We start from the raw sequence: 207,542 nt of genomic DNA on the forward strand, positions 1-207,542 counted from the left end.
TTACCTTCCAGATAAGTCAAATAACAAAGTTTCATAAATGTAAGTTCGGAACTAATATGTCATTTTCAGATTTTGTCATCTCGAAGCTTACTTTTGTTTTTTTATCAGTAATAAACAATGAATAAATGTGAATCACTTAAGGATGAATCAACCCATATACAAAGCACACAATCTTTAACCTATTTCTCACGACTCATCTCCACCAACACCTAAGAAATCACTACTTAAAAAACCGACAAGAAATGCCTACATCTAGAAACTTACTTGAACAACATAAATGAGTTTATGGATGCCAAGATCCGTAAGCAAACATAAATGAGTTTCAAATATCAATTTTCAGCACCATTTGGAACTCATAACTCACTTTCGAATATAGTCATCCAAAAGTTTAAATGAAGTACGAAAATAACCTTCTGGGTATGAAATTCATAGTATATAACAATCACTTCTAAATTTCTGCATCCATAAGAAATATAAAGTCAATGACAATGTTGAATTTTAAATTTTATGTGGGGTGTATGTCTTAAATGATATGGTGGACTGCCAAAAATAATGCCACATTTATGAAAGAAGTGTATTAAGAACCAAAATAATGGGACAGTGACAACATTGAAGAACTTGTATTACTTCCAACCTAAAGTCATTCATCAAGGATGACCATGTATGATGACCATGTATATTAAAAGTAGCAATTTTCTATTTTCTTTTAGTACAATTATCGAATTATATTTTCTTTTTTAGTACAATTATTGAAATATATGTTAAGTTTAGAAAATCTAAAGAAAAGATTATGATGTTTTAAACCCACATAATATAAGTTCTTGAACAAATTTCAACCTTATCATTTTTACTACAGTAATATTTTATACAACCAGTTTTCATAAATGTTGCAATTCTAAAAGAATGACATTGCAGCACAACTAAAAGCACTACAATATAGAGACTGTAAACAAGTAGCAAAAATGAACTATGTACCCTAAACCAAGATAATATAATAAAATCCACACTTAATTGAATGTCTAACCTTTTCATTTCAATTATATTAATGTTGTTCCAATTTCATATACTTTTCATTTCTCCATCTTTAACTCTTAAAGTAAAATTTTAATTACTCTTAACTAAATATTAAAATATTTTTTAGTAAATATAGTTTATATATTATTTAAATAAGTTTTTTCCTTATATTATATACTTAAGTAAATATATATATATATATATATATATAAAATTCATATGTTTAATAACTATTCCATAAGAATTTCAATTTTCTTATTTCACAATTTCAAAATTTTATTTTCCCCACATTATTCATTATTAATAATTTTTTTACTTTTATCATCAAATGTATAACATAAAATTATTTTTTTAATAATTATATCAAATTAATTATCACCATTTTATGTTTAATAAATCTTTTTCATCATTTAAAAATTAATTGTATTCATACACATAATTATTAAAATAATTATGATAATAAAAATTTACATTCTACATTTATTTAGAAAACTAAAATTAATATTTATTTAATTTAAGACACTTTATTCTATTATGTATTTTATTATTCACAAATCTACAATTTAAATTATATTTAACACTTCTTATTATTTATTTTTTCTTTCCCCCTCTTTTAAAATAATTATTACATTCATTTATATTTAATTTTTCACTTTTTAAAAAATAAAAATTTCAAACTTTAATTCAATTTCCTAACACCAGATTCCATGAATAATATATGCCATTGGGGAATAAAATCAAGAGTGCTATGTGCTTACAAAAATCTTCCATTGAAGAAAAGTTTGGGACCACAACCAAATTCATTTCTTGTGGCCATAGCCAAACCTTGGAATCTTAACTATGAAAACCAAGTTTGTATCTATGCATGCAAATTGCTTCAAGCAACAAGATATTGCATCCACATGCCAATTTAACATTTTAAATTCTAGGGTTTCATTTGTTTTAGACACACTTTGATCAAATTACACTTATCATTTATTTTATTTTTAAAATAATTTATAAATAATGTATGTACAAGATAAAAATAAATTGAAAAATTGTGTAGATTTAAATAAAAAAAGAGTTGTCAATGTTGTTACTTTTGGATTTTGAATTAATATGTAAATATATTATTTTTGACAATACTATATCCAACACACTTACAAATATATTTTCTAAATAATTATAAAACAACACCGTTAATTTAAAAATAATAAAATTATTTTATTATATTAAAAAAATTCTTTAGAATCTTTGTTTGTAACTATTAAAAGTATATCCTAAAGTTTATGGAAGTAAATAGTTTACATTAAATTGAAAAATAATTCAGATTTATTTAGCGAGAATAATTATAGGTATATTAATTTAATTGAAATATTACTTATAATTAGACTATTGATTAAAAAATTAAATTAAAATAACTAAGTACATAATTTAATTAAATAGTATTTATTACTTAATATGGATGAGATAATTGCATATATTACTCTTTTTAATAATTTACTTTTTAGAATTGTTGTTTTCCAAAATAATCATAATTTACTTTTTAGAATTGTTGTTTTCCAAAATAATCATAATTTACTTTTTAGAATTGTTGTTTTCCAAAATAATCATAATTTACTTTTTAGATTGTTGTTTTTCAAAATAATCATAATTTACTTGCATGTATAATGGCTTAATTAAAGGTAAAGACATCTAAAGAAAAATAAAAAAGGTAAAAGAGATTTTCGTATTATATATTATTATAGATTAGAGATAATAAATTATAATAATTAAAATTTATTTTAACTTAAAAATAATAAATTGTGAATTAGGATAAAATTTGTGTATGATAATTATATTAATTAACTACTTATATTATAAAAAAAATGTTAAGCATGTTTAGTACATCACGTCACCCTATCTTCCAGTCAAACATGCTTAAATTTTAAATCACGTAATTAGGCATAGTAATACATTAATTAAGAGTAATAAGAAAAAGACATGTCTTATTACCAAGAAAAGAAAAAAACAATACATTAAAAAAAGTACCAAAACTCTTAAATTTTAAACTAAAAAAACTCAATTTGTACATACATTTCCCACATCACTTGCAATTAACCAAAAGAAAGAAATCTCTTTGCAATTAACCAAAAGAAAGAAATCTCTTTGTTGGAGATTCCATAATATTATATAAACCGATTTTATAAAGCTGAGTTAAGTTTAAAGTTTACTTCTTATATAACAGTCATATAGAGTTTATCATAGACAAAATTTGAATTTGTTGGATTAATCAAACTACTTGTTATTAAACCGCTGTTAAATTATTCATTATATAGTTTTACACACGAATTAACAACTCGATGTTAAGAGGTATATTAAAAATCGTACATCAATTAAATATAAAAACATTTCATGGTATATGAGTGACTACAAACATCACATTATGAACCGATTTTATAATATTAAATTATACTTAAAGTTCACTTTCTATATTACCTTTTATTGATGAAAAATGATAGTTTGACACTCCATAGAGTTACAATTCTTGATGTGATGAATTTAGAAATAAATATATATAATAAAAGATAAATTTAAAATTAAATTATATAAAAAAAAATATTAAAATAATAATGGATTTCACACTACTTTTTTTTCATCTTTATCCATTTATACTTAATTTTCAAATCCTTTTAACTTACTTTCCACTTTTGAAAATTGAAGTTCAAAGCACGATTGTATTATATAACATTTCATTTAATTTGAGAACGTGATAAACCTAAAAACCATTACGTGTGAATAAGATAAAGGAATCTCATTTTGCTTTGTCTCCCAACCAAATCAGTGATTCCCAAAACTTATAAAAAAGACTTCACAGACGGAATTTGTTCATTATCTCATCCTCAAAACTTCTTTTTCATCTCTTTCTTCTCCCTCATTACCCTTTTGTCAAACAACCATGGTTTCTTTATCTTCTTCCTCAAATCACAGCATCAGCCAAGAGGGTATCCAAAAAATCCATCCTTTTGTTGTTTGGTGTTCTATTTATTATTCTATGCCCTTTTTTCCATTGATGGTGATTTGGTAGATTAGCATGTGTTTTTGTTTGTTGTGGCAACTTTGAAATGATTCATGAGTTTAATGTGCAGTTGCTGATGAGAAACCAATACCACACGACCAAAATGTTCTGCAGAAGCACGTTGAGTTCTTCGACAGGAACCACGATGGAATCATTTATCCATGGGAGACTTTTCAAGGTTTTTTCTCTGCATTTTTGCTATGTACTCACTTCAACTTTGAGATTTCAAATGAATGAAACAAAATGGTGTTTAGATTTGCTTATCTTTGAGATTCAACTTCTTATGAAGTTGACTTTTTAACTTAAAGTGTAATCAATCTTGTGAAAACTAGTTGGTTAAGTTATTCTCTTTTCATATCCACGTGTTATTAGTTTGCACTTGAATTACATTAGTTATTTGAAAATTTATCGATTTAAAATTAATCACCAACTCCTAATATGAAATATTTTATCTAAACTATATAGTAAATGTAGAAGTTATTTAATTTTAAACAACTAACAATCGTATTTGAATGATTTTGAATTAAATTATTGTAATAATATTTTAATATCTTATTTCACACTGAAAATCTTTTTTTATTAAATAGAATCAATTTCATATCAATTTCAATAGTTTTCTAATTACAAGTATTCATAAGATTTAAAAATTGTACTAAAATCAGTATAAAATTATATGAAAAAAAATATATTTAATCAAATATTTTTTTATTTGAAATAAATAAAATTAGAATGGTTAAATAAAGATATATGATTTCATCTAATATGTTCTTAGAATTTTTTATGAATAGATATAGTTGATCTATGCAATTTTTTTTAAACATATGAGTTTTAGTATAGTCCCTCATATTTTTTTTTATATTTTCTTTATTTTTTATTTTTTAATAATATTTTTTTTATGTGATGATAAATGATTGTTGTTATTTGAAGTCTCAGCTTAACCGAGATGTCAAGGCATAGTAATGTCTAAAAAAAAAACTTTTATAAAAAAGATAAAAATAAATAAAAGGTATATCATTTTATAAATTTGTTTTGGTGAATTAAGTAAATAAAATGTTAAATTGCAGGATTTCGCGCAATTGGTTGTGGCTATTTAATCTCATCCGTTGCAGCTCTTTTCATCAACGCTTCTCTCAGTAGAAAAACTCGCCCGGTATTCTTCTTCTCTCTTCCCACATATTCAAAATATTACACTAATTTAAAAACACAATACAAAAAATACTAAATATTAAATAAAAATTTAGAGTTTATATATATATATAAATATAAAAATTATTATTATCTCACTTTTTTTATAAAAAATTTCATATTAGACATCATTATACAATTTGATATCTCAGCTAAACTGATATTTTAAGTAACAACAATCATCTGTCATCATTTGAAAAAAATATTATTATTAAAAAAATAAAATACAAAAATATGGAAAGACTAAACCAAAATTTATATGTTAACAAAAATTATACATATATAAATTATACGTATTCATAAAGAATTATACGAAGAGGTGGAAGCCTATTATCAAACTTTTTCTGACATGAAAATCTCATAATTAAATTTAAATGATGATGGAGAAACCAAATTATATTTAGACTCTATTTTGAAAACAATTATCCTATCACATATACAAGAATAAGGAGTTATATTTTAATAAATTAAGATAATTTTTTTTAAAATAATATTTATGTTTTATTATTTGTGGTGTGAAAGAAAAGTTTTCCAATTTATCAACGTGTGGTACATAATATTTTAAAAATTTGCAAGTATAGAATAAAACTTTATTTCTGTAAAGGAGCAATTAATTATAGTTTATCTTGATGCTGATGGAGTGCGATCCTTTTCCAATTCCATTGAACATGCTTCGTTTGAAAGGTTTCTTAATAAATTAAAAATCCTATTATTAATATGGAAAAAGTAAATGGTTTAAAAATAATTTTTAATTATTTAGCATAATAATTATATTATATTTTTGGAAGATAATTTTTTTTGGATGGTTGCTTAATCTGTTTTGGAAGGGGAAAGAAGTTAACCACTTTATATCAAACACAACAAGTGTTTTGGGGATATTTTTATTTATTTAATAGTATCTCAAATTAAAATTAGAATATTATAAATGGAAAAAAAATTATTGAAAATAAAGATTTAATGGAAAAAAATCAATCAAGTTTCAAACCAAGATTAATTATTGACAAGTGTGTGAATTTTTTTTATTGTGTGACATGTAATAATTAGAAGAAAAAAAAGTTAGCATATACAAAATGTATACACGATTAAAAATAATTATTTACTAATTATTATAAAATATTAGGGGAAAAATAGTAATGTAAAGAGTTGTAAAAATATAGACATTATGTTAACTTCATGATTAAATTTTTAAGTGAAATAGTGATCAAGAAATACCTTTCATTTCTCTTTAGAAAAGAAAACAAATCATATTAAGATAATGTTAAATAATTTAAGATTTATTCATAATAAATCTTTTCATTATCAGTTCTTAGAATTCTTTATGAATAAATATAGTTTATCTATATATCGATTTTGTTAACATATGAGTTTTATAGTCCCTCCATATTTATGTATTTTTTTTCTTTTTTTCTTTTGTTTACAAGTGATGACAAATTATTGTTGTTACTTTAAGTATTTTTTTTCTTTTTTTCTTTTGTTTACAAGTGATGACAAATTATTGTTGTTACTTTAAGTACCAGCATAGCTGAGATGTTAACATGAAAGTTTTTATTTTTTTCATGTAATTATAAATCATTTATTGTATTAATGGTTTTATGTTAGTAATTTCAGTAATTTTGAATATTTCATGAAATTATTTATTTATGCTATTTTTTTTATTGATAATAAAAATAAATAAATAAATAGAAACCACTTCAGGATGATCTATACTTCTGCTACTGTTATATGGTGTAGGGCAAGTTTCCTTCTTTACTGTTTCCAATTGAAGTTAAAAACATTCAGAAAGCAAAACATGGAAGTGATTCTAGTGTCTATGATAGTGAAGGAAGGTACATATTTTTTAACTCTTTCTCATCATTTTCATGTAACTGTTTTAAATTTTCCAGAAAAAAAAAAGTTGGCATTATTTCCATTTTTATGTTTAAATATCTATTTTGAAAACAGTAAAATTTTATTATTTTTACTATCTGTATATAAACCTTTAAAATTAATAAAAAATAAAAAATAAGATATATAAATAATTTAACATGCCTGTCTTTTCTTGGCTAGAGATCAGCTTATTTTAATTGACCTTTCAATTTCAAAACATAATTGAATGTTATTATAAATATATATTTTTAAAATAAATTGAGAAATCCAATTATTGATATCTGTTTTTCATTTTATATAAGTAACAATGCCCAATTAAATGAATGGAAAGAAAGCACAACCAATATGTTAAAGTGAATTTCTACAAATTTTATAAGAACTAAAAGAAACAATTTTATCATATTAAAAGATTAAAATCATATTGAAACACTACAAGAAAATCATTAAATAGAAATCAATTTAGAGACAATATTATATACTAAAAAAATTATTAGTTTCTAAATTAATTTTTATTATTGATAAATTGTTTTTAAATTGATATATAATTAACCATCAAGACTTTAACTACCAATTATTTAGATTCTAAATTTGGTAGCAAAAACCTTGGTAACTAATTAGACACCAATTTAGAAATTATTTATCAATAATAGCACTATAAGAAAATCATCAAATAAAAATCAATTTTTAGAGACCAAATAATTAGTTGCAATAGTAACGAAATTGGTATATAATTAGCAATTAAGGTTTTAATTACCAATTATTTAGATTCCAAATTTGGTAGCAAAAACTTGGTTGCTAATTAGATATCAATTTAGAAACCATTTACCAATAATAGAAACTAATTTAGAAATAAAAAAATTATTTAGTTTCTAAAGTGGTATCTAATTTAGTCACTATAGTAACAAATTATATTTTGTTTCTAAAATTGGTTTTTATTTCATGACTGTCTTGCAGTGTAGAAGCTAATTTAGAAACCAATAATTTTTTTAGTGTCTAAAATAATCTCTAATTTAGTCACTATAACAACTAATTATTTTTTGTCTCTCTAACATTACAATCTGATTACTTACAATTTGGTTGTGTGTTTTAGGTTTGTTCCTTCAAAATTTGAGGAAATTTTCAAGAAGCATGCACGAACACATCCAGATGCTCTAACATCTGATGAATTGATGGAGATGCTGAAGGCAAATAGAGAACCTAAGGATTACGGTGGATGGTATCAAATTTTTCATATTCTTTTTATGCTATCCAAAAAAATTATATTTATAAAAGAGTATTTTAATAATCCACTGTTCAACACATTCTAATTCACAAAAAATTATTGGAGACCATAATACAGGTTGAAACTAAATAATAATTTATTTTCAAAACATGCTTGTACCAGTTTCTCTATAAATGCCTTTAAATGAGATTTTTTTTTAAAAAATAAATGCAAGTTAAAGAGTGGAGACTCTGCTTTTCATATAGAAGTGTATAGGAAGAAGATTATTTAAATAAACCTTAATTAACACAATATTTACTATTAATTAAAATGTATTATTCATGTAAATTCTTGAATGAAAAAACTATTAAAGGATACGGATACCAGAGTAGAAGGATCCTAATATTAATTGGGAGTCTTTTCTAATTATCAGTTGTTTCTTTTTTTATAGAGAAGAATTTATGGGGTTGAGTTAGGCTTAAAGTCCACTTCGTACTATGGTATCAGAGCCATTTCGAGTCTATCCTAGCGAGTGTTTGTTGGGCTTATCGTGTCACCCATTATCGGGCCACTATCGAACCACCCATAATACATAGTCTCACGCACGAGTTGGTAGTCTCGGCGTGAGGGGCGTGTTGGAGATCCCACATCGACTAGAAATTAGAGCCTTTCATTGTATATAAGTGGGTGCAAACCTCAACCTTATGAGTTGGTTTTATGGAATTGAGTTAGGCCTAAAGTTCACTTCGTAATAAAAACATAATAAATATGTGAAACTGAAAACATAGAATGTATATCTTAAACCATAAAATTTGACCATACAATCATACATCAATCACTGTTAAATGTCAGAGTAATGTAATTTTCAGAAGTAATTGTTTAATAAGTTTTAATCTTCATCATCTACACATGATGGTATGATTTAGAAATATAAACATTTCATTGGGTTATTTATATACATAATGTTGAAGATGATATATAAAAAGTGAATATATATGAATGACCCAAGTTGTTACCTTTGATGTAGGTTAGGTAGCTTTTCGGAGTGGAAGTTCTTATACATTCTTTGCAAAGACAGTGATGGTTTACTGCACAGAGACACTATTCGAGGTGTTTACGATGGAAGCTTGTTTGAAAAATTGGAGAAGGAACATTCACAGAAGAAAAATAAATGAATATATACAGATTCATATGAACTATATGCTTCTTTCTGAATGCCTGTTGAGTAACATAAAATAGTATTTACAGTGTATGCACTTCAGGAATAAGTTATCAGAGTGTTTGATGTAAAATATTTTATGTCTTTTTATTACTTGAAATTTGTTAAGTTAATGTTTTTTCGAGTGAACTACTTAAAAAATTAAATAAACTCATCTCATCAATCTCTCCTCTATTGCATGGTAGTAAGCATAGGATGATTTATGATATGAATCGTACGATACGATTTTCAGTGTACACATCAGTGTACACGAAGTAAGAATAATCGTTTTTCTTTTGTATTGCAGCTGTATAGTATGAATTGTGATACGAATAGCATGAATTGCGAAACGATTCCGTATTTAACGAATTTTTAAAAAAGAATATTTTTAATTTAAAATTTTTTTTTTCTGTTGTCTTCATTTATTGAGATGAGTAAATAAAAAAGAGAGTCAGATATTATATGGAAGTATTGTGAAAGTCTTTCAACAAATTGACTACAAGTAAAATGTAAGTTTTGCTCTCATACTTGTTGGGGTGGAATAGCAAGGATGAAATATCATCTTGCTGGAACAAAGAAAGACATTATCCCCTGTTAGTGGAAGATAAAGGAAAAGAGAAAAAGGAGATGAACTTGGATTGTGAAAAAGTTACAAGAGAAGTAAGAAAAATGATCTCTACCAAATGACAATCAATGTTTACAAGAAAAAAAAAAGATGTAAGAAATTTGCAACTGTAAGGAGCTCTCTTTTCATTCAGATGCTAAAGGTAAGGGTATCCTATCTGAAAAAAAAAATAGTGAATTGGGAGAAATGGAGATGTACATTGATATGTGATGGTTAACTGATGGAAAAGGAAGATGACTCACTAATTTCTTATTGTTTAAGAGTTCAAGTGGTATTAAAATCCATTAACACTAGTTATGTGATAAAGGATAGAAAAAAAATGTATGAATTATTGGACAACATAGTGGATGAAATTGGAGAAAAACATGTTATCGAAGATGATTCTAAACTTGTGACAGCTGAAAAAATGTTAATGGAAAAGAGAACCAAATTATTTTGGTCTCCCTAGTGTAGCTCATTGATCTAATTCTTGAGAATATTGGAGTAATATTTTACAATATTAACAATGCAAAGAAAATTACCACATATTCTTAATTTGCATAAAAAACACTAAAATATTTTATATCTTTTTAATACTTGAAAATTTGTTAATTCAAGTGTATTATTTAAAAAATAAATAAACTCATTTCATCAATCTATAATATAAGAGAAATTATCTATAAATTTTAATATTTTTTTAAAACACTCTAAAACATGGTTATCAAACTGTTGACTCGTCCGAATTTATGTGTCCACATACTCTTACCATACCAAGTTAACAAAATAGTAACTCAATTTTTGAGGAAACTCGACAAACTAAATAAACTCGTTCAAACTCTCGGTGATTTAGGAAATTAGAGTTTATTGGGCTGTACTAAAATTTAAAATAGCTAGCAAGAACAGACAAGTTAACCATTATAACTAGGAATTTTTAATATTAAAAAAGTATTACAATGTAAATGAAAAGGGAAACAACAAACTATAAAAACTAAATTGAAAGACCAATTCATCAATTCTAACAAAATGGGGCTGAAAAACAACCTCAACAAAAACAACCTCAACAAGCTTACATAAATTAGTCAAACAGACTAAAACCCATGTCATCATCAGATTCTTCTGCGGGCTCTTCCTTCTTTTCCTCTTCCTTTGCTGCAGCAGCTGGAGCACCAGAAGCAGCAGCAGGAGCAGCAACAGCAGCTACGGCAAATTTACTTGGATCCTGTATTCAAAATAAAAATTCATAAATAAAAGGATGGGGATAGCATAACTTCAGATAATTCAAATGCCAAGATTATTTATTACCTTCAGATACTCCTTGACCTTGTCTGCCTCGGGGAACGAATAATCTGTCGCAATCGCAACAGAAAGAAGATTTTTGTAGGCATTCACAAACATGTGGGGTGCAGCTGCAAGAGTTGGGTATGAGATAGCCAACGAAAGAGAAGTAACCATGGAGACACCAGCAGCAAATTTCTCAAGAAGATCATCCTCAGTAAGATCAAGGACCTCAGGACTAAACACAGAGCCATTATCATAAACAGAAAGGACCACAAGCCCATATGAGAAGGGCCTGATGCCAAGCTTGGCAAGCAATGCAGCTTCAGAAGATCCAACCTTCTCTCCCTTCCTAATGAGTTCAACAGGGGTAATGATTTCCACAGTACCCTTGTTAATCTTGGTCGGAATGTTAAGCACCTAAAAGAAAGAGAATACGCATAAACAAAAATATTTTAAGCACAGTTTATTCCTTGCTAAGTAGTTTGTGAAAACTGTTATAAAAAATAGTATTAGTTGCTCAGTCTTCTAAAATAAAAAATATTTAGGTAGCTTATGTTTTTCTTGCACTTTCATCATATACTATAACATTCTAAAAACAGTTTATAAAACAATACCAACCTGGAAGAAAGAGGTCTGAGATGGATCGAGACCAGTGTTGCCAGGGGGAACAACGACATCAATTGGGGCAACCAAACCAACACGTGCAGGAGCTCCGACCTGTTCAAATCAAATACAGCAAAGTTTCAATGAACATTCAATCGAAGTGCATCATGACACAGTTGCAAAAATAGAAAACTAAAACTAACTATTTGTAATACAAAAGAACCCAAAAAAAATGTAATAAACAATTTCTCCAGACATAACAATTTTTGCCATCATATTTGGATAAAAAAATCACAGCTTACGAAATCAAATAGTACAAAAACTCAACTTACAATTACTCCCTTGCAATAGCATGGTAAACCAGAGCATGATAATATAACATCACTCACTTCAATCACTTTCCGTTCTAAATCATTTATTTTTCAGCATAAACAGACTTAACCAAACACATTCAAGAACTGTAATATGATTATTTAATTTTAAAAAAAATCACATTCATAAAAAAAAAAACAGAAACAAACACACCCATTGTCATATATCAAATTTAATACAATAAAGTAGTGATAAAATGCAAAAAAATAGCAAAAACATGAGTTTACCTTGTACTTAGCAACCTCCTCGCTGACCTCCTTCAAGTCACCCTTGGTGAAAATCAATCCCACATTGCCCTAATCCAACGCAAAACACGTTCATCAGCCAAAACATTAAAAACCAAAACTAAACAGCATATACAAAACACAAAGGCGAAAGCTTAAACAGATTGAGGAGAAAGGGGAACTGACGATAAGGAGAGGAATGAGGTTGAGATAGACGTTGTTGCCGGTCTTCTCAGAGTGCATCCTGACGGAGCGCTTCATCATGGTGTTCTTCCCCATGAGGACGACGGAGTCACCGCGGAGACCCTTGCGAATGTTCTGGAGCTGTGTGGATCCCACGTTGTCGGCGTTCACCACGAGGATCTGGCCGTACTCCTCCAGAAGCTGGCACAGCTTCCCATCGTAAGCGATCTTCTTCTCTGCCTTGGTTGCTTTCGGTGCCATTGCTGATGATTACGACGATGATGACGACGGTGTCTGTGACCGGAAGTTTAGCGCGCAAAATCGAGGGCCTAGACGAAGCTCTGGCTCAGTCAAGGCGGACAGCGAAACGGTGCCGTCTCTTTAACCTCTGTATTGGTTGAGGTGAGTTGCAGAAGAGTGTGAGATGAAGAACGGAAGCGAAACAAAGACAACAGTGAAATGAAGTGGATTTATGAGATTAGGGTTTTTCAGAAACCTAAATCCCACGGTTGCGATCATTTCAGGCAACGAATCTGACGGCTCGTATTATTTACATAGGCCCAATGGGCTTCCAATATTGGACTTTTATTTTAGATAGTTTGCTCCTTCATAATTACTCTCTGCACCCTACAAATTTATAAAATAATTATTTACAAATGATTAAGTAATATTATTTAGAAAGTACGTAAATAAGAAAAATTTGCTAACAAAAATAACATTTATAAAATTTGAAATAATTTATTTTTGAAATTTTGGCTTGAAAATTTCATTAAAACAAATAAAGAATTAAAAACAGGGTAATTTTTTTATATAATTTAAATTATTTATTTTTAAATAATAAATATAATAATTGAAATATTTGTAATTGTAATAATTATTTTTGTGAATAATTATTCAAAGAAAATTAATGATTTATAAAAAAAAAATTATAAACGACACTATTTATTATTTTTATCCATGTTGTTATTATTATAATTGTTTTATTAATTATGTGTATGATTAAAAACAAATTTTAAAATTGTATAAATAAATAAAAATTGAAAATTTACTTGGATTATTTTTCAATATAGGATTTTTTAACATTTTTTATATTTAGATTTACTTAATCTGTATTTTATTTATAAATAAATAGCTATTAATATTATTATTTTTATTTATAGAACCTATATTCTTAGTATACATGGTTTAGTTCATTCGAATTTAAAAACACTGAATTTACTAAAATAACCTACAAAAGTAACAGAATTTTTCTCTAATTTGGATCTTATTTTTGAAAAAAAAAAGATATTAATATTAGTTGTTGTTTATTTGATTTTAAGAAGTTATTTTAATTATATTGTTCTTATCTAAATATTTTAATAATTAATCACACGTAGTTTATATTTTATCATTAAAAACTAAACTTTTTATGAGTAAATTATATGTTTATTCTTACACTTTTTATACTACAAGATAATTAACACATACATTTTTGTCTCTTATTTTTCAAATAAGATAACAACACAACAAAATTTATCAAAAAGAAGTGCAAATAAATGTGAACTACATTCATTGTGTAAAGTTTTAGTTCAACAATGGCTTCACCAATAATCATTACGTGCACACCAAATTAGACTTATTGAGATAGATTAACGTAAAAGAAAAAGCAAGCAAAATAACTATAATAATATAATATCTAATATTAATAATAATTTATATTTATCGAAGAAATTTTTTTCTTTGTAAAATTTTAGTGATTTTGTGGTTTATTTGAATTGGTTAGTTTATCACTTCACTCTTTTTTTGTTCCTACTTGAAGAATGAGTGTTTTAAGATTCAAGCATTGTTTGTTTCTCTTCTAAAATTAATGAAAAAAATGGTTTTTTCTATGAGTTGTGTGTAAGATTGGTCATCATTTTCTACACGTTAAGCCTTCCACACTCCATTTTTAACATATATATAAACTTAACTATCTTCACTACTTAACCATCTTCTTCTATTCCAACTCACAAATTACACTATTCTCTTTTCTTCTCTTCTTCCAATTTTTCTCATCCATGGCTTCTTCTCCTTCCTCACAAACCACAAAACAAAAGGGTATGTTTTTCTTTTCATGGATGTGTTTTGAGTTTTCTCCATTTTAATGGTGCTACTCTTTATATTTTGCAATAAACTATTTTGTTTCTTATATATGTGCTTATCTTTCATTTTTGAAAAATTTAGGTTTAATAAAAAAAATCATATTCATGAAGATTTCTTCAATTTCATCCCACTATTTTTAACACTTTTAATTTGGTCTCAATTAAAAAAAATAGTTAAAATAGTTTTTTTTTCAAGAGAGTAATAACATTTAGGATAGTTATTAGATAGCTAATTAGATACTAATTTAAAAATTATTTATTAATAATTGAAATTATATAAAATATTATTAATTATTTTTATATAATTTAGTTAATATAATTGACTAATTATTTATCTTTGAAATTAGCCTTTATTTAATAATTTTATTATAATTGAACATTCTAACAAAAAATGAAACCTAATATATTTTTAGTCAAACTTAATTTATTGATACATGACACATTCACATATACAACATATGGAAATAATAATAATAATAATAATAATAATAATAATACCGTCATTATGAATTTAAAAAAAATATATATTAACTTGTTTCTTTTAAATATCAAAATGAAAACATTCAAAAGGAAACAAAATTTTAAAAAAAATATTATAATAAAGAATTTCTTTTCTTAAACCTAAAATTTATAATCACCATTTTTAGTCTTTATAAAATAAGACAATTTTGATTTTAGTCACCATAAAATATTTTCTTTGATTTGCATACCTTTAAAATTTAAAATGATTGCATTTTATCTAATTATTAAATACTTGTTAACACATAATCTAATTCACAAAATTATTTCTCTCCAACTTTTCATATTCTCATCTACAATTAATAGAGATATTAAGCACTTTATAAGAAATAATTACTCATATATGACAGTCCAAAATTATATATATGTCATTAAAATAATATTTTGTGTTTATTATAATGTTATGTTATGTTGTTAAAATAGGTGGCGAGAAACCAATCCCAGTTCATGAAAACGTTATGCAGAAGCATGCTGCTTTCTTTGACAAGAATCAAGATGGTGTCATTTATCCATGGGAAACTTTTCAAGGTTACTTTTTCTTTCCCTTTAACCTCATTTTTAGGCTTTTAGTTGCACTTTTGTAATTGCAATTCTAATAGAAGAAAAATTAAGATGTTTTTTCATTCCTCACTTCTTAATATTACTAAAAGAATAATTAAATAAAATTTTAAAAACTAAAAATAATTAATTATTATATTGACTAGATTGGATATTATTCTATAGACTAAAAAAATTATTGGTATACGAAGTAATTCAATTATTAATAAATAATTTCTAAATTGTTATGTAGAGTAGTTGATAGCTAAAATTTTGGTAGCTAAATAAATATCAATTTAGAAACTATTTAGTAGTAATAGAAACTATTTCGGATACCAATACATTTTTTAATTCCTAAAATAATATTCAATTTAACTAATATAACTAATTATTATTTATCTCTAATTAGTTTATATTTAATAATCTTCTCACTAAAAAAACTCAATTGACTTACATTCTTAATTTTTTAATACACTACAATCTCATTCTTAATACACTACAATAAAATCATTAAATAAAAAATAATTTTAGAGACCAAAATAATTAGTTACTATTTGATTAAATTAAAAACTATTTTATAAACTAAAAAAAGCTATTAATATCTAAAATAGTTTATATTATTAAAAAAAAATTATAAAATAGTTTATAAATTAGTATGTAAGCATTAGCTACCAAAGTTTTAACTATTTATTACTTTATATTTTAAATTAGTCTTTTAAAGACTAATTTAGAATTAAAATATTAGTTACTAGGTAACTAATTAAATACAAATTTAGAAACCATTTTATAAATTTTTATTAATAATAGAAACTACTTTAAATTAATATCTAATTTAGTTAATATAATAACTAATTATATTATATCTCTAAATTTGCTTATTATTTAATGATTTTTTATATATTTAAAAAATATGAAGTTATTTAGTAACTTATTTTAATAAAAAAATGGAATTTTAGTACATATAAAAAACTTTAAATAACTTTTATTTAAGAAAAAAAAGAAGAGATTTCACTCTCTGGGTTAACATTTCTTTTATGTTTTTACAAAATAATTCGTGTGAATCATCGATTCTTTTTTTACAGAAAATATTATAATTTTTATTTATGATTAAATGCAGGGTTACGTGAAATTGGAAACGGGATCGTTTCGTCTATTGGGCTTTCTATGTTCATCAATTTGGGTCTTAGTCAAACCACTCGTCCAGTACTTCTCTTTATTCCTTTTAAATCTTTTATTTTCTCAATTTTTTTATGTTTATTTTACTATTTGATAGGAAAAAAACTATATTATTTTAACCTCAGTATTTTAAAAAAGAAATCTCGAGGATCTAATTTTGTTCATTACCTCCATTATTGTTTATGTTTAAATTTTATAACCATTATTATTTTTAAGATTAAGTTTTTGGCCATTGATTATAGAGTAAGTGTAAAAAAGTAGAAGAAATAATTTCAATAATAAAAATTTATTGTCCTTAATGTGGTATATGATGACATATGTGTTCAAACCAAGAATTATAATATTTTAAAAATATATATTTGTAATTAAATAATTTTTTATGGTTCAAAATCTAATGTCACGTGATACTCATCAATAAATAATTTATTAGAAGTTATTATATAAGCTTTTAATATGTCTAGTTAAATAGATGTAAAAGTGGGTGTGAGTAAATAATATATATATATATATATATATATATATATATATATATATACCTAAGTAATGAAAACTTGTTGGACCAAAAAATATAAAAAAATGTTAAATTATATCATAAAATCAGGTGAAAAAAAGTAGTAAAAAAATGACAAAATTGGTAAAAATTAGATTAAAAAAACTTATTAACATATTATTTTATTTTAGAAAATAACCTAATATATTTTATATTTTCTTTTCTATTCTATCCATAAAATTGTTATTATTAATAAACATAGATGTATAATGTTGAAATATCAACTTGAGTACAATAACATATTTTATTTTAAATTTTCATTCATTTTAAATCTAAAAAAACATATAAATTTATATTTATTTTAGTTTTTAATATCATAAAATTATGATATTATATTTTTAATATTATGTTACGCGTTTTTTAATTATTATAATAAATTATTATTATGATTCAACATTGATTCGATCATTAAACTTGTAATTAATATCTTGGCTGATTGAATAATCACTCTAATTTTAAGAACAAACATATAATTTCCTTAAAACATTTTCTTAATCTATTAATACCCACTTATCTTGGTTCTTTTGTTTTAGGGAAAGTTTCCATCTTTACTTTTCCCAATTGAAATCAAGAACATTCAATTTGGCAAACATGGCAGTGATACTGGAGTCTATGATAATGAAGGAAGGTAGTAAAAAATTTTCACTAATTTCATATTGTTGTTTTAATTTTCTGATAATATTAGTTAATTTATGACCATTTTTCTAGGTTTGTTCCTTCAAAATTTGAAGGGATTTTCAGCAAACATGCACATACTCATCCAAATGCCCTAACATATGATGAACTAATGGAGATGATGCAAGCAAATAGAGACCCCAAAGATTTCAAAGGAAGGTATAAATTTTTGCCTTTTAATTTCTATCATTATTACATTATAAGAAAATCATTAAATAATTATTACAAGAAAATTATTAAATAATAATTAAATTTAGAGACAAAAAATAATTAGTCACTATATTATTTAAATTAAATACTAATTTAGAGATTACAAAATTATTAATATCTAATGTGGTTTCTAATATTAATAAAATATTATAAATTAGTCTCTAAAATACTAATAAAGACTAAATTAGAACATAAGTTCACTAAAAGAAAATCATGAAATAGAAACCAATTTTAAAAACTAAAAATAATTAATTGATATAAAGACTAAATTAGAGACTATTTTATGGACTATTTGGTTTCTAAATTAGTTTATATTATTGTTAAATGGTTTCTAAATTGATATCTAATTAGCAACCAAAGTTTTTGCTACCAAATTTATAAATCAAATAATTGGTAGTTAAAACCTTGGTAGCTAATTAGATACCAATTTAGAAATTATTTAACAATAATAGAAAATAATTTAAAAACTATTTTTTTTTTAAGTTTCTAAAATGGTATATAATTTAGTTACTATTCAAACTAATTATTTTAGTCTCTAAAAATTGGTTTATATTTGATGATTTTTTTGTAGTGGTAGTTAGTAGTTAGTATCTAAAACATAGTAGTTAATCGTTAGATACCAATTTAGAAACTATTTATAAATTTTTATTAATAATAAGAACTATTTTAGATACTAATAATTTTTTAATTTATAAAATGGTCTATAATTAGTCAATACTGACTAATTATTTTGATATTTAAAATTAGTTTTTATTTAATAATTTTGTTGTAGTGATGGAATAAACATTTTCACTATTAATTATCATTATTTTCTAATAAAAAATATTAACATGTATTGAAAGGATTGGTGGGTTGGTTGAATGGAAAATCCTTTACAAAGTTGCCAAAGACAAGAATGACTTACTACAGAAGGAAACAATAAGAGGAGTTTATGATGGAAGCTTGTTTGAAATGTTGAAAAAGGAGCATTCAACACAACAAAAGAAGTGATTCATTTTTTAAGTTAATGATAATTTTTCTTTTTCTTTCATATATAGACACAATAATGTGTAAAAACAAGAATTTGTTCAAGATGGTGAAGTTGATTTTTAAGAATAGAGAGTGATAGTTTATTTAATTTGCTTTGGGTTTATTTGTTCAAGTTAAATGTATATATGTCATCTATCATATACATATATATTTGGAATTTGTTAAGTTTAAATTCATTGTTGTGGTGTGTATATAATGAAATAAGAAAGAAATTTAATTATCTACAATTTATTTGTATTATTGAACTTCTAATTGAAGTAACTAACATCTATAATTGAACTTCTAATTGAAGTAATGTCCTCATAGCATTTGTTTTTAATTTTAAACAACCATTTTCCTATAAATAGATTTTTTTTTTTATAAAATGTAAGTATAATAAAATTCTTCCAATAAAATAAAAGTTGGACAAATATCTTAAAAAAGTAATATGATAAAACGAAACCTATCAAAAAAAAATCATGAAATAGAAACCAATATTTAGAAACAAAAAATAATTAATTGTTATAATGACTAAATTATAGACCATTTTAGAATAAAAAAATAATTAATTGTTATAATGACTAAATTATAGACCATTTTAGAATAAAAAAAATTTGATTTTTAAATTAATTTTTATTATTTTTGAATGGTTTCTAAATTAGTGTCTAATTAACAACCAATTATTTAGATTTTAAATTTGGCAGCAAAAACTTTGGTTACTAATTAGACACAAATTTAGAAACCATTTAACAACAATATAAACTAATTTAGAAACCAAAATTGTTTTTAGTCTTTAAAATGTCTTTAATTTAGTCAATATAACAACTAATTATCTCTAAAAATTAGTTTCTATTTCGTGATTTTCTTGTATAAAAAATAAATTAATATTTTATATAATTTTTTCTTAAAAATTATCATCATTATTGAAATTGACATCTTAATTAAATTGAGAAAAAAATATTAAATTTATAATTATTTTTACAAATTATTACAATAATAAATAATATATATTTCTGTAATTAAAAATGTAATTAATTTGTTACTATTAAGAACATGTTTAAACAAATTATAAGGAATTTGAAAAATAGAAATATAAAGTCAAAATTAATTTATACATAAATTTAAAATTAGAAAATTGACATAACAACTTATAAAAAGTTATTAATTTTTATTGTTTAATAGAAAAATTTAAAAGGAAAAATTGTTACATAAATGCCAGCTAAAAAGTTATTAGGTGTATCTGCTCAACAGCCTAACACAAATGGATCTTCTTTGTTTGGCACGTCGGCATCACATGTTCTATCAATTTCATTTCTTTAGATCAACCAAACGGGAAAATATTCAATAATCACGTTACATTTAACACGACCAAACTTGCCATACATGTCACTTTTTCAGGAATTTTGGATTCTATTTATAAAAAATCATTAAATAAAAATTAATTTTAGAGATAAAAACTAATTAGTTGGTAGTAACTAAATTAAAAATTAAAAAAAAAATTATTAATTTCTAAATTAGTTTCTATTATTGATAAATAGTTTCTAAATTGCTATCTAATTAGTTATCAATTATTTACATTCTAAATTTGGTAACAAAAATTTTGGTAACTAATTAGATACTAATTTAAAAATTATTTATCAATAATAAAAATTAATTTTAAAATTAAAAAAAATAATCTTTAAAATAGTCTCTAATTTAATCAATATAACAACTAATTATTATTATTTTTTAAATTGATTTTTATTCAATAATTTTTTTTATAGAAGTTTTTTATCTAATTTTATTCAACTTACAGAAAATATTAATATTCTAAAATATATATTTTTTTTATATTAAAACTAATATAATTTAAATATAAAATAGATGAATAACACCAAAAGTCAATTACATAATTTAGATTCTTTTTACTGTTGTTTGCAGCATCAACTTTTGACTTGCAAAACCATTTAACTTTTCTATAAAGCAAGTAGTACTCATTCCATACAATTGCTTTTCTTGGAGTGTATGGAATAAACTTCTTTATTCTTTTCATGAAAATTTTTAGAAAATAAATAGTAGGAAATGATATTGATGTATACTTAGAACTATTCATCAATAGAATCCAAAGGAGTTATGGTTGGATAGTGCGCTAGTATTTGACTATTAAAAAAAATAAATGTTTTCATTACGAGCAACTTTGTTGTAGATAATTAGTGACTTTTTTAGGATAGGTATATGGATGAAACATGTACACTAGTCTTAATTGCACTACTTGTAACTTTGACATAAACTCTTGTTGGCTATATAGGGAAAAAAATAGTTTAATGGGATGTTGTCGATTTTTACATAGAGAGTACAAATTCATATTGATTTTCTATCTCTTTTTAATGGAAGAAATAAATTAAAGGATGCACCAATACCTTTATTATGGGAAGACATATTTAAACAACTTGAGGGTCTCAATGTTACATTTGGAAAACCATTAGAGCCTACAAATACAAGTAAGAGGGTTTGAGGAAAGAATGTTGCCAAAGTTGTTGGAGAAGAACAATGGAGAAAGAAAATTTTGACCTTCTTTATTGGGAAACCAACATAAACCAACTTGTTATGTCAGTGTATAGATGCTACGCATATTCAAAAAAACATTTATGACAATGTTTTGTATACTTTATTTAATGACCCTAAGAAATTAAAAGATAATCTTGAAGTCCAAAAGGTTCTTAAAGACATGTGTATAAAGAAATAACTTTGGCCACATGATAAAGGAAGATTTCTGACAAGTTTGTTTTCATTGTCAAAAGTAAAGAAGAAAACTTTTTTGCAAACATTGAAAAATGTCATTTTATACAATGTACTAAATGATAGGTGTTGTGACCATTGGAATAAGACCATCATCTTATATTTTGCAGTGTCCATAAAAAACACAATTTTTTTAATGTAACAATTATATTTCCAATTTAATTAGACGGTAGTTATGATATTAACCATCATTGATTTCAACTTTTGATGAAATGTTTAGGTAATTATTTTTAATAAAGTTATATTTAATTACAAAATCTTGGTCTTACTTTTATTTGATGGTATTTTTGTTCATATGTTTTCTTTAGATGATGTCCATGAATAGGAGAATTTGTTACAAAAAAATATCATTACCTACTGAAAATTATGGTTTTTTATAGAAGAATTCTCATCTCAAATCCCAAATTAGTTGCTAAAAAACGAGTTACTTATAAATTTGTTTATCAAGATTTAGTCTTGCAAAATTATTTTGAATCTTTTTCAAGTCATGAACAGGAGGCTCAAAAGTCATGTTAGGTCATCTTGATAGCGAATATATTATAAGAAGCCAATTTGATATCTAAGTTATGGGCTGAAAAATATTGACAAAGATAATCATTAAGTGAATATAATGAACTGGTTCTAACCTTCAAGAGATCAAAATGCCCTTCTAAAACTGAAGTGAATATGACCTCCAAACTAAGTCAACCCAAGAAAAAAATAATGATAATGACGTGCATCAATATCATATAATTTTATCACATTTGTTGAATACAAACAAATATTAATGTGATTTGATTTTTGAGATTCAATCGTCCCTATTTGTTGTTTTTATATGAACTAAACATTAGAGAATTAGAGAATCTTCTTTTGTTTGCCTTATTTTCTTTGTTTAATTTTTATTTTTTAATTTAAACTCTGAATGTAGTTGCTAAGGCTATTCTTATGGATTTTTTATTTTATTTTTTCTGTAAAAGTTTGATTTAGTTTCCTTTTTTTATTTTATGCTATTTTTCATTTGATAACCCTTTAACATTAGTTCTTAACAAAATTTGTAAAAATACTTTTCTATATTAAAGGATGAATTATTTTTTATTAAAAATAAAAGATAAAATGTTGTGGCGTGTGAAACTTAATTATGGTGGCAGATATGATCCTTCAATAATTTCTGGCAACTTCAAACCATATTGTGGGGACACTTTGCTTTCAATTTAAGACAGTCCATAAATGGTAAGAAATTAAATGCTCTTTAGTCATACATGGTTTTGTCACTTCAAAATTAAAAACAATATATATAATTGCTTATTCTTCAAAAGTTCTTTCCAGAAGTTATTACAAAATAAGTGATTGTGCTTTTTTAAAACAGTCTGATCTTTTAAATTACGTCACACATTGAATTTGAATCTTCTGAATATAAAAATTGAGAGTTTTTTTTTTCTTTTTCAGCATAAAAATGGAGAGTTAAGAGAGCTTTATGATCCTTTTCAAATGAGTTTAGTTTACTTAAACTATTTATGGTCTAATTTTGGTATATAGGGCTTAAAGCAATATTCAAATATCTTTGATTTTTTAAATAAAATTATCATTACAAGAAAATTATCAAATAAAAATTAATTTTTAGATACCAAAATAATTAATAGTAACTAAATTAGAGATATTTTAAAAAATAAAATTTTTATTATTGTTAAATAGTTTTTAAATTAGTATCTAATTAGCAACTAAGATTTTTGTTATCAAATTTAAAATCTAAATAATTAGAAAGTAAAACCTTGGTAGCTAATTAAATACCAATTTAAAAATCATTTAACAATAATAATAGAAACTAATTTAGAAACTAAAAATTTATTTAGTTCTTAAAATGTCTTTAATTTAGTCATTATAATAACTAATCATTTTTTATCAATAAAAATTAGTTTTTATTTCATAATTTTATTGTATCTTAGATTTTTTAAATAAAATTATATATGTTATTTGATTTGTTTCATTTGTTTGTTTTTATTTATTATTTTCTTATTTGTTCGATACAATTTCCAGAAATGATATTTTATCCAATGTTGATCATGATGGTTTCTTTTTTCTTTTCCTTTTATTTTTTCAATTAAAGCAAACAAATATTGTCATCATAAATAATAGAAAGAACAAAAAAAAAATATTGTAATCATAAAAGTCTATATAAAGGTGAACATGTGGGACACCAAGAATTATGAAGACAGGAAGAAAATTACTGTCACACATATGGAGGGTAACTCTTTTTGTTTTCTTTATTATAAATATATTTTTTCATTTCTAAATAATTAATAATATTATGTTACAAAGTCAACTTTAAGTCTAACTCAACCCATAAAATCGGCTTATAGAATTGAGGTTTGTAAACTCTAATTTCTAGTCGATGTGAGATCTCCAACGTGTTTACACATTTATATACAATGAAAAACTTTAATCTCTAGTCGATATGAGATCTCGAACGTATTATAAAGTAAAGTTTTCATAGAATAATAGTCTTTTTCCCAACTGGGAAAATTCTAGAACAAAATGATTTGAATGTTGATCTTCCAAAAGCAATTAAATGCCATTCCCACATGAACATGCAGAAAGAGATATCACAGCTGTTGCGTTATGTGGAAGAAGAAGCAAAAGATAGGAATCAGATTATGAAAGATCTTACACGTGTCCAATTCTCAGGGCCATGATTGCTTCATCATATGCACCCCACACCTATATATATATATACACATATAGATACACATCTCAGCTCATATATATCTTTTCATAGCTTATTATTACCAAAAAACTGTATTTTGCTTCTGAATTTGGTTCACCACATGGCTTCTTCACCACCCTCACTCAACCAGAAACAAGAGGGTATGCATGAAATAGCTCTGTGTTTCATTTTTTTGGGTTATGTTTTCATAGAAATTTCTATTAAAAGTGTGTTTTTTCTGTGAAGGTAATTTGAAAAACTTTCTGTAATTGTTTTTGCTTGATCCAATGAACATGTTTGCAGGAGTAGCAGCAGGACCAATTGGAGAAAAATCCATTTCAGTTGAAGAGAACGTTCTGCAGAAGCATGCTGCATTCTTTGACAGAAACAAAGATGGTCTCATTTATCCATGGGAAACTTTTCAAGGTTTTCACTGCTTTTCCTTTCCCTTTCAACTATCAGTTTTTTTTTTCCTTCTTGCAATCTGGTCCTTTTGGAGAAAACAAGATTAGGGCTTTTAGGGAAGAATCTGTCCAAAAGATCATGCCAATGATGTACAGAAAAGCATAAAAACCAGAACTAATCAGTAATACTCAAAGGAAGTGAGATTTTCTGTAATCGAATGAAATACTTGTTTACTGTAAGAAAAAATCAAATTTTAGATGATTATTGTTATTTGAAGATTAAGTTTTGATGTCAAGTTGATGATTGTCTCTAGAGATCTAACAGAAGATCGATGATTCTTCCTTTACTTAAGAGAAGAAGATGATTCTTCTTCTTAAGTTAGAAGATGATTCTTCTTACTTAAGAAGAAGATGATTCTTCTTACTTAAGAAGAAGATGATTCTTCTTACTTAAGAAGAAGATGATTCTTCTTACTTAAGAAGAACAACGAGACAGAGGGATGTCAAGTTGTATAATAATACTTAATATCAAAATTTTTATTAACTGAGATCTTATAAATTTTTATTTTGATTAAATGCAGGTATGCGTGAAATTGGGAGTGGGATTTTATTGGCGACTGGAGGTGCTATATTCATCAATGTGTTTCTGAGTGGGAGTACTCGTCCTGTAACTCTCTCTATCTCTTTTTCCAAATCTCTAATATCTTTTTTCTTTAACCAAAATGGAAATACTTGGTCGTTTACATTTTCCTTTTCTAGTAATCAACTCATGTTTATGTTTCTTTTGGTTAGGAATGACAAATTGGATCACAACTATTCCCTCCTTTTTGTTTTTTATTTTTATTGATTTTTTTTTAAATTAAAGTTTATTTTTTTTCTAATGACTTTTTGGATGATTTAAAATGAAATTTATTAAAAGGGGTTATTTTGAATAAAAATTATTCATTGAGAGTAAATAAAAAGGGTGATGGTGAATAATAGAAGGAAAGAAAGAGATAAGAGTGGTGGAATAAGAATAATGATTTGATCTCAGTTTATCCCTTACCCATAATGCATCTTATCCCTTCCCCATACTTTAACAAAATTCTTATCTTCAAAATAATTTGTGCCCATTAAATAATGATTGATTCTTAGCTCATATTCAACACATTTTTCCACATACAGTACTTGCAATTATTTCAATAATCCTTTTAAACAACTCTCACTATAGTAATCAATTTTAATAGTTACAATTTTTTCAAAGTGAATACTTGATAATTACAATAAATTAGAGTAATTACATATTATCTTTCTGTAGTCATCAATTTTAATGACTGTTTTTAGTGTAGTATTTTTTTAACAATTTTATCTTTATTATAAATAAAATTCTGATAATTAATTAACCATGGCATATAATGTTCATTTTCAATTAAATGTAACTAAAAATTAACAATAATATTTTATTCTAAGCAGTCTGTGTGAATCGAAATTATATATTAACTTACCCAGTTAATAATAATTTCGTTATCTATAATACATTTAGTAAAAAAGATACACATTTAGTTGATTCAATAACTTGTTTGATATTTTAAATACTACTGATTAATTAAAATAAAATGCTAAAAAATGTCTGTTTTCTATCACTTATTAACTTCTAATGGTGCAGGGAAAGTTTCCATCTTTACTTTTCCCAATTGAAATTAAAAATATCCAACGAGGCAAACATGGAAGTGACACTGGAGCCTATGATACTGAAGGAAGGTATAGTTTATTAAAAAAAAATATTTTTTTTAATCATTTTAGTTACTTAATTATAAAAAAATTAAGTTATATCATTAAAAAAATTAAACTTTAAACATAACTCAATCTTATAAAATTAACTTATAAGATAACAGATCCGATAGTGTATAGGGAACTGTTGTGGCAGGAAATATCTCTAGTTGTGATGTTTTTAAACATAACTCAATCTTATAAAATTAACTTATAAGATAAAATATCTCTAGTTGTGATGTTTGCTGCTCTGGTTCCCTTTTTCAACCGTCATACAGAAACTACTTCGCACCTATTATGAAATGTTCTAATCTTTAGTCGATATGAGATCTTATATATATATTTTGACTTGCATATTGATAAATCTGTGTTTTTGTTACACTTATGGTGTATTTTTTAGGTTTGTTCCTTCAAAATTTGAAGCAATTTTCAGCAAGCATGCACATACAAATCCAAATTATTTGACATATGATGAGTTGAAGGAGATGATTAAGGCAAACAGAGAGCCTAAGGATTTAGCAGGAAGGTGAGTTTGTGATATATATTATAGAATTGAATAGGTTCTTAATATTATATTATTGAGAGTAATTGTTGAGATGTTGCAATGAAACAGAATTGGTAGTTTCGTGGAATGGAGCGTACTTTACAAAGTTGCTAAAGACAAAAATGGTTTGCTGCAAAAAGATGCAATCAGAGCTGTTTATGATGGAACCTTGTTTGAACAGCTCAAGAAACAACGTTCTTCAACCAAAAACAACTGAAAATCGCACATTCAAAGTCTATGTTTTTTTTTTGTGTTCATCATTCTTGTATTTCCCAACTCAAAGGTATTTTCTGTCTAAAAACTTTGTGCACACTGATGTAAGAAAGACAATATTTTATAACAAACATTTGTATGATGAATAAGTTGGTCCAAACTTATATACTTCTTTCTTTATTTTTTATTTATTTACACTAAAAGTAAAATTGGTCCAAACTTATACATTGTTTTGTTTATTTTATTTATTTATTTACATTATAGGAAAATTGTTAAATAAAAGTTAATTTTAAAAAATAATTAATTATTATTAACTAAATTAGATATTTTTTTAATAATTAAAATATATATATTAATATATAAATTGATATTTAATTAGTTGTAAAATTCAATATCATATTATTTTTGTTTTTAAAATTAATTAATTTTAATTGAATTCGTAATGTATCGCTGTCATTCTCATCAGAATATTTTTTAATGGAGTATATTACTTTTATGAAATCTAATCATACATTTCAATGTCAATACTTTTTTTTTAATTCAACTTTTTTCTATGACTTTTTAAATAAATAAAAATTTCTCAGATAATTCAAAACAATATTTATATATACCAATATGTTATTGTATAATTCTAGTAATAATTAATTGTCTTTAAATTTGGATTCTTAATGGAGATCTAAGGCGATGAAATATAAGAATTTGTTACTTGTACTTCTATCCAAATATATTGTGGTAGGATAATGTCTTGGCAAAATGAAAATATCAACAAAGAGTATGATTGGGGTCAAAAAGGCCCACATGACCAAAAAAATCCACACAAAAGAGAATCTATAGGATCAAATCTCACCAAAAGTCTTATGGACAATGATCAATCCATGGGATATTTAAAATTGAGAATGAAAAACTTAAAAAAAAGTTTGTATATACATTGTCAACATGGATCCTAGTCATATTGAGTTTAAGTTAAGCTGAGACGCATCAAACTTAACGAATTAAAATCACGATTAAGTTAGACTTGATCTAAGTTGGGACAAGTTAGGTCGAGCAAGGGTCGATCAAGCCCAAACAAATCGGAACCATCATGGATTGAGTTATGTTTGACTTATCTAAACTCAAATCAAGTTGGACTCACCTTGGGCATAGTATAGTTGGATCCATACTGGACAAAGTTAAGTCAGACCAATATTTGACTAAGTTGAGTCGCGAGTTGTGTTAGGTACACATCAAGTCGAGTCAGTTATTTTTGGGTCGAATCGAGTTAGGCCCACTTTGGTTGCAACCATGTTGGGCCTACAATAGTTCAAGTAGACTCAAGCCCATGTCAGGATGAGTAATGTTGTGTAAACGATAGATAGGTGACAACTTTTTCTTGCACCTATACAAAATTCTTCCTGGACCCCATCATTTTCAGAGAAAACTATTTTGCCTCCTTTAAAAAATGGCTTCCGGATTATTTTTTTCAAAATATTTCTAGAACATCATATTTTATGAATTCCGGATTTATCAATCTGAAAATTAAAAAAAAAATGTGTTCTGAAAAAGGTGTTCCAGTATTCCAGATTTTCTATTCCAGAAATACCCTTTACTTATGGAATCACTATTCCAAAAACACCTAAAATTGTAAAGGATAATTTCGATATATTTGAAGAATGTAGGGTTGCAAGAAGAAAAATGTAGAGGTAAATTGCCTAGATAGGTTAAGTAGAGTGAGACCCATTTGAAACTAAACATGAAAAAGTAGATAAACATTTGTGATAATGTTTTTCAAAAATATTTTGTCTTTTGAAATTTAAACAATATAAAAAAGTTAACGCTTTAAACAATTTTATTTTAACTTTTAATTTTAAAAAAATGACTAGTGGACCAACTCGTTGTGACAGATCTTTGACTTCTAGTTTAATAAGTTAGGTCAAATGGACTAAAAAAAACATAAATTGTAAATCTAAACCTATATCCTAAATCTACATTACTTATTTATATTTATATTGTTTGAAAATAAAAAAATGTGAAATGACAAAAGAAACGTCAATATTATAGTTCTTGTTGATCGAATTCTTTGATTCCATGTACAAATTCTTGAATTTTCCTTGATAATCTTCTTTTTACTTTTACATTTCATAAAGTTTTAAGTAGTTTTTTTTTTCTATCACATTTCATAGTTCTTGTCTTACTTAAATCTTTCTCTCTAAATTCACTCAAATTGTTTTTAAATTTTAATTCCAGCACCCTTTTTCTCATTATTTTCGTACCACATTTATTTCACCACCTTCATCTTCAAGAATCTATTTGGTAATCAATGAGTTTTACATTTACGTTTACTTAAAAAATCAAACATCTTCCATAAATATAAGTATAAGAATATTTTTACAGAGTTGAGTTGCTTTTTTCAGATTTCCACTTTTTAATATATTTCTAATAAGTTTAACAAAATATTTTATATACTCTTTAAATAACTCAAATTGAAACTTTCTCGTGATTATTACTCTACACACACAAAAATCCACATGACCTATTTAATTTTGTATTAAAGTAATCCCAAATTCCATTGAAAACAATTAATTTTATCTCATTTTTCAAATTCACATTCTAATTGAAAAAAAAGTGCTTTCAACAATTTAAGACATGCTTGATAAAAAGAAGATGCACATTAAGTATATCTAGCATTGCTCTTTACTTTTCATCAAACTAAGTATACCACACATCATGAAAATTAAGAAAATTTAATGCAATTTACAATAATCACTTCCAAAGGGTACAAAACAACAAATATGAATTTCATAATTCTCTTCCTTCACAAAAAAATAAAAATAAATTCTCTCTTACTGAATTCAATAAACAAGAAAATGGAGACTGAAAATGAATAAAAATTGCAGGCATAAATTGACATTCACCACCAACAAGTCATTATAGAAATGAGAAGATGGAAGAGGTAGTTTTCTTGATCTAACAACTCATGGCGAACCATTCTCAAAAGAATGACATTGTGAGGAAGAAGACCACTGTAGTATAACAGGGTTGAGATTGAACTTGCTGGTTCACCAACAAAAGATGTCACAAGCCTCACCATTGACCTAAACAATAAAGTTGTAAGAGACTGCACAAAACAAAAATTTGTTACCTAAATAAATACAGATTAAGAACATGCTTAGAGAAAATTGATTGACTAACAAATTTTGTATAAGCTAATAATACCAATTGTCTTTTTATACATTTTTTTATCAGCAAAGAATAAAATGAAGTTAGAGATCCTACCTTCATTAGAGATTAAAACATTTCATAGTATATAAAGTGGTGCAAACCTCACCTTATAAGTCGATTTTATAAAGTTAAATTAGGTTTAAAGTTCACTTCTTAATATGATATCAAAGCTATTTCAAGTCTATTCTAATGAGAGTTTGTTGGGCCTATCGTGCCACCCGCTATCGGACCACTATCAGGCCATTATCGGACCACCCATAAATATATTGTCCCACGCACGAGCTGTCACTTAATATGCGAGGGGTGTTAGAGATCTCACATTGATTAGAGATTATAACATCTCATAATATATAAGATGTTGAGTTATACTTAAAGTCCAGGTAAGAAATATTCCAATTCCTTTACAGGAAACTTCCTCACATAACCTCCTACGATTATATGATGTCTTCAAAACAGAATTCATAACGTCTCGACTTTTTTTTTTTTGTGATCAGCAAAAGAAAAACTAGAACTTATACTAGTTTAGAATTGTTTTCAAAAGATTGACATAAGTAATTGACCAACATAATTAACTCCTTATACATAACTAAAAGAAAACTGAATTTGTTCTCTTATTCTTTTTATGGAGAACCCTTTTGAAACAAACCCTAATTTTTTGCTCTGAAAATGAAATGAGAGGAAAAATAGACAGAAGAAAGATGGTACTTACCATGATCATTATATTCTGAATGGAGTGAATGAAGCAGCAATGAATTAGTGTAGTTGTAGAAGGGGTTTTGAAATGGAGTTTGGTTGATTTATATGAAGATGGTGGTGAAATGGTGGATCAATAATTGAAAACCCTTATGTTGCTTATCTTTCAAATTCGATGCAGCAGAAATTCAAACCAAACCGTCAGCGTAAGTTCAAATTTATAAATCTCATGCAAATAAATAAAAAAGAGATAATAAACCAATTGTAGAAAAGATAAAAAAAATTGTTTAATTATTTCAAATTTATATAAACTTAAATAGAACAAAGAACAACAGTATTAAATTTGAATTCAATTAAACATGTCATTTGATAATATATTAGTTTACTTTAACATGTTAAATAATTTTTATATGATACTAATTATATAGATGACGTGTTCTTCTTTAGACGTCACAGTCAAATTATATATAATATTTATGGAAAGTTAATTAATTATATATTAATAAAATAAAATAAATAATAGGTAAATCGTTCACTATATCTCAATAAAATGCATATTTAGTAATATTTAAACTAAATAATAAATTATAAGAATCTGTTTTTTTAATAAAATAATTGCATTTCCAACACATTGAAATTTTTTATAATACTATAGAAGATTTAAAGAATTTATATTTAATATTCGTGAGGTTATATCACTACAGAAAAAATTAAGGGTCTTTATGTTGTTATCAATAAAAATAAATAAAAATGATCAATTTTATCATTATATAATCACCATCTTATCTTTATATTTATCGCTATTTTTTTTATTGTGATAAGTTCAAATATCCGAAACCTATTTTTCTTTTCAATGTGTACGGTTATAAGTTATAAAAGGTTACAATGAGTGTATTGAAATTTTGGGAGTGCAGTGAGTAATTTGTGAGGGGTGCAGAAGCAAGGCCTTGTCCTCCTTCCCAACCTTATTTACAATTTGGCTCTTTCTCCCTGCACCCCCAATAAATGATTTCCTGCACCCCATCGTTCTCCAAAAAGACCATTTTACCTCTTTTAAAAATGACTTAAAAATTACTCATTCCAAAATATTTTCGGAATATAATTTCTGAAACACATTTTATGAATTCTGGATTTACCATTTTGGAAACTAAAAAAATATGTTCCAGAAAGGATGTTTTGCAATGACTTTTTGTCTTCTAGATTTACTATTAAAAAAACACATGTTACTTATGGAACCCCTATTCTGAAAATACCTTTTGCTTATGAACTCTTATTCCAAAATTATTTAAAATTATCAAGGATATTTTTGGTATTCATAGAATGTAGGAGTGCAGAAAGAAAAATGTAGGGGTGCATGAAGAAATACCCTTATAATTTTCTTTCATACAAAATTGAGCCCTATGAAGAAAACTTCATGGCTGATTCTGCCTCCACCATATCAATTCAGACCTGTACCCAACACACTGACGTAAAATATTTGTTTTGTCCTTAATGATTTAAAAATTTTGCCTTCTGGATATTCATATCCGTAAGTCAAATTACAAAATTCTGGATATACAAATCAAAAACTAATATGTCACTTCCGAATTTCACCATTCAGAAGCTTACTTGGACAACATAAATGAACTTTCGGATGTCAAGATTCGTAAGCAAACATAAATGAGTTATGCAACTCAATCCTCAACACCATTTACAACATACCATTCCGAATATGAAAATTCAAAACTCATAACTCACTTTCGGATATGACCATCTAGAAACTTAAATGAAATACAAAAATAACTTCCAAATTTGAAATCCAAAAACTATAAAACTCACTTCCAAAATCAAAATCAAAATAATTCTTTTAAATATATCTTATCAAAATCAAACTCAAACTCAATCTATCATTCTTTTAAATACACTAAAAGAATAATAGTTAGAATGATTTTATAAATTATGTTGTTCATAATAATACTTGCAATTTTTAAACTATTTATAGTTTTGTGTAGAATTTCATCATTTGACACATTGGAATATTTTTATTATTGTTATGTGGGTTTAGGTGGTAAGGGAAAAAGATATTAAAATGAATATTATATGATTAATAATAGAAAAGGGTAGCACATGTAGCCACGTGTTACACACACGTGCATATTTTAACAAGGGTTGCGGTACAAGAGATCGCTGTCGGACACCGACAAGAAGTATGGTAAGGTGTGACAGACGCGCACGTGGTCCTATACCGGACTATCAGGTTCTTCTACCGGTAACTCACCAACCTTTCATAATTCCTCATTATTTTCTTTTATTTTTCTTAAGAAAAACAAAACTTGGTGGCCAATATCTCAATATTTGATTCAAACAAATTAATTACTCCATTGCATTTTCAACCCCTTCCTCTCTCAAGCTTTTATAAAATCGGTTTATAAAAATTATTTATATCCATTTATATATTATGAAATGCTCTTATCTTTAATCGATATGAAATCTATAATATATTTTTCTCACATTAAGAGTGAGAGCTCGTGCATCAGACAATAACAATATATTATGGTAGGTCTGATAATGGGTGATCTGATAAGACCAACAAACAATCATTATGATAAACTTAAAATGACTCTTATACCATATTAAAAAATGAACTTTAAGTCCAACTCAACTTTATAAAATCGACCTCTAAAATAGGTTTGTATCAACTTATATATTATGAAATGTTATAATATTTAGTTGATGTAAAATCTCCAACTCTTATTTTATATATTATAAATTTTTTTAATCTCTAACTCTTATTTTTTTTATTTTGTTTTTCTACAGTTATTACGACATGTTTTGTTATTATTATTATTATAATAATAATAATTAATAGCTTTATTTTCTATGGCGTGCTTCTCTTGTTGGTTAATGTGAAGAAGGAAGAAGGGTTGCTTGAGTTTAGTTTTTGGGTTGTAAAGAAAGAAACTTTTGAAGTGGGTTTCTGAATTTCTTTAGTCTTTTGCTCTGAAAATGGAGAGGGATTTTCTGGGTCTGAACTCGAAAGAACCACTGGTTGTAGTCAAGGAAAAGATGAATAATGATAGCGGGTGCAAAGACACAGGCATGTTTCTATTATCTTCTTCTTTTTCTCACCTCCACTTCAATGTTTCTTTTCATTTTTTGGTTGCTTTTCAGTGTTTTTTTTGGGAAATTGAACATCTGAACCAGTTACTAAATTTTCTTGGTTGATAAGGTTGGAGATATTTTAGTTTCTATTTGCTCCTTCTTTAAACAATGAAAGCTGTTCCTGCAACTTTACTTCTGCTGCAGCTGCAGAGATGCAGGCATAGGTAGAGGCTCATGTGTGATAGATTTCACTAGTCTAGCTCCACTTTAGAATGATTTTGAGTGAATGTTCAAACACTTCAAAATGGTTCTTATTTATTTAATTTTTATAGCTGATAAAAAAACCAGTGGAGCTAGACATGTTGTGACTCTTGTTTCTATGTTTGAACTTTTGCATGTGACTGTGTATGAAATTTGTAAATTGGAAAAAGAAATGATTCTTCAGTTCTTTTCTACATGATGCTTCTGCACAGTGATGCTTAGATTGATGCCAAGCAGTAAAATTTGACAATCTCCTCTCTTTTCCTCTTCATCTCTTGTGCATCCTTTGCAGTCTATTTAGCTTGTGTTTGGTTTTCTAGATTCTTCAGAGTCACATTGAAATAGCAAATAGCATGATTTTAGTTAAATTTTTAGGTGTTTGGTTTGGTTTCACATGAAGGAATTAATTCTGGGTGCTAAAATGATTTTGGGTTGAAGCAATACAGGTACTGAGTTTTACTACTAATTTGCTTTTATAATAAAAACATCACTTCACTTTTTAAAAAAAAATCAATTTTGCCAACACTCCTACAAAATTCCTGAATAAGATTGAAATTTATGGTGGTGGTTCCTTTGCTGGTGTGTAGGTTTCACAAAGGGAGGAATGGTAAAATGGCCCTTCATGAACAAAGTATCTGTTCATCCTCATTTGATGTTTTTGAATACTCCTCAGGTTTGAATAATACACCTTCTCTCAGTTTTTGTGTATTTGTTCAAAACTGCAAATTAGCACAAAAGTTGGTTGATTAGGCTTTATATTCACTAAAGTGAAGTGAGTCAAACATATTCACTCTCAGCATATCAGATTACTCCAGAAAAATCAGATTTGTACTCTTTATTTTCTGTCCAATATATGGTTTCAGAGGAAAACCTTTTTGTTAATGAAGTTGGTATAGATCTGCTTATGATTTCTACTTATTTAGATCGGAACCTAATCTTTCTGAATTATGAACTTGAACTTTAAATCTCAACCTAACTTGAAGACTTTTTTTATGAGTAAGAAATAATAAATAAATATGAATCACTTTAGAGATGATCTAATCCTTATAAAAAAAATAAAATAAAATAAAATGATAGACCCTAATATCCCAACCTAAATCAATCTCTGTCAACTAACACAAAAGCTCAGAATATCAACTACACATGAATCTACTCTTGGTAACAGCGAGTATACTAACACATCAAATTCCAAAAGAACATAAAAAAAAAACCTGTCAAACACAAATTTCCAACAAATAGAGCAACTTAAAAGACCCCTCTTTAGATAGGAACCTAGCTTTAAGACTTATTGCACTATTTCATGTATGTTGGTTCAAAACATCTTTCTGATAGATTTGTTTCTTCTGCTTGATCTCACATTAACAAAGCATAAGCTGATGCTAATCCCTTTGCTTTCACTGAATGTAATTTTCTCAGAAATCTCTCAATCATGATGGACAAGGAGGCATTCATTTTTCCCTGGCACCATATCCTGCACTACATGATGTAGTTTATATGAATCGCCCTCATGATGTGAAGATGCTTTCAGTTCCCAAGCAAACAATTCCAGTTTCCATGGGACATCCATCCCTAAAGAATCATTTTACAACTGTTGGTCAGAATATGAATGCTTCTGGTATGAAACAGCCACTACTCAGGGCAATACCTGTTACAGCACCTCATTCAGTTCTTCCTATAGTTGGTGCTGATGCTGATGCTGCTCCTGGAATGACCAAAACATGGTAATTACACTCTTAGTGCTTGAACAGTTATCTAGAGAGATTATTTGAGTGCTGTACTGCAATGAACAAACTTGTTATTCTCTAACTTGTATCATTTTGAAGTAACCGTGTGAAACCATCTGCATCTGTTCCTAAACTCACTATCTTCTATGCCGGCACTGTGAATGTCTTTGATGATATCTCTCCTCAAAAGGTATTTTCTCTCATTTACTACTAGAAAATCACTAATTAAGAACCAATTTTAGAGACAAAAAATTATTAGTTTCTATATTGATTAAATTAGATACTATTTTAGAGACTAAAAAATTATTGGTTTCTAAATTAGTTTCTATTATTGATAAATAGTTTCTAAATTGGTATCTAATTAACTACCAGTTATTTATATTTTAAAGTTGGTATCTAAACCCTTCATATCTAATTAGATACCAATTTAGAAATTATTTATAATAAAAACAAATTTAGATACCAATAATTTTTTTAGTCTTTAAAATAATATCTAATCTTGTTAATATAACAATTAATTATTTTTTATCTTTAAGATTGTTTTCTATTTAATGATTTTCTTGTAGTGCATTTTTTATTCATATGAATAAAAGAACTCAGTTTTGAAGAGGAGAATGCATCTAATGGTTGATGCTTGACCATTTTTCTTCAGGCACAAGCTATCATGTTGATGGCAAGGAATGACTTATCAGCTGCTTCTAATGTGGTAGTGCCTAATGTTGAGGCACCCAGATTGACACTGGCAGGAGGTGATGGTGTGCATGTTAGTAAAACCATGCCACTTTCAAGTCCTCTATCTCTTTCTTCACATACTGGTGCACAGTCACTTAGTGGTTCAAGTAGCAGTGATGAATTTTTGGCAGCTAAAACATCTGGTGGTACCCCTTTGTCTGTTAACACAGTGGAGACTCCTAAAGTAGTCAACACAACCACCATGCTGCCATCAGGTTCGGTACTTAATGTTTCTTTAGTTCTTCTATTAAAAAATGAATTTTAAGTCTAATTCAATCTCATAAAATCAGCTTTATGAGGTTAAGTTAGGTTTAAATTCCACTTTTTAATATGGTATGTCAGTTCGAACCTATCCTAGCAAGAGTTTGTTGGACTTATTAGACCACTCGCTATAGGATCGTTATTGGACCACTCATAATATGTTGTCACACGCACGAGCTGTCACTCTTAACGTGAGGGGGTTGGAGATTCCACATCGATCAGAGATTAAAGCATTTCATAGTATATAAGTGGGTGCAAACCTTACCTCATAAACTAGTTCTATGAAGTTGAGTTAGGCTTAAAGTTCACTTCATAATATCTCCATATATTTCTGCTTTGGGATAAGATAAATTAAATTTATAGTAAACAAGGGATGTATCTCTCTGCTGTTATTTGTGTTTGATCATTGCGAAGTGTTTGTATTTAGTAGAATGAGAAGGTTTGCTGAATGAAGTTGACATCTTTTACCCTTTTATGCAGCTGTGCCACAGGCTCGCAAGGCATCATTGGCTCGATTTTTGGAGAAGCGCAAAGAAAGGTTAGTCTATACATAGTTTTTATCACTTCACAAAAAGAAAAAAAATGATTACATGGTAAACAAATTATTGGAGTCTTGAGGTGTTTCTCTATGTAGGGTATTGAGTGCAGCACCATATAACCTCAACAAACAAGAAGTATGAGAATATGGCAGAGCATAGTGCAACTCTTTCAAACACCAGTGCAAGTGAGGGTGCTGATGCACTATTATCAACTGAACAAGGATAGTAGTACTACAAGAAAATCATTAAATAGTAATCAAATTTAAAGATAAAAAAGTAATTAGTTACTATATTAATTAAATTAAATATTAATTTAGAGACTAAAAAATTATTGATATCTAATGTGATTTCTATTATTAATAAAATATTATAAAATATTTTTTAAATTGGTATTTAAATTAGTTACCAAAGTTTTATCTACTAATATTTTAGATTTTAAATTAGTCTCTATAAGACTAATAGAGACTAATTCAGAACATAAGTGGTTAGTAGTTAAAACAATGGTAACTAACAGATATATACCAATTTAGAAACTATTTTATAATATTTTATTAATATAAAAATCACATTAAATATCAATAATTTTTTAGTCTCTAAATTAGTATATAATTTAGTTAATATAATAATTAATTATTTTTTATTTTTAAATTTAATTACTATAAAATGATTTTCTTGTAGTGTAATAACTTATTCTTCTTTGTAAAGGAGACTACTTGAGTAGATAAAAGTTGTTGTAAGTTGTAATATAGTAATGTTGCATGATCTTATTTTTATCAGAACTTATGGTGAGATTATTGTATCAAAAGTGTGTTGAGTGCTTAGGTAGAGCCTTAGTTTCATTATTTTTGGTGTAGGGCTTTACCTTATTACTTGAAAATTGTTGGATTTTACCTTCCTACAGTATAGCATTAGACAATTTGTTACAGTGTTGGAAATAAAAGCAAGTTTAGATATTTATGTTTATTCTCTATACATTCATTAAATCACTCAATTTTCAATTCTACTAATTGTGCTTTTACCTTCTTCTCCTATATTTTTTATCTTTAATTTGCCAAACAAAGACAAAATGTTGAAAGGAAATGAATTTTGATATAGAATTAGTAAAAGATACTGAAAAAAATCATACATTTAAAATTAAGAACAGCAGAAATTTAAAACATATCAGAGAATAATATTTAAAAAATAGATGAGTTACTGTTGAAATATTAAAATACTACAGTGGATACATTTTTTGTTATTTTAAAATATAAATTAATTAATATGAAATTGTTTTAGTTTAAGTAATCTCATATCTGAATTCTTGAATTCTAATATGTAATATGTTAAATATATAAATGAATCACTCCAAAAAAATCATTAAATAAAAATTAATTTTAGAGATAAAAAATAATTAATTATTATAGTGATTAAATTAGAGATTATTTTAAACACTAAAAAAAGTTATTGATTTCTAAATTAATTTTTATAATTGATAAATAGTTTCTAAATTAGTATCTAATTAGTTACCAAGGTTTTAACTACCAATTATTTATATTCTAAATTTGGTAGCAAAAACATTGATAACTAATTACATACTAATTTAGAAACTATTTATCAATAATAAAAATTAATTTAAAAACTAATAAATTTTTTTAATCGTAAACACTACTGAATTAGAAGATATATTTCAAAAAAATGACAGATCTATTCACTCTATCAATAATCAAGCCAGATCAAAGGAATTTGATTTTTCTATTGATTCCTTCGTACATGAATGAGTTATTCAACTCCAAGATGAATAGAAAAAGCACTCTCTACCTCCTCTTCAATGGCTATCTATCAGTAGCTTAATCTTATCTATCTATTAATAGTTGAAAAATTAAGAAAAATATTGTAAATATATGGTTAACATTAAAGGAATAGATTCTCAAGGACAAATTTGAGTAGTGCAAAATACAAATAGAATTTCAGTCAAATCATATTTATTCTTTCAATTACACTACAATAGATTTTTAAAGCTAAGCACAATTTGAGAACCTAAAAAGTTTTACACTTTGATTAGAGGAAAAGGTGAGAGAGAGATAAAAGAATAAGATTATTTAGATTAAATAAAAAAAGAAAAAAAAAATATTTTTTAATTATTTAGTATTGTAATAATAGTAAATATAAATGTGAGTTATATGTGAAAGATATAATTGATTATATAGTATAAATATTAATAAAATATTTTATACATTTTCTTTCAGATTTGCACCTAATTTTCACACTTTTTTTTTTCTTTACTGTTTACATAGAGTTAAACATGTGTTTATGGTACTTTTCATTATCTGTTCTACCAAGGCAAAGAAAGAATTCATTTTTATAAACATCTGATATTTTATTTTATAAATATTATCAAAGAAGTATTTTTGGTTTTTAATGTTAGTTTTGAGATAAATAAATATTATTTTGAAAGTTGAATGGACTATTAAAGATATTTCATGATCATATTTAAAAAAGTGTTTATTAAGTCAGACAAAGCGATAATCTAATTTAATCCAAATTAATTTAAATAAATTGAGTTGATTTGTTTTAATATTAAATTAAATCTAATTTAAATTCAAATCTATCAAATCTAAGTGGTAATACATATATCACTGAATCACTAAAAATAAAAATAGATAGTTTTTTCTTTCTCTTCGTCTTAGTCGATGATACTTAACTCAATTATTTAAAAGTTATTTATTAATAATAAAAATTAATTTAAATACATACTAATAATTTTTTAATTTTTAAAATAATTAATTTTGTCTTTAAATTGAATTTCTTTTTAACAATTTTATTGTAACTAATATTATTACAAAAACAAATTATTATTTGACAATTCATTTATGATGTTATTTCTAAGTTATTTTAGTTTTTATGTTTAATGGATAACTATCACAAAAAATTATTAAATTAAAACTAACTTAGTCAATATAATCTTTTTTTAAATTAGTTTTTATTTATTATTTTCTTAATGTATATTTATTTTATTAATCTTTTAAGTTTATGCAAATCAAACCTTATCCCATCTTTGTTCATCCTATATTGAAGCTGATAACATAAAAATAATAGAAAGTGTGAAAGAATGAGAGAGACATCATAGGAAGTCACAGGTACATGCAGAAGATTCACGTGGGTGATGAAGAAGTGGATGATGATGCTTCAAGAATTTTGAGTGGTTCTAATTGTGTTATCACTTTCTTTCTTTGGTCACAATCTCTCTCACTTTCACTTTCTCCATTTTTTAATAAAATCTCATTCATGGGAAGATGATAACTTTGGTGGGTAACACAATCAAAACAATTATTTTATTATTGAAAAGATTTGTGTAAATGATGAGAAGAAGAAAAAAATTGTAGAAAAGCATATATGGTGTGGTGCAACATCAATCACATTTTCAATCAAAGAGGAATAATGAACTATACATGACGTGCATTTGTTTCAAAAGCTTCAAGCAAAACCACACAAATAATTTAGTTTTTGATGTGATATTTGGCTTGTAAAGCTTCAACACCTTTAAGGTTCTTTTCAACCAAGTAATTAATATCTTCATTTATTTAATTTCTCTTTTCAAGATAAATGTATTATTTGGTTTCATCACATTTATGTGTTGGCCCAACTGATAGTGATGTAGATTCTTTAAAACATGGTTTGGAAGAAATGAAAGTGAAAGGTGAAGAAAATTAATGGAGTTTGTTTAGAATGGAAGCAAAGAAAGAGAGAAAGAAAAATATTATGTTGAGGTCTTTCAAAGTATTTTTACTTAAAAGTTTGTCAGAACATAACGAATAATCTTTATAATGGGATTTATTTATTAGTTTGGTGCATTTAATCTTTTTCTATTTTATTTTCAATATTTTCAAATCACAATAAAAAATATTGATGTAAAAAAATAAAAAAACAGTGGAAAAAAATTAAAACAAAAAGAAACTAGTAAGATAGTGAGAACTTCATTATATTAAAAAACATGATTGTTTACATTCTACTAAAAAATAAGTTTTAGATGTTTCTTTGATTAGTATATAATGTCTCTAGTTAATTAGTAGATGATATAGTAAAATATACACATACATACTAATATAATTAATTATGTATACTGTATCTTATTACTCTTCCAGGAACTAAAATCATAAAAGTTAACAAAGATATAAGGTTGAGTTATTTAATCTTAGAGATCTCATACATTATACAATAATAATAATAATAATATATATATATATAAATCATACACATATTCAATATATAACTCACCAATTACACTATTTTATAATTAATAAATGAATATATTTCATAACAATATTTTAACACGTAGTTTGAGTTAAAACATCGCTAACAAACTGTCAGAATCTTTAATCATATTTTAATATATAGTGTAACCGTCACAAGACATATTGGTATTAAGTATACTCCACTATAAATTAACACATGTCCTAAGTCATAAGGTAGTTCATAACCTACTTATCCAAGTCTGATGTATAAATCTCAATTAGCTTCTTATCATCTAATATCTTAATCTACATGGTCAGATTGTAAAATATTTCTTTACTAAGTGAGCTAACATGCTTAATATGTTATATAAGTCATTTACCTCAAGTATCAACGATGCATATCATAAAGATGTTATTACCTAATATATATACATATGCATCATGCTCATCTTACATTAATCATACACAATTAATCCATTCATGCACACATGATAATTCATCGATCATTCTCATGGTGACACATGTATAACAATTCATTTTTATATACACATCAACACGTCACTTGAATGAGCTCGTTTCATTTGAGCGACTTCTCTTTTTTGCTTGAGAGATCACTCTCGCTTTAATGAGGTTTGTTGACAGTGTATAAATTAATTTTATAATCTCCTCACTCCAATGTCTAAAAAAACTTTCCCTTATTCCTTATTTCATCGAAAAAGTATATTTTTCTTTAAAATGCTACGGTGCTAAAACAATTTATATATAAATGCTAGCTAACCTATGAAAAAATCTTGCCTCACTTATATTTGTTAGTCAATCTTTTTATAACCTTGCTTTTTTTTCTTTCTTGATTTACTTGTAGTATCTTGGAACTCACAACAAACTTTAGAAAGTTAACATTGCTCATGCTAAACAATCTTTATTAACATATAAAGTTTGTTGCAAATGGCATTGATTGTTCCATGAAAACTTAAATGGATTAAGTCAAAATAAATGGTGGTGCTTGGTCTACTATATTTTTAAGTAAAAAGCGTTGTGCTATGAATAAAAGCTAAAATGTTTAGCTTATTAGCAAGTTTCAGATCTAAGAATTGATACTAGAACCAAATCACGAATTCAATTCTTAGTGAGAAAACCATTAAAGGGGAGATTATTGCAAGTGAGATTATTATAATTTCTTTCACAACCTTCTTCTTTACCCTTTCTCTCTCCCGACCCCTCTAACATTGAATAAAATAACTCTTATTCTTTTTCCTTCCTATTATTATTGTTAACTTTTAAGTACTATTCTATATCTTTTTTTTTTTTTTTTTTTCCATTTGAACCAATTTTTCAATATCAAGAACCAGTTTTCAATTTCAAATTTTGACAACTGCTTCCTGTCCCTAATATCTCATGTGAATTGATAAAAATGTTTTTTTTAGTTATTAAATAAGAGGATGAAGACCAAAATACACTCCAAATTTGGTATTTTAGAATACATTTCTCTGAATTAGATTTCTGAAACACTTTTTTTTATTCTAAAATCCTTTTCCCTTTTCCAAAGTATGTTTTCGGAATCTCTTTTTCAAAACATATTTCTAGATGTTGTTTTCTAGAATGTATTATTTTTATTCCAAAATTGTTTTTCCAGTATAGGATTTTGATTTTTCAATTTTATACCAGAATTTCATTTCCATAACACAAAAATCTATTCCAAATAATATCTTTTTAACTCTGGATTTTCATATTTTAGAATCAAAGACAATTTTAGAAATCATTGGGTGGAGGAAGCAATTGCCTCATATTTTCCTCACCACCACTCAGTTCCAAAAATTTCTTTGCCTCTATTGAGCCAAAATATTATATTATAGTTATTAATATGATCGTCGAATAGAATATTACTCAACGAATGTATAGCAACTCTACTATTTCTTTCTAACCATTTTGCTACCCAAAGGATTGGAATTACCTAGATTGGAATCAAGCACAACACCATTGTATATGTAAAAAAGAATTTAATAAATTATTTAATTGTTTTCACATATAAAATAATAATCATAAGAAATGAACTTTATGCCAAACATAATCTCATAAAACTGACTTATAAAGTGAGGTTTACACTCACATACTATGAAATATCATATTCTGTAGTCAATGTGAGATCTCCAACAATATTATCTAACGAAATTACACACCTAAAAATATTTTAATAATTTGAATTTAAAATAACAGTAGTAGATTAACTATAATTAATAGTAAACACTAAGAAATGGCTTCTTAATTCATACAATTTCTATATACATCGATTTATATACAACTCTCAATTCATACAATTTCTAAATCGATTATACAGAAAATATAATCTGAAGAATCCACATAAGAAATGCTTCTCTTACCATATTTTAGCCGAAGATGGAGCTGGTATCTTCAGAGTATTGCACCTAAGTTGGATTCTGAACTAACTTGGGATGAGATGCTGCATACACAGAGGAATTCACATCAGGATTTAGGTGTGAAAGCAAATGTTGAATGTCAGGACGTAAATTCTCTGATGCCCTTCCAATGAGAGCCAGAACATCTGCTCGTGGTTTGCTGATAGCCTGCACAGGCCCTCCCTGTCCCTCATAATGGACGATATGATGCCTGAAAACCAAGAGGTAAGGTACAAAATCAGGATTTTAAACCTTCTAATAAGCTCATTTTTTAACAATTTGGTAACACTTACAGGAAGTCAATGATATCTGCTATGTCTGACGCATCAACAGCAATCGTTGTCTGGGAATTTTTTCCAAATACATCCACTAATATACTTAGTAATGATGAGAGGGTCTGTGTCATTTCAAGTGAGAGGAAAAGCATTAATACCCCAATTTTAGTTACCACTATCAAAGTTCCAATAAAGCATAAAAAGTATGGACAAAAGACCATGAGCTATGACGATGACGTATATGATAAAATCCTAATAGTATATCTACAACGATGCTGTTATGGTTTAAATAATTTTGGTCAAGAAAGTGTGCTCTCAGAAGAAATCAGCTAGGGCTAAGCTGTGACAGTGGTTGAGCTTCAGCACCACTAGTCATTGATACGTGAGTAGACAAATTCTAACAATCTCAATGGCTCAAACAGAAAAAAATTATTACTTATATTATATAAGCTGTATGCTCAGTGTTCATCAATTCTCAAGGAACTAGAAAATTGCCGAAAAATTGGGACAATATTTATCCACCTTGAAATAAAAATTGGAAAGATCTTAATTCTGTAAGACTAATGTCAAGAAACTACAAGACAGAAGTCAACTCACACGGACGACATTTATTTATCATGAGATCAGAAACCTTGTAACTATCAGTGAAATCCTTTCGTATATAATTTTATAAATTTCTAAGTTTCTGATCTCTAAGTGATAAATAATATCAGCAGATACCAGAAGAGATGTGGAGCATAGGCTAGCAATTATCCATGGCGGGTGTTTGATTTGTTAATAGTATTTGTGACTTGGAAAATAAAGAAACCCCCTGAGCATGGAATTAGGATTCTTCACAGGTTTTTTCTCGAAGTCAAAGTATTGAACACAGAAAACATAGGGAAAACGACATGTATGCATATAAAAGTGTTAGGGAAACTCTCGTAAGAAGGTTAACAGCGGGGAACTAAGGGAAGAATACAATATTGGTATTCGAAAGAGAGGATAGCAGCAATAACCATTCAATATACAATTTTTTGTTAACAGTCGTACTGAGTGACTTTGTGGGTATGCTTTAGAGAAAGGATTTCATTAGTGAGGGACCCCAGGTCTCTAGAATACTAGGGTGAGAGTTCTAAGGATTTCATTAATATCTCTTGAATAAAATTCCACTTTTCTTCATAACTTATTATCCAGTTCTATCAGAATATTTCCTTAAGATTGTGGAATTGATGAATCTCCTTACCTTGTTGAAAAGTGCATGAGCATTGGCAAGTTTTGGAAGGAGTGGCCCCATTATACGGAATGCTATTCTCAACAGGGCGACTGATGTTACTGGCCGAAGCTGCTTGATAATTACATTGGTCCCTTCGAGCCATTCTTGAGGGAGGTTACTGAAGAAAGAATGAAGCAAGGCCACCACATTCCCTGTGATTACACACAAAGTCAGAGTTCTTATAAGGTACAAATAGTAACAAGAAATAGATTGAAATTCACCTAATTAAAATGAAAACAGTAAACTATATACCACCAAGCATTAAATTTAGTAAGTGTTACGGGGAGTAGGTCTAGTTTGTAAATTTAGTTTGTCCCTCTATGATCTAAAGCAATTACCTCAAGCTTGGTTTGACAAATTTAGTCATACTACACATTTTTTTATTATCATACTTCCTTAGGAATTGTGTTTATCTAATGATCTATGTTGATGATATAGTTATCATATAAAATTATGTCACTAGGATTTCTCAATGAAAAAAACACATACTCAGCCATTTTTAGGTGTGTATCGGAAATACATTATTCGTATAGAAGTGCCTCAATCAGAGTAAGGTGTTACTTTACAAAGAAACTGCTCTTTTTATATTCTAGAGGAAACAAGGTTGGAAAATTATGAGTCCATTGATAGTACGATGGACCCAAATTGAAAACTAATGGCATTCCAAGATGAAATTCTTTTAGATCCAGAGAGACCTAGTACACTGGTGGGAAAACTCATTTACCTCATTGTTACAAGATCTGATATTTCTTATGTAGTTGGAGTTGTTAGTCAATTCATGTAGAATACTCACATTGATAATCATAAATTGTGATTTGCATTCTCAAATTTGTCAAAAAGGATCTAGAACAGGAATTGTTGTGTGAGAACAAAGAAAATACTCAAATCTTAGGTTGGTTGTCCCATTGACATAACATCCACCACAAGATATTGTGTATTTGCCGGAGGGAATATCATTTCTTGGAAGAGAAAGAAACAAAGTGTTGTTGCCTGGTTCAATGCAAAAGCTACATATAGATCTATGGCTTTGGCCACTTGCAAACTTGTGGGGATTAAACAAATCCTTCAAGAGTTGAAATTTTGTAAAGTTAAGCAGATGAAATTGTCCTATGATAATCTGGCAGCACTTCATATTGTCTCTAATCCAATATTTCATAGAGAACTAAACACCTATAGACCAATTATCGTTTTGTTAGGGAGAAATTGCTGTCCCGGGAACATAGTACTGAATTTATCAACTCTAATGACCAGCTTGCAAATATTCTAACTAAGTCTTTAATTTAAGAAGGCCTAGAATTCCGTTTATATATTCCAAGCTTGGTACATACAATTTATATGTTCCATCTTGAAGAGTGTAAAATAGTTTTTCTTATTTTTTGTACAACTTTTATAAAGCTGCCTTTCTGGAGGTATCTAACTTAAGGGCTAAGAGTCACAGGCTATAATATATATATATATATATATATATATATATATATATATATATATAATACATCAGCTGAGAAAATACTCACTGATTAAAGCAAATTCACAAATGAAATGTTTAGAAACAATAAAAGAAAATTTTAAAAGCTATGTAGTCCATATTCAAGAACAAAAGATTAAAGTATTCTCAAGTCAATGAAATAAATTTCTGAGAAATATCTTCTAGGACTTCTACCCAATTGGTTGACTTCATACATAAATTATTCTACCCTGATTTGTGTAAAGTAATATCTTTAGAGGCACATGAACTTCGACATGCAAAACTACAGCTTACCCTTGTTCCATAAAGCACATCCATTTTGTTGAGATACAAAACATCAATATTTAAGATAAGAAAATATCTCAAACACAAGTCACATTTTTTAATATCAGAGACAGATTAATAATATAGAACTATAAACATAATGCAAAATTGAAGCAAGCAGCTTAGTAGTATAAAACCCCTCTGCCAAACCATACCAATCGCTGTGGAGGTATTGTCCTGTGCAGCCCATGTTGGATCTAACAACGCATAGCCAACTGCAGAGTCTATTTCCCCAAGCGACCTTGTCCCATCCTTGAGCCACCAGTTCTCTTTTATAATACGTGTTGTCTCCAGGTAAAGTTGTGAATGAAAATCAGAAGGAAGCTGAGCCAGTAGGAGGCCACAAGCTTGAATCAACAAGCAAGACAGTTGTTGACATGTATAACCACTACGAGAAGCAAAGTTAGACGTATTTATTCCAGAAACTGAAGGAGTTGATCTGCTTGCACCTAAGGAATCCGTGCTTCCACCTGAAGGTGATGTTGGCAACACTGAACCTTGCCCTACACTATTTGAACCACCATGTAGAGCATTACTGGACTGGATCAAGGTAGGTTGTATATTAACAACAATTTGAACAAGTGATTGTACTATCTGAGCGGCAGATACAGGAAGGGAAAGTATTTCGATAACTGCAGTCTCAAGAACCAACTGAGTGTATGTTCCAGGATCTTGAATTTGGTAAAATGCCTTTTGGCCCTCTGAAGCATTCGCTGGCCCAGACTGAGATACTACTGCAGGCTTGCTTTGTGTAGTACGCTGTGCATTGTTTGATGCCTCTCCCATAGATCCAGATTTTGAATTGTTATGTAATGGAGGAATGACATTATTCACTATTCCCAGTAACAGAGTTGTAAAATAATCCAGAGGAGGGCACATGACTGGATTTGTCAAACTTATTTGTAGTGGGAACGACTCTAAAAAGGGAATCTGAAAGAAATACAGCCTCAATAATTGTTGCAGAAAAAGACCATTTTCAAGTAAAACAAAGAAGGCAAGCAAGAGAAAATAAAGTTTGTTACCTTACTGACATCAAGTACATTGAGGATTCGAACAATAAGCTTTCCAGGAAGATGACCATAGAAATATGCAAGTATATCCCGAACAAATGTAAATCTTAAAGGGTAATAAGCAAGCAACGGGGTATACATGGCCAATACTCTTTCAGCTGTATCCATTGCATCATTTTCGATAAGCCTATAAATAATTAAGGGGATGACTGGAAGTAAACGTGCTGCAATATCATCAAAGAACACTGGATACCTGGAAAGTTTGTTGCAGACAGCATCAGTCCATACAATTTCCACGGAGAAGGTACAGAAAGATGCATTATATCCCAACAGTACATACCAATAAGAAATAAAAAAAAACTTGAAATTTGTTAAAGCTGTTTCATTTATCTCATTCCAAACTAAAATGTTAGAGGCACAAACAAGAATGGAATTCGTTATTAAGCTTGTACAATTATTTCTTATCCACAAGAATTTTGGGAGTGTTTTTGTAAGTTACTATTCAAATTTTGACACAGTTTGTTTTCACGACACTCTTAGGAGTATTAAGCTAGGTTACTAATTGAGAATCCCATTAAATTCTGTGTATTTTTATTCTCCATATTTTCAGTTTGCATATCTGTTGTGTGTGTTGTACATTCAATAGTTATGCGTAAGAGTAAACTCAATGTCAGCTAGAGTAAGGGTTTGGGTGTAGTGGAATTTGGGTAATAGAATGTTCGTGGCTACTCCCATTAGCTTTATTGATTAATGTGAAATTTATGCTTCAGTGGAGGGTACGAGACTTCTTTACTCTGTCAGTTGAACTGTATTAATTGTTCCATTAAATAATTTGAACATTGGGTTCTATAATTATTTATGGGGATGGAAAATAGGTTTGAGTGAGTGTGAATTGTGGATTTAATAAGACTATATGGTTGATCATCAATCTTTATCCATTGATCATGTTGTTTGTAGTAACAGATTCAGCAATTATAGTGAGTTGGGATTTGTAACCAAACCAGCTTAACCATAACCTGATTTTAGAAGCACAAGTGGAATAGTTAAACCCATTCATCGTCCTAATACTAACAATATGGTTATTAAGGATGGGAGAAATTATTCTGGAAGTTAATGTAACACCGGAGACATTTTTTCTTGAAATTTTGAAAAATAATATTAAAATAACCTAGGGAGACCCGGAGAAAAGTCATGTGTGAGGACATGTGGATGGGCTGTTTGCATCAATGTTTGAACGGTTGGATAGATTGACGCCTGTGCGCCCAAGAGAGAATGGTGGTCACTGTAAACTTCGTTGGGAAACTTGCAGGAGGCAATGCTGGAACAATGAAAGCGAACCTAGAAGAAAGGTTCACCAAAAATAATCTTCCAGAGACAGCTGGTCTATGATAGAAACCAACTGGTTTAGAAATATGGACTGAACTTTATTCAATTAACTGATGTGGAAACACCAAATTACATAAGACACTGAAAACAGTTCAACACAATAAACACCACACCATTCACAAAGAGCTTGGTCTCTCCCTTCCCAACTCCCTGCTATATCCTTCTGTCCCCCCTTCTTTTCCCTGTCTCCTATTTTATTCCTGCACTAATAACTGAGTAGAGGCAGTTGTGCTTGCCCCTGACAAGAACTGCTAAAAACTGCTAACCACAGAATAAAAACTGCTAACAACTTAATAACGGCGAGAAAATATTCAGTCCTATTACAGAACCTATTTTCTGTTCTCCTCTTACAGTATTTACTCATAAGAGGCACAATAGTGTACTAGGCCAACACGGTTTTGTAAAGGATTCTAGATACCATGTTAAACTAAAGGAAAGAGATTAAGCTGAAACTGTGTTTATGAGACAACACGGATACTTCATTAATATTGAGAAAAAAACAATCAAAAGAATAAATAGAGGATATTTGATATCTTCACATAATAAAGGCAAGATATGGGAATAAATAAAAACGTTAGTAATAATACATATATAATAGATATTCTTGATTATATAGGATTTGTTCCTTATTTCTATAATTATATCACCTTTTATTTTATTTTCTCTTGTTACTTTAGGAATTAGAGGTTGTATTGTACTATGACCTTGAACTTTTGTGCTCTTATTTACAAATAAGCTTTTTATTTGTTTATACAAATTCTGGAGTACAAGATACAATCTCAAAGAACTGAATAAAAGAAAAAACTTACACAGCTTCTCTACTAGAGATTTATATTCATCCATTATTATCATCATCAATCTCTTACTTTTTTTTCATTCTTTTTTAATGTTTCAGCTAAGAAGAGCATTTATAGGTCTCCAATAATTTTATTTCAAGTAACGAGTCTTTAACTCTTAGAAATATATGAATAATATAAGCTGCTTGTCCGTACCATAAATAACTCAAATTTATTGGTTTGAAAGATCCATTTTCAACAATGTTCTTCTCAACCACAATGAATAAAATAAAAGAGTATGCTGAATCTAAGCAAAAAATTCATGGCTTCTCATTGTTATAATAGAATGTACCGATCCTTCCATGCAAGGTGATTTCCAAGAGCCTTTTGTAGCTCAACACGCTTGAATATTCCCGAGTAAAGCCAATGTTCAGGGTGCCCACGAGTCATACAAAAGAGCTTTACTCTTTGCTGAAGCTCTTGCCTATCAAGTAGACTAATCTGCAATCATTGCCATAACAAGATTAATCTTAATATGAAAACAACACTGAAGCTCAATTGCCCCTACTTTATAATTCTAATAGATGATTTGCCATGATGTCCTTTAAATATTGATGATTTGTTTAATGCTCGGGTTCCTTTCTATAATGTGCTGTTGAGATGCTGTGTCTTGCAACATAAGTTTTCATCCATTTCAAGAGAAATTGAAACACAACTCAATGATTTGTGAATAGAATATGATATTGCTGAAACGTTAAAGCAGAACAGGAGGAAATCTAAATTGCATATTATAGAGTGTGACCTATGCATGAGAAACCCAACTATGAAATCTGACAGTTAATCTCATTTCTCCAGTAGAAGGGAAAGAATTTTGAGAACTGATTTTCACATAATTCTTTTAGATTACTTAAATTAGACGTGATAAAAATTCAATGAGTAGTGTTCTCAGATCATTTATTTCATATATATACAAAATAGAAATGTACAATACAAGGAATAGCTATAACCTATAACACTCAGTCCTTAGGGATAGATACATACACCCAAAAAGCAGCTTCACGATAGTTATACATAAAATAATAATCACAATTTCAACAAGATTTATGCTTAGTATAATATTTGTCTTATTGTCTGTACAAAAGTAGTTTTTCAGCTTCTATACTGATTGTAGCCAGCTGCCACAGGTGGGAGTCTTTTTTAGTTTTTCTTAATTTATTTTAGTTTGACCTTTTGTTTCATACAAATACAGCTGAGTGTTTTTTTTAATACACTCAAGCCTTTTATCAATATATTCAAATACCATACTAGAGCCCGACAAGTTTATGGGTCGTCTTAAGAAAATAGGCTTTAAACCTAACTCAACCTTACAAAACCGGTTTGTAATATGAGGTTTGCACCCATTTATATACTATAAATTAGTCTTATCTCTAGTTGATGTGGGATCCCCAATAAGCCGAACAAGCCATTGGTCCATGAGGGGCATGAGATGCCTAAGGCATGGAGAGTGTATGTAAGTAAAAGGAAGAAAGAGAAATCCAAAAGTTGAGGTGGCATGAGTAGTGGAGAGACGATTATAAGGCTAAGGTAGCATGAGTAGTGGAGAGACGATCATAAGGCTAAGGTGGCATGAGTAGTGGAGAGGATGTTAAACATGAGAGAATATTTTTATTATTTAGACTCATGCGGAAGAGAGGGATGGGAATTCCATTATTTTTCAAATATTTTGTTAGGGCAGCTATGCTCTGGGAAATTGGAGGTTTCCTCCTCTTGTAGGTTCCTTTTTAATTGCCAATAATACATAATTATCAAGTTCCTTATTTTTCTACTTCTACATCTACCATTGTAATATTGGTCTGTAACATATCTCAAGTTATATAGAGATGTAAATGCATTGAGAATTCATCGAATTGGTAGTTTTTCTGTTATACAATGTTTTTCTACAGGTCTATGATGGATAAAGTATAAAAGGTCTCAGGATCTTCACCAAGGTACTTGTTATAGTAAAAAAGACTACCTATTGCACCTAAATAGTTATACTCCGAACATAAGTCAAAGATGTGTAGACTGATACCTCTGAAGCAAACATGTTCTTTGATACAATAGCAAAAGTTCTAATTTAAGCAAGATATGTCAAATACTTTATTTTATAAAAGTATCAAGTTGATCAAAGACATTCATTGATGTGTATTACATGGAAATATTAGACAAAAGACAATAAAATATGCAAAGTCTCAGAACATACTGATGACAAATCTTCAACAACTAGTTTTTGAATACACCTATGTTAGATTAAATTAAACTAAATAGTCTTAAAATAAATTTTATTTTCAGATTTTGTTCTCTTCCCTTTCATACATTGTATCTGGTCTACCCAAAGTATACGTAGTATATGGACTATTTAAAGTAGTTATAAATACGAGATGCTAAGAGGGAAAAGACACAATCTCTAAATTACAAATTCCTTTGTATTATTCTTATGTTGGTATTAGAGCGGATCGATCTCAATCTACCTATCTTTGTCCGTCGTTGCCTGCCACTATCAGAGTTTTGTCTTTTGACAGTTGTGTCTGGTGCGTCTCGAGGAGCACCACCCAATCCTAGCGGTCGCTCGTCCAAATTCCAGCAAACACGCCGCAATGCTCCGTCCAATTGTTGTCGCTGCCCTAGCATGTGTGCCTCACGTGCCACCTTCAGTGGTTGGAATCTTCTCGAAACACAACAATGTGAGTCACCATAGCATTCTCAACCCATTTATGCCCTCAGTTCTTCGTTTCGAGACCATTTTGTCCGACCAACATACTGCAATGTGCCATCTAACTGTTATCATAGTCTTAAACCATTTCCACCCCCAGATCTTCGTTCTAACACCATTTGGTGAGTCTTCTAGTATTGAACACAGTTTCTCTCATTTGAAACCCTAAGTTGGTTGTTGTTCTTCTCTGCTGCATTATTGGACTATGTTCTTGCCTTTACCTTGTATTTCTTTCATAATTGGGGTTCTTGGTTAATTCATGCAGGCTCCTCATATTTATCACTAGAATGTTGTGATTCACATTCAAGTATAAAAGAGCTCCTTGACCAAGCTCTACTATATGATTATTGTGATGTTGATTGGGCAAGATGCACTATAAACAGGCAATCTACTACCAGATATTGTATATCCATTGATATTATATGTTTTATTGAAAGCACAAAATCTATTTTCAGCTTCTATACTGATTGTAGCCTGCTCCCATAGGTGGCACACCCTGCTGTTTTGGATTTTTCTCAGTGTACATTAGTTTTCCATTAATTACACACACAAATACAACTTAATGTTTGGTTTAATACATTCAAGCTTTTTACCCATATATTCAAACATTTCAAGTGAATCAAAATTTAATTATAAACACTTGACTTTAAACAATGTTACAGTGTCATATTTTGTATGAATAAAAAAGGGAAAACAATGAAACAAAGAGAAGGAACTAGATCTAGAGGAGAAATGAATACACTATTTAGCAACAGAATAAAAATGCACTATATAACTATCAGCAAGTTTAATTTGTTCTCATACTCATATTTTCTTAATCATTATTTTATTTATTAATTTTGGAAAGGAAGGCCAACGGGGATTTAAAATGTTAATGAGAAAGATAAAAATATACAATCAAAGATAAGAGTTTGACTGTATGTGCATACCACAATACGCAAAGCATGTGTATCATCATCACGGTCAATAAGTGCTAGAAGCAAGATATCCAAAGGAAGTAACTCATTTGTCCAAACAAAAAAGGCAAGGCTTGCACTAGCTTTTAACATAAGGTCCTGTAAAGGGAAAGCATATAAAAAAAGGGCTATACAGCCACCAATCAATACAAGTAAAAGATTAAGCCGCATTACAGCAATTACTAACCTGTAAGGAGTGTCCTTGTTGAAGCTCTATCTGCATATGATGAAGAAGAACATCCACCATTGTGTAAATGTTAGACGTCACCTCTTCAGGAGAGAACTCCCGCAGGACACGTCCCTATATAAATATAGAAAACATTAAATCAACTTGCAAGAACATTAGAAATTGAAACGAAAGAGCTATACAAGAAAGAATATAAGTTTGAATTGAAATACACAGAAAAATTTCTATATAACAAAGATGAATTTGTTTCATCGTAAATTTAAAAGGGTAATGGTAAAAAGGGAAGCATGCAATTAAAAGATTAATACCAGGTTTCCACTGTTAATATTTTCTGCATGGCCATGCATTAATATCAATGCACCAGCACATAGATATTGTCGATGCTGAGGGAAACTATGACCGAGATAGGTCATAACATAACTAGGATCAGCTGATGGTGAAAGAAGCTGGTTGCACTGGTGTATTACAGTGGTTTCAGCCTGCACAAGTCCTAAATATTAATTTTACACATCAAAGAATAAAATCAGCATATAAATCCAAGGAATTTCTAACAAAATACATTACAAGATTTTTTACATCAACCAAGAGTTAATTCAACATCATTTTTACAGTTTCACTTAAAAAGTATCAGAGTATAGAAACAGTTGGAACAAGATATAGCTGTAAAAAAGAACTGCCAGCTTTAGTATTCTTAATTTCATATTTTGAACATAATAATGTTGGCAAACAATGGTATATGACAAGGATAAACTCTGCTAGAAGCTAAGTTTATGAAAAGCTTTTATCTACCGTCTTATGAAATCCTTTTAGGCTTCAATTGTGACAGCACATGGCCTTCTTACCTCATTCTGAAATTCAATTTAATTAAAAGGAGAGTCCAAAAAAGGAGGACTTCCTTATAATCACAGGATTACACCATTGGCTGACTTGTAGCACTCATCCATTCACCTTAGTTTTAGATGTATAAACTATAGACTAGTTATTTTAAAACCAGATTGGTCATGGAACTAGAAAAAGCACTAGTCTACAATTCAATGGTTTAACCATGGTCAATATATAGGAGATGGGAAACTGCCTTAGTTGTGGCCAATTTGTTTTCCTCCATCACAGCCTCTAGCACCTTAATTGTGTTCAGTGTGAAGGGTCGTGTTTAGCTCTACATTACATAGAGATTTGTCCTAAACGGTACTTGTTGTAGATCTTGCTCCTAAAGGTATCAAACCAGGCAGTGCAGCCCGAGTTGACAGGCCAAGTAGTAAAGAAGTGACAAGTCAGGTCAACCCATATCCCAAATGGACTACAATTATAGTCCTAGCCTAGTCATATGCCAAGCCAACCACTAAATATATGGTCAAATTAAAGTACATAAATGGGAGACAACCCTCGCCTTACAAACTAATTGTAAAATTGTTTAGCTCTAACACAAATCTACAATAGTATTAGAGTCTATCTTAAGAATTACTATCGACTAGTGATATGACCAAACTAAAGTACATAATTGAAGACAATCCTCATCTTACAATTCAATTTTGAAAGATTGAGTTAAGTCATAACCCAAATTCTAAGACTTCTCCCTCCAAAATACCATTGTGTACTAATAATTCTTAGAAAGTAAATTTTAGGTCTAACTCAACCTTACAAAACTAGCCTTCAAGATGAGATTTGCACTTACTTATATACTATAATTTTGTTATATCACTACTTGATGTGGGGTCTCCAACACACCCTCTCGTGTCAAAGATTAGACATTTCAAGTGTGGGAACATATATCTATGGGTTGTTTGATAGGGAACCAATAGTGAATGGTACAATAGGCCCAACAAATTTTGCTAGGATAGGCTTTGATACCATCTTAGAAAGTGAATTTTTAAGACTAACTCAACCTCACAAAATAGCTTTCAAGGTGAGATTTACACCCACTTACATACTATATTTTGGTCACATCTCTAGTTGATGTGGAATGTCTAACACAACCCGTCATGCTGAGGACTAAATATTTTGAGGGTGAGAATAGATATTTATTGGTGGTCCAATAGCAATTGGATAGTGGGTGGCACAATAGGCATAATAAAACTTAATAGGATAGACTTTGATACCATCTTCGAAAGTGAACTTTAAGTTTAACTCAACCACAAAAAACTGAGTTGTAAGGTGAGGTTTGCACTCACGTATGTCTTATAATTTGTTCATATATTTCTACTTGATGGGAGGTATCCAACAATAACAATTGGTAAAAAATGTCATTACTACTTTATTATGCTATATTATTTATGTATATACTAAAAGGAGCACAAATGCAAAATTGTTACAAGCTCCTAAGGATGGAGAAATATAGGTCCACCATAGGTTTCCCTTTTCAATTTTTCATTTCATCAAATACTCGGATGCATTAGTGTTATTGATGGAGGATCATGGAAGAAATCTAAGAATCCATCATATAAATATGGTGGATGTCGTTGTGGCTCATGGTGGAAGCATCGTTGTGTTGTATGTGTAATTGCAATGCAATGGTGGAGTCTTTAGTCATAGAGAATGTTGTCATGCAATCAAATCCCACAGTCCAATAAACTTTGGGATTAAACAAGATAACAATTGCATTGAGTGGTTGATGGTGGAGGTAACTTATTTATGTCCATTAAGTTTTATTTATCCCCAGCCCCCTACACTTTTTTGAAGCAAACAATTCTGCAGGATGAAACCAAAATTTGGCTCCATCATGTGCTCTATTCTTTCTTGATCTACAAAACATGTAATAGATATGGTAATATAATTAGAATAACAAACCTGCTGCCATGTTTGTATATCAAGGCTTCTTTTATCAATTCGACCACTCAATGCTTCACGCAGAACAGAAGGGAAGTGATGTAGTGTTTTTTCTGACCATGTATGATGGCTAGTTGCCATTATTTGTTCCAACATATTTTGTAGATAAAGGAGGTGTTCAGCATCCGCAATCCCACGAGTTTTAATAAGGATAGCAAGAGTTATAACAGTCACTCGATTCAAAGTTTCAGTAAAGTCAGTTGGGCCCTGCAAATAGTCCAGGAAATAAAAACAAGTTCTGCTTAGCTTAGAGTGATTACTAGTGCTTAAACGAAAAATAAAACATAAAGTTTCCAGCTTTGAGACCAAAAAGCAAGTACCTTTCCTTCCCTTTTAACCAAGAAGAAATCTCTCAGTGAGAAAATAAGATTCAGGCACAGATTTTCAGCTAATCTGAATACTCGATGATCTCCTCGTTTTCCTTTAATAGCCGAAATTATCTTTGTAACATCATACATTAGGGCTTTGCTTTTTCCCTGGTACCTACAAATGGAAATTTTATATTTATTTTAGAATATAGCTACATGCAAAAGCTTACCTGGCAGCAGTTACTACAGATGGCTGTTATTTATTATGTTATCAGTTGTAATATGTTGAAAATCTGATTAGATATTTACAATTATTATACAGTTTATTTTGTAGCCATGTCTTAAATCATGTTTAAAAGAACAAAATTTCTACAAATGCTTGTATTTATTGCAATGAACCTATATAAATCAGAGACCGTGATGTAGTTGGAACACATGGTTTTCAGCATATCTCTTTCCTCTCTTTTGACAGTAGTTATACCAGCTATGATTGTGCTATCCGCTCTGGTCTGTGATGCACCTTGCTAACCTCTGTATAAATGCATCTTTACCCCAGACTACACTCAGAATACCGACTATACACTTTTTTTTTCAATCCTGTCTTCTCTCGAATTCTCCCAACCATGGTTTTCTCACAATATGAAACATAATTTTAATGTCTGGTTCTGTTCAAAGTAAAAGATATCTGATCATCTATGTCCATTTCGGGAAACTATAGATACATTTTGGGGCAAAAGCCTGGATGGGATAATAAAGCATAACATAATTCTAAAACTAGTTATAAACACAAACACACAGGAAACAAAATAAATCTATACAGTTAAAAAACTATATATATATTTCTTACAGAAGAAAATATACACTATGGCTTAAATGAGAAAATAGCCTACGCATTGTCAGTTTAAAGCAATTTTGCACTTACCTAATCACAGACAACCATAACCATGTACGGTAAGTGTGTCAACTTTCATAATCATTACCTTAAAAATCATACCAACAGTGATTTCTGTTTCGGATTGGTTTACGCTGACAGTAAATGATATTAAACTCTACAGATATAATCACCTGTAAAGTGGAAGTAGTCTGTAGTTCAATATCTCAAGCACTAAAAGTGTTACCCCAGGTTTGCTCAACAAGGAAGGATTTCTTTGTACCAAATGCTGTAATAAATCACATTTTTAAGAGACAATTATAGTATCAGTTAGTGAGGAAAAACAAGGTTAAATAAATGAAGACAAATAAGCAGCAAAAATGACTAAAATACATCATGAAGCCTGGAAAAGCATAAGAATTAGGCAACGCTAGATTCTATAAGATGAACAAGGAAAGGTGACAAACACAACTCCATATTGCAAATTTTTTAGACTTTTAGTAGTCCATCTTGTCTTTCACCAAACTAATATAACATTACAAATTGACTGTAACAAGCTAGATCAACTACTTTATTTGTCCATAAGACTTCTTCTCAAGATATATGATAATCAAAAGCAGCCCAATGACTTCCAGAAACTATAAGTTCTGCCACAGGACTTGACACATTTAACATTCAATTTCACATTTCAACAAATGATAAAGTAGAATTAGTTCTATATAACGTATAATTAATTAAAAAATATAACCCATTTTTACGGACAAATCACCATGCAACAAAACAAAAACAAAAACAAATGCTATTACTGAAGGGGATAGAAAATTACATTGAAATGCGAACGGAAGAGTGAATGAGGTGCTAAGAGCAACAATCTAGTGTAAGTTTCAACCATTGCAATGCTGGGTATAACCTGCACATAAGTACGAGGTAAAATATCAGACTACAGTCATCCTCTGACCTATAAGAAGATGCATTATTATTATTATTCATATCCACTTCTTTGAAGAGGAAATCCTTACTGAAAAACATAATAATCAGGCCTTTCTCAATACAGACCGTACTATTAAAACCTCTTTCTCCTTTGCCTTTTTGTTTTGCAGAAGATGGTTTGTTGCTAGTGGGTATATCTATCCATAGTCTATGTTGATGACATTGTTCTTACATGCAGTGATCATCATGGCATCTCGCAGGTAAAACGACACTTTTGTCACCACTTTCAGAATATTGGCAAACTCAAATATTTCTTAGGGATTGAGGTAGCACAATCCAATACTAGTATTGTTATCTCAAAGGAAATAAGCATTGGATGTTTTGGAGGAATCTGTAATGATGAATTTGAAATCTTGACACTCCCACGGATCCCAATGTCAAACTTCTTCTACCCAATCAGGGAGAGTCTCTCTCAAATCCTAAGAAGTATAGAAGATTAGTTGGAAAAATAAACTATCTTATTGTTACTTGTTCTGATATTTCTTTTGTAGTTAATGTAGTAAGTCAATTTCTTAAATTTTTTCTCCATGTGAAGATCATTGGAATGCAATCATTCGTATATTGAAGTACATTAAAGGCTCTCCTAGAAAAGGTTTGCTATATGGTCACAATAATTATACTAAAGTTGTTTGTTATTCAGATGCTGATTGGGCAAGATATCCGTCTGATAAAAGATCCACTTCTAGATATTGTGTCTCCATTGGTGATAACTTGATCTCTTGGAAGAGCAAGAAACAAAGTGTTGTGGCAAGATCTAGTGCAGAAGCAGAATATAGAGTTATGGCTTGAGCTACTTATGAGCTTATTTGGCTTAAATAGATACTTAAAGAATTACAATTTGGAAAGGTCAATCAAATGACACTTATATGTGATAATCAAGTTCTTCTTCATATTACTCCAAATCCTATTTTTCACGAATAGACCAAACATATTGAGATTAATTGTCTTTTTATTCAAGAAAATATTATATCAAGAGATATCTAAGACATAGTTTGTTAAAAATGATCATTAGCATATATTTTTACTAAAAATCCTTGCCAAAGCCTAGAATTGATTATATTTGTAACATGCTAGGTACATACGATTTATATGCACCAGCTTGAGAAGGGGTGTTAGATATTTCTAGATATTGTCAGATATTTATGTTAGATATTTTTAGATATTGTTAGATATTTCTATTTATGTAATGAGCTTAACCCATATTTTCTGCATGTTTCTTCTCCATATAAACATAACCCTATGTATCCTATTTTCTCTTTTTCTTTATTTTAATACAAATTATGCAAGCTCTCTTACCGATAGAAGATCAACAACTAGATATTGTACTTTTCTAGAGAGGAACTTACTGACATGGAGAAACAATAAAAAAACAGACTGTGGTGACAAGAACATTCGTTGAATCAGAATTCAGGTCCATGGCACAAAGGCTATGTGAATTATTTTGGCTAAAAATTATCTTAGATGACTTGAAGATTAAAGAAAAGCAAGTCCATAATTATCACTTACTGCCTACACATTTTTTCTCACTATATAATCAAGCATATTTAGATTATATATGTATAGGGATGGCAACAGGGTCAGGTACAGGTTTAACTATCTTACCCTCATCTTTGATGTAAAAATTCATCCCGTCTTCATCCCCATACCCAATGAGTATGAATTTTTTTCCCATGTCCAATCCTATTGAGGAACGGGTATACCCACACCGTGCCCATCCCCAAATTGTTCCAAATATTAATTAAATAATTTTTTATAAAAAGTAAAAATCAAAGCAATGGAAACATAATATTATTAAATATTCAATGTCAAAAAGATACACATTTTCTTTTTTCTAATTTCAAATATAAAAAAAATAAATTATAATTGTATAAATATAAAATGAGAGTATCAAATAACAATTGGATAAATGTCAAATAATTATACAAAAAAGTAAAAATAATCAAAATGTACAATCTAGAAATAAGTTACAAAATTAAGGATAATAAACAGCTACTATAAGTTTTTCAAGTTACCGAATAAATTAAAGATGTTTTAGTAATTTAAAATAGGGACGAATATAAGGACAAGGATGGGTATTGGGACGGGTATAGGGACGAGGCGAATATGTACACACCCATCCCCACCCCCAATACTCAATTTAAAAAATTGGGTATTACCCATACCCAGTCAATGTGCGGATTACCTTTTAAAAATCAGGATGGGTTCATACAATACCTGTGGAGACAAGTTCATTTTCCATCCTTATATTAGTATTAGGAATGTTTTTTAATTATTGTCGTACTATATCTTCATATATCACAATTCTTTGAATATGTTAATTTGTCTTTAAATGAATATAAGTTAGACTCTCTTTTTCAATGATGATAATCAAGGAGGTAAAATTTCTTAAATGAATTAGATCATCTTTTCACTTTTTTGACTTTAGATAGATGGATTAGATTCATTTTTGTATTAGGTAATAATTTGTTCAAATTGTTATATTTTTCCTTTCGTTCATCAATATATTGCTCTTTTCTACTACAAAGCAGGTTTGTCATTCAATTTTGTTAAATGAAGAGTTTTAAAGACATGATTGATGATATCGAAGCTTTGACCCACATTTACGAACTCCTACGTATCATGAAATTAGAGTTCCATTTCTGAACAAGGAGATGGACTACACTGAAGGGTGGTTGAAAGATGATAAAGTGCAATGGACCAAACATGGTTGTTCTATCATGAAAACATGTACTAATAAGAAGCAAAGATGTTTTATTATTTTTTTAGTGACCTCTCCTGCAGGACAATGTTTGTGAAGTCCATTGATGGCTCAAAATTTGTGAAGACAGGAGAGAAATTGTTTGATATGCTTGATACCCTTGTAGAGGACATTGGAGAAGAGAATGTCGTTCATGTCATCGTAGAAAATGGAAGCAATTATGTATTAGTTAGTAAGTTATTGGACGAGAAAAGACCCAGTCTATATTGGACTCCCTGTGTTGCCCATTGCATAGACTTAATGCTTGAAGACATTGGAAAACTTCCTTTAATAAGGAAGACAATCCAAAGGGGAGTTAGTCTTCTTGGTTTTATATGTAGTCATTCTAGAACCTTGAGTTTGTTGAGACAATTCACAAAGAGGGAATTGGTAAGACATGTTACAAGATTTGCAACATCTTACATATCATTAGAAAGACTTCATCAAGAGAAAGGAAATTTAAGAAAGATGTTCACTTTTGATGAATGGACTAAAAACAAGTTGTCTAAGGAAGCTCAGGGGAGGGAAGCTTCAAAAGTTGTTATGATGCCTTCATTTTGGAACCATGTGGTTTTTACTTTGAAAGTCATGGCAACTCTTGTTCGTGTACTTTGTCTTGCACATGCGGAAAGAAAAGCAACAATGGGATATATCTATGAAGCAATGGAGAAGGCCAAAGAAACCATAATGAAGTCTTTCAATAACAATGAAAGTAAATACAAGGATGTGTTCACAATCATTGATAATAGATGTACTTGCCAACTTCATCATCCATTGCATACAATTGATCACTTTTTGAATCCAGAATTATATTACTCTATCCTGACATGGAATATGATTTAGAGGTAACTAATGGTTTGTATGCTAGCATCAAGAGGTTGGAGTCAAGTAATGATGTACAACAAAAAAATTTAACTTGGTTGCCTCTTTATAAAAGTGGAAGTAGACTATCTCTAGATGACTTTGCCAAAGAATCAAGAAAGACCACAACTCCCAGTGAGATACTTAAACAATTCCAACTATTCTAAAATAATTTAAGTTATAATTCATAAGTTTAATTTTTCTGTTGATGGTTTGGTTTGGCCCACCATAATGTACTTTGCATTTGTTAGTAATAATATTTGAATATGCTACAAATGATTGATGTTATCTGGGGTGTTAACTTAGTTGGGATTGCAAATAGCATGGTGTTGCTAGTGCATACCTGTTTAATAAAAAAAAGTATGGAGCAAAACAATCATACTGGTAAATGAATCTTAACATGAGAGAGAGAGAGAAGGGGAAATAACCTGCCCAGAAAATAGAGAATCTTCCATTTGATAAGACAACTTCACGCACAAGTTTATTGAAAATCCAGATAACAGTGACATGGGCAGTGGGCTCACTTCTCGTGTCGCCATTAATCTCTCAGCTGGCTGCAAATTTGTTCCTGGCAGTAAGTCAGCAACTCCGGCAGAATTTAACCAATTCATTACCGTTTCACAAGCAGGTTGTGCCATTGTGTAGGTCACAACCCAAAACATCCCTATTGAGCGCTCATCCATATTCATATAATCCACCATTCTGTCCCCTAAAATTCAAGTGTATGTTATAATAATGCAATCAAACAAACACTAAAATAATCATTTAACTACAACAGAACAATATTTCAGAAAACTGCCAATGCCAAATATTATAGATTATATAGAACTATTGGAAATAGGAGCATTTAATTATTGTTTAGGGTTAAATTCAAAAATATAAAATATTGGTTTCTCTCTCATTATATTAGAACACTTGATCCAAGGGAGATTAAGGCTTTGACTAAGCCCCTGGAGCTGTCAAACATCCAAAAATATAGCTAGAATGTTCAAGTGACTGTAAATATTTTCAGCAAATAAATTAAAAATTTCAGAAGTATTATAAATGATCTGAAGATGGCACTGAGTATGTTAATCAACTATTTTCCAAACTCCTGAAAGAGAATGGCATTATTAATGAGATAAGCTGTTGACACCCCCAACTAAATGGGCCTCAGACAAAGAACTGTCATCTAATTTGAGCTTCTACAGCTATGCTCTACCGAATGTAAGTTCCTACAGCTTGTTTAGAAGAAGCTGTCTTGACTGCCACATATCTTATAAACAGTTTACTTAGATGTGTCTTAAATGGTATTATTCTTGTACAACATGACATCCTTTCCTTCTTCTCCTATCGCATCAAGTCTTCAAACTCTTGTTTTTTGGGTATTGTGCATCTGTCCACCCTCAATCAAAACTGTGGCAAGTTAGACCCAAAGACTATCAAATGTACTTTTATTGCTTATCCCCCAAATAAAAAGGAGTATGATATGCACCCAATCATTTGGAAGACCCACTCTTAAAATCTGGTAGTGAAGGAAGAGAATCAAACACTTAAATACTCAACCAAGTATCTCATACTACTTGACGTGCAACTTATTCATCCCATAATACTCAATCCCTATCATAGCACTGTCCTTGAGAGTCAATGTCTCAACAGCTTTCATGCTATTATCAACAAATATAAAGTCAGATTAGTGACCAAAGGTTTCAATCAACTTCTTATATTTGGCTTTGTTGAAACCTCCACTCCAGTTATTAAACCTGTTACTATAAAATTCACGCTCACCCTTGCTCTAACTAATCATTGGGCTTTGCTTCAATTTGACATTAAGAATGCCTTTTGGAAAGGACCATCTATTTGCAGCAACATCCAGCATTTTGAGGCTCTCTATGGACTAAAACAAGGTCCAAGGTAGCAGTTTGACAAGTTACAGACCACACTTCTGAATTTTGGCTTCACAACTAGCAAGTGCACTTGTTTGTATATCATATTATTAACCCTGATTTTGTTTACCTTTTTTAATCAAAAGGAAACAATGCTATTGCATTACTATAAAGGTTGCAATCCTAACCAGGTTAGCACTACAACCTGTATCAATCATATGCAGCATTCTTAATACAAGTAATAGAAAAAAGAAATACAAAAGTGAGCGACCAAACAAAAACCCACAAACAGAATCTAAAATGCAGGAGACCACATCTATCTCTACAAAATTCAAAGACAATACCCATCTCATATTATGTAGATGATATTATAATTACAGCCACTCGCCTCATCTTTCTCAAACAGTTAAGGCCACTTGATTATTTTCTAGGTATTGAAGTCAGACTATTAGGTATAACAGTATTAACTGCATATAACAGTCTTAACTGTTTACATGTATCATACACTGCACTGGGTACTATTAATACCCAGCCTTCCCTGTACATTGAATGTGATTCAGATAATACAGTTTTACTCATTCTCTATCTTTCTTCTCTCTAAATCTCTCCTCCTCTCTATACTCTTTTATGGTATCCAGCGCCAAAAATGGCCTCATCATCTACCACTAAACCCAATTCTGAAAATTTTTCTTCCAAGCCCGAAGTTCTTCTCCCTCATATCTTTCATACCCCAATCTCACAAAAGTAAATTTCATTAGAAACCATGTATATTTACCACTTTCATTTTTTTACCCTACCACCATCATTGTTCCTGTCAGATACAATGTTCTCCATCATTGTCACAGTTCACTGCCTCCCTTACTGTTCATCACTGATAACTTTTCGGCAAGCCTTGTCCAGTTGGCATTTATGTTCACCCACGACAACTTTCTGGCAAGTTTTTTCTAGACAGCGGTACTGTTTACCACTGCTGTTTGTTTCCATTTTCCCTTAAGAGGTCTAGTTGTATACCCAATAAAAGGGTGACTAGAGCTTATACTATAAATATACAAATCCTTTTACTTTCTAACTGTCCGATCGCACAACTAGTTCAATTTTATATGCATGATTAGCCCATGCATGCAGTTATTGAAACACTAATTACAAGCCCCATTTCTATACACTATATATTACAATATTTAGTAGCTAGTAGCTAAGAGAAAAAATAAAGATATTCAAGGTAGATGAGAAAGATAAGAAGCATACATAATCTTTTTCACATGTTTGTGAGCCATGTGTTGTGAGCATAGAAATTTTATAAGATACCACAGCAGATCATTCCTAACACAAATTAATTGTAGTCTTTCCATGTCCACAAGAGGGCATATCAACTTTTATGAAAAAAGAAGAAAACTGCACCTTTTTTCAAAACCATACACTAGAGCGAGTTAAAATAAACCTCACAAATAAACAGCAAAAAATATTTAGTGCATTAACAATGTAATAAGATAAACTTTGGTGAAATAATTGTGTTTTGGTGTACCTTTGCTCGCTTGTCTCCACCATTCATCTATTTGTTTTCCTTTTTGAAGCTGTTCATTGTTCAGATAATCCCTGGTTGATGAGTTCAGTGACCAAATACGTAAATTTTGACAGCTACTCACAAAATCAAGCAAGATACTTTGAGAATTATTAGGATCCGCACTTCTGTCTTCTCTATGGAATGATAAAATCTTTCTTGTTGTCTCCACCTATCATGCAGTGCCATATTACACATCAATTACAGTGTTCCTAGCACAATATAATATAAAACTTCTATAATACACCAACCCCAGTATTATTGTTGCTAAACTATAACGATAAGGACAAGCATCGAGCTTGAACAGTGTGCTTCTGTGACAGCACAAACAGTTTATTTATATTCAGAAAAAGAAATCAATACAATTATAAAGAAATAGCATGCGCCTATCAGATATGATCCTAGAATAATACAGATATGATCCTAGAATAATACAGATATGATCTTGATATTTCTTATCACCAATATATCATCACAATATATGTAATTATAAACATATGATTCTTATGTATGTAATAATAACACTCCTCCTCATATTGGAGCATACAAGTCATATGTGCTCAACTTGCTTAAAATTATTTTACCAAAAGTAAAAGTACCGCTCTTCTTCTTCTCCACTCTTCTTCTGTTCTTCTCCACGTTCTCTCCGTTCTTCTTCCTCTCCAACTTGCTCCCCGGTAAGTTTCTATTCACTACTCTCTTCTCTTCGTGCTACTCCTCTTCTCTTCATGCTACTCCTCTTCGTTCTTCCCTTTTACGTTCTCCACCTCCGTGTTCTTATAATCTTTAGTAAAATGTGATTGTTCTGTGACAGTCTGGTTTTTTTCTTCTGTTTTTTGGGATTTTCTACAAATTAAATCAATTGTGGGTAATGAAACTGGATCGTGAATCACACGATTCAAGGCATAAAATGATACACCTTCTGATATGTATCGACAAAGTTAGGTTTTGAAATGAATAGCGATTCAAATCGTCCGATTCATGCGATTCTAACTACCATGGTAATTAATCTTTGGTCCTCTTAGAGATTTCATAAATATGTATGTCAGTTATTCACTAGAATTAACAAATCTAGTAGTAATATCTCCAAACTATAATTTTCCAAATGTTGAGAATTTTTTACGCCTGAGGGAGTGTGGATGGCTACTAAGGGTTTGCTTTGTACAGTTGGGAAGATCAAGACGGCACAACCCCATCAAAAATAGTGAGCGAACAGAATGGTTTGCCAAAAAAATCTCCTTTACGGACAACGGGTCTACCAAGCAAACACAATTTCAAAAAAGCCTCTAGATACCATTGATAGGTATTGGAAGTTGCATGGGAAACCTCCTCATTTGACCAATATTGCTCAGAAATCTATTACTGAGTCATATGTTACTCATACATTGCCTAGTTCGATCCCAGCCACATATAAGTCCTTTCCCAGTGGTATGAGAATTGTCAAACTGCTAGTAACATTCATTCAGTGGCACACACTCATAAATCATTTGCTTGTCTCTCTTAATCTCCTTCCCCGAGTCCTTGGTTCATTGACTCTAGTGCTACCAATTATATATTTGCCAGTCTCCTTTCTTTTCCCTTACTACTATTGACAAATAGCCCTCTATCATCATTGTCAATAGTTCACAAGAGCAAGTCTGTGGCATTGGCACTACCCACCCGCTTCCAACCCTTGTTATTTTGTTCTTTATGGATCTAATTGTCTATTTAATTTACTCTTTATTACCCAATTGACCAACACACACCCCTCACGTCGAGAGTGATAGCTTGTGCGTGAGATAACATATTATGGGTGATCCAATAACGGTCCGATAGCGGGTGGCTTGATAAGCCCAACAAATATTCACTGGGATAGGCTCGAAAATGGCTATGATATCATATTAAGAGTGGACTTTAAGTCTAACTCATCCTCGTAAAACTGGCTTATAAGGTGAGGTTTGCACCCACTTATATACTATGAAATGCTCTAATTTCTAGTTGATGTGGGATCTCCAACACTCTTTATTACCCAATTGACCAAATCCCATGACATTATCCTCAAATTCACTAAAAATACTAATACCTTGTAGCTTTGAATATCAAGACGAACAATTAGCATCAGATGTGAGTCACATGGCCTCTACTATCTCTTTCCATAAACATTATTATTTGAGTCTACCATTTCTCTGACAACCATCAGGATGTTTCTCCAATACCTCTTCAAGTATATCAACGTGGTTCATGGCTTAGTGACATTCAACTGCCAACTTCGTCTTCAACATAAAATGTGTATAGTGGAGGCCATGTCTAACCTTCACCACTAGCACCATACTAAATTCAACCTCAACTTTTAAAATTGACTGGCTTATTGTTATTAGAAAGGTATACATTCTACCCATAATTCCCCCCATTATATTAACCCAATTTATCATTGTTTTTCCTCTTTAGCTTTTGTGACAATTCCTATGTCCCCAAATGAAGCTTTATCTCAACCAGAGTAGTGACAATCTATGATTGATGAGATTTGTGTCGTCCAAAGTAGTGGTACTTGGGAGTTGGTTTCTCTTCTAGCTCGCAAAACAATTGTTGGGTCTCAATGGCTATACACATTAAATTGGTGGTGATGGGAACATTAATCATTATAAAGCTCGCTTAGTTACCAAAGGATATACACAAATCTACAAACAACATTACACTAACACATTCTCTCTTGTTCCCAAAATGACATTTATCTGCATTCTCTTTTCCATGGCAGCTTATCGTTGCTGGACTTTGTTTCAACTTGATATAAAGAATGCATTTCTCCATGGAGATCTTGATGAGGAGGTCTATCTAGAGCAACCTTATGGATTTGTTGCTCAAGGGAATAAGGTGTGTCTCTTTGCTGGTCCCTTTATGGCCTCACAAAATCACCTCGTGCATGGTTTGGACATTTTTAGATTGTCATTCAGCAATTTGGAATGATAAGGAGTGAAGCTGATCATTCATTATTTTACCCTTTTCCCCAAGGATGTATCTACCTTATTGCATATGTAGATGACATTGTTATCACACATAGTGATAAGGAGGGTATTGTCTATCAAAAACAATATCTTGCTCGATAGTTCCAAACAAAAACCTTAGTCAACCGAGATATTTCCTTAGTACCAAAGTTTCTTAGTCCAAGGGCATTTTGGTCACATCACAGAGGAAATATGCTTTCGATATTTTAGAAGAAACAGTGATGTTGGATAAATCCTAAGATATATTAACCCCATCATAAGAGGTATATTATTGTGTTTTGATGTTGACTAGGCAGGCTCACTTAGTGATAGACACTTTGAAACCATGATAAACTATAAAGATGAAAAGAAGCTTTGAACTTAAACCGTGTTTCTATGATAGTATACATGGTTTATTTATATTGAGAAAAGGAAACCAATACAACAAATAGAGGAGATTTGATATCATCTAAAGGTAAAGATATGATTCAGATCTATGTAGTTATAAAGATGACACTTATTTTTATAATTATAACAATTGTCAATACCAATTATTCCCCTAAATCGATACAAAATTAGAAAATATGAATACGAAGAAAAATATTCATTTATTTATAAGAATTTGGAGGCAAGAAAAAATGTGTATTTTATAAAACATTAGAAAACGTTTTGGACAAAAAAAGGGATTTATGTTTGGGTCACAATAAAAATAGAGCTACAATTTACTGTTTGACCATAATGGAAGCAAGATAAAATAACAAGGTTTTAAATTTAATTAACTACCTTTCTAGGATCAGAATTCAAAGCATTCATGACTTGCTCAATTCGAATTATCTGTGCAAGCAACCAGGTCACATGATTTGTCTTAAGTATATGATGATCACCCTCTGAAAGTCGTGAAACCAGCTTGTCCACAAAATCAACAAAATCAATGCACCCACTTTTTATAAGAAAATAGAAAATATCAGAGAAGACCAACCAATCCTGCCAGCAATTTATCTCTGCAAGATATGTGCAGAATCAGCTTTGGAATATGATACCAGAAGTTTCCCTAAAATCAATCATTTTCATTTATCATTTTGGGATAAATGAAGAATATATTCTTAAAATTTAGAAGAGGAGAGCAGATACATCATAGAGTGGAGAAGATCACGACACAAAAATACTCCTAATTAGAAAAAGGCTAAAAGAAAATAGGCACACAAACTAGCACAGAGCTGTCCAATCTCTTGCAGCAAGATCTAAGAACAGAAGGTATGGAAATAAGGAATTCCTATCCCAAACAAATGCTCCAACTAATCTGTACACCCATTTCCATGTAATCATTTTTTTTATGGAAGAACATATTTCATTAAAGGGAAAGGGGGGGGAAATGATGGGACAGGAAATCCTTCAAAAACTCCCGAAAAAATAAATCAAATAGGGGTCAAGGGGAAACCTAAGGGGATGCAGTGGATCAATATTTCAAAGCATTTTAAAAGAGACTCTCCCTTTTATAACGAAGGTTCTATGAGCTAATCAATACTTTCAAGTGATATGAATAAGTCTAATAGTATTCAATTAAGATAATTAGGATTTTTTAAGGATGGCACCGCAATTCAGTGGTATTGAATTTTAAGATTTTTTACAACTAATAAAAGTTTGTTGGTATTCATTTACCAACTTGATGGAGAATGTTGCAAGTATCATAGATATTTAGGAGGTCAAAAATATGTTGTTTCCTTATTCCCTATTATTTTTATTGCCCGTTTTAAGCATAGTCATAGTCATTTACCCATAAAATGATTAGTGAATGTACAAAATACAATTATTAATGTACAGACCTTTTCTAAACTTGTTTTAAGGCTAACTCATAACAAAGTGCAATTTAAATCTACTTATCTATCCACCAATACCTAATAAGCACTCTATGATACAACACAGCTAATACACACGTATAAAGAGCAAGATAAAAGATTATTGCCTGAATTTGTCATTTTCAATAGTTCAACAATTCTATTAATAGTTGCTTCACAGATCATCTCCGAAGAAAATACAGCACCAGCAGTAGGCATTTGAGATGAAGGCCTATAGCAAGGCGCCAGCACCAGCACACGTCTCCACCAATCAGGTGATGGTGTAGTACGAAGAGCATGCCTTATACAGCGTACAGCTCTTTCCCAGTCCAAACTTCCCTTCTGAATAGAGGATGCAATATCCTATAGACAGAATTAAGTGACAAAATTACCAATCCAGGACAACTTCTCGTCAAGTGTAAAATAGCTTAGATAGATGTTAGTATGTTACAGACAATATTTGCATACCTGTCAACTACATTCAAGTAATTAAAAGAAATAAATGTAAAATATGAAAATACATTCCAATAAAACATAGTATATGACAGGAAACAAGAAGAATTAAATATGAGAAATGTCATTGGACTTTCCGTGAGAATTAATCATATAGACAAGAATAATGAAATAGTGAAGAGAAGGCAGGTAAACAAGTGCCATCAATCACAAATACAAAATGGATTGTAGAAATAAATTATTAGCATATGTCTATACACAATAGATGAATCAAACCCAATATAGCCATTCCATATTAAGGAGGTGAAGTCATGCATAAAAATAAAAATATAAGCATTTACATATTTAATGAAAGTGTGATTGCCAGAGGAGGATAGATCTCACAATAGATGAAGCCATATAGCAAAGCATCACTATTACACATCAATTAAGTCTACACCTCCAATTGATATTTCATAATGTAAGAACTTGTGTGAAACCATCTAACTCTTTCATGAACGAGGATGTTCAGCACACAATAGCCATCAAATTATCAGTTTTGAGATTCACAGCTCTGTACATCTTCTAAAAAACTAAAATACAGAACCATACTTCATACTGAAGTTATCAACAATGCTACACTTTATGCTAGTTGATGGATGTCACAATCAGCCTGTTAGGTTCCCAAAAGAAAAACTAACACTCCCTCACGAACACAGCAAAAAGAAAGAAAACTCTGTTTTATTCCAGTACTGTTTAGAATTCACAAAAGAATTACAAAGGAGTATAGCTCCTTTCACACAGGCTTGATCCTGTCAACTTTACACAACAAATCCGCTACCCCTCCTCACAGCAGGTTGGTCTTTATTTATAGATCCCCTGTAACAACTAACTAACCCCCTTATCCCTTATTTTTAAATTTCCTTCTATGATACACCCTCCAAGTACTGTCCTTATTTTCCTGCCTAACACAGCCACATATCAAAAGCATTTTCAAATAAAATATATGATCTCAATGAATAAATCGAGCTTAAGAATAGACAATTCTCATAATTTTTTACTTAAATCTGCTAGCACTAATCAAATAGTAGTCACAATATCGGTAAGAAAAATCCAAAAGTAGATTTAAACTGGGGGATATCCTAAATCAACAACTTCACTTTAAATGGGAATTGTTAAAATAAAGGAAAGAGAGAGACATTGAGCTGAAACAGAGTATTTCTGAGACAGCACGGATACTTTATTATATTGAGAAAATGGAATCAATGCAATAAATAGAGGAAATTTGATATACTTAATAAAGATATGATACAAGAATAAATAAAAACATTACTAATAATACATATATAATTTAGATATTCTTTAATCAATGCAAGTTCCTTGGCCCTTATTTGAAACAGTTTTTCGCTAAATTTTTTTTGGTATGTAAGTCTTGGTCGACTAAGTGGTTACTTCCTAAATACCGATGCCTCAAAATATTATAGTTCAAATTTCAGTACAAGTAATAGAGCAGAAAACAATCATTATATTTATCTTTTCAACTAGAGATAGAAAGTGTTGTTATAAGTATCTATATTGTCCAAATTACAAGATATCATGAGTAAAGCAAGTTATCAAAGACATCTGTCACGTACTTAATAGCATACACTTCTATGCTTAACTAGTTCTCTGATAATTTTCCCGATGATGATTATAATAGTACTTAGTATTTAAAAACATGTTTATACATCACTAATGAACATCTTGAAATGGAAATTAGATTCATCACCTCTCCATGCAATGGTTCTCCAAGTACACTTGAATATGTAATTGGTGATAGTCGCATGTGGGTTTCACCTGAAACATGTGTCGTTTGACTCAGGATCCGATGAGTCCCAAATGTAGGGCAATGTAGATGTTGATCTAACATTTGCATGTGCATAGCCATCATATCTCGTCTCCTATGGATCTCCAAGATAAGAGTGAACAGTGCTTCATCGTCAGGAATATTCTCTATGAATTGCAAATCACTACGTAACAATTCATAGAAGGGTACCCGACATTTTCCCTCATCAACTAAAAGCCAAATCACATCCAAACAACTGTGTAGCCATGCAATTACGGCTTTGTCAGGTCTCCAAGATTTTATTACATCAGATTCATCCATTCCCTGTTGCCTCTGGTCCCAATTCACCAACCAATTCAGCATATGGTTGAAGATTTCCGCATATGTCACTGGTTTTAAACTGAACTCGAGACCAATTAAAATAATCTTGCAACATAGCTGACGAAGGCTACTATTACTGATATCATTATTTCTAATGGCTGAACTACCTCTCAGTTTAGATTGTTGTCCAGCAGAGGAAATATCAGATGATTTGACAGGAGACATAGCTGCACATGATAATGATTCAATTGTTGACTGTGCAGGGGAGCCAATAGTATGAACAGCTGTCAAAGGAGATGCAGGATTCGAAGACTGAAAATTAGAAGAATTAGCAATCGTGCTTGGAGGTGGCAGCATTCCTGTCTGTGATAAGCTCGATGAGGAAACAGTTGGCACTGCTTGATTTAGTTGACCAACAGGCAATTCTGCAGAAGAAACCGAAGAAAGAAGGGACTGCAGAAGGGAGTCCCAATTAATGCATCCAATACCACATAAACTCCGTAAAACAAAAAGAAGAAAGTCTGCCCTTGGTCCATGGCCACTGCACTGCACTACTAGGGATATAAGAATTGCTTCTGTAACAGAACGTAATTGATCTTGGTCCTGAAAGGAAAACACATAATCAACAAATAAACAACATCAACCAAGTTTTTACCACATGGCGAAGTCCACTGCACAAATCAATCAATACCACAAATTTTGTAGTAAATCACGCTTATGGACAAACTATTAGTGACTCAATCCTTCTGAAATAAAATAAAATGTCATGTTCCCCATTAAATTAAGACAAATCAAAGTCAACACAACAAAAATTGCACCGTATAATTTCAAACTCACAGGAAACTGGCTCTGGAGTTGCTCAAAATCTAGAATGAATTGCTCATTTGGTGGAGGAAGCTCCCGATTAAGTGCATGTACACGTTTTTGAGTCTTGTTCCTGAAATTAATCATTCCAACTCTGAAAATGTAAGAAGCTGAAAAAACACAAAACCAAAACATATCACGCAACCCTACACATCATTATGCATATTCTTGAAGGACAAAATAAGAAGAAAAAAAACGATTAAATAAGTTTCTTACACAAGAAAATTGAAGTTAAAAATCACCTTCTAAAAAAAGTTGATGTGATAAAATTTCTATAAATTAGCTTGTTAATAAGTTAACTTCAACTCATGGACAAGTTTAATTCAACTTCTCTTCTTTGAAGAAGTTCATCTACTCATACCCTAAATATTGCAAAATATATGTGTTTTTAAACAGGTTTATCTAATCGACCCTAAATATTGTAAAAATCACGCGAAAATTTTCACACAATTCTTATTCGCCGACCTTGGAAAATTTTTTTTAAAAAAAAAGAGCTGAATTGGAAAATAATCATTCCGAACTAAGCACAATAAGTAATTCAGAAAACAAAGCGCTGTAAAAACCATAATAATTATGACAACTATTATTGTGCAGATGTAGAATTAAAAAGCATTCGAACATTGCAATATCGAAAAACCTATAACAACATAAAGCATTAAGTGAAAACAGTTCTTCACGTCAGAAATCACACGCGCAAATACAAACACTAAAAGTTCCAGCAGCAAATTTTAAAAAAAACCGTGAAAATTGCAGTGAGAGAACTTACGGCGGGTCGCGCAGTGAGTCTTCGGGTTTGTTGCGGCTATTTCGCTGTGAGAATGAAAAGAAGTGAGAGTGAAAAAGAAAAACAAGGAGAAAGAGAAGAAGAAGAAGAAGAAGAAGAGAGGAAGAGAAAATACGCCGAGTCCTAAGTAGAGGTTGAAGAGATCGAGAATGGGGCCACGAGCAGGGTGGAACTGGAAAGAGCGCGACGGTGTTGTCGATGTGGCTGCACGCGGATTCTGTGATTGATCCATTCTTCGCCTTTCATTCAATTGCAGTGTGCAATCGAGAGATTCTTCTTATATTTGTCTGGTTGAATACGTTGTTCGAACGCTGAACTTCTGCTCAGAATTGCGCCACTGAGAAAAGCTATTTGGGTTATTCAACGTGATTGCGATGGATCCTCACACGGGTCGGGTCGAGTCGGGTCTTTTCATTTCTTTCTATGTCTTTGTCTTTCGAGAGGAGTAGGAAAATTTCTAAAATTTCAGTTATTTTGTGAGAAAAAATATTTTTATTTATGTATTTTTGGGATGATGATTGAAATTTGTAAAAAAAAATTACTGATGTTATTAATTTAAAAATTTGAAGCATTATTTATAATTTTTTCTTTTAACTTTATATTTATATATATGTGTATAATTTTTTTTAATTTGCATCAAATGAGAGAGTTTTGATTTTGGATTCAAGTTGTTTATCTGCTTTTTATTTTATAAAATGTAAAATATTTGTTTGAGTCCATATATAATTTATGAATTTTGGTTTTAATTTCAGTAAATATTTTTCTTTGTTTTTTATCATTTTAAATTTAAAAAATACTCATTTGATTTTAATATTTATAATATCTTCATTTATCTTATTTAATAATTATATGTACAATTTAATATATAGCTATACATACGTATAATTTATATACTTTTAATATTATATTATAAAATATTATTTCTTTCTATATGAATTTTTAATAAATACATCAAAGGATAAAATATTTCTCCACTTTTTTATGTTAACACCTTAGTTCCTTGCTACTGAGGTACATAACATGTAGGACTATTTCTTCCTACACATCTACACATGTTCTTCTGTCATTCCATACGTAACGTAAAAATATCTTTTTAACCTTATTGTGTCATCTTCATAGAATGGTTTTTGGATTATGTAATTTAGACACTCATTTGAAAAAAAAAAACTTTCGGATTATGTAATTCGGAAGCTAAAAGAGACTTCCGGATTACATAATCCAAAAAACTAATCATGCATCTGAAGAAAGGCTTTTGGATTATGTAATCCGGAAGATAATTACAAATTTGAAAAAAAACTTTCAAATTACATAATCTGAAATATTACAGAGAGATATTTTTCGAAATATGAAAAATGTATGGAGGTGAAAAATAATATATGGAGGTGCATGAAGAAACAACCCACATGTAATCTATATTACATAATCTATATTCCCATGTAAAATACAATCAACACAAAATAAGAAGGCAAGGTAAAGCTAGAATTTTGAAGACTTTTAATATAATTTTAGATTTCAATAAATGCAATCACAAATCTATGATTTGACATATTTCATCTAATTCAATTAACATATAATCACATTTCATCATTTTGTTTAGTATCTACAAATATTTCATGTTGAACATCATTCATGTTAAAAATTTATTGACATCCACACATAGACATTATTTGACTCTATTTTTAAAATTAATATATATTTTTATTTATAAAATTACATTAGAATCATACTAGAATTATCATAAATTTAACAAATAATTTTTTGAATTCACACTTATGGATACTTGTTATACGAGTGTCAACACAAAATTTAGAAGGAGTGTTTGGTGTACAAAGGTTGTATCAGTATTATTTAATTAAATAAAAATTATAGGTGTTTTTTTTCGTACTTATAAGATTGCAATCCTCTTGAATTGAAGAGAGGAAACAGTGCTGCTATTTTCCCTCCACTGTGGTTCTTCGCTTCTTCCTCCTCATGAACCCCAAGCAGTGGGTTTCTTCACTCTGTCACCGCCGAAGCTGAATTGCGTGTGGTTTGCTTGGTACCATTCATCTCTTCCCTTTCTCATTTATTTTGCTTAGGGTTTTATCCAATTCTCAATTTCTGCTTTCAGTATTGAAATTTAAAATAGGACTGATTCAATTTCAATTTAACAATAAAAAAACTTGCAATTTCATAAACCCCACACACACTCTCTTCCTTCTCTCATTTTGCATTTTCATTGGGTGCTTTATTGCTGCATTTTCTTTACCTTTTTCTCTCCATTCCACATTTATCATGTATCGCAGCCTTGCCTCCAAAGCAAGGTCACCCTCCTAACAACTCTTGCTTTGTTTTATTCCTGTGTTGTGTGGAAGTCAAATCGTTCATCTGGGTCACAGAGAAGAACTTGCAAAATGGATCAAGCTTTTTTTTTTTAAGCATTACCTCGTTGGGTATTGTTTGTTTGATTCTTACATATACTTCCGTCTATCTCAATTTTTCACATATACTTCCCCGTAGAATGATTCTTCCCCATTCACCAGCCCTAGTTTATTTCTTCCAAAGATGAAAGTGTTTGATATGGCCGATTGCTAATAATCACGCCTCTGTCACTCTCTATCACACTGCTCTCTTTTACTATATTATGGTTACAACGTGTATGGGGCATACTCATGGAAGTGTTCCCTGTTCGTTTTACTTTTCAGGGCCACTGCAATATGTTTGGCAGAATGCCTGAAAGAAAACACTTACATATGCTTACACAGTCATTTGACTCTTGTTTTACTTGCTTGGAAATTCGAAGGTGACTCTTAGTTTCGGCACAATGGGTTGTAGATTTTTGGAGCTACTTTACTGTGGAAACCATTTTATTAGAACCAACAAGTTTGCAGCCTCCTACCTGAACTCGATTTTTTATCACACTTCAAAGGACGCTGCCAGCTTGCAATGGTATCAGAATGAGTTTCCCAAGGTGAAAGAATTGACCCATTTACTTGCAAATGTGGATGCGGTTAATGGTAGACTTATTGATGTAAGGAGCAATTCAGTACTTTTTGATGATGACATTGAGCGTGAAATGTGTACCTTCAAGACCCTTGTACGCGGGTATGTTGGGTCGTCATATGTTCAGCACAAAATGAAACGTGTTGTGGCCTCTTTTGTTTCAAATGCAAAACATGGATCCTTTACCCCTTTTGGTAAAGCGACTGAAAGAGAGCCTATGGTGGTTGATTCACTATCCAAAGTGAGCAACTTTCTTAGTGTTTCTGCTCAACAAAGGAAGTTGGTTCGTCTAAAAGTGTGCTCCCAGGTTACTCAGCATCGCATATGGACTGGTGCACTTAAAGAAGTTCTGAATGGTTTTGCAGTTGATTTGGATTGTTTGTCTTCTCGGGGCTTAAACAATGATGCTTTGTTGGGTGGCCAAATTGTTCATAGCTGTTTGAACTTTCTGACTGAAATTGGTGTGGTTTCGGATCCAGGGTCTTCTTCATGGATGAAGCTTTCATCTTCTAAAATGGTTGATTCCTTTGACTCACGGAGGTGGGAAGATGTTCTTGTGATGTTCACTGATCTGATTGAATGCTGTAAAAAGGAAACGAGGTTGAAGTTGCATGTAGCTAAGGCTGAGATCATGAAGGAGGGGCTTTTGCACATAAGGGATGTTTCAGTTGACAACACTGTCGGATATAAGGACGCTCAGCATCAAGAAAGCCTGGTGAGGAAGAAGCTTTCCAAAATGTTGGGTCACTCCTCTCGTTGCGTATTCACTCTATTACTGTATTACCTCTATGGAAGGGTAGTAGATATTGAAGTAGACATGTGTGGTGGGGTCAATGCAAATGGAAAGGATGGCAAGTTTTGCTTGTTTATGGGAAGAATCTTGACTTCAGATAGTGAGAAGATGGTTGGGCGTGGTGTGAAGCAGTTGGACCGGGCACTTGGGATTTTCAAGTTTGTGTGGGAAATGGCTGAAATGAAAGGGCATTTGGACTTGCAGGGCCATATGTGGTGTGTTGGAGCAGACAGTAGAATTCTTAGGTATAGAGGTAACACGTACTTTGTGCATGGAATTTGCCTCTGAATAGAGATTATTATACACTACATTATTTGATCGAACTTCACTGCGCTAATTTGTCCCCCACTTAGCAGTTGCCAATGGCAACCCAAATTTGCAAAGTGTTTAGGTAATTCAATCAAAGTCAAAGAAGTTTTCTTAAGCAACCATCTCCCTTTAAAATGAACTCTATAGAGCAAAATAATTAGTTTAATTTTTTTATACTAGTAACTATTGGATAAATTATTGTTATTGATTACGTAGCATACTAGCAAATAGATTATACGGTTATGTTTTTCTTTTTGCTTTTCAATGGTGTACAAGGATTAATCCTTCCTTTGCTTTAAAAATGTTGTGTGATGCCTTGTGGTATATTTGGAAAGCTAGACAAGAACTTATTTTCCAAGGTGCGAATTGTAATACCTGGGTCAAATTGAACTCACAATGGAGGCGTTAGCCCTATATGCAAATGAAAGATGGACTCTTTGGTTTCTCTCTGGGCTCCTCAACTTTTGGATTAAAGGTTGTCACAAAAGATAAAGTGATTACGTATGTTTCATTGCAAGGTAATAATTGTATTTTCTTACCTCAGATTTTTGGATATTAAACTATTCTAACCTGAGGCAAAACTTTGGTCAGAGTTGATGACCCTATTTGGTCCATGATGCTAAGCCAAGAGTGAACTCCAATGGGCAAACAGTAAGTCCTAACTGTAAAATTTCTTACCCACTTCTCATTTTTAGAAGAAAAGCTCACCAAATTGAAATCATATATTCTTCATTTTATTTATGTACTCCCAGATTACTAGTATACTCAAAATGGGCAACACTCATTCATTCACCTACGAGTCTAGATCAATTTGAGATAAATCAACTCAGTGGCACTATTGGTTTACCTGTAAGTAACAAGCACACATCTCATAAAGGCATTAATTATGTCAGCATTGGTGTTCTTTTTGGTAACTATTAGTGATCTCATTCAAGCGTAACTATGGTGCCTACTTTGACAATGTCCCTGTCGGTGTTTGTGGTCCAGTTCAGTTGGTATCACCAAAGAATAACACTGAGGTAGTCAAAGGTACCACCAATAATGTATGGAATTATAAGGTGGGATTATATGGTTAAACTGTGAAGCAATCCAGATAACAATCGAGGATGTTATACAAATGCTCTTCCAACTGATATAGTATTTGTTTGGTACAAGTCGTAAGTATTGTCTCTTTTCAGCTGTTTAAATCCATTTAATGCAGTATTACACCTTCAAGTTGAGTAGTGCATACACTTTTTATGAAAAATTCTCTTTCAATGTTTCCATTGGCAACTGCTTAGTGGGGGGCACATTAGCGCCATGTGGGTATTCTTCTTCTAACATAGTTCATACTATATTTAAGTTACATTATCCAGATTCGAAACTTGCATCACTTGGTTAAATGACATAAGTTGTTACTACTTGTATCAAATGCACGTAAAGAGAAGATAGTTGGTTTATCTCAGGCATTTTATCAAACATATTGCAGTGGCCCTGGAAAGTAATAGGAACGATTCTGTTGCTTATGGACTCGGTTACGTTGTTGTAATTATAAAATAATTAGGGAAGTACCATTATACAGATTGAATGAATAGGGGAGAATCATTCTACTATGAAGCATGTAAATGAGAAACAGAACGAAGTTCAATTATTGAGAAGGGATAAACTCTAGAAAAATATTTAAAACAAAGGGTTTAAATATGTTTTATGTTCTTAGAAACATTGTCATAATTTTGTTTTTTTTTCCTACATTTTGTTAGTTTCACATTCTTGACATTTCTTTAGTGTTTTTTTTTTTTTAATTTCATTAGTAACTATGGTTAATTTAGTGTTGAAACGAAACAAATGAAGATAACTAATGTAATAATGGTTTTTGAAGTTAAGATAGTCAAGATTATTTTTAAGTGCATAATTAAATTAGTAATTTTTTTTGTTAAATTTTATGAATAAGATAATCACATAATTTATTTTTAATAGACTGTGAACAATAATTTAGATATTATTTCTTAAATATTTATTTTTATCAGAATGCTATTTACAGGAAATAATTACACACAACTTGTATTTTACAATTATGTATATTTATTATTTTACATGTAAATAATTACTAGCAAAATATTTCACCTATTATGAAATAAATATTTTATATTAGTTTTGAATTGCATAATAGTAGAAAAAGAAAAAAGTAAAGATTATTATTTTTATTTTACACATATAGATAAAGAAACCTGTTAAAGGATCAGAGCAGATAAACTACTGAACTTTAGTCACTAAAATGAAAGAGAAAAATCATTACATATTATTTTTTATTTCAATGATAATGAATATAATGTGAGTAAAACAAATGTACATTAAAATTCCACTTGTTTACCCCTCATAATATTTTTGCAACAAAATTTTCACAAAATACATGTTTCACAAGGAAAATGATAATCCACAATTACTAAACAATATAAAACCTAGATTCTAACCAAATCCATAGTACTAAATCTTAAAACATTAAGTTTTCTTGGTTTTCTACACCACCTTGGGCTTGTGCTCCAGTTTATGAGTTCTGTTGAAGTCAATGTGGACAAAGGCTCTCTCAACTTCTGGGAGTTTTTCAAGCTTATCTTGAAGTGTCTCTCCAATGTCATGTGCTTGAACAAGTGACATTTCTTCTGACACCACAATGTCTACCTCCACAAAGTAATTGGACCCAAATGTGTAGGCTCTCACAGTTTCTATGAAGGTGATGTCCTTGTTATGGTTCCAACACAGATATGTTAGCTTTGCAAGGTATTCTGCTGGGGCTGTTTTACCAATCAATGACCACACATTCTCCATCACTGTTTTTGCCCAGTTACTGATTGTATATAAAGCTATCTGCATACATGTGCAATAAGTTGAAAACTATATAATAGTAAATATACTAATTAATTGAAAAGAGAAGGAAACATGATAAGTGACTATATATAATATCTATAATATATAATTATATTTTATTCTAATATTCTCTGAAGTTGAAGAATAAATGTTGATGATTCTTATTGCTAATGAAATGTTGAAGGCACTGAGTAATGGTTGTGGTCAAACTACTTCATTGACCACCAAAGATGAAACACTATATTTTGATTCTACTGAAGACTTGAACATGGTACTTTGATAGACTTCTAGAGAATCACTTAGGAAAACACAAAAGCCAATAGTTAATGTTTTGGTATCTAAACAATTACCCAGTCTGCATCAGCTTAAAGATGAGATTTGTTGTTGGAAAAAAGAGACTTGACCTATAGAGTTTATTCTAATACATGTTATTACTTTTCATCATACCCCTAAATATATGTAACATTTGCATTTAAGCCTTGCTTGTGTGATTAAATGTTTAAAAAGTTAAGAACATATACCAGGATGGCTCCAAGAGGGTCAATCCACCAGTAGAATTTGATGGCTAGAACTGCAGTGGCTAGACCAATGGAGTTTGTAATGACATCAAAGAAATGGTCCTGAGCATAGGCCCTCACTATTTCATTCTTGAACCTGCGACAGTAAGTCATGAGTGCAACTTTTACCACAGTGGCTGTCACCATAATCCCTATCATCCACTTTTCTTTCACTGGATCCCTCTCAGGTTGAGCCTGTTATAAATGAAGCATACATTGTGTTAATACACAGAATCTATCAAGCAATGCTAGTTAGTTACATATGCTAATCTTCTTTTATCATTTCATAAAACATAAATTTTCAATCTCCATCATGATTTTTTGCATCACTTTATACCTTTGTGATGATTTCTCTTCCTGATTCAAACAATATTTGCAATCCCAGAGTTGCCATAACTGATGCGAACACAACTATACCCTGTCCAAATATATTAAAACAAGAATTGAGAAACACAAAAACAAGTTTATCAGATAATCAAAAGGTGTCATCATAATAAGGAACTAGTCTTTGTTCTAAGTTCATTTTTTGTGCATGTTTGGTACTGCATATATATGAAGCAATAATGCTAAAAAAATGAGCTTAAATGAAGTGCTATAGATATATATGAAGAAATGAATCTAATGTCAAAATGTCAATGTTCTAAATGAAAAAAAAACAGTTACCACAGGTTGCATTCTGTTCTTGCCAATGGGGTATTGATGATGATTTGGTTTTTTCATAGCATAAGCAGTGAACCAAAGTATAAATCCTGACAAGAGATCCAACAGTGAGTCCAGAGTTGATGCAATAACAGCCAGGGATCTACTCTCAATGGAAGCATACACTTTTGCTACAAACAGCACCATGTTCCCTATGTTAGATGCATAGATTGCCACCCTCTCATTCCTTTCAAGTTCCTTCATATCATCCTGATAAATCAAAATTTTCCAATCACATATGCATCATCAAACACACCCTTTTAAGGAAAATGTTCTTGGCCATTTACTTTTTACTAAATTTGTTTTTTTTTTCACTTTCGTGACGAAAAAACCAGTCACTAACTATTAAGTTGAAAGACAGAAAACAGTCAAAAAATTGCACATTTTCAAAACTTGAAGAACCCATTCCCCAATTTGAAAATATTAGAAACAAAACCAAATTCATCAAAATTAAGTGAATAAAAAGCACTTTTCCCCCCAAAAAAAAGTAGTCAATAAACAAGCAAAAGTTCATCTTTTTTTCAAAAACCTCTGTCATAGTTCCTGGTAACATGCCCAAATCAGTGTATGAGTCCACTTCTTGATACCCTTTAAGAAGCCTCTCCTGCCTCTTGTAATACTCAGCAAGTTTCCTTTGCCTCTCTGAGATCATAAACATGCAAATTTCATCTCAGAAAGTGCAATTTTCCCAAAGAGAATATTAAAAAAAAAATAGTCAACTGATGCATATATATGAGTTCATGTATGTATACTTAGTGTTCTTATGAAGAGTCCAAAGCCAAAATGAGACTCCATTTGCCTTTCTGGTAAGCGATGTTCATCCATGCTGATCCTCCATGAAGGTTGCCTAGCCATGGACACATTCTCTGCAGCTATGTTTGGGGAAAGAAGCTCAGTTCTGTAGTCAGTGGAATCTGTTCGAAGTTCAGTTCCCATCTCTGCTATGCTTCAATCCTAAGCACTTGTGTTTGCTATATATATTAACTAAAGCAAGTGGAGTGGTTACTATAGTAGGTAATATGGAATATTTAAACTTGGTGATTGCAAATGAATAATAATAATGAAATTAAACAAGGCATGAACATTGCTTCATTGTTGTTCTGGCATGAACCATATCTTTGTCTGTTTCAATACTATGCTTATGAAAAAATTGACTTTCAGTTGATGTAATCAATGTTAATATGAACGGAATCCAATCCAACTTAGAGGAATATGCGTGGTGTTCAATGTTCACATTTTAAGATTCAATTTTATTTCTTTTAAGAAGATTCAACTTCTGATTATTAATTAAAAAAGAAGAAAACTATCAATTTTGTCCTCTGTTTGCAGTGCAATTAATTCTTCTTCCTAGATACGAGGAAGCACCCTAAACTTAATTTATTAGATTGAAATGGACTTATTGGAATTAATTTATTGCGTTTAATCTATGAAGCTCGGATACGGCTAAAAAGACGCAGTTGGTGTTTCCGATACATCGCGGACATGGACACGCAGCGAAAGTGTGTCCGACACGGTGTCAGACGCTTTTTATTGGATCGGAAACGGTCCTCTTTCTGGATATGTCGGAGGAGACATGTTTCTCTCCTTGAACATGTCAGAAAAGCTAGAAAAAAAACATTGTTTAGTGTTTTAAAGACCTCTTCCCTTACACATTAAATCTCAGATAAAATATGATAAAATCTCAAACAAAATATTAAAATCTCAAAAAAGTAAAAGTTAAACATTATGTTTTTCTTGATATTTTTTCATATAACAAAATATATTACTACATTTTAATTTATATATAGTTGTTGTGTCCCGTGTCCTATAATCTTCAGTTTAACCGTATCTCCGTGTCCGTGTCTGTGTCGTATTCGTGTCTGTATCCGTGTTTGGACTTCTTAGCTTTTAATAAGCTTCTCTGTTACTTTTTTTAATTTGCTAAAATGAAATAATATATATTTAGATTATGATTATTATTATAATGAGCAAAATGAGTTTATTCATCTATGGTTACACTTTAAAAAATAAAATGCAGAGTTGCAGCTGTTCATTTTTCTTCTTTTTTTAAAAAAAGTATTGTGCATGTGTCATGTATGTAATTTTTTTTCTTCTGACATGACACTTCTGAGTTAAAAACAGATACCCAGATTTGCGTTTTGCATAAGTAAGATGTTTCTTTTGCACCCCTACCATTTTTCTTCCTGCACCCCTACCATTTTTTTAAATACCCAAATTACCCTTAACAATTTTGGGTGATTTTGGATAGAGATTGTTCGTAAGAAAAAAAGTTTCCGAAATAGAAGACTTGGAAGAAAAAAAAACCTTAAACCCTAAATCTTAAACCCTAACCTTAAATTAAATTAAACAATACAAAAATCCACATTCCACAATTACACTGCAAGAAAATTATTAAATAAAAACAAATTTTAAAGATAAAAAATAATTAGTTGCTATATTGACAAAATTATATACTATTTTAAATTAAAAAAAAATTATTGAAATCTAAATTAGTTTCTATTATTGATAAATAATTTCTAAATTGTTATATAATTATATATCAACTTTAAAATCTAAATAATTAGTAGCTAATGGGTAGTTAATTAATTAGATACCAATTTAGAAACTATTTATGAATAATAAAAATAAATTTAGATATTAAAAAAGAATTTAGTCTCTAATATAGTATCTAATCTTGTCAATATAACAACTAATTGTTTTTTATCTCTAAAATTGATTTGTATTTAATTATGTTTTTAAGTGTTATAACTCATTCCTCATATATAACACATTCAATAAGTATCTTTTAGAGTACATAATTCTTGCATAAAAAAGCCTTATGAATTGAGCAATCAGTGAAATAAAATTTTGAACGCTCGCTATACATTCTTATTTATAAAACTTATATAGAAATCCCTTCCTCCTTTATAAATGTGATACACTTAAACCCAAAACTTCTATTTTTAAAAGAAAAAGAGTAATTACACAAAAATTCTCATATTTTTTGAAAAATTATACGAATTATCTTCTATTCAATGTACATTACAATTAAATATCTCTATAACAGTAAAAAAATATAAAATATTAAAATTTAAATGATAAACTGTGAAAATAAAATAAAATTTTATAACAAATAGATAATAAAAATATAATTAACAACACAATTCAAAATGAAAAAATATATTTCAAAATTATTGAAACGAAAAATTCAATAAAAAATTAATAATACGAAGTACTAATAACGAAATTAATAAAATATGCATTATTCTATTCTGAATACTGATTTTTAAAAACAGTTTTGTTCCATTTTACTGATAGTTCATATCTTAATTAATTTTTATCACTGAATTTTGAAAGCAATTTGTTTTGAATGTGAGTGTAACATGTTTCATTATTATAAAATAACAGGAGTGTTGATTTTGTCCAAGTTTTAGAAATGAAGGGAACTTTTTTTTAAATGAAAAACTAAAGTTGGATTGAAGTAATGGATTATTTTTTAAAAAAGGTTTCATTATTTTTTAATTCTTACTCTCAAGATTTTTAAAAAGTTTAATATATATAATTATAAATTATTTCAAAACGATTTAATGATGGTTTCTTCTGTTAAATTCTATCATTAAAATATATTCATCTCAGTAATTTTGTTAGTGCACATAAAATTATATGTGATCGTTTTGGAAAAGTTTGGACCATCACGTTGAATTATTTTAAAGAGCAAAATCTCCCTCCACTTTGTAACTTTATCTTGCACTTATGAAAAGTCAGTTTTAAATTTTTTAAATAACCTTAAAGGAAGCGTAAGTGCACCTTCTAGTAACGTACATTTCTTCTAGCCACAACATTTGAAAGAACAATTTCATTAATTGAGCGTGTGTGAGAGGTTAGTACGAAGATTCATTGAATTTGATGTTCCTCGGTATCAAGATAATTTTTTTTGAGTTTTCCATTTTTGCACCTTGTTTTTTTTCTGGATTTTGTGGCTTCCAAAAAAATGAAAAAAAATAAGCGAACAAAAACACAATCACCACTAATAAAAGCACTACAAAATTTACCTCAACCAACCACCAACGTTCACTACAAGTCACCACAAACAACTACTATAAGCAACCACTACCAGTTGAAATGAAAAATACAGTACTACCATCTCCACCATACTCAAAATGGTATTATTAGAATTAAAAAAACGTATGAAGATGTAGAGAGAATTTGCCTTTTATAAAAGTTGAGATTACGTTTAACTTTTAAAAATTTGGAACTAAATTGATTTTATTTTTTTAAAGTTAGAGGAAGTTTAAGCTTTTTTAAATCTAGATTTTTCACCCTTAGTATATAAACTAAAAGGATTGTTAATTTATTTTTAAAATATCAAACTTAATATATTTAAAAATTTTGCTTTTAAATTATCCTTTTAAGGGTATTCCTTCGTTATTTTCTTAGTTGTACATAGAGGTAATTGCGCCATGATTCCATGATGAACTAAAAAATATTTTGTTGACAAATGGATTCATCTACAGCTGTTTGCCTTCAAACACCTCAAAAGTCAAGACTCAACTTCAACCCCATTCTCTATTTTCATGTTGTTCAAGGGTTCACAGATATGCATTCTTCTACCATTTTTGCTTTTACACATTGGACATAAAAAAAAATAAGGGTATTCTTTCGATCTCAAATTTGAGATATAGTATTGTTAGAGTCAATCATTAGATTTGATGTATTGTCAGTTTTGGAAATCGGTATTTCATCACAGTTTTATTCTAAAAAAAGACACATTAACAAGTTGGAGGAAGAAGATATAAAGTGTCTTTAACCTCAACTTTTAAATGATGTGCAACTATATTAATAATAAAAAAAAGACAGAAATTCAAACTAATAAAAATTCTCTCCACCATGGTTATGAAGTTTTTTTCATAGTGATGGTAATTTTTTTATATGTAACATTTTAAGACTTGCAAGTAAAGTTGAATATGCACACAAATCTGCATGTTTAAGTTCACAGAGCAAAAATTCGCACTATAAAAAATCTGTATGTATGTATAACCTGCATTTTAAAGAGTTTTTAATTTGCAAACTGCACAAAACTTTGTAAGTAAAATGGATCAGCCTGTGCCCAACAAAATACATTGAGATTCTTTATTATTTATTCGCATAACAACAATTTATTAAATAATGTATAACTTCAAAACAAAAAGATTAAATTTTGAATTGAATAATTTTAAATTGAATTGAACTCACTACAAGCCAACAAGATTAAATTAAATTGAATGTGGGTAGGAGAAGAGAATCGTTTAACATACACTAAAGGAAGATTATCTAACATGTATTTAGGATTTATTAATAAAAAATTATTTTATTGGAATAATAGATTTTAAAATTCTTTATGAATAGGGCATAGTTTATTTATGTATCGTTTTTGTTAGCATATTTGTTTTAGTCTAATCTCCCATATTTTTGTATTTTTTTAATAATATTTTTTTTATGTAATGATAGATGATTGTTATTACTTGAGGTGTCAGCCTAACTGAGATGTCAAGTTGTATAAGGATGTCTAACAAAAAAAGTTTTTATATATAAAAAAAAAATAAACTATAAAAAATCGTTAATATATATTAAACAAAAATTGTAAATAAATGATTAAAGAATATATTAGACAAGGATTGTCCAATGTGAATTAGAATCACCTAATATATAATAAGCAAAATTGAATGACTTTTTAATACTACCTAGACGAAAATATTTGAACTTTCACATAATTATTTGAATTTTCACATTAAAGAAGTTTCATAAGTTACCCTTTTAATAATTTTATGTTAATGATTAAAACACTAAATAATATTTGGTTAAAAAAATGTGGATAAAAATATGACCATGCGGAATTAATAAATTTAATTGAATTGAAGTGACTACTTGTGTGAATATAAAGACAAGTACTAACATTTTTAAACTTTCATGATGGACACTTTTGACTTTTACAATTAATTTTGCTTATCTTTTCAAAAAAAAATAAAAAATCCTTGTATTTAATTTAGATATTTTTTTAAAATATTTATAAAAAAAGAGTGAGAAATGAATTGAATTGTTTTTTTTCTGGTCAAAATTAACTTATTTTATAATAAAAATTCTCACATAAAAATTCCAAACCCAGTTGAATAAATTGATTTTAAATTATAAAACCAGTTTCATTTATTTATTTTTTCTTTTATAATTTTATTATATTGCCTTTAAGTTTTATTCTTTTAAAAAATATTTTGTATACACATTAGGTTGAAACTTATCGATGCAATGATTCAACTTAAATTTATTTTATATTTTCAACATGTACATGAAGAGAACAAAAGAAAATGAAGTTTGTATAATACACATTTTTTTTACAATAATTCGACTACTAGTGATAAAAGTTTGCAATCAGAATCAGTTCTTTAATAAGTTCACCTTTTAAAATAAATAAATTTACAATTTCAAAATTCTTTATTTTTTTTTGTTATGTACATTAATTCCTATGCTTTACTTTTCAATATTTGATTTTAAGTTGCATTTTTCTTCTTCACCTTCTTTCTCTTTATTTTTGTTTAAAATCTTCCAAATGTAATTTTTCAAGAGAAACACCAACATTTGACGTTTTCTTGAATTACATTACAATTATATTTTTATAAATTTTTTACATAAATTTTCTCTTTATTTGTAAAAACATCACACTGTCATCCTTATTATACATTCACTAACTAAAGTTTTAAAAACATTATACATTTGTTTAAAGGAAAGTAATTGTAATAAAAAAAAAACAGGGAATGTGAGTTTAAATTTGAAAAAAAAAAAAAACTCTACTACACATTTACAGAGAGTTTCAAAATCCATTATTCAATATCAACTTTCAAGAAAATAATAGCAAAAAGAGTTAATATAATGGAAGAAATTTGAACTAAAAAAGCTACGAGGAAACTCTTACGAATCATACTTTCAACCTAAATTCTTAACAAAAATAAATTTACAAGTCATTTTATAAATTATAGTTTCATTTCACTAATCTTTATCCATTTTCGATCAGTAAAATCCTAATTTCAATATTTTTTTATTAACAAATAAAACTAAAACAAAGAAGACATTTCAGGAATGTTTCAACTCTCATTTTATTAAGAAAATAATAATTATCAAATTATATGTAATATTGTACGATATGGTATCCAATTATATGTAATTAATTAATTTAATAATGATATAATATCATGATTAGTATCCTACCTAATTAGATTGTATTTTGGAGAGGGAAACTCCCTATATATTTCAGAGATACCTAATAAGAAACATCTCTTCTTCTTACTATTTTTCATCATCATTTTCTTATACATTCAAAAAAAACTTCAAACCAATCTTCTTGATATCCAACCAACAACAAATTTTTCAAAACTTCATAAGAAAGATCCTAACTTGAATCTATTAACCACTTTGTATAAAATTTAATCTTAGACTTTGAGAAGGTATATCTGATTTAAAAGGAAAGGAGAAAGAGAAATGAGTGTATGCATGTTGAAATGATGGTAGGGCAAAAGAAAATAAGCATTAGCAAGCTTGGATGACAGTTGAGGAAGTGTGCGATGATGAAACACAAAGTTCAAACCATTCCCTGTAAAAAGTCTTCGTTGCTTTTCGGTCATTAATTGTGTTTCCACACGGTACTGTTTCAACCTCAATTTCCTTGCGTTTATCAAAAGGATTTTGGATTGTTCAAAAGAAAAAAAAAATACATTTATACGTTTTGTATGAGAAATTTCAAGAAATAGTTTATTATTTTAGAGATGAATTGTGATTTTTTTTAATGATCAGATTTCATCTTATATGATTATCTTCTTATCTTTCTTTTACACTTTCATATTATTTTTTAATTTCAATAATACTCTTTTAAGTTTTTATTTTTATCAGCAATAAAAATAAATAAATAAATAGGAACTATTTCAAGGGTGGTCCAACCCTTATACAGAAATATCTGACACCAATCTCTTATTAGAACGCCTACCAAATTATCAAAGTATAACCATACCAACATTAACCAACATTAATGAATCAACCTCATACAAGCCAGATGATTTAAAACCCAACTAGAATAAGGGAAATAAGCAAAACGAGACTTTGCATAAATCCAAGACCATACATTTACTTGCACCGAAGCGAACACTTCAGACACATATGCCACAATACTCTTTTAAGTATGATGGAGATGTGATGTTTTTTTTTTTTATTTCTGAGTGGTGATGATTGTTTGTATGACTGACGGTGAATATTGGTTGAAATAAGTTTTGTGATGTGTTCATGGGTGATGATTGTATTTTTATTTTTATTTTTTGGAAGTCACAAAACCAAGGAAAAAAGTCAATGTGCAAAAATGGAGTAAAACTAAAAAAAAAATTGCACTAGGACACGTCAAATACAACTAATATTCTCGTCAACCATTCCACACATTCAACTGATGAGGTTGCTCCCTCAAACGTTGCGACTGAAAAAGAATGAATGTGTTATGGTTGGTAAAGAGGTGTGAAATGTGGATACAACTAAGATTATGTAAAAATATGAAATTATGTTTCATTTAAAGTTATTTAAATTTAAAAAAAAATTAAAACCAAATTTTCACAATTAATTTTATAAAAATTTGACCCTACCACTATTTATTGAATATTTATCCCTTGTACACAAACTTCTTCCAACTTGCAACACAATCCCAATATAAAAAAAAAATAGACCAAGGTACAAAATTTATGCATATGAAAATAAGTTCAAACTGAAATATCTCTCTCTTTATAAGCAAGTCATTTTCGCGGATTTTGATCAATGTAAATTTATAAATAAAGTTTGTAATTTTTTTTCTCTCAACTATAATTTTTTTTTCAATTTTAATGTTTAATTTTTAATTCAAAACAATATCGATAAAGCATATTATATCGAAACATTTCATAACTAATAAAATTTCACGAAATCATTAATCTCATTCATTACTTTCAATAATTAATTTTGTGGTTTTTTAAAAAGATTTTGTGGAAACAACTAAACAGAAAATATTAAACTGAAATAATGTAAGCAATACTTGTAACTAATCTCTTAGTAAGAAAACCCTAAGTAAATTAGGGTAAAAAATTATGGGGAAAAGATGTTTTAAGTAATCAAATAGAAACCAAATAAAGGGTAAAAAATTGTAGAAAAAAATATTTAAAAGTAATCAATGGGAAACTAGATAAAGCACGAAGGCTGGAGTAAATGTTAATGGAAGCTTAAAGTAGTGAAAGATAAATGAGTAATTGAATTGCAATACCAAATGAGTAATGCAATAAATGATAATAAATTAATGAAAGCAAAATTACCAAACTAAATGGAAAAGATTACACAGAATAAAGTAAATGATGATAACAAGAATACCTATACCATTCTAGATTTCTTGTGTCATTTTTCTAGATTTAGTTGTTATACTATTTTTAGTGAAAGAAAAATTTATTACAAAGATGCTTCAACTAGTTGTTAACTATTATAAAAAAAAAAAATATTACATCAAACTTAATTTGTGGATTATGGATTCTTACATTTTAAAATAATATTCTATATATAAAAAAAACATAAATAACAAATATAAAAAAATGTTATAGTAAACAACAATTCTTTGGTAAATATAGTCTAAAATATTGATATTTAATATAGACGATAGCTATTTATTAAGAACCCTTGTCTGTATCGTTTTTTAAAAATCCAAAATCTTTTCGCTTTTTATTGTGTTTGTCTCTTTTGAGCTCTTTCAAGTATTCATTCATAATAACGATTTTATTTGTCAATAACTTTATCTCCAATATTTTATTTTCTTGAATGTTCTTACTTTTATTCATAATTATAATATTTTCCTACCTCATGATCTTTAGATATCTACATATCTTTACAAAATTTATCTATTATTTTTCAGCAATTAACATTTATTCATATAATTATCAATATATATTATTTTTTTCAAAATGTCTTAATTTTTAATCGATGTGGGATTTCCAATACATTCATTCACGTCGAGACTACCAACTCATGCGTAAGACTGTATATTATGGGTGTTCCGATAACGGATGACCTGATAAGTCCAACAAACAATTGTTATGATAGGCTCAAAAGGATTATGATACCATAAGAAGTGGACTTTAAGCTTAACACAACTTCATAAAATCAACTTATAATATGAGGTTTGTTTCCACTTATATACCATGAAATGTTCTAATCTTTTCCATACTAAGATTTTTTTTTCTTCTTTGGTGCAAATCTCGATACTCTTAAAAAACATATTTAAGAATAACAAAAATGGAGAATAACATTTTAACACGTCACATGTTTTAAAGAGAAAAAAGAAGTATTAAAAATAGAGAGTGGAAACATAGATTTATCAAAATAATATTTATGCATTTGACATGAAGAGTATATGGAAACGTTTATTATGATTGGCTGGCCGACCGTTAATATCGTTATCAAGCGTGTGAGTGGGAAACGACCTTAATTTCTATTTTCACACGCACTTGCCGCAAAATTTAAGTGGGCATTCAGCATGCCAACAAAGTAACCGTTGCACTTTTTTTTTTTTTATAATTCTAAAGTGAACTATTCATTATTTCTTTATTTTTTATTGTTTATTATCATTTTTGTAAATGGAATTTTAATTGAAATTACTGAATAAGATATATCCAAATGTATAAAAACAATTACACTTATACATAAAACCGTATAAACGTACTCAAACATTTTTTTTCTATAGAGTGAGATAACTGTCTTTTAATCCATTATCTAAAGTTTTTAAAGTCGATATACCTATAATGAAGAGACAAAATTAAATTAGTTAAAATTAAAAAATAAGTTAGTTTTATGATTAAGTCATTTTTGAACCTTATTTACCAAATTCAATCCAAGTACGAACAATTAAACAGAAAAAAAAAAATGTAGTAAATAAGGTAAAACACAATGTTAAAAGTGTATACAAAATATTTTCATCAATCAACTTTAAAATTCACTTTGAGAGAATATTAAAAATCGAATCAAACTTTGGAGATCCGAATATGACATGAAATTGTGAGTGACTTTTTTTTTTATCGGCAATAAAAATAAATAAATAAAAATCACTTTAGGTGTGGTCCAACCTTTATACATAAATATCTGACAATAAACTCTTATTAGATCACCTACCTACCAACTTAATAAAGGGATTACCAGACCAACACTACCCAGCCTTAATGAATCAACCTCATACAAGCCATAGGATTTAAAACCCAACTAGAATACGGGAAATATGCAGAACAAGACTTTATAATGTGAGTGACTTCTTAGTCTCATGTATAGTTGATTTAATTGGGATGATACCAAACACATAACTATAGATGATAATGAAAATGGATGAAATTAGTATGTCAATTAAATAGTCATTTATAATGTTATTATTCAAAATAAATTTGTAATTATTCATATTTTTTTGTTAATTTTATTTATTTTGTTTTCAAGTCATATAAAATTGCTAGACATTTTCATTTCAAGTAAATTTTAAACTAAAATGATATAGTAGACTTGTCTACAGATAGATGGGGCTATTTATGGAACTGAAATTGATATGAATGTTAATGTGATCATTAATAGATAAATAAATTAAGTAGATTTTATGGATTTAGAGATGTAAGTAGATTTTTGTGATTATTGGATTTTGGGTTTAGTAGATAACTCCAATGTTAGTTGGAATTGATTTAAACTAGCTTTTGCCAAAATTAATTACACTAAAGCTTTTTTACAATTGATTCAAGTATTATTAAAATGGTTTATTTTGTTAATTTATAAATAAACAATTAATTGGCCCTTTTACTTGTAAATTAGATGATGAATAGGATTGAAACACCATGTTGAAAAAATTATTACTTTGATAGTGAAGGATTATAAAACATACATTAAATTAAAAATAATGATTGGTGCATATTATTTAACTTTGCTTTTTTCAGTACAATAACATCATAAATTTGAATTAAAATTAAAAATTTTACCTTAGCAATTATTTTATATTTATGTTCTAATTATGGGTTGATTTATTTCTTATTAATGATATTGTGTATTTAAGTTTTTTTTTATAAAATGTAATTTTATAATTAAGATAATTTTATGTTATCAAATGAAATAATTAGTAAATAACATTATGTTTATTTTGTAAGAGTGATTAGTGTAAATAATATTTATATTTATATTTTTAAACTCTAAAAATGATTTAATATTAAAATATTATATATTATTGGAATATATAAAATTGAATGATATTTATCTTTAATAAAGTTTAATATTAAATTTTTTGTTTAGAATTTTTTTTTAAGATATAATTTTACGTTAGAGAAAAAGATTATTTGTTTTATTCTAATAAAAAAAATTGAAACATAAAATATTTCAATTATTTTTTCAAAAAATATTTTAAAAGTTAAAACAAATTAATTTTAAAAAATTTAAATATTATATTTTAATTCCTAGACTAATCCCTAGTTCAAACTCAAAACAAATCAATACAGATTATTTTCTGTAAATACACAAATTGTAGTTGTTTTTACTTCAATAAATAAGGTGAATAATAGTAAAACAAGTATAGACATTTTTTTTTATTTTAGTACAATAAAAAAATACAGTTTTAATATAAAAATTATAATTCTGTTAATTTTTTTTAAACTCCAATAATGTCAATATATATTTCTTTATCTTTAGTTATCAAATGAGTATATTAAAAGAAAAATTTAAAATATTTAATAGTTCTTCAAGATTAATTATATTAATATTAATTTTTCTTTACTTTAATCATGGAGTTAAAACAAAATTTACGAAATTAAAATTTTTATACTAAAATTATAATTTTTTCTTCTAATATTAATATTTGTCTTAATAATTTTAAAATTTAAATATATTTATAGCGAGATTTGTACTTATAAATAACTTTAAAAGTCGCACTCTTAACTATTTGGTATCTATGCACTTTCTTTCAAAGAAAAAGGTATCCAAGTACTTATATCTGAACATGCAACTCACACTAATTAAATATAAAAATATTAAGAAAAATATTGATTAAGAATGCAATTGTAGTGCAATTAAAATACTATTGTTGAATCAAGTGAAGGTAAATTTATAATTTATATTTAAATTAAAATTATTTTAAGTAATTTCTTTGATACCTGCAACATGAATATAAAACTTTGGTTATAATTTTGCAATTTAATATAGTTGAATTTGTACCGGAGAATTTGTAGTAGTCGGGTCCGTATGACATATTAAGTTTTAGTATCTCGTTAAGATCGATCTACACAACTAAATTTATTATGCCTAAATAGAAGATTAACAAGACTAATCGGTGGTCAAACACTAGATAATATATTTTTAATCATGATTCAAAATCTTAATCCAACCTAATAACAAAGGATCCATGATAGTTATATAAATTAACACAAATTTAAAGAATAAGGTACATCATCATTTATAGTACTAATAGCATGAGTGTCAGATTGTCTTTTCCATATATCATCTCAGCTTAGTATTCACGAGGACTAGAAACAAATGAGTATAAGAAGAACACAAAGACTATGAAGAGAGATAAAAAGACCAACCAAAATGTAAAATAATCGTTCTTTCTATATTACATTTATTTTAAGATGAAATTAAAATATAATATTTTATGCATAATCAAAATCAAAAGTTACTTTTTTCCACCTTTGTTAAAAGTATATTTAAACTTGTGTTTATTAGGATTTAATTTTTAAAATAGCAGATGATGGCACTTTGGTTATTCTTCAGAGTCCAATTGGCACCGAGAAATCCAAGTACTACATAAACCCTCACATACACATTCCAATTCGAATCTCAACTCAACACATAACACAATACTCAATAAGTTTCCACAAAATGACACGTCATTTCCTTCTCCTTTCTCTGTTATTCTTTGCTTCCACACTCTCTCCTCTCATCTCAACCGTCACCGCCGGTTACACTTCCGGTGACGCTTCCGGTTACATTTCCGGTGATGCTTCCGGTGACACGGACTTCATTCGCCAAAGCTGCAACGCAACGTTGTACCCTGACCTGTGCTTCTCCTCGCTCTCTCCCTACGCCGCCGCGGTGCAACGCAGCCCCGGCGGCCTCGCGCGAGTGGCCGTGGCAGTGGCGCTTGCCAAGGCGCACGGCGCGGCGGCCTACCTCTCACACGAGACCGCCACGGCGCTCTCTGCGGATTCCGGCGACGGTGCCGGCGCCGCCGTGCAGGACTGCTTCTCAAACCTGGAGGACGCGGTGGACGAGATCCGCGGCTCGCTGAAGCAGATGCGGCGCCTGAGACGACCGGACGGGGACTCCGGTTCGGTCCGGTTCGGGGTGAGCAACGTGCTGACGTGGATGAGCGCGGCGCTGACGGACGAGGAAACCTGCACGGACGGGTTCGAGGGCGTAGAGGAAGGTCCCGTGAAGACGAGCGTGTGCAACCGCGTGACCAGGGTGAAGAAGTTCACAAGCAATGCCTTGGCGCTGGTGAACGGTTTCGCTAATAATTTATAAAATTATTATTCGCCACCAATTGAAACGAACACTGTCTCTGTCGTTTTGGTTGCTGCTTACTTTGCTTTTGGTGTTGTGTGTGAATGCTTCGTAGATTTCATCTCTCACTGATTTAAGTTATTTTCAAATATATTACTCAGTTTTATAATCTTTTTTCTTTCCTTTTAAATCTCCTCGTTCATTAATTTTACTGGTTCATAGTGAGAAATCTAAGTCCTCTCCTTATGATTTGATTTAGTAATAGTGGCCAAATAAGATGAACAAAATAAGTAGAATAATTTTGATATAACTTCAAAATTTGAGTTAGGAAGAGACAAGAGTGTAGGATTTGTACAGGTATAGTTGTTGAAACAGAATTGAAATGTCATATTTGAACTTAAATTCTATGACATTTATTTTAAAATGAAATTAAAACATAATATTATATACATAATAAAAAACAAAACTTAGTTTTTCCACCTATGCTAAAAATAAATTTAAACTTTGTCTTTATTAGGATTTAGTTTTTAAAATAGCAGATAATGGCAGTTTGGTTATTCTTCTGAGTTCAATGGCCCCAAGAAAACCAACTCCTATATAAACGCTCTCACACATTCATTCATGCATAAAAATTCCAATCCCAATTCGAATCTCAACACATAAAACAAAACTCAACAAGTTTTCCCCAAAATGACACACCATTTCCTCCTCCTTTCTCTGTTATTCTTTGCATCCACATTCTCTCGTCTCGTCCCAACCGTCACCGCTGTTGACGCTTCCGGTGGTGACACGGACTTCACTCGTGCGCGTGCGGCCGTGTCCGCGGCGCTTGACGAGACGACCGCCGCCGCGGCCTACCTCTCGCAACAGACCGCGGCAACCAATAAGGATTCCGGCAATCCTGGCGGCGGCGCCGTGAAGGACTGCTTCACAAACCTAGAGGACGCAGTGGACATGATCCGTGACTCGTTGAAGCAGATGCAGAGCTTGAAACCGGACGGGGCTTCCGGTTCGGTCCGATTTGCGGCGAGCAACGTGCAGACGTGGATGAGCACGGCGCTGACGGACGTGGACACGTGTACGGACGGGTTTGAGGAAGTGGAAGGTCCCCTGAAGACGGACATAAGCGACCGCGTGGCCAAGGTGAAGAAGTCGATAAGCAATGCTTTGGCGCTGGTGAACGGTTTCGCTATGACGTTACCCGCCAATTGAAACGAACACTGTCTCTGTCGTTTTGGTTGCTTACTTTGCCTTTTGGTTTTGTGTGTGAATTTTTCGTAGATTTCATCCCACTGATTAAGTTATTTTCAAATATATTAATTAGTTTTGTAATATTTTTTTCCTTTTAAATTTCCTCGTTCATTACTTTTTTTTTTTATCTCTTAAAACTGTTTATTTTCTCTCTCTTTAACTATTATCGTAGTGAAAAATTTACATAGCAATAGCAATAGCTTTTTCTTTTTCTTTTTTATTTAGTTATGAATTTTGGTATCCTTTTCTATTTAGTAGTACAAAATCACATCTGTTTGTGATGGGAAAAAGTGTATAATTTTAAAAGTTTTTAATTGGTTTATATTAAATGAGACATCTAAGTCCTCAAATAAATATATATGAATCATTAGATTTAATAAAAGTGACCAAATAAAATAAACAAATGTATCGATAGGGGTTGATGGGATTGTTTGTGCTGACAGACCATAATGTGTAAAAGAGTTAAGGAAGAAGTTGGTGCATGGACTACCCAACATGGAATATAAGGGAAAATTTTGTGAAGAATACATGCTCAACAAGCATGCAAGAACCTCGTTTCAGAAGAAGGTTAAATATTGGACTAAGCAACCTCTCGAATTGATTCATACTGACATATGTGAACCAATTACCTTGAATCCTTCTGCGGTAAAAGTTAATTCATTTCCTTTATCAATTATTTCTCTTTATATATTTTCTATACATGAAGTGGTGTAATCATACACATAAGAGAATAAGAAACATATCTTCTTTTTACCATTTTTTATCATCATTTTCTTACATGGTATCAGAGCCGATTTTATGAGGTTGAGTTAGGCTTAAAACCCACTTCTTAATATGATATCAGAGCACCGATCTTGGTGTCCTGACAACCTCTCCATTTTTATCCCATAAATAAAAAATCATGTCGGTAAACAAGACATCAGTGTCGAGCAAATTCAGCAATTGGCAAAAGCTATTTACTCGCTCAACAACAAGAATGACACGTTAATCTGCTTGCCCATAACTCATCTTCTAATTCTGCTTTTACGAAACCATGGATTTTAGATAGCGGAGGCATCTGATTCACAATTTTTCACCCACACTTCATCATCATTTATTCCAAATGTTAATCTACCCACAGACTCAACTGCGCCCATCTTATCTACGGACACAATTAAATTCAATGACAAAATCATTCTAAAAAAATGTTGTTTGTGTTCCTTCTTTTAATTTAAATCTCATGTTCACCAGTTCACTAAATTTTTGTGTCGTTTTTACTCCACATGTTTGAGTTTTACAGGACTTGGCTACGGGGAGGATGATTAGCTCGTTAAACAACACGCAGGCTTATACTACATGTCCCATCCTCCAAACCAAGCTCACACATCTCAAATATCGACCGACTCTGATTTATGGCACAAACGCCTTAGACATCCTTTTCCGGCGTGTCTACAACTCGTATCTTCCTTACTACCTATCCCTATCATAAAAATCTCATTTTCATTCATAATAATTGTAGTATTTGTAACAAAGCTAAACAGACAAGGTTACCCTTTCCTTTGAGCACAATAAAATCTCATTCTCCATTTAATCTATTGCATTGTGACATTTGGGGTCCTCATAAACCCAATTAATTTTGGAAAACATTTTTTTTCTCACTATAGTCGATGACTATACTAGATGTACTTGGCTATTTCTTATGAATCACAAATCTGAAACCCAATCTCTCTTAGAGTCATTCATTACATTTGCAAAAAATCAATTTCAGGCATCTATTAAAACCATTCGCGAACGGACTGAAATTTATTTCAATGTATGATTTTTTTCAAAAAATATTGAATGTCAATGCACTTGCGTCTACACTCCTCAACAAAATGGGGTAGTAGAATGCAAACATAGACACGTTTTAAACACAACCTCCTATTTCAGTCCAATTTACCATTAGAATTTTGGGGAGAATGCGTTTTAATCGCCATATATATATATATCATTAATCGCTTGCCATTATCTTTACTAAAAAATAAATCACCTTTTGAGCTACTATATAATAACCACCTTCACTTTCTCACCTTAAAACTTTTGGTTGCCTCTGTTACGCAACTGTTATTTCACCTAAGCAAAAATTTGATCTGCGCGCCCGAAAATGCATCTTCATTGGTTATCCTCACAGTAAAAAAAACATACAAATTATTTGATATAGATGCAAACACTTTTTTTACAAGTCGGGATGTCATCTTCCATGAAAGTGTTTTCTCATTCTGCCAACAGTCACACACACCATCCTCACCTCCATTACAAGGTATTTTGCCCACTATTGACATTGACTTACCCATTCCTGTCCAACATTCACTCGATCAACCTTCTTCTCTTACTCATCACAATGCATATGAACCTCCATCAAACCAACCTTCTTCTCCTACTCGTCACAATACACCTGAACTTCCATCATACCAACCCTCTTCTCCTACTCGTCACAATGCCCCTGAACCTCCATCAAACCAACCTTCTTCTCCTACTCGTCATAATACCCTCTAGTAGACCAACCTTCTTCCTCCATGCCAAGAAATTTAGCACCCATTACCAAACCTTCTCCAACCGACCTTCCTTTTCGACGATCCAGTCGCACATCAACCCCACCTTCCTGGCTTCAAGACTACGTAACGGGATCCCAAGCCAATCATTCGACCACTGCCCAAGACCGGCCGAATGGAACCAGGTATCCTATGCATCATTTTCTTTCTAATTCACGATTTTCTTCTACACATAGTGCATATCTTGCTAATATCACAACCACCAAAGAACCTCACACTTATGCTCAAACTATCCTTGATCCAAATTGACAAAAACCTATGGACGAACAGCTTTCCGCCTTGTAGCTAAATCAAACGTGGACCTTGACACTGTTACCCGCTGGGCAGAAACCCATCAGATGCAAATGAATCTATAAAATAAAGTACAACTCAGATGGTAGCGTCGACAGATATAAGGCGCGCCTTATCGCAAAGGGTACACTCAGATTGAAGGTGTGGACTATTCTGAAACTTTTTCACCAACAACCAAATTAACAACTATTGTATGCAATATTGTACCCAATCATATGCAATTAATTTAATAATGATAGAATCTCATAATTAGTATTCCTACCTAATTAGATTGTAATTTGGAGAGAGAAACTCCCTATATATTTTTTTATACATGAAGTGATGTAACCATACACATAAGAGAATAAAAAACATCTATTATTCTTACAATTTTTTATCATTTTCTTATACAAATGTTTATATAAATACATTATTTTACTTATCTCATGCATAGTAAAAGCTTTAAGGCAATTCACATTTTCTTATCTCAAATTTTACAATATCACACATCTAATTATACGAGACAATGTATCAACTTCATATAACACTTTAGTCCAAAATTTGAAAATTCATATTTATGACAAAAAATCAACATTATCACATTGAATCCAGTCAAATTTTTGATTTTTGAATTGTGTAATCCAAAACTTCAAAATTACATTTTAGATTACATAATTTAGAACATGATTTTGAAGTTATGGATTGTGTAATCTAGAAGTCAAAATTGTACTCCAGATTACATAATCCAAAATACAGTTTTAAAGTTTCAAATTTTGTAATGAGAGTTAAAATTGTATTTCAAATTATGTATTATGGAATAATATTTTGATTTTATGATTATACAATTTGAAAAATTAATTTAAAATACCAAATTATTATTTTAGATTGGATAATACAAAATACTACTTTCAAGTTCTTTATAAGATGATCTTAGAGAAGTATACTGACTTCACATCTTTTCTTACAAATTACTATCTAATTCATTACAAATTTTAACTATCAATTTTATAATAATCTAAATGGATAGCTAAAACTTTGATCGTTAATTAGATATAATTAAAAAAATAGTTTATAATTTTTATTAACAATATCAATTTTTTTTAATATATAAAGTAATATTTTGTTAATTATTTTTTATTTTTAAAATTAATTTATATTTAATAATTTTTTTTAGTATTTAAGAATGGAGAAATATAAACTCAATGTCACATACAACATCAATATAACATCAAGACGAAGGCTATCATAAAAAACACAAATTTTCAGGAGAAATATTAAGTTTTTTTTTTAAATAACTTTAGAGTTTAGTTCAAATATATCTTTTCTCCATGAATATTATTTACAATTTTTCTCATCTTTTGATGCTCATTATTTTAGTAAAATTAATAATTTTCGGTTTTTATGTATTTTAAAGATAAAAAGTATGTTATAAATATTTTAAAGATAATGAAATAAATTAATATAATGAAATGAAATTATTATCGGAGGTTCTGGCATAATTCGAATGAAGTGTCTGGGCCAAACTACGAATGTCTGAAATGCATCGGCCACAGTTGTTACCTCATATGAAGGTATTGGAACACGAGTATCAGGTACTCGTACTCTTTCAACTGTTACCTTCGCCTCATTAGGGGAGAGAGAAACGCTATGTAAGGTGGTGACCTCTTCATAGACTTTTCCAATGACCACCACCTGAGGAAGCATGCCGCCCTCTACTAGTAACTCACATTGTCTCGTCTGGACAATGATATCCTCCCCTACAAGTGAGTAAATATGATTTTTGAGCTACACATAAATCCAAAAAATCATTACAACCAACATTATGTAATAATAGTCGCGTTTAAGAAAAGAGAATAAAATATCCTCTAACATGTTATTGTTTAGATCCGTGGAGGTAAGAAAATTCATGTGTAAACGCATGTTAAAAAAAATTAACATTAATATATAATTTAACCACTAAAAAATTTAAATTTACAAAGAAAAAGGAGAGAATAAAATATTACATTTAAGATTAATTGCATATTACTATTTTTTTTCTCTAATAAACCTACGTGACAAGTATTAAAAACCAAACCCATGTTCAATTACCTTAATATTCAAACAAAATTAAATTTTTTATACTAAGACTTTACTTTTCTTTACTTAAAAACAAAATATGATAATATTTATTATATTAAACCCCTATTTACTTAATAATCTAATAAGTAAAGTTCCTTTAATTTGAGACAAGCGTTTTCCAACTTTCATTTTATGGGATAGTAACATCGTGAGTATGATTTTTCAAATAACTTTTTCTCAATTATATACTTGTTTCATAGAGAAAACTTATCATCTTTTTATAATATTATAATTTTCAAATTATATTCAGAATTTTTTTAAATAAGATAAGAGTCATATAAATTACTATTGTTTAACTATTTATTATCAATATACAGGAAATATTTGTGATTCTTTTCGTATTGAATTTTGTTGAATTTTTTGAGAATTTTTTTAATTATAAATTATAAATCAACTCATAAGAAAGTAACATACTATTTTCCACTCAAAATTTGAAGACAATCATTTTATAAATTTTTTATATTATTTATTTTATTCAATTTTTTAATATAAAATTTCAATCAAGATTTAACATTTTAATAATATACTTTATAACATGTTAGTATTATATATATTTTATTATTATATTCAATTCTAATATAGTCCGATATATTTACATGATGATTAAACACCATACATTGATATCATGAGAAGAATTCATAGGATTAAACTCTTCTGATCTGTCCTAATCAAGAACTTGTGCCCCAAAAGAGGTAATGTTTGAATTTTGCAATTGCTTCAGTGATTTCATATAGTTCTTGTGTACAAGCTTATTGTTTTTGGCTGAGAATTGCCCTATACTTGTCCCTGACACACCTATTTCTAGGACAAGAGCCTTTAAAAAATCTGGAATAGCCAGAATTGGAGCCTGAGTTAAGGCACTTTTAAGTGTCTCAAAATATAATAGCCTCAAAAACCCAATTAAAACTGTCTTTCTTAAGCATATTTTTCAAAGGGGTTGCAAGGAAGAGCCCAAGCTAGCACAACCTGAACCTTGGAAGCACCCACCACTACTCCATGACCTGAAATTGTGTGTCCTAAGTATTCCACTTAAGTAAGACCAAATAAACACTTAGATAACTTTGCAAACAATTTATGCTTCTTTAATGTATTGGTCGGATCCGTACCATAGCTGAAGCCTGAGTGTCTGGTTAGGGTCGGCTGACATGACTAAATTTGTTATGTCTAAACAGAAGATTAACAAGACTAATCAGTGATCAAACATTAGGTAATACACTCTTAATCATTATCAAAAACTCTAATTCAGCCCAATAATAAAGAGTTCATGATAATCATATAAATAGACACAAATTTTGAGAAATGAGGTACATCATCATTCAGTACCAATAGACAAATACTGAGATCTTACTTGAGCGTCAAAGTGTTTTTTTACAGGTACTATCCAAGCTTAGAGTTTATGAGAACGAAAAACATAAGAGTGAAAGGAGAGCGAGCTTAGAGTTTATGAGAACCAAAAACATAAGAGTGAAAGGAGAGCAAGAAAACTATTCTGAGAAAGGAAGAAATGGTAGAAGACCGACTGACCGAGAAAAGAGATAATCGTTCTCTTAGTTCCAACCCTGTTTAAAAAAGACTTTAATAATTTGAACTTAATTGCAAGATAGCTTCTAAATGTTTTAGATGAGAATACCACATTGTATTTCCACTTCACTCACCATACCTTCCACATTCAAAGAGTTTCCATTACCTACCATGACTTAAAATTTAGAAGTTTGTTTCATGGTTGCAAGAACTTGTCTGAATGGCACTATTAGGTAGTATTTGAATCTGCATCCCACTAATAGTGCCTGGGGAATTGCAAAGTAACAGTGCAGGAGACACCTTTGAGAGTGTTAAAAGAAAGGTGATGTTCTTGTTCCAAGGAATGATTTGGATGGTCATTGAGATCATTGTTTGTCTGGACACTTATCACATTTGCTTCCATATGAACTGCAACAATAAGAAGACATAACTCCTCTGAGTAGGTTCATTACAATGAAAGAAGAGTGTTGTTAAGCATGCACATTAGATCATACCAATTTCAACAGAATCAATCACAGGTTAAACCATCAAAATACCATACTCATCACCAGAGATTATTGTACTGCAAAGAACAATCAAAAACATGAAATCAAAGAGTGATTTTCATTTAAAAGATCAAAAACACATTCATAAAGTAGGTGAACTAAATTTACAAAAACTGGGAAACTCTTATTCTCTCATTCATTCATTCATTCACTCACTCCAATACTTGTCATCACAGTCTTTCTCCTCTTCCTCGTCACTCTCCGAAACACTCGTCTTGAAAGCAATCACATCCTCCGCCGCGGCGCTCCGAAACAACCCGATGTCGGCGCCGCCACTCACCATGTGATACCCACGTGACCTCATATCCTTCGCCCCAGAAAACGGCGTGGCGAAGCCCGCAAGGTAAGCCCCACTCTCGACGTCGTCGTTTCGGCTGTCCAACACCTTTCTCTCCGCCTCCCTCAACGCCTCCCTCACCTTCTTGTTCCCCGGGTCCCATAAGTACCCCAAACTAGCGCTCAGATCCAACGGCCCCATTTGCATGCAGTCCACGCCGTCTACGGCGGCGATCTCGCCGGCGTTGGCCACTCCCTCCTCGGACTCCACCTGGCACATGATCAGAAGCTCGTCCAGGTAATTACCGATGTACCCATCGTCGAAGCCGTATTTGGAGGCCCGGACGATGGGGTGGGCGGCGCCGCGGAGCCCGTCGGGGGGGTAGCGGCAAAAGGAGACGACTTGGCGGGCCGACTGGGCGGTGTCGATCATGGGGAACATTATGCCCTGTGGGCCGAGGTCCAGGGCTTTCTTGGCCCACACGGCGGTGGACTCCGGGACGCGGAGGATGGCGGCGGTGTTGGCGGCGGCGAGCGCGTGGATGCATGGGAGCGCGTCGCGGATGCTGCCGGGGCCGTGCTCCATGTCGACGACGACGAAGTCGTAGCCAGCGAGGGCGGCGATCTCGGCGAGGGTGGGGGAGAAGGAGAGGAGGAAGAGACCGTAGAGGGTGTCGCCATTGCGTAGGCGGGACTTGAGGTTGAGGGGGGGGACGGCGACGGCGGCGGAGGAGCGGATAGATTCCGGAATGGGGAGTTGGGTGAGGAATTTTGAGGAGGTGGAGAGAGGGAGTGGTTGGACTTTGAAATTGGAAGGAGTGAGAGAATGGGGTTTTGGTTTTGGAAGAAGGGAAGAGAAAGGAGCCACGGTGGTGGTGGTAGTGGCGGCGGTGGCGGCAGAGGTGGTGTTTATGCTTAACATTGTTGCGTCTTTTTCTTCCTCTTATCTTCTTATGGGATTGATTCAGAAATAAATATATATAATAAAAAATAAATTTAAAATTAAATAATATAAAAAAATATTAAAATAAATAATAATATTAATTATATAAAAAAAAATTGTGAGTTGTTAATGTATTAATATGGGTAAGTGTCAACTTCTGATCTCTCATATTTGTTTCTATTTTGTTTGTTTTGTTAGAAGAACAATAGCGTGGAAAGAGTCACAAACTTTACATAACTAATTTTAGTTAAAATAAGAATATACAAATAGTTTTATTTATAGTTTTATATATATATATATATATATTAATTAGGATTATATATAACTTTCAATATCCAATAATACAAAAATAGAGTAAATGATTGAGTGTGTGAATTTTAAAAAGAATGAATTAAATTGTCATTCTCTAACATTTGAATAGATTATTTGAAACAAGAAAGATATTCAACTTGAAAAGAATTTGGAGAAAATCTCATTACACATTGAAGATGAAAAATGTAAGTTTGATGGTGGGGACGTTTTGGATAAAGTATGATCATATATTTAATATCATTGATTCAGAGAAACTTTGATCCACTATTAAATCTTAATCAATTTGTTGATTAATTTGATTTTGAAAATAAATTTAAGATTCTTTATTTTTGTAACCTTAAAAGAAGCACTTGAACACAAAAATTATCATTTTTGTTTTTCTTTATTTTTAAACTTTTTAATATTAATGAAAATTAACACTTGATACTTATTAGTCCTTCCATTCAAATCATTTATCAAAACTTTTGTCTGCTCCAAAATGATCAACTATTAATAATTTTAACTCTTTTTCTCAGACATTACAAGCGCAAAAATGGTATCATGTATAAATAAAATATTACTTTAAAATAGATATTGTAAATATAAATTGTTTAAAATTGAATAAATTATAAATTTATATTAAAATAATATTTACAAACAATAAATAATTTTCATTACAGATATTTTTACTCGTTTACACTCACATACATTTATATAGAGTAATTTTTGTACCTGGATTAAAATATTTTTAAACTAATACATATTTTTTAAATTAATTAGTAACAATAAATTTATTAATGTTTATATTATTCTTTCAAAATTATCTATAGTATTTCTGAAATTAATCATCACCTTTTATTTAATTTTTTCTCATTTAATTAATTAATATTTGATTAAAAATAATAACGATGTAATTTGTAACTACTCCTATTCTTCCATCTCAAGAAAGAGAAACAATTTATTTTATCAAATTATAGTGTTTCTTATTAATTAATAAATCACAAATATTTTAAGAAGAAATCATTAATGCACCATATCATAATAAACAAAGACACAAAGGCAGTGAAAAAATTACCCTACTTAGTAACATTTACCTCATAAATATTTATTTACATGACAAAATTCATGAAATGAAAAAATAAATCTAAAAAATTGATTAGCATTTGCCTAATCTTTCATTGGTCGTTTACCTCGGGGATCTACTTGTGCAGTAGCAGTGGAGCTTGGTGTTGTTGATGATGATGTTGCAGAAGTAGTATTATTATTAGTGCCATAGTTGCTTGAATCACAAGTGTGTGAATTAGAATTAGAATCATCATCAACCCCAGAAGAAAACATTGCAGAGGGTCTGCGAGGCACTCTTCTGAATCTGGAACCAGGCATTCCTGGTCTTGTTGGTTCTTCCATGTTGTCTGGTTTCTTTGACAGCATCACCACCACACGTCCCATGGTTGGACGGAGGTTTGGATCACCTTGAGTGCACAAGAGACCCAGTTTAATGCACATTTCAAGTTGTTCAGTTATGATTGAAGACCCCAATGCAGGGTCCACCATTTCCATGGCCCTTCCTTTCTTGTATAGCCTGTATGCCTGTAAGATCAAAGGATGAACAAAGTAGGTTTTATAACTCTCATCCTGATTAGTATATCACTGTAACTAAAATAACTTTAAGATCACAAGTTTGGACTCACTTTATGTTAAGATTACTTTTAAGTTTTCTGTTTTAAGATGATTTTAAAGTGTTCTGCTTATAATGAATGTGAAGAACACAGAGGTTTGAATATAAAAAAAAATAACAATTGTATTTTGAATTGAGTAATCATTTTCTAAATCAATAATTTTTTTCTAAATAATGTAATATTATTTTAATCAATCCAATTCAAAAATTATATAATTATGTTTTGTATTAAACAAATTTGAATTATATTTACGGTTATACAATCTGAACACGTTGAATCATATAATTCAATGACAAAAAGAGGTTGGTCATTTGATAGTGTCAAATAGTGACTTCTTACACCTCGATAACTTCTATGGACATCTCATAGGTAAGACGAAAAGACCATTGTAGCAATTTTTTTCTATTTACACCTACCGGATTTTACAATTCAAAATATATTATTTTACAAGCCGTAACAACCTTATTATAATATATATTCTGAAAATACATTTTAGATTGTATAATCTAGAATACATATTATAGTAAAAGGGTGTTACGGAATTTACAATCCAGTGTACACAAAAAAGAATGCAAAAAAATATACATGAAGGTGTAGGAAGAATGTATGAAGGTGCAGCCAAATAGGGTTGGTAAAATTAGGCCCAAAAAGCTTTTGGGCCAGTTTTGTCTTTAATTTATGTAAAACAAAATATAAAACAACTAAGGAAAAGAATAAGTTAATTAATTGTAGTAACCCATATGAAAATTAGACTAGTTAGACATGACTTATCTCATATTTTAATTTGATGGATGAAGTCACTTTTGACAGTTCTGATTATAGTACAAAAACTATTGACAAATACATATTATGGTATTTTAAGTGTACAATCTTCATTGTTTCTATTCCCTTTCTTTTCTTCTAATTTATAAATTACAGCCAAATTGTAAATACAATTAATTTTAAGATCTTACAAGTAACGGGAGAGTAATTTTGAGAACCTTACTACAGTAGTATTTGTTAAGAAGTTCATAAATATTAGTTTGAAACTTTTCAAATTGAATACAATTAGTTTGAAACTTTTCATGCAATATTAGAATCTAGGTGTAAGAAAAAGTGTTATTAAATTGTATTCAAAGTTCTTACCCAGTCGAGGAGATTCTGCGCACTCAAGTTCGTATCAAAGGATGAATTTTTCTGGCCACTGACCAATTCCAACACCAAAACTCCATAGCTAAACACGTCTGCCTTCACAGATAAATGGCCATGCATTAAATATTCTGGAGCCAAATACCCGCTGCATATCACATCGTATTACCAAAGTTATTCCTTCAGCATCATTGTTATTGTAGCATTAAATGGACATGCATGAGTTGATTTTTCAAGGTTTTTTCTTCATTGATTGAGGTTTGAATAGTATGATACTAACTTTGGAGTTTTGACTTTTGGGGATGTGTGTGGTTGGTAGAAAGAGTTTATGAAGGATGAAAAGTGATCCAAACTTACTTGGTTCCAGCCACACGTGTGTTGACATGGGTTTGGTCTTCGGGGAAGAGTCGGGCGAGACCAAAATCTGCTATCTTAGGCACCCATTTTTCATCGAGTAAGATGTTACTGGCCTTTATGTCGCGATGGATTATGCAGTTGTGAGAGTCTTCGTGAAGATAAAGCAAACCCCTTCCCACCCCACTGATGATGTCAAATCTACGTTTCCAGTTTAGCTCTTCTTTCTTCCCCGATTCTGCATCAATTTTGAAAATCAAATTCAGTTTCTTATATTTTAAATCTTTAATTTTCAATCAATTTTAAAAGCAAAAATATTATGAAGTAGAGATTGTGCCGTATTAACATGACTTATCTATTTTTATAATTTTTTAAAATTTTATCTATTTTAGTAATTAATAAATGAAATGAAATTGCCCCAGAATGTAAAAATCCCAATATTTTTTGTCGTAAAAAAAATTGAATTCCTGTGGAAGTTTCTTTGATTCTTCTTCGGAGGTGGAGGTGTGCTGCAATCTGGAAACTTTCTATTTAATTACAAGTTGTGTGCCTATTTAATTTATTAGAACGTTACATGTTTGTCAAATAAGTTAATAGTTTAATGCTTGAGAAGGTCAAGATGATTTAGTGCTGTCTCTTTCCAGTGTCCACCACAGGCTCACGCATGACAAGAAATACTTTATACGAGAAGGGATGAAAAAATAAGGGTGTTTTGGGACCCATAGGTTTGGTTGCAATAATGATAAAAAATATGAATCTAGTCAAGGGAAGCCACAAAAAAAAAATCTTAAAACAAATTTTACTTCTGTGTCATTCTTCAGTTTTTCTTTGCCTTCCCAAAACCAGCAGAAAACTGTTTAAAGGTAAATTTTTCTTACCAAAAGTTCTTCTGTAAAAGAAAATAGTGCATGTAAATGAAGAGGATGATTTGGAGAGAAAAACTCACTGAAGAGAAGCTTGTCAAGGCTCTTGCGAGGGACATACTCATAAACAAGAAGCTTCTCGGAGGCATGGGCGCAGTAACCGATCAGATTCACCACATTTCGGTGCTGCACACGACCCAACAACCTGGCCTCGTTGATGAACTGCGTTTTCCCTTGATTCGATCTACGTGATAACCTCTTCACTGCAATCTCTCTCCCGTCACTCAATTTCCCCTTCAAAATTAAACAAACATTAGAATAAGTCTAACATTTTTTGCATACCAAGTAAAACCAAAAACTAGTTGCAATTCTTCCGTGTTGAACTTTCTCCAAAGTTATTCCCATTCCAATCTCTACACCTTTCTGGGGACAGAAAATCAACACGAGTGCTTCTCTAGTAAAATCATTTTCTAGAAGCATTTAGCCTTAGTTTGGAAATCCGTTTTAACCCTTCACATACGTTCACAGCAGAAGTATATGACAAAAGGGTTACTTGTTTTTTATCAAGGGAAAAACAATATATTATATACCATTTGGCAAAGAGGCCATATAACCCTTACATCAGCTGAAATTCAGAAATTTCATGAGGATATTTCTCAGTTCAAAAATTTTCATCTAACAACACAAAACAAAAGCTAATTGTGCAAGTGTATGCATACTTGCTGTACAACGAACCAAATACCATTTTAGTCATCCTACTTCTTGTTGAACTTAATTTCAGTTTAACAGGACATATTTCTCCCATTTCTTTTCAAAGCAACAACTTGTTCTTCTTCATTATGCATCGAAACTCATAATTATGAGTTGGAATTCAGAAAAACGCCTTTTAATTTGTGTGTCTAAACGCTCGTCCATTACTCTGAAACAAGCATACGAAGCTTCTATTTCTTCGTGTGGAAATCGAGGCGAAAAAACATCATATACTTCCATTTTTTTCAAATCAGAACAGAACATGTATTCTAATTCACTTAAATAACACATATTTAAGTTAAAAGACCATGCAGATAAGCCAAATGAAACTCGGATTCTAATCGAAGAACAACCCTAACAGTATTTTTACACCTAATTTTTCTCCTTCAGATAATTCAATCTTAATCAACTCAAACACGAAAAATCAACAAATTGACAATTGAATTACCTTAAAGACGGGTCCAAATCCTCCCTCACCAAGCTTGTTAAGAATGCTAAATTTGTTCGTAGCAGCGACCAATGTTTCGTAGGGGAAAATCTTGTTCTCCTGTTCAGCTAACTTCTGTATATCGTCTTCGCTATGTTCCTCTAATCAAGCACAAAAAGTGTACAATTTCAATCGGAAAACCAGATTCAAAAAGTTATTCAAGAAGACAAAAAAAAGGAATTGGATTTTTCTGTGCTCTTACCTTTACTCGAGGTGAATTTGAAGGGCTTGATGAGATTGTGAAAGAAAGAGTTGGGTTTGGTCATGGCGGTCTACGGCATCCGAAATGAGCCCATGAAAGAAAGAGAGAGGAAAATTTTGGAGCGAAAGAGTGAGAGATGCGAATTTGGGAAGTGAAAAAGATGAACAAGTGTTTGGCAACGGAACGAAGCTTTTTCTCGCATGAATGAATGAATGAACCAGAAAAGTTTCTCTCTGCAGAAAACTGGAAATGATAATTTATAGTGGAGGCGTGTTGCTTTTGTCCGCGTTGACCCACTGTTGACTTTTCACAATTTCTTGTGTTTTGTTTTAAATTGAAAAAAAATCTCTGCGTTCTGCTGCGGACATTAAGCCTTCCATGGAGAAAAGAACTGGGTTAATAGTAAATGGAAGTACCTTCCAAAGAAAAGTATGCTACAACATAATTAATAATTAATAATTAATGTGTTATGTGATCAAAATATTTCAATTTTTAACTTTTGAATGTTACATAAATATTTTGATTATATTATAAATTTTGTTTTGGAGTAATCTTAATTTGAATTTTAGTGTTATACATCATAAACCCTAAATTCTAAATCTTATATCCATTAAATACATTAAACTGGATATTTTTATTGATTTAAGCGTCAGAATATTTTTTACCGGTAGAGTCTTCTCATTGAAACTAAATCATTAAAGTTTGAAGGAAGACCACTCGAAACTCATCCCGATTCCAACTAACCTCGAATCGACAAAAACAATAAATAAATGAAAATAAAAATTCTTTTGTACTACACATGGTTGACAAAATCCAAGATTCGAGAGTCAATACCTATTTAAAAAGGTTAATTGATTTGTTTCGATACCGCCAATATAATTTTATATTGATCAAGAATTTAGGTCAATGACAGTTTATATACTTTTTTCTCTTCCAACCTATCGAGACGCTTATAAAAATAAAAGTGTGACAGAATACCGACCTTCAAAATGAAACAATGCCTCAAATACAATGATTAAAACCCGTTTGATAGCATGTATAGTTGAAGCAAATGTGTACAATTATAATTTAAATTGAGGTTCACATGTTTTGGTGGTACCATTTTTTTTGTCACGTTCTATGTGAAATCAAAGAATAAAGATCATCTACATCAAGAATCCGATACCTAGAAGAGCGAAGGAAGAGACACTTCCAACCCATAAAAAAACATTTAGAAAAAAACAATTCTAAAGAAAATAAAATATTGTGGAAATGAATAAATTGTTTCTTCCATAAATGATAATAAATTTTAAAAGGAGTCTCACTTAATTTCAAATTTTATTTAGTATGTTTAATCTCATTATAGAAGAATAACATGTAGGAATTCAAATTAAATGTGTCTCTTTCTTGTTATTAACGTGAAATAAGTGAAAGAAGTTGTGAAGCCATGACCAAAAGAGTCCAGTCCTAGTTTATCATATGTGAAAGGAAAATGACATGTGACTCTCTTCTTCTCATAGTCTAGTCCTCTTTTGTTTCAAGGTGTTTGGTATTATTCAATTAGAATATTTAATTTCTTGTTATCTTATTAAGAAAATAATTAAATAAAAATTAATTTTAGAAAAAAAAAATAGTTGTTGTATTGAAAAAATTAAATACTATTTTTAAGATTAAAAAAATATTGGTATGTGACCCTGAAGTAGTTCCTATTTATTTATTTTTTATTGTTGACAAAAAAAATTGATAAATAATTTCTAAATTGGTATCTAAAAAAATTTTAAATACCAACTTTAAAATCTAAATAATTGGTAGTTAAAACTTAGGTAACTAATTAGATATCAATTTAGAAATTATTTATCAAAAATAGAAACTAATTTAGATATCGATAATTTTTTTAGTCTCTAAAATAAAATAGTATCTAATTTTGTCACTACTAGAAAATCAAGAAATAGAAACCAATTTTAGAGACAACAAATAATTAGTTGTTATAGTGACTAAATTAGATACCATTTTAGGAACTAAATAAATTTTTGGTTTCTAAATTAGTTTTTATTATTGTTAAATAGTTTCTAAATTTGTATTTAATTAGCAACCAAGATTTTTGATACCAAATTTAGAATTTACTAAATAATTGATAGTTAATTAGATACCAATTTAGAAACTATTTAACAATAATATAAATTAATTTGGAAACTATTCTTTTTTTTAGTTTTTAAAATGGTCTCTGATTTAGTTACTATTACAACTAATTATTTCGATCTCTAAAAATTGATTTCTATTTGATGATTTTTTTTGTTGTGGTTTAACCACACAATTTTTTAAGATTAGATTTCTTAATCTTTGAGGATGATGGTTTAATTTTTATTTTTAAACTTTTGTTAAAAATGTTACATTAATTAAAAATAAAATCAATTCATAATATACATGTGAATTTATAAGATGATTTTAATTTTATAAGATTAAATTTCATTTTAAAATTACTTCTTAAGAGTTTTAATTCTGGGAGAAATTTTCATTTTTATTATTTTTTAATTTTGATGAGACTTTTAAATTTCTCTGTTAAGCTATCATGCTCATAATTCAGTTTATTGAATTGTACTGTATATATCATTTATGTAAAAAAAAAAGTGAGAAAATTATAATATATATTGCCATTGATGCTAGAGGACCTTCACCAGCAAAGTGTTTCTGTTTCTAAAAAAAAAATAGAATACACCTATGTACTATTAATTTAAAATAAAATAGAAAATCTAGATGAAGAGTAACACATTCCACCTCCTATTAATTATAAAATCTAATTATCTCAATTTAAGGAATAATATTTTCTATTTTCATGTAAAAATCATAATTATGAACACAAAAACAATATTTAGAAAATGTTAAAGATTTAAGTCTTACTAAAACTAAAAATAGAAGAAACAATAATGGTAAGAAATTGGAACATTTAAACCCATAATATGAACAATTGTAAGGTATAAAATCTACTTGCATATTTTTTTTTTATCAAGTTACCCATGTTTTGATATATTTTTTTTGTTATCTATGTATACAAATTTGTTTATACTTTATCTTTATTAATATTTTATTAATTTATTTTGGTTATTTTTTTATTTTGTAATCTTTTTAACTTTAAAAATTTATTTTATTTATTGTCATAACCATGTTATTGAGAAGGATGAAGAAATTACTAGGTTTTATTTTTTTTAATTATTATTGTTCAGTTTTGAAATTTTTATTTTATTTTTATTAATTTATTTTAGTTATTTTGTTATTTCAGCTTTTAATAAAGTAATTGTTTTAAAAATTTATTTTATTTATTGTCACTTAATAACTACTTTATTTGAATAAAGTATAGAGATTGATACAGTGTTTTTCTATTTTAAATTGATTTTCTTCTCTATTTTTAAAATTAAAGAGATCTCTAATCTCCTCCTTCCCTAGGTCTTTTAATCTTAATATTAAACACGTGAATATATACAAATAATAAAAATAAAAAATATGATATACTAGACTCTCACAACTGCATTTGTAAGTAAAAAATTGAACACATTACAAAAATTTTCAACTGTTCTGCGTAATTAATCAAATTATATTTTGATAATCTAGAGTATGAAAAAGATACAAAACTAATATGAGATTAGAGCCAAAATAATGATTGAACATCTCGTAGATAGAATATGAACTAATTATAATATATAAAATAAGTACAAATCTACTAAATTTAAAATTAATTTTTTAATAATATTAAATTTTAGCAGTTGTTATTGAATTATTTCATTATCAAAATATTCATAAATATCCAATTATTATATACACAGTTCTCAACCTGGAGAAAATGTTACAAACTTTATATTAATTAGAAATAGCATAAAGTTATATTCAAAAAAACAAAAAAGGAAAGGAAAACACACGAGAAAGAATAAAAATGAACACATAAGTTCAACCACCACAGACATTATGGTACAACTTCAATGATTTTCAAAAACTACACTAAAAAATAAAGATAAAATTAGAATAAATAAAGCAATAAATCCATGGCACTCTTCATTCTAACCACTTTCTCATTAATCTAAACAAAATAGTTTATATACTTATAAATAATAATTTAAAATGAAAAATAGCTCAGTATAAACAAAAATAAATACCCACCACACCAGGGAGATTGAATTGAAAGAAATATTCCATCTTCATCCATTCAAGAACCCAAATAGCAGAGTTCACATAACTGTATTTTGGAATTTGATGAAATTTCAATATTATTACTTTATATTATATATATATTTTGGGAAATATGATATGCATATTATAATTTAATTTAAAATTTTGATATGTTTTTCCATTCAGTATACTTTTACACGAAATTGATTTTTTTCTTAGTCTAAAGTTTGGATCTAGTAGATAATTATAATAAGTAAACTATTCAAATGAGTTTTTAACCATTTTTTACGTAAAGATTTAGGGTTTAGGATTTAAGATTTTATGAAGATGTCATTTGTTCCAAAACTGAACACTGCATCGATGAAGTGGGTGTTTAAAACACAACCATGCATGCACTTGATATATTATGTGGAATAGATAAATTTTTGTACAAGTTCTTTGAGAAGAAGAAAAATGAACTTAGTGAAGCATTCTTCATTTTGTGCATTTCATTTCTGAATTAGTACTAGAATGCACATGAATTTCATCTAAGAAGAGAAACTTCCATTGTCCTTATGGAAATCGGTCTCACTTGTCTAACATGTAAGCATGAATCTAGGTGATGTACAATTCGTTCCTCCATTGAAACAACCACCAAATACCAATCATTAGTGAAAAAAAAAAACTATTTTCGACTTACTATTTAAAATAATTTTACGATTAAACGCTGTCCTTCAAAACATAGTGATAGTTTTGTGATACCAGTGAATATCTCTCATCCTTAATTGATAAGTATATATGTAAATTGTTGTAGATAAAACATGAACAACGTTTCTATAGACAATATATCAAACAAAATGCAACTTCAATGGTATTATCATTTTACATATTTAAGACAAGATAAGGGTGACATCAAATGTACATTACTAGGAAATTATTAAATAAAAAATAATTTTAAAAGCTAAAAATAATTAATTATTATATTAACTAAATTAGATACTATTTTAGAGAATAAAAAATTATTAATTTATAAAGTAGTTTCTATTATTGATAAATAGTTTCTAAATTGATATCTAATTAACTAATTTTACTTATCAATTATTTAGATTATAAATTTAATAGAAAAATATTGTAATTAAAGGGGAATATCTTAGTTTTGTGATCAGAAAAATGATTGGGGTGATTTGAAGGTTTGACATTTCTATTTGAGATTTAAAGGTTTGACATTTCTATATGCACGTGGCAGAGTCGTGATGTGTTTATGGTGTCATGACTTACACCATATTTCTTTAAATATAATTTAAATTTGAAAATTCAATTAATAAAGGATACTCAAAAATAAATATTAATAATTTAATTAACTTTCAAAAAATACATTCTAAACTCTTGCCTTAATACAATCATAGTAGCCTTTTATATTTACTGTATTATTCAGAATCTATTTGGATAAACTTTGTGAGAAAAAAAAAGGTAAAATAACTTTTTTTATAATATATTAATTTATAAGAACTCTTTTATACAATTCCTCTCAATTCTTATTTTAATTTTATCTATGTCAATTTCAATTTATAAAAAAATTATTTATTTATCTTTTCAATTTCTAAATTTATTCTTTGTTTCTTGCTCTTTCCTGTATAAATACAACTTTTCTCTCTTAATTTATTTTAGACACGAGAAATAATTTAGAAAAAGGAACTTTTGTACCAAGTTTTTCAAAATATTTAACTAAACCTAAATTCTAAATGATGAATAAAGCAGTGTTTGGATTAGTTTATTTAAAAAAAAAATGAACTTTGTTCTTTGCATAAGAACTTGTTTTCAAAAAATCAAAATTTTCTCAAAATCAACCTTTCTCAAACATGCTATATAAATATCTCCAAAAGAATAACTTGATGTTTAAGCTAAAAACCTGACATAATAGTATGAAGAAAATTATGCAGAAGAGTAGAGCTATGCATATTGAAAAGAAAGTAATTTTTGAGCTATGCTAGAATTTTGACCTTCAAGCTAACATATCTTATGAACTCATAATGCTTAATTACTTTCAAGTCATTCTGCAGTACCAGAAAAATATATTAACCCAAGATTTAAAAATTAAGCAATCATAATCAAATATTATGAAAATAACAAACAATTGAGAAAACAGTATTTTTTTTTCTCTTTCTCTTTATGATAAGGCCAATAATCTAATATTATATTAAACTTGAGTTAATAAAACCTTACAAAATAATAAATTTGTAAGGAGAAAATTGTTTTAACTTACATTTGTTTCATCTTTAAAACTCATCTCTATCACAAGGTACAAAAGTAACAGCTTCAGCAAGAAAAAGGCTATACAAGTAACAGAAGCTAAAGTAGTATTTCCAAGAATATAGACAAACACTAACTTTTTATATGATTAAAAATGAATACATTATATATTTACTTTAGTATACACAAGTGAGTGAAGTGATTCACCCTTTTTCCTGCTTAGAAACAAACAAAACTCTTAGATGCAATAATGCAAAAGATGATAAAGAGAAAAGGAAGATGCTACCTCTTTGTTCCTTTCTCTCCCCCCAAAAAGGTTTAAAAAACTGACAAAACTAGTGGACCTCATTCTGTCTGTGTAATGAACAACATCTTGGAGATTGCCCCAGAATCTTAGTTGGATTTCTACTGCTTTGCTAGCCTGGCCTTTCCTCATAAAATACAAGTGCCAGGGTGGTTTCACCTTACTATACATACAATAATTATGCATATTTTCATCCTTTTTCCATAAGGTAATGATGGACATAGTCCACAAAAGTTAGCTTTGTTTATCACCATTGTTTTCAACTTGGCCATACCATGATTCTTCTCTTTCCATCAAGTAACTTTCAATTATGAGGTTAAGTTGATGTGATGCATTGATATCTATGTAGGGACAAAAGTTGTGCTTTGTGTATGCATGCTTGATTTCCAGTTTCTACATCATTTCCAACATAACATAGATGTAATAGCTACAATTAGCAAGGCCTCAAAACATCAGAAAATGCTCTCTTAAATGATAAACCATAGAAGTCTATTATTCTAATGTAGGATGCTCAGTGTCTTACCAATTAATTATCTGTTTGGAATAACCAAGTAGAGTTCTTACACAGCACTATCTCCCATGTTCATGATTCTGAGTTCAACATTCCTAAGATCACGAAGATGTTGCAAAATTTCTTGGATGAGAAATAACCCCTTGTCCCCTTTCCCCAAGGATATGATACAGTGCTTTAAAAATTCTTTATCTGCTTCCAGAGCTTGGAGTCTCTTATAAACATCATCCACCTTTACTTCTACTTCTACATCAAGATTTTTCTTCTCTATTTGGACCTTTTCACTTGAACTTTTTTGCAAGGAAGTAAAATCTAAACCATTGCTCATGACCCCGTTTTCTGCTTCTTTGCCAGTTTCATCAAAGAATGGGAGAACCCTCTTGGCTTTTGTACACATTGTTTGATGCTTACCATTTGCTAATCCATTTATCTGACCTGTGTATCCATTATGGTCTTGGTACCCATTTGCATTCTCTTCACAAAGATCTTCTACTGATCTAATACCATCAAAGTACTCCTCTTCACAATTCAATATAACAAGCTTTTCTTCCAGCATCTTCAGTTGTTCTAGAATCAATAATCTCTCTTCCTCCAAGTTTTCCACTGATTCCTCCAAATATATAACATCATCTTCCGAAGTGTTCTTCTTTCTGAATTCTTCTTGATGGCTATAAATACCATTTTCTTGGCTTGTGCCTCGACTCCAATCAATAGGTAGTTCATAACTATCTGTAGCATTTCTACAAGAAGGAGATGTTCTGCTTCTTATATTACTTTCTCTTCTTGACATTATCATGGTTTCTCTAACCTCATATTCATGAACCTTTTTTTGATAAATTTCAAGCTGCTTTTCTAACTCAAGTTTCTCTTTCTCCCTCTTTATCACAAGTTCATTCAAAAGCTGCAAGGCTTCCTGGTCATACTCAGATTGTTCTTCCATCATCCTCTCATATTGCAAAGCTTCCATCCGCATTGCTGCTTTCTCTTCCTGAAGCCTATTTATCATTGCCATTGTTTGATTTGCCGCAATTGCAGATGCACTCCTCTCTTCTTCTAGTTCACCATATAGACTATTTAAGACCTTCCTTTCAGCTTTCAGGGCTGATTTCAACTTCTCAATTGTCAACTCACCACATTCTATATCACATATGGCACTTACTTCCAATGACTCTTCTGTTTCTGATTCTTTTCTTCCAAGAAGTAGAAACATCTCGTGTGGCTGATGTAGATTCTCTGCAGAAGTGGGTGTATCAGCAACTGTTTCTTCTTTCATATTATTAAGTTCCAAAGATGATGCAAATGGTTATTTACAGTTGGCATATTCATACCAAGTGACATTGTTTTAAATTCTACAAGTTCTTCATTACTCTTGACAAAACCTCATTATCTAAAATAAAAATGAAGGAAAATGGTACAGCTTATTGATATCACAATTGTTTGTTATGGACTTGTGGAAGAAAGAAGAAAAGCAGAGAAGGCTTACCACTATCATCTTGGACAGTAAAAGTAGTAGTCCTACAAGATGAGATTTCTTGCACTTCTTTATTTGAATCAAGAAGAAAATCTTGATTTTGAGTTGAGACTTCTTGTAATTCATCATCTTGCGTTTGTGTTGCATCTTCAGACTCTGAAAAAACAGCAAATTATTAGAACATTTATGCTCAACCAAGAAAATAGAACAACAGTAAGACTGAGTGATAGACTTATATAGATGAATAAAAGATTGAAACCTTGAGGTAAAACTGAACATAATTCATCATCTCTTCTTTTCATGTTTGCATCAACACTGGAGTCTTCACTTGTTTGAGGTAATTTCACCTCTTGAGAGTTTTGTTCCAAATTTTCTTCTTCTACTATTGATTCTAATATTTTAGCTCTAATCCTCAATGGGATTGACTCAACCCCATTGGCCTTGCATGCCTTTGTTGTACACTCTAGACCTGAAGAAACTGACACAGTATGCAATGGAGTGTGCCAGTTCTCAATAACAGGTTCTGATTCTGCACTACAATTTAAATCAAAATCCAAAATAACATCTTCATCCCCACTAAGCCCATCATCCCCCACCTTATATCTAAGTTGATTTTGGCTTTCTGTGGCAAAGGAATCACCATATTCAACAGGAATCAAAAGGGAATCATTACCATGAATGAAAAATTCCAAATGTTTGGGTGGAATCAGTTCGGTAATCTCATTAGAGCAAGAAACTTGATGAGTGGTCTCCTCACAAGGTTGATCATCCATTGGGGCATTCAAAGATTCCTCCTTTCCTCCTCTACCTGAGTCCTCACCAGCATAAAAAGCAATGTCGCTTCCCCTTTTCTCTACAGAGTTTTGTTCCTCTTCAACTCTACCATGATCCAAGTGATGATGGCCCTCATCAACCTCTGCCTCAACCTCACTTTCAGTAATCAAATTCCTTTTCTGGGTACAATCCAAAACCCTCGAAGAAGACTTATCTTTGATAAGGTTAAACTTGCTCACAGAGTTGTCACCACAACAAGAACACCTCGAAGGCTCCATCCCATTCTCAAGTACCTTGTTATTATCATCAGCATCAAGAATCACACCCTTTTGCTGCATCCATGGAAAGTGGCCAAAACTCTTAGACAAGTTCACAAAATTTGGGTGACACGAAGATGAGCAATCCTCACACATACTTTCTGATTCAGCTAGTTTTCTGTGATTGAAGCAGAAACCCAGTTTGGAAATCTCCAAAGCATGAGCTTCACACACAAGATCCCTGCAAGAACACTTGTTATTTTCAGGCTCTATGATGTGATCAATCCTTGTGCACCATATGCAGGGTCTTGTAAGACCAAAGTAATCCACAAACTTCATGATTAGATAAGAAAAGAGAGAATTTAGAAGGAGGAGGATGATCAGAATCCATTCAAGGACGGCATAGACAAGAACCACGGTGATTTTGTTGGTATTTTTATGCAACATGGTTGCAAACTTGTTGGTAGCCATGTAAATCTTCTTGACATGTACAAACAAGAAAAAAATATCAATTTGCAACCTACAAAAGGAGAAAGAGATGTCTTTTAGAAAAAAATGTTGAGAGAAAAAGAATTTTAAGACTAGATGACAAAATTGAATTGTGGGGTGGTGTACAATGTTTGTGAAAGAGAATATAACATGGGCAGAGACCAATAATGGTTTTACTTAGAGAGTGAGAAAGTAACATGAACAAAATGAGTGAAAGTTTTTTTTTTTTTGAGATTATGCTGAAATTTTTGTTTGGGATGCTCTGAGATTAGGAAATTCCAAAAGTTGATTCAGGAGCAGTGATGGTTTTCATAAGAGTTTTCAACAAATTGTATCTTATCTTCTTCTTTTTTCTGCCATTCATAATACTTTTATTTCTATTGACTTTTAATTTCATATTCTTGTCCATATTTGACAAATATATAAATTAATTTCTCATTCCATGAATATATATTTAACTTCAACTTCATAAATAAGGTTTGCATTTATTTATATATTATAAAGTACTTATGTATAAGGGTTGAATCACTCCTTAAGTGATTCTTGTTATTCAATTTTTATTATTGATAAAAAAAATTATAAAGTATCTTAATCTTTAATCGATATAGGATCTTCAACAAATAAATAGAAGAAGATTAAATAAATACTCAGTTTAGTGAATTTTTTTATCAAATAAAATTTATTTAATTTTAAAATGATCTTATTTGATGGAATGTAGAAATAATGTAGAGCTTTGTAGAGAGTACAGACAATATGTCGCCCGTGGAAGGTACAAAAGATGTATTATGTGTGACTTTGTCTTAAACACATTTTGTGGTTTTTGAGAAACTTTTTTGTTTCGAATATGTTGTTAAGTCTATTGTGACTTGGGACACTACATAAAATTTTGAAGGGACCTACTACTATATATATTAGATAAAATAATTTAAATAAAATTATTAATATTTAAATATTTTATCTAAGTTTCAAATAATATCTTAATGTAAAGTAGCACTAAAATGTATAGAAAAAATTTATCTATTTTTAAAGTGTTAGATCTCCTTTATTTTAGAGATTTGAAGTTATCAGTGATCGAATTAGAATTTCAAAATATGAATAATATTTCTTTTAATATAAGTAATTATATTGTCAATAAAAAAATTAATTTTTATTTTAATTATTTATCTCAAAATTGAATTATTATTTTAATTATATACATATTGATCTACGCTGTCAATTTTTTTTATATATAATCAAAATATATAATTAGGTTAATTACTTTATCTATTTGTATAAATTAATAATATAAATGTGTGAATAATTACATATTTATTCAGTTTTTAATATTTAAAATAAAAAATAGTGTTAGTGAAACATGTACGTAATAGAATAATAACGAAGAAAGTTAAGATTCAACCAATTATCTTGCTCTCACCCATTTACATTTTGTCCTAAAAACTATTTATTTCCTTGGACCCAATTTTTTTTCTGTAAAAGAAATAAATGTTTTTGTATTACATAGTATAAATCCATGTAAACTGAAGTTGGGTACCTCATATTTTGCAACTTTTGTTTGTTGGTTCTCGTTTTATCTATTTATCTTTAGAGAATTCTAGAGAGATCAAAGTGGTGAAACATTTCAATTGATCATCTTTTTTTTTTTTTTTACTTTTCACTTATATATTTTCAATGTATATATTATTACTCGTAAAAGGATCTCTTAAAACATTTTTTTTATGAGTAAAATCCACACCTTGATGTGGGACAAGTTTATATGAATCTTCATTTAATCATTTATGACTATAATATATTCATTGAAAACATATAAACATAAATTAACATAATATTATAAATTTATAATATTATAGATAAATGTACCCAACAAAATATAATTATAAAATAATTTAACTATATAATATAGTTGAAGAGATGTGCTACTATTAGTCCAACGATCAATTAATATTGAGTTTTCTACTTAAAAAATTTGAATGTTCGTATTTCTTTCATGTTGGTATATGACATTTCTCACATTTTCAATAATTGAATCACATTTCTTATACTAAGTGAAGAATAATCATATGTGTATCTGTTTTCTCTCGAAAACATCATAAATAAAGACTGTAAAAGTAAATATGTAATTAACCTTCATCCACTTATTACTAGTCAACAAAGTTTCTTTCTAAAAAATTCACTATCCATGTTATAATCAGCATTGGATGGGATTGGAACACAAGTTTTTTCTGTGACTAAAGAAACTTTAACAACTACACCAGACAAATTCTTTAGTATTATTAAGATTTTTATTATATTTATTATTATTAATAATATGAATAATATTAATAGTATTAATAATATTATTATTATTAATATAATTTATATTATTATTATTATTAATATAATTTATATTATTATTATTAATATAATTTATATTATTATTATTAATATAATTTAATTTATATTATTATTAATAATATAATTATATTAATAATAATAAGTATAAATTATATTAATTATAATAAGTATAAATTATATTAATAATAATAAGTATAAATTATATAAATTATAATAAGTATAAATTATATTAATAATAATAAGTATAAATTATATTAATAATAATAAGTATAAATTATATTAATTATAATAAGTATAAATTATATTAATAATAATAAGGATAAATTATATTATTAATAATAAGTATAAATTATATTAATAATAATAAGTATAAATTATATTAATTATAATAAGTATAAATTATATTAATAATAATAAATATAAATTATATTAATAATAATAAGTATAATAAAAATCAAAATATGACCAATGAACTTGACCAGTGATTGCTGCATCTCTAGTAACTGAAAAAACTTAGGTTTGAGTCCAGTAAAGTCATTCTAGTGGAGGAAACGATGGTTAAGTTCTCAAACTTTATTTTGTTCTTGGGTGGAGATGGTAAGGTGTGTGTAAAGTGACTTTCGTGATAGAGGACACCTTTTAATTGTAAAAGGAAAGGTGTAATTTACTATTATTTGTTCTAGGAAAATGTTATTAATCAATGAGATATTTTTATTTGCTTAAAAAAAATTATTTAATCTATTTAAAAAAACACACACTAATTTAGATTTATTTTAACAAAGACATGCATCCGATTTTTTTAAATTTCAAAATTATCCTTCAATCTATTAAAAAACTACATTAAAAAAATAAATCTAAAATAGATTATTATTTTATGAAAATGAAATTCTGAAATAGGATGTTAAAAAAATATAAAAATAAATTATATATTATGAATTATAAATCATTTTAATAATCATAAAAATAAAAAATATTTTTACGTATATGAGTTAGAATATTTTATGAATTTATAGTTAATTTTAATAAATATAAATACACGTAAAATAATGATAAAAAAAATATTTTAAAAAAATACAAAAGCACATGATAAATTAGATGAATTATGATCAATTAGAATAGTAATTTATAGTTTATTTTGAGAAACATAAACTTGACAGTGTTTGGTCATTTGAGAAAGTGAATGATGAGAAGAACCAAACACACACAACGCTTTCTCTCCGCTCAGTTTCAGCTCCTTCACTTTCTTCCTCATTCTCACACCTTCTTCATCCACCATCACCCTTCTCACCATCTCCGCCACCTCTTCCCTTCCCACAACTCCTCCGCCCTTCTCCGCCACCCGTACCGCCACCCCAAGCTGCTCCGACACCATGAAAGCATTCATCCTCTGCTCAGCGTAAAGCGGCCACGCCACCATGGGAACGCCGCTCTCCACGCTCTCCAAAACGGAATTCCAACCGCAGTGCGTCACGAAACCCCCCGTCGCAGGATGTTCCAGGATCTCGGCCTGCGGGGCCCACAGCGAGACCACAACCCCCACCCCCTCCGTCCTTTCCACAAACCCCTCCGGCAAGTAACCCACTGCAGAGTCAACGCCACTCGCCACGTCGAAAAACGCGCCACTCGCGTCGCCTTCGCACGGTGGCCGCACCACCCAAACAAACCTCTGCCGGCTCAGCTCTAACCCCAACGCCACCTCCCTCATCTGGTTCTCCGACATCGTCCCACCACTCCCGAAGGACACGTAGATGACCGACTCATCCGGTTGCCCGTCCAGCCACTGCAAAACCGCACCCTTCTTTCCACCCTCCGCTTTCTTCACCAAGGGTCCAACCGCATGCACTTCTCCCTTCGTAAACCCTCCCAAAACCCCATTCTCTCTCAGCGCTTTCGTCGCAGCGGGCTCAAGATCTTCCCACGTGTTCACCAAAATCCCATCAGCGGCTACGCTCTCCTTTGCCGCTTCAAGGCAAGCCTCGTACATCGCCCCTCCCGGGGATAAAAACGCTTCCAGCGTGTCCTCGAACCGGACCGGTTTGCAGCCGGGAATCGGAAGCGGTTCGCGGCTTTCGGCGTGTGTTTCCATAATTTTCTTGTCGGCGACGGAAAAATAAAGTGTAACCGCAGCAAACCAGGCGCTGGTGGCGAAGTAAACGTAGGTTAGCATGGAAAGGTCACGTGCCATGGGCAAAGCTTGAAGACCGAACATGTCGACGATAAGAGCTGAAGGAGGAGGAAGGGTGTTGATGGATGTGATGGAGGAGCGTAGAAATGGAAGGGAGTGGAGCATGGTTAACTCGATTCGTAGTTCTATGGGAGCATTGGGTGGTAGTTTGTGGGAGACATCGATGGGAGGAACATGGACGATGTTGAGGGAGCTAAGGTTGGATGTTTGTTGGAGAATCTGAGAGGTTGAGGTTGTGGTTGTGACGAGGAAGATGGTGACGTGGAAGGAGTGGTGTGTGAGGAGGCGTTTGCCTAGCTCCACCATGGGAATTATGTGCCCCATGCCGGGACTTGCCAGAAGAACTGCATGTGCTTTTGATGTTACCATTTCTCTCTTACTATCGATCAATCAAGATCACCTCTTTTCAGTTTCACCTTTAACTTCTAATAGTATTAAATATTGTTTTTGGAAATATGTATGCAGAATGTTAGTTTAGAATGTTAGGTGAGGTACCAAAACTTTTAAGGAAATTTTGTAACATTGACATGGATAAGAAAGGAAAAAAATAAGAAAGGGAAAAAGAAAGCGTTAGTATGGATAAGAAAGGGAAAAAGAAAGCGTTAGTATTTGTATCAGTGTTAGTGTTGATGGTGGTTGGGGAGGAAGGTATGTTGATGGTGGTTGGAGAGGAGCACGAGAAAAGAGAAAGTTGGTTAAATTTTGGGTATGTTTGCTTTTGGGGGAGACGGGAGGGAGGTTGACAGGGGGAAGGTGAATGCGTGAGAATGAGGAGAAAGTTGAGGGTATTTAGAATCTTCTCTTAAACAGGAATGAGAGTAGAATGAGATGAAAATGTCATAGTGTCCTTCATACAATAATATTAATAATGGAAATTATTATTAATAATAGTTTTGTGTATATATATAACATAACATAATTTAAAAAATCATAAATAATATTAAAATTATCTAAATAAATTAACTTAAGTAACAAAATTAATTTAAATTAATAAAGTGAAAAATAATAAAATTATACTTACATTTAAAATTATATTTAATTAATTCTTTGAATTTTATATTTTTTTCTTTTATTTATAAATGAAATTTTAAATTATTTTAATTAATTAAAATATACACAAAATTACTAATTATTTATTCTTTTTTTATATAAGAGTAAATTTGTAATCTTACAATTTACACTATTCAAAATAATTTAAAATACATTTACAACCATCAAATCATCTACGTATCTCAATCAACTTTCTTCAGACATCCATTTTAAGATATTCTAATCTAAACATACTCACTTTTTTCACACTTTCTTCTCACACTCTCACTCTCCCACACTCTCAACTTTCTACTCCTATGTGAAAGTCTTTGCTAGCTCCACCATGGAAATTATGTGCCCCATGCCGGGACTTGCCAGAAGAACTGCATTTGGTTTTGATGTTACCATTTCTCTCTTTCTCTCTTACTATCGATCAATAAGATCACCTCTTTTCAGTTTCAGCTTTAACTTCCACCTCTATGTCCTTTATATGCATGAAATTCAACCATAGTAATTACATAGGTCCTCAAATTTTTACAACATCAATTTTAGATTTCGTGATTTGTTGGAACTTTTAGAAAAAAATTCTAATTTTTTGCTTTTTTGCTTGTACTTTTTTCTTCTGCGATTGCAATGCAATTTTTTTCTTTTGCAGTATAAGGCTTATGTTTATCCATATTAATAAAAATAATAATTTTAATAATAATAATTAAAATAATAGTAGTAATTATAATAATAGTAATAATACTAATAATTTTAATTTTAATAATATTATTATTAATAATAATATTAATATTAATAATTACTAGTATTTACAATAATATTCTTCCAACGTGTTATATTCTTAATATCTCAATTTAACTTAGTCAAATATGTTCATGAATAAAATAAACATTACTTTATTATGGAGAAATTGGTAGTGTGTCACCACTTATTATGTCACTAACAACATTGATACTGAGATTACATAACTTGATCTTGGTGTTTTTCACTAAGGTCACTTTACACACACCTTATGAATCATCCCACCCAATAACAATAGTAAGTTCAAAATTTTAAAAATTACATTACTCTCCAGAAAAATGGTAGTAAGTCACCATTTATTTCTACACGAGTCATCACTGATTGTGACTAAATAACTTGATATTGGTGTCCTACATTATTTATACATACCTCGTGCACTGCACCACCCTACATAAGAACAACACAAACATTGAATTTTTTAAAATTAATTAATTGTGCAGAAACTTGGTATAGCAAGGGTTACCACTTACTCTAACTAACTACATTGACACTTAGATTAGATAATTGTACATTGGTGTCCACCATTGAGATCACTTTAGACACACCATATGCTAAAAAGGTTTAGAAGTTTGAAAAAATGACTCCAAAAGATAATTATTAGTCATAAATAATCTTCTTACAAAGAGGATAACATGGATAGTGAAAATTTGTGAAAGAAACTTTGTTAACTGGTAATTGGGGGATGAAAGTTGATTACATTTTTGCTTTTAAGACCTTTATTTATGATGTTCTCAGGAAAAAATAGATACACATATGATTACTCTTCACTTAGTATAAGAAATGTGGGATTCAATGATTGAAAATATTAGAAAAGTCATAGACCAACATGAAAGAAATATGAACATTCATAATTTGTTTAGGTACTAAACTCAATATTAATTGATCGTTGGACTAATAGTAGCACATCTATTTAAATCCAGCGTAATATATTATATAGTTAAATTATTTTATAATTATTTTTTTTTGTACATATTATATATTATATATAATATTATAAATTTATAATATTATGTTAATTTATATTTATATGTGTTCAATGTATATATTATAGTCATGAATTATATGTGTTAAATGAAGATTCATAGAGACTTGTCCCACATCAAGATTTGGATCTTACTCATAGAAGAAAGAAATGTTTTAAGAGGTATTTTCATGATGTGGATGTAAGGAAACAAGTAAATATTGAGTTTGCAAACTTTTTAAATGGAAGAAAAGATTTTGTCGATGTTGATGCTTCAAGGGATAGAAGTAAAATGGATGCAAAATCACGGTGGATTGTTCATGGAACTCGTGCACCAAGACTTCAAAAGAAAAAGACTTCAGAAGAAAAAAACTTGAGAATGAGAAGAAGACTTCAAGAAGATGAAGAAGAAGAAAAAAAAAAAGATATTTCTATTATAATATATGAGTAGGTGTAGTCAGAAAATTTGTGTTTTCTAATATATATTCATATTTATTAAAATGAATTATAAATTTATATTGATAATTTTTATTCAAGTTTTTATATTAAACATAATTATATATAAATAATAAAAATAAAAAATGTAGGAGACGCATGTTTTGGCTGTATTTCCACTAATTTTATTAGTTTGTTTTACAATTTGGAACATAAAATTAGAATTTTAGATTCTTCTAATTTAATTTTTTTTAATAGAATTTTTGTTTTGAATTGAATAATTCAAAATTTCATGTAGTATTATAACTACCCAAAATGAAAAACTTAACCTTTTGATTGTAGAATCTCTAACTACTTTGAATAAAGAATTATTATTTTAGATTTTTCAATCGGAAAAACCTCCAAATTACATAATGAGAAAATAAATAAAAAATCAGGGTTATCTCCACTCGTTGCCCGAATCCTTTTCCAGAAAAACGAAATACTTATCCAAAGGAGTTAGCTAACTTCAACCTCTTCGTAACCATGACCTCCAACAATATTTTTTCACAACTTTAACGTCCAAATCAAGAACTTGTGTCAATTGTCTGGATGTAATAGGGCAGACTATCTACACAATCTCTATTCAAGATATGTATGTGAACATTGAAAACGTATGCATCTGCGAATTTGAATAGAGATGTAACCAGAGAGAAATAAAATCCCACCATTGTCTTATTGTAAAATGATTGACATTATGACCATATATTATCTTAAACACTTCATCCTACAAACCATATCTATCTAACAAATGCAGCTTTACAATTGAATCTCCGAAATAATGTGTTCCTATATCATGCCAGTGCTTCCAAATGGGTTGTTATTATGAGGGTGAGAAACAGGATGCACAGGAAATGCCCCATATCCTGCATCTTCGAAGGGATTTGCTGGGCTCATCAGCATATGCTGCTGCAGAGGCTGATGCTGATATGGTTGGTAATGACCGAAAGGATGATGTATATGCTCTTGAGAAATTGTTGCCATTTGTACGTTGGGTGGGCGAGGGAAGCTAGTTGACAAACCAAAAGGATGTTGCACTTCGAATGGGTTTGGAGCTGGCACTCCAAAAGCAGGTTGTTGTACATATCTATATGCTCCTGGATCATATATGCTGTTGAGGGTGAGAGAACTCAACCTACCAGCCTGATATTCAATGAAAAAAATTTGATAAACACAGCCGTTAATTATTTTTATTAAACAATCTAGCATGTGAATAACCAAACAATTAACTCTTGATTTTGCTTAATAATAATAAAAACAAGTTGCATAAATTAGTAAACACTAATCTGGTATCCGAAAAAGAGGAATCGCCGCCAAATCACTAACAAACTAATCAATATGACATGACATTGACAAGAGAAAACCATGTGTAACATTATAAAAATGATGTTGGGCAATAAGAGATTAAGAGCGATCTAAACAAGCTTCTTGGGTAGAATCATGTAAATACTCCTCTTCCGAGTAATTTATATTTATGTATTCTGAAACAGTACTACAAATCCTATACATCACAAAGGTAAGCAAGAAGCAGACATACACTATAATTCTGCAATACATCACATTAGACTCCAAAAAATAATTCCTGAACGTGTCATCCAATGGTCCAAACAGCTGAATCATGAAACACTATAATGAATGCTAGGTTTTTTTAATTTTATTTTAATATTCAACGGTAAAAAATTCAAAAATTAAAATAGTATTTTAAAAATCATATGATGCCTTAATCTTGCAAGCCCATAATAGAATAAGAAGTAAATTTTAATTATATCAAATCTCCTGCTTCTGGTCTAAAATAGAACCAGTTCAACATCCAGCATCCAACTGAATTCAGTGAATGGTATCAATTACATTACTTTGACTATATAGTATGGTCAATGAATGCTTAGTATCTGATTATTTCTGAGAATAATTTAAAGTAAAGGGAAATAAACACACTAAAAATGTAAGAACGACCTACCAATTGTCTCTCATTGACTGGAGAAACAGTTGTACTTGGAGTGGAGACCAGAGCAAGCTCCCATCCGGTTGGATCTAAATCTCTGGCCGGATCAGCACGTGAATCTAAAGCAGTAATTCATATATATGCACAAAACAGTCGTACATATTATCTACCAAACCTCACTGAATTGTAGAATTTTGAATAACCAAAAAAGCTCACCAATTTCGGTAGGGACTATGGCTAGGGCATGAGCGTTTCTTTCTTCTATGAAGGATGCATCAGATGTACTGTCATTCAACCCCTGCAACCACGACAAAGAATGAAGAAAGTTGAAGAAAAACATAATCTGAAATAACTGAACCTTCGATTAAAGTTTCACCAGTAAATCTCCAGTTTCAAAATAGTTGTGAGACGGTGGAGGAGGAGCAAGCTCAGAATTTGAGACAACATCATCAACTGGCAATGAGGGCTCCTGTTCTTGAGATAATTTATTGTATTCTATTGTGGGAACATCATCTGGTCTGTAAGTCAGTAACTGTTGATAAAAAAGAGTATTAGTGACCTAGAACCTAATCCAAAAGCTCAATCTTCCGGAAAATAATGCATTGATGTCTGGAATCTATTAATAAAAAATGTCAATGATAAAGAAACCCTGACAATTATTCCTTTATAAACAGTGAATTATGTACTTACTAATGGCTCGCTTGAAACTGTAACCAGTCGCGGTGCATCCTTTATGTAATCTTCCATGGTAACAAGAAATGATAGTGGAGGCTATAAACATCAAAACGTAAGCAGTGAGAAAAATTAAAAATGAAAGATAACTTTACTCTAAATTGATGCAATAACAGACATATACCTCTGTTAAAACAGGAAACTGAAAATTCCTAGCAATTTCCAATCTTTTGCATATTTCATAGAAATCAGAGAGACTTTCTGCCTGTAATCGCTAGGCATATCAATACAGGCATCATGAAAAAATATATTACAAAAGCCTAGTGGCATACAAATAATCACCTGCTGGCCTGCACGTTTATAGACATCAAAGGCTTTGATAGCTTCATGCCTGAGCATCTCAAAAAACTACAAGGAAATAAAAAATTATCACTTACCAAAATTGTACCCGTTTTATTTAAATTTGATACTATAGCGTAGGTAATGTATGTCCGTTTACCTTATCAACAAGATTGATAATGCCGTCATTAATAGCACAATAAATTTTAAAGCTTTCTTTTAAAACCTAAAATGATCATAAGAAGAACATCAATAGCAAAACTAACCAATTCCAAAGCAATCTAATATATGAACTTTTAAAAGTATATAACTTCTATATAATTGAACAAATGTTTCAAATGAAAGGTATAAACACAAGAGTGTGATTTGTGAAATTAAGGGAATTTACAACTACAAATGAGGCATCATTACAATAAATTGTCACCATAACAGTTGGCCCTGAAAAGATTATTGAAAATCAGTTCTCATATTACCAGGGACCCAACATGGCCAGCACCACCATTTTTCAAGGAAGCAGTAAATAGTTTAGATACGTGTATGTTTTTCCAATTGATGCTTGAATTTCATAGCCCAGCAATTTAGTTTTCCATTGTAGTAATACACAAACAAACAAAAAAAGAGAAGTGTTCCACAACTTCTAAGATCAAGTGATCAACCAAATTATGCATCAGTCAACTGCACAATAATATATCATAATTTCCCCTAGGCTATGGCGATGTAAGAGTACCGATAGAAATCTATAATAAATGACACACCTAGAAAATTGTTCTTAGAAAAACAAACTAATTTTATTTCTAGTCTATTTGAAAGTTCATAATGAATATCTTGACACAATACATACCAGGGCCAGGGCATATTGTATCACATAGCTGCTAAAAGCTGCTCCTTCTGGCTGAAAAGTCGCAGCACAATTGGTTAGCCATTATTCAAAAACAAAATACAATACTGATAGAACAATTTTGGAAGAAAGAAAGAGAGGGAGTGACAACATAGAAAAACGACAATGAATCTCCACAGGGTTCAGAAATTCAGAATATTACACGGCAACCAACAAGGCAATAGAGAAGCCGCTGCAAAGCAGGCAAGTGCTCCAATAGCTCCTCACTGTTCAAATCCCTTGTCCTGCTATATCCCTGCTTGGACCATGGCATGAAAACCTCAAAAAATAGTTCACAAAAACACATTTCAAGAATTATGAAAACTACTTTAAATTGAACCACGGGGTTAGTGGGGTGGGGGGGGGCTCACTATATACAAGGCGTTATTTTGAAATTTTCAATTTTACTCATTGATTAATACTATGATTCTGTCTCTCCTTTGTAATCCCTGTCCCTGTCCTAGTCTCTTCTTTCAATCCTCACTTTTGCATTTATATTAATAGTTTTTTTTTATATTAATAGGTACTGCAGTCTCCTTAAAAACCATTCACTAAATCAGGGTAACAAGATAAAAGGCAGAAACGTCCTTTGCTATTTTCTATCTACTTCCATTCGTGTATTGTGTAATATGTTCAGGCTTTACTTGTCCTGCATGACTTGCAAAAAGACAGAGTACCAATTATTCATTTAATAATAATTGAAACAAGCTCAAAAGGAACATAATTTGATACAATACAACTAGTTTATTTGTCAAATATCAATGGTCATGAATCAAATTAAGTGCTAATGCACAGAAAATGCACCAGAAGATAGTGAGTACAAAATAAATATCCAGCAGGATGGCCGTGTCTCATGTTAAATAAGAATTCTATAAACTATAATGCTAAATAACTTGGCTGTAATTTATCTATAACAGTGTAGAAAGGAGATTTTTTTTTTCTTTATGTACATATTTTACTTTTCAATATACCCTTTAATTTAAGTATCACCACTTTATTCCTTTCTTTCTCTCTCATCCTATCTTCCAAATAACCACAAAAATTGATTTTGATAGCTTCAAATCTCTTTGATCTTAATTTTAAATCTCTTAAACAATATCTCAATTTAAACAAAACCAAATAAAAATAAATAAATTACACAAATAAATATGAATTAAAAAATCTACTAAAATTAAAATTAACATACCCATTAATAATAAAAATAATAAAAATCATAACAACAATTAAATTTTAACTCAACAAAATAAAATATGATAAAAATGAAATAGTCACACTAGAGCAAGTGTTTTGACTAGTAAACTATAACGTTAAATAACTAGTGGCAGATATATGCTAGGCTGGTCAGCAAGCACAACATACAACACTAACTTAACAAACTTCTGAGTATATTTAAAACAGTCATGGAAGTCTGAGAACCTATAGAACAAGCAATAAAATATTAAAAATATACACTTATACATTTAAAGGAGGTAAGGTAGTTTTTGTAATCATTTTTTTCCAGGCAAAAATTGTCATATTGATGATGCTTTTTTACTTGATTGGATTGGATATCAAAAGAGTAATCACAGCTTAATGGAATGGAATTACCTTGCCACTCACTTTATTGCAATAAATCTCTTATTTTATCCGAGAGAGCGAAAAATACCTTTTCTTGCCCAGCAACAGGCTTAGGTAGACGCTCAGCTTCAATATCATACTTCAGTATCCAGAAACATTCAAGTCTTTCTTCCAAATATAATGCATAAGTACGAACCCAGGCAGAACATTCCCAAGCTGCAATAAATGCCATCTTACAGTCAAATTATGTAACTAAGTTATTGAAACAAAAACACAAATCTAAGATAATTTGTTAAAGCTTCAACCATAGCTAAAAATCATTAAACTGATCTATAGGTCCCTATAATATTTGGAGATTTCCATTAAGGTATTTATATTTTGTAAGTTGTTAATTGGGTCTGTAAATTTCAAAAGTTCTAGTTGAGTCCCCCTTCTGTAGTTCTGCTAAAGAACTGTCAATGGTATGCTGAATCCAAGGACCCATTTAAAATTTCGTGAAACTAAGGGAACCAATTATATATTTACTGGATCCCGAACGATTAAAAGTTTTCTATTTGGGTCATTAAATCTAGCTTACCATTAGAAATTTCTAATGATAGCAATAAGGAACTTGAAGTAAAGGACCGACCAACTTTCCAAAAGCTTGAACTGTATTTTACAACTCAAACACCCTGCACCTAAGAGCCATTTGGGCTTGAAGAGTGAACAATGCACGGGACAAGCCCACCTGTTAAAATATAACTTCTTATTTATTTATACAAAGAAGTTTAGTTAGTTGAGAAATCTTAAGTTTCAAAGAGCGCTCACAACGGTATTTACACATTAGCCAGCAACAAATTGCCATAAAATAGCTCTCACATGATCTCACATTACCCAGCAACGTCTTTTTTCCCTCTTTCGCACCTTCCACACGGCTAAAAAGGCAACGGTTCCATGTAGACACCTAAGGTAGTAATTATTCAAATGAGAGACAACTTAAGTTATTATTCAAGCTCTTATCAAATGTGAGATTATTCAAAAGCTTCACTGTGAAACTTGCTAAGAAAAGCTAAAGAAAAAGAGTTTATTTGATAAACTTCTATGTTAAGAGTATTGAAATGAATTAAAGAGAGTTTATAGGAAGGTTATAAGCTTCTAGGTGAACGTCTCATGAGTGATTTTATATCTAATAGGCCTAATTAGAAATTTCTTAAGACTCTATGGACCCAATTATAAGCTTTAACACATGGAGATCAAATAAAAAACTTATAGACTGGAAAGGGACCTATAGATAAATCAAACCTAAAAATATGAAGACATAGTCAAAAATTAACCTATTGGGCTAGAATCATCTCTGAAATTAGAAAGTTGGAGTATGCGCCCCCTCTGTGCGAAATTAAGAAATTCTTCTCTAAGAGTAGGATCACCCTCTCTCAATAACCTATGAATGACGATTAATGTTTTCAATGCCACCTGTTAACAAGACCAAAAGAATTGAAATATAAGCGTTGTTAACCATTAGAAGTTTATAAGCTATATAACTAGACTAGAGCAACCAACTATTGAAAGTTATGTAAGAAAAAAACACAAAAATTCATAAGAACAGTATTGCAAAGAACAACTTCAAAACCCATTACACAAATTATCTATTTGACCCAGCGAGCAGTCAAAGTATATTAGATATTATGAGGTTATCAAGAAGTCAAAGCTCCAGTAAAATCAACGAATACTTTCATATCACGGTAGTTCAAATTTGATGCAAAATTCAATTGATTTTTGAGTTTCACAAGTCCAACTACATCATGGAAAAAGAAGCTGGTCACGTTTACAACCATAGAACGAAGAGTGATGTTAAGCAAAATGATGAGTCCTCGTCACAAAATTTGACACATCTTAGATCAAGGTCCTTTTAAAAAAATTCTCTTAAAAGTTTTCTTCAATCTTCCTCCACCCTTATTAATGCCTATCATCCATTTGCCAATATTTCTGACTATAGTTTATTGAAACCATGTCAGGCAAATTTATATAACCTCCTCCATAGGCAACACTTACTTTCTTCTAAGCAAGTCCATTCACTATCTTATCTTTTCTTGTGTCTTTCACATCTCTGAAATCTCATCTCTGCTATATTTAAGTTTTGCTCTTTTGGTACTTTACATCACAACCCTGTGTACACAATCTAAAAATCATGCCTGTTGCATTTCTCTATTTCATCTGCATATTTTGAATCCCAAGCATTAGATATCTCCCTCAATCAATCAACGTCACTTTTTAAGAAAGAATTGCAGATACCCCTAATATCCCCATAACACTCTATGCATCCTCATACATAACCTCACTACATTCCAAGCACAAAAACCAAACTGATTTTCTTGCATACTGACCCCTCCTTATTTATTTTACCAGAGTAAATAAAATCCCGTCAGATGTTACTGGACAAAAAAAAAGAGAGAGAGAGAGAGAGAAAGAGAACTACACTCTACAATATTTAAAATTCACTTATAGCTTGATAATCCATACAAATTTCATTTTGCCATTACTGTTCTAGATTTCACATCTTCACACATCAGTATCTCTGTAGGAGTCAACAATACTCAAAACAAATATCATAACTTCCAAATATTTACTTTTAATTAAAAAAGGTCTCACATCTTGTAACAGCCACATTTGTAAAAGACGAAGCAGAATTTTCACGGCGTGCAACAACTTCAAATTGAAAAAAAATGAAACGCAACAACCAAATTTCTCGTTCTCATAAGTGATGAAAATTTCTAGTAACAGAACACACTCATTGATTGAAAAATATCGAAATCACAAAATATGGTGGGCACTGAATTCCTACCTAATTTTTTAAGTTTTTACTAATTTAGGAAAAATATCGTAGAACACTTTACACATCTGCATCTCTGCGGCATACAATCAACAACTCTCAAACAAACAAAAAACACCATAAATGGTTATATTTAGAAGAAAAAACACAAGAATCACAATCATTTCACGTCATAAAAACGCTGAAATCACAAATAAAAAAACTACCGTCCAGTTTCGCGTCTTGGCCAACCGACGCGAAAGCGCGTGAATGCAGAAAGCAACATCAGCTCTAGGCCGTGCAGCAGAAGTTGCGAGCAAAATTTCTACAGCGAATGCAGTTTCATCATTTTAGAATAAACAAACAAACAAAATTCGAAGCCACAAATAACAAAACAAATAACGATTACGAGAGACGCACTTCGAAGGTATCTCTCCTTGGGAGGACACACGACGTGGTTGGTGGCTTTGACTACGGCGACTTCCAACTCCTAACAACATGAACAAAAAACCGATCAATGAAAAATTGAATCACATTCGATTTAACTAATGAACGAAAAAACGAAAACGAAAACGGAATTGAAAGTGAGAGACGATACGGCGTAAGAGCTATTGACATGAGCGAGACCAACTTTGGTGGAGTCTTTGAGAGCGCCATAGGCTTTTCTCCAACTCTGAAGAGTGGCCATGGTTTTGTTCAGAGTTCAAACCCTCGATTGGTTTTGTGTTGAATGAATGAAAGTAGAAAGTGAAGAAGTTTGTGTGAGTTTCATAAAAAAAAAAAAAAAAACTGAAACGGAAGTTTGTTGGTGTATGGAATGTTTCTTTCCGCATGAAGAAGGAGTTTTGGTCTTTGGCTGCACTCACTGGCTGTGCGTGTGCGCGTGACCATCATTATTTTAATCACTAATTAATTAGTTAATTAATAACGGTCCATGGACTTTTTTAAAAAAAAAATATACCCTTTTATTATTTATTTTGAGAAGTCATTATCAACTATGAGGCTCGATATGTATGGAACACTTATATAAATAACTTGTATCGATAAAGTGTTTAATTCAAAAAATATTTATTAAATATCTTACGATTCTAATATTATGATTAATTTATATAATTTTTAATTATATAATATATAAATATGTATTTTCGTGTTTTATATTTTAGAAATTATATATATCTCTACATGTTTGTTTATCGTATCAATGTTTATGTTTTTATTTATATTATATAGAAAAGGAGGTGTATAATAGAAAGTGAGAGAAAGTAAAATTAATCATTTCATCTAAATATATATAATCCACATTAAAATGTTTAATTAAAAATAATTAAGTAATAATCGTTTTGTCGTGTTTTATTTAATTTAGAGAGGTCGGTGAGTAGTTAGCTGATTTCTCAATTTTATTTTTTCGTTAAATATAATAAATTTTGGTTTAAATTTTTAATTAATTAAACTTAACCGAGTCAATGTAGTTTTTTGTCAGTTTGTTGAGCAGAATGGGTAAGTTATTGTAAATATTTTGACAAGTTTTCAATTCCTACAGGATAAACAAAAAAAAAATTCTAATAACTATTAAAATAATCTTTATATTTAATTTTTGTGTTGTGAATAAGTTTTTATTTACGTAAATAGTCGGGAACATGAGTTGTCTAAAAAGATATCTTTAAAAGGAAATTATTTAGCAATTCATTGATTTGTATTTTTTCCTCTTTATTATAAATAATTTATTTTCTTAAATATCAATTAAATTCTTTTTATTAAAAATCACATAAAAATATAATATTATCAAAAATTTAAAATAAAAATAAAATATATTTATAAAAAATTGTACAAATCTTGAAATAAAATATCAAATAAAAGTAATATTGATGTAAAGTAATTATAAAAAAATGTAAGTAAATATTTATAATTAAAATTTTGTGACAATTACGAAAAGTATCTAATTTATTATGTTTGTAAAAGCTGAGTGAGAAAATATTTTAGATATATGAATAAACTTATCATATAAAACAAGTTAAAAGATTCTATATAATGAAAATTATGTATTGGAAAAAGTTCTTGATATTAAAGGAAATCAAGATAAAAAATATTAACAATATATTATTTGACAAATTAAAAAGCATTTTAATAACTTAAAATAAAGCGTGTAGAATATTTAATAAAGGATAATGATACTTTCATATTCTAATATTTAGATACCTCACTTGATAACTAATAATATTATTATTTTATTTTAAAAAATTATTTTTATTAATTGAATATAATATTTTATTCTTAAAAGGGGTTGAAAAATAGAAGTGATAGAGAAAAAGATGAGTATGAAATAAATTTTATTTTTTAACAAATTACAAGTCTATGCGATCTAGATTGTTTTGATATTAAAGTGTTTGGCCAAATGAAGTTGAGTCCTATACGATTCAGACACATCTCTTAAATATTATATTTGTGTCAAACACATGTATCAAACATCGATAACACCCATAAAACACTTGTAGGACATCGATAACACCCATAAAACACTTGTAGGACATCGATAACACCCATAAAACACTTGTAGGACATCGATAACACCCATAAAACACTTGTAGGACATGTATCGTGTCTAATTCAAAAATTATTTGTTAAATTTATCACAATTTTAGTATGATCCTAACACAATTTTAAAAATAAAAAATATATTAACTTTCTAAAAATCTCAAATTTATTATATAAAATTTTATTATAATTATAAAAATAAGGAAGAATTATTTTAAAACCAATCATGAAAATATTTTTTCCTATCCTTATAAGTTGAGGCAATAAAGTGCATTAAGCAATAGAGTTTTTTATTATTTAATTTTAGTTTGGATTTGCCACGAAATATTTTATAACTTCTAAACATTAAAATATATTTAAATTTATTTTAAATTATTTTACTTTTTGAATATTTTATTTGAATAAGACAGTTTAAATTTTATGAATTTTAATATTTGTATATAAATAAAAATTTAAATTATTACTAAATTAAAAATAAATTATTTAAATATATTTTAAAAGTTAAAATTATCAACATTAATATTTTGAGAAAGAGATATTATGATCGTTCAAAATCTGATACACACAACAAAACGAAAAAATATATACTGATATTAATAAGGGTATATTTGGCATGAGGTGCGTGAAGAGATTTTGCAACACTCAATTTGAGAAAAGTGTTACGGAATAATCAATTCAAAACATTGCACAAGAACACACTTCTCATTTTTGGATTATGGCGTTACCGATTCATTCAGTAATCTGAGAATTTTCTGGATGTATGCTCACAGGAGGAGATCGTCAAGAAAGGCGTTGGTGAATGGTAATTTGATGGCTCCAGAAGCTATCAGGAACAATGCTATCCAAATTGGAAGCATCCATTGAACTATGAACAGAAAGATTCCTTTTCCTGCAACAGAACAAGACAAGAATCACGTTAAAATTAGGTTAAATTCGAAATGAGATTGGAGTTGTGAGAGGAGAAGGTACTGGAAGAAGTGATTTTGGCCTCGGCGTTCGCGGCCACCCACTCTCCCGTCTCCCTCATCTTCTTCTGCACTCTCCCTTCCATGGCTTGCCCCAGGAACAGGTCCATCACCGTCTTTCGCATGTCGGAACCTCTGTTCATCAAAATGAAGAGCAAGTCAAGCACTATTCGGCGAAGAGTGAGAGGAGAGAGGAACCTACGGCAGAGGAAGGGGTTCGGTGTCTCTGAAGCTTCCGGCGCCGACTATGCGTTGCATCTGCATGACGGAGGGTTTTGGAGGCTCGTTCGGAAGCTTGGTTCTGCGGGGAAAACGCTTGATTGGAACGGAATCGGAATCTGAATCGGTGGTTTGGGGAAAGTTCCCACTCCCAAGTGTGGGTTTGGTTACATTGCACATGCAGAACATGCTTTCTTCTTTCAGCTTTTCTCTCAACGGCTTCTCTTCATATAAAACGGATAAGACCACACCACCCTCAAAATATCTCTTATTGCCTTACAAACCAAACAAGCATAATAATAATATCTTTCCTCTTTCTTTATCATATCAATTTTTATAATAAATAAACAAGAATTAAATTTTGCTACATACCACTCTTTTCTCTTCTTTTTTCATGAAACGACAATCATGTATAGTTTTTAAGAAACCTCAACATTTTCATGTTTTCCAATAATAGTTTTAGTCATGGCTATAAAAGAGGTAATGATCTAATTTTCTTAAGTTGAAATAAATCTTTACTGAATAAAAACATTATGTTACTCTCATTAAATTATATAACGAGGTAATAGTTTAAGATTTTTTTATAAAACTAATATTACTTTTTAAATTTTAAAAAACTTGTGTGAATATTTTCAACAATATTTTTCATCTACTTAACAAATTTTTTTATTCACGGGAATCATAGTTCTAAAATATTATAATTTCAATAAATCATTATTTTCATATATGATCTAGTACCAAACACCCTTATGACTAATAAATGAATAATTTACTATAAAATCATTATCAAAATGTATAGGCAACATTATATACTGTATTTTTCAATAAAATCTTTCTATTTTTAATTTCTTAATCATTATCTCAAAAATGTTATCTTTAAAACAATAATTAAGATTAAAATACCAACATAAACTCAAATAAGTTATAAGTTCTCAACTTGTTTGATCAACAATACGCACATTGAAATCATATTTACTGTTTCTTTATTTAAATTAGGCATAAATAAATAAGAATAAATACTTTTATTCAATGCATTGTTTTTAAAATAAAAGCAACTTCAGGCTTTACAAATTTAAGATAGCAAAACTCAGAATACTTCCAAATACGTTGTGTCTATGAGAAAGAGTAAATAAATTCTTTTACACATTTAAATTATTAGATTACACAATTGTACCAAAAAAAGTAGATTATACAACGAGGAAACTGTTTCAGGATTTGCACCCTGAACTCATCACGGTTGCAAAATCCTGAGTAAAAGAAGTGCCCGTTCCCAGTGTGGTCTGTTTGACAGAACTATTCTTTTTAAGACCTGCACGGCTCCAGCCGCCACCAGTGCTGAATGGTTCTCATTGTTCATACTCAGATTGTACAGTATTGCCAAGCTTGCTTCAACAGCCCTGTCACTACCTTCTTCAACCAGATTCACCAATGAACTTATTGCCCCCTCTGAAATAATAGCTTCGTCTGTGGAATCCACCACTCCTTCAGATATTATTCTATTAAGTTCTACAACAGCAGTTTCTTGTGCTTTTGGGGAGAATGAAGTTTTGATCTGTTCTAGAAGTCTTGGGATTGTCTCATAAAGTGTAACTTCCACATTTATTGGATAGAAACTGGTGAGGGAGCCAGAGAGAGAACTCAGTTTAACTAGGCAAGCAGCTACCCAGTCTTTGGTGTGGAGAGGAATATTAGACCTGAGGATTCCACGAAGCAAATCAATGAAATGGGGGGCATTTATTTTGTTGCGGAACTGCTCGCAATCGAGTAGTATTGTCAATAACCGCGATGCCGCAGATATTGCTAGACCAGCTTCTTCAAATTCAATTGCATATGTTGCATAAAACTGATCTTCTGCATCAGATTCCATGTCCCCTGCATAGGCATAAAATGTTGAGTTGTTTTTTTATGTACAGACAGTACAGTCTAAAGAAGGACAGTGACGTACGTTCGCACAGACATAGAACAACTTTGTATACATGTGAAGAGCTGAATATGATATATACACTCCATCTCCATCCCCGTTAGAGGTGGTGCTGCAATTGCTATGTTTTGGTTGTTGATGGTGTTATCTTTTGAGTGGTGCATTGCAGGTTTATGCTTAATATTTGGGGAATTAGGGTTGCTTTGTTTTTTTATTGGGCTGCATTAAATTGGGGGAAACTTTGGTGCACATTTTTTTTTATTTGGAGTGTTCTGTTTTTTTATTTGGAGTGCTCTGTTTTTTTATTAAAATATTTCTTTCATATGAAGTAATCTCTTACGAGTATGAGTTGAGTCTACGGAGTTCTCACAAGTCTACGTAGACTCTCGAGTTTGACAACCTTGCACCAAAGGAAAATCTTGGTGCAATTCTTGAAGGCTTATCTCAAGAATTTGATTCGATTATTGGCTTAAATAAAAGTCAAACTGATGAGGTCACTATTGAAGAGGTTGAACATCGTATCCGTGCTCAAGAACTACAACTACAGAATGATCACAAGTCTTCATCCAAATCCACTTTTTCATGATTTCTCAATCTTACACAATCTGGTCCTTCAAATCTAATGCCTCTTCTGATAAAAAGTCCACACAGCAACAACAATTCTCTTCTGATGAAAAATAACTCCTTCCAATTTGTTGATTTTTGCAAATCTAATCATGGTTGGAGTGGCAAGTTTGGATGTTGTCATGATGAGGTTGAAGTTTTAGTTCCATTCAAGGCCAAGTGCGTTTCAAATATGCAAACACAGCCTCCATATACTATTATTGTTTCAATCAGCAATACCCACAACAAACTTGATCTGGTTACTTTGATGCTTTATTGCTCATCATCTATGAGATCTGTTGGAAATCCCATATTAGCTAGAGATTAGGACATTTCATAGTTTATAAGTGAGTGCAAACCTCATCTTATAAGTCAGGCTTAAAGTCCACTTCTTAAAAGGGTATCAAAGTCATTTAAAGTTTATTCTAGCAAGAAAGTTTGTTGGACTTATTAGGTCTCTCGCTATCGGGTAGTTATCAGACCATCCATAATATATAGTCTCACGCACAAGTTCGTAACCTCGGCGTGAAGGGATTGTGTTGGAAATCCCACATTGACTAGAGACTAGAACATTTCATAGTTTATAAGTGGGTGCAAACATTACCTCATAAGCCGGTTATATAAGTTTGAGTTAAGCTTAAAGTCCACTTTTAATAGAATCAATGAATTCTATGTCTAATCAAATGTTTACCCCTTCCAAATATTGGGCTTACGACTTCTTTTCACAAAGACAAACATATTGGAGGCATCAACGAATGCACATTCCCTCTCCTTAAATGTTTTTTTTTTCCAGCAATATTTGTGTAACTTCTTTTTTTTTACTGCTCTACGGTATAAAAAGCCCTATATATAGGATAGTATCTCAGTGGCTCAATCATCTTTTGTATCTTTCACAGACATTAATATATTTTAATTATGGTAAATCCAATAAGATACAAGCTAAACAATTTGTGTGTTTGATTATAGATATACCCAAAATTTGACATTCATATGCTGACAACAAAGAGAAGATATTTTGCTGCAACAAAATGAAAGCACATAACAATATCTATCTCTAAGAGAGTGGGGAAAGGTGTGAGAGTGATAGAATGATGTCAAACTTATAGATATAAAAGAGAAACATCAATAATGACTCATTTTTCACTAATTAATTAAAGGTGGCTGGTATATAACAATATGACAATAGATATTAGATAAGATAGGATTTGAGCATGAAGAAAAATAAGAAACAAGTAAAAACACACAATGCATGTAAAAGAAGAGTTAAAAATAAACAATGGCAAATGCCACTGGTTATACCAGTTGACGAGATTCAAGTTATAGTTGGTGATAATAAAAAGCAGTTAAACTATAAAGGGAGAGCCAATTTCATCTCTTACCCCTGCTTTTACATCTCTCTAAAACCATATATTTTGAAACAGAAATAATGTTTGGTCATTTTGATGTACTTGTTATACATCCACACACAAAAATAAAAGACATACCAAACAGCTGAAAATAATATGCACTTGTATTGTAACAGAGCGCATGCAAATATTATTTACCTGAAATTTTCAAAATCTTTTGCTGAAAAGCAGAACTGAGACCAGATTCAATATCCAAAGATAAAATTGGGGACAGGGTGGAGTCAATCAATGCCACAAACTCAAGCACAGATGCAGCTTTTTCTTGTAAATTAGGAGGAGAGGACTTCAGAATCTCAACAAGGTGTGCAATCAAAACAGAATCTAGTATGTCATTCCTGAAAGATTTAACACAAAAAGTCAGTGCTAACTACCACTAAGTAGAACACTTAGGACCTGTTCCTGGATCAAACAATACAAAAATCGATATTGAACTCAATAATTGAGCTTCAACAAATCCAGGACCCTTCTAGAAAATCTGGTTCAGGTCCCTTTAGAAACCTTTTGAGTATGTTTTTGATACAGTTTGTTCAGTGCTACTAAACCTGGTTGAAACACAGTCACTTTTTGCTCCACCATATGCATTTTCAGATCCATTAACTGGTCCATCATAAAACTGAAAGGAATCAATGTACTTGACAATCAATGAGAAAAAAAAATCAATTCTAAAGTTCCTGCAAGATGTGCAATACAAACCTTCAATTGCTTTTGTTTACTGAGGTCACATATCCGAGCTAGTATACTCAAAGACTGTAGAGGCATATCAGACCATCAGCCAAACCTCATTATTCTGGAACCTTGCCAGACTTAATTAACAGAAAAGAAATAACAATACCTTTTCCACAATAGTTCCAGCTATCCCTGACCGTTTCAAAATACTAACCAAAGGACCTAAAACCCCTTCAGCTTCAATTACCTGGCAAACAATATTGCTGCATCCAGAAAATCACAAAGAAATGATTACAATTTGTTAAATATGTGATATGAATTGATTGCAATAAATAGGAAGATATGACATAATTTGATACAGAAATATCTTAACCAAATATTTCCTGTTATTAGATGTTATTTTCTTCCTTATTATTGTATATTCTTTTCTTCATCATAAGTAAGAGACTCGTGTGCTCAAATCACACAATTACTACCAATCCTCTCTAAATGGTTTTAGATTTCTATACTTTTTTACCTTCCTTTTCCTTTGCCCCCTACATAGTGCCTCAATACTATCCCATTACCACCATCTTCTTTGGCGTTACCCACTACCGACATGCTGAAGAAACTTCATGTTTACCATTGTCACTGACTCATACATTCTCTATGGAGTCTCCCAGATTTCTCATGCAAGCTTAATGTCTTCCACTAAAACTAGTACCTTATCCTTGACCACTACTAGCAACCATTCGAAGAACCACCTTTTTCACTTTCCACAACTATAGATGTGTTCATTTTTATTTTTATTTTGCTACAACAGGTATGCTCTCTATACGATTTGCTCGGGGTTGTTCACTTTCACTTGGTAACCTAGTCTCTTTGAATCCTCTTTGGTTGCAGAGGCAGGAGTGCTACACAAAAGAATCATGTGGCATGGTGAAAGGTTTCCCTTTGGGGTTTTCGCCCCTTGGTCTTCACCTAATTGTGGATAAGGGGAGTTAAATTGAGTATAAACTCTCTTGCGATGCCACACAATCAAAATCATCAAGGACACTGGAGGTACTTCCTTGGTATAGAAGTGGCACAATCCAAGAATGGTTTGGTCATATCACAAAGAACATATGCTCTCAATATTCTAGAAGAAACAGGCATGATAAATGCTAAGTCTATAGACACCAATGGACCCATGATTCAAACTTGTACCTGACCAAGGAGAACCTTATTCTGATCCTAGAGATACAAAAGGTTAGTTGGTAAGTTAAATTACCTCATTGTGACTTGTTCTTACATCACATATGCAATGAACTAATAAGTCAATTTCTAAACTCTCCTTGTCGAGACCATTGGGATGCAGTCATACAAATCCTAAAGTATATTAAGAAGGCCATAGAAAAAGGTCTCATTTATGAAAATAAGGGAAATCCTCAAATTGTTTGGTATTCTAACGCTAGCTAGGCAGGGTCACTAAGTGATAGATGCTCCACTTAAGGTACTGTGTTCTTGTTAGAGATAACTTAATATCATGGATAAGTAAGAAACAAAAAATTGTGGCAAAATCAAGTGCAGAAGCAGAATAATGGACAATAGCATTAGTCACTTATGAACTCATATGGCTTAAACAACTTCTCAAGAAGCTTAAATTTGAAGAAAGTTCTCAAATGCACCTTGTATGTGACAATCAGCCAACTCTAATCCTATCTTTCATAAGAGGAACATATTGAGGTGAATTGTCATTCATAAAAGAAAAACTGGAGTCTAGATTGAGGTGAATTGTCATTGTGAATTGTCATCACAAGATTTCTCAACTTTAATGAACACTTGGCTAACATATTCACCAAGTCTCTAAGAGGAACAAGGATTGATTATATTTGTTGCAAGTTGGACACATTACCTACTATATGCTCCAGCTTGAGAGGAAGTGTTATAATTATAAAAATAAGAAATTGGTTTTAATAATAAAAAATATTGTTATAATTATAGAAATAAAGAACGGATCTTATGTAATCAAAAGTATCTAGATTATATATGTATTGTTCAAAACAATTTTATTAATTAGAGAATATCAAATCTCCACTATTTTTTGTTCTTAAAGAATATAAAATCTCCTGCAACAGTGCTTATTTCCTTTTATGCTAATATATTATAATAATTATATTGATTCTTTTTCTCGATATAATGAAGCCCTTGTGTTGTCTCAGAAACACGCAGTTTCAACTCAATGTTTCTCTCTTCCCTAGAGTTTAAAATCAACAATTCAAGTTTTCACAAGCAAGTCTTATTACACTCAAAGTTGAGCTCAGCTCTTTTCACAAACATTATCCATATGATGTTACTTTTGGCTTTTCCTTGTAGATGATAACTTCTTATTATACACAAATTAAATATTTGACACATTTTCAATAATTAATAGAACAATAATTTATCTCTAACTATAACAATCATATCCCAAATTTCATGGTTTAAAGTGGAAGATGTTCTTTACAGCCTTTTTTTAGTAAGAGATTTCTAAAATATCATCCATTTTAAATAACAATGAACTGATTTATATTCGGGAAAAGAAGTGGCAGTTTTCCACAGCATCATGAATACAAACTTAAAGCTGCAATTATAAAACTATGAACTATATTTTGATGATTTTACCTAACAGACAGCCTTTCCAAAGCTTGTGTTACCGCCAACTGGACTGCATCGTCATCACAGTTCAAAAGCCTTATTAAATTCTTAATTACTCCAGCCTCCCTGAATGCAATACGCATATGTTCATTGATACATGCGGTAGCAATTGATTCCGCGGCCTTTATTGATGCAGACTTATCTTCCAGTTCTAATATCAGTGCTAGACGAGCAACACCATCCGTCCAAGGTAAAAGTGCAAACCTCAGATCATTAGAGGAATCAGAATGAGGTATAGTCTTTCCTTCCCTTTCTAAAGCTCCAACACGAGCAAGGAATTGCTGTTGGGTTCGTCCAAGAATTGCACTGACCTTTGCTTCCTCTAAGTTAGCATTCTTGTCATCAATGTTTAATCCAAGAAGTAATTCCGAAGCACCATATTTGGATGGCTGTCTAGAAGTCCTTTCAATTTCTGTACCATCAGGTAATGTGGGCCACAAATGTAAGCCTGGGGTGAATGACTTAAAGGCCGCAGAACCAATTAATGGCACAGGAACCAGGCCTTCCTCCATAACAAGAATTTTATAATCATTGTCCTTAAAAAGTTCTAGCAATGCATTCCTTGCTTCCTTCCTAATAACTTTAGATCCTTCCAGATCAGATGTTAAGAACTTTGCCTGAAGTAAGAATAAACACAATCACATTCTTGTCTATTGTAAGCATCACGAGAAAGGAACTTCGATAATACAATGCAAATATCAATAAGTTTCAATATATCATTCCTTCTAATTCTTCTTTCTTTTTCCATTCAACTTTTATTGGAAGGAATTACTGCCATTCTTTAAGTTGAAAGCAGGGGATTAGTGAAAAGACCAAAATACAAAATAAACACAGAGATGTATATACTATATTTTACTATACTAATGAGAAACTAAATAATTGTAATTAATTATTCACTGTTTACTTAAAAGGTTGAGCCGTTCTTTTTTTATCTCTGATCTGATAAATTATTCAATAATTTCCACACACAAATTCTCCTTTTATAGGGCCGAAAACTCTTCCAGAAATTCCAAAATATAGGGTAGCTTGCGTCTTCCTCTATCCAAAAAATAAAATCACGTTTCTAAGGAGCAGGAGGGGATCTAGGTTGATATGGAATGGGACTCCCCACCAATTTGTCTAAGAGACTTCCATGCAGAGAACTTTATCATCCTAAGAGCTTAGTGTAAATCCAGGAATTATTGTTTACCCCTGGCAGAATTCATCTTAACATGAATCCAAATTGACACGGAATGGGACTCGTCACTTGACCAATGAGGCCACAACATCAAGAGCTATATCATCCAAAATCTTAGTGTTTTGGGCCCCAACCCAGGAATTGTTGCTTGATCTCTAGCAGAATTCATCTAAATAGGAATTACATACTACTCACAGACCAGAATATAAACCATTACAGCATGCACAAATTAATTTTTATTGCAAAAATAACCACCTTCCAATTATTAAACTCATAGAAAGCCTCACCAATTTTGGTATAACACCCGCTTCGACCATTATGCCGTGGTTAACACGGCTCAGTGCTAAATTTGCCAAAATGCCCCCTGCAGCCTCCTTCACTTTAATATCCTCGTCTTCAAGGTACTTAATAGCTACAAGCAGAATCTCAGTCTTTGAAATTTTAATCCAGAGCTTCTCATCAACAGATAAATTCCACAGTGTAGTCAAACTCTGCTCCTTTACCTGCAAAAAGGGTTTTAGACATTCTAATTTTCTACACCAAAGAAACATGTGGAGAATGAACCCAAAATTGCCGTATACCAAATTCATACCTCAGAAGTCAAGGAAGATTTCCTCAGCAATCTGTTTATCTCTTCTATTGCTCCACTATCAGCTACAGAATTTCTATATAGATTGACTGAAGATAGTGATCGCAGAAGGCCTGCAGCTGCCTCACATGCAGAACTAGACTCTGATCTGAGGAGGTTCACAACAAGATTAATACAACCAGGAAACTGCATTAAAGTGTCTATACACTTCTTTCCACCGAGTGAATATTTCCATAGTGCAATTATAGCTTGTTCTCTATCCAGAGGGTCACGATCGAGGCCTAGCATACGAACAAACAAGGCCACATAACCATCACCGAGGCCAGAAGATGTACTTGTTACTGCATCAACACCCTGAAAGCAAAATTTAATCATTGGACATCACATGAAATGTTTTGTTGTGGCTAATATATGTTATCAGAAAATCTATTATTGTGGCTGTCTAAATTCTGCCTCCCCTGTATGGTCATACAGCATAACATCTCAGACAAATTTTCAAAATCATAAACATCTACCTTCAACACAAGATGGATACAACAAACAATCAAACCCAGCTATAATATGAAAATATGCGTATGTTTGCAAATCTATTCTTTGTTTTGTTTAAATCTGTTTTTAATTACAACAAAAACGACACATTTTGATTTAAATCCTTCAGAAAATGTTTTACTGGCTTTGCCCACATTAATTTATTTTTTTAAGCAAATCCTATCATCATTTAGTAGTGATGTGGCATGCATCTACACACACTACATCAACAACCATTTGTACAGGGATTAAAAACCATGAAGGATTTAAATCACTTGCAACCACGATGTTGGGCACTACATCAAGATTTTTGGTCATATCCGTCACATTTGTCCATAAGAAAAATCTAGAAACAGACTCTCTCCCATTGGTTGAAATTAATTGAAATCACAAAATTCATTGGGTCCTACAATTTCTACAATGACTCTCTCTCTCTCTCTCCTGATTTTGTGATTTCCAATCCATTTCAAATTTGAAAGTGTCTTCCTAGCACTCCTCTCGCCCATAATTTCCCACAATGCTACGAAACCGCAACCGATGAGGTTATCTAACAACCTTCACAAACCCTTCAAACCTAATATTTATTCTTTTCTCCAAAAAATCTCTCAAACAGGAGGAAAAACAACAATTATTATATCTGTAAAACAAGTTCCCAAACACACTCAATCTCCGCATGAGCATCTTACATCTTAAACCCAATAATTCAATTACATCCCCAAATAATTTCAATCAGTAATCACAGGCCGCAGCATACATACATATACATACATACATACATCAGAAAACAATAAAACTTCCCAATAAGCACCAAAAGAACGGTTAAATAACACAAAAAATATAGAAAAGCGGCGTGCAAAATAAAAGATGCGTTTATCCGCAACGTACCGGCGGAGAGGTTGCGTCGACGGCCCCATCACGAGCGTCATTGGTGGCCCTGGCAACGAAAGCGAGTTTGGAGATGGATTTGGGAAAGATTGCGAGTCTGTTTCTGGGAGGAGCTTCCGCGACGGCGACGGGTGGAAGGAAATGCGAAGGGTGGAGCTTGGAGGAAGGTAGGAGAGTGAAGGCCAACATGGATAACGGTTATACAGTGCCTGAACCAATGTGAAGAGAGACGAAGAAGAATATATACATAGATTTTTCTGGAACTGTTTCAATATTCTTTTGTTCGATGTGGTACTCATCTACATGAATAAAATTCTTTTATAGCATTTTTTATTTTTAATTCAACTATTCTATATTTAACTAAATATTTATAACACTATATAAAGAATGACATTTTTTAATTCTTTTTGTTCTTTTTAATTTATCGTATTCTATAGAGGGGTAATCTTTAACAGGGTTTTTTTAAATTAAATTATTTTTATCAAATATTTATAAGATTGTATGAGAAAGAATAAACCTTTTATATTTTCATGATTAAAATATAAATATTTAAATAAGATAAACGAAATTCGCAATATAACATGTAATTTTAACTTTCAATCAAAACATCAAAGACACAAATCAACATTTGATATAGATATTTTAGATAACATAGTCATTATAATCAATTCAATAAATGATACAACTATCCAATATTCCAATTGTTTTTTTAATTATAAAAACTCATATTTGGCTAAAGATTATGTGAAGACATCATTTAATTAATCACATGTATTAATTAGTTCAATGACGATCACTTTTACAAATATGGCCTTTAATAAAATGAAATTTAATTTTTATATATTTGGTTATAAGATGATAAATAGGATTTTTTTAAGACTAATAACATTAATATTATAAAAATAGGGTTTAATTTTTATATATTTGGTTAATGTGTTTTTTTTACAATAATAAAATACAATTCTTTTGAACAATGTTGATATTTAAGAGACATACGAATACTAAGTTTTCAAGTGTGTAGGTAATTCACTAAAGTTGGTTACTGTATAAAATTACAAAAATACCCTTGTGTATAATTTCTACTAAACCGGAAATTTTGCTGCAACTTTGTGTGATTTGTTTATTTTAGCTCTAAACTCCAGTTTTGTTGTCCATATTGAAGCTCTTCACTCCAATAAAAATCAACTCAAAATAATATTTTAAAAAATCATAAATAAAATAATAAGTACTAGTCAAAGAAAATAAATACAAAAACTTATTCTAACAAGTCAGAGAAAAGAAATACAAAAACCTATTCTAACAATATAGTATCAATACATCTTATAACAAAAATCTTATTTTATATACAAAAATACAAATTTGTATCGGTCGGAGTCGGACGGACCACGTCATTCGGTATCAAAGGCCGTTTGATCGGTTAGAGTTAATGTATCAAGGTAAATTAAAAAGATACGCGATAAATCAGGTAATTTCAATTAAGTTACGATACAAATTAAATTTGGTCCATCAACGAGATAGTTTATTACAAACTTTGTAAATAAGCATGTTATACAATAATAAGGTACATTTTAATCCATATATTAACTACACTTAAATATTGAGTATTTACTTTATTATCGGATAACCTTTTGCAGGTACAATCCTAACCACAAACTGAAGACCAAACACGAGAATTTATCAATAATGTTTAGACAACACATTTTAAAAGTTGTATATTGTTTAGACAATCATTTATAAATATCATATTTCCTTACATGTTGTCTATATTTCATACGACACTTTTCTAATATGGCGAAATATTAAATATTATGCAACATTTTACATGTTGTTGACATACATGTTAGTTCCACTAAAATACACACCTTGAGCAACATTTTCAAATTGATTTAAAATGTAATTGTCATTTAGATATGGAATTGGAAAAGCTTAAAAGAGAACAATATGAGTGTCTGCGTAGCTAATTGAGAGAACAATATGAGTGTCTGCGTAGCTAATTGAGAGAACAATATGAGTGTCTGCGTAGCTAATTGAGAGAGAGTGTTTAACCTTGTATTCATTGAAAGATGAAACCCCTCCCTGTAGAGTAAGACTCATGACCTTATACAAGTTTGAACACTACTCAAGATAAATCCATAAAAACTTTAAAATATGTGTTTAACAAAATTAGAAAAATCCACAATGCTTATGCCATTAAAAAAACCATCTAGTCTATCAAATTGTCATTTTACATTCAACATATCCTCACAATTAAAATGTTTTACAAAACCAATGACTTCAAAATAATTTAAATAATCATTGTCTATCTCATACACAGTGTTAGATAAAAGTTTAATAGACCATTTGTTTGGGTTTTGGTCATATGCTCATACTACTAAATGTAATTAGCCAAAAGTGATCGAAATTCAAATAATACTTGATTTTAGCTATGAACAGTCAAAGTCCAAATAAATCCAAACAATACTTGTTTACATATTCACAACGCTAGTGTGTTTAGTTTAGTGGAACTTAATTGGTTGAGAAAGAACTGATCATATATTTTTATTAACATATGAACTAGTATAAAAACACAATTTATACATTTTTTTTGTCTCTTATATCTTTAGAATGTGTCTTATTAATATATATCTAACTTAAGAATGAGAGCTTTTATCAAACTAAGTATCCAAATAATTTATAAATAGATTTATGTTTGGGTAAGTTATAGATTGTCTGTCTGAGTAAGTTGTGTCTGTCAAAATATTATTCGATATTTCTTAAAAAAACATGTCATAATTGAAAAATGCGTCAATTGACTCATCAATAAATAAACGTTAGTTTATGATTATTTTTTATAAATTAAATGCATGTTTTCACAATTGAAATTAACTTTGCCATTTTTATAATGAAGCTTTGGTTCATTTTCCTAAATGCCCATATGTTGAATTTGTACGAAAGACATTTGTACATAAACAAAAGCCCCATTAACATGCTGAAATTTAAATTTATCCCCACTCACACAGCACCAAACCTATTATTTTCACATTCATTAACCCCGAAAACAATGACACAAGATAAGAATACAAACCCCAAACTAAGAAGAAAAAAAACCCTAATCCACCAGAAATCTATCACCCAAAACAACAACAAACTTTAGAGGCTTGTCACAATTTTTATGCATTTTTAACTTTTATAGATTAAGGGAAAGCCATTGTAATACTCTTCAAGTTTTGAAATTACACCTCTTAAAAGAGCATCTTGTTGCATATATATTTACGAAAGTTTTTCTTTAATTTCATTTTTTATAGCAAGAAGTCACAATCTACAATATTAATAGTTTTTAGTCAAATGAACAATTAAAAGAAGATATCAAAGAATGACTTTGTGTATTTATGTTTATATAACATTGTTTATTTATTTTATAATGAAACTCTTTAAAAATTATAAGAAAAAATGAATGTAATAATACAAGTTGGATTGAACTAATATAAATATTTTGTTGTAAGAATGTGAAGTACCAGCACCTAATAATAGGAATTTATGACCTAATAATAGGAATTTGTAAAATATCATGCATTAATTACCTCACTAAATCACTCTAATAGTAAGACACACTTAAGGAAGAACGTTGTCTAAACGGTTATGACAAACTAACTATTTTATTGACTCTCTACTTAAACCCATGAGTTTATAAATAACTTAATCCTCTAAAAAAGTAAATCATATACTATTCATTTACTTGCCTACAAAATTATTTGTATTCTTACTAACTTGAGTGTCGAAAAATATTTTGAAAACGCATCACCACCATTCGGTGAAACAACTCGCTAAGAACAAAATATATAATATTTTTAAAGGAAAAAAATAAATAAATATTTTTTTATTCAATGTATCACAATCGAAAATGAAATTGTTTGTATTATTGTGTATGGATTTCACTAAAGCTTATTAAAGAAAAAAGAAAAGAAAATGAAGTGAGGTTCACTTGCAAATATTTACCATCCAAAATGGTGGCCTTGGCGCGAAGTGTGTGAGTGTGTGACAATGCACTAAAAACAAAAGGGTTTTAGAGGTTTTCCCTCTCTGGCCTCATCCAAAATCCCTAAAACCCACACTCTCTCACTGTTCAAATGGTTTCTTCTGCAACCCTATGAAACCCTCTCCCCTCCATTTCCAGAACCCCAACCTTCTCTGCACTAACCCTTCCCCTTCCATGGCATTCTCCTCCGCGCTCCGCGTCCTCCGCCTCTCCCCCTTCCTCCAACCCTCGCGCCTCCGCCTCTCCCCATCCCACCCTCGTCTCCTCTCCCCATTCCAACCTCGCCTCATCTCCGCCCGTGCATCCCGCCGTCCCGCCGCGGCGGTCAAGGCAGTTAGGCGCAGCGACGAGAATGGCAGCGTGACGGCCACGGCGGATAGCGGTAACGGGAGTGAGGGAAGGGTCGTGCCCACGGAGCTTCACAAAGAGGCCACCGAGGCTTACATGGCATATGCGATGTCGGTGCTTCTCGGTCGCGCCTTGCCCGATGTTCGCGACGGCTTGAAGCCCGTGCACCGAAGGATTCTGTTAGTTTTCCGTTCTATGTTTTTTTTTTGTATATTATTTTTTTTGTTTTCATTGTCTTTATTGAAGCGCATGTGGTTTAAGGTATGTTTGGACTAAAAAAAATGGAATTAACTTCTCACCAAGTTAAAAAATTATTTTAGGAATAAGCTCAAGTAGGTTCTCCGATTTTTATTGTTAGTTTGTGCGTAAACTAATTTTAACTTCAGAAATCAATTTTATTTTTTCATATCTTTCTCTTCTAGTTTACATCGTCCGAAATTTGAAATTAGTTCATTTGAGGTTTTTCTTTCTCTTGTGTTTTTGATCGGACATTGTGTTGGTGTGGGAAACGTGTTTGACTGACATTGGCGACACTTCGTACTTCAGCATTTACGAGTTTTCTTTTAATCTTTTTAACTTTCAAATTTTCTTTCCCTCATCTTATTATACGAGAACCTTGCTGTAACTGCTGCTTCGTCTTGATAACAATGGATAAAAAACCAGAAGTAATTTAGTTTTATGTGGGGGCAGATACCGACTTAGAGTGCATTTATGCCTGTATTCCTTTATTCACTTCTCTGATGAATAATGTTTGGTGTTTGGTATTAAATTTGTCACTTGCATTAGTGTATCACTGTTTGTTGTGATTTTCTCAATCAGAACATCTTTGTCCGTTACCTTCATGAATTGTATTTGTATTCAATGTTGCATTGATTCATATTTAGTTTAAACCTATCATCACTTCTTTTCATTATGTGAAGTTTTTGAGATGGTCACTTATCGTTTGAAGTGTAGCCCTAACAAAATCTAGGGTAATACTCATTGTATTCCAAATTTTCTAACTTCAATCTTCACTAGCCTCTTTTAATATTAATTTTCTGAATTATGCCAGTTAAACGTGAATAAGAAACAAAAATTCTAATTATGCCTTATCTGAACACAAATTTATTAAATTGATTGAACTTTAGGAAATGTAATCCAAAGTAATTAAGGTTGATCTTGAATACACATATTTGGGATTGTGAATCACCCCACTATTTTAAAATTGAGTTTTGACAATTCTAATTGAGATTTGATTTCAAAGTAAGCTACTATTTTGATTCAGATTTGCAATGCACGAGCTTGGCCTCTCATCCAAAAAACCGTTCAAGAAGTGTGCGAGAGTTGTTGGAGAGGTGAATATGCCTTTGATGTTAAATTCTTAATGTTGTTGAAGCATACAATATGTCTGTCTTGAATCAGTTTTGGACTACTTATCAAATTATTATCTGTTGCTATATTTTTTGTTTGGTGTGGTACTATATGATGCTGTTATTGTAGGTATTGGGAAAATTTCATCCTCATGGAGACACTGCTGTATATGATTCCTTGGTCCGAATGGCCCAGGTATAAATTTGCCATTCACTTTCCATGTTGTTTGAGCTTCATCCTTAATATTGTTGCGTTTGGCTTAGTTGCGATGAAAAAATATTTCAATAATTGAGTATGCTTTAATTGATTAACGTTATAACCATTCATTTGAATTGAATTTTTTTTGTTTGTTTCTTTAAAAAATAAGCTGCAATGGCTTGTTTGGGTGGCAGATATTTTGCCCTCTGCCACTGACAACAGTTGATTCCATTTCCAATGAATTAGATGCTCAATTGAAGACTTCATATCTATTTACTAAAATATGTCTCTGAATTGTGTTTATGTGTAATAGTTTAATTATAATAAATGTAATATTCTTGTTATTTTACTTTTCCTTGATAATGTTGAATTACGAGGTAATTGTGCCTGAGGCTTTCTCATGGTATTTTAGCAATACAATCTTTCTTGATCGGCCTACCTATCTGTATATGTGTTTCATTACATGGAAACTGATAAAGGTCCTTTCACTAAAAGAGCTATTTCCCATTTGTCCCTTTTGAAAGAATCATGGATATTATTTTACGTTGTATATTTTTGGGATTTAATGGGCAATTGTTATTTTGTAGTGACACTTTGTTTGTATTCTGTTTTAAAGTCCTTACTTTTTTTCCTGTTACAATTTATATGCTTTTAAATTTCTTTCAGGATTTTTCCTTACGCAGTCCTTTGATCCAAGGTCATGGAAATTTTGGGTCAATTGATGCTGATCCGCCTGCTGCCATGCGTTATACAGAGTGCAGACTAGATGTAGGCTTTCACATCCGATTTAATCTTTTTAATCTGAACTCTATTTCCAATTATATAACTCTTGCTTTTATACCAGAAAGTGTCGATGCAATGTATTCTCTAATCAATAATTGTTTATGCTGATTTAACACTAGATTTTAGTCATGCGAGAGAGGAGAGCTAATTTGAAACCCATATTTTTTTTTTAATTTTGAGCAATTTTAAAATTCAAACACACTATGTTTGGACAAGGAATTTTTCCTTTTCAAGAAACTTAAAATACATTAAATTTGAATTTCTTTCAATTCAAATTGTCTTATGTTTTAAATGCTTTGTTTGGATAAGACAATTTAAATTTATTGTGTGGATAGAGAATTTTATCTTAATTGCTTTTGTTGCATCAAAAGTTTTAACATATTATTAATAGAGGGACCAAATAAAATGAAATAAATCAATAGGACCATAAAGGTATTAGTTAGGGTTAGTCAAATGTTTATCCAGTTGACATTAGAAAAGAACTCCTTATTGAGTTTGGCCTGGTTACAAGAATAGAGATGTCGATCCAAAAAAAATCTCTGTAGGCAGTGACCAAAATATGACAGTAAATTATACTAAGACCTGTTAAGGATTTCTCAAGTTATATTGACACCACATTTGTTTTAAAAACTCTACACTAATCTCCCATTTGTTTTAAAAACATTACATTGTCCTTGCTTTTTATGTTATACATACCCTTTTAAGTTTTAAAAACATTACAATGCACCCTCTAAGTTTAGAAACATTTCACATGTCCTTCTTTATTACATAAATATTCGCATTCTTTTAAGGAAGGTCACTATAATAATGAAACAAATCAAGGTTAAGGGTAGTTTGAGAAAATCTTTGGGGGTCTTTATATAATTTAGTAAAAAAAAACCTCGATGGACGTTGAGTCAAATAATAACTAAATTGGTTTGTTGCCCATTTATATACTCTTGTTAGGCTTTATCTCTAGCAGATGTGAGATTTGGGTTTTTCCCAATTTACCCACTCATGTCAAGCATTATTTGGGGTGGTATATGGATAATAACATGGCAGGTGACCATTTTTAATGAATCTAGGATAAGATCTGATGCCATGTTACAGTTCATAAGAGAAAAGGAGAAGATAATTTCCGAGAGAAAAGTATGATTTCATTAATTATTTTGAATCTGTTACATCAGGGAGCTTTATAGCTACTCTTAGAGTGCTGATCAAGCAACTGAAAACAGTTAGTGACAGCTGTCTATTGTACCTGTCATAACTGACTTCAAACTACCCACTCTAGCAACTAAGTGACAGCAGTCACAACTAACTCCTAATTAACACTAAGGACAACTGGAAGCTATTTACAATATATGACTTAGAAGAACCTTGTGTTCTGTAAAACCCAATAACAAGTATGAAAACAGTTAGAGTGCTGATCAAGCAACTGAAAACAGTTAGAGTGTTGACCAAGCAACTGAAAACAGTTAGTGACAGCTGTCTATTGTACCTGTTGTAACTGACTTCAAACTATCCACTCTAGCAACTAAGTGACAGCAGTCACAACTATCTCCTAACTAACACTAAGGACAACTGGAAGCTATTTACAATATATCACTTAGAAGAACCTTGTGTTTAATAAAACCCAATAACAAGTACTCATCATTGCTACATTTCTATGGAAGCTTTTTTCAGTGCTCTGTGAATACTAATGTAGTTATTAATTAAATTTTGGGTTAATACGTCAGTCTGATGTTTTATTTGATCAAAAGGTGTTGGATTTATTTTTTCTGTTCTTCATTGTTTATTGAATTGATTTGACAAATTGACAGAAATTTGAAGGATGTTATATTTGGTTCTTGTTCTGAATTTGCAGGATCTGACTGAAGCAATGCTGTTGGCAGATCTAGAGCAAGATACAGTTTGTACTGCTTTTCTTTGCTCTGTGATTTCTGTTTTTTCTTAATTAATTAACATCCCTAATTGAAGTGCATTTTATGTCTTTATGTTCCTTATTGCAGGTTGATTTTGTTCCAAATTTTGATAATTCCCAAAAAGAACCATCACTTCTACCAGCTCGCCTTCCAACCTTATTGTTGAATGGTTCTTCTGGCATTGCGGTAATTTTGGGTTCCTTTCAAATACTTGAAACATGATCTATGTTTTCTTGACAAATCACGCATCTACTCATGTGGACCTGTCCATCTTTTATCTTCCATCAGGTTGGCATGGCAACTAATATTCCTCCTCATAATCTTGGGGAAGTTGTTGATGTCCTGTGTGTGTTGATACATAATCCAGAAGCTACTGTGAGTGTGGAATCTCTTTCTCTCTCTCTCTCTCTCTTTCTTAAATGGAATCTCTTAAGACAGGAAATGCAAAGGTGCAACCAGATGCACCACAGAACAGTGAGCTCAGTCCCAAGGGATTGATAATTTACTTACAGATGTGCGACTGACTCTAAACTGTTCCTAGACAACCCAAATATTAGATGAGTTAACCACCTCTGGTCTCTGAATTTGTGGCAACCATTGCTATGAATCTTCTTTGGTTTGAAACTTGCATATTAAAAATAGTGGAACTCATTTTTATTTTTTTTATTGTAAGTCACCTTGTTACTGAGAGATATGATGAGATTTCAGTATCATTTGTGAGTAAATCAGTGCCAGACAAAACTGACTCTTGAGAGAACAGAAATAGCACTGGACTTTTGAGTGGCCTCGTATCTCCTTCCAATTCCTCACTTGGACATTCTTACTTCATACACTTTCTCCATACTATTCTCTTGAGATTCTAATAGAAGACACAAATGCAGTTCAAAGTTATTAAGTAGTAAATTTCTCAAGAAAGTGGAAGACAATTATTTTTTTGTGTTTTTGTGAATTTAATATTCTTCTCCCTTCTTTAATGTCAATTTTGGATTAATTTTGGTGTGTTGTAGTTGCAAGAATTGCTAGAATACATGCCTGGACCTGATTTTCCAACAGGAGGACTGATTATGGGAAATCTTGGGTAAGTGTAACTCTTTCACTATTTTTATTTATATATTTTTTTTCAATGTTCCCTGGCTATTTTACACCATGTGTATACACTTGAAAACTTTGACGATGGCAGTTTAATTACAAATTATTTACTAATAGAGAAAAGCTATCAACAAACTTTTATATCGGCTGAAAATTTGTTGGAAATCACATATAATGAGGGTCCCACTCCATAGCTAATGAATCTCACTCATGATTTTGTAGTTTTAAATATATTTTAGCCAATAGGACTGTATTATATATTGTGTTGCCAGTATTCCTCTTTACTTGTGTGACAACAACAATTGACACTGGGTATGTTTCGGTAATGGCATATGGATTGTTAATATGATTCATAACCAGTTATTTGCTCCTTCATCCCATGGGCTTTTTAAATTAAGAATTGTTGATTACATAGTAGAATATGATAATTTTGGATGATAAAAGTGATCCTTGATATAAGGTTTGCTACTTTGAATTTGAAGCTTTATTACCCACATTACTGTGTTTTTAATCATTCTTTATGGCTTCAAACATTTATAACTACTTGCTGTATCATTAGTCAAGTTTATCATATTTTCTATTATGCATTTTTTTAGTTTGTATTCATTTCTGAATATGTTGTACTATGTGATTTATGGTTTTATATATGCTCTTTTTTCATAAGGATCTTAGATGCATATCGTACTGGTCGAGGACGTGTTATTATCAGAGGGAAAACTGATATTGAATTACTTGATTCTAAGACCAAACGGACTGCAATAATCATAAAAGAGGTTTACCAAATTTGACATTAAAACATTTGATATACTTGCATTATTTTGTGTGGAAAATTGAAGAGTTTGTTTTATGATTGGAGTAGATTCCTTACCAGACCAACAAAGCAAGTTTAGTTGAGAAGATTGCTGAAGTTGTAGAAAACAAGGTATTACTGTGTTCCAGAAAAATAATTTTCAAAATACTGTAATTTTAATTTGCTTTTATGTCCTTGAAGTTGCATGCTTGCATACTTTTGTGATAGTTAATAATATAATTTTAGGGAGGGAAGAGTGGTGATTATGGGGTGTTTGGAGACTTCTCAAGAAGTAGATATTTGGATGATGTTAGGTTAGTTTTTGATATTAAGGTTTGCGGTACAGCCAATTTTTTTTGAGAATTTTCTGGTCCATATTCTCAAACGATATCTCCTCTGTTTTTGTGATTATCTCATTCTTCCTTCTTAAGCTTTACAGTGGTGGTTATTGGATATGCTATGACATTTATGGGTAGCATGAAAGATTCTAGTATTCAACAAGCATACATGGAATATAAATGAATATGAAAACAGGTTATATAAGAACTGTTTTAAACAGTTTAACTAAACTGATGTTTGCTCTTTCATTTATGGAAATAGGGATCATACAAGACACTTTTCCATAAATGAGGGACCAAAAGGTGGCGGGTTTTCTTTTTGAGGGACTAAAAGTGAACATTTCCCTATTTGTAAGTAGTTAGTATCTTACGATTCACGATACGTATCTTACGAAACGATATGGTTTCACCCTCCCACGATACGAATCGTGTGAAGAATCTTTTTCGTCCTGAATCTTAGTTGTATCATGCGATTCGCACAAAGAATCGCTGAATCCCGAAACGAAACGATTCAGTATTGTGTGAATCAGTGTGAATTTTAAAAAATGAGTAAATAAAAAAAGATAGACATAATTTGTTTAATAACATGTATGCACCATAGAGGTTGTTTTGGTGAAATTGTGTGGTATATATATACATATATATAATTTATTGTATCTTGCATGTATACATATCTTATATATTTAAGTATATATTAAATTTTTTAATGTTTATGAATCTTACGATTCACGATACGAAACGATTTACGATTCATAATATCAGCTCTCTGATACACTACTTGTATCTTGATTCTACTACCATTGTAAGGACTAGAAATATAGTTAACCCATGTGAAACATTGTTCTTTATTGCTGCTATTGATTTCTGCAAGAAAAAGAAAGATCTTTTCTGAATGTATTTTCCACCCACGACCTTGTGAATTATATGCAAGTGTTACATATATTGTCAATGTCAAGTCAGCATAATTTACACAGGACAGTGTAGGGTATCACTACTTCCTAAGATGCATTGAACTTAGCACACTAATTATCTAGGTCATTTGGTGAAATAAATATTTATGAAGCTCACCTCCCAACATAATTGTATTTCTGACAATTCCTTTGATTTCTGTTGCTATACTATTATTAGAAGCTTTTAACGAAGTTATGCTTTTAGTGTTATTTTTTTTATGTAATATGTTTGAAAAGTGATTCTGTTGGTGACAATGACTTACATTTGGGAACAAGATTTGGTTGGTTGAATATTATAATGTTTTATGTTGAATTATTCATATGTGTGTGTGTTTACACACGCACAACTGGACAAGCAGAAAGCTTGTAAGTTGTTTCTCTAATACTTATATCTTGTGAATTATATGCAAGCATATGTTACTTTGAGCTCAAGTTTGATTTTTAATTTTATGTTTCCGTTTATGAAGTACTTTTTTTATTCTAAATGAATCTTTGTTTAATTTGCATGTTGCATCTAGCATGTATATTTTGTAACCTAATTTTGTTTTTTGTTATTTGTTAACAGAGTCTAGATGGTATAAGTGATATTCGGGATGAAAGTGATAGATCTGGAATGCGTATAGTCATTGAGGTAGAATACATACATATGGCTCTACTCCTCTATTATCTTACTGAATAGACACATACAGAAACAGAGAAAAGAGAAGGAGAAGACTGTTGCGCTGGTCACTATAACAAATCTCTTTCACTGTGCAGCTGAAGCGGGGATCAGATCCATTGATTGTTCTGAATAATCTTTATCGCTTAACATCTCTGCAATCTACATTTAGCTGTAATATGGTGGGGTAAGTTGTTTGTAGTTTACCCTATTACACATGTTTTGAAATGCTCTGGTCACTTGTACTCCCTCCTGGTGACAGATCTGATGTTTTGATGGATATCTGTAAGATTTGTATTGAGATAAATATATTTTAGAAGTATTTTGCTCTTATTAGATCTCCTTGGAGGCCTGTGACTCTTACTGGCATAGAACTTGTATTTTTGGGTTGGATATTTCTGGATCAAAATTTGTTGGAGATCAAAGAGAGAAAAGTAAAATAAATTTTGTTCTTATTGTTTTGTTCATTTTGATGTTGTTTCTCTTATTTAATTTTTACTCTTTATAAACTTCATGTCTTAATTAGAGTGTACTTTATTGACTGATTTCTTTGAAGCATTCTAAATGGACAACCTAAACAAATGGGGCTGAAGGAATTACTCCAGGTGAGTCCTTACTGGCCCAAAAACTCAATGGTGTGTTCACTTCATCTCTTGAAATGTTATTTTGAAAGAAGTTCTTGCTTCTATCAAGCATAATATTGGTTTGCTTGTTAAGAACCTTTTAATATTCTTCAATGAATTTCTTGTCCCTATGAAACACAAACCTGCAGCCATGTACAGATTTAGAAATGTGTTAGAGTAGTATGTTTGAACCGAGTAAGCACAACTAATACAATTATTTTAAAATAAAAATAGATTCATTGTTACTACTTTATAATTAAATCCACAAACAGTCTGAAGTTTTTAAACTTAATTCCATGTTGTTCCTTTTATTATGATTGATGTGCAATTTTGATCCCATAATTTTTTTTAATTGAATATATTATTGATTTTTTAAATCAGTATATTCATAATTCGTGTCTTTTGTCAATTTCTGTTCACATGAAACTCTAAAGTCTTCATTTTCTACACCAATAGGGTCTAAGAAGATGTGGAGTAAAATATGTTTGAAAGCTTTTGAGGTTAGCATAGTTATTAAAACTGGACTGGATTGGACTGCCCAGTCCAACTAGTTTGGGAAATGTCTGCTTGGTCTGTTAACTAACAAAACCTGGAAGATTTGAGAACTTGTATGAACAGGTGAAACTGGCACATAACTGCCCAAAACTAGTTTGTGTTTTTTTTAAAAATTATTTTAAAATAATTTATAACTAAATAAAAAATACAAATTAAGTGTAAAATTTATTTCATTATTTATAAACCATCAATTTTCTATTTTATATTACTTTTTTAATTTTTTATATCTTCATTTCTTATCATTTTATATTATATTGGTTTATTATTTTCTTTTATTTTATAAATTTAAATTTAAGTATTATGATATGCTTGATTTGAACTTCTATATATACTTTGATTGTTACGAACTTGTAAAATGATATTCTGTTATAGATTTTAAAATTACCTTAACTCTACCTTTCAGGCATTCTTAGACTTCAGATGCTCTGTTGTTGAGAGACGTGCAATGTTTAAGTTATCACAAGCACGAGGGAGAAAACATATTGTTGAGGTACGTTACAGATACAATAAGATATATTTGAATACATGCCTCTTTTAACATGCGCATTGAGTGTTCATTCGTACATGTCCCAATGATGAGGTTGTATTTATAATTTATTTGTGGTTTAGTTATTGTCAATGTGATAGCTGTAAAAACCAGTTCAAGAACAAAATTGTATTTGCCCCTGCTCATGCATGTTTTGTTTCTTATGTTCTTAGTTATGCTGCTAATGGTTATTGTAGTTAATAACAGGTTTCAACTCCTTGAGCTTCTTTAACATAACTTTACTACATAGTGGGAGTGTCAATCTTGACTCATGAAATATTGTTGCATTGCATACTTAACATTCTTAAAGTACTTGCCATCTGTGTTATATGGTTATATCCTTGGTTGTAATTTTTTTCGTTGGGTTCATTATTACGTTGTTTGCACATGTGCAAAGCAACTCTTATAAAATGTGAATCTATCCATAGTTAAGATTTTACCCAAGGATGTTTAAATGTACACTTGTGGGATGAAGCTTAAAGTTTAATTTTAATTAGGAGAGAACATAAAATATGAGGAAAAGTTAGTTACAGAGAGGGAGAGAATGTATCTTGTTTTGTAATATGTTATGGGTGCATTGACTTACTTACCTGCTTTTATTTCCACCAACTTACACTAATAATACTAACTTGAAAGGATTAATATGAATGAAAAGAAGATTTTTATTCAATTGATTAATTTGAAATAGTATATCAACCTTTATATATAGAGAACTCTAATCCTATAATAATAATTATAGGGAGATCTTTAGAATCTTCCGATAGCTTCTAGTAGTACACTTAATATTGTACTAACAAAATTATAGGAGAAGCAAAAGAGAAAGAAAAATCCCCTTTATTATAAGAGAAGCAAAAGAAAAAAATGAACTTTGGAAAATTTTATGATCTAGGATTGAATGATAGGATGAGACTAATTAGTGTAATTTAGTTTCTTTTTCTGACTGTAAGCTTATGTCTGCACAAACTCAGGGTATTCTTATTGGGTTTGATAATCTGGATGAGGTGATTCGCATAATTCGTGAAGCTTCAAGTAATTCAGCTGCAGCAGTTGGTTTACGCAATGGTAAACTCGTTTTTAAATTTATTTTATTGATTTTTGTGATTATATCCCTTGACATTATATGAAGAAGACGATGCTTATGCTTTCACACAGGTTGATACCCATTTGAAAACTTTTCATTTTGAATCCCTTGCTTCTGAGGATTGTTATTAAAATGAAATCCATTATAATCATTGCTTGAAATCGTTATCTTCAGCTGTTTAATGTGGGTAAGTAATTCTCTTTGCAGCATTTAGTCTCTCTGAGAAACAAGCTGAAGCTCTTTTGGACATGAGTCTAAGAAGATTGACCCTTCGTGAGGTTCTTATACTTAGTCCTATAACTACACCTGAATAGCTGTTATTTTTCTTTACTGAGATTTCTTTAAATAATTAATACATATTTGATAAGAGCATAAGTAGAATTATAAGATTTGTATGGTGCAGAGTGGAAACTTTGTGGCTGAAAGTAAATCTTTGATGGAACAAATTTCCAAGTTAGAGGAACTGTTGTCCAGCAGGAAAAATATACTGGAGGTATAGTTTTAGTTTGAATCTGTTTGACTTGTTCATAATGTTCTTAGCTTTCTTGAAACCTCTATTGCTTATCTTAAATTCTAGCTGCCGGTGGATTGGTGCATGGCAAGTCTGTTGTGGTTTTCCTGCAAAAAATGAATGGAAGTAGTGTGGATGGGGAATGTCAAGAATGACAATGAAGCAGTAGTTGGGTGGCTATCTAATTTAAGCAGCAGTTTGGGTTGATTGTAATTTGTTATTGCTAAAAACAGTACAATGACATGTATTTTGAAGCCATAAATTTTGTGTACATAGATAAGTTTTTTTGTGCATCATTAGAGATTTATTAATAATAATATTTTCTTTTTTGGGGCTGACATGTGTGACCTCTATCTTGTATTTTTAGCTTATAGAACAAGAAGCAATTGAACTGAAGAATAAGTTTGCCAATCCAAGACGTTCAATGTTGGAGGACACTGATAATGGTCAACTTGAGGACATTGATGTTATTCCAAATGAGGATATGTTATTGGTATGTGGCACTTTTCTTCGATTAATTGGTATTATTTTACAGACTCTTGTTAATGTTATTGTCTTTTATTTTCAGGCAGTTAGTGAAAAAGGTTATCTGAAACGGATGAAGCCTAGCACTTTTAACCTACAAAATCGAGGAACAATAGGAAAATCTGTAGGAAAACTAAGAGTGAATGATTCAATGTCTGATTTTCTCGTTTGTCGTGCGCATGATCATGTCCTATATTTCAGGTTATTTTTTATAGTCTTAAATGAAGTAATGTCTGCCTATTTGAAAAATACAAACATGTAATAAAATATTAATTTAAATGATGAACACTTACAAGTTAAGTTTCAATTAATGATTGCAATTGATTAATTTAATATGTAAAAGTTGCAATTCTCTCAATTCTTCCAATTGGAGGCATTAATCAACCAACTAAAACTCGAAAGTATTCACATGTGTGCTTTTAAAATATTTTGTAAATGATAAAATTTAAAAAATCTCAAATTTGATGGGCTTGCAGATCTGTTGGTCCACTCTTTGGCAGGGCCTGAACAGGTCGGGATGACCTGTTTTGCTATCCTTAGAATTTTTTTGTCTGGGGTGTTTAATGCTAGGAAAGTGAAAATAAAGGCTGTTGAATAAATTTCTATTTAATGTTTAGTTTCAATAGATTTGTACCCCCGTAGAAACTCAGTCAGCCATGTATGGAAAGTCTTTTCCTGTATGACATATAGCTTGAATACATGTTTCATTTTATTGTTAAACCATATACAATGAGGTTTTCTGTTACGGTACACTTTTGAACTATTCATTAATGGGGTGAAATCCCTTGTTGATCCGTCAAAATATGCTTGATCCATTTCTTCATTAGTGGGGCTGTCAGCATGGAATTTTGTCAACATTAGTATTGGACTTGGAAAGACTGTCAAAGCATGTGTTGATATTTGTTAGCTTTTCTGTTAATATAATTTAAGAAATAGTTTGACATTATTTTCATTATGATGTGTGTAGAGCGTGGAGTTAGTTTTATTTTGGTATTCACCTTTTTCTAGAGGATATTGCAGATGATCTAGTTAATTTGAATATGGCATGGCTTCTGAATATTTCAGTGATAAGGGAACAGTTTACTCAGCTCGTGCTTACAAAGTTCCTGAATGTAGCCGGACTGCTGCTGGCACACCACTTGTTCATGTATCTCTTTGTCCTTTCTCTTTTTCTACTCATAGTGATACTTACCAGATAAATGGGAATAGAAATAATAAGAACGAGCTGTCTTCACTTCATATGTGCATGTGTGTATATATATATATTTATATATATATATATTTGTTAAAAGAATTAGTGACAAAATAAGTTAGGTAGGGATAGTACCACTCTGGTACCGTGCTGAGAAGAGAAAAACTGAGAAGGAATTTAATGAATTCCATGTGTGGGGTACACCCATGAATATTTTTATTTATAATGAAGAAGAAATACAATATTTAGGAACAAAATCAATATCTAATAATAGAAAATAGTTGGTAAGATATTTCCCTATCAAATCACATCATGTTTTAATTAATATACTAAAACCATATCTCTAACAATATTCACGTGTCATCTTTTGAAAAATGTATTGGAACATTAAAAGAAAGTATTTGAATGAAAATCACAAACTATTTTGTCATCTTAGATATCTTTTGAGATTACTCTATCTAGTAAGGATCTGGTGATGGCTTTCTAGATATATAGAAAGATATTTAGCTTTGCAGTATGTTATTGACCTTGCATATATTGTTATACGTATGTCTAATAGACACATGTGCCCCTAGAAAAATGTAATAAAATCTTGGAGAAAAATAGGGAAAATGTTAGAAAGGGAAAATGCAAGAGAACAAGAGAAAGGGAAAAGTAAATTCTTATTTTCTCAATGATCAAAGAGTACAAATTGGAATTTAGTGTCCTGGTTGTTACAAAACAGTTACTACCAGCTGTGTCAGTAATTGAACAGTTAACTAACATGTAACAAAAGCAAAGTTAACCAACTACCAACAGATGCACTACATCTGTTCATTACTACTCTAATAGAGACAGTGAAATTTAATGGAGTTATGTATGTAGTGAAATGGAGAAAGGAATTGGGATTTGCACCCACCTATATATGTTATAATTTGGCCATATTTCTAGTTAATATTTGATCTCAACACATCTCATGTCGAGGACTAAACATCTTGAGCGTGTGACTAGAGAAGAATGCGATAGAAGGTGGGGCAATAGGCCAACAAACTTGATTAGAATAAGTTCTGAATGACTCTGATACCATCTCAAGAAAGTGAAATGTAAGTCTATTTCAACCTTATAAAACTAACTTATTAAGTTGAGGATTGCACCACCTATATATTATAATTTGGTCACATCTCTAGCTGATGTTACATCTCCAACAATTATTTTTCTAGAGACTAATTTCACGACCTCTTAGTCACATGAAAAATACTCTCATCATTTTAAAATTTGGGTTTGGTATTTTCTAAAAATATTTTGAATTTCTGCATTTTTAATTTTAACAAAAATTGAAAAATAACAAATTTTCTTCTATTTGTTTCATGTGATCCAGATTTTATCTTTATCTGATGGTGAAAGAATAACATCCATTATTCCTGTGAGTGAGTTTGTGGAGGATCAGTTTTTGCTGATGCTAACAATGCAAGGCTATATCAAGAGAGTATCCTTGAATTTGTTTTCATCCATCAGGTCTACTGGAATCATTGCTATTCAGTTGGTTTGTTCTCTTGTTTGAATTCCCTCTGTTTACATTACCAAATCGTTCCTCTGTTAACGTCTTTTCCTGGGTGATATTCATGCATACTGTTTAACTTTAAAGGTTCCCGGTGATGAGTTGAAATGGGTTCGTCTTTGCTCAAATGATGACTTTGTGGCCATGGCTTCACACAATGGAATGGTCATGCTGTGCCAATGCAGTAAGGTAAGTTGCTGACTGTTATTATTTCTATTCTTTAGTTGATGTTCAAATCTGTAAACATTGAAATACAAGTTACTTAAATCTCAACTAAATATGTGAAGGAAATTAATTTGAAAATAAAAGCATTGAATTTTACTGCTATGAAGTGATATCTATCTGCTAAGTTGGTGCTGAAACAATTTCAAGCTTTGAGCCTCTCAAAACAATTTCCTTATGACGTTCTTTAACTTAGGAAGTAGAGGGGTTTACCCTCAAGCTCATGGAATTTTTGTTTTGATAATTTATGTAGTGTTGTATGTTAGTTTGGTAGTTACTGGGCTGTTAACTAATTGGTTATAACTGTAGTATAAATCGTGATGTAGTGCAATACAATGTGTGAGAAGTAAAATTTCAAATTCAGCACCATAAACAAAAGAGGTATATGAAGAAGACAAATAATGATAACCTAAAAAATTATAAACTGGATATGTATTTCTAGTAGATTGAATACTTTTTCTAAGAGCAATAGGCCAAACATGATCAAAGTTAGGAGAAGGTGATGAGGATGAAGGATCCATGGTATGGGAATCTGGAGATGGAGGATCTGAGTCATGTGTATGCTCCAGCAAGGATGAAAGAGTTATTTGTGCCTGACGCTGATATGTGAAAAGAGGTGGTGGAACAATGTCCCGTAAAGACCTGTTGAATAGATGAAGAATGTTCCTTAGGTTGTCCTCATAAGACATATAATACCTTCTAATTGAGGGAGAATAACATTTATATCCTTTGTGAAGGTGAGAATATCCCAAGAAGACAAACTTAATGGCCTTTGCAGAAAACTTGTGAAGACCTAGAGAGACATTATGAACAAAACAAGTGCACCCAAACACATTAATTGACATGGTATAGAGGTTTATTTAGAAAAAAATTATAGAGTGAGTAACTTTATTTTCAAGAGAGGAAGAATGTTACACCAGGGTTCCACAACATTAACAGGCCCAAACGTCATATCAATAAACCTAGATGGATGAAAGACTTCTTGGTTTAATGGACCTAAAGGATGTTCAATTTAATTGTTTTCAGTTTTAATGTAATGTGACTTAAAGGGAAGGCCCATTGTGACCTTTCCCAAACCCTACTTTAATACGAGTGCAATGAATGAATGACAGTTTTCCCTTTTCTTAAAAATCCTATCTCTCGTAGGTTTTAGGTCTTAGTGTTACTGTAGCAAAACCCTAACATTGGTGCTTTCATTGATCTTCTCATTGCTCCCAAACTCCAAGCAAAAGAACTAGAAGACACATTCAATTCCACCCAGGAACGTCTCTCTGCCCTTCAATTCCAGCTAGATGAACAACAAACCCGTCAAACCACCATGGAAGCCAGAAACGACTCCATCTAGTCCACCCTCACCCTCCTTTAGATCATACAATACCTCAACCTAACCACCAAAGTTCCTCATCTGGAGAAACCCCTTTTATACCAGCAACTGCAACTACAAGACCCTTCCCTACCAACCCTCACATCCCTCCTCAACAAGCCATACCGAACCCTAACAATCATCAACAATACCTTCCACCAAACCCTCCCAATATTAGACCACCTAAGTTGCAGTTGGCTTTCTTTGAGGGTTCCGATCCCTTGACTGGCTATTTCAAGCTGAACAATATTTTTCATTTTATTAGATTCCCCCTGCACAAAGGCTATCAATGGTCGCTTTTCACATGAAAGGCGAAGCACTCAGTTGGTTTAAATGGTTACACCAGAACAACTTGGTCACTGATTGGGTATCATTCACTCGTGCCTTGGAACTCCGCTTTGGGCCTTCAACATACACCAACCATCAAGCATCACTCTTCAAACTACAACAGCTAACGACGATAACGAAATACCAATCTCGGTTTGCACAGTAGGTCTCACCCCATATATTATTCTCAACTGCTTTATCTCGGGTCTCCACCCAGATATTCAAAGAGAATTGTCCATTCTGAATCCATACTCCATCTCTCAAGCAATTGGTCTCGGTAAACTCATTGAAGATAAATACCGTGATTCCAAACCCAGAATCCCACGCCCTTTTCAAGTTCACAACTACAACCCCACCAATAATTCTTCCCAGTCATCACCCACAAGAGCCAAGCCAAACCACCAATCACAGACTTCCCTACCCATTAAACGTCTCACCCTAACTCAACTACAACAGCGCCGCACACAAGGATTATGTTATAACTGTGACGAAAAGTATACCCCAGGACACAAATGCACACCTTCTCGGTTCCTGTTGTTGTTGGATGATCTAGACCCACCCCAAGATCCTTTGAAGGAACCATCCACCACTATAGAGTACCCAAAGACCATACATTTTCATTTATCACCACTATAGGCAGGAACTTGTCTCCTAGTATTTTCTTAGACTTTTTTCATATTAGGCGTAAGCTTCCTATGTTTTGCCTTGTTTAGTTTGTGCGAACAGTTCCAAGCTTTTTATGAAGACATTTGATTAGTCTTCTTGGTGTTCTTTGTCTTTGACTTGGTAGTTTGTCTTTTTGAAAATTTGGTATTTTCTTTAGGCTACATAAACTTAAGTAAATAGGTATTTTAGTTTTGTTTGTCACTTACCAGTTGACTTGATTGACGTGCTTTCTTTCTCATGGTTTATGATGACTTTAAGTTTGATCAAGTATTTTGAAGTGTGAAACTGGACTGATTTTTTTTCAACTATTTGTTATTTGCCTGGCTATATATATTTATACACACACACACACACATATATATATATTTATATTTATTTATATATGTAGGAGTAGAATCTACTATGTTACAATCTTACAATTTACAATCTTGTGAGCTCTTCATATCCCAATTGTATACTCGATTTTTACTATTGCAGATCCGCACACTAAGTAGAAATACACGGGGTTCACTTGCAATGAGACTCAAAAACGGGGATAGCATGGCCAGTGTGGACATTATACCAGCAGCCATGTGGAACAACTTGGAAACTTTGTCAAAATATCCAGATAACAGGTAATTGTGATGAGATCCTGAATGCTCAATCTGTTATTTTGATAGCTGTCAGTATTATGTCTCAATTCTTTATTTTACTCTCATGTCTAGCGTCAGGTGTGATCTGAATGAGAACATTCTCCTAGAACCGTGTAGTTGTACAGGAATCATTTTCATACCAGCTTATAACTACCATGTTTCCTTGATGAGAACATTTAGCATTCAACAAATAAAATAATAGATTAAGTTTTTTCATGTGTTTTGTCTGTGAATGCATCCTGTCTTCTTTTCTGAAATTTGTATCAGTAATAACATGATAAGCGCCCAAGCACTTGCTCAACCCACCCTCAAAAGCTAGCTATTAATGGGGAAGAACCAAACTCTTATACTCCACCAAGCATCCCATGCTACTTGATGTGGGACTTACTTTAGGGCAACTCTGAAGGGAGTTTTTTTGTCCTGAAAAACACTGTAAAAGCAACTTGGTAGCTGCATTGGAGAGCAATTTGATAGGGTCCACTCTACATGGGAGTTGCTAGCTGCAGCGTTCGGTTCTATCACTGCATAATGGGCCAGCATGACTAAAAAATTATTATTTAAACAAAGGAAGTTGTGGCGTTAGAGGAAATTGTAATATATTATTTTAAAACTTAGTAGATAAACTTAGATGGAGTTGTTGGTTGGAGATGCTCTTAGGCACTCCATAATACCCAAGTCCCCATCATAATATTGGTATTTGTTTGCATGCCTTGAAGATACATTGAAAATTTCCCCTGTACAACCATATTATATTTTTACTGTGACTGACTACAACCCTCCAATTTGAGGTTCCTAGAAGCTTTAAGCATTTTTAAATTACTGAGAAATTTAGTTGACTTGAATAGGCCTCTTATATATTTTACTAAAAATTGTTCAGATGTATTTCTTTCTTCATTGTTATTTTTTGTCCTTTATTAAGATATTTTTATCTAAAATTTGTGAAGCCATAACCATAAACTATAATTAAAGATATTGCATATATATGTTTATTCAGTCTTTAGCTCTTGAACACGACTCCAAATGTATGGACGGGAAGTGTTTTGACATTGTGATGACTTTCTGAGCAATTTATCAGATATGTCCTCATTATATTCATTTACTAAATTTCCAGTGGAAAGGGCCAAAAGGGCCCATGGTTGCTGTTCGTGTCTGAGAATGGTCATGGAAAGCGTGTTCCTTTGAGCAGTTTTCGGGTATCATCCTTGAATCGAGTTGGTTTGGTTGGATACAAGGTATTTTTTTTTATATATATTAGAAATTCCTTCTCTTAACAATAATAGATGTTCCTTTTTCATTTAAATGTTGTCATTCTATCCTGTCTATTCAGTTTTCCGCAGAGGATCGCCTGGCTGCTGTTTTTGTTGTAGGATTCTCTTCAGCAGGTATTTTCTAAATGCTATAATTAGCTCAACAGCTCAGTTACTGTTCTGATTATTACCAGTATTAATTTTGCTGCTGATATAAAATTGTTCTAGTTATTATGAGTTGTAATATATCATTGTAAACTATCATTATCTCGAACAGAGGATGGTGAAAGTGACGAACAAGTGGTTCTTGTAAGCCAAACTGGCACAGTCAACAGAATTAAGGTTCGCGATATTTCAATACAATCTCGATTTGCAAGGTAAAACTGAATTGTGTCCTATATGCATATTTGCCACTTATTTGATTTCTTATTTATTAGCGGTTGAAGCCCATGACTTTGTGTTAGAGAATAGTATAATAACCTGCATTTAATCTTCTATGGGATATCTTACTTAGTATAATAAATTAAATACACAATATCCGTTGGCCTTGTTGTTTTGTTGCCTGAATATTATTCCCTTTTTTATTCGATGTATATATTATTCCCTATTTTTAGACAGTCTTGCTTGTCAGAATCCCTTCCTTTTTCAGACAGATTTGATTGCCCAAATATGTATTTATTAACAGGAATATTGACCCATAATTATAAGGATTTATAAAATGGGTTTGAGCACATGTTCTTCTATCAAATATAATCAGAAAATTATTTTAAACGGGGTATCAAACTTCGGCTTCTAAGTCGGTTTTGTAAGGTTGATGAGTTGGACTTAAAATTCATTTTCATAAATGATGAGTCTTCCTAATGAGGTTTGTTGGGTTTTTTTATCTCTAACAGATTACCCGCAAATATATATTCACATAAACTGTGAATATGACCAAATTATACTATATAGGTGGATGCAAACCTTATTTGACAAGACTATTTTGTGAGGTTGAGTTTGATTTATAGTTCATTTTCTAAAAAATGAGTTAGATTTAAAGTCTATTATACAGTATAGCACCAACACAAGCTTTAAGTATATCACAAGCAATATTTGGTTAATTGTTAGCCACCTTGGCCTGAGGTGGTGAACTTCAATCGAAAATCAAAATAGTATATTTGTATTTATTAAGAAGTGGATTTTAAGTCAAACTCAACCTCATAAATTGGTTTATAAGGTGAGGTTTGCATCCACATATATACTATGAAATGTTCTAATCTCTAGTCGATGTGAGATTTTTAATAGTATTAATACTGGTTTATAGGCTTGAAATCTCGTTAAGCAATTCTAGGATTCACATAATTATAGTATTCAGACAATTATTTTCTCTGGTTGTTTCATACAATAATAGTCCACAGCACTGTGTTTGTTGACGCTCAAATTCAGTCATGTCTCTGCTCTCTTGCTTTTTCTTCTCAACCGTCTCAGTCATGTATCTACTCATTTGCTTCTCTTATCAACCGTCTATGCCTTATGATTCTTGAACTGGAGTGTGTAATGCTAAGCTAGTCTATTGCAGCTATGGATAGCAAACATTCTCCAAGATACTAAATGGAGCTGATATTCCTTTTCTTTCTGCCTCCTGTGTCGATTTATTTAACAACTGTTTTAATTTAATGTAATCTTTTGTTGCAAGGAGCGTATTGGGCAGTCTTTTCTAATTTCTATAAAACAGGTGTTATATTTATTCATTGGACCTATTCTAGATGTTAAGTGTTGAAATTAATGACAATGCCGATGATTGAATCCTTCTGTTGACATATACCCCATAGCAGGATCTTTATAACTCTAGAATGCCCTTATTTTCTTTTACATCGAGTTTGGAATTTAAGATGTACTGAGGTCATGGCAATAATTTGATTCTTTGATGACTTATGTCCCTTAATTTATGTCAGGGGAGTTATTTTGATGCGACTTGATTATGCTGGAAAGATTCAGTCTGCTTCATTGATCTCAGCAACGGATTGTGAACCCGAGGAAGTTCTTGCTGCTGCTCAAGGCTAGTTATAGAAAATCTTCCATGTCTAAAAGAGGTTACTTTGATTAAAAGCTGCTGCTGCTGCTGCTTGATCCCTGAATCTATGCTTGGGTATGATCTCTATAGAAATCGTCCTAGTTTTTCGCCCCTGCTCCCTTTTATATTTTGTATTTCTTTTTGGGGAGTGTCTTTGGAAGATGGCTGGGAGGTCTGTAGTTTATTCCTGAGGCGTCTTGTAAATTATAGTGAGAAGACAAGAAAAACATGTTCAACTCTACATTTTGTAACAGCTACACCATTAGAAAAGGTTAACCATTATTTCCTGGGTTTGAGTCTTCTCCATGATTCAGAATCTTCTTTCCATATCAATTTTGCAATTGTATGTGAACTTGTTCTTAAACTATGTAGAAGACGGCTTAGTTTTTATTTTTGAAACATCAATGTATGCAAGTATTGAGAAGGAAATATCAATGTATTAGATGCACAACATAAATAAATAAATAAATAAACTGATATAAATAAATAAGAGATGCACAAAATACAAAGATGAGATGCAATATACAGATGAAGATATAAATAAGTATGATACACAATGAAGATATAAGCAAGTCATTTTAAAACTTTGGATGCAAAATGCAAAGATAGATGCAAGTTGTATTAAAGCTCTAGCAGTCTTACAAAAGTATAAGACAAAGTTCCATCATACTAGATGCAATCTTACAAAAGCATTCGACAAAATTCCATCAATGGCTAAATCTTAGCTAATTTATCAAGACATTTTATAATTCAATATGGCATACTTAACTGGGTATCACTAGACATATTTATAAAACAAATGCAAAATTGTCTAATCCTAAAAGAAGTTAACTCACATTTTTCTAAGAAGATTCTGATAAAGTTCCTCAACCATCAAATATTCTATGCTCATTATGGTGATGTCACAAGAGTAGAGTAGTTACTGAGAAAAAGATTATCTTTTATACTTAATTGTTAAAAAACTTTCTTCATCAGGCCATTCTCTCATTTCTCTTCATTAGTCATTCAAAAAGAGTGAATCTATATTCCATAATATATAGGAACTACAAATTTAACCAAATTTTATAATTTTTTAATGTTAATGGTCGTTTTTGCTTCCCAAATCTTCCAATTTCCCTTAATCTAAGCCAATGAATTTGTACAATTTCATAAACATTTGAAAAAGTTTCTAACTCTATAAATACTAGTTATAAATAAAACATGGGAGTTCAAAAATTAATAAAATAAATAAGGAGGGAAAAACTAAAAGAAGAATTGGCAACACTAGGGATATAAAACATCAAATTTGGCAATAGCAACCAGATTATTAATTTCTTCACACCAACCTTTATCCTTAAAAATTTCCAAAAAGGCCAACAAATAAATCCAACACATTTAAGAGTTCAATAAAAATAAAAATTATATATAACAATAACAAAAATAAAAGTTAAACAACATATTCATGAGCATGATCCTAAAAGTTAAACAAGATATTATTTAATTTTAAATATTACAAATATCATATAATATTAAAGATAAAATCAATTCATAATATATGTGATTGTAAATTTTATTTTATAAATCAATTTTAAAAATTGAATTAAACTTAATGTTCAATTCTTGAAAGATAATCAAACATGCCTATATCAGATTGTCTAATTTATATAGCAAGACACTAAAGTGAGTGACAAAGAAGATTAACCTTGCGTACATAAAATTGTACACAAGCTGTGCATATTAAAACTTATCTTGTAGGTTGTGTTGAACAAGTATTAGAAATAATCCAATAATATGCATGCAAAGTTGTTAGATGATTTAAGAAAAACTAATATCTATGGCGAAAATATCTATGATGAGGACCAAGTACAACTACATAAGCATAAAGTCAAGTCAACCCTTTTGAAATAATAAATGATAAGATGTTTCCCAGTAATTAACAAGCTGATGATGAGAGCCTAGTTCATATCAATAGATTGATATGCAAGTAACAATAAATTACTAACAATTTTTCAAGATAAAAAAATCACACGATGGATCGAAGAAACTGCTATATATGTATATATATGTCTCATGGTGTTAGACTAAATCATAAACAAGCACATCTTCAAGAACATAAACATATCTAAGTTCTTCCCTTTTCAAGGAACATATATTTTTCTTGGCTTATTTTGCAACCTTCCACAAATGGGGTTTCTGCACAATGTTCGAGAAGTTGTCTCTGCTTGTGTCAAACCAAAGGAGAAACGTGTGCCCAAGAAGGTTTTTAACTTCTTTCATTTAACATATCTTGCTATTTGTGTGCCTCAATCTATAACTATACATGTTAATTAATCATTTTACATATGTCTTTCTTCGCTTTAATTAGTTGATGATAGTTGTTTTTCACAGAGTTCGTCTAGTTGTCAAGTTTGTGTTGTTAGGTTGTTCTCGTTCTTTTGTATATAGATTGGATCATTCCTGAAATAGTTTATATATATATATATTATTTATTAATGATAAAAAAAACTAACCCTTTTTTGTTTTTGTGTTTTTCTTCTCTCTAATCTCTAATGAAGAACTTAATTTTGCTTATGTAGACAGTTAATGTGAGGGTGAAAATGGACTGTGAAGGCTGTGTTAGAAAGGTTAAACATGCAGTGGAGGATTTGAAAGGTTAACATAAACCTCTCTTCATTTATCTCTCTATTCATTCTATTGTCTGTGTTACCACTTTCACTGCCATCTATGTTTCTTTTTCTGGTATTTTAAGGAACTTTGTCTGTTCATCACTTAATGAATTCAACAAGTTAACTTAATCAAGTATCTTTTCAGACAACTTCAGAACTTTGTTAGATAATCTTATATAAGAGATGTTATGAATATATTGTATAATCTTTTACAACATTTTCTTTAATATTTTTTTCTTCTTCATCATCAAACTAATCAATTTATCATACACTTCTCTCTTCACTTGTCTTTTTCTTTATTTTGTGTATAGAAAAGAATGTATATAAATACACTTTCTTATTGTATTCATGAGTAGTCCAAAGTGCATATTAATTACACCAAGATAACAGAATAATAGATTCATGATTTTTTTTTCTCTTGAATAAAGAATATAGTAATAGTCAACCATTAAGCAATCAATGTTTTGGTATTTTTTTTTTCTCTTCTTCCAATTCAATTAAACTCGAATTTTTGTCTATTTGAACTTTAATTGTTCCTATAATTAAATGAAGCTTAACTATTCTCTATGTATAGATGATGTGAAGTCAAATACATTAATATAACATAATAAGTTATCATTAAAACAAATTATTAAATAAAAATCAATTTTAAACACCAAAATAATTAGTTGTTATTTAATTAAATTAAAAAATATTTTATAAATAAAAAATTTATTAGTATTTAAAGTAGTTTATATTATTAATACAAATTTATAAAATAATTTCTGAATTATATTTAAATTAATTATCAAACCTGGAAGTTAATAGTTTGATACCAATTTAAAAACTATTTTATAAAAATTTAATAAAATAAAAATAATTTTATATATAAATAATGTTTTAATTTATAAAATAATATCTAATTTAATTAATATAATAGTTATTTATTTTTAAGTTTAATTATTATTTAATAATTTTTGTATAGTGATAACCTAATCACATGAGAATCACATGCCAATCACATGCAAGAACGTTAAATACGGTAGTAATTAATATTAAGGTCAAAACCTGCTTCGTCATGAAAGTATCCTATACTAATTATTAGAGGGGTAGTTAGTTGCTTAAGATCATTTTTTTTCTGTATTTTTGTATGTATTCAAAAGTCAAAACAATGTATTGGTTTTTTTCCATGCAACTTCCCATGGATCATTATCTGAATTTGAGGTTATGGAAATTGAAGTAAAAAATGAGTTGTTTCAGGAGTGGAATCATTTGATGTGAACCAGAAGATGCAGAGGGTAACAGTGACAGGTTATGTGGATTCAGAGGAGGTTTTGAAAGCAGTGAGAGGCACAGGAAAGAATGCTGACAATTGGCCATTTGTGCCCTACAATTTAGTGGCATTTCCTTATGTTAAAGGGGCATATGACATTAAGGCACCCTCTGGTTTTGTCAGAAATACCCCTGATGCAGCAGGTGACCCTAAGTCCCCAGAGATGAAGCTCATGAGACTCTTTGATGATGAAAACCCAGATGCATGTTCTATCATGTAACCCTAAACCATCAATTACTTTCTTTTTCTTTTTCCAAAAAAACATGATTTCAACCATCAACTTTTCTGGATCTGGATCTGTATATAATGTTTTTGCTTTCTTTTGTTTGCCTCAGTCCTTGAGTACACTAATCACTTTGTAACTTTTAGTAAGTAGTTTAAGAACAAATTAAATATTTCTCACAAAGTAATGATGGGAGTGTGATTAATATGATAGCAATCCACAATAATTTACTTGGTTAAATATATTTTTCATTTTTTATTATAATTTTGAAATTGATTTTTGTTTCTATTACGAGGTGGATTTTAAGCCTAATTCAATCCCATAAAATCGACTCATGGGGTGAAGTTTGCACTCATTTATATACTATGAAAGACTCTCATCTCTAGTTGATGTGGGATCTCCAACACACCTCTCTCACGTTGAGACTGTCAACTCGTGCGTGAGACTATATATTACGGGTGGTTTGATAGCGACCCGATAGCGAGTGACACAATAGGTCCAACACAAACACTCGATAGGATAGACTTTAAATTTTAATAATACTTGTAGTAAGAAAACTATTGGAATAAGAAAACTATTAGAATGAATTATTAAAATTGATTTTTGTTTCTAATCCAAATTTAAGGAGTATTTGTAGTAAGAAAACTATTGAAATAACAATTATCAGTGTTTTTGTATATAACAAACGAATTTTTACCGATGACGTGTCATAAGATATTTTAACATTTTAGTCCACACTGAAGGTCTGTTTACCACGTATTGTAGAAGTAAAAAATAAGTTATAATATTAACTAAATTAGATATTATTTTAAAAGACTAAATAAATTATTGATAATTAAAATAATTTTTATTATTAATAAAATTTATAAACTAATTTCTTAATATATATTGAAGATCAATCACATTTACATCTCAAATGAGCTAAATATTATACTACATAAAGAATAATGATGAAGAAGTGTATTGAAAATATCATGTTAATAAAAAAATAAGGTGAAATTACATTATTCTTTAGTTTAGTGAGATTGAAATTAAATTGACTTAAAACAAAACTATAGAGTTGCTTGGAAGATGAGTCCTTGAAAAGTTGAGTTGGTTTGGGTCACACACCAACCCTCAACTTGTACTATTAAAGTGGACCAATGAACAATACAATAGTTGCATGCAATAATCATCATACTTCCAATTTCCCTATAAAACTATTTCCTCTCCTAAACTCTTAATACTAAAAAAAGCAGAGACAAAAACAGAGAGAGAAACAGAGTGTGTCTCTGCTTCTGATATTCAAAGAAACTTCCCAAAACTTTCATCACAATAATCACTCACACCTTTCTCATCTTCAGAATATTCAAAGAAACTTCCCAAAACTTTCATCAGAATATTGAACGAAACGTCACTGAAAAAATGTCTTATCTTCCACCTCCATCCACTCCTTCGGACCCTCCTCCTCCTTGGTTATGGACACCAGATTTTCCAACATTTCCGCCACCGACGACGTCGTTTTCCTCATCGTCCCATGATGATTTCGATTCATCTTCATCGTCCACAGCCACCTTTGGCATCGTCATCGGAGTTTCCGTTGGGGTGGTCGGAGTTATTTTATTGGTCGGAATTTGGTACATGTATCTGAGGAAGAAGTGCCGGAGTGAATGTTCAAAGTAATTTATTCATCTTTTTCTTATCATTTTTTCATTTCAACAGCATGTAATAAAGTTTGGTTTCGTTGTGTGTTCGTGAAAATGTTCATCATCAGGGAATTCTCTTCGAATCTAATAAACTTGTGATTCTCATTGTTCAAAGTGTTCTATCTTCCATTATACTTTCACAATTCATTTTCTTCTGCAATATCCACTGAATACTCAATTTTTTCTTTATAAAAAGATTTTATGTTAGGATCATTATGCAACTTATATCTCAACTAGACCGACACCTTAAATAACAACAATCATCTGTTATCAGATGAAAAAAAAAACACTCAATCATTCATTTCCTAACAACTTCGTCAAAGTTAAAATAGATCAATAAATAATTATTACCATTTTTAATAAGAGAGAAAAATAATAATAACATTTTCATGAATTCAAATTGGAAATAAGAGTATATATTGTTATTTTATTAATCCATCTTTCTCTAATATTCTAGAATCCATTGCGAAAGTCTTGAAATTAAGTGAAAAAAGGATTGAACTAGATTATGTTGTGAAAGTAAAAGAGATAAAGAAAACTAATAAAAGTTAACCCGGTTGTTTTGTATAACAAAAATATGATAAATACATGTGCAAATTGTGATTGTTATTACTAGAAAAAGATTCCATGTTGACTAGAGATAAATTAAAGTTTATTAAGTTTACCAGATCATCTATTATCAAATCATTTATAATATATAATATAAGAGTAGCTATCTAGAGTCTATTACAGCGAGAGTTTGTTGTCCTTATTAGATTACCCACTATCGAATCATTATCAAACCATTCATTATATATTGTTAGACACGAATTGAGTTAAATTTAAATTTTCCTTCCTATCTTCCTAATAATTTTTTTTACTCGAGAACAAAATAAATAAAAACATTGAACACCCAATTTTTATTTATTTTTGTATATAATATATATATATATATATATATATATATATATATTGTGCAAGTTTTCTAGAAAGATACCTCATAGGATAGCTAGTTTGTCAAGATGACTTTATAGTCTTTTTACTTTAATTTATAGAAAACAAAAATTAAATGAAAAATTGTACATATAATGATATACATATATTTAATAAAAAGAATATACATAAAATAAGGTTATCTAGAATATTTTATTATTTAAACCAAATTTCCTTTCATTTTCTTATCAAATATGGAGGTTTTTCTAAGGTTGTATCTTTCATCCAAACAAAGGATGAGTGTAAGGTTGGTGACTTGTCATTTGTTAGAAATGAATAAAATTTAAAAGGATGACTTGACTTTGTAATGTGACAAAATGTCACTCTTAATTAATTAACAGGAAAATAAATAATTTTGTTTGTTGAGAATAATAGGAATAATTTATAGAAGGTTGTTGATTTAAAATAAACCCTATTTGTGATTTGAAAATCTCATGTTAATATTTTACTTAGTACTAATAAATATCCCTAATCATTGGTTAGTTAAATGATTGATTACAAGTCAATGAAGAACTATTAGTTTTGCAAAGATGCTTTGAATTTGAGTAAATAATTTTATTATATTTAAAGACTCGTGTCGTTGAATCGGACAATTTTTTTGTTTGTTTTTACCCTTCATTACAAAATTGAATCCTTTTCATTGTTTTCCAATTTTCCAAGTCAAAAGTATATATATATATATATTTTCACGTCAATATATAAAAATGAATAAAATGATAATCATAATTCAACAATATAATAATAATAATAAAGAGTATTATTTTAATTGACTATAAACATTTTCTTTTTCAGAAATTATAATCAAGTGTGACTTTTTTTCACATAAAAGAATCTTGATACAGCATTTAATTACTATCATTTTCAATCTTTATTTAAAAAATTACTTTTTTTTTAAAAAACAATATGTTATCTCAACATTCTATATATATTAGCTAAAAAATTAAAAAAACATAATTATTAAAATAAAAACTAACATTAAATTATAACTTATTTGAATAATATATAATGGATATTTCTTCATTATATATTATGTTTATATTTAATTATATTTTAAAATTACAATATTTTTAATGTGATAGTTATCTTATATATCTTAGTAAAAGATAATAAAAAAAATAATAGATGTACCTTTCAATTATCATGTATAACTATTTTACTTAGGAACCAATTTCACCAAAAAAATATTATTGTTTCTGTGTAAGAGATAATTAATGTGATGTTAATGTAAAATAAAATATTTACATATTAAAATTACTGTATTGAAAAAATATAAAAAAATAAGAAATACTTTTTTTTGAAGTATTTTAACAAATATAAAGAAGAAGTAAAATTAATTTAATAGAATTATTTCTTATTTGAATTTGAGTTTAATAATTTCTACTCAAGTATTCTCCTTTGAATTATTCATTGTTGAAAAATGAATGATCTAGTTGAGCCAACAAGTTGAAGAATGAGGTGAGAAAGAAAAACACAAAACAACACTCATAGCATTCATTAATAACAATGTTTATACTGGTATAACTTACCATGACACTAGAAGAAAATCATTAAATAATAATTAAATTTAAATATAAAAATAATTAATCATTATATTAAGTAAATTATATATTAATTTAAAAATTATTTATATTTAAAGTGGTTTCTATTATTAATAAAATTTATAAAATAATTTCTAAATTTGTATTGAAATTAGCTACCTAAGTTTTAGTGATTAATATTTTTTATTTTAAATTAATCTTTAAAAGACTAATAAAAATTAATTTAAAATATAAAGTAATAAGTAACTAAAATCTTAGTAGTCCAATTTAAAAACTATTTTAAATTTTTTTATTAATAATAAAAATTATTTTTTTAATTTATGAAATTATCTCTAATTTAATCAAATATTAACTAATTATTTTAGTCTAATTAATTTTTATTTAATAATTTTATTGGAATGTGACTTGTATTAATATAATTTAATATATTAAGTTTAAAGAGTTGTGTTTTTTGGGTGGACGTGGAAGAAGAATATGAAGTCTTATTCCAAATTCTAAGTCTTGGTGTGCCTTCGAAAGTCTATATATTGGAAAAGTATTTGTTAGGGATGCACTTAAAAAGGCATACACCATTCTTTATATACTTCAAATCCATTCATTTACAAGTTCAGAAGGTACCAATATAATCAAATCAAATCAAAATGAAAAAAAATGTAAAACTGAAGAAAAATAAGAAATAGCGGAGGAATGGGTCCAAAGTTTTTTTTTTATATTTTTAATAATATTTTTTCACGTAATATCAAATATGTTTAACATGAAGTTTATAAAAAAAAAAATTATCATTTCACCACTAGAATGAGTTACAAATTGAAATTATAAGGTGTAAGAAGAAATTGACTTGATGAAAAAAGGTCCCAACCAAAACTCAATCTCTTACATCTCTAATGACATTTCCTACCAAAAATAAAACTAACCCTTCTTGAGTAAGAAGCAATGAGTTCTACCACCACCTTCCTCCTCCTCACTCTCTCTCTCTCTCCTTCTTATCCTCTTTCTCTCCTTCGCCACCCTCTGCGACGCAGTCGAGCTCTTCTTCTCCTCCGACTTCCAATGGATGGCCCTCCACCTCGAACTAGTCGCCCAATCCCCCAAGACCACCACTCTCTCACCATCTTCGCTCCCACCAACGCTGCCTTCGAATGCCTTCCCCACCACCTCTCCCTCTCCCTCCTCTGCTACTAACTCCTCCCTCCCCTTTGGTGTCACCATTCCTACCTTCCTCCCCAACCACTCCCTCACCATCACCACCACTATCTTCATCAACAACGTCACCCTCACTAGTAAGGAAATAATTATTATCAAATTATACGTAATTATGGTACGTTATTATACGTAATTATATGCAAATAATTGGATAATCATAGAATATATTTTCTATACATGGATATAGAAATAAAGTCTTCATACACTATATATTTTCTATACATGGAGTGATGTAAATACACACAAGAGAATAAGAAATCTCCATTTTACCTCACTGTTACTCTTACTCAGCCTCACATATTGTTTTCGGTTCAAGCACACTGTTTTGGTAAGTCTGTTAATCATCTGTCTCGCTCTTTCATCTATGTAATTTAGGGTTTTTCTGTTAGATTTATTTGAATGAATTTTGTTTTATTGTTTGTTTGGGGTTTAGGAGATTTTTAAGATTTTGAGTGTTTGGAAGTCTCTGGTGCTCATGCTGTCATTATCATCGATATGAAAGAGAAGGAAAAGCAAAGAAGGTTATCATAATCTTCATCGTAAGCTTTCTTTTCGAAAGTCTTCTTCTCCTATTACGAAGTGGATTTTAAGTCTAACTCAACCCCATAAAACTGGTTCATAGGGTTGAGGTTTGCACCCACTTATATACAATGAAAGACTCTAATCTCTAGTCGATGTGGGATCTCCAACACATCTCATTTACCTACGTCCTTACCCAAAGATGTTGTTGGTTCGACTCGTCATCTTCCCAAAAGACAATGATCTCCTTAAACCTCCTAACAAATCTGTCTTCCCTTCTTCTTCCAAAGACACATCCAATGTTTTACGTGTCTTGAAAAGGGGCACTACTCTTCCAACTGCCCACAGAAGAGAGCCTTGCTCCTTCACCAGCCAAATAATCCTCCACAACCTCTTCCTGCTATAATTGTTATAGTACGCGGCTGGTTCATAAGCTGTCTTTACCCACTCAACCCCATACTGTTTGGATTTCTGTTTACTTCATTCAACTGCATTTCCAGGTACTGGTTTCTATTCTTATACTTGTCCAATTTTTTCTTCTTCTTACCTTTTTTCCCGTACATCCTATATGCACTGTTTCTTCTTTTGTTGTTGTAGTCTCATTCTTTGTATTTTTCTTTTCAGGTGGATTCATGAACCCATAGCGCCATCCCTTTCATGCACGGTGGCCTTGTTCCATCGGATATGAGAACAGATCCTTTTGAAGGGGAGCCCGATGGAGTACCATCCAAAGTCACCATACACACTAAATAAAGGACTCAAGCACTATCTGTATAAATAAAGTAGAATATCATTGTAATAGAAGTCTGCTTATGTGTTCCATTATATTCTATGCAAATACAAATGTATAAACATTACATAAGGGGTAGAATAGCTTAAGGAGCAAGCTATCCCTTATCTTATATAAATAGCTTGCATACACATTTTTGTACTCAGATTTAACATAATTGTGAATGAAGTTTTCTGAATTCAGAAATCATCATCTCTCAAATCTCCTCTTGTTTGCCAGCCTAAAAGGCCTAGTAAACTATTGGAAGGTTAACCTCACAATTTCCTCTTCACGCATACACCATTGCCAACACACGTTCACCTATTCGGTTTCCTTCTCACTTCATTCCTCACTTCCACAAGTATGAACCATGATTCACATCACACGGTGAGTTTATTTGGAAAAAGTGCACTGGCGCTGCATGAAATGGAACTTATACATGAATTGAATTGGATGTGCTTCGGTTGCAATATCAGTGAATTAATGTGCATGTTCACTATGCTTGTTACCATAAAGAACGTACTGTTGTTAATCTCTGGGAAGTTTTATATCTGAATAAGAGCCAAATGCAATTTTCTGGTTTATAACTATGATTGGTTTTGTTAAAGAATTATCATAAGGTGATGTGATCACATAATGATGTAGATTCAGAAACTAACTAAATGGTATAAAGAGCAAAGACAAAAAGGGGACGCGCGTTCTTTTGTCTGCTTTCTTGCAAAATAGACGGAGTTTTGGGGGAATTCATTTGAAGAAAGAAAAAAACTGGTGCATTTGATCTTTTTATGAAATGGAGCTTCATGAATTGAGTACTTTTATTAATATTTACAAAAGTTACATCTGTGTAAGAGGCAATGCCACTTTGTTGTTTGTAGTTATGATTAGTGTCCAACTGGTTTCAGACAATGTAGTTTATTTAAAGAGTGATCACAAAGTGGCGAGATTGGGCTCTGCATAGATGGAAATGAAATTTCTTTACTGTTAAGACTAGATTTAGAATTGATCAAAGAGGCAATGAGAAGACCAAATTGATCATGTAAATATACGCACGTCTTAACATCTGGTATCAAAACTATGCAACTTATTTAACTGGATTTGGGTGGAGTAATAGACATTCCCTAACATCTGGTATCAAAACTAAAATTTAGCAACACAACTGCATTCAGAATCAAAGAACATGGAATAAAATTGTCACATTTTGAAATTTGATCAACAGCTAGAAAAGAAGATTCAACATAATAGCAACAGTTCAATACATATTTACAGGACTTCCAATATTTTGAGGTAGTGTTCTTTGCAGAATCCGTGTTTCTCTCCATATTCATAAAAGTATTTCTATCATATTATCCGTGGTCCAAAACAAATGTATCCAAAATATCAAGTGGTGCAAGGGAAAAGGGTGAGGGCTTGGAAAATGACAGTCACACCTTATAAAGAATGAACTTTCTGTTCTAAGAGTCTAAAATCCCTAAGAGGGTGAAAGAAACATACAGTACATACAACAAGATAATATTGGAAGCAGGGGCTACAAGCTCACATTATCAATCAAATGGAGTTAAAGATATCAGAGGATCCACTGGAAATATCAAGCCCCCAAATCTCTAACATACTCTCTTTCCCTGCTCCAACTCTGTACTAGACTCCCAATAACTGCCACGAGAGTCTCATCAATCCCCTCCCCAAAAATTGAACTACATTGGTGACCAAAGAATGTGCCCCAAATTAATAGCAGCTTCAACTGGTCAATGAATTGAGGTGCACAACAACAATGCACGCCTTTCCATAGATATTTCTAGTCTTGTGTCTCTTCACTGGCAGTAAGACACTGATTCGTATGTGAGCTCCAGTCATCAAGAAGGCTCGAAACAGAATCCTCGAGCTTCTTAGCCTGAGGACCTGGCTTCAGGATATTGACATCCTCACCCCATTGTGAGCATGGATCCACCCACCAGCTCCTCCGGCCTGAGCACCATGCCCCTGGCACAGCTTGATTATGCCCGCGCTTAAGTATCTTTCTATCAATCATGTCCAAAACTGGGTCACCTACTTCAAACTGCCTAGCAAAAGCAGCACCACTTTCTGCCATCTGTTCATAAACAGATGCATTAAGGAAGAGCGGCTCCATCTTTGGAGGATTGTCCCAGATCATATATCGTAAGTCAGCATTTACTGTTGTGTTCTTGAATTCCGGTGCATTGCAAATGACTGAGTGAAAATAACCTTCTTGGGATAACTTGACGTTTGTAAAATACATCAATAGTGTTCGAGGTAAATTATCCCAGCCAAAGATGCAAAACTCCAAGAAGGGTCGGCTCAAGATGACCCATGGGGAACCTGCTAGGAAAGGAAAGCATGCAACATTCATTTGTCAAACTCATAGATGATTAAGTTGCTTAGACAGTGCACGAAAGAATAGATTTGCCTGTGAAAAGGTTGAATGCATCAGGTGTATCCCGCTTCTGTGTAGCATGAAAAATTTGACTTCTCCTAGCTAAATATAGTCCTGGGTCAACTACAATAGGTTGGAATCTGTCTTTTCTGCATGGGTCAAAAAATACATAAATGTATGATCCAGAGCCAAAAATGTAGAAGTACCACGGTATCACAATGAAAAGGCTAAAATTATCAGTAGTTTTCATTACTCTTTCCATCCAAGGTCACTCGTGTGATCAATGAAGTTGATGTCTCTCTGAACAGAAGAGAAAACGTGAGACAGATCTGATACAGACAAAAGAGTATGGATTAGAAAGTTGGAAATTCTGCAGAGAGAAAGATATATTGATAACTGAGAATATCAACACTGGGTTGTCCTTAAAAGGAAGCATAGCATAGCAGTATTCAGTGAATAAAGTTAAGAACATTACAGTCATATACAGCATTTATTCACCTGTAAGATAAAATAAAATAATGACAGTAAATGTTCTTGATTTGGAACAATAACATACAAACAAAACCAATACACGTTTTTACATCTGCTGTACATCAAAGTTTGTTTATAAACAGGGTTATGCCAGGCCAGATAAAAAGTATAACCAGTAAAGAATAGAGTGCAGCACTTGCCAAACAAGCATTTTTTCTTGGCGGGTACTAGTTATGATAGACATTGTCTTCCTTATCTTGACGAAATAGGTGGAATGACTATCCCAATGCCAAAAATATTCACATCGTATTATTCTCAAAATACCTATGAACGATTTCAATCTATCAGAATAATAACAGGAGTTCAAGAACGGGTAATCATAACCTGAAGTCTAACCTAAAGAAGCTTTGAGATTGCCCAGCCCTTGATGTGGGGGCAGGGCAGGGGTGCAAGAGTTCACTGACCTCAATAGTAGGACATCAGCATTTATCAAAATCTTCTGTGCCAATATTATGTTAGATCCCTAATTAATAGGAATGACGAGCCCAAATTAGCAGAGTGGATGGTAAAGTGAGGAAAAAAATCCTGCAGGACCCAACACATTTAGAGGAGAGAAAATTTGGGAAGGCAACAGTGGTAAGCATAAGAGTGAGTGGGCTGAGGTTGGTATTCTGTTATGTATTGTTGAGGATTATGGCTGAAGATTGTGATGGTTGCAAAGGATGCTCCGTGAAATGGAGAAGAAAAGGCATACAATTATTTGGATACAAAGAAACTGGTGAATGCTAAAATTATTCAGAGGGAGGAGAAAGAGGTCCACACTTCCCTACAGGAAACACAAGAGTGATGTGTATACTTAGACACTGACTTAAGTCAGTTTGTCTGCCAAAAAGATTCAGCTACTGAATTTCAAAGGTACGGACGGATCAGTTGAGATTGTTGGTGTATACGGCAAAAGATTACAAATCAAGGGTATTACCAGTGCAGAAGCAAATATCCAGATGGCTTTCATCAGTACAGAAGGTATCAATAACCACCTGGAAAGAGAGATGCTAGCTTCAGAGATAAATAAGAGGAATGTCAATATAAAATCCAGGAACCCATTAAAAATGCTTGCAGTGATTGAACGGCGGCAAGAAACACCAAGATGAGTCGGTGATGGCTCAAATCTCGTAGCTAAATGAAGAACAATAATAGCAATATGTTTGCAACAGATTCTATGGAGAGAACGAGAAAAAGAGTGGATTAATGACCACTGGTAAGTTTTGAAGGTAGCATTGTTCACCATGAACATTGGACTGTAGTCCCTTCAATTCCTCATATTGGACTGTATACTACTCCTTCAATTCCTTATAGCCTTGAGGAGGTTTGAAAACGTGTTTAGTTTTTTACTTCCACATACTGGTAAAATGCTTTATTTGCTCATGGTTGTGTTGTTGCTAGGTTTTCTAAGATTGCTCCTTACATTCCTGTGGCAGGTCTTTAGCATGAACACTAACACTTGAACCGCATGTCAAACACTCCATTCCTGTGTCTGAATAAAAAGTGTTTGACATTACAGCTGAACCGAATCAAACCACACCAAAAACTTCAGCTTAGTTAAATAGGTCAGCTGAGTTCATTTGGTGATCGGAGGGAAGTGTTTTTTACAAATGTCTAGCAACCTCAACATACGTTACAGTAACAGATCTCTAACAAAAGGCTCATTCCATATCCACCACTCCAAACACCCCTGAACCCCAAATCCCCAATCCAGCCTTGAACACATGCCTACTACTACATCTACCTCCACACTCCTCTCCAAACTTCTTTCCCCTTTCTTGGGGTTCTCTCAACTCATGCAGGTTATAGAACAACACATTATTTTATTAAGTACAACCAACCACCTAGAAATCATGTCTTTTGATCGAGTAAAAAAATAAGACCAAAACGAAACAAATGAAAACCAGCAAACATTTCACACAAACTCTCCAATGATCAACATCATCAGACCACTAACAGACAAGAACAATCATAACAGTTCAGTCCCAAAGACAAGCAATTCCACAGTGCAAACAAACCCATGATCCAAAACAGAAATTACCATATTGGCATTACCATCCTGGGTGACAAGTGGATAATCCCGCGCACTCAAAGTCACAAACCAGTCCCAACCCCCATCAAGTTTCATCATCACAGAAGCAGCCCTGAGAGTGGCCGCCACATTGGATGACCCCATGTAGGTCACATAGTCAGCCTTCCCCACCACATCCACGTTCCGGAAGGCGCGAATCGCCGGCACCGACATAGCAGCGGCGCCCAGCTTCTGCCTCTCCTCATCTCTGGCATCCATTCCAAGGTGGAGCAGGTAGCGGTTCCTGGGGTGGTAGACTGCCAGCAGCAAACGGAAGATCCGGTCACCGTCCCTGTTGCCACCGGATATGAAGTAGGCAAAAGCAGGAGGGTGGTGAGGACCATGGTGGACAATGGAGGGAAAGGGCATAGAGGAGGTGAAGCAAGAGAAGGAAGAGAACATGAAAATGGTGAGGGAGAGGAATGCTGCAGTGAAGAGGGTGAAGAGCCATTTCTTCTCAACACCCATTAATAGTAATCAATGGTAGTTGTGAAAATGGGAGGTGTGTGGTGTTGGAGCATATGGTGAGTTGAGAAAGGAAGGATTTTGAGAAGTGGGTGTGGCTAACTTCTGGGGTTTGAGATTGCTGGGGTTAATGGGTCAGTGAGGATCTTGAGCATCTTAATCAATGTGCATGAAAAAGGGAAAATTGAAAGTGCTATGTTCTCTCTGTCACACGATCTCTGTGTGTGAAAAGAGGGGTGAGAACTAGGGTTTTTTCTCGGGTTTGATTTGATGTGATGTTGGGGTCAAAAATGGAGGAGGAGATCAGGGTTCTTTGCTTCCTTCATTTCTCTTTCCTTCTTCACCTTCTTCACTATTCAACCTTTTCTTCCATGTTTAAGCTTTAATTGCACTCTTAATCCTAATGTTGAAAACATTTTATGTTATTATCATCAAGACATTGATACGACACGGATATAAATATAGATATATGAATAATTTTTAAAATATAAAATACGAAAATACGGATCTATATATTATATAATTTTAAATTATATAAATTGAAAATAAATATTGATGTGTAAAGTATGTTTCAGATTCTTTTGATAGCAGGAAAATATTTTTCATGACTGGTTTAAAAGAATTTGTTTATTATTTTTATAATCATAATAAAAATTTATAGTTTTTAGAAAATTATTATATTTATAATTTTAAAATTGTGTTAGAACTGTGTTAGAATTTTCAAAAATCCAACAAATATTTTTTAAATTAAACACTTTATTCGATAAGTGTCCTATGAGTGGTGTCGACACTGATACGTGTGTCCGACACATACGCTATTTAAAAAAAGTGTCGAAACTCATAGCTTATCATCATACAATACTTTCCTCTTCTATTTATTTATTTTATTCAATTTAATAATTTCTAGGTTCATTCATCACAAAATTTCTTATAATGTTTTAAATTACATGTTTAATTTTTCAGGTTTTCAAAATTAAAAGATTTTGATTCATTGTTAATATATCATTCATATTAGTACTGATATTTGATAACAAATTTTAACACTTGATTTTGAGACATTTTAAAATTTTGTTTATTAATGCTAGAATAAAAATTGTTTAATTTTTAAAGGGTTTTACGAGATTTGTATGTGCTGTGACACGTGCACCACAATAAAGTGTGCATGAAAACACATAATGTATCAAAATACTTAAAATAATTGGGCCAGTAGAAAGTATCTGTGAACAGTAGAGACTTTGTCGGTATTTGATAAGATAAATAAGTTATTTATTCATTTATTTGATTAATTTATAAGTTAGTTTGATTAAGATAAAAATGTTTTATAAGTATTTATAGTAATTCTTTTTATGAGTTTTTAGCTTATAAATTATAAGTTAGTTTAACTAGTTTGTAGTTTATTTAATTTTTTTATTATCTTTAATTTTATTGTATATATTATTACTTATTTTAATCTTATAAACATAATTAATTATTGTACTCATTCTAATTTTAGTATTTATTGGGCTTTTCTAATTTTTTTTATACATGGTACACACATTGTAAAAAAAATCAATATATAACAGTAGTTTAAATTTAGAAATTAAAAACTTTAAATTTCTGTAAAATAAATAAAAAATTAATACTTATTACATTAAACTCATTTAAATAAAATGACTTATTCAAATAAATAAATATATAAGTACCAAAAGTTTAATAAAAATTTAATTATTTGAAAAAAATTATAATTATAATTACATGATAATATTTTTTTAGAAATACATATTTCATTTATATAATAAAACTCATGTAGTTATTTCATTTTGTCTCATTTTACATTTACCAAGTAAACACTTCTAGTTTAATAAGTTAGCTTATCCACTTAAAACTTATTAATCGGAATTATCTTACCAACTAAAGTTTTGTCAAACAAACCTATATTTCAAAAGTTGACTAAACAAGTTAGAGTGAATGTATTGCCTTCGGTTTTTTGAAAAATATCCTTAATTTTAATTTTATAATAAGTATTTTTTTCATTTATTATTATTTCTACCTATATAATTTTTTTTAAAAAAAGTACCAAAATCTTGATCATACTATTTATGTTTAATTTTTTATATTTAATTAATTATGTTAAATTTTTTTCTTTACATGTTTTTTATTTTAGTTTTTTTTCCTGTTGAGTTTATAGGGGCTTATCTCTCTTTTGTGTGAATGTATATAGTTTTTACATGAAATAATATGATTTTTTTTTATTATATGGTTTTTTTCCTCCTCCACCTTTTTGTGTTCTCCCCTATTTTTCGTTTTATGGTATTAAAATTATTTAGCTCATTTTACTTTAATCCTAACAAGAATATGGGATCATTCTGGTCATACCACAATTAATCCTAGAAAATTATCATTCTTTAAGATATATAATGTGTTTTGCTTTTGAAGAACAAATTGAAATTTGTTAATGGTGAGATTGAACAATCATTATGGAACAATATTATGTTTGATGAATATTGTATGGTTATGGTTATTTCTTTGATAATGTATATTATTTAGAGTCATATTTATTATTCTTTATATTTTTTTTTATCATTTTCTTATGATTCTCTTGTGATACTGTATAAGAAAACTAATACTTCAACTATTAAACTAGTACTACATTTAATTTTTTTTTATTCTATAATATTTCCTATCTTATATAATTTTTTTTTATTCTATAATATTTCCTATCTTATATAATTTAAACATAATAACTTTAATGAATAATATAATTTAATGAATATTTTTTTTATAAAATTACGGAAACTCATTTAAGAATGTGGAGGCCCACCTCTAGTTAGGAAAAATCAACAATTAGTTGCATTAATGTAAATTATTTATTTTCCTACTATTTGATTATAATATAAAAAATTTAATTATTTGTATTAGATTTATAGTTTTACATTAATTGATGAAGCATGAGTATGGATATTATGTAATGAAGTGTATGTACACAATCACATTCTCAAACATTACTAACTAAGTTGTGAAAAGATAATATATAAAGAAACATAATGTTCTGACAAGCTCTAATATTGAAGAGTTATGACATCGGTTATTTATGAACTTATTTGCCTTGAACAATTACTTGAATAATTGTAATATGTAGAGGTCACTTAAATGACAATCATGTGTGATAATCATACCTCTTCTTATATTAGTTCAAATATCATTTTTCATGAATTAATCAAACATATTGACATTGATTATCATCAAAAGATTGTATAAGGAGACATCAATGTATTTGTTAATTCAAATAATCAATTAATATATATTTTTCCTAAATCTTTAAAAAATACTTAGAATTTATTATATTTGTAATAAACTTGGTATATATATTATTTATATATATCAGTTTAAAAAAAAATTGAACGAAACATGCTTAACCCATAATTTTTATTATCACTACAAGAAAATGATGAAATAGAAACCAATTTTTAGAAACCAAAATAATTAGTTGCAATAGTAACTAAATTAGGGACCATTTTAGAAACTAAAACAAAAATTGGTTTCTAAATTAGTTTCTATTATTTTCTATTATTGTTAAATAGTTTCTAAATTGGTATCTAATTAACAACCAATGTTTTATCTACCAATTATTTAGTTTCTAAATTTAGTCTCTAAAACCTTGGTTGTTAATTAGAGACCAATTTAGAAACTATTTAACAATAATAAAAAATAATAGAAACTAATTTAGAAATCAATTTTTGTTTTAGTTTCTAAAATGGTCTCTAATTTAGTTATTATTGCAACTAATTATTTTGGTCTCTAAAAATTGATTTCTATTTCATATTTTATTGTAGTGTATTATATTATATTATTCTATTATTATTTCCAATAAATAAACAACTCTATATGTATACTTTACACCAGAAAAATTAATCATATATTTATTTTCTTTATCTTTAATAATATTTAAAGAAAATCACAGAAAAAAAACTTTTTTTTCTATCCTCCTTTATAAAAAAAAGTATAACTTCATGTAATACAATAGTTTAAAATTTAGATTTAAGATTCATCATAAGAAGTGGTGCGAAAAGTTATTTTTTACAAATTTTTTTTATAGATTTTATAAAAGTCTATTTATTTAAGTGAATTAAAAATTTAAATTTACAATGATTTAGATGTATATCTATTTTAGCAATATAGAATTATGATATAGAAGCAATAAATAAAAAAGTGGGAGACCCTAAATTTGAATTGTTGAATTATTGAGGTCCCTATTAGCTAGTTGTATAGGAGTGAGTGTAGGCAATCATAATTTAGAAGTTGACGTGATGGCTGAGTTGCAACCCATCACTGCCCAACTCTCACAACCTTATACTAACATTCAATACGAGGTCCATTGTTAACAACCTTGGTTTCATGGTTTGGTTTTATAATCATTACAATAAATATTGAATATAAAATGTTGCATGATCACAACTAACGATACGCGTAAGAACACTGTAAAATCAACCATACCAGAGAGGACAATGAAGCTGGATCTAGCTTTTTTTTGCTTCAATGGGATAAAATAATGATAATTCATACAATTTTTAAAATATATTTTTCGTTCCAATATTTTTATTTAAATGTTAACTTCCTGATTATTACCAAACTATTGGAATGAGTTTATATTTTTGTTTACATAATAATCAAATTTATTTGTTATATAAAAAGAAGTAAAGATTCTTTCCAATGATTTTTTTACTATAAATATTTTTTTAAAAAAATTTAGATTAAAAATAAAAAACAATTTTACTATAATATATAAAATAAAAATATATTTAATCTCTTTTATATTTTTTTTTTATGAATTGGAGGTATAACAAATGAAAATACATGAGGAGTGAATAAAGTACATTCAATTTTTCCAATTAATCCTAATTAAAAATATAATTAATCTTCAGTAATAAAATTTAGAGAATTATAATCTTGATCTGAATTTAGTATCATATTTAATACATTATTTTTTCCATGTTATTTAATTATGAATCTAAAATTTCATAATCATATATATATATATATAAGGTATTGAACTTAATTTTGGTACATATTAAATAATTAAATCGATTTGTTTAGTTAACCTTTTTAATTTATAACTTTCCCTATTTACTATAATATACGAAATGAATGCTAGGGGTGACAATTTTTATCAGAACAGAATATAAGTTCATTTGATCAGTCTTTTCTTGTTGCTGATTAATTTGGTATTTTATGGTATGTTTAGTTAAAAAAAGGAAGAAAATATATGAAAAAATAAAGATTATTCGATTAAAAAGAAATAAAATGAAAACTATCTCTATGAGATTATCTGATTCAAAAATAAGTAAATAAATATTATTTAATTATTCTTCTTAATTAAAATTAATTTTATTTATTTATTATTGGAAAAAGGTTTAAGAAAACAACTTTTAAGTCTTCCATAATTATCATGAAACTACCTATGGTAAGAGAAAAATTAATTATACACTGCTCTTTAGAAACATTTTCAAGTTTTTGATAATCATGAAACTGCTACATATGTGATAATCTAAGAGAAACCGCGGTTTGAAATCTGATCCCTGTGACAGAGATGTGCAGAACATGATGATGTAGGACATAGTCATAAGAATAATAATAATAATAATGATAAAAGAAACCAAAGTTATGCAGATCAGAAACCAGACAACAGTTTCCATTTCTTAGTGCAAAAGAAACAGCTAATCCCATTATCATGGATCCTTCTCTGCATGTTTTTTGGTAGATGAAATTACAAGTTAGGGGTGTGAAACCATGGTAAAGTATGTGACAAACTTGTTCAAATATTAAAATATGATCATTAACTCAAATGGCCTAATGCTGCCAAATTACTGTGAAACTGAAATTGGAATACAGAGAATCCTGATTTGTACTGTGTTTGTGGGACAACATTAGTCTTATGTATGCATTATTTTATGCATTAAATTTCAGCATATTTGTGCACACACACCTTTGTTCTCTATATAAGGGAACCACTTCTTTATAGACCTATAAACTGGTACCTCAAAATCTGGTCCTAGACAAGAACATAGAATCCCTTGTTCCTCCTTCAACCTCTCTCTATAAGGACTATTTTTGCTTCTTTGTTGAGAGAAACCAAAGCCATGGGAGTTTTTGACTATATTTCAGATTTTTTCTCAGTGGCACCTACCACTGGAAAGAAACGCAAACCAATGCAGGTTTGCACCAGATTTTTATTGTGTTATATTATATATCATGGTGTGTCTAGTGTTAAAGAAAATTCTGATTTTCATGCTTCTCCTTTCTCTTCCAGACTGTAGAAATCAAAGTGAAAATGGACTGTGATGGCTGTGAAAGAAGAGTTAGAAATTCTGTCGTCCACATGAAAGGTGAACATCTGTGTCCATTTTATTCACACATCACGATTTGGTCACTTTTATAGCAAGAAATGGAAAACTAGACCAACTAATTTATTCTCTTTTTCTTTTACAACTTGAATTCTGTTTCATCTGACATGTTTTTCTTCATAAATTTGCAAAAGTTCTAACATGGCACTTTCTTTTCACCTCTCTTCTCTTTGTTTCATTATGCTTTCATCTCCTGATAGGGTGACTTTGTCAGATATAATGGAGTCATTTAATACAGTTCCAAAAGCTTTTTTGAAATTGAAGAAGGTCCTTTAATAATGATTCTGTTTCTTTAGTGAAAAAGTACAAGCTCTCATAAGAAAGAACATCAAAACCAAACTTTTTTTGGTTTTTTCATTCTTTTCTTGTTTCTCAACAATTCATGGCCTCAAGGTGGAATAGTAAATGCAAGCTGTTGGTAAACCTAACAGTGGTTACCCTGCTGTGGAGTTGTTGTGATGATCAAGTACAAGCCTGTACTTTTTTACTTGCCACCATTCTTGTCTAAAATTTCACAATTTGTTTTTCTTTTTGGATCATTTTACATTTGATCATATACTATATTAGATAACTAAAAGAGCCTTTCACTTTTTTTCAGATTGTTTTTTCAATATATATTTATAAATTGTTCTCATAATTAGTTAAAAAGAATCATTGTTGACCTTACCCTTTTGTTTTCTTATGATGTAATGGTGAAAAGATAACTTTTTTCTCCTTTATATGCAACACATGAGTAGAGGGTTGAAGTGAAAAAGTTTTGAACAATGCAGGTGTGAAGCAAGTAGAGGTGAACAGAAAGCAAAGCAAGGTAACAGTAACAGGTTATGTGGACAGAAACAGGGTCTTAAAGAAGGTTCAGAGCACAGGAAAAAGAGCAGATTTTTGGCCTTACATTCCCTACAACTTGGTGGCTTATCCTTATGTGGCACAGGCATATGACAAGAAGGCTCCATCAGGTTATGTGAAAAACTCTGTCCAAGCACTACCTGCTCCAAACTCACTGGATGAGAAACTCACCTCTCTCTTCAGTGATGAAAACCCCAATGCATGCTCAATCATGTAAAGCATCACAATAATGTACCATAAAACCTTTCAACTTAATAAGGGTTGCATCAGTTTTTGAACAAATAGGGTAAGAACCAGACTGTGAAACTGTTGCTGATGTAAGTTGTGTGTGTTTACAAATGGCTAGGCACCAAGTTTTGTTATTGAGATAGAAGAACGTGAGAGGACTGTTTTGTTTGATCATACTTCATGGTGTGAATTCCTTGTACAAACAAATTTTCTTGTTTTTTTTATGCTTAGAACTTGTTTATTAAGCACTACATAGGGTCTTTTCTAAGCTTACAGAATTCAGAAACTGGTATTATGCTTGATAGAAGATAATACCCTAATTTCTATTTGATCTGCAATCTCCAACACATCCCTTCACGTCAAGGTTACCAACTCGTGCGTGTGTGGAAATATATGTTAAAGATTGTTCAATAACGGTCTGATAGCAGATGACATGATAAATACAACAAAGTTAAGATAGACTTTAAATAACTCTGATACCATATTAAAAAGTGGACTTTGAACCTACTCAATTTCATAAAAACGCTTCTAAGATCAGGTTTGCACCCACTTATAAATAATGAAATATCATAATCTCTAATTTCATGGAATCTCCAACAATAATGTTTTTTTATTATTATAAAACAAGAAAAAAAAAACAGTATTGTGGTGACATTTGCTTATTTTTTGTAAACACTTTCATATATTCTCTTGGCACTGAGGAAAGTGTATTTGCTTTGCTTCCACCATGAAGAATAGGTGATGAACACAGACTCAACTTCACCCCATTTCAGTCACTGACAGTTGTACTAGATGACAATTCCAGAATAAAATTCCCTGGACCTTCTAAAGATATCAACTATACCAGATAATAAAAAAGTTTGCAGTATGAGACACCAATTCTATCCAACAAAAAAATTTTGATCAGCAAAGAATGAATTTGAATAAAAAATCATTGTTTTGGGTTTGCTCACTATTAATAATGGTAGCTGTTACATGTTACCACCACTCTCAAATTTGCAATCATTCACCAAGAAATGGCAAGATCTATTCACTGTGGTTCTTAGAAGTTGTAAAAAATAAAATGAGGTAATTGGATAAAAAAAAATTAAGAAATTTAAGATTTTAGAATTTTATAAAGATAATTAATTAATTTAAATTTGATTATTTCAGATTTCAAGTATTGAGATATATTAGATATTATATATAAAAGAAGAATTTGAGCCCACAACTTATTTTTTTCATTTCTATCACCACTCCAATCATGATATATATGTTATTTTAGATTTATTTAATGTAAAATTAGTTTATTTATATTCAAATTTCTTACTTTAATTTAAATATTCATCATAATTAATTTCAATTTTTATGTCATCTTTCAATAAAAAAAATTCAATTTATCCTAAATACAGAAAATTTATCATATAAAAAACTTAACTATATATTAAAAATATAAATTTCCTCAATTTTTCTCCTAAAAATGCATTCCAGTGTTATTCTCTAAATCAGAAACATAAATAGTAGATCAAATTATAAAATTACAATCAATACTGGTCTAAGTACAACTTTTTTATTGTGAATAAAAATAATAATTAGAAAGAATAATTTAATTAAAGATAGATTATTGGATAATAATTAATGATCTGCACTTCATAAATAGTTATTTCGAACGATGATTATCCAAAAAAAAAGTATATATATATATATATATATATATATATATATATATATAAAGTGAAATCCTGATATAATACTTCAATGATTTAGACTGGAAAATTTAAAGTGAGAGTTTCACTTTTCTTGATTAAAAAACTTAAGATAAAATTATAAAAAGAAATGGGACATTATGGTAGAACATTTTCATGCAGTAATTTATTACATATTTTTTACTATTTTTCCATATAATTATAAGGAGGAAGCTGAGCTCATTATGATGATTGTTGAATGCAGATTTCACCCAGTTTTTTGGAGCCATTAATGTGGAAACTTCAACAATATTCAAGCTTTTGGAAAAGAATGGAATAATAGAATTTAAGTAACTTTAGTGAATATTTTAAGGTCCCTTGTGAAGAACATAGGTGGTCCCTAATAGAACTAGGGCAGGTGATAGAAGGAAAAATAACCACCACTTTCATTTCACATAAGAAAATAAATCTAATATATATATATATATATATATATATATATATATTAGAAAAGTTATTTTTGGAAGAAAGAAAAACACATCACAACTATTTTTTTTAACTGAGAGAATGAAAGATGATTTAACTACCAATTATTTAGTTTCTAAATTTGGTAGAAAAAATTTAGTTGTTAATTAAATATCAATGTAAAATCCATTTAACAATAATAAAAACTAATTTAGATACTATTTTTTTTAGTTTCTAAAATGGTTTCTAATTTAACTAATTATTTTAGTTTTTAAAAATTAATTTTTATTTCATGATTTTCTTGTAGTGATATTGTGAATAACAATCCACGAAAATCATTAAACCGAAACTAACTTTAAAGAAAACAAATAATTAATTACTATATTATATATCAATTTAAAAAATAATTTATAAATTTTATTAATAATAAAAACTACTTTAAATATCAATAACTTTTAAATCTATAAAATAGTATCTAATTTAGTCAATATATTAACTATTTATTTTTTATTTTTAAAATTAATTTTTATTAAAAGTAAAATACAAAAATATTTTTATATTATAGATATAAATGAATCAAATTACATTGATGTAACTTTTATTATTACATTGTTTATGTTATAATTATATATGTCAATATTAAAATTAAATAATGATAATAATAGTAATAGAGTGATAATAATTTATATTTTTTAAGGGTTTAGGGTTTATATATATATATATATATATATATATATATTAAGTGAAATTTAATTAATACAAAAGATGTAAAGGGGGGTCCATTTCTTTAGACTTTATATTCCATATGATTAACTTGAAAAAAAAAAAAGATGGAATATTATTTGGCACAGGATCCCATGGGATTAGAAAGAACCTGGAGAAAGCATTCTCTTCCCATTACTTCATTTTTCTTAGCAAGGAAGAAAGAGTTCTTTAGGAATTCTAGCTGCTCATTCCAATTTCACCATTATTTAACCATACAACTAAACAATAATTTAATTTAACTCATTCATCATCCATTTATATTATTATTTGAATCATATTTTTCTATATAATTATTTAATATTGTTGTAGATGGTAAATTATTATAGAAAGTGTAGTTATTGATGATGATATTAAAAGAAGGGTAAAAATTGATGGGAAAAATCTAGTTAAAATTATAAATTGAGGGGAGAGGAATCTTTTACAAGAAAAATAAAAAAAAGAAGATATTTTAAAAATTTTAAAAAGGAAGTTATATATGCAAAATTACTAGGAAGTTATAAAAGATGTTTTCATAAATTAATCTATATATAGATTTTCCTTTTCATAAAAGTAAAAAGTAATATAATATATTCAAAAATTTGTAAGGTCAACTTAGAAGACAAAATGAAGAAACATATTTATGGGTTTGCTCATCAATTTAATTAACTTCTTGTTTATATTTATGATTTATCCTTCTTAATTTATCTTTCCTTATTATTATATTTTGTTCACGATTAATTTACAATCTT

At 30.4% G+C, this 207,542-nt stretch overlaps 21 protein-coding genes, 2 long non-coding RNA genes and 1 pseudogene across 45 annotated transcripts; 12 read left to right on the plus strand and 12 right to left on the minus strand.

Annotated features, from left to right (window-relative positions):
* The first annotated feature begins 3,715 nt into the window (after nucleotides 1-3,715).
* LOC137806166 (putative peroxygenase 4) lies at nucleotides 3,716-9,685 on the plus strand. Of its 2 annotated transcripts, none has more exons than XM_068606149.2 (6): nucleotides 3,716-3,977; nucleotides 4,122-4,229; nucleotides 5,116-5,201; nucleotides 6,968-7,062; nucleotides 8,193-8,318; nucleotides 9,331-9,685. In XM_068606149.2, the coding sequence occupies exons 1-6, from the start codon at nucleotides 3,932-3,934 to the stop codon at nucleotides 9,476-9,478; spliced, it is 609 nt and encodes a 202-aa protein (XP_068462250.1). In that variant the 5' UTR covers nucleotides 3,716-3,931; the 3' UTR covers nucleotides 9,479-9,685. The 2 variants fall into 2 exon arrangements, with proteins under 2 accessions (XP_068462250.1, XP_090156524.1); XM_090300398.1 differs by having other exon boundaries at nucleotides 3,745-3,977; nucleotides 9,336-9,685.
* Nucleotides 9,686-11,013: 1,328 nt separating this feature from the next.
* Nucleotides 11,014-13,209, minus strand: LOC137806179 (large ribosomal subunit protein uL10). The gene is made up of 5 exons (XM_068606164.2): nucleotides 12,769-13,209; nucleotides 12,586-12,654; nucleotides 12,002-12,100; nucleotides 11,408-11,800; nucleotides 11,014-11,324 (listed from the first exon to the last, which is right to left on the minus strand). The coding sequence occupies exons 1-5, from the start codon at nucleotides 13,024-13,026 to the stop codon at nucleotides 11,181-11,183; spliced, it is 963 nt and encodes a 320-aa protein (XP_068462265.1). The 5' UTR covers nucleotides 13,027-13,209; the 3' UTR covers nucleotides 11,014-11,180.
* Nucleotides 13,210-14,734: 1,525 nt separating this feature from the next.
* Nucleotides 14,735-19,761, plus strand: LOC137806180 (putative peroxygenase 4). Its single transcript, XM_068606165.2, has 6 exons — nucleotides 14,735-14,841; nucleotides 15,828-15,932; nucleotides 17,059-17,144; nucleotides 18,201-18,295; nucleotides 18,376-18,501; nucleotides 19,395-19,761. Exons 1-6 carry the CDS (start codon nucleotides 14,802-14,804, stop codon nucleotides 19,540-19,542), a joined length of 600 nt encoding a protein of 199 aa, XP_068462266.1. The 5' UTR covers nucleotides 14,735-14,801; the 3' UTR covers nucleotides 19,543-19,761.
* A 5,179-nt stretch (nucleotides 19,762-24,940) lies between these two features.
* Nucleotides 24,941-28,092, plus strand: LOC137806181 (putative peroxygenase 5). The gene is made up of 6 exons (XM_068606166.2): nucleotides 24,941-25,179; nucleotides 25,322-25,444; nucleotides 26,004-26,089; nucleotides 27,068-27,162; nucleotides 27,572-27,697; nucleotides 27,785-28,092. Exons 1-6 carry the CDS (start codon nucleotides 25,020-25,022, stop codon nucleotides 27,930-27,932), a joined length of 738 nt encoding a protein of 245 aa, XP_068462267.1. The 5' UTR covers nucleotides 24,941-25,019; the 3' UTR covers nucleotides 27,933-28,092.
* Nucleotides 28,093-30,580: 2,488 nt separating this feature from the next.
* On the minus strand, nucleotides 30,581-31,941 carry LOC137806182 (uncharacterized). 2 transcript variants are annotated; one of them, XR_016519619.1, is made up of 2 exons: nucleotides 31,836-31,941; nucleotides 30,581-30,999 (listed from the first exon to the last, which is right to left on the minus strand). It is a non-coding gene; the product is annotated as an uncharacterized LOC137806182 (long non-coding RNA). The 2 variants fall into 2 exon arrangements; XR_011080314.2 differs by having other exon boundaries at nucleotides 30,581-31,022.
* Nucleotides 31,942-34,665: 2,724 nt separating this feature from the next.
* Nucleotides 34,666-39,380, plus strand: LOC137806183 (protein TIFY 6B-like). The gene is made up of 7 exons (XM_090300450.1): nucleotides 34,666-34,895; nucleotides 35,749-35,834; nucleotides 36,578-36,882; nucleotides 36,985-37,075; nucleotides 37,538-37,832; nucleotides 38,359-38,416; nucleotides 38,513-39,380. Exons 1-7 carry the CDS (start codon nucleotides 34,805-34,807, stop codon nucleotides 38,556-38,558), a joined length of 972 nt encoding a protein of 323 aa, XP_090156576.1. The 5' UTR covers nucleotides 34,666-34,804; the 3' UTR covers nucleotides 38,559-39,380.
* A 5,425-nt stretch (nucleotides 39,381-44,805) lies between these two features.
* LOC137806185 (mediator of RNA polymerase II transcription subunit) lies at nucleotides 44,806-76,850 on the minus strand. Its single transcript, XM_068606167.2, has 21 exons — nucleotides 76,578-76,850; nucleotides 76,445-76,488; nucleotides 75,652-75,751; nucleotides 74,437-75,417; nucleotides 72,365-72,599; nucleotides 71,185-71,402; nucleotides 67,406-67,613; nucleotides 64,447-64,727; nucleotides 60,257-60,340; nucleotides 59,625-59,719; nucleotides 58,572-58,734; nucleotides 58,213-58,458; nucleotides 55,737-55,907; nucleotides 55,429-55,542; nucleotides 55,215-55,340; nucleotides 51,886-52,034; nucleotides 49,384-49,624; nucleotides 48,517-49,291; nucleotides 46,543-46,724; nucleotides 45,336-45,439; nucleotides 44,806-45,253 (listed from the first exon to the last, which is right to left on the minus strand). The coding sequence occupies exons 1-21, from the start codon at nucleotides 76,692-76,694 to the stop codon at nucleotides 45,052-45,054; spliced, it is 4,836 nt and encodes a 1,611-aa protein (XP_068462268.1). The 5' UTR covers nucleotides 76,695-76,850; the 3' UTR covers nucleotides 44,806-45,051.
* LOC150028631 (uncharacterized) lies at nucleotides 62,974-64,240 on the plus strand (annotated as a pseudogene).
* A 1,493-nt stretch (nucleotides 76,851-78,343) lies between the features above and the next one.
* On the plus strand, nucleotides 78,344-81,851 carry LOC137806186 (exosome complex exonuclease). Of its 6 annotated transcripts, none has more exons than XR_016519504.1 (6): nucleotides 78,366-78,500; nucleotides 79,147-80,482; nucleotides 80,882-81,064; nucleotides 81,138-81,197; nucleotides 81,299-81,395; nucleotides 81,534-81,851. XR_016519504.1 is itself a non-coding variant. In XM_090300328.1 (2 exons), exon 2 carries the CDS (start codon nucleotides 79,266-79,268, stop codon nucleotides 80,523-80,525), a length of 1,260 nt encoding a protein of 419 aa, XP_090156454.1. In that variant the 5' UTR covers nucleotides 78,344-78,500; nucleotides 79,245-79,265; the 3' UTR covers nucleotides 80,526-80,665. The 6 variants fall into 6 exon arrangements, 2 of the variants coding, with proteins under 2 accessions (XP_090156454.1, XP_090156453.1); XR_016519502.1 differs by having other exon boundaries at nucleotides 80,886-81,064; XR_016519501.1 differs by having other exon boundaries at nucleotides 80,886-81,064; nucleotides 81,299-81,851.
* A 918-nt stretch (nucleotides 81,852-82,769) lies between these two features.
* On the minus strand, nucleotides 82,770-85,646 carry LOC137806187 (metal tolerance protein 10). Its single transcript, XM_068606174.2, has 6 exons — nucleotides 85,399-85,646; nucleotides 85,176-85,288; nucleotides 84,611-84,856; nucleotides 84,285-84,365; nucleotides 83,912-84,142; nucleotides 82,770-83,390 (listed from the first exon to the last, which is right to left on the minus strand). Exons 1-6 carry the CDS (start codon nucleotides 85,580-85,582, stop codon nucleotides 83,043-83,045), a joined length of 1,203 nt encoding a protein of 400 aa, XP_068462275.1. The 5' UTR covers nucleotides 85,583-85,646; the 3' UTR covers nucleotides 82,770-83,042.
* Nucleotides 85,647-98,421: 12,775 nt separating this feature from the next.
* Nucleotides 98,422-99,326, plus strand: LOC137806188 (pectinesterase inhibitor 7). The gene has a single exon (XM_068606175.2). It carries the CDS (start codon nucleotides 98,534-98,536, stop codon nucleotides 99,176-99,178), a length of 645 nt encoding a protein of 214 aa, XP_068462276.2. The 5' UTR covers nucleotides 98,422-98,533; the 3' UTR covers nucleotides 99,179-99,326.
* A 480-nt stretch (nucleotides 99,327-99,806) lies between these two features.
* On the plus strand, nucleotides 99,807-100,489 carry LOC137808822 (pectinesterase inhibitor 7). Its single transcript, XM_068610102.2, has one exon. The coding sequence runs from the start codon at nucleotides 99,848-99,850 to the stop codon at nucleotides 100,367-100,369; it is 522 nt and encodes a 173-aa protein (XP_068466203.1). The 5' UTR covers nucleotides 99,807-99,847; the 3' UTR covers nucleotides 100,370-100,489.
* Nucleotides 100,490-106,042: 5,553 nt separating this feature from the next.
* On the minus strand, nucleotides 106,043-108,659 carry LOC137806189 (uncharacterized). 4 transcript variants are annotated; one of them, XR_011080315.2, is made up of 3 exons: nucleotides 107,589-108,655; nucleotides 106,473-107,295; nucleotides 106,043-106,367 (listed from the first exon to the last, which is right to left on the minus strand). XR_011080315.2 is itself a non-coding variant. In XM_068606176.2 (2 exons), exons 1-2 carry the CDS (start codon nucleotides 108,628-108,630, stop codon nucleotides 107,144-107,146), a joined length of 1,194 nt encoding a protein of 397 aa, XP_068462277.1. In that variant the 5' UTR covers nucleotides 108,631-108,655; the 3' UTR covers nucleotides 106,043-107,143. The 4 variants fall into 4 exon arrangements, 2 of the variants coding, with proteins under 2 accessions (XP_068462277.1, XP_090156455.1); XR_011080316.2 differs by adding an exon at nucleotides 107,382-107,449 and having other exon boundaries at nucleotides 106,043-107,295; XM_068606176.2 differs by having other exon boundaries at nucleotides 106,043-107,295.
* Nucleotides 108,660-110,005: 1,346 nt separating this feature from the next.
* LOC137806190 (cysteine-rich receptor-like protein kinase 43) lies at nucleotides 110,006-114,826 on the minus strand. The gene is made up of 6 exons (XM_068606177.2): nucleotides 114,406-114,826; nucleotides 114,165-114,304; nucleotides 113,050-113,260; nucleotides 112,107-112,341; nucleotides 111,747-111,897; nucleotides 110,006-110,532 (listed from the first exon to the last, which is right to left on the minus strand). Exons 1-6 carry the CDS (start codon nucleotides 114,467-114,469, stop codon nucleotides 110,110-110,112), a joined length of 1,224 nt encoding a protein of 407 aa, XP_068462278.1. The 5' UTR covers nucleotides 114,470-114,826; the 3' UTR covers nucleotides 110,006-110,109.
* Nucleotides 114,827-120,893: 6,067 nt separating this feature from the next.
* On the minus strand, nucleotides 120,894-124,718 carry LOC137806191 (myosin-binding protein 2). Of its 2 annotated transcripts, none has more exons than XM_068606179.2 (4): nucleotides 123,317-124,718; nucleotides 123,070-123,213; nucleotides 121,599-122,819; nucleotides 120,894-121,468 (listed from the first exon to the last, which is right to left on the minus strand). In XM_068606179.2, the coding sequence occupies exons 1-3, from the start codon at nucleotides 124,557-124,559 to the stop codon at nucleotides 121,636-121,638; spliced, it is 2,571 nt and encodes an 856-aa protein (XP_068462280.2). In that variant the 5' UTR covers nucleotides 124,560-124,718; the 3' UTR covers nucleotides 120,894-121,468; nucleotides 121,599-121,635. The 2 variants fall into 2 exon arrangements, with proteins under 2 accessions (XP_068462280.2, XP_068462279.2); XM_068606178.2 differs by having other exon boundaries at nucleotides 120,894-121,502; nucleotides 123,317-124,705.
* A 3,280-nt stretch (nucleotides 124,719-127,998) lies between these two features.
* LOC137806192 (UDP-glycosyltransferase 72E1) lies at nucleotides 127,999-129,508 on the minus strand. The gene has a single exon (XM_068606180.2). It carries the CDS (start codon nucleotides 129,460-129,462, stop codon nucleotides 128,032-128,034), a length of 1,431 nt encoding a protein of 476 aa, XP_068462281.1. The 5' UTR covers nucleotides 129,463-129,508; the 3' UTR covers nucleotides 127,999-128,031.
* Nucleotides 129,509-132,996: 3,488 nt separating this feature from the next.
* On the minus strand, nucleotides 132,997-141,403 carry LOC137806193 (putative clathrin assembly protein At2g01600). 3 transcript variants are annotated; one of them, XM_068606181.2, is made up of 15 exons: nucleotides 141,135-141,403; nucleotides 140,957-141,026; nucleotides 140,764-140,861; nucleotides 139,062-139,200; nucleotides 137,837-137,964; nucleotides 136,355-136,447; nucleotides 136,156-136,206; nucleotides 135,475-135,540; nucleotides 135,318-135,383; nucleotides 135,160-135,240; nucleotides 134,994-135,074; nucleotides 134,680-134,835; nucleotides 134,520-134,601; nucleotides 134,319-134,422; nucleotides 132,997-133,504 (listed from the first exon to the last, which is right to left on the minus strand). In XM_068606181.2, the coding sequence occupies exons 1-15, from the start codon at nucleotides 141,222-141,224 to the stop codon at nucleotides 133,151-133,153; spliced, it is 1,659 nt and encodes a 552-aa protein (XP_068462282.1). In that variant the 5' UTR covers nucleotides 141,225-141,403; the 3' UTR covers nucleotides 132,997-133,150. The 3 variants fall into 3 exon arrangements, with proteins under 3 accessions (XP_068462282.1, XP_090156685.1, XP_090156686.1); XM_090300559.1 differs by having other exon boundaries at nucleotides 136,304-136,447; nucleotides 141,135-141,346; XM_090300560.1 differs by lacking the exons at nucleotides 137,837-137,964; nucleotides 139,062-139,200; nucleotides 140,764-140,861; nucleotides 140,957-141,026; nucleotides 141,135-141,403 and having other exon boundaries at nucleotides 136,304-136,494.
* A 2,235-nt stretch (nucleotides 141,404-143,638) lies between these two features.
* On the minus strand, nucleotides 143,639-144,542 carry CRR3 (chlororespiratory reduction 3). Its single transcript, XM_068606182.1, has 3 exons — nucleotides 144,236-144,542; nucleotides 144,038-144,168; nucleotides 143,639-143,957 (listed from the first exon to the last, which is right to left on the minus strand). The coding sequence occupies exons 1-3, from the start codon at nucleotides 144,439-144,441 to the stop codon at nucleotides 143,833-143,835; spliced, it is 462 nt and encodes a 153-aa protein (XP_068462283.1). The 5' UTR covers nucleotides 144,442-144,542; the 3' UTR covers nucleotides 143,639-143,832.
* Nucleotides 144,543-145,257: 715 nt separating this feature from the next.
* Nucleotides 145,258-154,978, minus strand: LOC137806195 (ARM repeat superfamily protein). Of its 3 annotated transcripts, none has more exons than XR_016519407.1 (9): nucleotides 154,683-154,978; nucleotides 153,273-153,623; nucleotides 152,968-153,183; nucleotides 151,471-152,120; nucleotides 149,015-149,111; nucleotides 148,876-148,929; nucleotides 148,725-148,779; nucleotides 148,321-148,517; nucleotides 145,258-146,124 (listed from the first exon to the last, which is right to left on the minus strand). XR_016519407.1 is itself a non-coding variant. In XM_090300012.1 (9 exons), the coding sequence occupies exons 1-9, from the start codon at nucleotides 154,869-154,871 to the stop codon at nucleotides 145,484-145,486; spliced, it is 2,448 nt and encodes an 815-aa protein (XP_090156138.1). In that variant the 5' UTR covers nucleotides 154,872-154,978; the 3' UTR covers nucleotides 145,258-145,483. The 3 variants fall into 3 exon arrangements, 2 of the variants coding, with proteins under 2 accessions (XP_090156138.1, XP_068462284.1); XM_090300012.1 differs by having other exon boundaries at nucleotides 148,321-148,526; nucleotides 148,736-148,779; XM_068606183.2 differs by having other exon boundaries at nucleotides 148,725-148,795.
* A 3,696-nt stretch (nucleotides 154,979-158,674) lies between these two features.
* GYRA (DNA GYRASE A) lies at nucleotides 158,675-180,455 on the plus strand. Of its 4 annotated transcripts, none has more exons than XM_068606184.1 (27): nucleotides 158,675-159,224; nucleotides 160,310-160,379; nucleotides 160,525-160,590; nucleotides 161,260-161,361; nucleotides 163,220-163,264; nucleotides 163,365-163,463; nucleotides 163,566-163,652; nucleotides 164,285-164,355; nucleotides 165,031-165,139; nucleotides 165,226-165,288; nucleotides 167,010-167,075; nucleotides 167,201-167,289; nucleotides 167,659-167,707; nucleotides 168,684-168,770; nucleotides 169,775-169,868; nucleotides 170,095-170,165; nucleotides 170,291-170,380; nucleotides 170,766-170,891; nucleotides 170,967-171,124; nucleotides 171,989-172,070; nucleotides 173,473-173,637; nucleotides 173,740-173,841; nucleotides 176,708-176,844; nucleotides 177,974-178,094; nucleotides 178,190-178,244; nucleotides 178,387-178,486; nucleotides 180,044-180,455. In XM_068606184.1, exons 1-27 carry the CDS (start codon nucleotides 158,809-158,811, stop codon nucleotides 180,150-180,152), a joined length of 2,829 nt encoding a protein of 942 aa, XP_068462285.1. In that variant the 5' UTR covers nucleotides 158,675-158,808; the 3' UTR covers nucleotides 180,153-180,455. The 4 variants fall into 4 exon arrangements, 1 of the variants encoding a protein (XP_068462285.1); XR_016519457.1 differs by having other exon boundaries at nucleotides 158,692-159,224; nucleotides 173,473-173,609; XR_016519459.1 differs by having other exon boundaries at nucleotides 158,726-159,224; nucleotides 170,095-170,160.
* Nucleotides 180,456-182,219: 1,764 nt separating this feature from the next.
* On the plus strand, nucleotides 182,220-184,584 carry LOC137805749 (heavy metal-associated isoprenylated plant protein 22). Its single transcript, XM_068605675.2, has 3 exons — nucleotides 182,220-182,400; nucleotides 182,718-182,793; nucleotides 184,047-184,584. Exons 1-3 carry the CDS (start codon nucleotides 182,326-182,328, stop codon nucleotides 184,337-184,339), a joined length of 444 nt encoding a protein of 147 aa, XP_068461776.1. The 5' UTR covers nucleotides 182,220-182,325; the 3' UTR covers nucleotides 184,340-184,584.
* Nucleotides 184,585-189,439: 4,855 nt separating this feature from the next.
* Nucleotides 189,440-191,229, plus strand: LOC137806197 (uncharacterized). 5 transcript variants are annotated; one of them, XR_016519472.1, is made up of 4 exons: nucleotides 189,440-190,068; nucleotides 190,174-190,279; nucleotides 190,363-190,759; nucleotides 190,884-191,228. It is a non-coding gene; the product is annotated as an uncharacterized LOC137806197 (long non-coding RNA). The 5 variants fall into 5 exon arrangements; XR_016519473.1 differs by having other exon boundaries at nucleotides 189,440-189,817; XR_016519470.1 differs by having other exon boundaries at nucleotides 190,174-190,759; nucleotides 190,884-191,229.
* A 1,003-nt stretch (nucleotides 191,230-192,232) lies between these two features.
* Nucleotides 192,233-196,890, minus strand: LOC137806198 (beta-glucuronosyltransferase GlcAT14A). Its single transcript, XM_068606185.2, has 4 exons — nucleotides 195,986-196,890; nucleotides 193,671-193,746; nucleotides 193,451-193,566; nucleotides 192,233-193,362 (listed from the first exon to the last, which is right to left on the minus strand). Exons 1-4 carry the CDS (start codon nucleotides 196,467-196,469, stop codon nucleotides 192,821-192,823), a joined length of 1,218 nt encoding a protein of 405 aa, XP_068462286.1. The 5' UTR covers nucleotides 196,470-196,890; the 3' UTR covers nucleotides 192,233-192,820.
* Nucleotides 196,891-202,432: 5,542 nt separating this feature from the next.
* LOC137806199 (heavy metal-associated isoprenylated plant protein 22) lies at nucleotides 202,433-204,183 on the plus strand. The gene is made up of 3 exons (XM_068606186.2): nucleotides 202,433-202,657; nucleotides 202,753-202,828; nucleotides 203,617-204,183. The coding sequence occupies exons 1-3, from the start codon at nucleotides 202,583-202,585 to the stop codon at nucleotides 203,907-203,909; spliced, it is 444 nt and encodes a 147-aa protein (XP_068462287.1). The 5' UTR covers nucleotides 202,433-202,582; the 3' UTR covers nucleotides 203,910-204,183.
* Nucleotides 204,184-207,542: the final 3,359 nt, after the last annotated feature.

This window comes from Phaseolus vulgaris, chromosome 3, assembly GCF_051622355.1.
Source record: "Phaseolus vulgaris cultivar YP4 chromosome 3, ASM5162235v1, whole genome shotgun sequence".
NCBI classification, from domain to species: Eukaryota; Viridiplantae; Streptophyta; class Magnoliopsida; order Fabales; family Fabaceae; genus Phaseolus; species Phaseolus vulgaris.

What these genes read in the sequence shown, in the direction of transcription:
- LOC137806166 (XM_068606149.2), top strand. Translation starts at nt 3,932, where the DNA reads ATGGTTTCTTTATCTTCTTCCTCAAATCACAGCATCAGCCAAGAGG. An exon ending in GTCTATGATAGTGAAGGAAG is followed by an intron (nt 7,063 to 8,192) that starts GTACATATTTTT and finishes TGTGTGTTTTAG; the next exon opens with GTTTGTTCCTTCAAAATTTG. An exon ending in CCTAAGGATTACGGTGGATG is followed by an intron (nt 8,319 to 9,330) that starts GTATCAAATTTT and finishes CCTTTGATGTAG; the next exon opens with GTTAGGTAGCTTTTCGGAGT.
- LOC137806179 (XM_068606164.2), bottom strand. Translation starts at nt 13,026, where the DNA reads ATGGCACCGAAAGCAACCAAGGCAGAGAAGAAGATCGCTTACGATGGG. An exon ending in ACCTCATTCCTCTCCTTATC is followed by an intron (nt 12,655 to 12,768) that starts GTCAGTTCCCCT and finishes GCGTTGGATTAG; the next exon opens with GGCAATGTGGGATTGATTTT. An exon ending in CTCAGACCTCTTTCTTCCAG is followed by an intron (nt 11,801 to 12,001) that starts GTTGGTATTGTT and finishes TCTTTCTTTTAG; the next exon opens with GTGCTTAACATTCCGACCAA.
- LOC137806180 (XM_068606165.2), top strand. Translation starts at nt 14,802, where the DNA reads ATGGCTTCTTCTCCTTCCTCACAAACCACAAAACAAAAGG. An exon ending in ACAAACCACAAAACAAAAGG is followed by an intron (nt 14,842 to 15,827) that starts GTATGTTTTTCT and finishes TTGTTAAAATAG; the next exon opens with GTGGCGAGAAACCAATCCCA. An exon ending in CCCAAAGATTTCAAAGGAAG is followed by an intron (nt 18,502 to 19,394) that starts GTATAAATTTTT and finishes ATGTATTGAAAG; the next exon opens with GATTGGTGGGTTGGTTGAAT.
- LOC137806181 (XM_068606166.2), top strand. Translation starts at nt 25,020, where the DNA reads ATGCACCCCACACCTATATATATATATACACATATAGATACACATCTC. An exon ending in TCCATGGGAAACTTTTCAAG is followed by an intron (nt 25,445 to 26,003) that starts GTTTTCACTGCT and finishes GATTAAATGCAG; the next exon opens with GTATGCGTGAAATTGGGAGT. An exon ending in TGAGTGGGAGTACTCGTCCT is followed by an intron (nt 26,090 to 27,067) that starts GTAACTCTCTCT and finishes CTAATGGTGCAG; the next exon opens with GGAAAGTTTCCATCTTTACT.
- LOC137806183 (XM_090300450.1), top strand. Translation starts at nt 34,805, where the DNA reads ATGGAGAGGGATTTTCTGGGTCTGAACTCGAAAGAACCACTGGTTGTA. An exon ending in CCTGGAATGACCAAAACATG is followed by an intron (nt 36,883 to 36,984) that starts GTAATTACACTC and finishes ATCATTTTGAAG; the next exon opens with TAACCGTGTGAAACCATCTG. An exon ending in ATGATATCTCTCCTCAAAAG is followed by an intron (nt 37,076 to 37,537) that starts GTATTTTCTCTC and finishes ATTTTTCTTCAG; the next exon opens with GCACAAGCTATCATGTTGAT.
- LOC137806185 (XM_068606167.2), bottom strand. Translation starts at nt 76,694, where the DNA reads ATGGATCAATCACAGAATCCGCGTGCAGCCACATCGACAACACCGTCG. An exon ending in AGACTACTTCCACTTTACAG is followed by an intron (nt 58,735 to 59,624) that starts GTGATTATATCT and finishes TTCCATTTGTAG; the next exon opens with GTACCAGGGAAAAAGCAAAG. An exon ending in ATATTAACAGTGGAAACCTG is followed by an intron (nt 55,543 to 55,736) that starts GTATTAATCTTT and finishes ATATTTATATAG; the next exon opens with GGACGTGTCCTGCGGGAGTT.
- LOC137806186 (XM_090300328.1), top strand. Translation starts at nt 79,266, where the DNA reads ATGGGTTGTAGATTTTTGGAGCTACTTTACTGTGGAAACCATTTTATT.
- LOC137806187 (XM_068606174.2), bottom strand. Translation starts at nt 85,582, where the DNA reads ATGGGAACTGAACTTCGAACAGATTCCACTGACTACAGAACTGAGCTT. An exon ending in ACTCTTCATAAGAACACTAA is followed by an intron (nt 85,289 to 85,398) that starts GTATACATACAT and finishes TTATGATCTCAG; the next exon opens with AGAGGCAAAGGAAACTTGCT. An exon ending in GAAGAGAAATCATCACAAAG is followed by an intron (nt 84,143 to 84,284) that starts GTATAAAGTGAT and finishes CATTTATAACAG; the next exon opens with GCTCAACCTGAGAGGGATCC.
- LOC137806188 (XM_068606175.2), top strand. Translation starts at nt 98,534, where the DNA reads ATGACACGTCATTTCCTTCTCCTTTCTCTGTTATTCTTTGCTTCCACA.
- LOC137808822 (XM_068610102.2), top strand. Translation starts at nt 99,848, where the DNA reads ATGACACACCATTTCCTCCTCCTTTCTCTGTTATTCTTTGCATCCACA.
- LOC137806189 (XM_068606176.2), bottom strand. Translation starts at nt 108,630, where the DNA reads ATGTTAAGCATAAACACCACCTCTGCCGCCACCGCCGCCACTACCACC. An exon ending in CTGTGATGACAAGTATTGGA is followed by an intron (nt 107,296 to 107,588) that starts GTGAGTGAATGA and finishes TTATTGTTGCAG; the next exon opens with TTCATATGGAAGCAAATGTG.
- LOC137806190 (XM_068606177.2), bottom strand. Translation starts at nt 114,469, where the DNA reads ATGACCAAACCCAACTCTTTCTTTCACAATCTCATCAAGCCCTTCAAA. An exon ending in GATTTGGACCCGTCTTTAAG is followed by an intron (nt 113,261 to 114,164) that starts GTAATTCAATTG and finishes TTAATTTTGAAG; the next exon opens with GGGAAATTGAGTGACGGGAG. An exon ending in ACACGTGTGGCTGGAACCAA is followed by an intron (nt 111,898 to 112,106) that starts GTAAGTTTGGAT and finishes TGTGATATGCAG; the next exon opens with CGGGTATTTGGCTCCAGAAT.
- LOC137806191 (XM_068606179.2), bottom strand. Translation starts at nt 124,559, where the DNA reads ATGGCTACCAACAAGTTTGCAACCATGTTGCATAAAAATACCAACAAA. An exon ending in ATGTTCAGTTTTACCTCAAG is followed by an intron (nt 123,214 to 123,316) that starts GTTTCAATCTTT and finishes CTGTTTTTTCAG; the next exon opens with AGTCTGAAGATGCAACACAA. An exon ending in TACTGTCCAAGATGATAGTG is followed by an intron (nt 122,820 to 123,069) that starts GTAAGCCTTCTC and finishes CCACTTCTGCAG; the next exon opens with AGAATCTACATCAGCCACAC.
- LOC137806192 (XM_068606180.2), bottom strand. Translation starts at nt 129,462, where the DNA reads ATGGTAACATCAAAAGCACATGCAGTTCTTCTGGCAAGTCCCGGCATG.
- LOC137806193 (XM_068606181.2), bottom strand. Translation starts at nt 141,224, where the DNA reads ATGGCCACTCTTCAGAGTTGGAGAAAAGCCTATGGCGCTCTCAAAGAC. An exon ending in CTGTTGCTGGGCAAGAAAAG is followed by an intron (nt 136,448 to 137,836) that starts GTATTTTTCGCT and finishes TGGTCCAAGCAG; the next exon opens with GGATATAGCAGGACAAGGGA. An exon ending in ATAAACGTGCAGGCCAGCAG is followed by an intron (nt 135,241 to 135,317) that starts GTGATTATTTGT and finishes TAGCGATTACAG; the next exon opens with GCAGAAAGTCTCTCTGATTT.
- CRR3 (XM_068606182.1), bottom strand. Translation starts at nt 144,441, where the DNA reads ATGTTCTGCATGTGCAATGTAACCAAACCCACACTTGGGAGTGGGAAC. An exon ending in ACCGAACCCCTTCCTCTGCC is followed by an intron (nt 144,169 to 144,235) that starts GTAGGTTCCTCT and finishes TTTGATGAACAG; the next exon opens with AGGTTCCGACATGCGAAAGA. An exon ending in GGCCAAAATCACTTCTTCCA is followed by an intron (nt 143,958 to 144,037) that starts GTACCTTCTCCT and finishes GTTCTGTTGCAG; the next exon opens with GAAAAGGAATCTTTCTGTTC.
- LOC137806195 (XM_068606183.2), bottom strand. Translation starts at nt 154,871, where the DNA reads ATGTTGGCCTTCACTCTCCTACCTTCCTCCAAGCTCCACCCTTCGCAT. An exon ending in GTAAACAAAAGCAATTGAAG is followed by an intron (nt 148,796 to 148,875) that starts GTTTGTATTGCA and finishes GATTCCTTTCAG; the next exon opens with TTTTATGATGGACCAGTTAA. An exon ending in AGTGACTGTGTTTCAACCAG is followed by an intron (nt 148,518 to 148,724) that starts GTTTAGTAGCAC and finishes TAAATCTTTCAG; the next exon opens with GAATGACATACTAGATTCTG.
- GYRA (XM_068606184.1), top strand. Translation starts at nt 158,809, where the DNA reads ATGAAACCCTCTCCCCTCCATTTCCAGAACCCCAACCTTCTCTGCACT. An exon ending in CCCGTGCACCGAAGGATTCT is followed by an intron (nt 159,225 to 160,309) that starts GTTAGTTTTCCG and finishes ATTTTGATTCAG; the next exon opens with ATTTGCAATGCACGAGCTTG. An exon ending in GGCTGAAGGAATTACTCCAG is followed by an intron (nt 167,708 to 168,683) that starts GTGAGTCCTTAC and finishes TCTACCTTTCAG; the next exon opens with GCATTCTTAGACTTCAGATG.
- LOC137805749 (XM_068605675.2), top strand. Translation starts at nt 182,326, where the DNA reads ATGGGGTTTCTGCACAATGTTCGAGAAGTTGTCTCTGCTTGTGTCAAA. An exon ending in AGAAACGTGTGCCCAAGAAG is followed by an intron (nt 182,401 to 182,717) that starts GTTTTTAACTTC and finishes TTGCTTATGTAG; the next exon opens with ACAGTTAATGTGAGGGTGAA. An exon ending in TGCAGTGGAGGATTTGAAAG is followed by an intron (nt 182,794 to 184,046) that starts GTTAACATAAAC and finishes GAGTTGTTTCAG; the next exon opens with GAGTGGAATCATTTGATGTG.
- LOC137806198 (XM_068606185.2), bottom strand. Translation starts at nt 196,469, where the DNA reads ATGGGTGTTGAGAAGAAATGGCTCTTCACCCTCTTCACTGCAGCATTC. An exon ending in TCCACTTGTCACCCAGGATG is followed by an intron (nt 193,747 to 195,985) that starts GTAATGCCAATA and finishes TGTCTGTATCAG; the next exon opens with ATCTGTCTCACGTTTTCTCT. An exon ending in TGCATTCAACCTTTTCACAG is followed by an intron (nt 193,363 to 193,450) that starts GCAAATCTATTC and finishes CTTTCCTAGCAG; the next exon opens with GTTCCCCATGGGTCATCTTG.
- LOC137806199 (XM_068606186.2), top strand. Translation starts at nt 202,583, where the DNA reads ATGGGAGTTTTTGACTATATTTCAGATTTTTTCTCAGTGGCACCTACC. An exon ending in AGAAACGCAAACCAATGCAG is followed by an intron (nt 202,658 to 202,752) that starts GTTTGCACCAGA and finishes TTTCTCTTCCAG; the next exon opens with ACTGTAGAAATCAAAGTGAA. An exon ending in TTCTGTCGTCCACATGAAAG is followed by an intron (nt 202,829 to 203,616) that starts GTGAACATCTGT and finishes TGAACAATGCAG; the next exon opens with GTGTGAAGCAAGTAGAGGTG.